Source organism: Lycorma delicatula, chromosome 1, assembly GCF_047948215.1.
Source record: "Lycorma delicatula isolate Av1 chromosome 1, ASM4794821v1, whole genome shotgun sequence".
In the NCBI taxonomy this organism is placed as follows: domain Eukaryota; kingdom Metazoa; phylum Arthropoda; class Insecta; order Hemiptera; family Fulgoridae; genus Lycorma; species Lycorma delicatula.
In genome coordinates this window covers 400,448,322-400,736,679 of record NC_134455.1, presented here as the reverse complement: position 1 = coordinate 400,736,679, position 288,358 = coordinate 400,448,322, and the positions used below count along the sequence as shown (strand labels likewise).

General features: G+C 31.7%; 4 protein-coding genes and 1 long non-coding RNA gene across 11 annotated transcripts in view; 3 read left to right on the top strand and 2 right to left on the bottom strand.

Annotated features, from left to right (window-relative positions):
• The window catches only part of LOC142318014 (uncharacterized), an 18,844-nt gene extending 14,968 nt beyond the window's left edge, over positions 1-3,876 (top strand). The window contains exon 5 of the mRNA XM_075354545.1: positions 3,740-3,876. Coding sequence (XP_075210660.1) covers positions 3,740-3,797 — 58 coding nt within the window. The 3' untranslated portion in view covers positions 3,798-3,876. The remainder of the gene's footprint in view (positions 1-3,739) is intronic.
• Positions 3,877-71,390: 67,514 nt separating this feature from the next.
• Positions 71,391-77,640, top strand: LOC142317418 (uncharacterized). 2 transcript variants are annotated; one of them, XM_075353971.1, is made up of 2 exons: positions 71,391-71,993; positions 77,230-77,640. In XM_075353971.1, exons 1-2 carry the CDS (start codon positions 71,523-71,525, stop codon positions 77,512-77,514), a joined length of 756 nt encoding a protein of 251 aa, XP_075210086.1. In that variant the 5' UTR covers positions 71,391-71,522; the 3' UTR covers positions 77,515-77,640. The 2 variants fall into 2 exon arrangements, with proteins under 2 accessions (XP_075210086.1, XP_075210088.1); XM_075353973.1 differs by having other exon boundaries at positions 71,404-71,990.
• A 15,341-nt stretch (positions 77,641-92,981) lies between these two features.
• LOC142317417 (uncharacterized) lies at positions 92,982-121,390 on the bottom strand. Of its 6 annotated transcripts, XR_012754739.1 has the most exons (6): positions 121,292-121,390; positions 119,901-120,055; positions 115,842-116,056; positions 111,044-111,213; positions 105,676-106,216; positions 92,989-93,679 (listed from the first exon to the last, which is right to left on the bottom strand). It is a non-coding gene; the product is annotated as an uncharacterized LOC142317417 (long non-coding RNA). The 6 variants fall into 6 exon arrangements; XR_012754740.1 differs by lacking the exons at positions 115,842-116,056; positions 119,901-120,055 and adding an exon at positions 104,651-105,511 and having other exon boundaries at positions 92,982-93,679; positions 121,292-121,388; XR_012754742.1 differs by lacking the exons at positions 115,842-116,056; positions 119,901-120,055 and adding an exon at positions 105,321-105,511 and having other exon boundaries at positions 92,990-93,679; positions 121,292-121,388.
• Positions 121,391-142,439: 21,049 nt separating this feature from the next.
• On the bottom strand, positions 142,440-216,643 carry LOC142318013 (uncharacterized). The gene is made up of 8 exons (XM_075354544.1): positions 216,492-216,643; positions 206,478-206,618; positions 173,551-173,673; positions 171,771-171,878; positions 158,711-158,836; positions 150,696-150,824; positions 147,294-147,828; positions 142,440-142,453 (listed from the first exon to the last, which is right to left on the bottom strand). The coding sequence occupies exons 3-8, from the start codon at positions 173,626-173,628 to the stop codon at positions 142,440-142,442; spliced, it is 990 nt and encodes a 329-aa protein (XP_075210659.1). The 5' UTR covers positions 173,629-173,673; positions 206,478-206,618; positions 216,492-216,643.
• A 2,022-nt stretch (positions 216,644-218,665) lies between these two features.
• LOC142317413 (uncharacterized) lies at positions 218,666-286,812 on the top strand. The gene is made up of 7 exons (XM_075353965.1): positions 218,666-218,902; positions 230,942-231,107; positions 254,078-254,232; positions 270,877-271,001; positions 279,221-279,452; positions 281,227-281,446; positions 286,633-286,812. The coding sequence occupies exons 1-6, from the start codon at positions 218,898-218,900 to the stop codon at positions 281,330-281,332; spliced, it is 789 nt and encodes a 262-aa protein (XP_075210080.1). The 5' UTR covers positions 218,666-218,897; the 3' UTR covers positions 281,333-281,446; positions 286,633-286,812.
• The last annotated feature ends 1,546 nt before the right edge of the window (positions 286,813-288,358 follow it).

Below are 288,358 nucleotides of genomic sequence, written 5' to 3'. Positions count from 1 at the left end.
TTTTGTTGAATACATATATGCCAAACTCAGTTTTGTGTGCAATTTAAAGTGGATAATAAAATATGAGACTTGATTTTTTTCTTTTTGATGTAACGACTGTGCAGCCTAATATGATGCCATCTTTAATTTTGCTCTTTCTGCTTCCTCTTTTTGTGTCAGATTTTGTTACAACACTTCAGTAACTTATAGTAAGCTTCAGCAGGCTTTTGAGAATGAAGTTATGTCGAAGTACAAGTTTTATTGTTGGTGTAAGGTGTTTTCTGAAGGCAGAACCGATGTTTAAATCGGTTCCACCATAATCCTTAATTGTTCCATCATAATGGAAGACACCTAATGTCATTGACAGACAATGACATAACCAAGGTCTGTGAACCAGTATGATAGAGTAGATCGGAAAATGAAGATGATTTTCTGAGATCTGAACTTGATGAATCTGGAATTTTTTTTCCTGGTACTAACAGAAGAACCGGGAATGAGAAAAATTGTTCCCAAAAATCTGTGCAGTCACAACGCAGAGAAATAACGGTGCAGGTCTGTTAAATGAATGGGATTGAATACAGAATTGCTGATAATGAGAGTTGTTTTTTCCAGTTTATGATCCAGAAATTTTACAGCTTGCAGGTGGTTTTCACAGAGATCATAGAGACCAAAGAAAGCATGCATATTTAGTCAGATGTGAAATGCTTGTGTGCTTCTTCAGTTTCAAATACATTGTTCATAAAGAATGGGGTACCTTCTGCAGAGATCAATAAGAAAATGAATCCATTGTGTTCATCTAAACATTGATGACAATTACAAACTTCATCACAGTATTGAATTATCTGTATGGAAGTTATTTTATGTCCAAAGATATTTCACAGCTGCCACAGCCTCTGTGTTTTCCTGTCTGTTCAATGTGATTTACTTAAAAACCAAATCGGCTTTTGATAAAATACAATTTTGTTTCTAAAACAGTCTCAAGTGTTGGCTATACAAATATCAACCATAAATTTGTGCATAATTTTTTTTTTAAATTTGAGCTGGTTCAGTTCATTTTCTTACGAGTTCCACCTTGATATAAAGTTTCATAATTCAGTTTTTATTTCTTAGCTTTTATGAAATTTTTCATGATTTTTATATCTGCACAGCTAATAAAGATTACAAAGAAGAAAGGTGCATCGCATGTAAAAGTTATCAAATAGTTGTGTATTATTAATGATTATATACTTTTAAAAGAAATCATAAATTGCATAAAATTTTTATATTCTTATTGCAAATTATTAAGTTGACACTGTCAAGGTGCCGCTATAGAAGTACTTGTGTGGGAGGGACTTCATATCTATTTATAAGTTACTTGAATGTATAAAACAAAACATAGAAAAACAAAAAAGTAGTCAAATTGATATAGTTCTCTATGCTATGTCATTAAAAAAATGATTGTTGTACCGTAATTTTTTTTATGTCCTTTTTGCCTGAAAATTTACACGAAGTCTGGATACAAAGTCATATTTTCTGCTACATATTAGTTGAAGAAGTTCCTGTAGATCATTAAACTCAGTGCAGGTAATCATTGATGTTTATCTTTAGCATTTTTAACAAATGACTGGTCTGTTCAAAATATGCTTGATTTTGGATGTCACTATATTAAAGAAATGCTGAGGTAAATGCTGTACTCTGAAATAATAGTTGTAAAATTAGTATTATGTAAATAAAAAATTTTTTATTATACTGTTCCAAGGTTTCTTACATTATGAGTACAATCTAGGAATGTTTCACTCTTATTAATTTTTATTGTGTATGATCATATGTGAGTATTTTAACTGTATTGCTTTTGGTTTCTACTTAAAGAAGTGCTTATGAAATCAATGATACATACTTCAGTTGCAATGTTTTATATACAGTGTCCGTAAAATAATAGTGTGATTTTAAATGGTTATAGCTTCAGACAAAGCATTGTAGATAGATGACTATATGCTAAATGAAAGAGAAACACTCCAAGATTATGTGTGCGAAAGCTAGTGCATGTGCATTGTGTTTGCAGTACATGAAAGAGCACGTGCACATTAGTCATCATGTTTATATACAGAGGAAGGCCCAGTGTGTGTTGTGGCTTGCTATGTGTGATTCAGTTAGGTGTAAATACAATTGTGTGTTCAATGACCTGCTTCTTCGCACGAAAATAACATTGGGAATGGGACAAATAACTCAAACTGGCAGGCTGCTGAAGCAAACTTGTCTGTGAAGATCATTGAAGGAGTGCGAACAAGTTCTTGGTAAGCCTGAAGAAATCTGTGCAGAAGTGGTTCTAGACAGTTAGGGATTCCTAAAACATCATCCAAGCAACTAAATGAAACTTTTTGGTTTTGTTGTAGACATTCTGAATAGGTTAAAGCAGGATGATGATTTTTTAAACAAGTTAATTTTCAGTGATGAAGTATTGTTTCATGTTTTTGGGTTAGTACATCAGCTTAATGTTCATTCATTGGGTACTGAACTGCTGTTAACACAGCGGTTAACAGCAGGTGGGTCCACCTGCTGTTAATTGAAAATTAGCGTGACAGTGAAAAAGTGAATGTGGTGTGCTATTATATGAGAAGAGTTATTGCCCCCCTTTTTTTTTACTGAAAAAACAATAATGGGAAACATCTTCCTGGATATATTAGAAAGATCCAGTGTCCCATATTATATGCCTATACATATATGCAGCGTTCCAAATTCGCAGCATTCCATTTTCTAGTTAGACGGAGCTCTTCCACATTTTGCCGCAATCGTGCAGGGTTTTCTTAATGTAACATTTCCTTAGTGGTGACAAAAAGGGTGGATCGACTGGCTCCAAGAGTCTCCAGATCTTACTCGCATGGATTTCTATTTTTGGGGTTGTTTAAAAACACGTGTATTCCATTCAAGATCAAAATGTCTATCATTTTAAAAAAATCACTGAAGCTGTTTCTTCTATCATGCTGGATGTTCTCTGTCATGTATGGCAAGAGACTAATATCATCTTAGATGTCTGCAGGGCAACCATGAGTGCACACATTGAAATCTACAGGTAAGAAATGTATGGTGTTTCTTTCATTTAACATATAGTTCATCTCTCTACGCTTTGTTCTAAAGCTGTAACTATTTAAAACCCCATTATTATTTTACAGACACTGCATTATTGTTGTCTTGAACATTGTTTTTGATACCAGATATGCATTTTCACACAATTTTAGGTAAAAATTGAGATGCATGAAAAATGCCAGATCCTTGCTGGAAATTAAACTCATAACCAGATGATCTGGAAGCTAGTGTGTGAACTCTGTGCATCAATTGGCCAACCAGATGCATGTTCACAGTTCTAATATTTTGCTATTTATTACATAACTTATTTTATTTTAAGATTAGGAACTAGCTCTGACTGTTGAGTAACAAATATGAAAGTACTCCAGAAAAAAGTTGGTGTTCTAATATTATACGATAAAGCGGGTATTATTGCGATTCCGTATTTTGTTTTTTAATATTTAAAAATATCTTCTATGTTGAAGAATGTAATCACAGTTTTCCATTCATAATGGAACCGTCAGTTGCTACTTGGGGATATAGTTATCATTTTGTGCTAGCCGTACAGTGTGGGATATGTATTGACTGCGAATATCTTTGCTTCTAAGAGTTACAAAAATGAATAAATGAATATGCTACTTGCATTATTTTTAATATAAGTGCTGTTTTTTTGGCTTTTATAATGCTTAATTTTTATTTAGTCTTTTTTCTTGTTCAGTATTTTCAAGGTCAAGGAGCAGATGCCTCTAGAGGTAAAGAGCGTGGCAGAGGTATAGGTAGTGGTAGAGCAAAAGACAGATATGCAGATACAGGAGCAGTTGGTATCCAACAACTGCTATCAGATGAACCTTCCCGAGAAGAAGCTTCATCTGGATTCCGCGGACGTGGCGGTCCAAGAAGGCAACGTGGTGCATATTCTAGTGGAATACCTCCTGATTATAGTTCACAAGGTAATTTTTGGAAAGTAGTACTCTGCCTACCAGTAGTATACTGTGTATTACCGATTTTAGTATTTGTTTACATTTCAGTAGAAGTAGTGAAATATCATTTTTTTCCCAGTTTCATTCAGCTCACTCATTGTAAAAGAAATAATTTTAATATTAAATCTTTAACAAAATATGTTTTGTTGAGTCATGGCTTTAAGCAGTATCTATGAACCAATATTAAAAAAAACAATAATTATATTTATAGCGCAGTTATAAACTTTATTTTAATAAAAATAAAAAAGTTTTTTTAAACAATTTCTTCTTTCTTTTCAATCGCTTCTTTCATCATTGCACAGGCTTCTTTATGCCTTCAGAGAAAAGTTTTTTTTTGTTAAGCAACAAGTCGCACATGCACAAAATCTTTGTAACAACAAACCAAATTAAATTTTATTATAAAACAGTTTTAACAACTTAATTCATAATGTTTTCAATTGATTTTTGCAACTTTTGTTAGGTACTGGGCTACTGTTGTCTTCCCAGTGTCAGCTCATTACTGCTGGCATTTTATTTTATTTTTTTTGTTTTAATTTGGTAGTCATGAAGTCAAGTTTTGTAATCAAGATTGAAGACAAAGTGGATTTGAATTTTGTCTGTTGATGTATGAGGCCGATCGGTCACGAAATTAAAACCACAGTGAAAATAAAAAATCTTTTATTTGTAACAAGTACTTACATAGTTACACCATTTCTCTACATAGTTGCTACTGATTTAGACATTTGTCATAGCATGGTACCATCTTTCCAATACCCTCGTCATAGACTGGAGCTGCCTGTGTTTTCAGCCATGTTTCTATGCTGATCTGCAGCTCAGTGTCTGTGCCAAAATGTTGTCCTCCTAGCCAGCGTTTCATGTGAGCAAAGAGGTGAAAATCGGATGAAAATTTACAGAAATTGTGAACCGATGAATTTCTGGAATCGTGTCATCCACTCGCTCAACGAGATCATCGGTTGACACTCGCTTCCTTCCCTGACCGCCTGCATCATGAACATCGGTACGTCCTGCTTTAAAGTTCCTGCACCATTATCGGACTTTGCCGTCACTCATTGAAGTTTCACCGTACACATTACTTATTCGTCTATGAAATTTCAGCTGCATTACACTTCTCAGCCTGAAGAAATTGAATTACCGCACGCACTTCACACTTGGCTGGAGATGCTATTGTTGTAGACATGTTTACGTGCTAGCTGTGTGTTCAGAACTAAACGAAGTGATGCGGCGTGATTGAAGGCCATACTAGAGCCGCTGCCCAACACATGCGCAAAGGTTCATCTGATTTTTTTGCGAGTTTTTATTTCACGACCGATCGGATCTTAAAAAAAAAATAATCCTCGTAGTTCATTGTTATTGCCGGTTTTTGTGTTTCTTTTATTTTCTCATAGACTTTGTACGTGTGTATTTAATTCTGTTTATTTTATTTTTAATATTTACTTAACAAGCTTAAAAAATTTTTCCTGATTTATTCTTCATCAGATATGAATTAAGTGAAAGTTTCTCTGGTGGTCACAGAGTGAATTTTTTCCGCATAACTTAATAAAAAAAATTATATTTCTTCAGAAACAATTTTAAGATACCATTTAATTTTTTGGTTGACTTCATTGCTTAGTATTGTACTCTTACCGTTCAGTGATGATCCCTGATATTTAAACTATTTTCGTGTAGAAATTCAAGAACATTAGCTTAAAAACTAAGGTATGAAATGTTACATCTTTTTGCATACCAGACAAGTCTTTGCTGCTGCTTTATTAGTCTCAATATATAATTTCTCTGCATTCTTTTCTTCACGATTGGTTTCTTCTTTATCACCTTTGTGAAAAAATATACTATAGAATCAGCTTCATTGAAAAAAAAACTCACTTCATCGTTAGTTATAAAAATAAAAAATGGTTAAATTTTTTAATTCAATAAATGGAAGAAAGTTATTGAATTATACAAGTTTATCATCGGGAATATATATGATGAATAATCTCCAAGTAGTATATGGTAAATGATAAACTTAACCGGATTAGAATCCAGAACCTTTAATATAAAAGACAAAGGATGCTAAAATCTGTTATAGACTGGCCTTTTGTAATTCATTCCTTATTCCTCAAGAGGAATATTTTCAAATGTCATCAGTTTTTTCTTCTAAAATAGTGAATTTTAAAAATTATGAAAAAATAAGAATTATTTATATAAAATAGGCTATTTTATATAATTAACACAGCTATCTACTCGATGCAGTAATAATTCTACAGTAATTATAAGAAAAGAACTGTTTGTATAGAATAAGAAACTATTTTATATTCATTGTTTAACATGGAGTCATTGATAGGCATTATGTTAGGTAAAGCGCCAGCTTCCGTGATGCAAGTGGTAGCATCTCGGCCTTTCATCCAGAGGTCCTGGGTTTTAATCCTGGTCAGGCATGGCATTTTCACACAATACAAATCATTCATCTCATCCTCCGAAGCAATACTTTATGAAAGTCTCTGAGGTTAAAGTGCTGGGAATAAAATATTTAAAAAAAAGATTTTGTTATGCATTAGCATAATGTATCTTTATATCTTGAAGGTTTACATGATTTATTACATACTAATATTTATAACATACTTATGCTATTAATGTAAGTATAATATAATTTTCATTTGTGTTGTGAATTTATTTTTATTCTAACTTTGTATACAATTTTATTACATACTGTAATATTAACTTTGTTAGATAAATAAGGAAAAATGTGTTATTTTGGGAATATGTGGTTTACTGTGTTTTATTTATTATTTTATTCTTTTGTACAACCAAGTCTTAATTTATTAAAGCTGTAATTTTATGATAGTACGGAATGAGGATAATCATCGAGATGTTTTTCCTGATCTTTTACTACTTTCTACAGCCATATTTTCTTAATCCATTGGCTCCCTTTTTTGTAATCCATCTGTTTTTTTTTATTTATTTTAATTAAAATGCATTGAAAATTTTATTTTATTAACAGTATCAATATAAAACAATAAATTTTCAATGTACTTTTAATTTGCAATTTATTTATTTATTTTTATGATTTTCAGTTTAATTTAAAAATAAGTTTTATTTATCATCATTATTTCAACCTCCATCTGTGTTAATTTTATATTTAAAATTTTCAGTCCCAATAATGAGTAAAATTAACTGATTTTGAACTATGTTACTTCGATGATATTCTCTTGTTTTAAACTTCAACATGAGTGAGTTAGACACACTAGTTACGTGATTAGTGTTATACTTCTGAGTGATTGCATGCTTTTAACATTTCTTTTTTGTTGTACACAAAAAAATAGCAACTCTTCAAAATAAGACTGCAGTTCTCCCAACATATTTTACCTAAAATTATCATCCTTAACTTAGGTTATATGCTCATGTAGTGTGTTATGGAACAGCTGTTTGGAGAGTAAAATAAGTAATGCATATACTGTCATTATGAAACTTGGCTTAATTCAGTTGAGGAAAAATTGAAGTGTTGCGCTTGGGCTACAAGCTATCTCAAGCAATGAACCTTTTCAAACTATAAGTATGGTATCTAACAGCTATCATATGTGTTAAGTGATCCCTGTTATCATGTTTGTGGCTATTCAGAGATTATTCTGTTATTTTCACCCGACAAGGTGGTTTGGCTATGTTATAAAAATGCTATAAAACTTTTTTAAGTGATGGTTGGTCTTTTAGAATTGAAATGCGTTTAGCCATCAAGATACCAAATCAGTTATGTTGTGATATTATAGGATACTTGCTAGGAGATCAATGTCAGACAGATTCAAACCAAGTAAACCTTTTTTAAGCAATCTGTATCTTGTATAAAAAATGGTGCTGACAAGTGCCGGGCTTCTGTCTTGATATAAATACATTAAAACCATTTAAAAGAAATGAAGTACACTATTAAAAGCCTGGAGTTTTATTATGAAAAGTTACCGCATTGTTGGACTACTGCCAGTCCGTATCTCTTATCGAAGCCTGTGTGTCGTACATGGAATGTTTTTAAAGTAAGGTCTGTCTCTATTATATAAGCATAAAAGCGACATAACTGCCTTCAACTTCAACATATGTTTCATAATATTTCGTTAGCTTTTTCATTCCTTCTTCAATAAATTCTGCCGCCAGTGACTAAAATCACGCATAATGTTTTTCAAACAATTATCATTGTCAAACCTTTATGATGCAAGCCGGGTGAAGAATTTTAGATTTTAAGGTGAAGAAAATAATTGCTTTGAGGTATGTAAAGTGGATGATTAAAGATTTTGCAGTGAAATATTTTTTTTTTTCGTGTGGGTCTGTTACCATCTTCAACACCCATCCGGCACATAGTTTTTTATAGCTTAATTTTTCAGTCAAAACTTTATAAATCAAAGATTGTGAAAACATCAAAGGTGAAGCTCCTGTTTTCTTGAATTTTTTTCAACTTTTTCAGTCAAATCAACTACTATATCCTTCATCGTGAATTTTCATTCGCCCTTCTTGAAATAAACTGTGTCATTTTCTTACTTTAGCATCGCTCATAATGTTCAGTCCGTAACTTCACAAATTTGTTGGTGAATTTCAGCCGCAGAATTGTTTTTTATCGTTACAAAATCTGGTTGCTTCTTAAACTTCACACTTGGTGACATCACAACTTGTAGCTCTCATTAAAATTGTGTGAATAGAAACATTTAGCGACCAACAAAATGACTAATAAATTATTGTTACCAATAACAACAATTTGATTGTTAGAAATAACTGAGGTGCACAGGGAGCAAATTCAAAACAGTTTTTACTTTAAAGCAAGCATCATGTATTGATTTTTTAAGTTTTTGGATTAGTTATATTTTATCTTATTTATTATTTATAGTTTGATTGTAGTTAGATATTGACATGTTTTGAAAGATTTTCACTTAAAAAAATCACTTTGTGTGATTTATTATCAGTATTTATACAATAAAATATTGCATGTTTTTCACAGCTGAAAAACATTTTATATTTATAAGTGTTTCATTTATTTATAATTCTTTCATTTCAGAATAGTATCTAATGTTTTTAGTGTAGTAATTCCAGGAGGAAGTCTTCAATATAAGTTAAAAATTATTTTATTATTTTGATTAACTATTACGTGGTTGAACTGAACAAAGATGCCAAAGTGAAAAACTGGAGACTTATAATAATTTTTTTTTGGATATTTGGAATTACTTCAACAGTACACATAATCTTCATTCTTTCGTTCAGAATTTATGTTTTAATTTTAACCAGGCTTGACAAAATTAAAGTTGTACTCGCTAATCCTCTTATATTTATAAAACTTGAAACCCCTGCATTCTAAACTAACTTAAATTCTGATTTGTCCCTTGTAACCATTGGTAAATAATTAGTCTGGATTTCATAGTTACCATTATATTTTGTTACAGGTAGATTTTATTTCTGAAATAAACTAATAATATGTAAAAAAATACTACCTTTTAAATGGGTCAACAAATTAAGCATAAATTACCTTATTCTCATGGATTTTTCTAAATAATCAAGAAGAATCTATGGCTCTTGCTAACTAATAGAATCCTTTATAAAAAAAAGCTGACGGCACAGTTGTAGGACTTTCTCACCATTCATTTTTTTTCTGAGCATGGCTCACACATAACTTAATTTAAAATATTATTTTATTTAAGTATAATATTTTTGTTTATTTAATTCAATGATTCTAACTAAGTGTGCGTGCAAACCATATTTTATTCGCGCAGGTGCAGGTGTGGCAGTACTAGCGGCCACTTTAAATACTTTTTTACACTGAATTTAATCGTTAATTCTACCGCTCATCTGTGATGTTACAGCATAAAATACTACTACACTAGCACTCCTTGTGGTGATAGGGGATAGTAATGACACTAACCCACTTAGCCACTAGTTTATTTAGAGCATTTTTTGGGGTGGAGGTGCGATTTTGCAACATTGTTTTGGAAATATATTTTTTAATTGTTAACAAACGTGCCTAAGAAAAATAAGACCTTAATTAGGTAAAATCTCTGACATACTGAGGATGATCTTGCTCTATAGCTTCACCCCCTTGATCTTTTAAGTTGAAAATTTAATAGCATCAATGCCCCTGTATAGAAGTAGTCTGCTGAAGTTTGATCAAAATCGTTTGAGTAGTTCTGGAGATATAGGGTGATTTAGGGCGTGACACCAAACGCATGTGCGTGCATACACACACACACACACACACACACACACACACATGTATGAACATACATTCTAACACTAACATTAGGAAAATTTCCATCCAGTTTTTTGGATTCCTTTGGTGTCAAAATCTAAAGATCCAGTGAAAACCACATATGCCCAAATTGGACCGATTACCATACTTTCCTTCCTATAGCTCTGCTGTAGCACTAGGCAGAAAGGTAAAAATATACTTTTGGGATTTCCTGCAAAGCATTCTCAAAAAAGGTGTAATTCTAAAAAGATTAACTACTAAATAAAAGGATTTCATACACAGTCTGATAATATGTCTCTGGACTGAGGCTATAGAAATGGAACTAGTGGAAAGCATTGTAATTTGTTGAGAGAAGATTGTGATCAGACAAGATCATTCAGTTTGGATTATTGGTTCATGTTATACATCTATTTTTGTGAAGGTATTTTTGAGCCTATTGCTGGGTTTTTGTTATACTTAACTGGCATTAGTTATTTATTGTTGCAAGGGTGGGGTGAAAAGTTCTAGGTCTCACACAGAGATGGTGTTAGTATGCATAATTTCTCGATGGTGTTGCATGATTCCATTCTTCATTAGTTTACTATGAGTTTCAAGTCACTGGATCGCTAACGTAGTACTTACAGTTCGTCAAGAGTGGAGAATTAGGGCATGTTTTTGGAAAATGGAAAAACAAAATTCATGCAGCGAGTGATAAAAGTGCAAACGAAATAAAGAAGAGCTTGACTAGACATTGGGAGATTCTTCTCCATCAAATACAGCAGTTTAATTAAACGCTCCATCACAGATTTAAAATGGGTCAAACCTGCACTAGCTATGAACCATGCAGTGGATGACCTTCTGAAGTAGTGACTGCAACAGAATCGATAGAAAAATTATGCAATATTTTTTTGGCAGTGAATGAGGTTGCAGAGTCTGTAGACATGTCAACAGAATGCAAGCTCAGCATTTTACACACAACATTTGGGCATGAACAACTTGTATGCTATAGATGGGTGCTGCATATGCCCACACCAGACAAAAAACATCTCAAGTGTGTCAAGCTCTTTTGGTGCAACCCAAAGAAATTTTTAGATCGATTTTTGACTGTTGATGAGACTTGGGTTCATCACTACACTTCTAAGAGAACAGCAGTCAAAACAATAAGTTGATAAAGGTCAACCCGCTTCAATAAAAAGCAAAAACACTTTTTGTGCAAAATAAGTTACGGCAACTGTGTTTTGGAATGCATGTGGTTTAATTTTCATTGATTATTTAAAAAAGGATAAAACAATAAATGATGAATATTATGTGATCCTATTGCAGTATTTCAGCAGTGAAATTAAGGAAAAACAACCTTATTCAGCAAAGAAAGTGCTTTTCCATTAAAACAGTGCTCCAGCTCGCATTTCAATCATTGCAATGACAAAGATCAATGAATTATGTTTTAAATTGTTCTAATATCCTCCATATTCACCTGATCTGGCTGCCAGATACTATTGCTTCTTTTCTAACCTAAAAAATGCTCTGGAGGGAAGAGATTTTTGATCAGTAATGAAGTTATTGTCGCCTTAGACAGTTATTTTAAGCTGGTGTAAGTGCTCTTGTGGAACGCTGAACTAAGTGTATAGAACTTAATGGTGACTATGTTGAAAAATAGATCAAAATGTACCCAGAAAATTGTCTTATCCAGGCTCAGAACTTTTCACCCTACCCGTGTGTGTAGTGGAAAAATAATTATCCAAATTTAAAAAAAATTGATATTGTTAAACTTTGGTCCCCCCACCCACAATATTGCCCCCAAAGTATTTCTTTCGGGCCATTTGCACTATTGCATGCATGTACCAAATGTGCTTAAAATAAAGTAAAATCATGTTTTCAAAATTTTGAAAAAATCCCAAAAAGACTATCCCACTCCTTGGAGATATTGACCCCAAATTTTTACCAACAAATTAACCCATATATACAAGTTTGTGCCGATTTCATTAAAACTGGTTTATCTAGTCATTGTTATTAAGCTTCAAACATGCCAACACATACATATGTATGTACAAACAAAATCCCTATTTAATTTTGTTTATTGGGATCCCTCTTTCTTTTTCCTGTTTTCCAGCCTCCGGTAACTACCGTTTAGATAATACTTCAGAGGATGAATGAGGATGATATGTATGAGTGTGAATGAAGTGTAGTGTTCTACATTCTCAGTTCGACCATACCTGAGATGTGTGGTTAATTGAAACCCAACCACCAAAGAACACCGGTATCCACGATCTAGTATTCAAGTGCGTGTAAAAATATTGGGATCCCTAGATCATAAAAACTACACACCATTTTTTGACTGATTACCATACTTTCTTTCTTGCAACATAGCTCTAGAGCTGTGATGCCAGAAAAGTAAAATAGAACAATGAGCAAACATAAAATTTTTTGTTGTTTTTATAGCTTTAGTCCTGGAATTTTGTATAGTCAGACTATATTTTTTTAATAATTTAATAGCTACAAAAATTTAACAAAAGCATCATATAAAGGACAAAATGTCATTCTCTGATAATAGTTAGTACTTGCCGTTCGGATAGATTACACAAAATAAATATTAATTTGCAAAATGTTTCCTTGATGATAAATAAAGAAGGAAACTTTGAAATTAAGTATTTACCTAAGACTTCATAATTAAGTTATATTATGTTTTAAGTCTACAACTTAAGCATTGTCATTTAACATATTTGATTTATATATCTTTGTTTTTAAATACCACAGATCGAATAACTAAATGATTAAAAAACTAAATGAACTATAAAGATAGCTTTCTAAATTTTTGATAAGTAATAACCTGGCTGACATTCTCGCCCAGAATAATATAGTATCTAATTTGTTTTAAGAAAAACTATATAATGTGATCTCAAAACTTCAGTGCTGCTGTAGAAATTAAGTAGATAGCAAAATGTTTATTTTAAAAAGGGCAGACTCAATGTATGAGAGATCTCTGAAAGAATTTGTTAGAAATTTGTTACACAGCTGCCATAAGCACATTAAAAAAGAAAAATCATTTTAAAAAAAAAATTTGATAGTTATTGCGCCTCAACTTTTTCTGCGATTACTTTTGTTCTAATGAGCACTTAACCTCCTATTATTTCCATAGTGTTTTATGTATTTTCTTAATATTATTTACTTCCATAATATTTTGTAATTTTAATTTCCTCACATCAATTTTTTTTGGAAGAATCTGGAGTAAACCTTTTTTCCATTTGCATTTTTTATCGAGAATTAAGTTTTTACTTGAATTATTAAGTGGTTGTAAAAAGACATCATTTCTACGGTAAGTTTTTATCATATTCTGTATTTTTGTTAGTAGTTTTTCATTAATCGTATTAATTTTTTTTATAGCTTAGAATTATGACATTGTGATTATTTGTTCTGTTTTTAATGTGATATAAACTAATAACAAAATATATACTCCTGATGAATATTTTTATAATCATAGTAAGTGGACTAATTTTTTAAAAGTAAATGTAAAAGGCATTCTTTACTTAATAAAAGGCAGTAGGTTATTGTTTTATATTCGTTTATTGTTTTTGATGTTGCCCACCCTTTGTAAGATGGTCAAATGCGTGCACACACATACACACACACACAACAAAGAAAGAATAAGTAGCTTTAATAAGACGATAAAAATTGAAGCTGTGAAAGAATATTGTAGCTTGACAACGTCAGTTAACCTTGTGAATGCTGTATACAAAATGGCTTCTGGAGAGTTGAAAACCAATACTTATTATTCCACCTTAGAAAAACTTATTGGTTCATATATAAACAATATGAAGGAAACAGCAGACTATATATGATTGATTATATTACATCTGTCAATGATGAGATGAATGAAAACAAATAATATAAAAATATCAGAAGGCTGTAAATGCAAGCAGTGACAGGGAATTTAGAGAACAAGAAATAACGACAATCTTGTAGAAAATGAATCTCAGAAAAGCATCAGGATAAGATGGTCACCAAGTACAATCCTACTGAATTTTTACAAAGTTACTTATATTTATTACAGTGTTCATAATAAATGCCTTAAAGGTGTCGTTTCCCAAAACAATGGAAAAGAGCCAGAGTTGTACCAATCATAAAGCCTGGAAAAGAGGCTGTTACAGAAGTCTCAAAATTCCGTGATGTTAATTGGTTAAGTGCAGGAGGGAAAGTAATAAAAACCTCTTATAGATAAAATAATGCATCCTCTATTATTATAAGAGATAATGAAAATCCTATGGTTTCACTCCTCAAAAAAGCATAACAGTTATTAATGTTAAGAATTCATTAAATCTGGTCTTATGGAAAGGAATAAAGTTGAAAGTTGAAAGTGATAGAAATTGGTCTTAATTCCAAATTACACGGCAATCTCTCAGGAGATGATTCTATAAGAAAAAAAGTTCACATAAACTTAGGTCAGAAAACTGTTCGTTAATGAGTTTCAGCTCACGAAACAATCAGCCCTGCTTTCTGGTTTGTGAAATTAAACTATACTAAAATTCTTGGGGTAAAAATCAATAAGTAAATTTGGTGCTTTCTGGCTTTTGATCTAAGAAATTGCATAAAAGTAGCCCCAGACCTGTATCTCACTTAGGTTTTAAGAAAATGAGTGTAAAACAAAAACAAGTTTGTTGGAATATACCTTTTTATAGGTTAGGAACAAAATAACTTTGTTAATTTACCAACAAACAAATAAAAATTTGTAGTTAATTATGCAGAGAATGTAAATTCAATTAAAATGTCCAATAAATAAATGTATTTAATCTTTCTAGAAGCTACTTTGGTAAACAAATAACTGTATTGAGTATGAATAAATTTATTTAGAAAGAACAGTAAGTAAAGGATGTCCTCAGGGATCCTGCCCTGGGCAGGGTTTTGGAATATTTACTACAATTCACTACTTTATTTAGTGAGAAATTCAAAAGTATTTACAGTTGCAGATGTTTTAATAATTCTGACATCACAATATTTGTGGCAGAAAACTTTGCAAATATAGAAATGTAAAATTGCAACCTGGGCAAAAAACAATAAAGTAAGTTTTAATAAACAAAAGTCTTTAAACAAAAATTTTAGTTTTATTAATATGTAGAAGAAACACGTCATAAGAAATAAGTGTATATCTGAACAATTGAAAACTGGCTCAAGTTATTAATCTTAAATATTTAGGAATAATAATTTATTGCAAATTATCATTTGAAGTGAATATAGAGTATGTAACAGCAATGAGCATGCAGTAATTAACATTTTATCAAAATCAACAAAACTATTTTTGGGTCTCAAAGGTGAAATGCTGAAAACAAGTTACAGTAGAAGTAGCTTATAAAGAGGTAGTTTGTAACAAGAATCCGGTTGTAACAAGCAAAAATTAAAAAAGATTGGTTGGTTTATTTTATTAGTGTAAAGTTTGTTTTAAACGAGCTGATAATGAAGTTAGAAGTCTGTTATGAATATAAAATTTGTTCTCTGAGTAATTAAAAACACAAGTGATTTTAAAATACAAGTACAGACATTAAATGTTAATTGTTAGTACTGTACGTTTATAATATTGAATGTTATAATGATGTTATTAAATTATTAGGGAGGCAATGACCTCTTCAAAGTAAGTGAAAGTGGGTAATAAGAAATAATCAAGATACAGTAGTAAGCCACATACAGTTTTGAACTGGCTATTTTTTGATTCTGGGAATTTCCACTTCTGCACTATTCTGAAGTTCATACAGGTAGTATGACAATGGGAAGTGTGAGTAATTTTGCAGTCTAATATAGAGAGTTTATTCTTAATATGGTTTGTTGCTACTTTGTTCAGTATATTCGTGTGCTTTAACTTTGGTTGAAATCTGTGTATATTCTGTGAGCTTCTTGTGATGGTTTTTGACAAACTTTTATGCACAGAAGTAATTTCTGGTGTTTTCCATGTGCAAAAAATTAAAAATTATTAAGCGATTAGAAAACAGCTGATATAATTTTGATATGTGTTATGCTTGGACTTTCCATTTTCTCTCTCTCAATGATTTGGAAGAGCCGTGATAAATTTTGATAAAGATAGCTTTTGAAAAAATCAGCCTCAGGTTAAGAAGATAAGACTGTGAGAAAATAAGTTGAACAAAGCTCTTATAAGTGGTTTAATGCAAAGAGAATTAAAAAACATTCTCGTTAATAGACCCATTTTGAAAATTCAGGCAGAAAAATTTGCTGACCAGCTAGGATACAAAGAGTTTTTTTTGTAGTGGTAGTTGGTTGAATCGATATGAAATTGTTATTTGCAAAAATTAGCAGTGAAAAGACAGTGTAGATAATTCTGATATTTGCAGTGGAGTGGGTTGTAAATGGCCACTTATAAAATTGGATTATGAATGGGAAAATATATTTAATGCTGATGATGATGGGACTTATTTTATAAATTAACACCGGACTAAACATTTAAATCTAAAGGAGACAAATGTTTATGTGAATTGCATTCAAAAGTAAAGCTTTACTGTTCTGTGTTTAAATGTGACTAGAACAGAAAAAAGAAAACAATTGATCATTGGAAAATCAAGAGATCCCTGTTTTAAGAATGTCAAAAAACCTCCTTCTGGTTAAGTACGTAGTTAAGTCAATACAATTTTTGAAGCTGAAATTCAGAATTGGGATTGCAAACAGAAAAAAGATGTTTTACTACTAATTGAATTTACTGTTGCAAAGCTGCCACCGGCAATTCAAGGCCTATCCTCAGTAAACATCTGTTCGATTGAGATGTTTACTGATATTACAATTACTTGACTGCGTAGAAGGAAAATAAAGATTTTATCAAAATGTTTTAGTTGCCATCAGATTAATCAGCAGAGGATGGGTAATTGTATCTTCAGTTACAATCATAGTTGTTTCAAAAAATCCAGTCTTGCTACAGTTGTAATTTTTTGCAATTCTCCGACCGTCGATTCCAAAAAAAGTATTTTAACTGGACTAATGCGGATGATTATGTCTATGCTGACAATAATGTGTTAATTACTGAAAGTCCAGCAGATAAAGAAAAAAATATTGAAGTGAAACAAGGCAAGTTAGCAAAACTGAAAGTGAAAATAAAGATGACTCTATGACTAAGAATCCAGTTATTTCCACTGTGCAGTTCAATATAATTTAGAATTGCTTACAAAATTTTGTGAAAAAATATGTTGGTAATAAATTTATAAAAAGATTAAATATTTAAAAAAGTTGTTCTGATGATTTTGGGTATAAAAATAAAAAGTAAGCAAGCAACTAAAGACAATTTTTTTAAAGTTATATTAAAAATATATTAGCCTATATAGTATTGTGTATACTGATCATACGTTGTAAGCTGTTAAGGTTACAGTGTTTGAAAATTACCTCTCGCTAACAAGCATCCGGGTTAACGAACACATACTGCCAGGCCCTTGAATCTTGTTAACAGATTTTCACTGTTTAAAGGTATAATTTTACAATTGTTAAATTACACCCTTAAAGCAAGTAATGACTCTTATGGAACACCAGTTTGGGCGGAGGTTCTGTAAATGAGTTACATTAACAAAGTTCAAATACTAATTAACATAAAATTTCAAAGACATTTAGGATTATTTCATTCGAAGCATTATGCATCTTTACAGGTTAAACGCCAATAATAATTAAAATATAAGAGATGTCTAACGTATATAAAAAAAAATTAAAAAGAAAAGGATGCAGGAGCCATATAAAGTTGATTTGGAAACAAGGCTAGACCAGCAGACATAATTTTAAATAAAGAAGTAGATGAGAGTGAAAAGTGCTCAGTAGAAGTATACACAGGCAGTAGTAAAACTGCAAGTGGTGTTGGTAAAAGACAGAGATGTTTTGAGGCGTATTGGACGGGAGGCCAAGGTTCACATTTGACTGTAGCAAGCAAGCAAGCAGGTAATGACTCGTGAACAATATGAATTCTGTACAGATGCATCTTTAAACACTTATGTAATGCTGTGCGAGCACTACCAATGGAGAGATCTGACTGGTTAGATAGGTGTACATAATTCTTGGGACTAATATGCAGCTTGCACATTGATCAACTTTTCTGGTGTTAGCATTTTCAGTCAACCACTTTTGGCTGCTTCTGGCATATTCCCTGTCTCTTGGATCTTGTACAGCTGCTTGATGGAGGACTTGTTTGGTGCATCCGCACTGTACTTTTCTGTGAAGGCATTTTGAATCTGCGTATAACTGGCACATGTTAATATATATTGGGAGACAATGAATATTCTTTGCTGTACCATGTAAACCCATTTTTCTTCAATTTAACCTGCAATGAAAGAAGGGAAAATTCTTCCATAAGTTTGTGTCACTTTTTGAACACTGTAGAATAGTATTGCTAGTGAATGTTAACATAATTTTTATTATAAATTAAAAAAATTAGTAGCATCATTTTTTTTTTATTAAGCTAATTTTGTTATATGCATGTAGATTATTTTGGCAAGTTCTGCATTTTCAAATTGATCCTTTTTGTGTTCATATGCATATTCAAGTATTTAACACTTGATATTTTGAGAATTTAAAACAAATTAACCTGATTATTGAGCAAGTAAAATATATATTTAATACTAAGTATTATTAAAATAAGTGTATATAATGTATACAAATGTCTGTTTTAAATTTGTGTGTAAAAATTATATTTTAAATTATGGGATAGGAAACATTTAAGAATTGCATTGTAGTAAGAATTACAGTATATAAAGCATATTTAAACTAGTATAGTTTCAAAAAAAAAGAAAAAAATGTATTGTAATGAAACGTGTGGATAAATAAAATTTATACATTACAATTTTTTCCAAAATTTGTATTTTTGACAGTTATTTGAAGGTTAAAGGAATCTGTTTACTTACTGTCAAACTAAGGCATGCACTACCACATCTTTGTTCAGAATTCAGAAATGTTATACGCTATAAAACTATAAAAAGAATATAGATTTATAAAAAATTTTTTAAATATAGACAAACTAACAATGAAATCAACGCAAAATACAAAATAAAGAAACGTAAAAAATAAGCAAAACAGGCACACAAACTATCTGTTATCATCATCCATACAAATATAAACAGATTACTGCATTAGCAAACTGATTCTGATATCTATTAAGAAAATTTAACAAATAATTTCACAAACATTTTAAGAAACTGACAGAACGTAGTCCCAAGTTTACAGCAGTGTAAATATCAACCTTTAACAGAAATGAGGATATGACTACTTCACAACTAGTAATATAAAGAACAGTATCACTCAAGACAAGAATTTTATTTAAAATTCTGAGAATGAAATATTACATCTTTGTTCAGAATTAAGAAATTAAAAAAAAGGCCAGCAAGCGGTTAGTAGTAATTTTCCTTTATAGCATCATTGGAGAATCGTTTTCTGATACGTAAATTTTGAATAATTTAACTTTTCATTCACAGTCTATTTTTGTTTTCATCTGAAGGTTAAAAAATGAAGGTCGTAGAATATGATGTTATATCGACCAGTACATCTGTGCAGCAAGATTGTGTTTTGCCGATCGATTTTGTAAAGGATTTAAATGATTACTACCAATAACATTGATGATGCTACTTTAATAGCTTTCTGTTTGTAGTACTGAACTTAAAAACATTAAAGAAACTTATCACTTTGTTAGCTATTGGCTTCTAAGGCCCCTGATTTGACAGCACATGGGTACTGCTGTCATTCCTCTTTGTAATAGATGATTAAAATGTGCATATTTAGTATTCAGGACCTGTAGATTGGCATCGCTATTTAGAGAAAATATGTTTAGAAAGCTGCAGAAGTGTTTGTGCTAAGTATAAAAATTAACTTTCTGATGTTATTGTGAAGGAAGTAAACGTAATTGTTTAATTCTTAACTTGTATATATTTTAGTAACTAAAATTAGTTATAACAATAAATATTTTTAAGATTTCTTTTTTTGTTTCAATAAAAACCTTTCTTAATCTTTTATTTTATTTGTTTAAATATTTTAACTTTTTTTTTTTTGATATTAGTTCAAATTGAACAGCAATCCCGATCACAAGTAGTAAATATAATCTGTAGTTTCACCTTCTTCTTCACAAAGTAGTATCTCTGAACATGCTAAGAGTACACCATCTGATAAGCAAACACCTCCCCCACAGGCTAGTGGATTTAGTATGCCGTCGCAGAGAGTTAGTTCTCAACAGAAGCCACTGGGAAAAGATATTAGTAAGTTGTTTTGGTATCTATATATGTTGTTTTGTTATCAGAAGTTAATGAATATGGAAATCACAGTTTTTGTCTGTCATTGAATTGCTTATTAAAAACAGTTTTGTAATTTTACTTGAGCACTTTATTGCTTCAATTTTCGTACTAAATTTTTGTTTTTTCACTAAGCAATGAAATGAAGCTTAATCATAGTATTAAATAGTAATCATAATATTGAATATGATTTAAAACATTTAATATGTTTTTTAAATGCATGTGCACGTACACAAACAATCAATCACTCACTCACTCTTTCTTCATACACACACACACACACACTCACTCACTCACTCACTCCACTATCTCACTCACTCACATTCGTTTATTTTGTGCGTTTTGTAATTGCTAAAAACAACTTACTAACACCAAAATAACGAGCGTAATATAAATTTGCTAAATTATATATTAGTAACTGTTTGATGTGTAGGCTTCCGGGTCTGGGTTATGGTTAAATCACAAGGTATTTTTCACAAATATGTAAACAGTTTTTGAAAATAATACTGTACATTCAATTTTTATGTATCTGTATGATAACAATCATACTTACCAAGAAAATCCTGAAGATTCTTGTGGTCTATTTAACTTGATGCATACCAATTTTAAAATTTAAAAAAAAATGTAAGCTTGAATTTTTTAATGTTTTACAAAAAAATTTTAGCACAGATTTAGAAAACTCCCCCAATTTAAATTTGAGGAAAACACATTTATAAAATACACTATTTGTGAATAAAATAAAAAAATGGATCTCTTATATGCATTATTTACAGATCTACGCAGTTCAACTGTTCAACACTTATGTTTAGGAAAATACTCTGCATGGAGCCCCTTGTTATATATGTAGTGCATTACAACTATGTCTGAGGTATTCCTTTTTCCTTTAGCAGTACATACACAGCATCTTCATTACTTTCTTGTAGGAAGTTTTTTAAACCTGGAGAGTCTTGTGGTTGATCTGGAATATTTTTCAACTGGAACCATTTCTTTGATATCTCTTTGACAATGTCTACAATGTACGCAAACCTGGATTTAATAATTTTTTGTCCCTCTGCAGATTTATTATGTTTCTTATATAAAATATAAGAATTGAGGACTGTTTTCCCATGATAAAAACAACTTCCAGCAGTGTAGGGTTCTCCTTTCGTTGAGGTAATAACATGTCAGATGTGTCAAATCTACCCATAAATTGATTATATTTGTGGACAATTTTAACTTTGTTTACCGTTTCTTCTTGCTTGTAACTAAATCTAATTCATATTTTAAATTTACTCATTTTCAGGGATTGTATCACTAGATGGTTTATATTCACTTAAACTATTGTCAAATAAATTTCCAATTTCTTGGTTGTTAAGACCAGAATGTGGTAGAGCCATATTACAAATTATGCACAAAATAAATTAAAACTATGATTAGTGAATCTGTATTATGCAAAATTAAAAAATAACCATTTGAGTAAATTCACATAAAATGATGAATTATCAAAATAAATATTAGAATGAAACTATTATTTTCGTGTATATTTGACGACATAACCTGAAATGGTAAATTAGATGTTGAATATTGTTAAAATGTTTGTAGTCTAACCCCATATTCGATTTATCGATCGTATCAAATTAGTTATTCTTTTAGCTTTGTAAAGTATACATATACACTATCTGTTGGTGAAAATAACGACTATGTATTAGTTAGAAAGTAGTAACAGCATGTTAGTATTGTACACATTTTCATAAGCACCGTAGGTAACAATGTATCACGTTACTTTAGGCTTACAAGGGTTAAGGTATTCAAATCTACTGATTCATCATCAGTTATAAAATAATCCTCAGATAATATATTACCATTGTTACAAATATGTAGTTGTCATGACCAACTAATTACAAATAATGACTTAATAAGCTACAGCTTAAGTCAAATGTGTGATAATTGATATGTTGCTAATAATTTTTGTTCAAAATTTACCTGTTATTCATAAGCAGGTTTTCGTAAATAAATAATTTTTTCAACATTTATTAAAGCTCATTGTTATTTACTTATTTCTAATATTTCTACATTTTTTATTATGTGTCAGTATATAATTAGGTGCAGCTACTTTTAAAAATCATCAGTTTTTGTAACTGAAAAAAATTCTAAAAACTTGCTACTTTTAGCAATGTATATTATTTTCAATTATTGTAATTATTGTAAACTCTATAAATATTATTAATGTCATTTCCTTAATGATTAAAATATTTAAAGAAAATGTTTATCAGAGATAAGAAATTATATTACATTATTGCATGTATTAACATTATATTGCATTAAAAATGTGGTTAAGAATGACTAATAATGTTGTCTGTGTATCTTTCCACAGTATTGTTTTAAATACAGTGGTACCTTGAGATACGAATGTTTTGAGATTCAACATGAAATATTCTAAAATTTATACCTCGACATACAACGAAAAATTTGAGATACGAATTTGCGATGTGCGATAATTGCATAGGTAATCCCTGGATGGCACAGCGTTCGCTCTGTTTGGTTGTTGAGACCACAGTCCTCTGCATGGCCGCCACAACGTGTTATTTGCTTTGTTTGTGCCTGTTTATCGTGTCATTTTGGATAGTATATATACTGTACTCTGCTTATTTTGTTATTTTAACCATGGATCCCAAAGTTAAAGACAAAACTGGTGAAAAGAAAAAGCCTAAGAAAATGATCTCGCTGGAAGCGAAACATGAAATTATTGCAAAGCATGAGCATGGCGTTCGTATCATCGACTTGGCAAATGAGTATGGCCCCAATCCTTCTACAATATCCACGATCATCAAGCAGAAGGAAGCGATAAAGAAGCTGCAGTCTTCCAAAGGCGTCACCATTATTTCAAAGCTACAAATTAATATACATGATGAGATGGAACAGCTACTTTGATTATGGATTAAGGAGAAGCAATTGGCAGGTGACTCTGTTTCTGAAGCGATTATTTGTGAGAAGGCTGGCGCCATCTTCCAAGACCTCAAGCGTGATGTAACCGAGACGGATGGAGAATCATCGCAAGGCGGTGAGGGGTTCAAAGCTAGTCGTGGCTGGTTTGACAATTTTAAGAAACGAAGTGGCATTCATTCAGTTACTCGTCATGGAGAAGCATCTAGTGCAGATATTAAGGGGCTGAAAATTTCATTAAGATTTTTGAAAAAGTCATTAGTGAAGAAGGATGCCTACCGCAACAAGTGTTCAATTGTGATGAAACAGGGTTATTTTGGAAAAAAATGCCTAGGCGCACGTTTATCACGGCTGAAGAAAAGTTTACCTGGCCACAAGGCTATGAAAGATAGGCTAACGCTTGCCCTTTGCGCTAACGCTATTGGGGACTTCAAAATAAAACCGTTGCTAGTATACTACTTGGAAAAGCCAAGGTCTTCAAAGCTTATAAAGTTATGAAAGAAAAATTACAAGTTCTGTGGCATGCAAACAGTAAAGCATGGGTGACCCGTCAGTTTTTTATTGAGTGGATGGACATAGTTTTTGGGCCTTCAGTGAAAAAATACTTAATTGATAATGGTCTACCGCTTAAGTGTGTCCTTCTGTTGGATAATGCTCCCGCTCACCCTCCTGGCCTTGAGGATGACCTTTTAGATGAATTTAAATTTATCAAAATTGTCTATCTGCCACCCAATACAACGTCTACCCTTCAGCTCATGGATCAACAAGTTATCTCCAATTTTAAGAAACATATAAATTGAATTATTTTTAAAGTTAATTTATTTTAACAAAATTTGCATGAAGATAAATTTTAACAGATTTCAAAAATGGTCCCATATAAATTTTAATGAAATCCAATGATAATATTAGGAAAAATACCAAAACCCCTGATTTTTTTAGTGTATGTTATGCATTATCTGTCTGCGATGTTAGTAAACCAGTTTTGATAGTTTTTTTTTTTTTTTAATTGAAAGAATATGCTTTCAGAATGGTCCGATATAAATTTTAACCAAATCCGATGATAATCTTAGGAAAAACTAAAAAACTGAACCTCTTGACACCCTTAGCTGCTGACTGCTTGCAGCAGTACTGTGTTTCTCTGTTTCCTGTATGATCAGGATATTAATAACTATCTATATTATCACTGTTTAGTCTCTGTGGAGATATCATGGCATTTCTTTTTCTATTTTACTTCCGTAAACAATCATTCCTTTTTTTCCTTGGCTACTTTCCTCTAAACTACATTCAAATATTAAATCTACATTTAATATTTATATAAAATGGTAAAAAAGTCTATTATTCCTAATTGCAATATTATTATATATATTTATGTTTATATTATCTAATAATAAAGGTACTAGATACTACTAAAAATTGTGAAATAAAATATTTATAAAAAATAAAACTAAAAACCAACTTCAACAAATAATAGTACTATAAAGTTACTAACAATTATATTTTTATTTATTATTAAATAAAGTATTTACAACAAATAAATATTTTTGAAGTCTGTGCCAGCGAACGCCAGATAAACAAAATAAAAACCTATGATCTATATAATACAAATCCTACTTCAAACAATGCAAAATTGGTAGTAGAAGTTTTACTACAATAAAATGAGATGTACAAAAATATACAACGATAAAATGTGACATACAAAAATATAAGAAAACTTTTCATAAATGCATAGGTACATATATTATTACAAAGTATATATGCCTTAGTGAAATGTGAGGTGTGATCATGAGATGCTCTTTCTTTTATGCTCTTGAGATCCCATTTTACATGTGGAATCCTGTTTAGTTGCCTAGTGGTTGGTTGAGATACTCACTTTACATAACTTTATGTTTAATTTGTGTGTTGGCTGGCGCCAGCTTCAAAAATAGTTATTTGTTGTAAATCATTTTAATTTAGTTAATAAATAAAAGATATAATTATTTGTATTTTTTTAATACTATTATTTGTTGAGGTCGGTTTTTATTTTTATTTTTTATAAATTATTTTATAATAATGTAATACTACGATGATTTATTATTACACAGCATTATTGCTATAGTACAACTGTATTATTTAATGCAGCAATAAAGTACAAACATTATTTTGGAAAATGTTTCGATGCGTTTATATAATATTGACATTGTTATGGTTAGATATGCATTGTATTTATTTTGTAATAATTAAAGTGAAAATAGTAAAATGATATGTCATGCTTTATGCAGTTACAAAATATAAAACCTTTTCTAAAAACTAAACCAAAGTTCTATTTAAAAGTAGTTCTCTAGTTACATCACTACAAGACTTTACCAGTTTATAGTCTGCCTAGTAGACTAATTCACTACTCACCAACTAGGCTGAACATTCATAGATAAAATATACAAGCAAGTATGCTAATACTATATAATATGCTCCTATACTATATAATATTATATACTATATAATATGCTCCTATACTATTTAGATTAAATAATGAATTTTAATTGTACAATTTTATACTTTTTTCTAATGCCTTATCACCATCATGAATAGAGAGTTTTCCATATCATTTAGTGTTAATTAAACACATTTTCCACATGTAAAATTGTCACCCACCAATAAATTATATTTAATGCAATTAAATGTTAAGGAAGAAATATCAGATGGCAGAGGATATTTTAACATGCATCTGAAACCTGAACCTGAACTTTTTTTATGATAGATTGGAGTACCATATATATTTTTCTACTTGATGCTTTTTTATTCACAAGAAATATTTGTTTACTTTATTTTATTAATTTAAACATAGGATTGCCTAAAACATTTTGCAACTATCGAATATCGATAACAATCAGTTGTTGAAAATGCATTTTTTCTAGTTAACTTCAGTTTTCTGGATCTTGCACATAATTACTTCAAAACAGGTAATATATAGAAAATAGTATTGATGGCTCCATTATTGCACAATTCTTTGCAAGCAAGTCCAAAATCAGAATGTACATTCACCAATAATGTGGCTTTTTATTCTAGAATAATAAACAAACATTCAGTAATGGGTTTTTTTTTGGGCTGGACTAATAGTCCATGGAACATGGTGAAGTATTAATAACACACTTCATTGTTAAATTGCCTTCTCATTTTTCCATGTACAAAGAAGTAAAAGAAGTAAAATGTATCTAATAAAAATAGATGCTAAATAAATCCATGTGAAATCACAAACAGATCAAAGTACAAGGTTTGATAAAAAAAATATGTGGAATTTTAGTTTTTCTCAAAAAATCTTTTGTTCATCAATATTGATTTTATCACCTTCAAAATACTCCTTTTAAGGTATACATTTTTGCTAGTGCTTTTGCAATTTTTGAGCATCTTTGTAATGGAATTTCTGGTATGGCGTTTAGTTCCTTCATATGATCTATTCAGTGTTGTCAAAACATCATCTCATGGTTCTTTTCAGCTTGGAAAATAGAAAGAAGTTACAGGGGGCCATGTCTGGCAAATACAGAGGCTGAGGCATCATAACAGTGTTATTTTATTCAATTCATGAACAAGCAATGAAGTGTGAGCAGGTGCATTATCATGACACTTGGCAAAGCACCCTGTTGTCTCATCCCCCTCTCCTCTGCCATGAGACTCTGGGGCAGTATCCTGGTGATGACAAACACAGCCTCGCTGGAAACTGTCCAATAGGCATGTGCGATCTGCAAAGCCAGCATCCGCTGCAAGCCATCCAGGAGCTCCCTGGCCTGCCTAGTACTAAGACCCCCTAGCCCAAACCGGTACCCCGTACAGACAGACCAAGCATGCCACTGAAGCAAGAAGTCTCCTTCTTCTGGTGGATTGATGGATGGACCACCCCAATTCTGCATCAGCTTGGCTAGGGCATTAGCTTCTCCTAGCCTTGTTTACTGTTTCTCAGACATGCTCCTGGAACAACCTTTGATGGTCAAGCCACACTCCAAGGTATTTTACCTTACATGAGGTCAGGACTTCGGTTGCACCGACACGTAATGTGATGGGGTCAAGTTTACATTTCCTAGCCATGACCACTGCCTCAGTCTTCTGCTTTGCAAGCTTCAGTCCCCTCATAGCCAGCTGGTCGTTCACCATACAGATCGCCGTAGTGCCCTGCTTTGTGACTTCCAGTTCTGTTTTGCCGACAACCAGTGCCAGATCACCTTCCAGGTACTTGATCCTCAGCACACCATCATAAGCAATATTCCAGAGCAAAGGGCCGAGTACCGACCCCTGTGTGACACCACATACCACCTCATATGTAACTGACAGCCCCTCCATGCTGGCAACCACAAACTTGTTACTCGAGTACTGGCCAACCAACCCCCTGAGGTACGCACTCACGCCACGCACCTCAAGCTCATCCATAAGAACATGCCAGGGCAGGCTATTAAAGGCATTTTTAACGTCTAGGAGGATAACAACCGGTATGCTCCTAGTCTGCCAACTGCATGTGGCAGCCTCATTGACCAGCTACATCACTCAGTCGATAGCATCCACCATGGACCTGCCTATTTGGAACCTGAACTGGTTCACACTTAATCCTACCCAAGCTTCCAACTCAGTTGTCAATCTACCTACAAGGAGGGGCTTGAAAAGTTTGTTGAGCATGCTTAACAAACACAGTGGGTGATATCCAGTAGCATTACCAGATTTGCCCCTTCTCAATCAGAGCCAGCCGGACAACCTTTCATGCTCCTGGCACAAACCTGTTTGTCAAGCAGTAATTAAATACATCAATAAGATTCTCTGGAGCCACCTGAGCCAAAACCTGCACTGCCTCGCCGCTGATTCCATCAAGACCGGGAATCCTCTGTCTGTTGTCACGCTTAGCTGCTACAACAACTTCATCCTGCTTGAACAGAGGAACTACTTCATCCAGAGCAATCTCCCTCCAAGGCACCTGTTCTACCTTGGGGAATAATTTGACTATTGCGTCCACTAGATGCTCCTTAGTCAGAACAGGGAGGAAATGACCAAACTTCTTCATTACTATCTTGTAACTGTTTTATACAGCCTGGAAAATTAAAAAATTCCAACCTCGTATGTGTAATATGAGTTCTAATATTGCACAGGTGATTGTTGGAGGGCTAGGTAATGCTTATTTGCAATGAGGGTTTCTGAAAGTGCTGAGAGAAAGGTTTATTTGTGTGTGAAACAGCAACAGATATGGCAAAGTCATTTTCTATGAGATATCAGCAACACACAAGCGACTGTGGACAATTTCTTTAGCTGCTGACCACATAGTTACATTACTGGAGAACATAAAATTATTACTATATATGGTCTTATCATTTCCTGCCATGTGCATAATTGCAAGAACATAATACCATAAGTATTTTCTGCCTAAAGACCTTTTAACAGATTATTAGAATTATGTGAGTAAACGTAATGTGATAGCTAATTATAAAAGTTGTTTGTTTAATCTTTGAGATCCTCAACTGAAATACATTTTTTCAGTTTGATTACAAAGGTAATTTTATGTATTATAATTAATATTCTTATTTGTTATGAGGTTATTTCAATTTTTTATGGTTTGGTTTATTATAGAATGGTTTTGGTTTAACTAGAAATCTTTGTGAAAATTAAAAATACTGACTGCATAATTGTCTTGCACAAATGAGCAGTCTCGAATTTTTTTTCGTTTTCTGTAAGTTTTTTTACAGTCAGTTGTGTTATTCGATAACAATTTTCATGTATATTGTATCCATGTTATTTTAGGAAGCCGATCGAGTGACTGCAGAAATGAGGAAAGAGAAGAAGTCCAACACAGTAGGCAGAGATAAAGTAAATTACATGTCACTAATTTCTGCGATAGCCAGTAAAGCAAAGGTTTGTTTTTATAGTTTGTCTTTTAAACAGTTGAATATTTCATTTTATGGGAATGATTTACCTACTGAATAGCCAGGTTTGTTATATGAGAGTCGTCCAAAATCTAATCAGCACAATATTAAAAAGGCAGGAATATTGTGAACAAAATACAGGATGTTTCTTATATTCACTTACTTATTTCCCAAAGTCTTCATTTCTGTGTTTACATTCTTCACATTATTTTGGATATTTGAAAAGCTCTTTATAATAGAAATTCATGCTAGTTTCATGAAGAATCTTATAGAGAGCTATTTGGATTACTGTTACATTCTCATGGTATTTTATTTTCATTTAGTCTTTCACAAAACTCAAGAAATGATAACTTGAAGACATTGACTTGTGATTTCAGAAAGGATGGGAATAGCTCCTATCAGTATTCTATTACAGTGAGGTGAGCAGATATTCCATAGATGACTGGCAAGGTGAGAATTGTTAATTGTGAATGACTTCTTCTCCCTGGCTGTTTTCCTTGGTTTCTCCAGAGCCCAAAAACTCCAATTTGCACTAAACTGCCATCACTTTTGCTACCCATAACAATGTTCATGGCTTTTTGTTCATGAATTAAGATGTTCCATAATATGATTTAATTTTAAAAGTAAATTGGTGAAGCTTTCATCGATTAATGTGATATTGGATTTTATTTCTTCCTTCTCCCCATTTTATCTTTCAAGCAGTTGTGATGTGATTTTTTCTTATAGTTTGGTGGTTTACAGTCCTTGACTGTGATGTAGGGAACACAAATTATATGTTACACATCTTTATAATTAAATTAAATCTTTTCATGTGGTGTCAGTTGAGGCTCTTTGTTAGCAGAATTGATTTAAGACTGATGTTGGATGTTAGAATTTTTGTGATGTCAAAAGAAAGTTTTAGTGACTATAAGTTTTAGAATGGAAAGCCAATGTTGTAGCAAAATCTGTTATTCTTCAAGCATTATCTCAAAAAATCATCACTCTTTAGTGTCAATATTATGTTACCCTTTTTGAATGATCTATTAAGTATTGCCTATGAAAAATCAAGCTACATGTTTCAGTGATGGTGAAAGAGAGAAGACTGCTTCTCTCTTCAATTTTGAAGACTGCTTTAGAGGTCTTCACAATAATTTACAAGATATAATGGTGAGAGGTTTGATTGATAAATAGAAATAATCTGTTTTTTTTGAGGTTGATATACCTATATTAAAAGAATTATACAATACAAAATTGTTGTTATTGTTGAAGAAATATGGTTTTAATTGTTCGGCATTTGTTAGTAGTGTAGACCTATCGAACTGTAAATTACACCATTTTGTTAATTATTTATTATATAAGTTAATTCATATTACTCAGAAAGAAAATTATGGGTGTTTTTTTGACATACTCATTGTCCTAAAATTATTAAGGAATCATCAGTTTAATTTAGGTAGAAATTTCTGATGATAATATAATTATAAAAAGAAAACAAACAATTACTTCAAAAAATTATTATTGCCTTAAATTTATAGTATTACCACAAATCTAAAAACTCATTTATTTTTGTCTAAGTGAACAGCAAAGCATTAAAGATGCAGTTGAACTGTGATCTGAAACTTTTTAAAGCCAGTACTTATCATTTTCTAGAAAAAGGCAAATCAGATTTTTATTATACCGATTACCAACACCTTTGACATCTTGAACTTTCAACATGGCCATAATTTTAAGAATGCCTTGCAAAGTAGTTATGAGTTAAATTTATCAATACAGAAAGAAAGTTTATCAATGCTATCTAAATTGTGCACATCCATGACAGTAATCTGTAAAAATTCTTGCTCACAATTTCAGACCAGGCTGATTAATTGAAAGAATTTTGGATTGCTATTTCAAAGGATATACTTTTTCTGAAGATAACAAGACTGAACTAGGATATTTTAGAAAGCTATTTTCCCCAATTGCAGGTGTCTTTTATGACCAACTTAATCCTATAACTGTATTTCAATTCATTAAATTGTTACTGATAGACAATAATTCCCATGTGTTCAGAATGAAGGTACACAGCCTTCAGCAAATGAAGAAACTGAATACCTGATTGCTTTAAAATTTCTGAAAATGTCAATCATTTTCAGAAGAAATTAGATAAAAAAATATAATCTATACTTTACCTTCCATGATAGATGATATTTTACATGTAATTAGTGATGATTCACTATGACAGACATTCACCCGATTTGAAATATTTTTGGGTATTGTATTTAGTATTTATTCATAACTATGTTCTTCCCTACCTATACTAAACTTTACTTAGAGAATATAAATTAATAGTTTGTTTGCAATAGTTGCATTTTACAGAACCAAAATACTAATACTAATACTCATACTGTATTCAATTAGCTTGTAGACTGAAGAATAAACTAAAATTGCGTTTGTATGAGTGATTTCATCATGATTCTGTTGAGTCATGTTCTGTGTATCAGTACAGATTCACAACACGGCCATATCTACGTACTTGCAACACTATAATCATTACTTATATATTAGTTATCATGTAATTAGTCATATAGTAGTCACATATATCCAAATGTTTATAAAATGTTATGTCTTCTCAGTTCTATTAAAACTCATCTTTTCATATGATCACTTTTTTGTTCTTGTGTTCAATTTTTGTGTTTCTGTTATGTGTTTACTTAAGCTAATATTATTTAAAGCAATTTTTTTTAAGTTTACAGGAATGTGAGTAGTGTATTCCTAGATTTGTGATTTGAGTTATCATTATTTTGACATCATGTCTAATACTGATTCAGCTGATAGTGCACGATTATTGACCCTCTGAAAAAAAGACTGCAAAAAAGTCTGCAAGTTGAGCGGAAAAATACATAATTTTAAATGCTTTCAAAAGCGAATTACAGAGTAATCCAATAGTGTTGATTTCAGATGTAATTAGTAAAACTGCTAACATAAGTGGAAGTTGTGCTGGTTCAGTGTACAATGTGATTACGAAGTATTAATTTACTAATGAATTATGGTCTCCTGAGAAAACAAAATCCTGCAGGTCAGTTGAAGAAAAAGTTGACGATTTTGGTAAAAAGCGATTCGTAAAAAAGTACATGAAGTTTATTTTCAAAATGAACGTCGTACAATAGACAAAGTGTTATGAGTTGTAAAAGATGATAATGATGTACCAGATTTCTGAAGAACAACTTTTTATAAATCTTTAAATCATATGAATTTTACATATGAAAAATGGGGTCAGGAAAGTGCTTTAATTGGCAGGGATGATGTCATTATATGGCGAAGATATTACTGCACTGAAATTAAAAAAATGAGGCAAGAAGGCCATAGAACATATTATATGGATGAAACTTGGGTCAACGAAAAGTTTCGTTTTAAAAAATAAAGCTGTGAATGTTTTAACAGAAGCCTTTCTATGTGGCTTATCAACCAGTAATAAGCTCAATTGGATAAAGGTAGGCATCTCATAATTATGCATATCGACAGTGATAGTGGGTTTGTCAATGGTATTTCTGGATTTTTGAATCTAAATGTACAGGAGACTATCATAATGAGATGAAATAGTTTGACGATGTTACCTTTTCTGGAAGACGTAATTCGGTTATTGTCTTAGACATTGTTCCTTATCTTTCTTGTAAAAAGGAAAAAATTCCAGCGTGTCTTGGAAAAACAATGATATCAAAATGTGGCTTAGTTCAAACTGAATGATTCTTGAAGAGGATGAACTTAAGGTCTAATCATCGCAAAGCTTTTCACTTATTAAAAGTAGTTTTAATGTGTGTAAAATTTATGAGTTAGAAAGAATCAGTGGTAAAACCGTGCTTCAATTACCTCCCTATCATTGTGAATTCAGTCCAATTGAGTTAATTTGGGGACAAATCAAAAGTTATGTAGTATCAGAAAATACTACTTTGAAAATATCTGATGTTAAAAATTTATGCTTAAAAGCCATCAATAAATGAGCCAGCGGGAATGGAAAAACTCTATAAAACATGTAACGGATGCTGTTGAACCAAATTATTTGGAATTTGAAAAGATAATAGAAAACAAAATTGAGCCTCTCATTGTATCTCTTATTACTTACAGCACTATGGATTTCTTGCAGTCAAATTACGATAACTGTACTGAATTATTTATTTATTGTCACAGAAATTTTAAAAAAATATTAGTGAACTTTTACTGTTAATGGACAGACAATTGCATAACTCTTAAAAAACTCAAGGAAACTACCTAACAACAAACAATTGTAATAAATAAAATACTCATGGGTTATGTGCCAAAGAAGGTAGGAAATATTTTTTGATCATTTAACATGTCTTAATTTATTTAAATTTAAAATATATGTATAATTTTTGTAAAATATGAGTGCATGGTTACTGAATATTAACGTTGTGTAGTGTTTTTATATGCATAGGAGGTGCTTGTGAATCGGCTGCCTGAACACTCATACGCACAGTTGGTTTACTTCTACTCTATAAGCTAACTGAATTAGATATAATTTTCGTCCCAAAAAATAAAATCATCATTAGATGAGTATCTAATAAGATAGTTTACCTTTTTGTCAGTAAACCGTATTAATTAATTAGCTGCAACATTCTGTAAATATTAAAAGTTACTTGATTAATAACAAATTAAATTAATAGAATAATAAGATTTTGTTTTAATGTGCTGTAGTACAGTAAGGCCATGGTCCTACAATTGTAGGTTAGATGACATTGCAACAATATTTGCCAGATGAAGAGGGATGTGTACCATTTATTTACTGTAAGTAAGTGTGTCGGAGATAATGTAAATGCTGATCATTTTAGGTAACTAATCACTTGATTTGTTGCAAGAGATATAACTAGAATGGTTTCAGCAGGACTGTCTAACAGTGCTGTTGAAGTGAGAAACTGGCTCAAAATGATTCTTAAATAAAATTGATTCCTAAATCGATTGTCTTGGCTGTGTGGATTGATTTGATCTGAATCCCTTTGATTTCTTATTTTGTGGTATAATAAAATTCAAAGTTTAATCCAGATCATCTCAAGCAAAGCATTTTATATTAATTTTTATTTCAGAGTAAAAAATGTCCTTTCAGTGAAGGGTAGCTCTGTTAAAATAAGAAATGTAATTTCTTCTCAAGATTACGTGTTGGTTTTTATGCATGTAAATTAAAAATTGTGTAGATAATAATGGGTGCAGTGTATTTGCATACAATTTCTTTGCCCAAACTTTGTTGTCATTCTGTTCAATCTCAAGCAAGACTTGTTTACTGTTACTTGGTCATTTTGTTTTTTGACAAAAAACTGATTGATATGGAAAGTAGAATGGGGCAACAATTCTGATTTAGATATCTGAAATTGCTTCTTGTTGATATACCCTCATATTATTTTTTACTTTATACTATTTGTTCCAGTCTTATTTTCTATAATGGTAAGGAACCGAGATATGGCTGGCAACTAATGATTGCTGTCCATTGGTTGTAATTTATCAGTTGCTTAGATATTAACAGTCTAAAAAAATCCTTTTAGCTAATTATTGGAGTTTATAACAAGATTCTACATTTTTGTAAACTAATACCATTCAGCTGTTAATGAAAAAATATAAAATAACTACTCAAAAAATAATACCTTTTTCTTGTGTGTCAGTGTCCTGTATCTTACAAATTCTATAATAATAATTAAAGAAATATTATTTTTTATTTATTGTTTGTACTTTGTACTCTAGATAATACAAGAGGTGTCTTATAATAGGACTGAATACATGTGTTGCAACAGTTTTCCTACTTCAGGAAACATTTTTGAAATTACTGAAAAGTATTGTTGTCCAAGGCCTGCAGGAATTTTTTTTGTTTTTTATGTATACTACAAAAACACTCCTTGTGAGTATTTTTTTCATATATGGGAACAAGAAAAAGTTGTTTAGGGTTTATTAGGGAGGGTGAGGGATGACGAACATCTTGTTTTTTGACAAAAACTATTTTATTACAGTGAGTAGTATGGAAGGGTTGTTATGGTGCAGAAATCAAATCACTCTTCCATATTGTTGATGTTCTCACCACAAACTCACACATCATTCTCGATACATTCATGTAGAAATGCAGATTCACCATCTATTCAGGAAGAACAAATTCTTTATGAATGGTCACATTCACATCAAAAAACCAAATGAACATTATTTTATATTTGATTGAACTTGGCCGTGCTTTCTTTGAGTTCCACAGACTTGGCTGTGTTTAGTTCCTGGGTTATAACCATAACATTAACTCTCCACCTGTCACACTTTAAAAAAGAAAGTGAAGATAATTTGAAGCCAGTTCTTCAAATCACAGCACACATTACCAAGTAAAAATTTTGCCGAAATGAATTTCATGCTCAAATCATTTGTTAAAATTCTTTACCAAGAATGTGAAGAAACAAATTGATTCAAAAATCTTTTTAATAGTCCTATAACATCTTTGTAAATTGCATTGCAAACGTTTACAAGATTTTCATTATTCCTAATTGTGAAGGTCAATCAAATATTGGTTGGTCACAAGTGACTTGTCCCTTCATGATTAATAAGATTTTTGATGCAATTTATTTTTAATTGTTTTCTTCAAAATTATGTTTCATTCTATATTGATATCTTTAATAATTATTATCTTCACACAGTTACATTGCTATTAATTATTTATTTTATGTACAAGTGACATATAAACACTATTTTTTATTGATTAATTTTTTGCTTTGTGTAAAGTACTGCTCTAATGTTGCTCTTCCAGACCAAGTAATACCGTAGCATTTCATTTTTATACCTGGAATACCTAGCTTTCCTGACATGCTACACTGGCTTCTTAAACTGATGTCCTGCTGAAAATGATGGAACTCAATTTCTGGGGGTATTGGTCATTCTTGGTATCAAAGTAATTTTTATTTTTCCCTAAATATTTATTTAGAATTTAAAATTTTAAATGGTTTATACCTAATTATGTTTTTATTCCTAAAAATGATATAATTAATGATACAGAAAATCCCATTTCAAAATAAAGTTTTTATGTAACATGAAACACTTGAGGTAACTGTAATTAAATAATTTGTATAATTTGACTTCATTTTTTTATTAATTTTTCCTAATTATTACATTAATAGATTTGATCATGTAAATTACTGTGTCTGTTTAAAATAAGTCCATTCTAAAAATGATAAATACTGTTAAAGTAGTATTATTGTTCAACTCAGCTAAGTAACTGTTTTGGTTTATATATAATAATGGACTAATAGAGAATCAGACACAAATCAGGATAATAGATATAAGTAGAAATAAATTTATTAATAGAATACTATAGTTATTTGTATATTGTCATTATATGCCTGCTTATATGATAGTATTTTACAAATTTGTTTAGTTTTAATTATTAATATTGCTGTCATTCTTCATTATTTTTTCTTAATGTTTATAGGATTATTGTACTAGTTCCTCACTATCACCTAATAGATAATGAGGAACTATAATTCATGTTGATAGTTATCTGATTTTGCTAAATGAAATGTACAAAAATAATTCAGTATTTCTAAATTCTATTTGACAGACGCAAATAGCTTATCTCTCATAGGTGTGATTAAAAATATTGCTACATAGAAAATTACTGAAATACAACACATTCTCATTTTAAATTACTACTTACGTAGCGATGTTAATTGTATATGGGTCATTCAAATATAAACCGGGATTTGTTTACATAGCTTTATTGTTATTAGTTAAAATTACAAAAAAATTACTGATTTTTCTACATAGTTTCCTTCAGCAGAATTACATATTCTTCCTTCACTGGGTAAGTAGTTTACTGATTCCCTCATCAGAAAAACAAGTTGGCTGCCTCAACAACCATTTGCACATGTAATGTTTGACTGTAACATTGTCTTTGAATCTTCCCCTCCTAAAGCTTCTTTCAGCAAACCAAACATGTGAAAATCACACAATGGCAAGTCTGGACTGTGGTGGGTGTTCAAGAGGTGTGTCGAATGAATTTTAGTGAGTCAGCTGTTGTTTGTAGCTGTGTTTTGTAATGGAGAAGCAGGATGTTGCATTTGTTGTGATAACCAGTCCTGACATCAACAACTGGCACAGTATGTTGCATTTACCATCCTTCGTCTGTGCAGGAAATTTTTGTAGTGTATGAAAATGCCATGCCTGACTGGGATTTGAACCCAGGACCTCCGTATGAAAAACTGAGATGCTACCACTCGTGCCACAGAGGCCGGAAAAACACAGTTGCAAGAATTTTTCCAGCTGACAAGTGATTCTTGGTCCTGATTGGTGTCCCCTCTTCACTTTTCCACCACACCATACTTGTTCTCTTGCTTTCCGGGATATAATGGTGGACCTACATTTCACTACAGATCACAGTATGGTTCAAAAATACCTCTCCTTTCTCAAAGCGATTCAGAAGCTGCTGACAGATGTCTTCTCAGATTTCTCTGCTTCAGTGAGAACACATGGATCTCACCTCACTGATTTTGTAGTATCCAAGAGTGTGTGACAACAATATTGAAACACACTCCCACCACTTAGCCCACCTCTGATGTAATTTCAGCAACGGTTACATGGCAGTCCACCTGAATGTTGTCATCATTGACGATGTTCATGACTTTTGTTCTTCACTGCATCATGGCCACTTCAAAATTTTTTGACTTTATCAAACATTTCAGTTTTTGACAGGGTAACTTCTCTGAACTATGCCTGGAGTCATAAAAATTTAAGAGGATTTTTTCATCTTTGCTGGCGAGAAATCTGATTATAATTCACTGCACAATGGATGATGGTGCCTCCTGCTTGGACATTCTGCTACTGATGTGGGAATGTGACCTACAAGTGTAGGTGTGGCTGGCTGGTTGCTTTGCTCCACACACATCCAACCAACTACCCGTAGTGCCCTGCCACATTCACTGCTTTTGCTCAGTTTGTGTGGCAAAATTCTGGTTTATAATTGAATGACCCTTGTAAATTTAAGTTTCAGGGTGTATTGAAAAGTGATAAGAAAATCACTAAGATAACCATCCTGGGGTTTGGCCCAGAGGTTGTATGTTTTATATGGGCATTTACAAATATAATGCGTACAGTGATATAAAGAACATGAATATTCTGATTTGTATTTAAAAGTAATAACAGATGCTAATGCTAGGCTGAAATCATCTAATAATATGATAAATTGAATTGATTTCTTGTGAAGTACTTTTCTAAGAATCAAATGCTCATATAATTGCATCAGTTTGTAAAATGTGGGAGATCATTTAATTATTTAAAAATGTAAATATTGTTATAAAATAAAAATTACAGTGTTTATATTGTACAGAAAAAGAGGAGTGTAAAAAAATTATTATTTGCAGAACACTTGCAACTGGATATAAGGATAGTAGTAAATGTATATTTAACACAAAAATTAGACCTTTAATTGTGCTCAGACTTTAATAATTATGCAAATTAAAATTTCAATTTATTAAATTTTTATTACTGTATATTGTGTAGATATATATATTGTGGTGGTTTGACAATTTCTGATTATTTTATCTTAATTTGTTATCCATATCATTACACCCCAAAATGCAGAAGAAACTTATATATATTCTTAACATGAGATGTGATGTCATGTGGCAAGGGGTGGTCAGTTAATAATTCTACTCGTACTTCTATAGTAATTACTGCTTTAATAATTTTTGAGGAAATTATCAATTTAATGAAAGTTTTCCTTCAAAAAAGGTTAAGTAAAAATTGACCGACTAAATTATCGTGTGTCACTCTTTCTGGTATATTTGTTTTATTTGAAATGGAAGCAGAAAATATTGTTATGGTTGTAAGGGAGAAAAGTAATTTTTTTTTCAGTGAAATACTTTGTGTGAATAATATTTTTTTTAGAAGGAACTTGAACATTTTCCTATTATTTAAATTGTGTGAAACTAAATTTGTAAAATATATGGTTTACTGTAAAATAAAATAGGATTGAGTTTGTGTGCTATATATTATACATAAAAATCTGGAATTTATTAGGTTGGATTAGTTAAACCACACATTTAACTGCTATTTCTGCTTGACTCCACCTATAAAAGCAGTATTGTCACACCTATAAAAGCAGTATTGTCAATGAAGAAAAGAGGAACACAATTCAATATCCTAATCTTCCATCTGCTATTCGATCTATTCCTCATTCAAATAGTTTATGTTCCTATTTCACTCCAAAATCTTAAATTAAAAAATGAAGACAGTGTGGAAGAAGAAGAATCCAACAAGCCTTCCATGTCCCATGACTGTGATGATGAGAAAGATAATAAACAGCACAGACTGAGTCAAGCGGAATTGAGTGATCTCATTTGAGACCTTGATTTGTCGAAGGAGAAGGGAGGACTTCTAGGGTCAAGACTATAGTGTTGAACTACATTGGAGAAGATTCCATTGCTAAAGGGATCTGCTTTCTTTTTTTTAAGAAGAAAAACAATTTTTTTTGTTACGATGTTAATGGCTTGTAAAATGTTTGAATTTGAATCATGATCCAACTGATTGGAGGCTATTCATAGACTCCTTCAAGCTTAGTTCTGAAGCTGCATTACTTCACAACGGCAACCATCTTCCTTCTATTCCTATTGGTCATGCAGTTCACATGAAGGACCCACCGGGTTGGTCTAGTGGTGAACACATCTTCCCAAATTTGGGAGTCAAGAGTTCCAGCGTTCAAATCCTAGTAAAAGCAATTACTTTTATACGGATTGGAATACTAGATCGTGGATACCGGTGTTCTTTACAGTTCGTTTTTCAGTTAACTATACATCTCAGGAATAGTTGAACTGTAGTCTTGTACAGTCTCCGTTCAACCATACATATCATCCTCTGAAGTAATACCTGAATGATAATTACCAGAGGCTAAACAGGAAAAAGATTTCACATGAAGGAAACAATCCTCCTAGACTCAATCAAATATGCTGAACACAAGTGGAAAATCGGTGACAATCTAAAAGTCATCATTGTACTCTTAAGAATGCAACTGGGGTATACTAAATACTGATGCTTTTTATGTATGTGGGCCAGTAGAGATAAGAAATTACATTATATTCAAGCAGATTGGCATGCAAGAAATCTTCACGTAATTCTCTTCAGACCTAACCAACTGCCAGGTATGCTTCCATCAATTAAGAACTCTTAGAATGTAACTGTCATTAAACAAATGTCAAATCGACTTTCTGTGTTGTCAGTATATGTAATTAAAATACTTGCATCTATTGTATATCACAGAAACTAGAGCTAATAAAAATTTATCTTTATCATATTCGTTTTTTTCAGCCCAAAATTAGTAAGATTTGAATCATGAAGGAAACATTCAAAAAAAGATTTTTTTGTTGGGCAGTGTTATTTAATAATACGCTTTGGAATGATCTTTTACTTTCACAACTAAAATTTTTTATTAGTTTAGCCCCAGTATACAGACAGGGGTTTTTTTTTTTAAATAACTTAAAATTGTATTTTTGCTGTCATTAGGCAGCTAAGTACTTCAGTATATTACTGATATTTAATGAATAATGATCATGGACATGTTCATATTTTTCAAGAATAAGGATTTTATACATATAATTGTAAAGTACATTGTCACATGTTATCAATTTTAAAAAGAGTATCAAAAGACTACATATGTTAAAAGTTTACAAAACTATTTATTTACTGTTGAGTTTCTGTGTACAAAATACCATATGAGCAATTTAAAGCTGAACCAAGCCAACTCAAACTGCAATTACTTGAGTTTAATGCCACTACTATTAGTACCAATATTTGTTCTGTATGTTACTCTTCTTGTTGTCAGTTATAAACTGTTTATGCTTCAGTGCAGTTTAGTTACATTCTTTGCAATGTGATTTTCTAAAATACCTTATTTGATCGAGAAAGGGGTTGATATAGTAGAATCCTTTGTGTGTCCTTTTGTGTGCATCAGATATTCGCAGTATCCCAAAGTAAATGCCACAATCCCAACAAAGAGTACCAATATAATACGGTTGAAAAATAATGTAAAATGGGATCAGTTTCAAATGAAAAATAAAATAAACAACTTTCCATTCAAAATTTCAGATATTCAAAGAAGAGTTTCTACCACTCTGAAAAAAAATTTTTTTAGTTATCTCAACAAAGAGGTATAAAATACACATTTTGTCATAATATTCTTGATATCGTGTAATATAACAACAACCGTACAACAAGTTAATAGAACAGACAAACTGAAACATCTCAATTATTATGACTGGCTTTTCAAAAATATTGTCAACGGGTAGATAGACCAGTGTTGTATTATATATATCAGACGAGAAATCGTTTAATTTTTCTGCACATTTTATTTTGCACAACACCAGCTATCAGATGATTGAAAACTGTCACCATATATTTGAGCATTCATTTCACGATAAGAAAATCAGTGTTATTTCTGGTAATCATGTACCGAAATCGATACTTTTTGACCGGTTTTTCGATACAGAAGTGTACAGCACAATTTTTTAAGAATTGTACGGTCGGTTAACAAATTGTGAAACAGTATTATAAAGATGAATGTATCATACATCAAATGATTCACCAGTACGCTTTCATGCAGCTTTTAGAGAAGAACGAACTCCTAGCAGAACACAGTGGCCTCAGTGTTTTCCAGATTTGTCTAGTCGGGAGTTTTTCCTTTACTATTACTTAATGAATTTTTTTATGAAGTCCTCCTATATTGGTAAACTTAAGGTGAACATTCAACAAAAAATTGATGACGCTGACAACAATGTTTTGCATCAGCTGAATCAATGCAACAGCCACTTTTTTCAGACTTTTGGTTTGCTTGGCATTTCTCCTTCCACCACCCCATTTGGTCGCCCCAAAGCATACGACCAAATGTTTGTGCCACAAACGACTACTGAGCCTCAAACAGTTTGGCGACCAGTGTCCTAAGTAACTCCTAGAAATTACCTAACAGCATGAGCGAACAAAGTGCAGTGCCATACACCACCGCCTTACATGTTCCAACCGCTTACTTGTCATATATTTCAACTACTAAAAATATATATGACATCCATAAATTAAAATTTATTTCATCGAGACAGCAATTTTCTGCCACGCCTAGGTTGCTGAATGCCAGCAAGTACCTGCCCGCCATATTAAAGCGCTTGGAACCTTAATTGGCTGGTGGTCAGCCATACATACCTCTAGGTTAGCTTCACACAGCAGTGCGATAGGAGTCTTTTCCCTTAGGTAAACTACTGATGTCAGTTGAACAAAGCAATTGCATCAAAGAACTCCCACAAGGTCCGACAATGCGGCTCTTGCTACATTGACTTGCAGCTTGTGACTGGCCAATTTTCCTCCTGACCTCTAAGTTCCAGGGTGGCCCGGTCTCTAGCCTCCCCAAGAGCAGGGAAGTCAACAAAGCCACTTAAACACAAAAGTACATCGCTGCGCAGGACACTCACTTTGAACATCTTTTGTAAAAATATGATAAAATATGTAAATTTTTGCTAATTCCAATAACTATTTAATTTATTTTTTCATTTCATTTGTAAAATGTTGTATGGTGCAACTGTGTTTATTGTGTAACAGTTCAGTTTTAAGCTGCACAGCTGTACTTTATAAACTGTAATTGTGATTGTACTATGAAATTTAAAATAGCTAATGATAACTAATATTAAATTTATAAAATCAATACTGTACTTTACACAAGGTTATTTATGTTTACTATTTATAAAAGGAAACTAGCTTATACTTTTAACTAGGACGTTATCCCTGATTCAAAATGAACTCAAAAGATAACTTCTTACACTTAACCACAGAAAATAACATTGTCACATTTTTATTGCAAAATGTTCCATACTTTTATCTCATACATTCTGACTACTATCACATAGATCCATTCTAATCAATCGCTGTCAGTAGTATTTATATCTCTGGGACTAGAGGTTTTTCAAGTGACAGCAGCTGATCCATCCCTTTGTTCATTCAAGCATAATGGTTACAAAACAACACTTATTGTCCTAACCGTTATTTTATTTTTTAGAATTCTCTTGATATAAAATTCGTAGTTTATAATAAAAATATTCTCCATTTTTTCTTGTCATTCCTCTCTCTATCACCCTTTCTTTCTTTCTTTCTTTCTTTCTTGTTTTCACACTATTCAATTTTAAAAGTTTCTCTACTTCTCACAATATTATCATGTTATTTTCACTAATTATATTGACATAAAAACATACTACATAACTAACTGTTTTATATCTAACAGTAATCTATTAGCATCTTTATAACTGCAATTTCTTTATAATTTAGAACATGAGGAGATTCCCTCTCAATAAACTATTTATACCAATAATTCACCCACAACAGCTGAACACTCTCTTTTTCTGTTTAGTCTCTGGAACCACCATAAGAGATTACTCCAGAAATTGATCATCCACATGAACTGAGATTGTGGAAGACTACACTTCTACAATCTCAGGTCGACCTGAGACTGTACAACACTACATTTACCAGGTGTGTAAATATTAGAATTTGCCCATAGATGGCCCTAGCTGTCAATGTAGTTATTATAAAACTGCATATGACACAATTTTCGTTCTTTGACACCTGACAAAGATTTTCAACTCCCAATACAAGTTTCACACAACAGTAATTAGCATTGAAGATGTCAAGTTTTGTACCTACAAACTATGATTTGCAGGCAGCATTGATTTTCTGTTACCATTTAAAGAAAACTAGTGCGAATCACATCGAATGCTTATCAAACCTTACGGTGAGCATGCTCTTGGTAAATCACAGAGCTTTGAATGGTTTAAAAAATTCAGAAGTGGCGATTTTGATGTGAGAAACAAAGAACTTGGAAGACCACCAAAAACGTTTGAAGACAGCAAATTGCAAGCATTATTGGATGAGAATGATGCTCAAACTCAACAATAACTCGCGAATCAATTAAATGTAATACAAGAAGCCGTCTCCATACGTTTGAAAGCCATAGGAAAGATCCAAAACATGGGTAAATGGGTTCCACATGAACTGAATGAAAGATGGCAAGAAAATCGAAAAACCACTGGCGAAATGCTGCTTGCCAGATACAAAAGAAAGTCATTTCTCCATCAAATTGTGGCAGGTGATGAAAAGTGGATATATTTTGAGAATCCTAAGCATAAAAGATGATGGGTAACTTTAGGTGAACCATTGACGTTGATTTCAAGGCCAAATCGTTATGAAAAGCAGACAATGCTCTGTGATTGGTAGGATCAGAAGGGATTAGCAGCTCTATTATGAGCTGCTAAAACCTGGTGAAACCATTAATACTGAATGCTACCGACAACAATTGATCGATTTGAATCAAGCATTGCGTGATATAAGACCGGAATATCAAAAAAGACAACACAAAGTGAGTGATTTTGCTTCATGATAACGCACCATCACACACAGCAAAATCGGTCAAGGAAACGATTGAGGCGTTCAGTTAGGAAATGCTTTCGCTTGTGGCTTACTTACCAGACTTGGCTCCATCCGAATACTGTTTATTTGCATCGATGGGATGCACTTGCTTAGCAACACTTTACTTCTTATGAAAATGGCTCAATCACACTGGTTTGCCTCAAAAAAGCAACAGTTTTTTTTTTTTGACGTGGTATTCATAAATTGTTAGAGGGATGGGAAAAATGTGTAGCTAACGGTAGACAATATTTTTAATAAAATATTTTTTTATAATTTTCATACAATAAACATGTATTTTCTGTTCAAAAATTCCAGTTTCATATTTACACACCTGGTACATTCATACATATCATCCGCTGAAGTAACAGTTTACGGTGGTTGTGGAGGTTAAACAGAAAAAGAAAGGAAAAAGGTCAACCATTCCTGAGATGTGTGGTTAATTGAAACCCAATCACTAAAGAACACCGTCATCTACGATCTAGTATTCAAATCCATATGAAAGTAACTGCCTTTAGTAGGATTGAACCTTAGAACTCTTAACTTAGAAATCAGCTGATTTGCGATGATGACTTCATCGCTAGACCAACCCGTGGTATAAAAGCTGAACACTGAAAAAATTAATTAATATTATTATAATATTAATTTTAACCTGTTTTTTTTTTTTTTTGTCTCGTTTTAATAATTTATTATTTTTTTCAGCCAAAAGCAAGTCGACAGGGCTTTATATGCGTTAAGAGGAAACAGTATAAGTGCACTCACTGTTAGTGCTGTTTTAAGCGCTCTAGACAGACAAGTGCAAGTAGCAGAGTGTACTGTAAGAGGATATCTGACTGTAGAACTAGATTTGATTGTTCTAGTTACACCCGTAACTCAGCACGCTTCAGAATTGCAATTAGAAGCATGTTCAAGAGAAGCTGAAAAATTGGCTAGTCTTATACGAAGAAGCAGCCCACGCGTTTTGAGTAAACTTAGTTTAAGTGCGTTGACTGCGGCTACAGTAATACATACAGTTGTCAACTCGGCTGGTATTTTACACATCACACTTCCATATTACATAGTTCCAGCACTGTTTTTGTTACTGAGGTGGTCACGTTTTCCAACTTAGTAAAATCTTCTTTTCTTTTTTTTTTGTTCATTATTTAACTTATTAGTCATTATGTTATGATGTTATTTTATACTTTAATTTTATAAATTAAAAAAAAAAAACTATTGAAGATGTTAAAAATTAATTTCAGCACCTAAAATTAAAAAAAAATAATAAATCACTAACTTACAATATAATGTCTTAGTTTATAAAAAAAATTTAAAACCAAATTCATATTTTTATAAAAAAAAGAAGAAAACATTGAATTCTTTTAAAAAGTTTTAAAATTATGTGTGGAATGCAACTATTTATGTCGTGTTTATTAAAAATTTTCAGTAATTTCTCTATCGATAAAAATTAAGTTAAGGTTATTCAATACGTATTTAAGAACTTGGCATGAATCGTTTCAGAATAAAAAAGCATATATGTGAAAAATTTCAAAATTATGTTTTTTAAAAGAAAACACGAAAACTTATTTGAAAGACCAATAATAACCTCAGGTGTTTCAGTTTTCTTATTATCTGGTCTTAGATTGAGCTGTAAGAGTTTTAATTTTATCTCAATTTGGATTGTGTTATATATTTTAAGTTTATTCATGCGCCAGAAGTAATTATTTAATTGTAAATAATTATTTAATATTCTTTAGTTATTTGTTTTTTACTCTAATAACTTTTGAAAGATGGTTGGTATGAATAAATGTGAGGAATTTGCAGGATGCAGTGAATTCTTTCTCATTGAAAGGAAGGAAAAGAAAAAAACGTCATATATGTTTTGCTTTATAACCCTCCTTAAATTTTCTTTTCTTTCTTTTGCAAAAAATTATAATAAATATTTAAATAGTTTGTAAAATATAAATTTTAAAAATTGATATGAATTGTCATTGATTATAAATTAATTAATTGTGAACTAATAACAAAGTAAATATTATTTTAAATGAAATCTTTTCTATAGTCCATTTTATTTCCATTTTTTTTAAGTAACTGCTTTTTGTTAGCAAATAATTAAAGTAATAAATTTAAATTAGTATAATTTATCCTAAAAATAATTTAAATGTAAAATAAACCTAACATAGTGGTAGAGCAACAAAAAAAAATTGGAAAATTTAAGGAGGAAAGATTAATACATAAAACTCCATTTACAAATTATCTTTTAATGATTACACAACAAAAATTATATCCTACAAATATCCGCCTCTTGCTGAAGTTTCCATAACTTTCTGCAACATTTCAGATAAAATGTTGTCTCCACCAATGGACATCAATACGAGGTGTGACTATTAAATAACAAGACTAATGCTGTAAAATATTTTAATTTAAATTTATATATAATTAGTTATCCCCTTCAATATACACCCTACAACGCTCCATATGAATTTTCCATTGTTCAAAACAGTGCTGCAAGTCATCTTCATCATGCGTGCCGCTTTTTCTTTAACAGCTTCAACGGTCTGAAATCTTGTTCCTTTTAATGCAGATTTGACCTTGGGGAACAGATTAAAGTTACATGGTGCCAGGTCAGATGAATAAAGCAGATATTCTAACACTGGGATATTATACTTGGCTAGAAACAGTGCAGTGTGAGCCTGTGTATTGACCGTTGAAGAACCTACGACTTGTTCTTCCACAATTCGACTCAATTCTTTCTTATTTTTTCACGGAGTTCAGCAACGACCTCAAGGTAGTAATGTTGATTAATAGTTTGACCTTCAGGAATCCAGTGAAGGTACACAATCCCATGAATAATGAAAAAAACAACCATCATTTCTTTGAATTTTTATCATCTTCAACGTCTTCTCTGCAATTTTGGAAATAATTAAACCACTCAAAAACCTGCGCATGTGATAAACATTCATTGCCATACTTTTTTTAATAAAACATAAGTTTCAGTAGCGATTTTTCGAAGTTTCATATGAAATTTCATGACAGTTTTTTGCTTTAATAATACCATTTTTTTTTTTTTATTTGCTTGGCATTTCTCCCGCCACCACCCCATTCGATGCTGTAAAGCATAAGACCGAATGTCTGTGCCACAAACGGCTACTGAGCTCGAAACACTTTAGCAATCGGTTTCCTAAATAGCTCCTAGAGCTTACCTAACAGCACCAGCGGACTAAGCACAGTGCCGTACACCACCGGCTTACATGTCCGAACTGCTCACTTGTCATATATTTACTGAAATGGGTAGGATGCACCCCATCAACTACTAAAAATATATATGACATCCATAAATTAAAATTTACTTTGTCAAGACAGCAATTTGCTGCCACGCCTAGGTCGCTGAATGCCAGGAAGTACCTGTTCACCATGTTAAAGCGCTTGAAGCCCTAATTGGCTGGTGGCAACCATATATCTCAAGGTTAGCTTCCCACAGCAGTGTGTTAGGAGTCTTTCCCTTAAGTAAACTATTGATGTCGGTTGAACATAGCATCCGCATCAAGGATCTCCCACATGGTCCAACAATGTAGCTCTTGCCACATTGACATGCTACTTGTGAGTGGCCAATTTTCCCCTTGGTCTCTAAGTTCCAGGGTGGCCCGGTCTCTGCCCCCACCCCACACCCCAGGAGCAGGGCAGTCAAATATCAGGTGTTCATTTGACTGTACCTCCCCACAGATGCACAGCTCATCAGCTGCCAGGCGGAATCAAAACTTACAATACAGTTATCATTTTTTTGGTAATCAGAAAAAACAGATGTTATCCAAACGAAGGCTACGGCCAGACTAATATGTTTATAGAAATTGGAATGGTAACAATCTGAAGAGAAGGCTTCATGCTACACAGCTGTTGGTTGTACAAATTTGGTGCATGCGCAGTTCTTCTGTAGCAGCATTAGTCTCATTATTTAATAGCCACGCCTCATATTGCCAAGTCTTCACCAGATTCATCAATATTTTAAGGTATCTTGTAGATACTACTTTCAAAAATCTCCACATGCACTTAAATCTAGAGATTTTGCTTGCCATGGTACGAATTTGTTTGCCATTTCTCAAGTGACATGATTCCCTCACAACTGTTATACTACAATAATAGAGATTTAATTAACGTTTACAGTTGTATTATCTTGTTAAAACCAAGGTGACCCAATAAATTATCTGTACTAATTAGTTAGAAATGTTTCGATAATATTGAGAGTTGTTCCGTGATCATTCTCTTATTGTCAAAGAAATACTATCCAACAATCTCTCGAGACTTGATAACACATCAAGCCAGTTTACCTTTTCTGTGTAAAGCGGCTACTTGTAAAGCTAGTTTGAATTTTATATATAATTTTTAAAAAACCAGCTTACTAAATGAATTTTCTAATCCATACTATCAGAAATTTTGTTTATTTACGATTTAATACATTTATAAATTAGAAAGAAAGTTTTGGTCGTTTTCAGTAACATTAACTCACAAAAATTTTCAAAATATCTCTAGTCCTGAGGCTTCAGTTCTTGAACAATCTATATTTATGATTAATTCAAGACCAGAAAATTAACAGCAGATATACTGCTCATGTATATTCTCTTAAAAAGTGTGTGAGTGTGCGTATGTGTTTTGTGTGAGTATGTTGTTGCACATTAAAAATGTGTACATTTTATTTATTATTTGTAGTTATTAAAGTATACTTTAATATATAATTAATTTAATTTATAAGCGCAGTATTTTCAATGTGTTCCTGCACTTTTTTGTACATTTTTAACATCTTTTGTTATTTTTAATTGTTATACTTGTAATTTGTAATATATGTATTTGAAGTGTTATTTTATTTATTTGTTCTAATTTTTTTTTTTTTTAATTAGTTATTTTATATTAATATCAATAATTTTAAGGGACTTCCAGTATAATAATATGGATTTTTTTTTAAAGAATGTATTTAACATATTATGTAGAGAAGAAAAACTATAAATGTGGGAATATGCTCAATTATTTTCAGCAAAAGAATTTATTACCGTGTTTTTTTTATAGTTTTGTTTTTTTGATAATAACTAAACAGAAATAATGTTAGAGAATTTTAGACTTAAGAGTACCTTATGTTTTATTTAGTTTTTATTAATTTATTTTGTTACCAAATTTATTAGTTACAATTTTAGTATAAATTATTGTTAACTTAATGCTTTTATTTAAATAGTGAATCTTTGTTATTATATTTGAGTCGTTTTAATTTTTTTAAATCTAATCTTAAAGATATGTTATAATTTAATTACTACATAATATATCATTATTATTATTATTATTATTATTATTATTATTATTATTTATTAATTCAAGATGTTAGATAGGGTTAATAATAGTAGCAGTATCTAACTTATTCTTTCCTCTCTTTATTAAATTTTCATATAACTTTTTTATTGTTCGTGTACTTAAACATGTACAAACTGCAGTCTCATCAAAATTACAAAGAAAACTTCTCCTTTTCTTTGGCCCATTCTGTATAATTACATTTGCAATTAAATGAAAATGTTACCGTGATATTAATTCAGCATTGTTTTTGTATAATTTACATTTACTCATAAAAAAAAGAAATTCTTTTACATTATAGCTCATTTATATATACAGAAAACAACTGTATTTATTATCAGCAATAATTGTATTTATAATACTAATGTATGTATGTAAATTATATTACCATTGTATTTAAAATCAATGGAACTGTTTTATTGCACTAATTCTATTTGTATTAAAAATTTGTTGAAGATTATGTACACTTGTCTTATGAGGTGTGGCTATTAAATAACGATACTAATGCTGTAAAATATTTTAGTTTAAATTTATACATATTTAGTTATTATCTCCTTCAATATACACCCCTCCTCTATCCCTACAACGCTCCATGCGAATTTTGCATTGTTCGAAACAGTGCTGGAAGTCTTCTTCTGTGAGCTCTTTCATGACATATGCCACTTTTTCTTTCGCAACTTCAAACGGTATGAAATCTTGTTTCTTTTAATGCAGATTTGACCTTGGGGAATACATAAAAGTAACATGGTGCCAGGTCAGACAAATAAGGCGGATGTCTACTAACACTGGAGTGTTATACTTGGCTAGAAATGTTTACAAATAATGCAGTGTGTTGTCCGGATGAAAAATCCATGACTTATTCTTCCACAACTCAGGTCGTTTCTTATTTTTTCACGGAGTTGAGCAACGACCTCAAGGTAGTATAATGTTGATTAATAGTTTCACCTTCAAGAACCCACTGTAGGTACACAGTCCCATGAATATAAAAAAAAATCATCATCGCTTTGAATTTTGATTTGCCCGTGCCTTTCAGTGCATGGATTGACACTTAGTTTCTGGATCATACATGAAAGCCAAGATTCATCACTTGTTATTGCTCTTTCCAAGAAGTTTGGGTCATTTTCAGTGGCATTCAAACTATCAGAAGAAACATTTTCACGAGCTTCTTTTGATTCGATTTTGAGAATTTGAAGGCACCATTTTCACAAAAATGGTGCCAAAAAAAAAAAAAAAATATTCAATTTTAACATGCAAAAAGTGTGCACACACACTTTTTGCATGTTAAAATTGTTGTGTAAAATTTGCATTATGCATTCTTTGTCAATTTCTATACTTTCAGTAATCGCAGAAATAGTTAGTTAACTGACAGTCAGATGAGATCAGATTATCAATTTTTTCAATATTTTTATCAGTTTTTGATATGGAAAGGCGACTTAGACGAACATCATTCAATGTCTTCTCAGCTATCTTGGAAACACTTAAACCACTCAAAAATCCACGCACATGATAAAAATTCATATACCTTTTTTAATAAAAGATAAGTTTCAGTAGCGGTTTTTTCAAGTTTCATATGAAATTTTACAACTCTGCTCTAATAAAACACTTAATACTAACAAACACTAGCAAAAAAACAGATATTATTCAAACAAAGGCCACGGTCAGAGTAATATTTCTACAGAAGTTGGAATGGCAACAATCAAAAGAGAAGGCTTCATGCTACACAGTTGTCGGTCATACGAATTTGGTGCATGCACAGTTCTTCTGTAGCTACATTAGTCTCGTTATTTAATAGCCACACCTCGTAATTATTTTTAACCAAAAGGGTGGGTGTTGGTTATTGCTATTTATTAAGAGCAAAATAATATTTAACTTAAAAAGAGCCTGCATCACTTAGTCTATAAATAATAGCTTATTGGCAAACGCTTAAATAATAATGGACTTCATTTTCAACCCCTTCTATAAATCCACTTCTATACACTTTTCAACATGTTTGAACTTTGTATTCTTGTTAGTTGTACCCTGTTCATTTTCTGGATGCCATTGGTAATGTTTTTCTTTTCAATTCCTGCAGGGTGTGTAGATTGCTCCTGTAAACAATTTCTTTTAAGTAACCCCATTTCTGGATTAGTCAGATCAGGGAGTCTTGGTGGTCGTAATCTTTTAGAAATGATTGTTCCTCTGAAAAAATCCTGCATTCAACATAGATAATATTTTAGAATTCTTCCCACTGCAGTATGGGTTGAACCTCGTGAAATGTTATTAAACCTTTCAGGCACATTTCTTATCTTACGCCGTACCTGTTTTATAAGATTTTTTAACTTACTTCTAAATAACAGTTTTCACTGGTGTTTCCCTTCCAAATTTCTCCCTGAACACATAACATGAGATTTCATCTCTAAATAAGTTTCCACCGCAAATGCATGTTCAACAGTTAAACACAATTTAACGAAAAACAAACGATTACGCAACCTTGTTTAAAATTCAGTGCTCGGTACAGACTGGCACTACTCAAATGTGCAGGCGATAAACAGCCCTCCCTATTCCAGCTTCTATATTATTGTACCCATCTTACAGCAATATATTTATTTAGTATAAACTAATGAGTGTTGAGGCCTCTTTTAAGTTGAACACCTGTATTAATAAAATTATAAAGCAGTAATCATCTAATTATTAAACATTAATAGTATTTAGTTATATTTAAACAAAATGTTAAAATTGATGATTATCATGATAACCTGAATTAAAATTTATTAAAATTAGCCAGCTATCAAGACAGAATGTCAGTTTGTTCACACAATCTTTTTTTTTTATTTCTTTTTTGTATTTGTTAATTCAATTTTTATTCAATAACATTTTTTTAGCACTAAATGAGTTCTGTATAAAATTATGATTCAAAACGAACTAAATTCTAGATTTATAAAAACTCACATCGCATCATGATTTAATATGTTAACAAATTTGTGACCTTTTCAAAAAAAAAATTTACTTATTTTAGGATTAAATTAAAAGAAATTTCTGTAGGCTATTTTATTTACTTTTAATTTATCAACATTGGATGTTTAATCAGCGTGTAAAAAACAAGTTTGTGTGCTTATAAATAAAAGTAACTCTTCATGTATACTCTCATTTTCATACTAATTATTATTATTATTATTAATGAGATAGTTATAATATTATTTTGTCATAAAATTAAAATTACCAATAAATTTAGATAAATTTAATATTAATTGTTAAATTAATTTATTACTATATATTTTTAAAAATGTAATGAACGTGTTTGTAATTCATTAAATTTATAATAAATTAGATAATGAGTTATAGAATACTTATTTAAAAAATTATATGTGATTTCCCAATTGTGTAAAATTTCAATTTTTTTCTTAATATGAAAGTTGTAATTTTGTAATCACATTTTTATATATTACATTATCAAATGATTGTTTCAATAATAATATAATTATGTATTATAAAACATATCATTAATCTAATAGACAAATTTAAAATTATAAAGATAAATATGAATTGATTGGATGTTTATGTATATAAGTTATAATTTCAAAATTATGACTCTAAGTATTATTTAATTTGAGTTTCTATTCTGTAATTATCTTTATTTATTACATAGTTTTTTCTTTCATTTAATATCATTGAATTAAAGAATGATTTTTTTAAAAATATATTACATGTTTTTTTATAGTAATTTTTATTTAGTGAATCAGTTTCATTACTAAATAAATAATTGTATTCTTATTGTAAAATTTCATTATTGTGATTAATTCTTTTTTTTGTGTGTAAAATGTTCATAAAATCAAGTAACCCCATACGTAACTATATTTATTTAACAACAGTTGAATTATACAAAATAGTTAATTAAGTTTTTAGTTTTTTCCTCGCTTATATGCTCAATAAGTATGTTCAAATAAGTGAATGTTGATGCTGGTGTCAATTCATTTCTTTACACTCGAAGCCACCTTCGTTCTTTCAATCCACCCAAAGTGTGGAGGTCATTTTTGAAAACAGTATCTTTCATCCCAACCTCATAGGGAGAAGACACCCGCCTTGTGAGGTTTCCGGTTGCCACACCATCCCTCTGTTTTGAGCCCAGAGGAGCTTTACTGGAAGTCATCTTTAGATCCTCTAACTGATTGCATCTCACAGTCATCAGCCAAGTTTCGGTTGGGATGCCACCTATGTAAATGCTTCAGCAGATCAGTAAAACACAAATCAAATTTTGCTTTCATGTAGGCCTTAGAACAGATATCTTCACATACAATCTAACATGATTCCCTCAAACTAACTGACCGAAACCGCAGAAACGTAAACCCCATGCCTAGTCCAGATTTGACTGCACCGTCTGTGATTGTGAATGCCTCAGAAAATGAACAAGTTGAAAGTTAAATCAGTGCTACATTCATACCAATCAAAATTATGTTTTGCGCATCATAAAAATTCAAACCTACACCCAAATAAATCGGTCACCTAACAAGGGGAATGTAACCTCATTATGGTCTGTGCAGGAGCCAGAGACAAATCCAGCACCCCCACCCGGTCCCATCATGGAGTCTCGTGTGGCATTTCCAAGTCACAACCAGGACCGCCGCTGACGGAACAAAGCCACACCCCCGGCAGTGCGGCCAACCCCATCAGTGGGAGTGCCAAATTGAATCACAAACAACACCAATATAACCATGACACGATGCCAATGCGCCTAACTCCAACCAATCCAATGCCTAGGCCAGAACCCTAGCCACCCAGGATCCTACCACAATCAAATACCTTGATTAAACTCCCTCTGCAAACTTACACACCATAAGGGCGCAAAAAAAACCAGCCACTATAGACCACTCCTCGTGGATCATCCAGTTAATACGGAGATCCAGAAAGGGATGTATCCTCTCAACTTACCTAACAGCTCGTGAACGTTCGATCTGGTATCAGGGATAGACGTAAAGGATGTGATCCACTGTATCATCAGTCCCACAGTCTGGGCATTGACTCGAATCCACCGAAACGAAACCTAGCCAAACTTGCACGAAAGGCACCATGCCCAAAGAGAAACTGTGAGATGTACTGATTAGACACCTAAATCAGACACTAGAAATATACCATGCGTGTAGCTACCTGTGGGGGATTCGTCCCACCTGACCTGCCAAGACACAAGGCTCCAGTCTTCAATCTCCTGTTTTCGTTCTGACATCAATAGATTATTTACCTTGTAAATGTAGCGTTCCTTATGCTTATTAGCCAAGATTTCTGTTGGTGTAACAGTATCTTTCAGATGATTCCCAGAAGTAAAAATCTGCTTGTAAGAGATTCAGAGACAGTCATCTCATTATAACCAGCAGTTTTATAGCAAGGCTGTGTGTTTTGAGTAAAACTTAGCATAGGATCTTAGCATTTAGTATAGGACTAAGTCTTAAGTCCTAAGTGGGACACTAATTTAAATTTGTAAATCTACAAATGTAGAATTAGTATCCGTTTGAGGTTGCATGATTTTATGAACACCTGTATTTTCCATAATTATTAAATTGATTGAATCAAAATTTGCAGGTTTTAATGAGATTCGTGTATATTTTATATTATTTCTTGTTTTAAACTTTAGAAAGTTTAAAACGTGGTGAGCAAATTTATTTGCTCACCACGTTTCAGTTTAAAACATATGGAAAAAACAGATGTTAGATTAAGACATAAAATCTCTTAATGATTCTTTCAGTGACTTTACTAAAGGTCAGATTATTTTTAATTTGTCCATACTTTAATTTTATATACGAGGTAGTATTTTACATTTTATTTTATTTAATATACACTTAAAACAACAACTGAGATCGTACAAAGAAAAGTACCCTTTATTTACTTCTCATTCTGTTTTAGTTTGGCTGATTGATGATTTCACCCTTTCTCCAGGCAGGGGACAATAAAGTAAATAGCCTAACTGAAAGTTTAGATTAGTAGATGTTTTCTCATTTTTAGAATTACTGTACTTTGAAGTTCCCTTATGACAGTATTCACATCTGTCTGTTTGACACGATGAACAGAATTTGGAGATGAACTGCTCAAACTAGTGGTTTAAAATTTATGTAGAACAGTAATTTATTGCTAAATAAAAAGATTGGAACTTTCAAAACTTAGTACAAAGTTCTTTTAATTTGATTTTTTTTATAAAATTGATTTAGCTTTTTCTCGTTATCGTTTTTTTTTTTTTTTTTTTTCAGTTTGTGCGTGACTAAAAAACTATGACATGTACACATAGACATGTAAGATTTCTAATTCTTAATAATGATGTAACATTGATAATTACAATTTTTCAAGTTAATCTGTATTGTTTCCAAATTTTTTTTTTGTTTTTTATTAAAATAATTGTTTTTTTTTTTTGTTTTTTTTTAAATCCAATCAACCCAAATATTTAATTGAATATTTAGTTCTAAATATTTAGATTTTTAAAAACTGAAAAATATATAATGTCGTATTTTAATAACTTAACATAAATGTAATATGAAAACTCAAATCTGATGTGTTTATCATCCCCCCCCCAAATAAAAACTAGTCTCATGTAATATGTAAATAACAGATACAGTACTGTTTCCATAAAATACATAAATATTTAGTAATAAAGAAAAAATATTAGAAAAATTTTTCTAAATGGTTTCATACCTACTTTTTTCTAAAATTATTACAGTTTATTGAAACGCTGTAAGACATTTAATTGTTTTATTGCTAATATATGTATTTTAACTGTGATATTTCTACTGTATTTCTAAGGGTATTAATAATTTTTATTACTTTGTTAAATGTATAGATATAATAGTCAAAATAATGAATGCCAAAGATGTACAATATAAAACAAGGAAATTATATGTCGACAAATATTTGAAAATTTTTGCTGTTATAACTATTACTTTTTAACAATAATTGTATATTATGCAACAGATGTAAATAATATATATGAAAAGAATTATGTCATTGAGAAGAGATTTCAGAAAGATTAAATTTTTAAAAATAAAATTGTTTTGTTTTTTTTTTCTTTCAAACTATGGTAGAATATGTATCCAAGATTTATCTGTGAAACATTTATTTATTGCAAAGTTTTTTTTACTACCTTTCCTAATAGGGATTTAGTGAATTTGCTTTTCAACAGGATTTAAACAAACGTCTTCCAGTTTTTTGAGTATTTTCTATCATTGTTTTATGGCGTTTTCTTTTCATATACTTCACAGTCCTTCACTATCTTCCAGTACCAAATTAGATGTTTGCTAAAGACAATTTCTACATAGGTTATGGCCCAAACATTATATTTTTTCTTCATCACAAAAATTATGAAAAATATTATATTGAAGTCTCTGTATTCATGATGTATTCTGTAGAAAAGAAACATGATAATATCGCATATTCTTCCCAACCATCAAACAAATTATACTCCAGTTTACTTTTCGCAACAGAATACAAACAAAATAAATCACTTTAGTTACTTCATTTTACTATATCCAAAAGAGATAATTTCACTTTTAAAATATGTAGGAAACTTACATCATAACCCAACCAACAATGCAGAAACAAGCAGTGTATCTAACCTATTACAGATGCATCACAATTATTTTGGTACAAAAATTAGGTACTTAATCGTACTTAATCCAAATTTTTTTCTACAGTATTGAGAAACAGGGTTAGGATGCTTAGTAGACAGCAGACTAGCGCTTAAGAGTTGTCAAGGCATACCGGTTGGTCTCACATACTGGCAAACACCAATATTGCCAGTATGCCTCCAATCGATTTGATGGCCAAGGAATGCTCTGAGAGATGCAAAGGCAAGAATTTTTCAGAGACCAGGACAGCACTGATTAGGTGATGGTAAGAGACGTGGGATGCGACCTCCACCAGCAGATGGACATACAGGTTGATGCCATGTACCAAGACCTGGCTCGACCGAGGATATGGGGAGGTCGATTTTTGGGTAGCCAAATGGCTTTCAGGACATGGGTCATCCAATGTCTACCTCCTTTCCAAGAAGAGGAGGGAGGCTATCTTGCTGCTGTCAATATTGCAAGGAACAGATTATGTCGAGCACACCTTTTTAAGGTGCCCCAGATGAGAGGGGGGGGGGGGGATCTGAGAGACCATTTGACAAGATGGTCACTCCTGAAGAAGTAATGACAAACATGACAGGCTCGAGAGAGGGCTAGGACCTATGTATAAGCTGGTCCTCTCTAAAAAGATGGAAGAAGAAGCGAGATGATTAGATGGTGTATGGTTAAAGGGGGACAGTGGAAGGCCAGCTCTCAGGGATCCATAGGATCGTCACTGATGGTGTGCCCTCAGGGAATGCTGGAAGCCACCTCTCAAGGACAACACCGGGTGTACCCAAGGTCGGTGATGATGCAGAACCAAACGGTGGTTCCATACCACTTCATGAATGGGAGAGGGTTTTTAGTGAGTACCCACCTTCAGCAGGAAACCTCACACACCCAGTAGTAAGAGCTGCTGGCATCTGGTTGCAGATTTTCACTCCAACACAAAGATGCATCACAAAATAAACATCTTTCAGCTGTTGTACAAGGTTTGAGATTTCACCCAAAAAAAATAAAAAATAAAATAAATTTGCAAAACTTCTTTCAAAATTGCACCCCCACCCCAAAAAATGCTTTAAACTAGTGGCTAAGTGGGTATACTGCATCAATAGTACCCCTCTGTCACAACAAGGTTTGTTTTTTCTTTTTCCATTTATCCTCTGGAACATAAGGTATTACTTCAGATAAAAGTATAGTCTTGTACAGTCTCAGATTGACCATCTCCAAGATGTTTGGTTAATTGAAACCCAACCACCAAAGAACACTGGTATCCACGATCTAGTATTCAAATCCATAAAAACCCTTTCTTTACTAGGATTTGAACCCTAGAATTCTCAACTTCAAAATTATATTTTTAAAAATTGATATTTTTAAATGGCCGTCAGCCATTTTGGAGTGGGTTGTGCAAAACTGTCAAGCATTTTTATCTTGGCATGCAGAGGTGTTATTGAAACCATTGCCGTTTTCAATTTATAAATTTGTAAAAATCCATTTACCCAGAAAATTATATAGAATATGATGATATCGATAACTTGACATTCAAAGAGTTAAATTGTGTTTATAAGCCATGCATCAGAAAAAGCCGTATGACACGAAAGTCCTAAAACTGTGTTGTCAGCTTTTTTATTTCAATGCCATTGAAGCTTTTGCTTACAGTATGTTTAACAATGGTTTTATAACTTAAAGCTCACATTCTTTTTTAATGAAAATGTGTTTTGTCTTGCAAGTACATGAAAAAATGTAAATAACATTATATCAATGGTTTCCAGATATTAATATTCTATGTCACAATGCTATGCGAAATTTAATCAGTATGTTCTGAAAAACTGGATCTCTCAAAGACACACTCAGTCCATCTACCTGTCAAGAGAAAAGTTCTAATTTCATAGTCCAAATGATATTTACAGAAATTTGGCACAAAAGCAGTTAATCTCAAGTAGTAATAAAAACAGAGCACAAACATTAAAACCCACCGGGTTGGTCTAGTAGTGAATGCATCTTCCCGTATCAGCTGATTTAGAAGTGAAGAATTCCAGCATTCAAGTCGTAGTAAAGGCTGGACTACTTTTATACAGATTTGAATACTAGTTCATGGATACCGGTGTTCTTTGGTGGATGGGTTTCAATTAACCACACATCTCAGGAATGGTCGAACTGAGACTATAAGACTATACTTCATTTACACTCATACATATCATCTTCTGAAGTAATACCTGAATGGTAATTCCCACACACTTATTACTGTCCACTGACAGTAATAGGTGTCCGTAATACATCAGGTAGGTAGACTTTGCAATAAAAACTTTTGGCAGTATTATCGAGGTGGTCTAAAAATATAAACAGAAAAAATATAGGCACTGCAAGAAAAAATATTTTATTCTACATTATGCACAGCTTATAACAGTGTCATCTCATTACAAACTCATTTTGAACAGTTTTATGAAACTCAATTAAAAAAAAATAATAATAAAACAATATTTTAAAAACTATACAAAATAATTTTTAAATATTTATTTATAATATATTTTTTTTTTGTTTTTAAATATGTTTTAAAAATTACAGAAATAAATAAGTTTTTACAAATTAGTATTGCATTATCACATTTCATACATATTCTAGCACGCACACGAACAAGTTTATAAACATCCATCATGAAAGTTCCCAGTTTTTCATTCTATCTGATATAGAAAATCCATCATAACTAATCACTTTCTCTGGATCAATTTGTAATTTTTCAATTTTAAAAATTAATTCTTCATTAAATGATGGTTTATAAAATTCAGATAATTCAGGTTCCTTGTCTTTATTTTGTTCAACATTTTTACTTTTAATTCTTTTATCTTGCTCGTATTGTAAATCATTATCGCTCACTTTTAGATCAGCCATGATTTTAATAGATATTTTCTTCAAACGGTATGTTTATTTTTCGGTAAACCTAAAAAGGATGATAAATTTAAAATAAAGCTGAATAAACATAGATAAGAGTACTACTAAACACAGGTATATGCAAGGTAAGTACAAAATTATTAATTAAATAATCAGTCATGCTTTATTGCATGGAAAGTAACTATTAAAGGATTTATTCAGTCTAATATTACAAGAGGAAAAATCTTAACTTTTAGGATAAAATGAATACTGTACTATTAATTTCCTATAAAAAAATTTCTACTTCCTTTTACAAAGTAAAAGTAAGAGTGTCTGTCTCTCTCAATCTCTCTCTCTCTCTCTCTCTCTCTATCTCTCTCTCTCTCTAAAGTAATGGAAGTATTGTGATGATTTCAACTATTTTGATCATCTGTGAATCAATTTAATTTGGTGTGACATCTGTACATATGTATCTCGCATAACTCAAAAACGTTTAGCTGTAGGATATTGAAATTTTGATTTAAAACTGTTGTACCACCTACTTTTGCACTTTTCCTTATGATTCCTTTCTACTGGACCAAAAGAAGCCCAAAATCAAAAAAATTTGGATTTTTGACTTTTAAATTAGTAATAAGCCTTCAGTGAGAGCTATTTAACGATATATCATAAGTGGTACTTATTTTCATCAGTTCCAGAGTTATAGCCAAATGAAATTTTAATTAATGAAATATTTGGATCTTGCAAGATGAAGGAACATCAGTTCGAATCAGACTACTGATTTATCAATAATTATTTACCTCTGATTGTAAAATTTTTATGATAAATAGCAATTCAATAATATGAAAAAATATGATAAGTTATTAATGAAATAAAAACTTTATGTACTTTTCATTTTAAAAACATGTGTATGTAATTTAATAGGCTTACAAGGAAGTCATATGGTCACCCACATCAATTTTTATCATTACAATAGGTGTTATAAACAAACACTGAGGTAATTTCATTGATCAACATTACCTTTTCTCAAGAAAAGGTAATGTTTCTCGCAAGACATTGTGAGAAATGAAGTTTGCTCATTTCTGCATAAGCAATCAAATTTTTTCAATAGAAAATTAGTTAACTATGCCACTACCCTGTTGACTTCCATCAAAATCTCCAAAAAAAATTCAATATCAGAGGAAAATAATGGATGAATTTTTCTTACAATATACCATACACGTAGTTCAAATCTTTTAAGAAATTTTAAAATTCTTTTGACGGTTGTCAAAAATGAAGATGGTTATCTAAAAACCTTCTTAATTAACATTCTTTTAGATAATCAAAAACCTCTGTATCAATATGCTAATGTAGTAAGGAATACCAGGGTACATTGAAACTTAAAAAAATGTATTTCCGTTATATAGTCCTATTACATATAATTTTAATTAAATCATTAGTTCATTATCTTGATTATGCACTGTTCTAAAAACAAATGTCATTGATCTACAACAATCATATTGAAGTGTTTTATTTCTCTTGATGTATACCTTTCAATAAATAAATCTTAGACGCGCAGTATTCACCATATTTGCAATTTCTATATAAAGGAATACATCTAAACCACTAATTATATTTCATTTTTAAACAAGAAACAATTTTTATAAACATTGATAAAATCTATGTTATAATCATACCTTTTTTTGTAACGTGTAAAATGCATTACATCCAGAGAACGCCTTGCAGTAATTTTTTTGAACTAGTTGAACAAACGGAGTTAAAAAAATTCATATTGTTAAATGGAAAACCATTTCAGATACTGTAGGCCTAGATTTTTTAATATAGGCCTTGACTACTGGTAACCTCTGAGTTCACCATTAGGTACTGCTTCAGAGGGTGAGATGAATGATTTGTAGCATGTGTGAAAATGGGCCTGACCGGGATTTGAACCTGGGATTTCCAGTTGGAAGGCCGAGATGCTACCACTCGTGCTACGGAGGCCGGTATAATTGACTTCTTTTTTTCCTGCTTAGCCTCTCATGATATGTATGACTGTAAATGAAGTGTAATCTTGTACGGTTTCAGTTAAACCATTCCTGAGATGTGTGGTTAATTGAAACCCGACCACCAAAGAACACTGGTATCCACGATCTAGTATTCAAATCCGTATAAAAATAACTGAATTTACTAGGACTTGAATGCTGGACCTCTCGACTTCCAAATCCAACTGATTTGGGAAGATGCATTCACCACTAGACCAACCCAGTGAGTTGGTATAATTGAACTTTCTTCTTTCTTTTTCCTGTTTAACCTCTGGTAATTACCGTTTAATACTTCAGAGGATGATATGTATGAGTGTAAATGAAGTGTAGTCTTGTACAGTCTCAGTTCGACCATTCCTGAGATGTGTATTTAATTGAAACCCGACCAACGGTATCCACTATCTAGTATTCAAATCCATATAAAAATAACTGACTTTACTAGGACTTGAATGCTGGACCTCTCAACTTCCAAATCAACTGATTTGGGAAGAAGCATTCACCACCTGACCAACCCAACCCAGTGAATTAGTACAATTGACTTTTTTTTTCTTTTTTTTTCATCCAATTAAGTATACTCGGCCCAGAGACGTGTCTTTTGACTCTAAGGCGGTCTTCCCGCCCACCGGTTTTACACCCAGCACGGCAGGTCAACCGCCCCCGTACTAGATCTTTTCTTGCCTGCCTCTAATTCCCGCCGACAAGGGCAATGCCGTTCCCCACCCCCGCCAGCAGAAACCGGGTCTCTGTCTTTATGCCATTTGCCTCAAACCGGTGCGACCAGCACAAGGAGCGCGCGCACCCCCAAAACCAGCCGGGTCTAGGTCTTTTAATTTTAGTACAATTGACCTAATTTTGGTTTTCTTAACTTATAAAAGACAAGAGATAAGAGATTCTCTATCAGACATTTTTCCATAGCTATCAGGTTCTATCTCAATACACATAAGAAAGCCACACAAGAAACACCACTAAATGTAGTTTGGGATGGAAATGTGTATAATTACCAGCGCATTATGGCCCAGGCAATAAGCAATTTAATTGTCAATGGGTAAAAGATTGATCCCGAGGTTTATTTACCTTCCTCTCTTCTTTCTATGAGAAAATTACCAATAAAGTAATTGTAAAGTTGAACATAAAAAATGATGAAATTTCACTTTCTGTAATTTTTTTCAAGAGGCAGGGATGGCACACAGTTTGAATTATTTTTTTACATGTAGGTATATGTTAGTAGTTTTACCATAAATAATATTAATGGTGATATACTTACCCCTAAATTTTTATGAATTTTTGAAAAGTAATTTTTTTTAAAAATTCAAATTTTGGCTTCAAATAACTCTGATGAGAATATTGCTAAAAATCTCAAAATTGCACAATTGGAGTGTTTTTATGGATGTTTATTGCAAATAAAAAGTTTCTTGTATATTGTACTGATAAAAAAGTTTATAACTTCTCAAAAATCATGAATGACCTGTTAAAGTGATACCATTTTGACTCACTAAATAAGTGCTGCAAGGGGGTTTCTTTGCACTATACAATTTTTATATTTAGTTCTTATCTATGTTGTTCACAATATTTTTTTTTTTGTCTTCAGTCATTTGACTGGTTTGATGCAGCTATCCAAGATTCCCTATCTAGTGCTAGTCGTTTCATTTCAGTATACCCTCTACTTCCTACATCCCTAACAATTTGTTTTACATATTCAAACGTGGCCTGCCTACACAATTTTTCCCTTCTACCTGTCCTTCCAATATTAAAGCGACTATTCCAGGATGCCTTAGTATGTGGCCTATAAGTCTGTCTCTTCTTTTAACTATATTTTTCCAAACGCTTCTTTCTTCATCTATTTGCCGCAATACCTCTTCATTTGTCACTTTATCCACCCATCTGATTTTTAACATTCCCCTATAGCACCGCATTTCTAAAGCTTCTAATCTTTTCTTCTCAGATACTCCGATCGTCCAAGTTTCACTTCCATATAAAGCGACACTCCAAACGTACACTTTCAAAAATCTTAATCTATAATATAATATTAAGTAAAACTTATTTATTTAATTCACTTCCAAACACAGAATGAAATTTGAGACATTCTGTAAAGATGTGAACATGTCACTAAAACTAATGTCAGACTGCAGTCTGTAACTGCAAAACTAAATGATGCTACAAGTATAAATGAGCATGTTACAACATGAGTTTTCCTGACGACTGGAAATTACTTCAAGTGCCTGTTATAACATGAATGGTTTCAGTACGTATAAAAATATTCAAGTGCCAAGAAGGCAAGAAACCTCCTTGGAAATCTAATTTAGCAAATCAAATGGTATCGCTTTTACAGGTTTTTCATAATTAAGAGGGGTTATAACTTTTTTATTAGTACAATACACAAGAAAAACTTTTATTTACCATAAACATCTATAAAAACACTGTAAGTTGTGAAAATTTGATATTTTTATCACCAGCCCCAACAAGTTATTTGAAGCCAAAATCTGATTTTTTTAAAAAACTAGTTTTCAAAAATTCATAAAAATTTAGAGGTAAATATATCACCATTAATATTATTTATGGTAAAACTACTAACATATATCTATATATAAAAAAATAATTCAAACTGTGTATGCCATCCCTATCTATTGAAAAAAATTACCAAAAATTAAATTTCATTGTTTTTCATGTCCAACTTTATTGGTAATTTTCTCATAGAAAGAAGAGATGCACTTAAATAAACCATTGAATCAATCTTTTACCTTGAGAAAATATGAATAGATTGCTTTTCCTTTCATTCGTCGAGGACAAATAGTTTTCTAATTATGATTCTTTCTGTAAATCCCCTGCAATCACAAAAATAGGTGTGCGCACCGTAACAAAAATGGCTACCACAGGTAAACTGCTTAAATAAATAATTTTATGGTTCTGAAACATATAGGAAACAAGTGGGTAAGTGTCATTTTTTTTTTTTTTGAATTGGTCAAGCAACCACCCTTGGGTCAATTAAAACGGATTGATCCTATAAAGTTATGCTTTGAACTGAAACATGAATAAGTCACTTAATTCCAAGCTCATGGGTTAGTTTTCAGAAACATTAACAGTTTAAATAATCAGCCACGGTAATAACAAAGTTGCAAATGGTGATTTGGTTTTTAAATGCATAAAACATTTACCCAGCTGAAATTCATTGACAACTAATTAAAATGTATGTCAAGGTGTAATGAATGGGCAAATTTTTATTAAAACTCTGAATAAAATATAATTAATTAAAAACTTGAAAGTGGATTTAATATTTGTTGCAGTTTTTAAATTGGTTTGAATGAAATAACGTCTATGTTTGTGTGTGTGAGACTGTCTGTCTGTCTCTCTCTCTCTCACTCTCTCTGTATGTCTCTGTCACTCTCTCTCAGTCTCTTTTCTGCGTTTCTTTCTCTCTTTGTCTGTTTCTCTCTATCTGTCTGTGTCTGTGTGTGTGTCTCAATCTCTCTCTCTCTCTCTGTGTGTGTGTCTCCCTCACTCACTCTTTCTCTGTCTGTGTGTCTATCTCTCACTCCGTCCGTCTGTCTGTCTGTCTGTGTGTAGAGAGAAAGAATGATTGTGCTTATGTGCAGTTAGAAAAAGTGATATAAAGTAACGTGTATTACAGAATGAATACTTTCTACCGAATATTCTGTTAATTTGAATTAATCAGTAATATTTGTATTTAACTCTATCCTCTTGATAAAGCATTATAAATAAGCCAATCTTTAGGATCACTGATTACACAGATCAAAAAAATTAAGGAATTGAAAGTTGTTTGTAAACTGATAACTGATTTTATTTTGTGCAGTGATTTCAAATATAGCACCATTTTTTTCTATCATGTAAGAATTCTGCACAATATTAAAAAAAGAAAACGGAAATATGGCATATTGTATATGTATTCCTCATGGAAAACCTCTAATTATAAAAATGTAATACAAAGAATTTTTGCACATTTTCTTACCTCTTCGAAGACTTGTATTGCCTTTTTCTTTTCCTTTCAATGCTTCTCAGGACACATTTTCTGTTGTAGTAAGCTTGCTGATCATCTACTGTTAGTGCATCATGCACTAACAGTAGTCTTTAACCATGCTCACATTCAACCTTCCCTGATATCTGCGTTCCATTTCCTTTATTATCTTTGTGAAATCTTTCACCCTGTTCTTCACTCACAGCCCCAAGATTTTCCGGAAAGTAATCAATATTAGATTGCATACTTTCAAGCTCATCGAACAACCCAAGTCTTGCTTGTTTTCCACTATACACTTAAATTTGGGTCCTTATTTTTTCCAAAAATTTCTTTACGACTTCTTTAAATGCTTTCCATTGCCTTTTTTTTCAATTTCCTCCACTTATGTTTGAAAGAATTCATCTTTAAAACGTTTATGAATATCTGAACCAGTGAAAATCCCTTCTTTCACTTTGGCATCTTACAGTTGAGAATACTTACGGCATATGTATTTAAAACACTCTCCTTTAGATAGGGGCTTTTCAAATCATTTCATCAATCCCAGTTTGATGTGAAGAAGAGGAAGGAGCAGTTTTTGCCATATCATATTCAAAGTTTTTATTTGTGCTGGCCTTGTGTTTTTATATTTAAAAATGGCTTCAAGAGGTTGTGTTAATTTACTCATATTTTCTGTTAAATTTGTGGTGAAGAAACAGTAAAGAAGTATTACAAACTTTGTGAAAAAGTATACTATACCTGTTAGGTAAAGTTAACAAAAATAAAATGACACACAGCTCGTATTTGCCAAAAGAAATTGAACTTTAATTAGAGAAAAATAACTTAATCTTATCTTAAATCATAACCTTAAAAAATTGAATGAAATTACAGAATAAACATAACTTAATTCTATACAGAATTTATACAAGGAATATCAGCTAAAATTAACGTATCACAATTATAATATTAAAATGAGAAATACATAAACATACATTTTTCAAATAATCATTATGAAAATCGACAATTTATCACACAAATAAACTGCATATAGGTTAATAATATGAAAATCTGCAATTTAACAAAGTCTGAAAACAAGAGAACTTAAACCATTTTTAATGTAACAGTGCAACTGGAAAACTGTTGCATTACTGACATATTCTGTACTAATGAAAATTAGCAATGAACAAATGTCATTAACTTAGAAAAATAAACTACAGTAAATCTTATCATTGGCACTAGCCTTTTCTGAATTATGAACATCATATGGTTAATTATATATATGGTTAAAATATATAATGGTTTTTAAAATATATATATGGTTAAATTATATTAATTATATACAATTTTTTTGTTTAGATTAAATCTAAATATTAATAAAAACAAGTTTTTGTTATATTAACATAATAACAACTTGCTTCTGTATGCGCTCCATTGTCCCAAATGTAAATAAAATATTTACATAATAAATTTACAGCACACTTCATATTTCTACAACAGTGTAAGCAAATACTATGCATTTCTAAATATAGATTACCTATATTATAATGCTCTTCCAATTTGTGATTAAAATTTTAGATTAACTAGTATTTATAGTTACTTACTTAAAAAGAAACCATTTTATATGTGGATAAAAACAAAGTATTAAATAAATTTTCATTAAAATTAGACTCTTAATCAGTCCATTACCATTTTAAAATAGTCCATACATATCAATAACATATAAATAAATCTAAAAACCTAGCAACAACTTTTTAAATAACAGTCAGCTGATCATTTACAACTTTATTATATGTCGTATATGCATATTTATGCATATGTCATAATAATTGCATAATTATAATTTATGTTATGTTGTATTACAATACATGTTTTGTTTTTATAAGTTTTATCACAAAAATGAACAAATAGGCTATGAAACTACAACTTATTTTTTTATAAGTAGGCTTTCATTTATTCTGTAATAAAAAAAAAAACTGTAACAAAGAAAAAATTAACTTTTACAGAATGTACAGCTACTACAGACAAGACTGTTAGTACAAGTCTGTCTGTACAACAGACTTATAACTGTTTATAAACCCACTGCACACAATGAAATCTAATAATATTGAATAAACTCAATTCATATTATAATGGTTTGAAATTTGTGTTTGAAGTCTATATAAATAGAACAATAAATTACTTAGATGTTAGTATTGAAATTAATAAAACTAATCAATTTATGTCAGTATATAGGAAACCCACAATTAAAAAAACTACAATACATAGATAATGAAATCATCCTCGGTTACACAAAATTAATATATATACAAACATGATTAAAACAGCAGTTAATTGCACACAATATAATAAAAAATAATAATAAATTAAACAAAGAATTAGATATTATAAAACAAATTGCTATAGATAATGGTTATAGTGACTCCTTTAATTGATAATAAATACAAAAAACAAATTTCAAAAATTAACAATACTAAATCTTTAATACCAACAAATGATACACAGAAAATTGGCAACGTATATTTAAAATACAAAACAAATAATCATATAATAAAACATTTAAAAAACAGTAAATATACAGATCCATATAATTTATACAATTTGTGTGGAATTTATAAAATAAAATATAATGGCTGTGACCACATTTATATAGGTAAAACTAGTAGATCTTTTGAAACCAGATTTCTTGAACATATTAGACACTATAAAAATGGAAAATTGGATTTATCAAATGTTGCTGACCACCTCATTATCAATAAACATTCTATTTCTGATATTCAAACCAATCCGGAAACACTGGAAATTAAGAAATAAAATATAAATAATAATAAAAGTTTAGGCATTTTGGAGTAATTTTATATATATAAATATAAGAGGAAATTCAACTTTATCAACTTGCAAACATAATATGAAGATGACACACTTGTAAGGGCTGCAGTAGATGGCAGCACTTATTCAGATAAAAATAAAATGATAGTGCATAATTTAATTTAAATACATACAGTACTGTAACATTAGTACATTTTATCTTATTTATTTTTATTTTATCAATTCTAACATATTTTATGTATGTAGTTTTTAATTTCCATAATTCGATTTTAATTTATTTAAAAAGAATTTTTAAATTGTGATTTTTAAAAAACATTTTTATATTTTAATTCTTAATTTTGAATTTTAATTTGATAAAAAGAGAAATTTCATATATTATAGAAAAAAAAATTATATTTTAAATGTGTTTTAGTTTGATATAAAAATTAAAAAACCAAAATTATAACTTAAGATGTGGGTTGTCACGAAAGAACTGTTGTAAAGGTTATGAAAAAACTTTCAGTGCCATCTTATTTACTTTTTAATTTCTGTACTTAGGTGGATCGAGTTGGATTATATATACAATTTCATAATAATAGATGTATTCAAAAATTGGAATTTCTCCCTCCTAATTTTCCAATTATGTATTATGTGATATTCTAAAAGAGTTCAGGTATTAAAACAGATGCAATAAAACAAAAGTAAATATGCAAGAAATTTATGGTTTTTTTTCCAATATGTTCAGCAAAGATTATTAACTCTTGAACTTTGTTTTATAATTACAAACCAACTGCACTTGTACTAATAGAACATTCTGTATAAAGTCATAAAAGCAGCTGAAAACAGAAGTTATTAAAAACAATTTTAAGTAAATTTCTGCAGTTTGATTTAAAAGTTAGAAATAATTAACAAATTCATATTAAAAACTATTTGGGTTAATACCGTAAATAAATTAATGGTTACTAAAAGTTTATCTAATTTGTTTTATAACTCAGTGTTGTTGACTAGATATAAAAAAAATATTAAAAAATTTGTTATAATTTATTTATGTAACTTCTTTTTTTTTTAATAGATGAATTATTACTTTTTAAGAAGCAATAAAAATTAAATCTAAGAAACAACTCAAAATAACCCATGAAGAGTCACGGTGTCTTTATTTATTTCTTCTGAGTATTTGTTACTTGTGTGCTGTTATATCAATCAATGAAAAGAATGCTTTGTACAGTTTTGCTTCGATTGTTCTAGATGTTAATAGTCTGGAAAAAGCAGTGAAATTTTTGCAACAAAGTATGACATTGTAATTTCAGAAGCAAATTTCATATACAACTTATTGAATATAATTTTTATTTTTAACTTTAATTAGACGAGGTTAGTGAGCGAAGCAAGTGTTGGTTATGTTCAGTGAGATTATGTTGATTCCATGTACTGATGAATCAACATATATTTTATCTAAACATAAATTTTGTTTTTTTCAACAAAAATATTTTCTGTGAATTTAGCACTTTACCTCTATTTCTGAAACATTTTTAATTAAGCATACATATAAAAAACAGGCTATTTCACAAGTATTAAGTTAAAAAAATTTTAATTTAACTGCATTCATCAAAATCATTGCAATAGGTTTACAAAATCCATAATTTTTAGTTGGTGTTGAAGATAAGAATGCTGAAATGTTTTATTTTTTCAGCTTTGTTATACAGCTTGTATCTTGGATCTTGAGAAATGCAATAAAAAAAAATGCTTTATGCAATTGTAATTTAATCATATCACACATTTCAATTATATTTTGTAGTGTTTACCATAAAATTCATACCAAAAGCAAGAAGTTAAAATAACTAGGGCATACAGTGATTGATATTAACTGCTTCAAATTAATTAAAAACTTAGTTTATCCAAGAGTTTATATTTATTAAGTGCGTTTTTCATTAAAAAGAGTAGTCACTTGAATATTTACCAAAAAATAGGCTTCGATTTATGAAAAAGATACTTATTTGGCTGACGTTGCCTTCTTGAAAAAAATCACTGAATCATTTTAAAAATTGTACCTTTTCCACATATCTTTTTATCAAGCCGCAGGTCTAACGACGTTTCTTGTTAATTTTTTTAATGGTTTCTCTTATAAATCTACCCTATTTTAAATAAAAATAAAATTAAGTTGTACTAGATAAACTGAATTAAAAATTAAATTAATCATAATTAAATTTTTAAAATACTTTAAGTATACATTCAACATTTTTAAGCAAGAATTAACAATATACGTGTACGCAGATTTCCAACCACCATTAACCAACCGTCAAAGATATTTATTTATGTCAGCTGATTGTTGTTTACATCTCTTTTAAGCGTACTGTGCCTTTTTGAAGATAATTATTAGAAGTGTGTATTTGAGTAGTAGTACAATTTTTAAGATGAAAAAGATTGGTCAGGGAAGTCGTCGATCTGTTTCTTGTGATAATGTGCCTTTTAAAACTAATCGAAGTAGTTCATTAAAATGTAAAACTGGGTCTAAAGCTGAGGAAAAAATAGAACGTCAAAGTATTTCACGAGTTAGATTTAAAGAAAACGTAGGTAATTCTGTTAAAACCTCCAAAAGTGTACAATTTGTTCGTAATACTGAACAACCTGTAAAAAAAACACGTTCTCTTATTCATTTTAAACCGAGTTTACAAGATAAATTACTCTCTCTAGAACAATTATCCGTGGACTCAAAGTTACAATCTGAAAGTGGTGTTGATCTGAAATTTGATGTACCCGAACTATGTACTTCTCTTAGAGTGGCAAATAAGTTGCTAGACGAAGCAGCCTTGGAAAGTAAATCTGATTTTGGGAAAAATAGTCTAAAAGGTGTTAGTTCATCAGATACTATTAAATCGAAGGTGGTAAAGATATTTACACTGAGTCAGCCATAGAGTAAGAAATAGTAATTTAGCATTAGTGTAGTTAAGGTTAAGTGTGTGGTTAATTGTTATCAACATAAAATTTTGGTACAAGGGTTTTATTCTCTTTTTCAAGTGTTTAGAATATATAGAGAAAATTGTCATCTTCTGGAAATTAATAATTTTATGGATCGTAAATTAATGGCTTGTAATTTTCATTAATAGTAATATTTTAGTTTTTCAGCCAATGTAATTTACTTTAATATAAATCTGCCTTATGGTAACTTTGTTATCAGTTGAGCCAATCCAGTCTCATGCAGTTGTTAATTGAATTAATAGCATAATATACATTCATCATTGATAAAGGTAGGCTATTGCATTCTAATCACGTTGCTCAGATTTGAAGTAATTAGATTTAACTTTTTTTTTACAGAATACTTTGTAAATTGTGATTTAGAAAAATAATTATTACATTTTGTACAATTATTACTGTAATAGAATATAAAAGGTATAATTATTCACATGTATGAGTATTTCTGTAAAATTACCAAATAGATTTTTAATAAATCTGACTTTCTTACCCTCGGCAGAATTTTTGTCTTTTAATTTTGCTGCCAGATTTTTAAAAACATGTGCGATTTATTAATTGAAATTATGTTTCTTCAGATTTAGTAACAATAAAAATTAAGTATTGCTCATCTAGTACCCAGCAATTTATGATAATATTTACAATGATTGAATTTTTACATCATGAACTGTTTTGTTGGGGAAAGAGGATTGTAAATAAAATTTATTATGCCAGTAATTTAGAACTGTAGTCAATTCTAGTAGATGACCATTTCTTTAGGACTGATAACAAAAAAAACCCTTCCTAGAAAACAGCCATTCAGATGACAACCAACTGGAAATAACCAAAAATCTTTCTTTCTTGTATCACTAAAATTTTAACAATAATGAGTTCAAATTCAAAACTGATAATTTCAAACATTTAGAAGAGCTACATTGCTTTTAGCTAATTAGGTATTAAGGTTTTTGAAAAGCAGTGTGAATGGTTTAATAATTTTTGAATTGTTTGAACATTGTTTAACTCACAATTTGCTAAAACTTTCTGAGTTTATTTTAAAATTTATCTGTCACTTCTAGAATAATTATGAGAAATTGAATTATCAGAATATTTCTATAATAAAACTTAACAAGAAAGAAGATAGAAATTAAGCAATTAGAATGTAGTTTCTTTTGTGTACAATTAGTAATACATAGTCACATAAACAAATTAGATAAACAAACTGTTAGAAACCATTAATTTACAACCCAAATAGATTTTAATATGAATTTGTTACTTATTTCTACTTTTAAATCAGACTGAAAAAAATTTAGTAATAAAATGGTTTTAATTACTCCAAAATGTTCTCATTTGCTTTTATTAATAAAATTGGTGCAGTTTTTAGTTAAAGATATAGTTCAGGAGTTAATAGTTTTCTTTTCTTAATATATTGGACAAAAACATTTGTTTTATTACATCTTTTTTTCTCCTTTTTTTTAAATACATGAATTGTTTTAGTCTATGAAAATACATAATTGAAAAATTTGGATGTAGAAATTCCAATTTTTAATACATCTATTATTATGAAGTTATTAGTTTACTTGATCTGTAGATACTGTTCATTCTGTAAAAGTTAATTTTTTCTTGGTAATACCTTTATACCACAGAATAGATAAAAGCCTGCTTACAAAAAATAAGAAATTTGTTGTTCCTAGCCTATTTGTTTATTTATATATGTGATAAAACTTATAAAAACAAACTTATTTGTTATATATATATATATATATATATAAATGGTTTATTTATACCATTTTATTTGTAATTAATTTAAAATTTTAATCCCAAAATGAAAGAACATTAATAATACAGGTAATTTATATTTAGAAAAGCAAAACGTTTGTTTTGCACTGTCATAAACATGAAATGTATTGTAAATTAATTATTGTGTAAATATTTTATTTATATTTGGGGCACTACCCCATACAGAAGAGGTTGCTGTTATGTAAACAACTTATTTTTCATTAATCTAAACAAAAAATAGAATATATTATACTGATAGACAAAAAAAAATTTTAATGTTTCTCAACTGTGATACCATTTCTTGAATTGCTTTTTTGCGTACATTACAGAGCTGTAAATAACAATTTTTCTATCATCCTTAGGTTTAAATAAATTATGCTTCAAAAAATTAAGGGAAAATAAAGTTAAAATCTGTAAAATTTATAATTTTGCATGGCCATACCTGTATTAGAATGATTCTTCAACAGTAATTGGCTAGCATGTTAGTATTCCATTTTTCATTTATAGCAACTTTCCATGACCAAAATGTCTTGGTGGAAATGTTCACCGTGTTTGTCATCTACAACTCTGACGTGATTTGGGTAAAAATGCAGATGTGAGTGGAAGAAATTTCTGCCTGATGTACAAAAATCTGAGATTCTCCTTCTTCATTGCTTTTACAAAATTTTTCATTAGTCTTAGCTTGATATGGAGAGGCGGTAAAAATATTTTTTTGGGTTCAATTCATGGGCTCATGAATAATATTTTTCCATTTTTAAAGGTACCAGTCCTCAGGTTTATCTTGTTTATCTTACCAGACAAGTTCATCTTGTCCTAAGAGCAAAATAAGCTTATTTGTGCGATAAATCAAATTATTTTCATCAATAAAGTACTGAGAAAATTCTTTTTGTTGGGTTCAAAAGCCCAAAATATTTGTATTTTTTTAAATTAAATTCCAACCATGCAGTCTTGATCGTAACAGTTCAGCTTGATTTTTTGATAAATTTAAATCCCTAATCAAGTCATTTAATTTACCTTGTGATATATGATGCGGCTTATTGATTTATTTGATAATTCAAAATAATCATTGTCTTCTTCAATATTGCCTGTCTTCTTCATCGCTGCTTTTGAAACATACATTCACAAGAATTGAAATAGTTTCATTGTGAGGTATAGGCCTGATTGCAGATTGCAATGAAGGATATTTTACAGTATGTTTAGATTTTTTAGAAGTTCTTGACACTCTTGTTAAAAGTAAAAAACGGTTACATGATCCTTCGATTTATGCCAAAAAGGTACACCAAACATATTTAAAAATATAAATATTTTATGAATATCAGTTACAGTTCAATAAATTTGGAAAATGTTCACATATTTCCCATTCAAAATAAATTTTGACAGAGGTTGAAAGAAGAGTTGGATGGAATACAGTATCTTTCATAAGTTTAAGGACAAGTTAAAAATAACTGAAAAATCAGTATTTCATGACAAAATCTTTATTTTATACAAGTAAAAATTAAAAATAAAAATAACAGAGATAATGCTACATCATTTTTTAAATGTTTAGTTAGTATTTTGTATGACCTCCATACAATTTTAGGCATGCTGCTACTCTGTCAGGCATTGATTCAATCAATTCCAGACATTTTTCTTTCATCACCTGTTGCCACAGACTTGCGATTTGAAGTCGTAACTCAGCCTTATTTTTAGGTTTTCTTTTAGCAAGTTGCAGTGCCATCCGATTCCATAAATTCTCAATCGGATTTAGGTCAGGACAACGAGCAGGCCAGTCCAAGAGTTCCACATCATTTGCATCAAACCGTGCCTTGGTAACTCGTGATTTATAACAAGGTCTTGCTCGAAGATGAAATTCTCACCTGACAGGTTATGGACACTAGGAAGCATGAATTCTTCCATTGTTTTTATGTACTGTATGATGTTCATTGTCCCATCCATTATTCTAAGGTGTCCAGCGTCCTCTGAAGTTATGCAACCCCACATCAAGATAGCATCTCCACCTTGCACAGCAGGAATGATGCAGGCCGGTAGAAACTTTTCAGTTTTTGTTCACCTGACCCTAATTTTTCTGTTGTACAACTGGAATCTGCTTTCATCAGAAAAGACAACCCTTCGCCAAGCTTCTTTCAATCGGTTCTTTGCTTGCTTGCAAAACTAATGACGTTTTGACTTGTGAACAGCGCTTTGCTAATGCGAAATATGATTCCATTCCAGATTCTTTTAAACGTCTAGAAAGAGTGGCAGTACTAACCTGAATTTTGTGCTACTTCTGTCACTATATCAGGCAAACTAGCAAACCGATTAAGTTTTGATACCTTTATAATCGCTCTGTCTTGACTCATTGATGTTTTTCGTGGTCGACCGGATCGTGGAAGATCAATGAAAGTTTCTTGATCACGATATTTTTTAACGACTTGCTGTACACATGTTTTTGATATTTTTAATCGTTCAGCAATGTCTCTGTATGTTTTATTTGCTTTCCAGAGACCGATTGCTTGCCATTTTACTTCTACACTAACACTTTTCTTACCTGTTGTTAATAAAAAAACTTTTCACCAACCTAAACTCAAAGAAACAAATTCTAATTCATCAACATTTTGGTGGGAAACAGCTGATAATAGTGCCAAGTTGACATTTTTAATTACTGTTGGTACGCCTGACACTCTTAAGTCTGTGTACCTGACACTTTAAAGTGATTTGTACATTTTTGAACATTACTTTCTTAAAAACAAAAATTTCATGAAAATTTTAAAATCACTTTTAAACTCAGCCCTTTTAACTCAAAAATAATTTTTTTATTAGTCTATTGAAAAACTCTAACACACAGCTTTAAAATGACATCACACTCATTAGCGTAGGTTACATATTTTACGAGAAATAGTAATTTCTTTATTAAAAAACGGACTAATTTTAGCTCATATAAAATATTTAAATGACTCCATAAAATTTGAAGCATTTAACTTAGAAGCTTGCGGTTTTCACCAAAAGATGTATTTTTTAAAGCTGTTTCTCAAAGACATGTAAGATTTGTATGTAGTTCATAAGTTTAAAGACAAACTGACAAACAGTTTTTCTAAGGTGTCCTTAAACTTATGAAAGATACTGCTTGAAGGACCCCTATTACATAAAATAAAATAATTGGCATTGGCAGAATGAATTGGTTTTTAATGTTAACTTTATGTTTACTTTCTATTCAACATAGCATGACTGGTTATGTAATTTTGTCATAGTAATTCTGAATTTGTAATTTTATTTTTACCTTGCATAACCCTGAATTTTAATAATAAATTTATCTATATGTATTCTGTTCTATTTTAAATTTTGCATAACCCTGAATTTTAATAGTAAATTTATCTATAAGTATTGTGTTCTATTTTAAATTTATCTTTTTTTTTATAGGTTTTACAAAAAGTAAACATACCGTTTGAAGAACAAATCTACAAAAATCTGGTTGATCTAAAAGTGAGCGACAATGATTTACATTATGGACAAGATAAAAGAATTAAAAGCAAACATTTTGAAAGAATTAAAGACAAGGAACCTGAATTATCTGAATTTTATGAACTATCATTTAATGAAGAATATGTACTTAAAATTGAAAAATTACAAATTGATCCATTGAAAGTGATTAGCTACGATGGATTTTCTATATCGGATAGAATGAAAAACTGGCAGATTTCATGATGGATGTTGATAATAAACTTTCTCGTTTGTATGCTAGAAATATGTTGACGAAAATAATGAAGCAATGCTGATTTGTAAATGTTATTTATTTTTATAATTATTAAAGAATATTTTATAAAATCCAAATACTGCTTTATAATTTTTATTTTTTAAATGAGTTTTAATGAGATGCCTAACATTGTTATATTGTTAGCCGTACAGAGTGTAGAATAAATAGTATATTTTTTTCCTTGTGCCTTTTGTTTTTCTGTATTCATCCGTTTTAGATCACCTTTATAAAATTTTTGTTGCAATATAGAATAATATTAACAAAAGTTTTATTGCACTGATATTTATCTATATCCCAAGAACCACTGATTTAGCCTGAATATATATTGTAAGGAGTGAGCAATGTAAAACCAAACCCGTAATGTAACTGCTGCAGAATTGGTAGGTTATGTTGGAATGAAATTTTATTAATGATATAAGAAAATTAAATTAAATGATATACATTAAATAAGAAAAAAGATAAAACATAATTTTAATGTTGCATTTATTTACCTAATTGTTACAAAAGATGTTGAAAATGACCACCGTAGCCATCAATGCACATTTGTGCTTGACTAATCATATTGAGAGTAGTCTGACGCAAAATGTTGTCAATTGCGTTGATTTCCCGTTGAATGTTCACCTTCAGTTCATCAATTTTTTAGAGATTAGATGCATAAACTCTCTCCTTTAAGTAGACCCAAATGAAAAAAAATCACAAGTAGACAATTATGGGGAACGTGGAGGCTATCATCCTCAGTTGACAGCTGACATTTGTGAAAGCTGCATAAATGCAATTTGGTGAAACATTTGATGTATGACACATTCCTTCATTTTGTTGGAAGAAGTTGTATTAATTTTCATTACCAGTTAATTGTGTGGAGAATTCTTCGAAAATGGCTTCTTCTGGACTGGCGGTAATTCTCCTTTCAATATCAGCAATGCTGTGGAGTCCTAACAGAAGGTTGCCTATTTCATTTTGCATTTGAAACCGAACCTGTTGTACGCCATTTTTTAATTAAATCGTTTATGCTACTCTTCACTGAAATACAGGCATTCAGAAATTTTTCTATGAATACTTAATGTGATTCTTCAAATGATCCAGAATGAATATAGGCAATCCTCTCCTAGATTGAATAAGGCATTTTACATGAACACAACTGCATTGACAAGTAACCACATGATAAATAGAAGCAACATGTACATCCACTAATTGCACAAGTTGTGGAGAGTCTTTCATAAATAGTGTTGGGTAGCAGTTTCATTATGGGTTCAGTTTTATGTTGCTCATCCTGTATATTGGAATGTATAACATATATACTGGAAGCTGTAGAACGTAATAGCAAATATCCTGAGATAAAAGGTATCATTGAAGAGAAATTGAGTACTGCAGTTAATTAGCGCAATTGATTGATAACAAAAAAAGTATTGTTAATTCATTTGATGAAGATAAACCTTGTTGCCAAGTTTAATAGTAACTGTAATACATGAAAAACTCTCCTAAATATGATTTGTTTTATTACTACAAATTTCCTTTGTTTTTTGTCTTCAGTCATTTCCCTGGTTTAATGCAGCTCTTCCAAGATTCCCTATCTAGTGCTAGTCGTTTCATTTCGGTATACCCCCTACATCCTAAATCCCTATCAATTTGTTTTACATATTCCAAATGTGGCCTGCCTACACAATTTTTTCCTTCTACCTGTCCTTCCAATATTAAAGCGACTATTCCAAGATGCCTTAATATGTGGCCTATAAGTTTGTCCCTTCATTTAGCTATATTTTTCCAAATGCTTCTTTCTTCATCCATTTGCAGCAACACCTCTTCATTTTTCACTTTATCCACCCATCTGATTTTTAACATTCTCCTATAGCACCACATTTCAAAAGCTTCTAATCTTTTCTTCTCAGATACTCCGATCGTCCAAGTTTCACTTCCATATAAAGCGACACTCCAAACATATACTTTCAAAAATCTTTTCCTGACATTTAGATTCATTTTTGATGTAAACAAATTATATTTCTGACTGAAGGCTCATTTCACCTGTGCTATTTGGCATTTTATATCACTCCTGCTTCATCCATCTTTAGTAATTCTACTTCCCAAATAACAAAATTCTTCTACCTCCATAATCTTTTCTCCTGCTATTTCCACATTCAGCGGTCCACCTTCATTATTTCTACTACATTTCATTACTTTCATTTTGTTCTTGTTATTTTCATGCGGTAGTTCTTGCGCAGGACTTCATCCATGCCATTCATTGTTTCTTCTAAATTTTACTCCCAGCTGGAATTACTATACCATCAGCAATCGTAACATCTTTATCTTTTCACCTTGTACTGTTACTCCGAATCTAAATTGTTCTTCAACGTCATTAACTGCTAATTCCATGTAAAAATTAAAAAGTAATGGGGATAGGGAACATCCTTGTCAGACTCCCTTTTTTATTACGGCTTCTTTCATATGTTCTTCAATTATTACTGTTGCCGTTTGGTTCCTGTAAATGTTAGCAATTGTTCTTCTATCTCTGTATTTGAACCCTATTTTTTTTAAAATGCTGAACATTTTATTTCAGTCTATGTTATTGAATGCCTTTTCTAGGTCTTTAAACGCCAAGTATGTCGTTTTGTTTTTCTTTAATCTTCCTTCTACTATTAATCTGAGACCTAAAATTGCTTCCCTTGATCCTATACTTTTCCTGAAACCAAATCAGTCTTCTAACACTTCTTCCACTCTTCTCTCAATTCTTCTGTACAGAATTCTATTTAAAATTTTTGATGCATGACTAATTAAACTAATTGTTCTGTATTCTTCACATTTATCTGTCCCTGATTTCTTTGGTATCATGATTATAACACTTTTTTTTGAAGTCTGACGGAACTTTCCCTTTTTCATAAATATTACACACCAGTTTGTATAATCTATCAATCGCTTCCTCACCTGCACGGCGCAGTAATTCTACAGGTATTCTGTCTATTCCAGGAGCCTTTCTGCCATTCAAATCTTTTAATGCTCTCTTAAATTCAGATCTAGTATTGTTTCTCCCATTTCATCCTCTTCAACTTCCTCTATAACACCATTTTCTAATTCATTTCCATTTACAAATTTCCATCATATTTAAAATAGCTAGTAAAAAGTTTCTATGTTACTTTTTCAAATTCTCTTATGTGATTACATCAGTTAAAATTTAGTTCTAAATAATCTTTATGATTTTCATTTAACGTTTTTAGTTGTTAAATTATTGCTATGGTGTTTTGCAGTTAATATATATGAAAGTAAAGTATAAATATTTTTATAAACATTTGTGTTCTGCAATTTTATTAACATATTTGTAGCTAAAAAAAAAAACAACACAAAATATATAAAAATAGGAGAAATATGAAAAATGTGTGCTGTAGTTTTCTGATTAACATGACTAGAAAACAGGCCTATGTTATTTACAACTGTACGCAATATCTTAGATTTTTTTTGTAAACTTTTAATAGGCACTTATACGTGATTATAAGCATTAGATGTCAAAAGTTTTTGAGATTTAATGAAGTTCTAAAAGTCTTAATGATTAACTTATGAAGTTATCGAGTTTAGGCAAATTTTGAAATGAAACTTACAATTACAACTAAAGGAATAGATTGCCAGTATTTGGAGTTTCATAGAACTTTTATTTGAATGTAAGCTTATATACAGCTAATATTACCAATATTTTATAAAGTGGCTTCACACATTTTAAACTGAAAAATGTTTGTAGGTGTAATAGGGTTATTTTTAAATTTAACACTTTCAGCGCCAGATCTATGATGCATGTTTTTACCTCCAACCCAACTGTATGTTTAAGAGTTCTCTCTGCCAGACCACATGTATCAATTTGACACATTCCTAAAGTTTAGGTTCAATTTTCATAACAGTTGCAAACATCTTACTGATAAAATGTTTTTATTTTAACTAATGACAATTAATTGTCATGTTATGAACATAACAATTTTAAATTTTAATTCCTATTTATAAAAATTTATATGCATAACTATAAAATTCATAATTAATCACTGATGACGTAGGAATAATCCAAAAGCACTTGGATAATCAATACTCACAATTTTTGGTTAAGTGGATATCTATATAAATTCCTAAAGTTCTGCATGGATCATGTGTATCAAATTGATACACACAGCTGTTGTTAAAGTTGTGATTGATTTATATCAATGTTATACGCTGCAGATTTGGTTGAAATTGTGCTATTTGTTGTTCTGGGCAGCAGTAAAAGTTATATACCACTAGGTCATAAATTTTATGTAGGTAGCCCTGGCAGTCAGCTGATTTTTAGAGGGAAACATTTCAGCTACTTATCTTAATTTCGAATTTGCTATTAAATCCAAGATTTGCAGCTATGTGTAAATGTGTCAGTTGATCATAAACTGTTTATCAAAAAAAGTATATTTGTATGGAGTGGAGTGCTTTTTTAAATCCCACAAATCAACCAAAAAGTAATTGTAACAGTTCAACCATTGAACGGTTTGTTAGACATTTCATATTATTGTAAGAATGTATTATTTATTTCAAAAATCACTTCATATTATTATATATAATGTCTTAGTAGTTGTAGAGATAAATTCATTAGTGTATCATACATAAAATAATGAATTTATTAGTTTGCTAGTTACAAATGAAACGGCCAGTTATTTTGATTAAATATTTTCCAAACCTTTTCTCATGGACCATTTGTATATAATTGATGTGAATAAAACTTGACTGAAATAAGCTTTAAGTTTGATTATAAAAATGTTGATTTTTTTCATAAAAATCATCTGAGCCAAGCTGAAAATTATATCAAATTACAGGTGGTCTAGTAGGTGCATTTATGTATATGTCAATTTGATGCACACGGTCTGTACAGAAATATCACTTTGTATCAAAATGATGCACATGGCACTGAAAGTGTTAATTTAAATTTTACTGTCATTCTGTGCTCATCTACACATTCTTCCTATACTGAATCACCAAGAAATGGTATATATGAGTAGTCCCATTTAAAATACTTAGATTTAACTTTTGATGACCAACCTTTTCAATTACTTTTTTTTGAGGTCACAGTGGACCACTTTAGTTAACTCTGGTTCGTCTTTTCTTTTTATTTTTTTTCTTGCTTGTTTCTCAATAAGTCTTCATTCTGTCATTCTTCATTCTGTTTTTTTAGTTTTTCTAACCCTCATTGTTGTTTTTTTTCTTTAATTTTAAATCTGGAGTTTTTTTTTTTTTAGTATTTATATATTGTTAGGTTTGTTTTGTAAATCTATTGTGATTTCTAGTTTTTGCATATCATGTTTAATTTCGGTCATCCAAGTCAGTGTTTTGGACATTTTCCAGTATTTCTTGACCAGTTTCGTGATCTCCTTCTTTAAGAAGGAGATTCTTTTCTTTCTAAAGTAGTCTAGAGTTGGTTCTACGTCTTTATGTACCTCTTGTTTTGGTATGAGTCATCTTTTACATATATGCGTGTTCTTAGAATTCTTCTTTCTAGTCTTTACATTTTTGCTGAATAGGAAATGTTGGATCTTAGTTTGAAGAATGTTTCGCTTACAAATGATATTATAGGTCGGATTACAGTTTGTAATGCTTGAGTTTGTTATCTATTGAGATACATCTTTTGTTGTAAGTTGTTTTAGTGGCATGTGCATGGGCACATGCACACAACACACACTTCACAGTTCCATACAAAGATTTTTGTATCTTTTTCATAAACTGGGGGATGGCTACTGACATTATGCTTAAGGATTATATTTATTTATTTAGCGTATGGCACTAAGACACAACACCAATTACAGTCAAAGATTACAAAAAAAATTTCTAACAAATTAATATAAGCTACTGATTCTGGAGTCACCATCAGGATATCTTCAGGAGTCCCTTCATAAGCTGTCCTAAGGCAAACTTCTGTGATGTGTTTAATAGTTTGATTTTCACCAAACTTGCAAAGAAGCATCGATGTTTTACCCCATTTACACAGGAAATGGGCACACCTACCATGTTGAGTTTGTATTGTGTTTAACGTTGACCATGTTTTACATGGCAAGTCAAAACCTGGCGGCTTTTGAGTAGTACATGGAATTTGGTTATTCTGCTTGTGGTCCATTCTTGATACCAGGTGTCAGTCAGGTTGAATTCTTCCTCTGTGACAGCAATTGCTGTTTTGAAAGGTGGCTTTCTTGATCGGAAGGCTACCATGATTGGCATCCTCAATGCCTTCATGTAATGGTAGGTTTCAAGTGTCCATAATCTTATACTCTCTTATAAGGGCAATCATACGGTACAAATTTGGGGGTGGTATGTGGCTCAATACTGGGAACCGTTCCACAGGAGTAGACCTGATAGCCCCAGCAATCATTCTCAAGTATCAATTCTATGAGCATAAGGGCTGTGTTAAGCCACACAACATTCCACAGCCAAGAAGACGAGGTTCAGGGCTGATGTGCGCAAGGAGGAAACTGATGCTCCCCATTTTGTTCCACAGAGCTTATGTATAATGTTGTTTGTCGTTTTCAATTTCTTTGCAGTTCTCATTAGGTGCTCCTTAAATGAAAGCATTCTACGAAATATCTTTGTTCTATCATCCCTTCTCTCCAGACAGTGTTATAAGCGGTTGATAAATCAATGTATGCAGCAGAGGTTTTAAGATTTCTTTGGAACCCCGCTTCAATGTACGTCATGAGCGAGAGAACTTGGTCGGAGCAACTTCGTTTTGGCCTAAAGCCTGGTTGTTCAGTTGGTATAACATCAAATATTCTCTGACAGATTCTGTTCTAGATAAGCCTTCCTTTCTAGTAATTTATATGTCACTGATAGCAATGGTGTAGGCCTATATCTCTTAGGTATGTTTGCTGGTTTCTCCGCTTTTAAAATGGCTACTACCTTCGATTGCTTGAACTCTCTGGGTTCGCTGCTGGTCTGCTCTATGTCAGTGAAGACTCTGGCCAGCCAAGGTTTTGCGTATTTTCTGCAGTTTAACAGGAATTCCGTATTGATGCCATCAAATCCTTGTGCTTTTCCTGGAGCATCAATTTAATGTCTTCAAGTGTAAGGATTATATATTGTACAAGTATAAAGAAAAAAAGGGCTCATTATATTAAACGTTAATGATAATATTAAGTGAAAATAGGGGTTGGTGCAGTTCCACAGTGCCTATATGTAAGCCGCCTCTGATTTTGATAAAATCTTTTGTTTGATTTCTTTATGTTCTTTACTCTTGCTCTCAGCTCTAGTATTTACTTTTGTGAGCAGACTTGATATGTATTGTAGAAATGATTCAATATATCAATATTTTTAGATTTTTATTATGTGTTTATTATAAATAATTTCTTTATTTTGATGAATTAATTCACCACATTAGTTTAAAAAAAAAGTTTGTATTAGGGAATTATGCGATGGAATTTTTTATTGTATGAAAAATGGCATGCCTGGTCAGGATTCAATCCCTCAGATGAAAAGCCAAGCCCCTATTACCGCTCCGCCATGAGATCACCTGTTATTAATGTCGGCTGTAATTATCATCTACCCTACAAAAAATACAATAATTATTATCTCTTCTATTAAATACACATCAACCTAATTCCAATGAGAATTTAATATAAGCACGTATTTTTGTATAAAATTCATTTTCAATATCTTCACTTCAAACTTTCTTCTTATTGTTTCATTAAAGAAGAAAGGTCAAGGCTGGCAAGACAGGTTTAAGGCGAGGGGAACAATTTCAAATAATTTTATATAAAAATTCTGATCAAAATCTGCTAAATGGAGCAGAGAGAAATGATATTATTAGTTACCCAACTTCTGCACAATGCATACTATATACTAGTTATTGTCATATAGCAGGATGAAAAGAGAGGAAAAGGCCGAGTTCCTGCCTCCTAAAAACAAGGATTTTTTGAATGGGTATGGTAACACTATCAGAAAAATCCCTGGTTTTCTTTTCTTTTAAGCAGATTTCATAGGAAACCTACCTATTGTAATGGGTACCATGATTCAACTTCCAGAAAATTTTGACATATCTTCGCATTTCACATCCTCCAGACTCCAAAATCACCATCAGTTCAAAAGTTTATATAACCACTTATATATATAAAATCTATATCACTTTCTTGTGGACACAATAACTGCCGTAATTTTGTGCCAATCACTTTCAAATTGATACATAAAATATAACAACTCCAAATCTCGGTCAAGTTTGTTAATGGGCAAAATCGACCATGGGGGGGCTTTTTCGAAAAAACAAAATATCGCTATAACTTTCTTGTTAAGTAAAATATCGTATTCATTTAAAGTTCCTACTACTCTTTGGATGAAGACCTAAAACTTATTTCACTAAAAGTTTTTGATATCACCAACCATTGGCCCAGGGGATGGAAAAAATGGGGTTTCAAAGATAAAAAAATCATACCTCCCTTAATAGGCACAGTATCAAATCGATTTAAACTGGGTCGTTAGTCCTCTAAACATTACCTAAAATTTTTGTCTGAAACAATTTTTGATACTACCAACCCTTACGGTAAGGGATGACTAGATTGTTGCTGGAATCGTAAGATGGGGCTAAACATGTGAAACTTTTTTTCACCTGCTATCATTGTAATATTGAGTAAATTTAAAGTTTTCTTAAATTTAAGGTGGAAATCTTTTTTATCCTTTACTTAGCACCGGTAAAATCTACCTCCGTCTTCCAGCGTGCCGAAAGGGATTTTTTTGTATGCTTTGATTACTTTTCTTCATTTTTATTTTCAAATTTAAAATCTATAAAACTGTTCAAATATGTAAAACTTCTGTATTCATTATTACCATGTAGTTATGTTGTTTGTCATGTTCAGTTTTCTATGTAGAAATATGTTGAAACCTACTGTTGAATTTGAGACTTAACAACCTGCTACACTCTCTTTTCTATATCTGATGTGATCTCCTTCAGTTCTTTTCACTATACAAGCAATCAAATTTTTCTTCACTCTTCAGGATGAAGATATGAGATCAACTTCATAAATTTGTTTTTTCTTAAATTTTTCTGTCATTATGAGTTAACTTTATAATAACTATCAAAGAAATGATTAGATTAAAATGCACCTGAAAATTTAATACAAATTAAACAATCTTTTAAAAAAGCTTAGTATAACTTTTAGAAGCTAGAATATGATGGGTCTATCCTCAATGACTCTGAGAGAAAAATTAAGGACCTACTAGACTCCTTGCACAATACCTGAATTCGCATATCAATAGGGGCATTTGCCACTACCTCTATACCACTACTTTTACTGGTGGAATTCTATGAACTCTCATTACATTACAGCAGGAAATTCCAGGCTATCAAGTATGCGATCAGCAAGTCCTGTTTCTCCAACTGCTCACAGCAAACGACCAGGCATGCTAGCACTCTACTACTCGAGGGAAAGAAATCCTCTTACTGCAGTCTTTCAACCTGCTTCGCCATCACCGGGAACTAGATCTGCCTGTTCTTAGGATTCTCGGAAAGGAAATAGGATGCGGCGCTTCTTGATTATACGCATCTCTAAAGACTGAATACTTACCATCTGGAAGTTGTAAATGGGACCCACATTACCAGTCTGCTAGAGACCAATTTAGCGAGATGGCCAAGAAGTACAATGGATACACTCGCTTCTATACAGATGGCTGTCTTGGCCAATGGATGTGGCTATTCAGTTATATTCCCCGACACCGAGATATATAAGCTTAGTACCTATTTCTCTGTGTTCTTTTGCAAGGCCTACGCAATTTACCCTGCCTTGAGAGTTATCGATACTCGTACTGTTGACAACTTCCTGGTAATTACAGGCTCTATGAGTGTACTTGAGAGCATGAGCTGCAGACGAACTGAATCCATCGTCCAAATAATTTACGATACCCTCAAGAATAAATAAATAAGATCGGTATGGGTCCCTGGCTCTGTTTAAGGATGTGCACCTAGTTGTGGAAAAATCCATTACCAGGGAAAGCCTGCAGGGTCCCATTCTCGGTCCCCTGCTGTGGAACTTTGTATTCGACGGATTTCTGGGATTGATATTTCCAGAAGGGGTCACAGCACAGGCTTTCGCCAATGACTATCTCCTTTTAGTTCGTGGTAATTCACAACCACAGCTACAGAACCGGGCTCAGGCGGCCTTGTCAACTGCAGAGGGCTGGACGGACATTGAAAATTTAAAGATTTCTGTGCCCAAGACAAAGTTTATGCTTCTCAAGGGTGCAGACAAATTATCATACTGTCGTAACCCCCATATTAAATATAAAGGCTGTGTAATCGACCGAGTTAGAATTCATAAGAACCTAGGTGTTTTGTTTGATGAAAAACTGCTTTTAGCAACTACATTAGGCAAATAGCAGCGGATGCTGTCTCAGTAATGCACAAACTTAGGAGGATTGCTCGGAAAGACTATGGGTTATTGGGCTGTCAAATGTACATGGTGTACTGAGGTATCTTCAAAAGCATGACATCTTATGCGGCACCTGTTTGGGCGCATAGGTTGGATATGAATAGAGCACTTGTTCAGAATTTAAGGAGTGCCCAGCGCAGAGCCTTAATTGTATGCACTGGTATTTTTAAAACAACCTCCTACAAGGCTACCACCGTATTGGGAAAGCTCTCCCAATCGATTTAATGGTGAAACTTCGAGCAGCCATGTGAAAATTGCGAAGAGGCCGGGAGGCCGAGGTATTTGGGATGCAGTTTCGAGCCGGGCCAGTACCAGAGTGGAATGGTGATCACAATGAACCAGATCTAAATTTTGTTCAGTTGCCCATCTCCTGCTTGTGGAAGAGGCTGCAAAGCGTCGTGATGGAAGCATGGCAGCTGGAATGGGACAACACGACTAAGGGAAGATCCTTGTATAAGTTTATACAGGATTTGGGGGGATGGTATGTCTTGAGCTTGTTTTTAATGGCAATGGGTGCCTGGGTGCTCACCAATCATGCTAACTTGAACCAATATCTGCTTCGGTTCCGCCTGGTAGCTTATCAGCTGGCAGGCGGATAAGCGCCTTGTGTGGAGGTACAGTCAAATGAACACCTGATGTTTGACTTCCCTGCTCTTGGGGGAGGGGGGGGCAGGGACCAGACCACCCTGGAATGTAGACATCCAAGGGGAAAACTGACCACTCACAAGTTGCGAAAGCCGCATTGTCAGACCGTGTGAGAGTTCCTAGATGCGGTTACTTTGTTCAATCGGCATCTATAGTTTACTTAAGGGAAAGACTCTTACCGCACAGCTGTGGGAAGCTAACCCTGAGTATGGCTGACCACCAACCAATTATTATGGTTCCAAGTGCTATAAAATGGTGGACAGGTACTTACTGGCATTCAGAGGCCTAGGCACGGCAGTGAATTGCTGCCTAGATGAAATAAATTTTATTATGGATGTCATATATATTTTTAGTAGTTGACGGAGTGTACCTACCCATTTTAGCAAATATATGACAAGTGAGCGGTTGGGACACGTAAGCCGGTGGTGTATGGCATCAACTTAGTCTGCTTATGCTGTTAGGTAGGCTCTAGAAGCTATTTAGGACACTGGTCGCTAAACTATTTCGAGGCTCAGTAGCCATTTGTGGCACAGACATTCGATCTTATGCTTTAGGACGACCGAATGGGGTGGTGGCGGGAGAAATTCCAAGCAAACCAAGTGGGTCCCTGACCATTGCAGCATCCTTGTGAATGAATGGGCTGATGAGGCTGCCACAGGAGCATCAATAAATGGCCTCCCAGTAGTACATATGGGAGCGACTTCATGAAAACAATCCATGATAAATTATGTTCTCAGTTCTCTAAGTAAGTTCTGGCTGTTGTCCCCCATGTCCTTACATAGTATCTGGGAATTATTAGACTGTTTGAGAAACCTTTTTTCCCAAGCAACAGAAGGGACGAAGTAATCCTAACTTGGCTGAGGATTGGACACACTAGGTTTACCCATGCCCATCTATATGGCTCTCCTCAGCAGTACTGTGAAGCATGCAATGTAAAATGGTTCATATACCACTTGCTCATGGATTGCCCAATCTTCAGAACTATTCGACAAAATTAGATCTGTGTTCAGATGTGAAGTCTCTACTAAACTGGAAGGAATGCATAAAAACTGTTGCACTTTCTCTCTGATAGCACGATGAAGAACATAATTTACAATAAACACAAAATTTATGTTGTGTTTATTGTTTTTGGTGTTTATTTTATTATTTACGATCAAGTAGTTACATTTAAGTCGCTAATGAATATAATTGTTGATGCAACTATAAATAATCCCCTTCACTCTTTCCTTTATTTGATGTGATTGATTCCAACTAATTCCACAGTCAGTAATACTTTCATATTCTAGATATACTTTAAAGAATGGTTAATCACTCTATTACTAAGGAGATTTAATGATGAAAGAGTAAGGATTAACCATGCCCATAAAAAGAAACCTGGACTTTAATTGAACAAAGAATTGGAATTTTGAAAGAAAATTCAGAATTTTCCTTTCAAAATTCCAATGAATTCCTGAATCATTCACGAGTCCAACTTGGATTTCCAGGAAATATAAACGCTGTGGCATTTTACAGGATTTAGCTCTGAAAGATGGAAATGCCAAATTTATTGATGATGATAATAATGAATTGGATGATGAAACACATCATCGAAAAAGAAAGGAATTTTATCTACCCATTTTTCAGTAAACAGTTAATTTTTTAAACAAAATTTTATCAGTTCAACATGTACTTATTAATCACTTCAAAAAACCATAATATACTTTTATTTTTATTTTTTTTAATTTTTACTTTATTTTAGTTGAACTTTCATTTTAGGTCCTGAATTTTAAACTTTCTTATGTTCTAAATTGCAATTATTGTTTTTAAAAATCAAATTATAGATGACGACTTATTTTGATGAGTTCGTGTTTACCATTAACCTTTCCAAGAATAGACACCATTCCCTGGATATTACTATGTTACTAATTTTAATATATTTTTACTTTATTGTTACAAGGAGAGCAATGTGCAATTTGTTAAAACCAAAATCTCTAATCTTCTATCCCTTCATTTCTAATGTTTATTGCATAGTCTGCAAATCTGAGATGTCTTAATTCTTTATAAAACATTAAAATGAATAATAAAGCAAATAAATTTTTTCTAACAATCAATAGAAACATAGAAAAAGTGTTTTTAAACAACATGCAAACTACATAACACAATGTAGATTTGTGTTCGTTTCTTTAAATGTACGAATAGAACATAATTAAGAAACGGTCAATCTAACTGAATAAGAGAATCTTATTAATAAAGACTTTATTGGGCTATAAACTTTGGAACCAATGAAAATAAGTACCACTTATGATATACCGTTGAAAAGCTCCCAATGACAGCTTATTACTGCAGTTAAGAAAAAGTCCAAAATGCAAAAGATTTGAATTTTGGACCTTTATGGACACTTTTGGTCAAATCGATTGCAATTAAAAGGAGAGGTGCACAACTAGATATTACAACAGTCCTAAATACAAAATTTCAATATTCTACGGCTAATCGTTTTTGAATTATGCGAGATACATACAAACATACATCATGCCGAAACTAGTCAAAATGGATTCAGAATGGTCAAAATGGATATTTCCATTGAAATCTGAAAACTGAAATTTTTCGCGATTACAATCATTTCTTGTATGAAGTACAAGAAAGTAAAAAATACAAAAAAAATTACAAAAATATATTTGATTACATATAAAAAAAATGAAACAAGTTAGAAAAACCCTCTAAAAAGTAAAAAATAAGAATTAAATCAGATTGAGAATTAAAAAAATATATAACAAATATAAAAATGCACTGAAAAGTAAAAAATAAATTATATAAATATCTAATAAATATCCAATAAATAAATGTAAAAATTATTAAATTTAAAAATTAAAATTAATGAAAATATTTAGTTAAATAAAAGCGTGGCGCAGTTTTTATAATTTATTTAAAACAACACAACATTTATTTTTACAACAATTAATCTTCATTTTCATTTTCAATAACGACGCGAGGAGGCGAAAGGTCTGCTGGAACCTCTCCAGTCGAAACTGACTAGCTACAAGTAACAATCTGGGAAAATGCACCCACTCGCTTTCTTTGTATGTGTTCTTACATAGTTGAAATTTATTTTCGAATTCTGCTTGTAATCTAAGACAAATTGAATGCACTCTTTCCGCTAAAAGTTTCATTTTAATTAATTATGAATTTTTATTTAATGAAATCATAATTACGATTGCAATTATAATAATGATAATAATTAATAATTTTTCAGATCACCGTCAAAATGTAATAAGTTTGTGCAAGATTACTAAATTTAATTTTTATTTTTAATCTTATTAACACTTAAGATCAATCGGTGCAAATTTGAACCATCAAAGAATTAAAATTTGAGTTATTTTATTACAGATAAATAAAGTATATACATATACTAAACAACCTCATTAAACAAATCATATATTTTAAAATACAGCAAATGTCTATTCAAAAAGATTGTTATAAAAACTGTGCCACCCTTTTATTTAACTAAATATTTTCATTACTTTTAATTTTAAAATTTAATAATTATTACATTTATTTATTTTTTATTTATTGGATATTTATTAATATTTATATAATTTATTTTTTACTTTTCAGTGCAGTTTTATATTTGTTAATATATTATATATATTTTTTTAAATTTTCAATTTGATTTAATTCTTATTTTTTACTTTTTACAGGGTTTTTCTAATTTGTTTCCTTTTTTTATTAATGTTAATAATATTAGTTAAATAAAAGCTTTGTTAAAAAATAATTTTTTATATGTAATGAAATATATTTTTGTAATTTTTTTTTGTATTTTTTTAAGACTAAAAAAAAGTAAAAATATTTATTTTTATACATCGAAGTTACATACGTGTACCAAATTTCAATCATTTTCATACGATAGATCAAAAGATATAGCAGTTGCAAGATTTGATTATTCCTAAAGCGAATTAAATAAAAGCTTTTAAAAAATAAAGTAAAAATACATTTAAGTGACTGAAATGAAAGTATTAGTTTCTTAAACCAAAATATAGTAAACATTAAATGAACCATCTTAATGAAAGAACCTAGTTAAAAAAAAATTATATATCAAATAAAAATTATATAAATAACAATGTGCCTCTTAATTTCACAAATTAAGAGGCATTAATTTGCACATTGCGTCAAATTAAGAGGCATATATATAAATTTCACCAATTATATATATATATATGGAAAAATTCATGTTTATTAGTGTATTAAGAAAAAAATTAAAACTTCTAGGTTGTATTTTTAACAGGCTTTAGTAAAAAAAATATGGAATTAAGTAAGTAGATTTTAAGCCTTATTTATGACATTTTTTTTTGACTAAGTTTGCAAAAATGTTTGGTGCAATAAGAAATAAAAAGTATTATAAAATTTGAATACAATTTATTAAAAAAATTACAAAATATATAATTAATTATAAAATATAATTTATAAATCATTCATAAAATATAAATATATAAAAATATATGTAAAATTAAAATTATTTATGAAAATTTTATCGTATATTTTAAAATGCTACAAAAGATTTTCAATTATTATTTAACAGTTATGTACAAAATATAAATATTTATTAATATGATCACAACAATTTAATAAAAATTTTAAAACTATGTTTAAATTATAGAACAATTTATGTAACACTCACAGAAACAAAGATAGAGAGGTAGTTTCTGTTAGTTTTACGTAACAACGTAAACTTATAAATATATATATATATATGTATACAATTTCATAACCAAAAAGTAACATACATCTATGGACTTTACTGGCTAACATATTTTTATAGGAACTCATTAAATAATTAATTGTATTATAATTAAAATTGATATATAAAACTTTAGTTCAAAGTTAATATTTTAAAGTACCAGTTAGAAAATACTAAATAAATTGACTTAATACCCTGTAAAATATATTTATTTTTTATTAGGTTGCCAGCAAAGTACTGTTCAGTTTTATGATGTTTATATATGTGATGTACAGGTATATTAGAAGTGTAGGTACTTTTCAAGAAGATGCCCATAGCTGATCTGTAGTCAGTCACTTTAGTAAGTCAGTTAGTTGTAAGATGGCGCCACTGAAAGGAGAAAATAAATTAAAATTATAATCTAACTTTATATAATAAATAATTATAATCGAACCAAACTGAACCTACTTTGCTTGCTAACCTTGACTAGTGAGTGAAGCAAGCGTAGGTCAAGTTTGGTTAATTATATTTATACTTTTAGATTTATTTATTATATATATATATATACATTTATTATACAATGCACCTTCAATTTACACAGGTGTTACGTTCCGGAAAATTTCTGCGTATAATGAAATCGCGTAAATTGACTCACATTTAATGCAGAAATACTGAGTAGATTCTTGTTAAGTTATACAGTAAATTACTGTACTCAAAAAATACTGTACTTTATTTTACTATTTTATTATTACAGTATCATTGTATTATTTTAATGATATTACAGTACAATGTACGTGTTTAAAAAGAAATATGTGTATTATTTATTTATTTATTTTCTCCTTTCAGTGATGCCATTTAACAACTGACTACCAACAGATCAGCTGCATGCATCTTCTTGAAAAGTACCAAAATGTACCATGTTTTTATATTTGCTACAATTAATATTAAATAATTTTTGTGATAATTTTTACTGTTCTTTTGCCTTACCGTGACCGAAAACTCACAGAAAGTTTTATTTTAATTATTTATTGTAAGATAGACACAACATTTTTTAATAATTAAAATATTTTAAATGATGAAATTTCATTGGGTAATAATGTAGAATGGGTTAATATGATTATAAATTTGATTACCTATGTAAAATTGTAAACAGTCATAGTCTATTAGCAACTGATAAAGTTAGCACTGGCTCATATTTCAGATGAATGTAAAAAGGGTTAAGTTTACCTTACAACTGGGTTCAAATTTACATTGTAAAAATGTTTCATCTGCAATGAACTTATGTTGATTAACATTTCTGATGTTGAAAATCAAACAAAACTGAAAAAAATTACCAAAACTGCTGTCACCAATATTACAGAAGATAATTACAAAAGTAATTTTTCTAATGCATCTATTTTCATTTAAATGATAGACTTCATTGAAACTGTTAAGAACAATAAAAATTAAAGAACTGGATATGTTTTTAAATGATTATGTTCTATCATTCTTTGTCATAATGAAAAGACTACTTTAAGTGTCATATTAATTAAAAAATGGACACTAATATAGGATTTGATAACATTCTTTCCGATTACAAGCTAATGACATCTAAAAAATTGTCTTTGATAATATGTATAGACTAATTATATCAAACCGCTGGTGTTAATCTAAATAAAACATTTAAAAATATAAATAATTATGTATTGATGAAACAATTGTTTTATTTAACCTTTTCAGATCATGTAGCCTTGGAACTGGTTATGTACGGCGTCAGTTTTAAAACGCTGTAACAAAATCATTTTATATGGGATCTAAGTCATTTATTTTTTTTATATTCATAAAGGAATCAGTTTTATTACACAATTTGAACGACGTTTATACAATGTAAAATGTTTTATTTAGACTAGATAGAATATGACCATTTTTTTCTCAGAAATGTGCTTGTGTGTGTGTGTGTGACTTGTGTATTATAATTGCTATGAGGATTACGGATTTATTTATTATTTACAAAAATAGCTTATCTTACTAGCAACATATCGATGTATTGAAACACATAATAAATTATGATATACGGGACACAAAAAAAAAGAAGGAATTTGTGATCATAAATATGTCACTTTTACTTGAGGTCTATAAATATCTTTTCTAACAAATGATATCGGTGAACATGTAACAATATCGATTCGTAATGAATAACAGTATACAGTAAAAATGGTTTTTTGTCAATCTGATTATCTATTTGAGTGGTGGGATTTTTTATAAAACGTACTTTTCTGAATCTCCTTTCACTTATACTAACATACGTTACTAATCTGTGATTTATGACAAGGGTTTTTCATCATATTTTGCCCAATTTTAAACCGATTTGGTTGAAAGTATTATTTTTAAAATCAGCAAACTATGTTTCATAAACACAAAGCAAAAAAAAAAAATTTTGCTAATAAAAAACGCAGTAGAAATGCAAAAAATATTCTGCAATTAAATTATCGTAATTTTTGTACCTTTCAATTTTTTTGTTGTTACAAACATAAAAAATATCCAATCGTAACGGTTTTTTTTTGTCAGAATCTGTTAAATCTCTTTAATATACTGTAATTTTTTGAAATTTTTTTCACAAGAGGGTAACATAAGACTATGAAGGGAGGCAATCAGATACCAACATATTTTCGCAGAGCGCTAATCAACCGCGGATCATTGTGATGGCAAAAGGTTAAGAACAAGCTTCACGGTGTGCCTATGGCACACCTCCGCAGCTAGGACCTCCTGGCGGATTACCCTGGCAGGCGGCATCTCGGAATGGGAGAATTAGGTGCCCAAAATTGATTACCTCTTGTGTAAAATATTTTTTTTTGAATGATGAAAATCGATACAACGAAAGTTAACTCTTAAAAAATTTAACTCTAGAAATTGATACTAATGAATCGGGATTTTCTGCTAGTGATCATTCTGGTGCCTACTTTTTGGTTATAGTTCATTACTTTATGAAGAAAAACAATCGCATAAATAAAAAATATATATAAAAAAATGTTTTTAAAACACCACTATTAAATTAGGCACACTAAAAGGTAAAAAATAGTTTTTGGACAATATTCAGGACATCCTAAAACTATTACCTTCTAGTGCATCTAATCTAATAGCAGTGCTTTAAAATTTATTTTTAAATATTTCTTATTTTCTACTTTTAGAATATTTAATGTAAGAGTGGTTTTTAAAATGTTTTTTTTTATTTTCTACTTTTTAGTCTTCATAAGTTTATACTTTACAGCTGCACTAGAACACAGGTTTGGGTGTATTTAGTGAAAGATCAGATCAGTATGTTTTATGATGGACGAGTGCAATCAAAACATAGGGTTGAACGATTTAATTTCCAGATAACTACGATCTGGTCGATCAAGAGTGTACTTGATGTGTAAAACAGTTAGCGCTTGACCTGCTGATAGACACACCATTTGAATTGTGAAAATCGGACGAGTGGCTGGCAAGATATTACAGTAACACCCCATCACACCCCTTTCCCAGATTCCAAATGGCACCCCACAGGCGCTTGAAAATATTATCATCCGACGGGTACCACTGGGAGCGAATAGGTTAACACATCCAGGGGGTAGAAAATTTTACAGAGCACCAGGACTGATGTTTTCAAGATATTTGTGGTTTTCATCTGAAAATTCGGAACCGGTTAAAAAGTACTAAATTTTAACAAAAATTCTATATATATATAAATATTGGTAAATGGCCTGCACAAAAATGTACGAACTAAAATGTAATCACATTAATAGAAATTTTCAGAAATCACGGTTTAATCTCCAAATCGATTTATTTTATGAGAAAACCTAATTAATTAAAAACATGGAAGCATCCAGACTGGAAAAAAGGTGAATACCAGTTGGATCACGTCTGTATGGATAAATCTGTATATAAAGAGATTCAAAATGTTAAAGAATTAAATGGAACAGATACCGGATCTGATCATTATTTAGTTAAAATCAAAATAAAATTTACGCCAACAAAACGGAAATTAAACAAAATGAATAAACCAAAAAGAGAATATGATTCTAGCGGATTAATTGGAAATTCTAATTATAAAAATTAAACTGAAATTCTTGTAGAATCTGTTTTGGATAAAATTATTCCAAAATTAAAAGATATCGCAAAAAAGGTTTCACCTATAAATCCTAGGAAAAACACCAGTGGTGGAACGAAAATTGCAATAAAGCCGTAACAGATAGGCATAATGCTTGGTTGAAATTTCAAAGCGATAAATCTGATGAATCTTATTGTAATCTTATTAATCAATGAAAAATCGCATACAAAATTATTCATAATGTAAAGAGACAAAATCAAAATAATTTAATTAATCAAATTGAACAGGACTGTAATAAAAATAATTCTAAAAGTTGCTATAAACTGTTTTATAATCGGTTACAAAAATACGATGCTCCGACATTAACGCTTAAGGATAAATCTGGTAAAATTACACATAATAATAAACAAAACGCGTAAATCCTTGCAGAAGCTTTTAATAAGCTTTTGAACTGCGAAGAACCAAAAGATTTACTAAAATAAGTGTTAATACAGAAATTGAAATGCCAGAATCAAACAGAAAACCGCCGACTTATAAAGAAGTAGAAAATGCACTTAAAGAACTTAAAAATAATAAAGCAAGCGGAGAAGAGCAAACAGTTGCAGAAATTTGGAAAAATGCAGGAGAATCACTTAAGAAATCTTTGCATAATTCTCTGGTTAAAATTTGGGAATCCGAAGAACTTCCAGAACATTGGACGACAGCTATTATACATCCTTTGCACAAAAAAGGCGACAAGACAAATCCAGACAATTATCGTGGAATTTCGTTATAGGATTGTATGTATAAAATTTTATCTAGAATTATTTACAATAGAATTAAGGACCGACTAGAAAGCGAGCTAGGCGATAACCAAGGTGGTTTTCGGCCTTGGCGCAGTTGTCCAGATGAAATTATTACTTTGAAATTACTTATAGATATTTATAATAGAAAGCAAAAACAGATGATTATTTCTTTTATCGATTTAAAAAAAGCGTACGATCGCATACATAGGCCTTCGATGTTAAAAATTCTGAGAAATCTGAGATTGGATCCTAAATGGGTAAATATTATCGGTTTAACATCGACAAATACAAAATCTAAAGTGAAGTTTCGTGGTGAATTTTCCGAACTTTTTTTACATAAAATCCAGACTGAGACAGGCGACGGACTTTCGCCTTTATTATTTAATTGTGCACTAGAATTTCTGATGCGCGGATTGTTTAAAATTAATCCAAAAAATATTCACATATGATACAAAAGAGATAACTTATATTTAAATCACCTAGGATTTGCCGACGACTTAGCTTTATTAGCTAATAGTATCGCAGAAGCCAGAATACAAATAACAAGTACAGAAAAACTTGCGAATAAACTTGGACTTAAAATTTCTTATGAAAAGACTAAAATGATGGCTATACATCCTTTAGTTATTAATTCTGCAAATATTAATGGAAAAAAAGTAGAACTTGTAGAAAAATTTAAATATCTTGGAGAGATCATTACTTGTAATTGTAACGAAAAACAAAATCGGACCGAAAGACTTAATAAATTATTTAAAGCGCTACAAGTAACCAAAAATACTTACAACAAAAAATCGCTCTCGATTAACACTAAAATTAGACGTTACAAAACTGCGGTTAAACTGGTAATTACTTACACGAGCGAGACTTTATTTAGATTAAATCAGAAAAATAGGACTGAACCTTTCCTTAAAGTTGAACGCAGGATTCTTAGAACCTGCATAAACAAAAAATATAAACGTGAAAATCAGTAGAGATTATTGCCTAATAAATTTCTGTATGAAAACTTGGAATCCTTAATCGATACTATGAAAAAGAAGCGAATTTCTTTCTGTTCACACTTATTACGATCACGGCAGGATAGGATTACTAAGAGAATTATCGATCGATTTTGGTTTTCAAAAATCCGGCGTTATGGATCAAAGAAATTAAAGAAGACGTGCAAGAATTAAATTTGACTTACAAAGATTTACTTAATAAATCCAAAAAATTAAAATTTGTTATTAAAGATCCGAATACCGACTTTAAAGTAACAACTTTTAAATATACAAAAAGGATTTATTCAGAAGAGGATCGTAAAACGAGATCATTAAGAATGACTAAATATTGAGAGAAAGTAAACGCTAACAACTTAAAGGCCAAAAGATTGGCAAAAAAGACTTCAATTATTCTGACTAAAGTGGTCCTTTGTGGCCTTAAAAGTAAAAAAAAAAAAGAAAAGTATACACCTCACCACCACAAGACATGTACTAACGAATCAGGATTTTCCGCTACTGATTAGTACATTCCAGTACTAAACTAAGGGGGCTATGCACATACAAATGCCATTTCATAGGGTAGGATATGCCATCAGTTAAGCAATAACCTCCATACACAGAAAAAAAAATTAAATTGTGATCTATACCTGTTAAAACAGATTTATTAGCTATCAAGTTAAAATTAAAAATTCTTGAATATATGTATGCAAAAAAAAAACATTTTTGAATGAAATTTATTTAAATAAACAAGAATTATATTAATCAAGTTTTTTACACCCATTACTTATTCAAAATATTGTTGGTAAAATTACAGTATTAACGGCCTCAGTACCAATATATTTTCTACTAAAATATGTTATTACCAATATTGTAATTGTTGAAGATAACTTCCAGTTAGATGTCTTAATTATTAGAACAATTCCTGATGACAGTAACCGAAATCATCGGTTCTGAATTACGTGCCTGCTTTGAAAGTATTTTACAATATACTTTTACTGTGATTGTACCAGCCCAGTAAAACCTACCACCAAGATATTTTTTTATCCCAGAAAACAGCTGCCATGATCTTCAAATCTGACTGGGTTTGCCTGAATAGATATAAAAATATTAACTTTACCTCTCTTGTAACGGTTCAAAAATGCACAACCAGATCACATCCTTTGATTTTTCCCCTTTGACAGGTATCGGGAAAAATTTTCAGCTCTCATCTTGTACACAGTTTAAAATGGAAATTTTGTATAAAAAAAAAAATCACAAAATGTGTGAAAATTACGTTGCAAGAACATTACCTATAAAATGTTGGTTTTCAAAATTTTTGAGAAATACAAAATCAAAATGTTGTAAATTGTCTTGAGCCTATTTAAAAATTTATGTCCTTCAACAAGACCCTGAGGGTAATTTTAATATCAATTTATCATAAAAAAATATATTTATACTATGTTGTCCCATGCTCTCAGTAGCCAGTTACCAAATTTTTTTTCCTTTTTTACGTAAATATAATTTCTTTTGTTTCTTAAAGTGTTAAATACAATGAGACCAAAATCTAATAGAAATTAAAAAATTAGAAAAGAATTAAAATTAAAGAGAAGTTGGAGAAGCAAAACTCAATGATCCGGATAAATGACAACAAGAAAAGGAAAATTAATCGAAAAGATATTTCAAGAGGCGATTTATAAAGAAAGATAACAAAACATAAATAGTGATTTAACTACACAAGAGTGATAACCAAAAGAAAAATTTGAATGACAGCAATAAGAGGTCAAGAAAAAGGAAAAAAATAAAAAGATTTCAAGAACCGATGAATAGCAAGAAATCTGAGAAATTTTATAGGCTATTTAGAAAATAATTAGAAGTTAATGTGATGCTGCCTACAAGTGGAATGTATAGTAGTTCATTTTTGTCTTCAGTCATTTGACTAGTTTGATGCAGCTCTACAAGATTCCCTATCTAGTACTAGTCGTTTCATTTCAGTATACCCTTACATCCTAAATCCCTAACAATTTGTTTTACATATTGCAAACATTGCGTGCCTTCACAATTTTTTCTTCTACCTGTCCCTCCAATATTAAAGCGACTATTCCAGGATGCCTTGATATGTGGCCATAAGTCTGTCTCATCTTTTATTTGTCCAAATGCTTCTTTCTTCATCAATTTGCCGTAACACATCTTCATTTGTCACTTTTATCCACCCGTCTGATTTTTAACATTCTCCTGTAGGACCACATTTCAAAAGCTTCTAATCTTTTCTTCTCAGGTACTCTGATCGTCCAAGTTTCACTTCCAAATAAAGCTACACTCCAAACGTATACTTTCAAAAATCTTTTCCTGATATTTAAATTGATTTTTGATGTAAGCAAATCTGAAGGCTCATTTCGCCACTGCTATTCGGCATTTTATATCGCTCCTACTTCATCCATCTTTAGCAATTCTATAATTCTACTTTCATTTCGGTATACCCCCTACATCCTACACCCTTAACAATTTGTTTTACATATTCCAAACATTGCCTGTCTGCACAACTTTTCCCCTCTACCTGTCCCTCCAATATTAAAGCGACTATTCCAGGATGACGTAATATGTGGCTTATAAGTCTGTCTCTTCTTTTAACTATATTTTTGCAAATGCTTCTTTCTTCATGAATTTGCAGCAACACTTCATTTCACTTTATCCACCGATCTGATTTTTAACATTCTCCCATATCACTGCATTTCAAAACCTTCTAATCCTTCTTAGGTATTTCGATTCACTTCCATATAAAGCTATGCTCCAAACATATACTTTCAAAAATATTTTCCTGGCGTTTAAATTAATTTTTGATGTAAACAAATTATATTTTTGACTGAAAGCTCGTTTCGCCTGTGCTATTTGGCATTTTATATCATTCCTGCTTCGTCCATCTTTAGTAATTCTACTTCCCAAATAACAAAATTCTTCTATCTCCATAATCTTTTCTCTTCCTATTTTTACATTCAGTGGTCCATCTTTGTTATTTCTACTACATTTCATTACTTTCGTTTTATTCTTGTTTATTTTCATGCGGTAATTGTTGCGTAGTACTTCATCCATATCGTTCACTGTTTCTTCTAAATCTTTTTTACTCTCAGCTAGAATTACTACACCATCAGCAAAATGTAGCATCTTTATCTTTTCACCTTGTACTGTTACTCTGGATCTAAATTGGAATGTATAGATGATCATGTAAAAAGGATGAACCATTTTAAAATTTCAAAATTACTGCAACAAAAATTCAAAAGCGTACATCTTGTGATCACAAAATAGGAAATTATATAGCAAAATATTTTTAATTTTCAAAACGTGAGGAGCATGTATGTTGTGAAAAGGTATGTGCAATAATCTGTATAGATGTGTTTTCAATATTTTTTATTTTGCATATTTATATGCTTAGTATAATTTTAGTAAATATAAATGTTACAAGATATAGTTTTATTAGTTTTCAACTTTTTTTCATAAAATTACAGAAACATACGGTATCTTTTATTTAAAAATATAAAGTAGATTGTTTTGCTTGTATATAATTTTTTTTTTCAAAAAAACTTAAGTATAAATGACAGTAAACAAAAAAAATCTTATGAATAATTGGTATGAAAGTTTCAGAAGTAACCATAAACATCCCAACCCCATAGGAGGAAGACACCCACCTTGCGACGTTACTGGTCGCCACACCACCCCCTCCGTTTCAAGTCGTGAGAGGCTTTACCGCAGGTCGTCTTTAGACCCTCTAACTGATTACATCTCACAGTAATCAGCCAGGTCTCGGTCAGAATGCCACCGATGTAAATGCCTTGGCAGACATTTGCATCAATAAGATGCAAATCAAATTTCGCCTTCACGTAGGTCTCAAACGGATATCTTCACATCCAACCTAACATGATTCCCTCAAACCATAGACAACTTGGTATACTATAGATTTCAAAATTTAATTTTTTGGTTCTACATAAAGTTCGCTTTTGTTTTTGGTAAATTAATAATCTAAGGCAGGATAAAAGCACCATAAAATTTTCCTGAATAAATTAAAAAAAGTTTATTAAACAAATGTTTTATGCTAAAACTTCCACTAAGAATGATGACCCCAGTAACAAAATGGAACTTGAAGTAAACAAAATACATGATTTAATGTCTAGTAATTTGAATATTCCTAAACAAAATTTGTTACTATGAAAGGAAATTTAAGGCGTTTTGAAAATATAAGTAAGTGAAAAAAATAAGTAATAAAAACAGGATGCATATTATTCCAGAAAGAATCCAACAGGGGAATTCAAAATACTTTACTAACGTATATATTTTTTCAAAAATAATATTATGTAAATAATGAAAAAAAAAAAATTTATACAGGCTTAATTTGCTTTTGGATGTGAAATGTTGACAGATGCCATTATTATGATGGAAGCTAAGAAGATCTGGGCCTGACAAGAGAGAGCTTTAGAGGTTATAAAAGAAAAGAAACTAAACAGATCGAGGGAAAGATTATCAGTTAATTTAAAAACTACATAGAGATTAAGCTAATTGGGCTGTGTGAAGAGATTGATGGAGCCAAAATAGTGACAGTTATACCAAAGTGAAAGATTGACTAAAATAAGAAGGAGCAGCTGCTCGAGAAAGATGGATGATTGATGTTGTAGATGATATAATAGTGATGGATGTTAGGAGATTGAGAGAATTGATTGAAGTTTCTTGAGGAGGGTTATGGAGGAGGTCAAAGCCCACCAATGTTTATAGTATCGAACAAAGAAGAAATGAAAAATAGCCCTTGCAGGGTACGAGAAGTGATAGACCTGAGCTGGTTGCAGCAAAGGGAGAGACATAACCATTAACTTTTTTTTTTATTCAATGTTGCATGGAGTGCAGATGGGTGTACTTATCCCTCTCCTGGTAGTGGAGACTGCCACGACCAGCGGTGATGAAGCCGAAGAATGAGACGGATGGGAAGAGTAAACTTTTATTAATTATGTATTCTGTATGGGTGTGTTACTAGGCTTAACTGCGTTTTCCTGATGGCGGCTAAGTGGTGGTGTGAGTGAGAGTAAGTGTTTTTTATTACTTGTGTTGTGTCCTGCGGATGGGTGAGAAAAAAAAAAAATTACAGGGGGCGAATCATGGTCGCCGTGCAGGGCCAGGGAGGCAGCCTGGATGCAGAGGATGCTTTGGCTCCTTCATATGCAAGAATGAAGGTCAGTTGGGGTGCTCCGATGATGCATTTGGGACTCTCAGGTTTGAGAGGGGGGACGTGGCGGTTTGCCGGCTTCGCACAAGGCGTAGCCGGCAACCTAGTGTAGGGACGGGAAGAGTAGCCTCTCAGTGGAGGGATGTAGTGGTCGTCCAGAAGGGAGGGCTACTGCATCTTGATGAAACTGAGAGGACCCTGATGGGACGCCAAAGGAAAGGCAAGACAGGGGGGCAGTCGACTGCCACGACACTCGACATTCCTGCGCTTAGCCTAACGGCGGAGGCCGGGGATATGTTTAATCAGAAATTAAGCAATGTACTGTATATATACATAAAAATTAAACAGACTTACCCACAATATGGTAGTGGAGACTGGGTTTGGACAAAGCTGATGTAAGCTTGCTCTGCCAAAATCTTGCACTGTTCTGTGCAACCGGTCACTTAAGCCTTCACAGGTAGTGTTCCTTTGGTGTGTCCATATTGAAGCACTTACTGCTGCAGGCAAGCCCTGAGACTTCGGTATAGACGGTCAGGCAGTACCTGACTCTCTGGTTAAATCTGTGGGGAGCAGCTCACAAAGGAAACCCAGGCAGGATCAGTGATCTGGTGCATGCCCAACTGCATCTTCATCTGCGCCTTGCAACACCATGATTGGAGTCTTTTGTGAATGATGGTCGATGTTCTGCCTGTCTTTGGGTTTAGCCCGCTCTATTGCGAGCGGCTGACAAGTTAAACACTCGGTAAGATGAGGTTGAGGTGTACGTATCGTGTGGACTTTGTGTGATGGACATGAGTGTTGGCTTGATTATTCCCTCTTGTGGGTCATAAATAATTATATTTCATTATTTGTTTGCAATTTACTTACAGACGATTTATATTATCACATATGTTAATTTACGATTCTATATTCCGATGTTTTTATAATAAGTATTTCAATTAGTTTACAGTAATAAATGTATGCCTTTCATGCATCCAGTGATTTAATTCAGACACCTAATACCGTACACCTTTAGAATAATTACCTTGCGTATCCAAATGACTTTTCTTAATTCCACAGTTTCTATGCCAGAGGGTCAACACAAAACACCTCGTCCTGCAGAGCTTTTTGTTTTTACAAGCGAAGTGATGGAAGAGTGTAGAATTCATCGATGAAGAAAAGACAGAATGAAACAAGTTTTGACCGGATTAGTATAGTGATGCCAATTATAAAACCCTAAAAATCATTTTTCTTATAAAACAAATTTATCTATTATACCTGATCCATTTATAAAAATATAGAAAACTGATAAACTTGAGCAACTTTATATATAAACAGAAATATTAAGAATCAGCATTAAATATTAATAATTAATAACATATAAAATATTTAATACTTACTTAAAATATTATTTTTTCTTTTACACAGTAAAACTTCAGTCATAAACTTCATTGTAATTCAGTATTTTTTAAAGCATTAAAAATTATAATATTCAAGTAGCTGATTTACAGGACAGAGTTTAGAATTAATGCGATTTCCTTCCTTCATTTACTTATTTTTTTCTTTCTATCGATGAATTTTTTTTTGTTTGAAACAGAAGAAGATCTACTATCAGAATGTTCAGAAGAAGAAGGTGAATGTTGAGAAGACTCTGTCTCTGGTTGCCTAAGCAGGATACTGGAACTAACTGGAATAACATTTGTATCCATAGATGGAATTTTATGTAATAATTTCATACTTGACCTTGGGAGTTCTTTGATTTGTTTGACTACTTTTCGAATATCCAAGATGTAAGTATCTATACAAGAGGTGAAAGCAGCATCAATGATTCTTTGTGGTATCCATCCTTTAATATCAGTGTTTATTAGCCATCTGAGTTCACAATTAGAACCATGACCAAGCAGTGGTGAAATTACAAAACATCCTGGACCATTTTCGGCTCTGAAATAATATAAAATAGTTTTGTTTTAATTACAATCAAAAAAAAAAATTATTCATCTTAAACATTTTTATAAAAGTTTAAAAAAATAGTACAAATTTTCAAGAAATATGGACTATCAGATCACTGTTTGATGCGCATAAAAATAAATCATGTAAATCGACATTCAGAAAATTAAAAATGTTAACTTATCTAGGTGTTTATGTATATGAAAGTGTGCAATCTTTGTTAAACAAAAATCAATTATTCTTAAAAAAAAAATAACAATATTTACCTCTACCAACCTGTAAACTGAACTCTTTTTATAGAACTGAATACGATAATTTAACTTCCAAGAAGGAGTTTATTTTGCTCCCATTGCATTTTGAATAAATTACTGAACCATTTAAAAAATACTTTGTATCAATTTATTTAAAATACAATTAAACATATATCTTTTACAGAAACAATATTACTGTTAATAGATTAAAGAAAAAAGTAATAATTAAAAATCCGATGTGGACATCACATGACTTCCTTGTACACTGATTAAATTACATATACACATTTTTAAAAGTACACAAAATTTGATCTCACTAATAACTTCTGATTTTTTTACATATTTTTTTTAATTTTTTGTTATTATTATTATTATTATTATTAAATTATTAATTACTGTAAAATCTTTCTACAATCACGGGTTAATAATTATTAATAAATTAATATATTAAGTTAAAAAAATAAATTAAAGAACAATGTTAAAAAAAAGGAGATGAAAACTGATTCAAACCGATATGCTTGTAAGATCACTTGTAAGATCCAAATATTTCATTAATTAAAATTTTATTTAGCTATAACTCTGGAACCAATGAAAATAAGTACCGCTAGTAATATATCGTTGAAAAGCTCTCAATGAAAGCTTATTACTGCAGTTATGAAAAAGTTCAAAATCCAAATTTTTTTGGGATTTTGGGCTCTTTTGGTTCAGTCAATTTCAATCAAAAGGGGAGATGCACAACTAGATGTTACAACAGTTCTATATCCGAAATTTCAACATCCTACAGCTAATCATTTTTGAGTTATACGAGATACGTACATATGTACATGCAGAGGTTATGCCGAAACTAGTGAAAATAGATTCAGGGATGGTCAAAATTAATATTTCCATTGAAATCTGAAATTTTTCACGATCACAATACTTCCTTTACTTCTTACAAAGAAGTAAAAATAAATAACAACTTATCTGCATTCTGTTCAATGTGTTCTTAAGCACGTGCTCAAAATAGTTTTCAATAGCAGCTTCTAAATTTGGGACTATTTTGTAGTAATTTGTTTTATATTTAATGTATTTAACTTAACATTATTTCACGTGTTTGTATTTAAATAATTAATATGGAGTTTAAAGATGAAAGCCATTTGGAAATGCCAAAAACTGAATCATAAAAGCTTTGCGTGATCCAACAGGGTCCAGTTGCAAATAATAATAATATGGACTTTAAACACATCCATTTTGACCTGATTATGTATTTAGAAGGAATGGTAATGAATTTAACTTTCATATATTTTTGTTAGTAGTTCCCTTCTCTAGCTTCACAGATCCAACCAATTACAACCAACTTTTGGGTAATAACAGGTCTTCGATCTGGAAATAATGTAAGCTATCTTAAACTGCATTATCTAAAAGAGGGGAACTACATTGAGGGGCAAAATAAAAAAATTACACTATTTTCAAATTTTAATTATGTTATCCTATAAAATGATAAAAAAGAAACACCTTTTACCTTTTTTGAGTTTTGAAAAAAATTCATTGTACTCGAGACATAAGTGAAAAATGTGCTCAGCAAAAGGAAGCAGGAACGCATTGTGACTAGCACATACATGCTTTATACACATATACAAATAATCGAGTAGTACATACGCATGTACAAATTTCTAATTTAACAGAACGTTTCTAAAATTAAAAAAAAAAAAACTTATACCAGCACCATATCAAGATGACTAGTATATTAAATGGTTAAGTTATGGAAACAAAAACGCATTAAATAAAATAATTACTTAAAAAATAAAAACCCTGACTACTAATTATACACATCTACCTAGAAAAATTTGTTAATTTTTTTTTGTTAAAAAATAGATAAACAAGTTTTCCTTTCTTTTCTTACAGGCATAATTTAGTCAGCAAAATGAAATGTAATATTACTTCATTTTATGTTGTATTTGGGTGCGCCTGTTAGTCTTAACAAAGTGAAGGCTATTAAAGTCACCATCTCATGTAGCCTTCACTTACACCTGACTGCAACATAAAATGTAGAAGTAATATTAAATTTCACATCGCTAACTAATTTACATATCCTGAAAATATGCCTGTAAAAAAAGAAAGAGTAACTGGTTTATCTATTTTTTGTTTCTTTTTCATAATTATTCTAAGTAGTTGTGTAGAATTATTATTTACCATGTGAACACCTTCAAAGCTGAAAATAATATAGAGAATATATGGATCTGTTTTTGAAATAGGAACATGGAGGATAGGAAGAAATCAGGAAATAGAGAGAATACTGCAAGACAAAAAATTGTAAGGGTAATAGTCACAAAGAATTGGTTGGCTGGGTCACTTGGAAAGAATGACAAAACAGATATTGCAACAAGGGAAACGGATAGAGGAACAAGACTAGGACTAGGAGAAGAGGCACGCCAAGAACATGCTGGCTCCACAATTCCAACCCCATAGGGGAGAAGACACCCACCTTGTGATGTTACCGATCACCACACCACCCATTCCGAGCCCAGAGGGGCTTTACCAGAGGTCGTCTTTAGACCTTCTACCTGATCATCCTTAGACCCTCTCAGTCATCAGCCAGGCCTCGGTCAGGATGCCACCGATGTAAATGCCTCAGCTGACATTTGGATCAGTAAAATACAAATCAAATTTTGCCTTCATGTAGGCCTCAAACAGAGATCTACACACCCACCCTATCTGATTTCCTCAAACCAACTAACCGAAACCATGGACCCTGTGCCTTCTCCAAATTTGACAGCACCGTTTGTGACTGTGAATGCCTCAGAAAAACAAACAAGTTGAAAGTTAATCAATGCTATACTCATACCAATCAAAATTATGTTTTACGCAACACAGAATTCACATCTACACCCAAATAAGTTGACCAAATTAAGTCGCCTAACAAAGGGAATGTAATCTCATTCCGGCCGTGCAGGAGTCAGGGACAAATCCTGTACCCTTACCTGGTCCCATCATGAAGCCTTATGCGACATTACCAAGTCATAATCAGGACTGCCACCGGCAGAACAAAGCCACGCCCCTGGTCACACAGCCACCCCAAATCAAATCATAAATGATACCAATATAACCATGGCACGATGCCAATGCGCCTCTTTGCCGGATACCCTAGCCAACCGGGATCCTGCCACAATCAAATAGCTAGACTAAACTCCTTCTGCAGACCTACACACCACAAGGGCATGAAGAAAATCAGTCACTATAGACCACTCCTTGCAGATCATCCAGTTCATATGGAGATCCAGAAAGGAATGTATTCTCTCAAGTTCCCTAACAGCTCATGAACATTTGACCTCATATCGGGGACAGACATAGAGGACGTAGTCCACTGTATCATCAGTCCCACAATCCGGGCATTGATTTGAATCCACCAAACAAAACTTAGCAAAACTCGCCTGAAAGGCACCATGTCCGGAGAGAAACTGTGTGATATACCGATTGGGGGAGATCCATCCAATCACACTTAAATCAGATACTATAGGAAACATACCATGCATGTAGCGACCTATGGGGAATTCGTCCCACCTGACCTGCCAAAATGCAAGGCCATGGTCTTCAATCTCCAACTTTCGTTCTGACGTCAATAGGTTATTTACCTTGGAAATGCAGCATTCTCCTTATGCTCATTAACCACTCCAGCTAAAACACGCTTGACTCCAGCTATAACACAGACTGTCTCCCATGAGACTGTTCTATAATAGCCAGCAAGAGGAGTCGCTGGGCCTGCAGCAAAATGGCCGTGCAATACCTAAAAACCAAGCAGTGAGCCCAGACAGGCGCAGCATACAGCATAATAAGTTTGCTGACACCTTTGTTAAGGATACGCACGGTACGGTAATTCAATCCCCAATCAGGATGATCGACTCTATGGATTCCATTAAAAGCATCAGCAGCCTTTTTTGCAACATACTATATATATTCCTTGAACCAAAAATTCTCATCAAGGATAACACCCAGGTACTTTTGAGCCGTAATGTACTGAATGGAGACCAGCCATCCGAACCCGGATTCGTTGGGAAGTAGCCAATCGGCCCTTAAGCAACATCATTGTGGTTTTCATCTGAGAGCGATGAGGGTGAAAAGATGGAGAGAGGAGGCAAGAAACAGGGAAGATTAGAGACGAATCATGGAGGAGGCCAAAGCCTATGCCGAGCTGTAGTGCCAGAAGAAGTATAAAATTAGTAGTTGGGATTTTTGTTTTTTAATAAAAATTTTATTTACCTTATAATTTGGTTTTATATTTGTAATTTCTCTTATACTGTTATTATTCAGTAACAGTCTGAAATACCACAATTATGATCAGTAGAATCTAGAAACACTATCTTTAAACCTCTCATAATTAAAATAAATTAAATTAACTTGCAAAGATGTCGTAATTATTATTAGACTTTTGTAAGAAAACTGTTACAGTCAGGATTTATTTTATTCCACTATAAATTATACTAATAAAAAAATAATTACGATGTAAAATAAAACAAACTTGAAATTGAGTAGTAAGGAATTAAAAACTATAGATATGGTTAATAAATATAAAATATAAATAGTTTTTACAAACCTAACATATTGTTTATCTTCAGGAACTAAAGGTGTTTCAATTGAAACAGAAGCTATTACAAAGGAAGTACCTACAGCAGCTCTATGTCGTAACACAACAAAATCTCTGGATTTTACAGGTCCTCTTTTGGTAGATACTGTATATGCTATATCAGTATGAGTATCCAAAGTCTATAATGAAAAACAGATAGAAGGAACATATAAAATGATTATTTCAAGAAAAAGTTAACACAAATTTAGTGGTAATAAAATGACAAATCTATAATCTATATTTCATACAACTTGGTGTTTGATGTTACTGTGTTATTGCAGTCAAAAAAAAAAAAAAATTCAAGAAAATATCACAATTAGAATCATGAATAATTCTGTATAAAAAAGATAAAACAACAGTTGAATGTTATTTTCAGTTTTCTTTTCACAGACATGAAAAAAAAAGTTATTCAAAAAAGTAAAATTTAGAAAGTTATAAAAAAATAAGCAATGGCGATAAAAATTAATTTAGAGTTCATCTAAATACGGTTTTTAAAATTGCCATAAAAAAATCACATTCTGGATTTTTTTTGGAAAAGAAGCACATTTGTGGATTTGGTAGGAGATTTGCAATAAATCTGTTATCATTACAATAATTCGTACAAACAAATTCAACTTTAACAACTTGAAATCTAAATAAATTAATATGAAAATATTTTAGAGTTAAAAAGTTGGAAACGCATGAAACTGGAATCTTTAATTCAAGTACGGTATCAACTGAACATCCTGCTGCAAGCAGTAAAATATGAATTTTTTTCCTTGCTAAGAAAGGTTCATCAAATATTTAATAAATATAAATATTTTTATTTAATCAGTAAACTTAAAATTCAAAGAATAACAATAAATATAAATAAACTCGTCGTATATCTTTATCACTTGTTCTTAAATAAGATTTATATAAATTACTGATATAAAATTTGAAAGAAGTCAACCTAAAAATAAAAAAATTAAGTAGGGGGCATGTTTTTTTTGTTTTAAGAAGTACCGTTTTAATACAAAAAACAAGTACATCTTTTTTTTTAAATTTAAATTCACTTAAAAGCCTGGATCTTAATCTACAATTCCCCAATTTCCACCCAAATTAAGGCATTTGTCATATCATGTGGTCAGTTTCTCCTGTTCAGCTTCATAGAAATCTGCTGCCTAAGAAGACAATGGCCAATGGCTGCATTGACATAGTCATCATTAATCGTGCTGACTGCTGAGGTGCCAAGAGAAGGCCGAAGATATCATTAGAGTTGGAGGGCATGAGGATATTATTTAAACCTGCAATCAAGTATTTGGATAGATGCACAGCTGCGGTTTGGTAACCATATCCTTGAGGCATGCAGCAGGGCAAACAGGGTCATACACCTCATAGCAAGCATTCTGCCAAATTGTGGAGGGCCGGGCCAGCAGAGAAGAAGATTATTGACGGGTGTGGCCTATGCCGCAGTCCTATATGGAGCTGAAATCCGGGTGGGCGCTGTTAGTTACTGAAAATATTGTGGTGTCATCGAGTCACTGCACAGGAGGTACTACCTATGGGTGGCGGCTGCATATAGAACACTTTCAAGGGAGGCAGTGGAGGTTATCGTGGATCTCCACTCAATAGACCTGGTGATTATGCAGTGAAGTAGGCTGTGTGAATACAACACATTGTTTTCCACTGAAAAAAAGAATGTGAAGGAGGCCACATTAGAGGAAATTATGAAAACATGGCAGGAGAGGCGGGACCATGGCACAAAGGGCAGGTGAACCCACATATTGATCAGAGACATCAGGAGATGGACTGCCAGAACCCATGGCTTGCTGGAATACCATCTCACCGAGCTACTGACGGGCCATGGGGGCTTCAAGGCATATCTATTTCGATTTGGCCTACACCATACAGACTCCTGCTGTGCTTGCGGAGAGAAGAAAATGACATACCACGTATTTTTCAGATGCTCTCGATTTGTTGTGGAGCATGGGAAAACACTAGCTGTACTTGGTACAGTGGATATGATTCTACCGAAGGAGTTACAAGAGATCGGACTAGCAAAGGTAGATTACAGGGTGGCAGTCGCTAGATTTTTATAAAAGATGTAATGGACAAGTTGTTACAAGGAGGCTTGAAGAGCAAATACACACTGGAGGGTTCTGGGGTGAATGCGGGTAAATGTCTAGGAGGCCCCACAACCGGGGGGGGGGGGGGGGTGTCGCCTGGATGCAATGCACCCATGGAAACTCCAATGCCTGGAGCCTGAAGGTAAAGCTCCCCCTTTCTGAAGTATTGCTAAACAAGTTGTGCTAGAAAGGGGGAAGGGTGGAGGTTTAGTCAGTTGGGTGCAGGCATACATACGCTTAATAACATTTTGCAGAACCTGTTAGCAAGCCCGTGACCACTCTATATGTAAATGGCATTCCTCCACCTTTAAAAAAAAAGTATCACAATATGTTTCGGCAAATTTGAGAATTTTATCAACCCTGTCAGTTATTTGACGCCAAAATTTGAATTTAAAAAAAAAATTTATTTTCAAAAATTCATAAAAATTTAGGGGTAAGTACAGGGTGTCCCATATAAAATGCGACCCATCAATCACTCATCCATGAAATTTCAAAAGTCAAGCATACTCCCCTACTCGTTACTGAAATGGACACGTCCAATATCTGAACATCGCGGCTATGCAGTAGAACACTACCGATAGTAACAACAATGCAATCATAACATTCAGTGTATTGCTAGAGATGTTTTCACTAGATGAACGTGTTTTCATTGTTGAGTCGTACTTCAGTACGAAATCAGTGGTTGCAGTGCAAGATTTGTTTCGCCATAAATACCTGGATAAACCAGCTCCTAACAAAACATCAGTATTAAGGTTAGTTGCAAAATTTAGAGAGACCGGTTCTGTTAATAACAAGGAACACAAAAGATCTGCATCAGTGTTGAATACAGATACAGTCACTGAAATCAAAGACGAATTACTCCTCGCCAAATAAATCGATCAGACGTTTGTCTGCTGAAATTAATTTGTCTAAATCAACTGTTCATTGAGCAACCAAACAATTACAATTACGACCTTATCGCATTCAAACGGTTCATCAACTTCTTGAGCCCGACAAAGAAAAACGGCTACAATATTGTCAACGGTTTCGTCGATTTCTGTGTGAGGAAATTAATGTTACGGATTCGTTATTTTTCACAGATGAAGGCGGTTTCATTTGGACGGCTATGTAAACAGCCAAAACAGTAGAATTTGGAGTGCTGAAAATCCCCACGTTTATCACGAAAAACAATTACACCCACAGAAGACAGACACTGCCGGCTACAACATTACGGTGCGACATCGCACTACGTAGATTCAACTTCTGATTTCGCTGAGGAATTCTTTGGTAATCGTGTTATCGATCGAGGCTTGTGGCCACCAAGATCTCCAGATTTGATCGGCAGATTTCTTTCTATGGGGTTACCTCAAAGAAAAAGCCTACAGCAATAAACCACGAACACTTGAACAATTGAAAGTCAATATTGAACAAGCTGTATTAAATATCCAGCCACAAACTTTGAAAAAAGTTGCAAGAAACGCCGTAAAAATAATTGAAGCTTGAATTCAAGAAGATCACGGCCACTTCCAACATTTACCCTAAATGTAAGGTAATGGATAGTAATAATAAAAATTACATTTAGGGGTAAATTTGTAAATTTACAATTTACAAGAGGTCTGAGTAAAAAAGATAAGGTAGAAAATGTAGAAGAAGAATGGGAGAATGTTAAAAAAGAAATTCTTAAATCAGCAGAAGCGAACTTAGGCAGAATAAAGAGAACTGGTAGAAAACCTTGGGTTTCAGACGATATATTGCAGCTAATGGATGAACGTAGGAAATATAAGAATGATAGTGATGAAGAAAGTAAAAGGAACTATCGGCAATTAAGAAATGCTATAAACAGGAATTGCAAACTGGCGAAAGAAGAGTGGATTAAAGAAAAGTGTTCAGAAGTGGAAAAAGAAATGAACACTGGTAAAATAGACAGAGCATACAGGAAAGTTAAGGAAAATTTTGGGGTACACAAATTAAAATCTAATAATGTGTTAAACAAAGATGGTACACCAATATATAATACAAAAGGTAAAGTTGATAGATGGCTGGAATATATTGAAGAGTTATACGGAGGAAATGAATTAGAAAATGGTGTTATAGAGGAAGAAGAGGAAGTTCAGGAGGAAGAAATGGGGGAAACAATACTGAGGTCTGAATTTAAGAGAGCATTAAAAGATTTAAATGGCAGAAAGGCTCCTGGAATCGACGGAATACCTGTAGAATTACTACGCAGTGCAGGTGAGGAAGCGATTGATAGATTATACAAACTGGTGTGTAATATTTATGAAAAAGGGGAATTTCCGTCAGACTTCAAAAAAAGTGTTATAGTAATGATACCAAAGAAAGCAGGGGCAGATAAATGTGAAGAATACAGAACAATTAATTAGTTTAACTAGTCACGCATCAAAAATCTTAACTAGAATTCTATACAGAAGAATTGAGAGGAGAGTGGAGGAAGTGTTAGGAGAAGACCAATTTGGTTTCAGGAAAAGTATAGGGACAAGGGAAGCAATTTTAGGCCTCAGATTAATAGTAGAAGGAAGATTAAAGAAAAACAAACCAATCTAGCTCTAAGAGCTCTAATAATAGGAATTATTATTAGTATTAGGTGACTTTACTGTGCCAGGTTTTGTATGGAAAACTTAAGAAATATTTCTTTTGCTAAATATTGTCATACAAATCTAAATATTAAAAATGCTGTTACTCACCTTACAAATGGGTGTCGAAAACAACAACACCTTACAAGATGATGTTGTTTTTTACAAATTGTAAGCTTCTGCAATCAAATAATTTGTTAAACTGTTCGAGTAATTCTCATGATTTAGTTTTTCTAATCTTACTGACAGTAGTGTTAATATTGCTTACGGTGAAATTTTTTATCATGATAAATATAATTTATCACGATCATCAGAGATATTGTTACCTAAAATTTTGAAATCTAATTTTATTTCTCATAAATACTTAACAGATTATAAAAATATTCATCTTATAATAGTCAGAATTTACTAAATAAGAATATATGATTACATTTTCTCATAAAAATTGATTGTAAACAATATTAATTTTTTTTTTCGCAATATAAGCATGAAGCTAGTGCATGGAACATGGAAATGTCACTTTACAGTGTATGAAAAATGTCACACCTAAGCAGGATTTGATATTGATCATGAATATAAATTTATTAAGAAGAAGAGAGAGTTCCATAAGCTACAAAAACAATATAAATCTACTTTAATTAAAAATGAAATTCATACAGTGTGTGATAAGGAGGGAAAAATAATGTTGACAACTAAATTCATATTAGACTGTGTAGAATTAATATGGAATGGAAAGAAAGCAATGGTTGTAAATGTTGTCAAAGGGTTATTAAATATATATGTATACTTTTTATTCCCTTAATGTGTATGTTGCAATTTGTTCAAGTAGTTAACAATAAAACTACCTTACCATGGGCCAATTAGATGAAAATGATATGTGAACAATGTGTAATCTTGTACACTCAAATCTCTGCTACAGAGGAATTATTTTTTATCAGTGTTTATTTTACTGGAGGTTTTTAACTGAATTTTTGCAATTCATTCAGGAAACACACACGCGCGCGCACACACACACACACACACATTAATCTCAATTATAAAAGTAAATTTCTACACATAGAAACTTTTTTTTGTTTTTCCACCATATTTATTTTTTGTTACATTGTACAAATTTACATATATTCCAAATATCTTTCTGGGTCAATCCATTTAATGTGACCCAAGGGTTGACACTAATTCAAAAAAAATTCAAACTCACCCACTTGTTTTCCACATGTCTCAGGACCTTAAAAAAAAAGTCCTTTTTTTTTATTTAAGCAGTTTACCTGTGGCGGCCATTTTTGTTATGGTACACACACCTATTTTTGTGATTGTAAGGGTTTATGAAAACAATCATAACTAAAAAACTGTTTGTCCGGAAAGAATGAACCAAAAAGCAATATATTCATATTTTTTCAAGGTGAAAGAATGGACTAGCGGTTATTTACCTATCTCTCTTCTTTTTACGAGAAAATTACCGATAAATTTGATCTTGAAAAACAGTGAAATTTTACTTTCGGTAATTTATTTTGATGAGGCGAGGATGCTAAACACAGTTTGAATTATTTTTTTACATGTAGGTATTGTTAGTAGTTTTACCACAAATAATATCAATAGTGATATAATACTTAACCCTACATTTTTTAAAACTAATCTTTTTACATGATTTAAGTTTTGGCTACAAATAATTTTGACGGGCTGGTAATAAAAATTTCAAATTTGCACCGCTTGCAGTGTTTTTATAGATGTTTATGGAAAATAAAATAGTTTCTTGTGTACTGTACTAATAAAAAACTTATAACCTCTCAAAAGTCATGAAAAACTTGCTACAAGCAATACAATTTTGACTTAATAAAAGGGATTTCTTGTCTTCTTGGCGATTTAATATTTTTATACTTAATACTACAGTTGAAATAGACTTGTTTGAACCATTCAATTGCAGTGCTAATCTTATAACAGGCGCTTGAATTCATTTCGTCATCAGGAAAATTCATGTTGCAACATACTCATTTATGCTTGTTGCATCATTTAGATTCGCAGTTACAGACTGGTGTCTGACATTAGTCAGTGACCTGTTCACGTCTTTACCAAGTGTCGCAAATTTCATTCTGTTTTTGAAAGTGTTTATTAAATAAATAAGTTTTCATTATTATATTAGCAAATTTTTAAATTATTTAAATTTTTACATTATTTTTCAAGTAAAACAATGGAAGAACAATGTCCCAAAGGAATTTATGTGAATGAAGAGTGTCAAAACATTGTACTGGTACAGTGCCAAAAGAACTCATTAAAATTTGTGAATTTACTGATGAAAACAAATAACTTATTTTTTTACATGTTAATTCAGATGTCACTAGTGTTTGTAAATATCATGAAAATGTTTTTGTCAACATTCAGTCACCTGCATTGACAGTTCTGTTGCAACCCTTTGAGAACTCATAAAAAAACAGTTAAGAAAACCTTGACAAATAACATTAGAGCAAGCTCTAAAAGAACACATTTTTCCAAATTTAAATTTAGTACCTGGAAAGTCTCTTTGTGTTAACTGTTTCAAAAGTATTTATTTTCACCAGAACAAAGAACTATATGAATGTAATGACCAAGATTAATATATTGCCCCACATCACAAAATTGAACAATTGGATGCTGGTTGTAGCATTTTGGGTGTATCACTTCCATAAAAATTACGGTATTAGAAGCTACCATAAATATGTTCTTGTGTCAGAAGGCATTGTAAGATGTTACTTTACTTCAGACTCCAAGGACTAAGATCATCTGGTGTCAAGTATTCCACCACTTTCACTGAGGGAAAAAGACTATTGTTTGTGTGTATGACTATCAATGGTGGATAGAAGTGGTAGATATTAGCCTTGAAAATGATGATCTGCAGGTTCATTTTTACAAGAGAATTATTAGAAGAGATATCACAGCTGTTGCTTAACCACACTAAACAATAAACTTTCATTGCTACAAAAACAGGCTATTTCATTGAAGAATAATTAAAATTTTGCTACAATTTATTTTTTTATTAACTAAACTCTTCAATCGTTCTTTAATATCTTGATGCATTTTCTACTGATTTTCGTTGTGCCATTGGTGTAGTTAATATCAAATTACTTATTAAAAAACTTGCTGCGTGTGGATTTTATAATAAATTGTTGTCTTGGATACATCCATTTCGTAAAAACAGAATTCCTTATGTTAAAATTGATTATTTTATCTCTAAGCCTATTTATGTTAGATATGGATTAAGACAAGGCATGCATTTGGTTCTCAAATTTTCCTTGTATTTATAAATTACTGTTTATTCATATGCTATTCGCATTTTTTAATTTTTTGCAGATGATATATGAAATTGTTTAAGCCGATTACAAATCTAGTTGATATTCAATTACTTCCGATCAACTTGAACTGTGAGCAAAAATAGTATTTCTGCTAACTTTAAAAATATTAATTTCATATTCAATTTGGAAGGTTTCAAAATGTTGATATAATTGTGCAGCTGAATAATATAAAATAATACTGCAATACAAAAGGTATCTTCTATTAAAGACTTAGCTGTATGTTTTGATAGCCTTCAATGAATAAACTGGTAATACTGTAAGTCACTAAAAATGATAAATTTTATTAAGAGATACTCTACAAATTTTAATTAAAATTTTAGGTCATGCATTTATGAAGTACTAAATTAAAATTAATAAACTCTGTTGTATGGTGACCTTTTGCTGACTTGCAATTAAAATTACCTGAAATACCACATAGAAATTTTTTTTACGTGCTGCATATAAAATCAGTGATTCTATGCCAATTCTATGATTCTATTACCAATCATAACTTTATTCATATCTTTAATTTGTTAAAAATACCAAGAATTGAGAGATTTCTGATCAGGGCAGATTTAATATTTGCTACTAAAATTTTTAGTAATTATTTTGACTATCCTAATTTATTGCAGTTTTTTAACTTTCATATTAACTACATTGATTGGTATAATTTTCAAAATTACTATGCCACCTATACTATGTAAAGTACACTTAATACCTTAACCTTTTCAAGAGCTATTCTAACTTATGAATGAAAATTTTGTTATGTAATTATGTTGGTTTTTTAATATGATTTTGTATTCATGGGTTTCATGCCTGTCTATATCAATTAAATAAATAGATACAATTTAAAATTTAACATACTTACCAAATAGCAATTGTACAGTCTTTGTTTTAGGGTAAAAATAGAAAATTAGGCCACAACAGCATAGAAAATTGCAAAATTCCATCAAGTACTTTAAAAGATCATTAAACTACCAAGAAGCCAAGGTAACAATTCAATTCAAAATCTAGAAACTTGAACTGAAAAATCCAAACAAAATAATTAAATCAAAATATGCAAAATCAGCCAGAAATTAAATAACAAGGTAGCAAGGGTTAATTTTACTGCAGCAAATTACAGAAACAATCATGAAAACAACAGATGAAACAGAATGAAATAACGACAAAGGTATTTCCTTCTTACCTTTGACAAACAAAATCCTTTCAAAATATTACTGAATTAAATCAAACACTTAACAACATTACTAAATAGACTCTTCCAAACACCTCTCATAGACAGCTTTCTTATAATTCCTTAATGACTGTTCTTTATGTTTTATAGTGGCTTGAATGAGGTTATATTTGATATTGATTTATTTGTGATGGCACTATTAAATAATTACTCTGAAGATGAATTTTTAATTAAATTAAAAAATATATTTTTTCTGCATCCTGATCACCTTGCTATTTCTTATTAATATATTTACCTAACATTATTTCATGTGTTTTATTTAAATAATAAGTTAAAAAAAATAAGACATGAAAACTAGAACTAAAGATCTCCCAGTTATAAGATTTGAACACTCACTATACCACTTGGTTCCTGTGACTAAAAATATACAAATAACTTACTTATTTAATAAAAATGTTTAATTAAGTTTACTACAAAACATCACGAGTTGGAAGCTGCCATTTTGGATTTAATGGAGGAATCCCCAACCAAAAACTATACAAAAAGGTAATAATAAATTCCATTACAAGCTGAACCACCAGCCCACACTCTTGTTATCTAAAAACTTTTTCTAATTTGTATGCCCAATTTTAGAATACACATTTTTTTTCAACATGCCCACAATAATAAAGGTTACCAAAAATAGGGAAAAATACTAACATTATTCAGATTAAGCAGAATTCAAAAAACAATGCAAGTTTGTTTAAATATATAGATGTCAATAAGCACAGGTTCACTGAAGTTCTTTTTATAATATGTCAGTGAAATAGATTGATAATATTGGTTTGTAAATCTTTGTTTACACACATCTTTGTTCTACATTTCAAATTATGTGTGTGTGTATATATATATATATATATATATATATATATATATATATATATAACGCCAACCTTTGTAGACGCGTTAACCACTTGACCAGACCGGTGGGTTAAAATTAGAACAATTTACATGAGTGGTTAAAGTTCACACCAATAATTGATCAATACAAAAAATTCAAACTTAAATTCTATTGATTTATATTTGAATAGCATAACATTACTTACTTAGTCAGATAAACAAAGTAAACACCAAGTACACAATAATAAAATTACAACGTCTACTACACCTCTTCCTAACAACGCTTTCCCACAAATTGATCAGTGATGCCAACACATTGTATACAATTGCAATTGTATACTTTAATACATACGACCTCTGGATATAATCTTGGAAAAAATATATATATACATACGTATAATATTGCACAACATACTTAAAAATAATTTTTCATTCACGGAAAAGTTAAGTGGTTTAATGTAAAAATAAAAAATGTACTGAAATGTTCATAAAATTCTTAGAAGCGATTGTAATTTATTAAAATAAATAAAAAATATTAAGCCAGCATTTAATAATAATAACAATGTTCTCATATACTTGTTAGGAGATGTTTATTGGTCCCAGATATCTTGAAACATGAACATCTTTGTACGCGCATCGCCGACAAAATACAGAATGCATCACCCTAAATCCGAAGTCAAATGTCTAAATATCTCTTAAAGAAAATGATAGAGGCCTCCTCGACCTAAAATCACTTTGTAACAGAGACATTGCTTCAATGAAGTGATATTTTCTCTCCAGATCTGAAACATCATCATTGGACAAAGCAGTAGTTGCATCTGACAAGGGTTACTCCCCTCTAAATCTGAATGTTGACAATTTCTACATAGTATCATTACAACTAGACATAGGATACAAGCATGGAAATCTAAGGCGCTCCACGGTAGATTTGTCCATGGACAAATCGCATAAACTCGTTGGCTGAGGAACGGACTTCTATTTAGAGAAACTGAAGGTTTTTACATGCCATCCAGGATAAGGTCGTTGCGATGAACAATTACAAGCAGTTCATAGAAAATCAGTGATGAGTGCGGGATGTGTCACCAATTATCGGAGACAATTGATCATTTTATAACTGAGTGCGCCAGTCTGGCTGACAAGGAAATCTGCATCACCACGATCTTACATTAAACACTGTTCATCAGGCGTTGGCGTTGAAATTAGGACTCGCAGATGACAGGGAGCAGTGTCCTTGTTATGAATATAAGGCGAGGCCTGTGCTGGAAAATGAGCACTATAGACTGTGTTAGATCTCTCTAACAAAATTATTGCTTCGAATAGGCCAGACGTGGTTCTCCACAACATTAAAGAAAAGACTGCTCTTCTCATTGATAACTGATCACAATATTATTAAGGCTGAGTAGATAAAATAACTAAGTACAACCCTCTGGCAATAGAGTATAAGGAAATTTACAGACTGAACTCAGTAAAGTCATTCCCGTTGTGATAACAGCAACTTGATTGATTAATAAAAATTCGAAGAAGTGGATAGAAAAGGTTGGCCTGGATCCTATATTCAACATTCCAAAAGATCGGTAATTCTGGAGAAGTGTAGGATTGTAGAGACTATGTTAAATGTACCACATCACTAAATGATGTACGCCTCAATGGCCTCTCGTACTGCAGTTCCGGATGTGAAATATCCCTGAGATGAAAAGATAATAATAATGTTTTCGTTATATATAAAAGTAATACAAAAATGTAGTAATTGAACATAAAAGTTCAAATAACATTGTCGTTAATAAATTAAACAAGTAATAATTTTAATTATTTCATAGCTTTTTTTACATGACGGTCGGAGATGATATTAATTTAAAAACACATACTTCCGTAACAACAAACCGAACAAAATTTATTATCTTTTTTTTATAAAAAATATGTACTTCAGATATATTGTAAGAGTTTAGTTGTTTTTTTTTTTGGTGTAGGCTCTTATCATCTAAACTCCCTCCTCCAAAAAATAACTCTTGAAGACCGGACCTGTCAGAAAGTGGTCGGCAAGGAAGACAGTGGAGCCCACAGGTACCGATAGAACTCGTACATCCGCATAAGGCCTCTCCTTACTCTTTTTCTTTTTATCCTCCGTAACCAATGTAAGGTATTACTTCATTGTATATATATGAATGTAAATGAAATGTAGTCTTATACAGTCTCAGGTAGACCGTTTCTGAAATGTGTGGTTAATTGAAACCCAACTACCAAAGAACACTGGTATCCATGAATTATTGTTCAAATTCACATAAAAGTAATTGCCATTCCTAGGATTTGAACTTGGATTCATCCACTGGAGACACACTAAGATCACGTGCTCAACATCATCAAGGGTGCCACAATATAAACACAAATCTTACTTGCTGCGCTCCCTTGTGAGCAGATACAACCTGAAGCAGCGATGACCCAACAGGAACTGAGTAAGGAAATAGTTTACCTTGCAGCTGTTTCACACTGGTGTCAGATGACATTATTAAGCGGTTTATTTTTTAAATTCGTATTAACATATCTTAGAATATGTTCAAAATAAATATCAACTGATAAAAACTTTTTTAATGCAAGTAGATATCTATAATTTGTTTGTTCATGATAATGTATAAATGAGGTGAATGAATGTTTGTAAATGTCTTGAAGGAGAGAAGCTCAACAGCAAATCTCAACAAATATTTACTTCATTCTTCTCTTAAAGGATATATTCTTAAAAATCTTGAATTTTAAAAAAGGTCAGTAGAATGTAAGTGGCAAAAATGGTTTAAAAGGTTAATTGTCGGAACATTTGGATGATTGTTGGGTTTTGATTAAAAAATTGAGATTTCTTCTGTTACTCTAAGTATGAGGAGAGTTATGTACATTGTTATTTGTAATGGACCAAGCTAAATCTCTGAGCTGTGAAAATTTTAAACGTAAATAATTACATTGGATTTTTATTAATATTCCCAGTAATCGGCTATCATTTAAGTCCTGATTGGATTAGGGATGGCTTTGTAAATAATAATCTTTGAACTAGAGACTTTGAAGAACCCTTTAACATAGATTTTGTTTATCTTTTCTGGTGTCAAGTTCCTTAGTCATTCATTACACCATCATTCTGTACCTTTATCCTTGAATCTGTCTTCTCCAAAGTATTTCATGGGTTTTAACTTGATGCCCACTATTCATGTAGTTATTATTATAATTACAAGGTCATCCAGAAAGAAACCAAACATTTGATATTCCATATCATCATATTTGCCTATTCATTATTTCATTTGTGGTGGTGTGTCATTACAAACAAATAAAATATTATTTCTAAAGAATCCTACTTGGTTTTTAGAAATAAAATTTTGTTTGTCATGTTTCCAGTCTGCAAATATGTCTCTAATGAGATTGTAAATTTTTTCTTGTATAAAAAAAAGATTAAAAGTTTTGAAGAGCAACTTGTTTGTGTAATATTGCTTTAAATTTGGAAAATACTTATAGAACCTGATGAATTTAGATCTAAATTTACAAATGTCATTACTAATTATGCTGGGTTTTAAAATCCAGCTATCATGAGTGCTTCCAGACCATACAGCTTCGGTGCTGGATACTTTGTTGTCCACATTACAATGTTGTCTGGCAAATCCTTTTAGTTTATATAATGAAATATAATTATTTTTTTCTACAATCAACAGCACCAATTACATATGGAATTTTGAATCTAATACTCCACTTTCCTTTGGCTTTAGCAATTTCAGTTGCATTTCAGAAAAAAATTATTCATCAATTTTCCTTAAAAACTGCTTTTTCGAGAACATAATTGAATGCTTTTGTATCAGTTCTTCTGTATGAAATCCTTGCTAACACCATTCTGAAATCCTGGATGTGATTAATGTCTGAGAAAAACTTCAGTTTTTTGTTGCATGCTTAAAGTAACTCTTCTAGTTTCATTTGTTTCAGGTAAAAAAAATATTGTCAAAAACTCAACAGATTCTTTCGCAAACACAAATTTTCTTGTACTGATCATCACTGATTGTTCTTACATCACACACTGTTTTTACAGTACAAATGCTCATAAATGCAGCCATTTTATTAAACTGTAAATGTTTTTAGTATGGTTATTACTAACAATCAACAAGCTAGTAATAACTGATAAATTTAAGTAAATGAAACGTATTATTCCCCCAAATTTCAGTATTTACTTAGTAGTATCGGTAAATAGTATTTCAATAAATACTGATAAAATTAACTGAAGTAGTAATTGCTTTTTTATTCACAAATACTAAATAATTTACTAAAAATATAGCTAGTAATTACTGGTTTTCATTCCCCTTCCTCAGTGTGATAATTAACATTTTCTGCTATTATTTTTATCTTCCGTAAAAAGAATGACTGTTCTAGGATAACCTCACTCCAACTACTTCCACTACTCGCTCTCCTTGTATTCAGCCTCTTAATAGACATTTTTTTTACAAATTTATTAAAAAATTAGAATGTAAAAAATTTATATTTATTGGTACCTTTTTTTATTGCAGGCCATATTGTTTCAGAGGTGGCTGTAACCCAAACCACAGTTAAAAAGTTAATCTTGTCCTAATCAACCCTAAAATTAATGAGGAAACGTTAGCAGTTTACTTTGTAATTTATTTATATAAACAAAAATTATTTTGTTTAGCAAACCACTTATTTTGCATTTCACCCTAGCAACACAAATTTTCAACCATTCTTTCATGGATTACCACCCCCATGTCCTTGAGGAATGTGGATTAATTTTTAAACTGTCTTTTACATACACATCCTTATGATTTCATTCTTTATTTACCCTTAGCTGAATTGTAAATAATCGTTTTAATGTTTATATCAATAATTTTATTTTTACATTCCTTTATATTAATTATTTCACGTTCAGGTATGATAACAGAAACTTTTATTTTCACAATGCTTTAGATTTCTTGTTTCATATAATATTTTAATAAACAAATATCCTGTCAACCCTTTATATACATTAAATTTAAAAAGAAATTTTCTAAATAATTAATATTTTTATTGTCTTCTTATCAATTCTTTCAATATTTATGATTTTATCAACCCATTCTTGGTTTGCTGTAATTAATTGATAGGCACATATGTAATAATAATTATTATGTCAACCTTCTGAGCAGATTAAATTTATAATGTCTTAAAAGAAAAACATATCTTATCATTTCGTTAATGCTTGCTGAAATATAGCAACTATATGTACGCAAAAAATAAATGTTACTAACAATTACTATACTAATTGCTAACTACTAACATTTACATGCTAGCTACACTAATATTTATAGAGATTAACACTAACTATAACAATATATATGTGTTTACTTAAAAAAATGGGTAACAGGTTTTTTATGTACATTATTCATGTTATTAATAAATATTTAAGCATAAATTAGGTTTTAGCATAACTGCTGATGAGTTTATTGGATAAAAACAAAGTATTCCAAGAGTTAATTAATGTCTGACTGTTTGAGGTTACAATAATATAATTATTAAATATACTAAAAAAATTTCTTGATAAGTTTAATGATTTTATTTTTTCATCTTTGGATTAATTTTTAATAAAATATTTATAATAGAATACTGGACCAGATGGCATCACCATTTAGTCCATCTAGAAACACCGAGTGATGCAGTGCAGGTCCTGGTCAATGTGGTCCCGCAAAAGCTACAAGATGCTGCCAACTACTGCTTACACATGACTTTGTGCCAGATGCTTGGAAGGTTGCTCGGTTGGTGCTATTGGAAAAGGGTAGGAATCAGGAAGTTAATGTCACTGGATACCGTCCTTTGTGCCTACGGAGTACACTTGATAAGCTATTCGAGCGCCTTCTTGTGGGTAGATTGACGACCGAGTTGCATGGGTAGGGTAGGTAGTATTGTTTTTGCAAAGGTAGGTTCACAGTGCATTCTCTCAACCGAGTAATGAAGCTGGTCGATGAGGCTGCTGCTGGTTCCTGGCGTATCAGGATGATTCCGCTTGTTGAAAACGCTTGCTATACCCTGCCCTGGCGAGTGACTCATGATGAAGTGGAGAGACGTGGTGCAAGTGCGTACTCCGGCGAATCGTAAATCTGTACCTGTCCCGTAGGTATGTAGTCGCCAACTCTGAAGTAATGCAAATTACCCATGAGTTGGAGGGTGATGTGTCGCAGGGCTCAGTTCTCGGTCTTCTGCTATGGAACGTCGCATACGATGTTGTGTTGAGAATCGTGTATCCGGAAGGGGTCACGGCCCTAGTAGCACAACAAGAAGTGGCTGAACAGGGCAATGCAGCAATTTGCATGGCAAAGGAGTGGCTCGAATCAAATGGCCTGAAATTAGCAGAACGGAAGACGGTAGCAGTGGTCTTGGCTGGCAGAAGGCTTGACCCCATCGTTTCCTGAGTCGGTGAAACTGATGTTGCGACCACCAGCAAGGCTAAGTACCTTGGTGTTTGGTTGGACAGGCGGAGGACTTTTCTTGAGCACACTCGCGAGGTGGTTAGCAATGAGGATGAGTTAGTGCCCTAGCGAAGCTAATGAGAATTCTTGGCAGACCATCTACCAGCAAGAGGAGACTCCTCGCCTGTTTGGCGTAGTCAGTGTGTTTGTATGAGGCTCCGGTATGGATTACAGCCCTTAGCGCCAGGCGGTTCAGGGAGCTCCTGGATGGGCTGCAGAGAATGCTTGCCTTGCAGATTGCTTGTTGGTACAGGAGTGTATCCCATGAGGCGGTGTTTTTCATTGCCAAAGTGCCACTCTTGAGTCCCATCGCAGAGGAGCGGGGTACGGCGGCCGGTGACGCGTGTAGATGGCTTAACAACCAGTGGCAGGAGAGATGGAGAGAGTCGAGAACGGGTGAATGACCATATCCCTCATCCCAGAAATAATTGTCTGGATGAGGAGGACATTCGGAAACCTATCTTATGAGCTGACACAGTTTTTGAGTAACCACGGCTGCTTTGGAGCATATCCAAAGCATTTTGGTTTGGGAATTGGGAATTGGGGATTGGGAATTGGGCTTCTGCTCTATGTCAGTATTGTGGGGTCGTTAACTCCCCATAACATGTGGTGCTATGGTGTGGGCGGTGGCATGATGTAAGGCGCCCAGTAGTGGATGAGTTTTGGGAGTTAAGGGTCGGGAATGTAGTCCCTAAGATGCTTGCCTCGGAAGCAGCGTGGCGGAGTATAACTGCCATGGTTGAAGCTTTGTGCGTGTAAGAGAGACAAAGAATGGCGAGTAGGAGTACCTCGCAAGGGTTGTGTTGATGTGTCTTCATTCAATCAAATAAATTATTAATGTTATTTTTAATATATAGCCAATCTACTTTATTTAAAATTAGATTTCGTCTGCTTTATTCCTTTCTCCCTATATTCAGTTGTATTGTAATTTATATCTGTTTTCTTTTAAAATATTGCGCTTTGTCATTCTGAGAGAATTTAATGGGATCAATTTAATAACTTCAAATGCAAATAAAAGTTCATTATTCTCTATTTATTCATATTAAATCATCATTCGAGTACTAGATTACGAAAGAGGGTTTGAGTGGCAATGCATGAAGCATTATGTAGAAACTTCTGGAATGACTGAGATGATTAAACGTGAAAACAATATAAATTTTTGATTAAGAGCTAACCAAGTAGGTATTCGATTCTTATTTGTACCATATTTCTCTATCCTTTAAAACTCAGATTCATAAAATTAAAATTATCAGGAAGTTCAAAAAAATTAAATCAATTTTTACATTTAAAATAATGCCAAAGATTCATCTTCTTGTTTTGGGATTGCTAAGCTCAAAAAAGGAATACCGTCAGTATGCATATTTTATATATTTAATTCAACAGAATTATTAATTTGTAATATATTAATTTTACATTCTGGGATGTAAACTTCTGATTCTACAAAGAACACAACTTACAAAAAAACAAGTTTCATTAAAGTAACTAAAAAACATATAATAAAATGTTAAATGTAATTTGTATGAGTTTGTTTTATCCCTTAATAAATTACAAGCTCAGTTACAGTTTTGATAATTGTTCAGTCTAGTGTTCACCTATACAAAGACAGTTCAATTAATTTATGTCAATAACACAATATAGAAGTAAATCAATTATATTTGTAAAAGGATTTCAATCAGATCTACTCTCTTCCCTATCTTCTTGTTCAATACGAAACCTACTCCTTGCCTGCCCTTTATTTGAAGCTGTGTTAATTATTCTAAAATCACCTGACCAAAAGTCGTTTTCCTCTTCTTACCAAACCTTGCTAATTCCTGCTACATCTACATTAAATCTATTCATTTACCTCTTTAAATTTTCTAACCTACCAACCTTTTTTAGACTTCTAACATTCCGCTCCGACTCATAAAATGTTCTTTTTTAATATTTTACTAAGGTAGGCGCCTCCATCTTTACTATATATGAACATGCAGAGAGTTACATTTTCTTGCAAAAAAAAGCAGCTGTGGTTTTCCATTGCTTTCAGCTGCGCAGTACTGAAGATTAACTGTTGTTGCTATGGCTGTAAGTCCTCCCGACCTATGCCGTTAACAACTACTGAAAGAGCTGCTGCCTTCTTTCATTAATCATTCTTTAGTCTGGCTCTCAACAGATACCTCTCCGATACAGCTGCACCTTCAGTCCAGCTACTCTGAATCACTGAGCACTCAAGCCCCCTCAACAACAGCAAGGTCTCATCATTCATAGCGAGTAATTTTAAAATGTATGTATGTTAAAAATCTATGTTATGTTTATATGTGTACAGGTGCATTGCAGCAACATATATTTATTTTGTTACATGTTTTTTAACAGCTATTATAAAAATCAGAATATTATTTACATTTATAGAAATGTACAGCATAGTACTGTATTTCAAAAAAAAGTGTTTCTATTATTTATACACCAAAGTTATTTTACTAGTTTTTTTTTTTTTTTTACATATGAAAAATGTAAAAATTAGAAATGAAATAAAATTAATTATTAAACCAAATTAAATGTACTTAATTAATTTTATTTTAACTTAATGGCTAACAGAAGTGTTAGTTCTCTGTTTACTATATTTATTTCAATGTTGTGCAGTGTACTTTGTCAGTCATTTGTGACATTTATTTATTTTTTTAAGCGGTTTGCAGTACAGCTCAAGCTCTTTACCACATCCTGACCCCATAGGGGAAGACCCCCTCCACATTGTGATAATCCCAGTCACCACATATCCTCCTCTGTTCCTAGTCCTGATGGGTTTTACCATTTTACCAGAGGTCATCTTTTAGACCCTCTAAACCTGGTAACACTTCACAGTCATCAGTCTGGCCTCTGTCAGGAAGCTAACAATGCAAATGCCTCTGCAGACACTTCCATCATTGTATTTACACAACTTACCATTGCCTTCTTCCAACCATGATCCACCTACCATAACTTACAACTCTCAATCAAATAAACCGATTAGCAGAAGTGTGATCCCCATGCCTTCCTCTAACTCTGAAGGTTTCACACAAAAATTCTTCCCTTATCTAACTTCAATTAGAATGTGCACTCAGATCATTACTTGGTTGATTGAGTCTTTAGACACCAAAAGTACTAATCTCACACCAATTACATTTTGTTATAAAACAAAATTTTGATTGCAACAATAATTCTGTCTTGTAATTCAATTTACTCAAAGACCTCTTGTTTACTCAATAATCAAGAAACAGATTCACAAATTTAATAAGCTTCTAATGAAAACTTACCCTATTTTTCTCTGCTCTGGTCTGCTTTCAGAAGCAGGGTAAATGCCTACACCCTCCCATATTGCAGCTTCATCACACATTTATCCAAAGATCCATTCTCATCCTAACAGCAAATATCTAAGCTTACTGGGACGTCATGCCAAAACACCTACCTTGGTAGGTAGTAAGCACCCAGGCAGGCCCCTAGCTACACAGGTTGCTATTCTATAATAGCATCAGACACCCTCAGCCATCCTCTGCAGGGCTAAGAATCTAAGGAAGCCAGCAACTATGTTCCACTGCCTTTTGGTCTTCCAATTTAGTTGCAGATCAAAAAAAAAAATTGATTCTCGCAAGCTTTTTACTGCTTTAGTATGTTCAGCTTTGTACCTGGAGCAAACTATAAAACACATCATCAATGGCCCTACACTCCAGAAACAAGTTGAAGTAATAACCAAATCTGTTAACCAATTTTTTGAAGCACCATGACCAGAAGGAGATTGTGTAATATGCTGATTGGGGGAAATCCACCTAACAACCTGAATACTTTTAAAAAAATCCTAAGCCGAAAAAAAAAATGTTTTCAAAAAACCTTACATCTGGGTTGAATGAATTTTTTTTTTTTGTCTTCAGTCATTTGACTGGTTTGATGCAGCTCTCCAAGATTCCCTATCTAGTGCTAGTCGTTTCATTTCAGTATACCCTCTACATCCTACATCCCTAACAATTTGTTTTACATATTCCAAACGTGGCCTGCCTACACAATTTTTTCCTTCTACCTGTCCTTCCAAAATTAAAGCGACTATTCCAGGATGCCTTAGTATGTGGCCTATAAGTCTGTCTCTTCTTTTAACTATATTTTTCCAAATGCTTCTTTCTTCATCTATTTGCCGCAATACCTCCTCATTTGTCACTTTATCCACCCATCTGATTTTTAACATTCTCCTATAGCACCACATTTCAAAAGCTTCTAATCTTTTCTTCTCAGATACTCCGATTGTCCAAGTTTCACTTCCATATAAAGCGACACTCCAAACATACACTTTCAAAAATCTTTTCCTGACATTTAAATTAATTTTTGATGTAAACAACTTATATTTCTTACTGAAGGCTCGTTTAGCTTGTGCTATTCGGCATTTTATATCGCTCCTGCTTCGTCCATCTTTAGTAATTCTACTTCCCAAATAACAAAATTCTTCTACCTCCATAATCTTTTCTCCTCCTATTTTCACATTCAGTGGTCCATCTTTGTTATTTCTACTACATTTCATTACTTTTGTTTTGTTCTTCTTTATTTTCATGCGATAGTTCTTGCGTAGGACTTCATCTATGCCGTTCATTGTTTCTTCTAAATCCTTTTTATTCTCGGCTAGAATTACTATATCATCAGCAAATCGTAGCATCTTTATCTTTTCACCTTGTACTGTTACTCCGAATCTAAATTGTTCTTTAACATCATTAACTGCTAGTTCCATGTAAAGATTAAAAAGTAACGGAGATAGAGAACATCCTTGTCGGACTCCCTTTCTTATTATGGCTTCTTTCTTATGTTCTTCAATTGCTACTGTTGCTGTTTGGTTCCTGTACATGTTAGCAATTGTTCTTCTATCTCTGTATTTGAACCCTAATTTTTTTAAAATGCTGAACATTTTATTCCAGTCTACGTTATCGAATGCCTTTTCTAGGTCTATAAACGCCAAGTATGTTGGTTTGTTTTTCTTTAATCTTCCTTCTACTATTAATCTGAGGCCTAAAATTGCTTCCCTTGTCCCTATACTTTTCCTGAAACCAAATTGGTCTTCTCCTAACACTTCCTCCACTCTCCTCTCAATTCTTCTGTATAGAATTCTAGTTAAGATTTTTGATGCATGACTAGTTAAACTAATTGTTCTGTATTCTTCACATTTATCTGCCCCTGATTTCTTTGGTATCATTACTATAACACTTTTTTTGAAGTCTGACGGAAATTCCCCTTTTTCATAAATATTACACACCAGTTTGTATAATCTATCAATCGCTTCCTCACCTGCACTGCGCAGTAATTCTACAGGTATTCCGTCTATTCCAGGAGCCTTTCTGCCATTTAAATCTTTTAATGCTCTCTTAAATTCAGATCTCAGTATTGTTTCTCCCATTTCATCCTCCTCAACAAAACCATTTTCTAATTCATTTCCTCCGTATAACTCTTCAATATATTCCACCCATCTATCGACTTTACCTTTCGTATTATATATAGGTGTACCATCTTTGTTTAACACATTATTAGATTTTAATTTATGTACCCCAAAATTTTCCTTAACTTTCCTGTATGCTCCGTCTATTTTACCAATGTTCATTTCTCTTTCCACTTCTGAACACTTTTCTTTAATCCACTCTTCTTTCGCCAGTTTGCACTTCCTGTTTATAGCATTTCTTAATTGCCGATAGTTCCTTTTACTTTCTTCATCACTAGCATTCTTATATTTTCTACGTTCATCCATCAGCTGCAATATATCGTCTGAAACCCAAGGTTTTCTACCAGTTCTCTTTATTCCGCCTAAGTTCGCTTCTGCTGATTTAAGAATTTCCTTTTTAACATTCTCCCATTCTTCTTCTACATTTTCTATCTTATCTTTTTTACTCAGACCTCTAGCGATGTCCTCCTCAAAAATCTTCTTTACCTCCTCTTCCTCAAGCTTCTCTAAATTCCACCGATTCATCTGACACCTTTTCTTCAGGTTTTTAAAACCCAATCTACATTTCATTATCACCAAATTATGGTCGCTATCAATGTCTGCTCCAGGGTAAGTTTTGCAGTCCACGAGTTGATTTCTAAATCTTTGCTTAACCATGATATAATCTATCTGATACCTTGCAGTATCGCCTGGCTTTTTCCAAGTGTATATTCTTCTATTATGATTTTTAAATTGGGTGTTGGCAATTACTAAATTATACTTCGTGCAAAACTCTATAAGTCGGTCCCCTCTTTCATTCCTTTTGCCCAGCCCGTATTCACCCACTATATTTCCTTCCTTGCCTTTTCCAATGCTTGCATTCCAATCTCCAACTATTATTAAATTTTCATCTCCTTTTACGTGTTTAATTGCTTCATCAATCTCTTCGTATACACATTCTACCTCATCATCATCATGGGCGCTTGTAGGCATATAGACGTTAACAATCGTTGTCGGTTTAGGTTTTGAATTTATCCTTATTACAATGACTCTATCGCTATGCGTCTTGAAATACTCCACTCTCCTCCCTATTTTCTTGTTCATCACGAAACCTACTCCTGCCTGCCCATTATTTGACGCTGAGTTAATTACTCTAAAGTCACCCGACCAAAAGTCGCCTTCCTCTTCCCACCGAACCTCACTAATTCCTACTATATCCACGTTTACCCTATCCATTTCCCTTTTTAAATTCTCTAGCCTACCAACCTTTTTTAAGCTTCTAACATTCCACGCTCCGACTCGTAGAATGTTATTTTTTACTTTTCTGGTGACCCCTTCCTTAGTAGTCCCCACCCGGAGATCCGAACGGGGGACTATTTTACCTCCGGAATATTTTACCAAGGAAGGCGCCTCCATTATTGCTTTTGAAAATGCAGAGCCACATTTTCTTGGAAAAAAAAACAGCTGTAGTTTTCCATTGCTTTCAGCTGCGCAGTACTCAGAGGACTGAGTGATGTTGATACTGCCGTTTAAGTCGTCCTGACTCATGCCCCTAACAACTACTGAAAGAGCTGCTGCCCTCTTTCAGGAATCATTCCTTAGTCTGGCTCTCAACAGATACCTCTCCGATATGGTTGCACCTTCGGTCCAGCTACTCTGTATCCCTGAGCACTCAAGCCCCCTCACCAACGGCAAGGTCTCATGATCCATAGAGGAGGGTTGAATGAATACTGCACATGTAAACACCTCACATGTTTAACATATACAGTGGTGTTTCACATGCATGAATAATGTAAAATATCAGACAATTTATAATGTTTAAATAAACATCTGAACCAGGGACTAAATAAATATTTGAATAAAAAAAAATCCATTCCGCACGCTGGAAGGCAAAATCCATTCCGCACGCTGGTAGATTTCATCAGTGTTAAAAAAAGATTTCCACCTTAAAGTTAAGAAAAACTTACCATGCCCCATCTTTTTACAACTTCAGGAGCATTTTGGTCATCCCTTGTCGTAAGGGTAGGTCATATCAAAAATTCTTAAAGAACAGAAGTTTTAGGTAATGTTTAGAGCACTAATTTAAACTGATTGCCTACTGTGCCTAGGTACAGTCGATTGCCGACTGTGCCTAGGGAGGGTATAACTTTTTATCTTCAAAACTACATTTTTACACACCCTGGGCCAATGGTTGGCGATATCAAAAAACTTTACTTATATAAGTTTTAGGCCCTTATCGATAGAGTAGTAACAACTTTAAATGAATTCTATATTTTTCTTAATAATTAAGTTATAGTGATATTTTGAAAATGCACCCCCCTTTTCTGATTTTGTACGTTAATGAACTTAACTGAGATTTTGTGACAAGTTATTTTTAAGGAACAATTTGAAAGTGAAATATATATATATATATATATATATATAAATTTTTGAGCTGATGGTGGTTTTGGTGTCTGGGGGGATGTGAAACGAAAAAATATGTAGAAATTTTCCAGAAATCGAATCATTGTACCCTTTACAATCGCTAACTTTATTATGAAATCTAACTAAATCATGTAAAAAAATTAAGAAATCAGTTATGAAATTATTCATATGCTATATTTTCCATTGGGCTAATGACCATAGCAGTTAATGCCAGTAAAACTAAAAAAAAGTCAATTATATTTAACAATGATTATAATAACTAAACAACGATCAATTTATTTCAAATTTAATTTTATTAGCATTTCATGTAGAAGTATATTACTTTTAAGTTTTGCTACATCATAACGCTTACATAAAAAGATTTAAGCTAATAAATTTTTTAATATAATAGAAACAACAACAGCTCAACTTATCAAGAGAGATTAGATAGAAGAAAAATACTTTATTGACTATATTAAGAAAAGTAAGAGATTAAATAAGGTAAACAGAGAAGGAAAAAGGTTCACATCTAAGTGTATTTAGTGAGCTTCACTATATCACTAGTACAAGAGAAAAAATAACTATATAATAAAACCGTTAAACACAAGGAGAAAAAATTTTACAGTAAAAAACAAAAACAATCCATTACGTTTTAAAAAAACAAAAAAGACAACACCAAAGAGTTCTATTATATAGAATCTAATACGATTTAAACAAGCACTTAAAACTATATACACAAGGAGAGATTTTATTTTAGCGTAAAAAAAATAAAAACTACATGGTACAGAAAGCTCGTTAAGTGTAAAAAAAGAAGAGGAAAAAGTTACTACAAATTAAAAAAGTTTAAGGTAATTTAAGTAAAAGAAAACAGACAGGAATAATAGGACCATAATAATTATGGTGGGGTGGGGGGTTGGATATCACCCTGATTATTTTCTTTGGAAATTTGTATAACTGAACTTTTATGTAAAATATAATTTAAGACAATATAAGTGATATATATTTTTTAATTACTATGTATAACATTTTTTTTTTTTATAATTGTAAATAAATACACTTTTTGGATAAATTTCCAAAATTGATGTTTTTTTAATTTTTAATATTACATTAAGTAAAATTATATAATTTGGAAGTAAAAGTGTAGTTTGTAATAACCTAGTATTAAAAGGGTTTTTATAAATCGATTAATGTTGTTTTATGAAAATGGGAAAAATGACAAAATTACATAAGTTAAATTAAAAATGATTTGAGTTATTTAGAAATAACGAAAATATATCTATGTTTTTATTAGGTTTCAGTTAGAAATCATGGTATTACACAAGTCTGTCTTTCATCCAGAAGGTTTTGAGTTCAAATCCAGGTTAGGTTAGCATTTTTCACATGCTATAACATCCATATTTGACTAAAACTAAGTAATTAGTTGCTGAAATAAATAATATATACTATTTAAATTAAATTATTTACAAATAAACCTGTAATATTTTAATTGGCGTTTTTTTTTTTTTTTTTTTTTTTTTGTATTTAATTATACTTCAGTATTAATTTTAACTTTTTATTACAACAAAACAGAAGAGGAATAAGAAAACTTATAAAATTAAATGGAAAGTTTTAGATTAAATCTAATCCTGAAAACCAATTACAGTAAAGTCTGTTTTAATAAAAGTTGGTCAAATTTAGAACAATAAATCCATCCACCTGGTCATCCGCAAACAAAAGTGAATATTCTCATCACCACCAATCTGGACTACCATCATACCACACATTTTTTATCAATTTGTAAGAACAAAGTTTATATAACTGATAAAATTTTGTTTTGTCTTAAAGAGAATTAGAAGTAATAGGCATTTTTGTCCCACACTTTTACTAATAACAACAAAATCTCAATACTTGACTCTTATCTTTACACAGCTTTTGGCATGTTGTACCTAACTTAATACAATTTATATGTTGGTCTTCTATAGAGTTCCGTAGCAATTTTTGAGGTACATTGACAAAAGCTTTCTTCAAGTCAGTAAATTGTATCGATACATTAAAAGTATGAATAAAAATAGAACAATGAAAAAATTTGCGGACTATTTTGAAAAACAGAAAATGAAAACTAAGTTAAAGAGAGACATGAAAGAGAAAAATATCAAAATTGAAGATGTAGAAAATGAATGATTGTAGACAGATATGATATGTGCAAGCACTTTGAAAGAATAAATGTATTATTTAATTAATATTTCAATTATTGACCACACTGATAGTTTTCAAGAAAACTGTTAATATCTCATTATTCTACTGTAAAATGAACCGATTAGCAACTGAGTGTATTTCTGTGTACTACTCACGTGTACAGATTTGGAATCATAATATGAGAAAGATCTATAACAGCAACCACTTTTGCTGAAAAAAAATGTAATTAACAAATCAACAGTTTTGTAAAAAAAACCACAAAACTCTAACTCTCATATTTTATGTTGATGTATTAAATTGTACAGATTTTAAAATCCAAATACTTTATTGGTATTTTATTACAATACAAGAGCTGAAAGTTTTCTCCTTGCCAACTGCTGGGTCAAGTATATTAGTCATTGTATTGTACTAGTTCGTTGTGTTTGTATTTTATATACAAATACGTCATTTTATTAATAATTTGATGATGTCATCTGTTAGATGGTACAACAAATAAGGCTCACCCTGTCCCGCCTCAGCCAGGTAACAATTCAGTTGACAATATTAATTACTTTTTAGTAAACTGTTAATCCCAATATATTTCAATGTACTACTAAACTCTACCTGTCTATATATATAATACGAGAGTGATGTACAACAACTTTGGCTGAAAAAAGGTGTACAACATCAATTTTTACAAAAAAAAAAAGTCTATCCCCACTTTTTTTGATATCTTTGATTGTACATTTTATTAACCGCTAATACTTTACTATTTTATGAATTTGTGTCATTACTGAACATTAATAATTTCCCAGTAATTGTAATTTCATTATTATTCTATTAAAATACAAAACTTTTTATTAGGCACTGAGAAAAGAAAGACTGTTTCTTTTGTTTCATCTTTTTAAAAAGTAATAATAGAATACTGAAAAAAAAATAGAATTCTGCAGAAAGAAAAACAAAATAAATTAATTAGACTGAAGCGATTCAAAAGGTTCTCCAAGACGTAGGTATTGTTGAAACCTTTTTAAAACAAGATCTGTTTAGAAAGTTAATTTTCAATCACGAGTTGGAAAATAGAAAAAGAAGATGGTCTGGAAAGAAATAGACTGGAGAAGAGAGAGAGAGAAAATGAGTTAAAAAAAACAAAAAATTCTGGAAAAAATTATCATTACCATTGTCTATATATGCCTAAGATTATAACAATGACATACCATTAAATGTACAAAAATGAGATTTTTATAAATGAAACAACCTCAAAATCATCTACTTTTTGATATGAGGCCACCACATTTAAACCCCCATGGCTGGGACACTAAAAAATTTAAACGGAAAAGTTAAGACTATGCAGATTCACAATGTAGGTCAGGGAAAGACGGGGTAGCTTTAATTTAGTTTTAATTATCTAACTGGTACAGGATAAATGCATCTGGTCATAATATAATACAACCAACTGTTCTTACGAAAAGGAATCGTGTACATTTTAAATAAAAGAGCAATCTGCTTTTTGTAGAACTTTATTTGATTAAAAAAATAAATAACTTTGAATGTACATATGAAAATTAATCAAAAACATAATTTTTAAATAATAAGAGTATATAAATATAGTTTAATCCACTTAAATATTTAAGTGGAAGATTAAGTTTTCATTTCACATACATATTGTAAAATCAGACTATATAATTCTGAAATCTTTTAATTTATGAACAAAATATTATTTCTTAACATCACATAATAATCGCAATTTATATATTACAAACATTTCTAAAACTGAAATATAATAAACTAATTTTTTTATTACAATAAAATACTCTATTTCATAAAGAAATTTATTTTATAAAAAATTGAATACATATAAAATTTAACAAAAAATATTATTTTGCGATAGTAAAATTTTAGTCAATAATTTTGAAAAACTGTTGAATCTGCTAAAAAATCCAGTAAAAAGCTCAACTATTTGTAACCAGTAACTAAACTAGAAAACTCAAGTCCCCTGAATAAACAAGAAATAAAGAATAAACAGATCTCTAAAAATTAATAAAGCATCCGGGTGAGGACCCAATAACTGTGTAATTTTTTAAATTATGATTATTAGCTAATTAATCAATGATCTATTACAGAAAATATTTGGAAGACAAAAAAAAAACCTGCCAGAATGGCCACTCTGCCCCAATTCATCCTTGACACAAAAGAGGAGACAAAATTTACAGTGGAATGTCTCTCCTTTCAGTAACCTTTAAAATGTTATAAAACTTGTAGAGAATACAAAGAAGAGAAGAGCACATCAATAAACAAATTGGGAAATATATCAGGGTGGTTTAGAAAGGGAAGATTCTGTGTGGAAAAAATAAATAGTAAAGAGGAGATTTTTTTGCCTTTACAAAAGATCGGGCAAGATTCAAATAGAAATGGTAAATGTAATTGCTGAAATATATTTCTTAAAATATATAACAAAATATTTCTTAAATAGATGTTTTTAGGTGTTAAAAAAAAATGTAATTTTTTTTATATTTTCTGATATTATATATTTTGAAAAATATTTTGGTAAATTTACAAGCATAAATTCAAAATAATTGCAAAGTTATACAAATTTAACTCTTAATTGTTGTCGTCTGGTCATTTTTGACCTGAGAGGTATATTTTTGTTGGCTATGTTGACATGACAGTTGCTACTTCCCAGATTTTCATTGTCCACTGTATTCAAGGGTGTTTCAAGGTCATCTATAGTGCCATGTACAATGAAACTTATTGGTTTACCTTTTACGAGTGTTCACAATCAATCCGATGATAGTAGCAATGTTACTTTTTTTTTTGGTAATAAAATCGTCATTGTATTTTTTACATTTTTAACAAATTATGAGTTTACTGAGTATAAGTACTCTTGTGAATGTAGTAAAAGCTTGAATGAAAATGAAATTAAAGATATCTTAATGAACTGATGATCTGTAGGACAGTGAATCTATATTTAGTGAATATGATAGCGATAGTGAATGTGACATAGAAAGTCCTGACAATGTATGTGAAATTAAAAACAAAAACGCTATGAGTGTATCAGATGAATTGTTGAAGAGGAAATGAGACAAAAGTCTGTTTATGAAAAAAATTGTTATAAATTGGGTACTGAACTTATTAGTTCAAGAACTTAGGTTATTAGGACTCATCTTTCTCAAATAAAAGAAACTGCTAAAAACTTGAATCTCTATTAATTCAATTTATTATTGGGAATTACTGTTTTAATTAGAACATAAAATTACTAAATTATCACTAAAACTACTGCTTCGCAACTTCCTTTGTTAATCACAATAATTATGAATTAAAAGGTTTAATGGACTACTGTATTTATTTGGTATATTTAATTCTAGTAAAGAAGATGTGAGGAATCTACAGAAAGTGATGGAACTGGAAGTGTTATAATCAGGGAAACCATGTCCCTTCAGCGGTTTTTATTTCTGTTAGTTTTAACGACACTAAAGTACACTCCAGTACACGAGATGGAAAATGTTCCTCTCAATTGCCAGTCCAATTATTATCCCTCCAAGTATCTAATTGTAGACAAGATGCTTGACAGTTTTCAGGATCTATGCACCTTTCGAATGTTCATGAAAAATAATCCCTAAAATATGGACATATATTTAAGAAAATCACTTGCCTTAACTCATATGAGACGAATTGAAGAATCCAGACTTCCAACATCGCTGACTTTAATATTAGAAACGTATTAAAAATTAAAAGAAGAATAATCGAACCTGAATTGCTATAGAAAAAACACAGGCAATGTCATATGTGCCCATCAATCAATGACAACAAACATCTCAACGTCTGTAGTGAGTGTGAGACCATGTATGCAAGTACAAATAACATCATAAGAAATAGTTGAAATTAGTTATGAATATTAAGATGTCGCTTTAAACTAGAAAGGTAATTAAAATCCTTTTCGCAGAATTTACAAAAATAATTTTTCTCTTTTGTATGAATATTAAGATGTAATTTTAAACTGTCTTTGCGATTAAATGACTTTTGACAAAAGTTACAAATATAATTTTTGTCTTTTGTATGAATATTAAGATGTAAGTTTAAATTGCTTTTGCAATAAAATGACTTTTGACAAAAGTTACAAATATAATTCTTCTGTTTTGTATGAAAATTAAGATGTATTTTTAAACTGGTTTTGTGATTAAATGACTTTTGACAAAAGGTACAAACATAATTCTTCTCTTTTGTATGAATATAAAGATGTAATTTTAAACTGGTTTCGTGATTAAATGACTTTTGACAAAAGTTACAAATATAATTCTTCTCCTTTGTATGAATATTAAGATGTATTTTTAAATTGCTTTTGCGATTAAATGACTTTTGACAAAAGTTACAAATATAATTCTTCTCCTTTGTATGAATATTAAGATGTATTTTTAAATTGCTTTTGCAATTAAATGGCTTTTGACAAAAGTTACAAATATAATTCTTCTCCTTTGTATGAATATTAACATGTCTTGTTAAACTGTCTTTGTGATTAAATGACTTTTGACAAAAGTTACAAATATAATTCTTCTCTTTTGTATGAATATTAAGATGTATTTTTAAATTCCTTTTGCGATTAAATGACATTTGACAAAAGTTACAAATAAATTTTTGTCTTTTGTATGAATATTAAGATGTTGCTTTAAATTAAAATTACAGTTGAAAACATTATGGCAGATTTTGCAAACATAATAAATTTTCTCTTTCGTATGAACGTTTAAATGTGATTTTAATTCAGAACTTTGATTAAAAGTCTTCTGACAAATGGTACAAACATAATTCTTCTCTTCGTTATGCTTAATCCGTTGTGTTTTTAAATTATTTTCTGGAATAACAGACTTCTGACAAAAGTTAGAATTATTTACACTACTCTTACAAGTAAGACAATTCTTGATACTTCCTTTGATGGTTAATTTATGAATAATAACCTGTAAAATTAAAACAAAATTAAAAAGTAATTATGAATTAATGTAAAATTATTTCCATTACAATAACATTGTTCTATTTTGTAAAAAGCCGCAAAATATGGATAAAAAACTGAATATTTTAAACATATATTCAAAATAAACATCGTTTGGAATATTATTTATTGATTCACAAGTAAAGTTTAATGTAATAACAAATATATATGTAATTATATATATATATAATATATATTAATATATATTTCCACACAGGGCAAGAAACTTAAAAACCAAACTAAGAGAGCTTAACTACAGGTATTTGAAGGTTACCTTTTACACTGCTCCTATTAGCACTAAAATACTCTATTTCATAAAAAAACTGAGTAAAAAAACTGAGTATATATAAATCTTAATAAAAAATATTATTTTGCGATAATAAAATTTTAGTCAATAATTTTGAAAAACTGTTGAAACTGCTAAAAAATCCAGAAAAAAGCTCAACTATTTGTAACCAGTAACTAAACTAGAAAACTCAAGTACCCTGAATAAACAAGAATAATCGGATCTCTAAAAAATAATAAAGCATCCAGGTGAGGACCCAATAACTGTAATTTTTAAAAGTATGATTATTAGCTAATTAATCAATGATATATTACAGAAAATATTTGGAAGACAGAAAAAATCCTGCACGAATGGCCAGTCTGCCCCAATTCATCCTTAACACAAAAGAGGAGACAAAATTTACAGTGGAGTCAATAATTACAGAGGAATGTCTCTCCTTTCAGTAACCTTTAAAATCTTATATAACTTGTAGAGAATACAAAAAAGAGAAGAGCACATCAATAAACAAATTGGGAAATATATCAGGGTGGGTTAGAAAGGGAAGATTCTGTGTGGAAAAAATAAATAGTAAAGAGGAGATTTTTTTGCCTTTACAAAAGATCGGGCAAGATTCAAATAGAAATGCTAAACGTAATTGCTGAAATATATTTCTTAAATTATATATCAAAAAATTTCTTAAAGAATGTATCGGAATATACCAGTAGCAACAAAGTACGATCTAATCTTAAAGATTCTTAATTTTTTTAGGTGTTAAAAAAAAAGTAATTTTTTTTACATTTTCTGATATTATATATTTTGAAAAATATTTTGGTAAATTTACAAGCATAAATTCAAAATAATTGCAAAGTTATACAAATTTAACTCTTAATTGTTGTCGTCTGGTCATTTTTGACCTGAGAGGTATATTTTTGTTGGCTATGTTGACATGACAGTTGCTACTTCCCAGATTTTCATTGTCCACTGTATTCAAGGGTGTTTCAAGGTCATCTATAGTGCCATGTACAATGAAACTTATTGGTTTACCTTTTACGAGTGTTCACAATCAATCCGATGATAGTAGCAATGTTACTTTTTTTTTTTGGTAATAAAATCGTCATTGTATTTTTTAAATTTTTAACAAATTATGAGTTTACTGAGTATAAATACCTCTTGTGAATGTAGTAAAAGCTTGAATGAAAATGAAATTGAAGATATCTTAATGAACTGATGATCTGTATGACCGTGAATCTATACTTAGTGAATATGATAGCGATAGTGAATGTGACATATAAAGTCCTGACAATGTATGTGAAATTAAAAACAAAGACGCGATGAGTGTATCCGATGAATTGTTGAAGAGGAAATTAGACGAAAGTGTGTTTATGAAAAAAATTGTTATAAATTGAGTACTGAACTAATGTTATTAGGAATCATCTTTCTCAAATGAAAGAAACTGCTAAAAACTTGAATCTCTATTAATTCAATTTATTATTGGGAATTACTGTTTTAATTAGAACATAAAATTACTAAATTATCACTAAAACTACTGCTCCGCAACTTCCTTTGTTAATCACACTGATAATATTGAATTAAAAGCTTTAATGGACTACTGTATTTATTTGGTATATTTAATTCTAGTAAAGAAGATGCGAGGAATCTGCCGAATGTGATGGAACTGGAAGTGCTATATTCAGGGAAACCATGTCCCTGCAGCGGTTTGTATTTCTGTTAGTTTTAACGACACTAAAGTACACTCCAGTATACAAGATGGTAACAATACTGCTCATATTTTCAAATTATTTAAAATGTTCCTCTCAATTGCCAGTCCAATTATTATCCCTCCAAGTATCTAATTGTAGACAAGAATTGCTACAGAAAAAACACAGGCGATGTCATATGTGCCCATCAATCAATGACAACAAACATCTCAATGTCTGTAGTGAGTGTGAGACCATGTATGCAAGTACAAATAACATCATAAGAAATAGTTGCAAAAATGGAGATCTTGAATAAATGTTTGCAATTTTTTTCTTCAATTAAAATTTTTCAATACATATTTGTCTCCAGTTAGTTTTGAAATATCACAATTTATTGTTACAAATACTTTCATTCAAGAATCGGACATTTTCAAATTTCATGATACATAGAAGATTTTTCGATTATTTAAATTTTTAATTACTTTGTTTATTTTATAATACGAGTAAAAAACTTTCATTAGTAGTCGGTAATTAGAAAAAAAAATCATTAAAAATGTTAATCTTTTTATCAAAAATCACATTTGCAATTTTCATACATATATCATATATTTAGATCAAATTAGTTTTATTAATTTATATATATTCTAAACATTATGTTGAATATTTTATTTCTTAAATGCAATGATAGATATTTGAAATAATGTATATTAAGTAATTTGATGTTTTACATGCTACAATCAGGTAATCTCATTAAATTTTATATAAAACAACAAAAAAGCCATGTTTGTATGTTTTTGCATTGCAAATACGGTCAATAATTTTGTCAACAAAAAAAAAATATTTATTATTGTGAGAATTTCAATTTTTGGGTCAGCTATGAACCGACGATAGCATTAATGTAATAATAGCAGTAAAGAGTTAAGTGGTACAGAAGTAGATCAAATTTCAAAGTGTGGTAAGAGACCTGGCATCTCAAGTCTCTGCCCTCTATTGTTTAAGTTTGCAGCTCCTATACTTTCCAAAACCTTTTTCTATTGTGAATAGAATATATTTGAGAATATAATAGCAATAATAACAACAGTTTGAGACATGTATTTCAAAATGTTAGTTTCTGTTCATATTCAAGTTTGAGAACTTTTAACAATGTTAGTGTGTAACAAAAAGAGGAAAATAACTCACAACCAGGAGATAAGATAAGAAAACATTTTTAAGAAATTGACACATGAAAGAAGCAGTCATTTTTTTACATGTTGATAACAAATTAAAAAAAAAGGTTTTTGAGGTCAATACAAACAACAGGCGCAGGAATCCTCCTATTTGTTTTAAATATGCGAGTAAACTTTAATACAAAATCAGAATGAGGTATTAGATTCATTCAAGATCAACGTTATTTGTGAAAATGAATTTGAGAAAAACACATGAAACGTGTGATTTGTTTAAGAAATCTCACTTGTGAACTTCACAAATATTTTAAAAATTAAATGACTTTTGACAAAATTTACAAATATAATTTTTGTGTTTTGTATGAATATTAAGATGTTGCTTTAAATTAGAATTATAGTTAAAAACCTTATGGCAGAAATTGCAAACATAATTTTTCTCCTTGGTATGAACATTTAAATGTGATTTTAAACCAGAATTTTGATTAAAAGTCTTTTGACAAAGGTACAAACATAATTTTTCTCTTTTGTATGAATATTAAGACGTATTTTTAAATTGTTTTTGAGATGAAATGACTTTTGACAAAAGTTACAAATATAATTTTTCTCATTAGTTATGAATATTAATATGTCGCTTTAAAATAGAAGGCTGATTAAAAACTTTATGGCAGAAATTGCAAACATAATTTTTCTCCTTGGTATGAATATTAAGATGTATTTCTAAATTGCTTTTGCGATTAAATGACTTTTGACAAAAGTTACAAATATAATTCTTCTCTTTTGTATGAATATTAAGATGTATTTTTAAATAGCTTTTGCGATTAAATGACTTTTGACAAAAGTTACAAATATAATTCTTCTCCTTTGTATGAATATTAAGATGATTTTTTAAACTGTCTTTGTGATTAAATGACTTTTGACAAAAGTTACAAATATAATTCTTCTCTTTTGTATGAATATTAAGATGTATTTTTAAAGTGCTTTTGCAATTAAATGACTTTTGACAAAAGTTACAAATATAATTCTTCTCCTTTGTATGAATATTAAGATGTATTTTTAAATTGCTTTTGCAATTAAATGACTTTTGACAAAAGTTACAAATATAATTCTTCTCCTTTGTATGAATATTAAGATGATTTTTTAAACTGTCTTTGTGATTAAATGACTTTTGACAAAAGTTACAAATATAATTCTTCTCCTTTGTATGAATATTAAGATGTATTTTTAAATTGCTTTTGCGATTAAATGACTTTTGACAAAAGTTACAAATATAATTCTTCTCCTTTGTATGAATATTAAGATGTTTTGTTAAACTGTCATTGTGATTAAATGACTTTTGACAAAAGTTACAAATATAATTCTTCTCCTTTGTATGAATATTAAGATGTATTTTTAAATTGCTTTTGCGATTAAATGACTTTTGACAAAAGTTACAAATATAATTCTTCTCTTTTGTATGAATATTAAGATGTATTTTTAAATTGCTTTTGCAATTAAATGACTTTTGACAAAAGTTACAAATATAATTCTTCTCTTTTGTATGAATATTAAGATGTAATTTTAAACTGCTTTTGTGATTAAATGACTTTTGACAAAAGTTACAAACATAATTCTTCTCCTTTGTATGAATATTAAGATGTATTTTTAAACTGCTTTTGCGATTAAATGACTTTTGACAAAAGTTACAAATATAATTCTTCTCCTTTGTATGAATATTAAGATGTATTTTTAAACTGTCTTTGTGATTAAATGACTTTTGACAAAAGTTACAAATATAATTCTTGTCTTTTGTATGAATATTAAGATGTAATTTTAAACTGCTTTTGTGATTAAATGACTTTTGACAAAAGTTACAAACATAATTTTTCTCTTCTTTGTGCGTAATAAGTTGTGTTTTTAACTTATTTTCAAGAATAAGAGACTTTTGACAAGAGTTAGAATTATTTTCTTTCTCTTTAGCATGACAGTTAACATGCCTCTTTAAATAACATTTACATCTGAATCTTTCATTGCAAAATTCACAAACCAATTTCTTTCCTTTATGCTGAGGTAACTCATTTTCATTACTTATATCCTTCACTAAATTTTCTGTTCTTAAATCGCAATTCGCACACTTGCATTCACTGGTTTTTTGTTTTATAATTCCACCATATACTGAATTATTTACACATCTCTTACAATTGTTAGTACTTGCAGTGATGGTTAATTTATCAATAATAACCTGTAAAATTAAAACAACAATTAAAAAGTAATTATCAATTAATGTAAAATTATTTCCATTATAATAACATTATTCTATTTTGTAAAAAGCCGCAAAATATGGATAAAAAACTGAATATTTTAAACATATATTCAAAATAAACATAGTTTGGAATATTATTTAATGATTCACAAGTAAAGTTTAACGTAATAAAACAACTTTACTTATCCTATTGCATATCTATACACATAGCTGAAACTTTAGAGATTGTCTGGGCTAAAGGTATCCAAAATAAATGGCCTATATTTAGGAAATCAGTACTAACTTCTTAGTACTCAATGATAGCATAAATCTCGAAGAATTGTTCAGTGTACTTTCAATATTCAGTAGAATATGCGTATGATGTGCAGACAAGCTGACTCCAATGCGATTGTAGTCCATCAAGATATGGATCCCACAAAAACCATTCAGTGCATGCTTTTGTTAATGGAGTTTCAATCATGTACACATGTTTAACAGCTTGTACAAACTGAATGGAATATCAATTCTTTTATGTCAAAGTTTAACGTCCTCCAAGGTATGACTTAAGAGACAGAAATCATCAAAGGTTTCAGTTGTGATGAGGCAATGGATCAAGTAAGCGACGCATTCACTGTCCGTCCCATTAACTTTATTAGGCGACCTGGTTATGGACTGCAAATATCTCTTTCTACTGTTCACAACATTACTATAAGCACTCAGTTTGCAAGAATACAAGTTACAACTCTTATTTATAGTTAGATATCTTATTTAGTGGTGAGACAACTTTTCATTTGTGCAGGATAGTTAAAGACACTCTGTCAAATTTAATGTACTTAAAACCCCATGCAGTAATCAAAAATGAAAGGGACACACCCAAAGTCAATGTCTAGTTATGATGAAACAAAAATGGTATAATCAGACTGATTTTTTTCATGCAGCTCATTGTGACAGGGCACATTTATCTCAACCTGTTTGAGAATTTTCCTGTTCCTCAGATTCCTGCCGGATTCAGTTTCCAACAAGATGGTGCTCCTACACATTTATATTGAGATGTTACCATATTCCTGACAAAAATTCTAACTTTTTTCCTTGAAATTTCATTAAAAGTTGTAACAAAGGAAAGTTTGAGATTTGGACGATTTAAAACAAAAAATTGAAGGCGTAGGTCTAATAATAAAATAATAATCCTGCATATCAGTTGTATATAATATAATTAAATAAAATTACATATCAAACATAATAGAAAATTAAAGCTACAATCATATATAAAATACGTATGAAGTCAGTTAAATAAAATAACTACTTCTACTATAAATAGCAACTTAAATTTAAAAAAAAAATAAATAGAATAAATTTACGCTATGTAACCTGGAAAGCCAATTTACATTACTGAGTGGATTTAAATCACGCTATTTATAAAAATTATGATTATTTATTTTTTTTATCTAAAAATGTGCTGCCATCTGTTGCTGCTTTTATAAGTGTCATCTTCATATTCTGTCTGAAAGTTGATGAAGTAGGAATCTATTGTATTTATATGTTTAAAATCTCTGGAAAATGTCCAAACTTTACCTAGTATTATTTAAATTAAATTTCTTGATATTTTCACTACATTGAAATTTCAATATTAAAATTAACTATTTACAATATTTTAATTTTTTATTGTTTGATATGTAATTTTATATAAATATATTATATACAGCTGATGATGCAGGATCCTGTAAAGGTGCTTTTGGAATAAAAAATAAGGTAAGTGTCATTTCATTTACTTTATAATTCTGTACTTGGGTTGTTCAAGTTGAATTTTTTATTAAAAAATACAACATATATATATGTTATCATATATCATCAAACTGGAAAACATGATTTATAATGTATAATTTTATAATAAACAAAATAAAAATATATAATTTTTTTAATTCTTCTAAATTCGCGTCCTCTTCTAACAATATATTAAAAACATTTTAAAAACTAGTAAATAAATCTGATGAAGTGGTGCGCATGCAAGAAACACTAATATATATATATATGTATTTCCACACAGGGCAAGAAACTTAAAAACGAACTGAGAGGGCTTGAACTACATGTATTTTAGTGTTACCTTTTACAATGCTCTTATTAGCTCTATTATTGGAGGTGTATATTACTACTCTAATCTATTATTGTCTGTTGTAAACTATTCATGCTTCAGTGCAATAATTTTGGAGAACAGTGGTTTCCTTGTCACCACGATTTGTCTACTGCAATTCTGACTAGACGATTTGTCTAGTTGCAAGTCCTACACTATCAATAACTGAAGGCCAATGTTCACAATAAAAAACTGAAGTCATTGACAACAGTTTGCATCAGGTGACTCTCAATATGATTACTTTAACATTGCTGCATCAGCTGTGCAGGGTGATCACTTCGGATATCTTTTGTCAAAATGTGGTAGATATGTTAAGTCTTCCTAATGTAAACACAAAATTAGATATTATATTATATTATTTTCTTTTCATTTACAGATTTTATGTCACAACCATGTTTAGTCTGAACCAAGTCCACTTTAAACTGCCTACCTGATAAATATTGAAACATGAACACTGAATACAATTAACAACAAATCACCCAAAGCTTACTAAAATGTCAACTCCATCAACAGGTTAAAATTCACATATTTCAGTCATCAATGAATTTCAAAAACACACTTTGCTCTCACACATTGACCATTTATCATTCACAATCATCTCAATAAATCGATATTAATTAAACAGAACTAAATACAGTTACAAACATTTTTTTTTAAACGAACACAATGATATATATATATATACAGTAATGAAATTAACAAATCATGTTTGTTACAATAGCCAATTGCTAATACTTACACGACATGGATAAAATACCATCCCATCTTTTGTCTTCACTGTGTGAAAATCTTTTATTCGAAGTTCATTGCTTTTCATATTAGGATTAACCTGTGGTGAAACATCATCATTCAATAAGATCTCAGCTTCCTTTAAAAAAAAAGATAAAGAAATCATATTACAAACTAATTAATTTCCAATAAATGTTTTTTTTTTTTTTTGTTTCTGACTGAACTTAGTAATAATACCACTTATATACAAATCACATATCATAAAAATAAATATTTTTGGCAGTAAATACCATTAAAATCTGTCTTGCTAAAAATTTTAGAAAAATCCAAGTATTATGTCAAAATTTAGCCAAAAAAGAAGAAAATTATTTTAATTTTATTTTTATATGAATTTACTATTAATATAATATTACAATTGTTATTAATATATATATATATTATACACTTTATTTTCTCAAAGTGTATTTGCAAAAAATAACAAAATAGCAAACACATTAATCACAAATTTAATTCTGAGAAAATTAATTTTATAAGTCAATTTAAAACAAATATGGCGGTTGTTCAAGAAGGTTTTGAAGAATTTTTTTTAAACTTTCAACTTAATTCTCTTGCAATTTGATTCATTTACCCAGATTTTCCAACTTTTTTTATATTATCAATATGATGTGATTTGTCCAACTCAGCGAAATAAGCAGTTCTCTCACCTTTGCATCATTAGAAATAAATCTTTGTCCAATGAGCCATTTTTTCAGATTTGGGAGAAGGTAATAATTAATTGAAACCAAGTCAGGTGAATACAGCACATGCTTCTAGATGACTTTGTCAAAGTGTAAATTATCATTGAGTTTTGCAACTACTATCAGAGATATGTGTACCCGCACATTATTGTGGTAAAAAGAACAGTATCTTTTTGGCCAATGTGGCAGTACATATCAATCAGTCTAGTAAAACATCAGAACTGTAATGATCCTCGTACTTGAAAGTTCATGTATTACTAAAGAATAAACCAAAACATGGTAAAAAAATGCAATGAAGTCAAATTAAAAAATCATCATTAAGTGCTTACATAAAGTTTCACTCATATAACTACTCCACTAAATACACTCTGAAAGGGCGAGTAAAACTAACTTACTGCTTCATGTTTGATTTTATGATCTTCTAATTTAATTAGGTTGGTCCCTTCAGTCACAAGAGGATCTGTCACTTTTTCAAAATTATTACACCCATTACTGATCGGCTTATATATATATAAAATATTGTCAAGTGAATTATTAATGCGAGACCTGACATTAGACACATCACTAATAAAAATGGCACTAGTCATTCTCAAGAATGAAAGAGAAGAAGAGGTTTTGCAATATTTTCTTCATGCAACAAATATACACAAGTGTTACATAACCATGATATTACCACTGAAATAAAGGTGATAGTCAGCCACATACAAGTAGCTCAATTATTTATACCACAGAAATTTATGTACAATGGACATCAAAACTATCAGAGAACATTACCATGACTGTGCCCAGACGTACTTTAGTTGCTTTACATGAAACAAAATCAAACTTTAAAAAAAAACTAGGGAAGAAAGTTTAAAGCAACCAACTAATGGTCTTTTAAACAGAAAATTATAAATTATATATGACTCCATTCACTAAAAACATTAAAAAGCTGGAGCTACAATTTTAATACATTTTTTTTTTAACTTTACAGTCCAGTACACTCTTCTTCAATTCTGAGAAGCCCCTTATTGAACAAAATGTTGAAATTCATCAGAGTCACTCCCAAAAATTGTAGGCTCTCTGTAGGAGATGATTCTCTCATACTCTGAGAATGACATTTCCTGTCGTATATTCCCGATACAGAATAAAAATTGCACCTAAAAGATGTATTGTTTGTTATGCAAACAACATAAGAAAGGAATCACAATATAACTGTTGGGAATGTGATGTTGGTATTTGTCCTGCCCCTTGTTTTAGAAATTTCCACACTAAGAAGGAAAACATTTTCATATTTCAAAAACATTAAAATTCATTTAAAAAAAAATGTATGACTAGTATTAAACTGAAATATAGTAATAACTCTGTGAACTGGCAAACATGAATCTAAGTTATTATTCTGTGATCTTGAACTCTGAATGGCTAAATTCATAAATATTTATGAACTATTTCCATAGAAAATAATTTAATCGTTTTCACAGTAAGATTAGAAATATATACATAGAAGATTCACAACATGTAAACTTATTTCACCATGGCTCAATGAGATAATGATATGTATCAGACTACACTTTGTTTAGTTTAGTAGAGACTCAGAAGATCGATTCCTGAGACATATGGTTAATTAAACCCCAACCACCAGAGTACACAGGTATTCACTGTATAAAAGCAACTGACTTTTACTAGGATTTGAACCTGAGAACTTTCGACTTTGAAAATCAGCTGTTAAAACAACTTTTTTGTGATGAGTTAAACACTAGATCAGCCTGGTGGGCTAAATATATATATTATTATTATCTTTTATGACCGCATAGGATCATTTTAGTCAGTCTGTTATGCATGTCTCTTTGATGGGACTGTTTGGGCCTTGTGGTCCTCCCATTACTTTTTCATACATTTCAATCTTTGTGCCCTTTCTAGTGTTGAAAATGTTTGTGTTGTGAGGTTTTATCTTATGAGTGTTTTTGTTCGTGATTTTCTCATTTAATTTTATCGTACCTGTGGCGTCTACTGATGTAATGCCAATTTCCTTCAGATCCTATCTTATTTCTCCGAATCATCTGCATCCTGCCTTTGTATTTTCCGAGTCGAGATTGTACTGCATTAGCAGTTTCCGAAGTCTTGAATAGTAGTATTAATAATCATCCTCATGATTATGTTGAAAGAATCCTAATCTCCTCTTATGCATATCAGTAATGGGTTCTAACTCTTTGTACATGATTTTGTTTGGCACACTCCACCACTGCCCATCTTTCTGATACCTTTTATCCACAATGCAAGTTCTTCCAATTTTTTCTTTCCATCTTCTGGAACATGTCTGTCTTTGATTGTTCGTTCAGGTGGAAGAGTGTTTGCTGAATAAGTGGTTTATGGTTTTATAACTGTGTTTTAGTGTCTTATTTTTGTATTTATTGATAGGCATTTTTATTATAAGTGTACCAGGTTAATTTTTGTGCTTCAGCTAGATTTTTCTTCTTATTCAGATAAAGGATTTTTTGTTTAGATTGTTTGTTACTATTTCTCCAAGGTATTTAAATTGGGTTACTAAATTTTGGGTCCAATTTTATTTGTAATGTTTTGAAGTACTAATATCCGTGATTTAGTTTCATCAATGCCATTTGCTACAAGTGTCAAGTCGTCAGCAAAACTAGGACAGTTTGTTTAAATTTTTCCACCCATTTTAACTTTTGGGAGACACCTTTTTGAGCTTGAGCTATTCCCTCATTACCATTTCTAGAGCACAGTTGAACAATAGTGGTGAGAACTCATTGCCTTGGCGCAATCCTGTTTTGATCTCAAAAAGTTATGAGAGCTCACCTCTGAATTTTACCTTTGACACTGTTTCTAAGGGTCAGTTTTATCATGTTTATAATTTGATAAGTAGTTCAAGGTGTCTTAGAATTTTTAGTAGCGATGCAGTCATAAGCTTTCTTGAAATAGCCAGTTCCTTCTATTGACTTCAGTGTTTCTTAATGATGTAGTCTCTTTATTCTCCTTAGGGGTCAGGTGGTTTCTTTTCTTTGTTTTACTAGATTTGGGATGGATATTTCTAATTTTTGGGATAATAGCAATAATAGATATTTTTTCCACTATTTTGACACATTTGCCGTTCCAACATTGATGTTTTTGTACGGGATTTTATTGGGGCTAATTCTTCTGCGATTTGGTTATTGTTGTTGACTGGATCTTTGATTTATCTGTGATTGTTATTTTTTTGGTTGCTTTTTGGTAATTTTCATTCTTGATCAGTCGGGCAGGATCCTCTTTTCTTCTAGTTTTACGACTTGATTTTGTTGTTTTCTTTGTGAAGCAAATTTTATTTTGACTACATAGTGATTGGATGCAGTGTCTACGCCTCGGATGACTTTTACACTGTAGATCTCCATGTGGTGCTGTTTATCCATAAAGACGGTCGAGTTACCATTCTCCTATAGTGTAATCAAGGTGTTTTTAGAATTTGATTTTTTGAGATTTCATCTTGAAATATGTGGATTTCAATATTAGGTTGTCGTTTCTGCAGAGATCAATGAATCTCTGTCCATTTTTGTTTGTTTTTTTTGGGCGGGCCATTTTCCAATGTTGTCGTGGTCTTCTTTCTCTGTCTAGTTGGGCATTGAGTTTCCAATTAATTGTTTAACATGGATTTCAGTTATGTTATTTATAGTAAGGTCGAGTAGATTCCAACACGTTACTGTTTCTTTATAGTCTTTTGGAGAATTATTTTTATTATTAGTGGATGCATAACTGTTAATTAATGTAGATTTTATTAGATGCATTTGGTGTGAGTGTTCAGATTCTGACTGTTCTTAGATTCTGAGTGTTTGAGTCTGACTAAAAAGCCAGTTCAAAACTGTGGGACTTTTTCATCACTCTCTTTCCAGGTATACCTCTGCAGAGTCTATATCCGTGAGATTCCATGGCATCCTGGTCAGTGTTTCTTATTTCCTGCAGACCCATGATGAGAATTTTGTATTGGTCCATTCGGCCAGTTATTATTTTTAGTTTACCAGTCTGCTGCAGCAAGTTTACTGTGTGTGGAAATGTAGATGGTTTGATTTTGGACTTTGTATTTTTCTTATTTGTGTGTGTAATGTTAGGGCATTCCAATGCTTCCAGTTGCATGTTATCTTCTAAGTGGCAGCCCACCATATCCAAATGCTGCCTTTTCTAAACTCTGGTGTTGCTTGGTTCAGCAGGTGGTGTATTTCTTAAAAAAGACCATTCAGTGACGCCTCTCAAGGGGACACCTGTCAAACTAGGTTCCGAGTTACATCTCTAAATGCGATCTAGTGAGGTGTGATTTGATGATAAATGAAGCTATGAAGTTTTTTTAGATTCAGTTCACCAGACAAATTTCTCCTATTTGTTCGGGATACCTCCAAGCATAACCCATGAAGGCTCAATCTGACTTTTGTTAAAAGATGTTATTTTGGATAAAGGTTACAAAGTCTGATCCTAAATGTTACACCCGTATATATATATATATATATATATATATATATACAATAGCCTTCGCAATTCACAGAATTAGAGAAACACTCACCTTTAATCTTTTACTTCATCAAAATGCTATTGGGCCTAAGCCCATCCTCAGAGATATCTTTTATAAATTCTTAAACTGTTTATAATTACACAATAACTATTAGCTTTTTACATTTTGTAATCTTTTTGCAATTGTTGGATTTTATCTTATAAATACCGGAAGAATACGATAAAACAAAAACTCCTGTTATTTCAATTGAGAAATAAAATGAATATATAAATGAAATTGTTTTAAAAAAATTAATGACCCAACAATAAAGGTTTAAAAATTAAAAAAAGATTCCATAGTTAAATACAAGGAAATATTTAATAATAATAATAAATTAAAATATCATATCAGATTATCCACACATACCTTATACCCCAAAACTTACAGGTTTCCCAAAATTACACAAGGAAGGTATAACAACAAGACCATTAATTAATTTCAAAACAGCCCCAAGTTATATTATTACTAAAATTATTGATATAGCAATTAGATCAAAGATAAATTTAGAATACAAATAAAATATAAAAAACAGGTATGAATTAATAATTTAAATAAGTTAAAAATTATTAAAACTATAATTACTAGCTTAGATATAACTAATATGTACCCAAGATAAACCCATTGATTACACAATCTCAAAAGAAAATCAATTAATAAAAGCAGGTGAAGACAAAAAATTTATAAATATTTAACAATTAGAAACATGTGTAAGCAGAATTATTTTGAATTTATTGGAACCTGTTACATATAAGAAAATATTTTACCCATGGGATTTCCCTTATCTGCTTTAATGTCAAAAATATATTGCAGGAATTTGATAATAGAACAGTATACGGCATAAATCACGTATATTAAATTTTATTGTGGGTCAGATTCGTGGATGATAATTTAGTTATATATGAACCAGTTATAGATAATGATGAGGTAATTTTATATAAATTCAGTTCAGATCATAAAACTTTATATTTTACATATGAAATGGAACATAACAGAAAAATAAATTATTTATATAATGAATTATATAAAAAACCTACCTGAAATGAAATTTTTATAAATAGGAATTCTTATCATATTCGGTCCCAGAAGGTTAATATTTTTAAGTACATGATAAACAGAGCAATAAAATACATAAATGGGAATTTCGTAATTTTAGTATAAAGAATATAGCTATAAAAAAATGGATATCATACGTCATTGATTTATATTAAATATATAATCCAGAAATTTTTAGTAATATAAATATTACTAAATTATTACCCATAAAAATAGTGAAATGTTTATCTAAAATACTCTTATACAAATAAAATTATAGAAAACTAAATTGATGCGTATACAAATAAAAAATACAAACCTGATAATCATATAATAAAACAATAAAAAGTAAAAAATAAATGTGGGTCTTCTGGTATTTATAAAATTAAATGGAACAATTATGAAAAGATATATAAAACAAATAGATCATCTAAAGATAGATTTAATGAACATTTTAAATCATTTAAAAATAGAATAATAGGTTTCTCAAATGTTCCTGGCAATTTTATAATAATTTTGATTATTATTTAGTTTAAAACTGATATATAGTTTAGAAGGTAATTTGGAAATAGTTGAAAAAATTAATACTGAAGATGTATATATATATATAAACGTGAATTCAGCTAATAGTTATTATATAAATTGTGAACAGTTAAAGAATTTATAAAAGTTATCACTGAGAATGAGCTTAGGCCAGAAATCATTTTGAAGTAAGAAATTAGAGGCAAGAGTGTTTCTCTAATTCCGTGCTTTGCAGAGGCTGAAAGAATATTATATCGTACATATAGACATTTATGTACAGAGAGAAAAAAATGGAATTAAAAAGTTTAACCTGCTAAATAATTAATATATACGAGTTCACAAATGAACTGCATGAAATCCAAAATTTACATGCATGGCCATAATAATGAAAAACAATACAGTAGGATGCCGATTTTCAAGATATCTGACAAACTACACTGCTTAAATCCAAATTAAGAAATTTAAAAAAAATGCATTTTTTTGAAAAAAATCTTCACTTCAACCGGAAATTTTTTATTTATGTTTATTTTACTGGGGTTTTCAATCGACCTTTTTGCAATTCATTTAGCAAAAATATATATGATACTTATACAGGATGAGTGAAGATAGACTTGCTAAGAAAATTTCCAACATCGTCAACGTAAGTAAATTAAAGTCGATTTGAATGAAAGAAACACAAGATGATCTGCAACGACTCAACATAATACAGCGGGACACCATTTTTCTAAATGTCTAACAAGCTGGACGGCTTAAATCCAGACAAAGAAACTAAAAAAAAAAACTAGTATATTATTTGAAAAATTTTAACCATTTATACCAATCTGTGCTTAAATAGGTATTTTTCTTATCAATCTTTATTATACTGGGTTTTTAAACTACAGTTTTGGAATTCATTTAACAAAACCATATATATATATATATACTGGCCTTTGTAAAAGTAATTTTCTACATTCTACACACTGTATTTGTTGTACCATATTACTAAATCTATCTTTTCTTACATTGTACATATGCTCTAAATTTCTTCTTAATTTTAGTGAAATATATGTTTACTTTTATTTTTAAATTTTATTTACTTAGTATGTTACTCATTAAATACAGAATGATATGTGCACTGTATACCACAAATCTTTTTTAAATTACCCTTTTCAATTATCCAGATTTGGCCTTGCAAGGTCCGTCTGGATAATTGGTGTGGCACTATATACAAAATCTAACACTTACCATTTCATTTTCAACTTTTAAATTTTCTGATTTAACTAGGTTGGTGTCTTCAGTTGATAGGGATCGTTTTTCATTATCACTACTCATAATGTCAAGCTCCTCTTTCAGTTCTACTAAATTTATTTGCTGTAATAAAAAAAAACAATAAATTAATGCTAAAAGTTCATGATTTATTGTAAAATTTATAAAATAAAAAAAAATTATTTATATAATTCGCTTACCACACACATAAATAGTGCAGCCACAATTTATTATAGCCACATAATAATAATTATTATTATTATTAGTTGCCTTTAATGTGCCAAGTTTTATTCCAGAAAACCCAGAAAATGTTTCTTTTGCTAAATTTTATCAAAAATGCTGCTATTCACAAATTGTAAGGTGGTATCGTTTTTTACAAATTGTAATCTTTTACAATCAATTTGTTAATCTGTTGCTGTAATTCTTATGATTTAGTTTTTTCTAACCTTACTGACGGTATCAATATTGCTTTTGTTGAAATTTTTTATCATGAACATGAGAGTAAACATTAAATAAAATTTTGAATTCTAATCTTATTTTTCATAAATACTTACCTGATAATAAAAATATTAATTCTGTAATATTCAGCATTTATCATACGAGTCTGATTGCAAATAATATTTATTTTATATATCATCACATAAGCATGAAGCTTGTGTGGAGCATGGAAATGGAATTTTATAACATATGAAAAATGTTATGCCTGACCAGGATTTGATATGGATCATGATATAGGAATTTTTGCTGATGAATCGTAACTATGTATTAATAATATTGTTGACTAAAAAATACCAAAAATACTTATGCAAAAATGTAATTATCAAAGCAGTCCTCTAGTGAACTTATTATCGCAATTATTAATAAGAAAACACCATACGCTTCAAACACAATATAAATCTATTTTAAAATTAAATAAGAATGGAATTCATTCAATGTGTGATAAGGAGGGTAAAATGATGTTGAAGTGGGAAGATAAATGAGATGTCTTGGGTTTGACGAATAAACATATAGAGCGTAAAAGTAGTTGGGAAAGGAAAGAAGACAATAGTTCCAAATGTTGTCAACGATTATATTTTTATAGACTGAGTTGATAAGGTGGATAAAATGCTGAGAGCATGTCCATTCAAAAGAAAAAGACAAAACGGGCGATATAAAAGCAGTTCTGCCAACTTTTCAATATCACTGTATTCAATGCTCATAGTTTACATAAGAAAAGTGGTGAGACGTACAATCCTCTTCAATTCAGACAGAAAATTGTTGAAATTCATCATAGTCATTTCCAAAAAAGGTAGGCCCGCTGAGAAGATCCTCTAATTCTCTCTCTGTGTTTAACTTATAATTTCAATTTTTTCAAATAAATCTTCACTTCAATAGGGATTTTTTTTTATCGATCTTAATTTTACTGGTTTTTTTTAATTTAACTTTTTTCAATTCATTTAGCAAAAACATATATGTATTAAAACTTATTAAAGTAAATTTTTACCCAATTATCCAGATCTGGCCTTGCAAAGGTTCATCTGGACAATTGGTGTTTTCACTGTATGCAGAATCTAATATCCTTACTTACCACTTCATTTTTAACTTCTAAATTTTCTGTCTTATTCAAGTTGGTGTCTTCAATTGCTAAATGATCTTTTTCGATATCAAGTAGTTCCTCTTTCAGCTGTAGTAAATCTACTTGCTGTAATAAAAAACAAAAAAATGAAACATATTAACAATATTGTTGAACCAAAAATATTTATAAAAAATGTAATTTTTGAAGCAGTTCTCTACTGAGAATTTACACAATTATTAATGAGAAAAACTTCCATAAGCTTCAAAAACAACATAGATCTACCTTATTATTACGATATATTTAAGAACAAAATATTTGTAATACTCTTAGTCAAGATTTATTTTTTAATTATACTGTTAAAGTTGACGAATCTTTATCTAATGATTCCAAAGGTTTTTAAAATAAGCTAACAAAAACAATGATAAATCTATTTTAGGTGGCCACGAAGGCGGAGCGAATGTTCTCAACACTGATGAGGCTATTGGCCAATGTTGCAGGTCCCAGGGCATCTAAACGCAGGATATTAGCGTCTACGGTGGTGTTGGATATATAGCCGATACACATACAATATTGTACACATACAATATTGTATGTGATAGCCGATACTACTGCTATCACATACAATATTGTATGTGATGGCGGTAAGGTGGGAGGCCTTCAGACTGAACAGCAAGTATAGGAAGTTGGCAATCAGGGTAGCCCAATTATATAGGACAGTTTCCTTGGATGCTTCACTAGTGGTGGTGTGAATGCCACCATTTGACCTCATAGCCAAGAAAAAAAGGGATAGGATCACAGAAGGCAAGGACCCGTATGTTTATTGAATAGCAGGAGATGGAAAAAGTCAAGTAGAGTTGTGGACGACACCGAGTGCAGACGTGTTTCCTAGCTCCGCGATATTTTACTTTTTGATTGGGTTTTTTTTATTTTTTACTGGATACGGACATCGGAAATTATAGTGGTATGGTTAATGGACACAAGTGCAAAGTTTTTTGAGTTTCAGTTTTTTTTTTTTTTGAAAATACAAAATTTTGAGGAAAGTGCAGAGAACTTTTAGTGCTACAGCCCTTTTGGACAACGGTTAAGAACCGAAGGGGTGTGGGATTGTAAGTAAATACAACTACACAGACAGAGTGAGTTAAAAAGTACTTTGAATAAGTTTTTTTTTTTTAATAAGTATATACATTTAACTTATATAGAGACAAATTTTGCAAATCAAGCGACAAGCTCTGGCTTGTTCGTGACGTCATTGAAATACAAGTAAACAAGGACTTGTAAAATTTTCAGAAGTTTTACTGTGTACTAGTAGAAATTTTTCTAAGTGTTTGCGATACTTTACACGGGCAAACTCCTATCCTCCATATCTCCTATAGTTTTTACCATAGAACCAAAATTCCCAAATATCTATCCGAAACCAAAGATTTCTGACCTTCTGACCGCCCCTCATATTTTGACCCCCCCCAAAATTTTTGACCCCGGATTTGGACACATACATTTTACTTCCCCCCCCAAATTTGTTTGGGGGCACCCGCTCGTGTGGGGTATCATAGGACTCGAAATCAACCCCTGATTTCGAATCCGAAGCTCGCTTCCAATAGAAGATAAGGCCTCTCCAGAGGCTGGGCCCTCGAGGGGAACTGCCGGAAGGAGGGATAGTGTTTCTGAAGTCTCAGAAGACATGGACATTACAGAATTAAATCAAGGAAAAGCAAAGTGGAAGACAGTAGAGGGGAGAACTGCCAAGCGGCCGAGAGCAGGCTCATCAGAAGAAGAGGAGGCCCCCCTTAATTTGAAGGAGGTTACGTACAGGCTGGGTAATGCACTATTACAGCTTAGGCAACTAACTGGCAAGGCCAGTGTAACGGCAATCAAGGCTCATGAGAGGGAGCTGACAGAAATTTATAAAGATTTACAACGAATAAATGATGAGACTCCAGACACAGTTGACCAAAGTACGCAAACCGAAAGTCATGGCAGGAACGAGATGTCAGATATTCTAGATGTAGAGATGACAAATGAACAACCGATAGACAGATTACCCACACGATGGTCAACCTGGGTAATGAACAGGCTGACCCAGGAGAAAGATCTAAGACCAGGAGATGACAGCTGTTTTTTCATCGATTTGAATGGATTAAAGCCATCCAGCCGGTATGCTGGGACGGCACCTGGGGCAATGATCTTACAAGACTCCACCATCCTCGAAGATGGAAAGATCACAAATACTGGAATTAGGTACATGGTAATCTATGACTCTAGAGAAGGAGATAAGATAATGGCCTCTCATATTATAAAGGCCTTACGAAGAGCTGTAGGTAAGCTGGAGTCAGCTGTCTTTGTGGTTCCCAGTGGTCCAGCGGGCATCATAGTGAGAAAAATAGTAATATACATGATGAGGAAGGGTAAGACTTTGCTGAGGATGTTACTCCCCAGCCTGAGCGAACAAGGGAGGGCAAGGTCGAGGTCGGTATCAACAAGAAGGGGAACCCCCCCGGGCCGTTGAAAGTAAAACGGTCGTAGTAAGGGCCCCCGGTAAATCTTATGCCGATCTGTTGAAAACCATGAAAGAAAAGGTTAAGGTTGAGGAGGCCGGTGAAATACTGTCAATTAAACAGGGAAGGGATCAACAACTAGAGGTCTGAATTAGTGGGGCGCAGAAGGCGGGGGAGTTTTCCTCCCTGCTGAAGAACAGAGCAGAGAATCTCCAGGTGGATATAAGAACACGAGGAGACCGCAGAACAGTCGTTCATGTAAAAGACATGCTAGGCGACACTACTGAGCGAGAGGTCAGGGAAGCGGTAGAGAAGGTACTAGGACAAGGAGAAAACTTTCAGGTCACATCACTAAGGGAGGCATTTGGAAACACAAAAAATGCCACGGTGGTCACAAGTCAAAGGAATGCAACGAAATTAATTGCAGCAAGGCTGAGAGTAGGGTGGGTGAGTTGCAGGGCCTACATCCGGACGGATATAGAGAAATGTTATCGATGTTGGGATGTCGGTCACAGCAGAAGAGTGCAGAGGCCAGGACCGTTCAAACCTCTGCTTCAACTGTGGTAAACCCGGCCATGTAATTAAAGATTGCAAGGAGGCGACCATATGCCTGGACTGTGGAGCCACTTCACATAGGACCGGGAACCCGTGCTGTAACAAAGGTCATGACTAAAGTAATACTAGTTAATAATAACAGGATCCTACTCTCTAGTTATTTGAGCATAGAAATAGCAGCTAGATACGAAGCAGACTTCCTGGTGGCCACCGAACCTAATGTGTATTCGGCGGCCAGAGAACAGTGGCTGACCGATGGGAATGGTGATGTGGCAATTAGAAAGATCGTTGGAAATGTGGATTATGATCTGTATGGTAGAGGTGACGGACTCATTGCTGTTGAAGTAAGTGATAAGATTATAATAGGTGTACATATCAGCCCTAAGTTCACTTTTCCCACGGAATTATAGGCCAATCTCCCTGTTACCGGTATTGTCTAAGTTGTTCGAGCGAATTTTCCTCGAAAAACTGAGGCAATACATGGAGGGAGAAGTGCGGCCCGAGCAATTTGGGTTCAGGGAATAAACTGGTAAAAATAATAGATGACCTTGTCGGAGGCCTGAACAGGAAAGCGGTGACTGCAGCCGTCTTTCTGGATGTGGCCAAGGCCTTTGACAAAGTTTGGCATAGCGGGCTGCTTTACAAGCTAGCGCGATCGGCGATCCCTTACCGCTATATCAGACTGATGCGGTCATATCTGCTAGACCGACATTTTGTCGTGCGCGTAGGGGAAACGATTTCCTCTACCAGAGAAATAGCCGCTGGGGTTCCCCAAGGAGCAGTGCTCTCCCCGTTCCTGTACACTTTGTAGGTGAACGATATGCCGCTATCGGAAGGGGTCAAAACGGCCCTTTACGCAGACGACACGGCATATTTCTACAGATCCGCAAATGTGGATTACGCGGTCCGGAGGCTCCAAAGGCAGCTGGACTTAGTGGAACCGTGGCTCGACATGTGGAGAATCAGGGTCAACGGTGAAAAATCGGTGGCCGTGATGTTCACATGCAAGACACGAAAACCGACCAGAGCTGGAAATCTCAGGGGAGAAAATCCCTTTTGAGAAAACAGTTAAGTACCTGGGGGTGGTGTTGGACAGGCGGCTTACCTTTGGCGAACATGTAAATTATGCGACCCGGAGGGCTAAGGCCGCCAGAGCCTCGCTATACCCAGTGCTGAACAGTGCCAGCCCGTACCCACTGGCAACTAAGCTTCTCATTTTTCGGCTGTACGTACTGCCGATTCTAACATATGCTTACCCGGCATGGGGGGCAGTGTTGAGCTCCTCGCTTCAAAAGAAGATCGAGGCCGTCCAAAACATCGCGTTGCGGACGATCTTTGGAGCTCCGTGGTTCGTCAGGAACGCCACTCTCCGATCTGATGCGAGATTTCAATCCGTGTCCGAGGTGGGGGTGGCGCAGGCGCGCAGACTGTTCGGGAGAGCGGCTGTGTCCGAACACAGTCATCTTCGGACATCTGCCGAGAGGACCCAACCCCGACAGTTGTAAGGAAGCGGCCTCACGCCGTACTGGACGAACCACCGTGATGGTGCGGTGCGGGAGCAGAGAATCGACAAACCAGGCTTAGGGGCCTCCATATCGCATGAGCCATAAACGGAATAGCGCGTCAGAGGCGTTTCCGGGGTCGCGAGTGCTTAATTTCCGCGAGTTATATAGTCTGAAGACGTCAAATACGGTAGTCGCGCATAAAAACAAAAACGCCGTCAAAATTTTTAATTTTTTTTCTTTTTTTTTTCTCGTGCGTGTGTGTGTGTGTTCTGCTTCTTTTGTTGCAGATACCAGCAGCCACCGCAGGACAAATGGTTTCTTCACTGCGGCCACGCGGTCCCCCCAGCCCCTTCTCGGACACACGTGTGTCTGAAGGTTGATAGTTGCGTGGAGTGAATAATTTCTGTTTACTTCTTCTAAGAAAATCGCGCCCCAAAACCGCGATCGCGAATAGGTATCACCATTCTGTAAGTTTCCTATTACCTTCCTTTCCCTTCAAGAAAGAAGAAAGAAGAAAGAGGGAACGAGCCCAGCAGTCACCTGCCCAGCAGCCACTGACAGCACAGAAGAACGAAGAAACCTGCACTTTCCCCCGTTCAGCCCTTCGGGGCTTCGGGAATCCAAGGTTAATGGTATGTAACTTCGGTTGCTACCAATTCACGGAAAGTGCAGGCCAAAGAAGAATGAAGAGGTCTTCGGAAGAAGAAGAGGATGAAGAGGAGGGAAGATCCTCTACTCGTCCCAACATCACGGACTGGAGTCCGGAACAGAGCCCAGCAGAGATGCGTCCTGAAAGGCAGCCATAACAGAAGTGGATGAAGAACTTCTACACAACCTTTCCTTTAATACTTACAAGTAAATGAAATTAAACCAGCAATTGCGACTCCTCCGGAGTAGGGGTCGCATTGCTCCCTCCTGATAGTTAGTGCCCCGTTGTGGCGTATTCCTGCTAGCCTATGAAGCGTTAGCACCGAAAGGACTTCAGTGGACGGTCTGAAGGGGAATTGCGTCGGGAGGACAGGTTTCATAAGCCTAGCCTTCCACGGTCGGCCCATAAAATGGGTTCGATAACGCTAGTTTAACAACGGATTGGAATGCAATTAAATCCGTCCTTAAAATACTAAATAATAATAAACAAAACTTGAAAAAATTAGACCCGCTATTAAAAATTAACCCTTTTAAGAAAAAACAAGCCCGATTAGAATGATCCAGCAGCAAGGGACTCTGTCCAGGTTCTGCGATAAAGTAGGGAGTAATAAACTCCTGCCAACTTTGCATTCCATTCCATTCCATATCAGCCCTAACTGCAGCAGGGAATCTCTTAAGAACAGACTCCTTGACCTCGAACAAGTCATTATACGAGCTCGGAAGAGAATTGTAGTCCTTGGAGACTTTAACTGCAGGACTGTTCTAGCTGGAGCGGTCTCCTCGAGCGCTAGAGGAAAACTCCTGGAGGAATTGCTGGCAGCGACAGGAATGACATGTATTAATGACGGAACAGCCACCTACCAAGCAAGAAGGCATCAATCGGTCCTGGATTTAGTTATAATTGATGGAAGGATGCGCACTGATGCAGCTGATTTCATGGTTCTTAATGACGAAACAGCCAGCGATCACAGAGCCATCTTTGTTAACTTCAGAGAGCAACGGCCAGAAATAAGACAGATAAATAACAATATCAGACTGTCTGATCAACAGATATATAGAGTGGCTAATAATGCGGCAAATAGAATTAGAAATAGTACTCGGATAACACCTGAAATATTCCAAAATATAGTTAAAGAAGAGATGACGAACATACCGAGGAGAAATAATATTAAACATAATATGGTCTACTGGTGGTCCAGGGAGATAGAGGAACAGCGTAGAATTATGCAAAGACACAAGAGGACGGCCCAGAGGTTGCGAGCTAGAGTTGGTTCGGAAATAGGATGTAACATTGCGACAGAGCAATATAGGCAAGCGAGAAAGACGGTTAACTTCCTCATAAAGCAGGCCAAAAGAAGGAAATGGTTAGAACTATGCGAGGAGTTGAATGCTGATCCGTGGGGAAAGGCTTTCAAAATAGTAACCAAGCGGCTTGGGAGACAAGCTCTGACACTGAATGAAGAAACGGCTGCGTTGCAGATCAGAAAGTTATTCCCCAGAACGGAGGAGCAATATAATAGAGCGGTGATAGAATGCCAGGGAGGAAGATTTACACAAAAAGAGGTCATGGAAGCTATAAATAAATTAAAAAATAAGAAAAGCCCCGGCCCAGATGGCATCCCAGCGGCCATCATTAAGATAATAGCTAGAATCGTACCTTGGGAAATAGTCGATGTAGCCAGCTACGGCCTACAAAATAGAAGCTTCCCTGAATGCTGGAAGGAAGCAAGAACAGTCTTCCTCCCAAAGGCAGGACAAATTCAAGAGAACACAGCATATAGACCGATTACGCTCATAAATAATATGGGAAAAGTAGTTGAAAGGTTGTAAGAAAATAGACTTAGAGAGGAAAAACAATGACTACATCCGGAACAATAAGGATTTAGAAAGGGATGGTCCACGGTGACCGCAGTCGAGAAGGTAAAAAACTGGGCATTAAATTGCAGAAGCGGTACATGGAGGACTAGAAAAATCCCCATGATCATAATGCTTGATGTTAGAAACGCATTTGGTACGGTCCCCTGGACAGCCATCATTGAGGCGCATCAAGCCATGCAAATAAGTAAATACTTAGTAAATCAGATAGATCAATATCTGCAAAATAGGTTCATAGAGGTCAAAACCCTAGAAAGGAAAGCCATATTTCAGGTATTCGGAGGGGTTCCGCAGGGATTTGTCCTTGGCCCAACCTTATGGAATGTTTTCTATGAAAAAATCTTCAGGCTGAACTACCTTGAAGGGGTATCGATAGTAGGATACGCGGATGATATCGCAATATTAGTAGAAGACAGAGATATTAATGAACTGGAGAACAAGGCAAACCAAGCACTTAGAACAATAGATGAATGGATGGAGGATAACAAATTAGAAATAGCTCCTAATAAATCCTGTTGCCTGGTCCTCTCGGGTAGAAGACCATTAAGAAGTGTGAATCTAAATATCAGAGGACAGAGAATCGATGAAGTAAAAGAAACAAAATACTTGGGGGTACTTCTGGACAAAAGTTTACGGTTCAGCAAGCATATCGATATGATTTGTGGGAGAGTTACTCCTGCTGTAAAGGGATTAAGAGGATTATTTCAAAACCATGGCTCACCTAAAATGGTTATTCGAAGATTGATAACCGCGGCTATCACTTCGGCAGTACTGTATGCGGCTCCCATATGGGGGGCGGCAATGAACATACAGCGAAATAAAAAGAAGTTGAGAAGTGTCCATAGACTGGCATTGCTGCTAGTTACTGTACGGTATTGTATTACGCGCTGTGCGTACTGACCGGGGTCCTACACATAGACCTTCAGATAAAAGCCAGAACCCTCAGACACAGCGGTATGTCGAAAGAAGAGATGGAAGGGATTATAGAACAAGAATGGCAAGAAGAGCGGGCAGGGTCCAGAGTGGGAGAATGGACCAGACGCCTAATCCCTAATATTAAAACCTAGAATAACAATAGACTCGGAGATGTCAATTTTTACATGACACAATTACTGTCGGGGCACGGCTCTTTCGGTCAGTATCTGTATAGGATGGGAAAAGAGCCACCCCGCAGTGCATCTATTGTCCAGACAATGACGATGCCGAACATACGTTGTTCATATGTCCAAGATGGGCCGTTAACAGAGGTCAAATAGTAATTAATGGTCTTACACCAGAAAAATCTCATAAACCGGTTGGGGTACAACAATGAGAACCGGGAATGGTTCCGCAGGTTCGCCGGGGAGGTCTGCGGGCCAAAGAGGAAGAAGACAGAAGAACGGGAGTATAAACAGTAGGGTAGGGCGGACAGTCACTCCATGGAGGGCCTGTACGCCTTGGTGTGCGGGTACCTGAGAAGGGGGTGAACTCCAGGGGAGTTTGAGTTTGGGTTAAAATAAAAGACCAAGTCCCGGTCGGCGGGGTCGTTCCTGCGGGAGCCTAGGCTCTTTGTGGGGTCAGCGCTGTCGATTAGAGGCCAAAGGCGTAAAAACCGAGTCCCGGTTCCCTGCTGAGGCGCTGGGGGCCGGACCTTGGCTCTAAAGCGAGGGATTAGAGGCAGGCAATGTAAAACAAAAGATCCGAGACCGGGGAGGCCAACCTGCCGTGCCGGACGTATAGCCGGCGGGTGGGGGACGCCTCCTTTGAGAGTAAAAGGACACTCTCCCCGACTGAGTATACTTAACTGGATATCCGATCGGGGAGAGTAGGAAAAAAAAAAAAAGGAGGTGGAAGAATCCAAAAGGACATTAGAGCTATATTTTGATCCCAGAAGTAGCTGCTGTATTGGTCAATAGACCAAGGGTCATTTGGGTTCTACGTCTGCATGATTGGAAGGAGGTGTACAGATCAATGTCAGTATTGTGAAGAAACTAACACATTGGAGCACATCTTTTTCATGTGTCCCAGGTGGAAGGAAGAACTGGCATGTGATGGTTTAGACTCGCTTGGGGGTCATGCAGTTGATGCTCTTGTTCGGTGAGAGTTGGACCATGTGTTCACAGTGGTTTCTGGTGGAGCGCTCCACCAGAAACTACTAAAGGAAGAACATGAGGTGAGCAGCAAAGATGTCAGTTGAGGGTAGTGCTGGGCACCAGTCTTTGGGGGCAGGTGACAGGTGTGCCTCGACACTGCCATCAGCAATGGCTCCCATGAAATGCATTCCTGCCATCTAAGGCTAGCATAGCTGTGTGGAGAAGAATCTACGTGTATAGTAAATATTGAGTTGTAAATATCATGTGAATGTGGTGTGTAAATATTTTCATGAATGTGAGGTGTACCTGTGATGCACGTAGTGCTGAATTTGAGCCTTTACAGCAGTTCCAGTACCACATTGCCTGAGGGAATGGGCTTTTAGTGAGTCCACTGCAGTAGGCGGTGAACATCACACCCAGTATGTACAGGCTACTGAGCGTTTGGTTTAGGCATGTTTTCCCACTTCCGATGTAAAACAAAAAAAAAACACTATTTTCTATTTTATTATGTACTTATGATTTTGCATTCATGGGTCTCATGCCTGTCTATTAAATTAAATATAAATAAATAATATTAAAAATTTACCACATGCAAAAATTTAAAAACTTACCAAATACAATTGCCCAGCCTTTGCTTGAGAATAAAAATGGAAAATTAGGCCTTAACAACAAAGACAATTGCAAAAATATACGAAGTACTTCAAAAAATTATTAAACTGCCATGAACCAGCAGTAAGATTTCATTTCCAAAATCCAACATGAACTAATTATGCAGACACCACCCGTCTGCACAGATTACAGTGACAGGCCTTAACTGTCCATTTCACGACTCTAACAACATGACATCTATTACATTGATTGTGTCTAGCGGGTCAGTTACTGCTGCACACTTCTCATACTAAGCGGCCGATATGATGTTATACCATCAGGTAGTTTACCTAGTTTGATTGGTTTCAGCTATTTTCCATACCTCGAGAAAATATTCAATGTTGAGAATGGATGTACAGTAATAATAATTATAATAGCTGAACAAGAACTTTACGATGAGTGAAGTTAGCATTGTAGATAATTTATGAATTAGATAGTATGCAAACAATGAAGATATTGGATTTTAAAGTTTAATGATAAGAAAATTAGAATTTATTTTGCAAAAGCAGCAAAATTTATTTGTTCTGAATGAATACATAAAAATGTTAAAAACATCTATTCATATGTTAAAATCAGCTCCTGGGTTGTGTATGAGATTTTTCACTGATTTTCTTATTTCTGCATGCCAGCAATCTTTTAATTTTTTTCAAATTAAAAATCTTTTTGGGTGAAATTAAAATTAATTTAATATATATTCTTAGAATTAAGCTTCACTTTAACAAAGCAGTACTTGCTGATAATACTTCCTATCTCTATCTATACTATTATATAAAGAGGCAGAGGGTTTTCGTTTGTTTGGGATAAACAAAAAAACTCCTTAATCACTTTCAACCAAATTTTTACCCACATTTCTCAGCATAACTGAGAAGGTTTTTAGATATGTTTTCAATCTCAAAAAAAAAAAAATGAGTATATATCTGTAGTAGTGGAGATTTTCCGGTTGAAGCACAATCTTTAATGAACTGTGAGTCGTCACTGTGTGAGGTGAGGTTGAACTGAATGCATCATATCAGTCGACTGAAAATATTTTTGAGTAATATTAAATTTTGAACAATTTCTTTCTGTTTAACAATAATGACCTTCCCTTGGGGTATGCATGTGAGGCTAGAGTGGTGAGGTATACGAACACCTCATGGGAGGCTAGCCCAATCATTACTATGAACTTGTAACAAACAGGGTGCCCCTGGGGCACTTTTTTGGAGGTGCAATGTGGTGCTCTTATATCAGAAAACAATCATCCGATTTTGAAAATTCAAACTGGGAATATATATATATAGTTTGTCTGTTTGCTCATGCATCATGTGAGACGAATCTGACTGACTGATTACTTTCAAATTTCAGAATACATATGTGTTACCCCAGAGAAGGTTTTAAGCCATTAACCGAGGCCCTAGCTCCCTTGAACATTGAGATATTAAAAATATTCATTATTTCTTCACTCCCAAGACGAGCGAAGTTGTGAATTAAAGAAATTCATTAAGGAAAAGATAGATTTATTCTTCTACTTCATTACTGAATATTTCTGCCGCCATTGCAAAGAAATAAGTTATGATTTTTTCATTGTCAAAGGCGTGTGTACTTTAGTTACTATAGTTCCTATTACCTATATTTCATAATTTAGTTTCTTTTTCAGGGTTCTGTCCAACCTCATCATGTATGTTACAATATCCAATAATTATAAATACTTACATGACCTGGATAAAATTCCTCCTCTTCTTCTGCCTTTATAGTGTGTACATCATTAATTTTAAGATTAATCCGAGGTGGAATGTCATCATTTAATGAGATCTCAGATTTCTATAAAAATAAGATGAAAAAAACCTTACAAAAATGTTGAAATTGATTAATATTCAATAAAATATCTTTTTTTATTCTGACAAACTTAAATATACCATTGTAAATTAAAAAAATATTAAAAAAAAAGGTCTTTCAACCCATCAAAGACAGAAAAGAAGACACAAATTATTTAACCCCTTCATAGTTTTTGATGAAATAACTCATCAAATAACTACCCTGATAAAAATTTCCTTGACGAAATAATTCGTCATCCACTTTTTTGCTGAAAAGTGCCACTGATGAATTATGAATTGACCCATTTAATTGTGTTTGTTGATGGGTTACTGTAACATATGCGAGTCTAGTTCCATTTTTACTCTAATTTATTGCTGAAGCGGTAGTATCATATTGTTTCTCTATTCTATATGTCCTAACAAAGTGTATTCATTATTCGGGTTATTTTTTGCAAATAAATTAGTTGACATTCTTTATGTCAAGCAGACTGATCTTTATGTCAAAGATTTCTTTAAAAAAAAATAACTACTAAACAAGTTTTTGAGGTTTCCCCTGTGAAAACAGACTGATAATTATGAGATGCTTTTGTTTGTAGCTGTATATATGCTATCAGGAATTACCTGAAAGCCACAAACTGAAAGTTATTACACAAACAACCTCCTTTTTACAACTCTTGGATTTGGAAATGTTTTGGAAATGCCCAAAGAATAAAACTTTTATTGTATTTCCTCAATTTTACTCATAATGATAATAATACTAATAAATCTCCAAAAAATAAAATCGATTATTGACTATCTTGATAAAAAATTCAGAGATGTATATACACCAGAAAAAATTTTAGCAGATGATGAAAGTTTACTGGAAAGGTAGGCTAAACTTCATTCACTTTATTAGAATAAAAAGAGCACACTTTGATATAAAAACATTTCAGAGCCAGAAACTGGATATATATAAATAAAAATTGATAGCATACGTAGATGCAAGCAAACAAAATCTAAAAACTCCTAATCATGGCTACACCACTAATATTGTCATTACTCTTTTTGAAACTAGTAACCAACCAGTGAACAATAAAGCTACCCCACGAACGTCCACTTAAATAAGAATGATATGTATGACATGTAAACAATGTGTAGTCTTGTACACTCAGGCGTAACATTCCTGTGTTATATGGTTTATTGAACCCCAACTATCAAAGTCTATAGGTGTCCATGGTTTATATTTTAACTGTCTATAAAAGCAACTAAATTTTACTAGGATTTGAACTTTACAACCTTTTGACTTCAAAAATCAGCTGTTACAGCAGTGTTAATTAACTGCCTATTTGCAACTCAACAAATATTAGTAACAAAATATATATATACATATATATATATATATATATGTATATATATACCAACCTTTGTAAAACTGATTATAAAAGCAAATGTCTATAAAGTGTATCTTTTGTACCATATTACTATCTCTTTTTTCTTACACTGTACATTGTATTTTCATTTTCTTCTTAATTTAACTGAAACACATTTACTTTTTATTTTTTTTTTTACTTATTGTATTACCCATTAAATATAGAATCACACAACCTTTTTTAAATTACCCCTTTCAATTATCCAGATTTGGCCTTGAAATGTCCATCTGGATAATTGGTGTGCCACTGTATATAAAATCTAACACTTACCACTTCATTTTCAACTTTTAAATTTTCTGGTTTAACTAAGTTAAACTCCTCAATTGTTAATCTGTTTTGATTATTCATAATTTCAAGCAGTTCCTCCTCTTTCAGTTGTACTGAATCTATTTTCTGTAATAAAAAACAATAAATAAATGCTACAAAGTAAATATGTTTATGATTTATTGTACAATTTATAAAAGTAAAATAAATTGTATATGTAATTTGCTTATCATACACAAACAGCGCAGCAACAGTTAAATTATTATTAGTATTAGGTGACTTTACTGTGCCAGGTTTTGTATGGAAAACCTAAGAAATATTTCTTTTGCTAAATGTTGCCATACAAATCTAAATATTAAAAATGCTGTTACTCACCCTATAAATGGGTGTTGAAAACAACACTACTTTACAAGATGATGTTTTTTACAAATTGTAAGCTTCTGCAATCAAATAATTTGTTAAACTGTTCGAGTAATTCTAATGATTTAGTTTTTCTAATCTTACTGACAGTAGTGTTAATATTGCTTACGGTGAAATTTTTTATCATGATAAATATAATTTATCACGATCGTCAGAGATAATGTTACCTAAGATTTTGAAATCTAATTTTATTTCTCATAAATACTTAACAGATTATAAAAATATTCATCTTATAATAGTCAGAATTTACTAAATAAGAATATATGATTACATTTTCTCATAAAAATTGATTGTAAACAATATTAATTTTTTTTATCGCAATATAAGCATGAAGCTAGTGCATGGAACATGCTTTATAGTGTAACAACTTGGAACAACTTTATAGTGTATGAAAAATGTCACACCTAAGCAGGATTTGATATTGATCATGAATATAAATTTATTAATAAGAAGAGAGTTCCATAAGCTACAAAAACAATATAAATCTACTTTAAAATTAAATAAAAATGAATTTCATACAGCGATAGAGGAAAAAAATAATGCTGAAGTGGCAAGATAAACGACTTATTTTCTGTTTGACAATGACTGTGTAGAAGTAGTATGGAAAGGAAAGAAGGCGATGTGGTTCCAAATGTTGTCAAAGGGTTATTAAATATATATATATATATAAATGCTGTAATTGTATATGTTGAAGCCAAAATGAGAAGTTAATAATTCGCACTGTACTAAAATAACAACTGATTTACCTTCTATCTGTAATAAATTTTTGAACTCCAAAATTGTTTAAATTTGTTCAAAATTTGTTGTATTAAATAATTTAGAACTGAAAATATAAATGTAAATTTTTAAATTAAATATGATAATTAAAGTAAACAATACCTCAGTTGATCAGGCCGTTTAATTTCTAGTAGTATTGCAAATTATTTCTTATTATAATTATCGGAAGGCTGTTATTATTAGGGTTTGGGCCATAATTCCAACATTAACTGTTTAAGTTCGTTATCGAATGTAATTCTGAAGGGTATACGAAACAAAAAAGTTACTACAGGGGTTTTAACTCGTTTTATTTCTATCGCGATTTTTCCGTCCTTCCAACTTTCATTGCTCATAAAAAAAAAAAAAGCGTTGATGATAACTGATTTTCGCCATTATTTCCGCAAAACATTACATTAAAATCACGTATCGTTTCCTATTTAAAAAAAGAAATTGATTCAATATGACGGATCCAAGACAGCTGACAAAATATTTCAAACTCATTATTACTACGAAGATCCATCTTTATTTCTACTTTCTAATATTCCACCACGGTTTCAAAATAAAAACTAGTTTCCAAACTTATATTTACTCCGTATGGAAATGTCATCAGGCTAAGGAAAATAAAAACCGTTGAAGATAGAAAAGGAACGTAAACTAAACACTATATATGCTTGCAAAACTTATGTTACAAACTTCTTTCATTATGTCTGTTGCAAATAACATTTTTCTACGCTTCACTTTGTGTAATACTGAACGTATTTTAATGTATTAACCTAATTCTCTCGTAGATCTGTATTCCCGTTTGACAGAACGACCTTTAAATAACGGGATTACTTTCATACCGGATTTAGAATTGCACGAAAAAAGTAACCGTAGTTAAATTGTCTGTATGGAATGGCCTCTGATTTTCATTAAATCTGATACATAATCTAGCTTTATTTAAGACGTAAGTTACGAGTTATAAAACAAATTTGTCGTCAGAAACCCCTTTCACCCTAATTAAATCCCTCATAATTCACATAGTACCCGCACACAATATTTCGTTATTTCGCACTACACGCGTGTAATACACAGGTAAACGTGAAAGATAAAAATTTAAGAATGTCGACCGATATTTCTCTAGTGAATGTAGACACATACCAAATACCTCGGGTTAAACATTTAAATATTTACTAACATTATGATACATTCGGAATTTCACCGGTATATTTCGACAAACACAAATAAGCGGTGGCGGGGATTGAAACGATAACTAAAAATTAAAATAGAAAATTACCCGATAGCGATCTCTAAGGTTAACAGATTTCGAAATATCCTGGTAAAAAAAAAGGCTGTACTAAAAAAAGTAATAACCTACACTCGCTTAGCTCGCTAACCTGGTTTAATTAACGTTAAATATAATTGTTGCAATTAAAAACGGTTGGTTTGTATGTAGTTGGGGAGATCCAACTCGGTGTGGAACTACCGCAAAATAGAATTAGATTTAAGGGACAAAATTTGGTTTTCGCCTGAAAAAAGCAATAAAATAGTTCCGAGAACCGTATCTGCAGTATTTATTCGGAAATCTGGTATGAAATTCAATAAATTGGGGTAAAACCCTGTATTTTTGGTAAGACCTACGATAACTTTGATAAATGAATAATAAACCGGTAAAACTTTTAAAGCATTGTATTCTGAAGAAGAAAAGAAACATTGTTGTTAGATGAATCGAACAAAGAAAAACCTTTTCACTTCTCTTTCACCAGTCGTAAATCGGAAACAAAGAATTTCAGGCATATTTTTATATTACATTTCTCCGTTATTTGCACGTGTAGAAAAGTTTATAATAGATCCGGCAGAACAATATGTACACTCTTTGAAAATAACAAGCGATTTTTACGGGGCTATTATCCTTTATATAACGGTACGGAATTTAATAGCAATATAACTAAAAAGCAGGTATACAAAATTAAAATATATTTTACAAACACAAATCCCACCGCCTACGTGAAAGATTTCGTTAATAAAATATACAGTTATTGCTTAGCATTTATTCTGTTACAAATTAACACAGTTTAAAATATTTTACGGTCATAACCCAAATCCATCATTAGAAGCAGATATACAGCTTGTACGAACGTGTAAAGGAAACTAATGAAAAAAAAACGAAATTTAAAATTCAACTAAAAACTAAATATAAATAAAGATTTACTGGATGTCCCACCTGACGTTTATATAATATAAAGACTGTCCAAAAACGAAGTAAAGCAAAAAATAAATACTATAAAGGAAAAGTTAATTCACTGAAAAACAGCAGAAATAGAGAAGCACGACAGCAAGTAAAATACATTTAACGACCCCGAAAGGTTAAACCAAATACAACAGAAAAATCCTCCAATACAGAAAATAATCTGCATTTAAATTCTCTTGCAGAACCGTCGTATTCCTAAAAGAAATCCATCTCGAGCAGCTGAAATAAGAGATATAACTATTAATTCGGAAACGTCTCGACAGAATTAGATTTAACCAAATTAGAGGGCTCTTACCGTACATTTTTTCATTATAACAGATTTGGTATTAAATCGTTTATAAAATCTGAATAATATTTACGAATACGTATTAAATTGTTTTCATTATATCCGATTGTATAATGTAAGTGAAAATTGTCGTAAGTATAGACGGAAGTAATTGTTTTAAAATTATTAATCGTATGAAAACGTTAAGTACGAGATAAAAGAGGTATTGTTAACGGTCTCGCTTCGACTGTTGAATTCTTTACTAGCAATTTAGATGCATACGGTTGAGAAAAATACGAAAAATTGTTATAACATTTTATTGAGAATTCTGAAGTGCCTGACCGCAATCGAACCCGGGACCTTCGGATAAAAGGGCGAGATGCTACCACTCGCGCCACGGAGGCCGGTAACCGTCGCTTAATATTCACGCTTTTTTTTTTTACTAGAGGGTTTTTTATTTACGAATTTTGATAATAATATAACATAATTCCAAGTCTAACCTGAAATCGAACCCAGAATTATTTACCGTACAAAAAGAACGGAATTCTGGCGAACTTCAGACGCAACGTCACCCTCACTGTTTTAAAAATATGTACGAGTAAGAGATTCCTCCATTCTTTAATTACGCAACAAACTTCGAAACTTAACAAAATATTTTTTTATCGCGGGTTCATTATTTTGATTTCATCGACCGATAAAATGTACGATATGAGTATTTTTTTCACAGAAAATTTACTCCGTTGGAAATTGTTAGGTCAATTGATACCCTTAACTAACAGCCGACACGTATAATACGTATTACAATTAAAAGAGGACATAATTTTTTACTACTACCGTACTGGTTGACAAAAAAGATGTACATTTCATTTTACATTCTCAGATTAAATGTATCGCGTAACCGACTTATACCCGAAACGTGTTGGTTCCAAATGCCGTTAATTTTTTACGTACGAAAATATTTATCTACTTAACCGTCATATTATTAAAAAATAATTTAAGTTTGGGCATGAGCCTTTAGGCGTTAAACGAAAAAATAAATATCGAACTTGGATATTGTAAAAAAAGAAATGCGTTAGACAGTTTAACCAAGTCGGTTTTCCGTTTCTTATACATTCCCGTAAGAAATTTTATTATGTCGCATTCTTTTACAGATTGAATATTTTTCAAAAATGTTACCTCGCAGCTTACGTAAACGCATCGATTAAAGAAAAAGTAATCGAACAGGTAAAATAAAATAAAAATACTAAACGACAATCGAAGTCGCCTGAATTTCCATCCGGTTGGCTTTATTCACGTATAAAAAACGGAAACGTTAAATATTCAAACTATTTATATTTAACAAGACCTGCTTGCAACAGATCGAGTAAGAAGACGCCATGCACCGGGCTCCGTAAAAAAAAAATACTATCGATGGCGACGGATCATAATTTTGAAAGTTTGATTCGCTTTTTGTAAAACGCCTAAAAAAATTTTAGACTTTCAAATTACTTTCCTATAATCTGAATTGTTTATAATGGAACAGCCTGGGGGTGTAAATGCAGGAAAACGTTTTTGCGAGAGCTAATTGAACGGCAGTCGATCGACCGGTTGTTCTAATAAGCATTTATCCAACACCTTATGTCGTTTTCAATTTTGAAATTATCGCTAACATCTAAGAATATTATTACGACCAAAATAACGAATGAAATCATTTTATATATATATAAAAATAAAAAATACGGTGCCAAGCTTTCTGTTAAAAAATTTAATTTCATTACTTTACTTGTTGAAAAGATATTTAATTCGCAATAACCAAAATCACGATTAAATATTTCTATCAAAATTTATAACTTTGAAATCAATATCTACGTTACGTTCCGTCGATTATCCGGTTCTTAATAGTAATTTTAAGGGAATTATGTATATATAGGAATATATTTATTTTAACGTTTTAAGAAATAGTTAATTTTTAGCACGCGATAGAATGGAGGCGCATTTTAATTACTAGCGTATTTTATTCGACTGGTGGTTTTCAGCTTTCTATTAAAAAAAAAAAATACATTTATTTTAACAATAAATTTGAAGTAACTTTCAGTTATAATAAATTCTTACGCGATACAGTGCGATAAATAGCTAAAAAAAATGAACACAAGCTGGGAATCGAACCGAAATCCCGGTATCTAACCCTCTGATGAAATTACTTACGTTTTTAATTTATAACTCCTGCGCGATCGTTTACTTACGCGTTATTTAGATGACTTACGGGCTGTTGAAGAAGACAAACTTACGCCTGAAATAGACTTATACACGGTATGAAAGATAGGAATACTAGAACGAAGTAAATAAGGAGAATAGTTAAATGTAACATTTACTTTGCAAATAAAAATTATTGAAAAATCAATTTCTCTTAAATAGAGTAATGAAGAAGATTACAATTAATTTCGACTTAATATTAAGGACAATCCTCATACTCAAATTAGCCGAAGCGAAAATAGAAGCTGTTAACGAAAAAATTGATAATATCCAGTCAAGAGAGTTAAAAGAAAAGGAGCCGCTAATTACCTTTCAAGTGAAACACTTTCTTATTTATATAGTTTAAAAAAAACAACAATACTTTCAACGTATAAATAAATAAATTTTGTAAATGTCCAGAGAAAAAATTCATAATAACAATTTCAATGTTAAGCTTTAAATTAAGCTATCCGAACAAAAAAAAAGTAAAACCTAAGAACGTTCAAGTACACCTATCAAAAAAAAAGCCTAACCACCTCAAAAACCCAATTAAGCCACCTGAAACAAAATACTCTACAAGTAATCGATATCTAAAATAACAAAATTAAAAAAAAACCAGAAGAATAAAAACCCAAAAACCATATATAAATCAAACCAAAGTAAAAATATAAAGAACTCACTACATCCAAAAACAAACAAAAAATAAATAAATATAAAAAATTAACCTAAAATCAAAAGGCAAAACAAAAAAAATAAAAAAAAGAGAAATATTCAGATATAAACTATAAGAAAAATTAATATAAGGGAAAAAAGAATTAGAAGAAAACAAATAATAAATTAAACGTAAATTATAAATAAAAGTAACCCCCGCCCACCACAAAAAAAAATAACTAAATTTTTTTTAAAAATCTGAAATAAAATCCCTTGAATAAAACCCAGAAAAAAGGAAATCCACATAAACAAACTAAAGAAACAAAAAATGCTTAACTAAGCCTCCTATAAATCGGATATCTTCTCTACCTAAAAAACAATGAATAAAAATAATACCGGAACACAAAAAAAGTAACGATTTAAACACAGCGTGAATTAATAAATGAATAAAACAAAGAGATGAACACCCAAGAGAAAGAATAAAAAATATAAATCCCAATCGTCTAAGAGTAGAAAAAGCAAATAATCTTCCTCAAATCATTTTCTAAACGAGCGGCACAACAAGTATCGCAAAAATAAATAAAATAATTAAATCGAATAATTAAATAAACACCAGAAGTCACCAAAGTAGAAACAGGGGTAGGAGCTGCCGTCGCCGAAGGCAACCAAACACAAAAGGGGAACCGAGCGCTTTTAGTAAAAGAAGCAAATAAAACCAAATAAACCAAATTAATAAAATCACCGTCAAAAAATATAATGAAAATAACCAAAATTAATAAATAAACCGATACACAAAATTAAAAATACATCGCCTGCACGATTTATTAATAAAGTAATAAGACCAGAACATAAAGAAACTCTATTTTGATAATAAATAACTAAACAATAAAAAATTAACCCGAGACAATCTCAGCCTAATAATAAACAAATAAAATCAGGTATTAAAATAAAAAAACCGTACTTAGAATAAATAAATCAAACCAAATAATAAAACCGAACTAAATTTAAATCACCAAGACTATAAAATAAAACACAACTTCTAATTAAAAATACAAGACATAAAAAAACAAGAAATTCAATCAAAAAAAAACGAAATCATATTCAAACAAATAAATACCAAAGAAAAAAAAAGATTGTAACAGAAAAACATAGCCTATCCTCAAAAAGATCTTTGACATCGCAAATCAAAATTTTAAATTAAAATAAATAAGCAAAATTAAAGGAAACAATGAAGAAGCAAAACATAAAATTCACAAACATAACAAGAACTAATTAAAATTAAATCACCGGAATAAAGACCGTGCTGAGTTAAAGAAAAAATTATTACTTTATAACAAGCAGGAAAAATAAAAATCAAAAATAAAATCTTAATCTTAAAATAGAAATAATTAAACTATTCTCAGAAAATAAATTCAATCTAGGAGGACAAGAAGACGCAAAACAAAAATCAAAAAAAAACTAAGTAAAGGTAAATAATTAAGCAATCCCTTAACGAGAAAGAATCTTCGTCTTCCCGATCGATCGTAAATAACCCCGATCAAAAAAAGACCCGAAGAAACAAAAGCACGAGCGACCGTAAAAGACGATGAACCGAGTAATCCCAAACCAGTTATAGTAAATAACCAGACTTATGTGACAAACAGACGACTAAGCAACAAGAACCTTTAAATCTCTTTGAATTATACAAAATATTCTAACGACCAAATAAACAAATACTAACAAAAAAATAACCGTAATTAAATAAAAAATAATAAATATAACCTAATCGACGAATAAACCCAAACCCCCCAACTTTAATATTACACCGGCTAAAATTATAGAACCTGAAGTAGGGGCCTCTACATGAGCCCGTAAATACCTCGACTAAACCTAAAGCCAAAACAAAGAATTCAAAATAGATAAAAATAATCTTAAAAGCTAACAATTTAAACCATCAAAATTAGAACTTAAAGCTACCCCTAACCTTAAATCAATTTAATTTAAAAAAACAAGGGTTCAAAATATAAGAAAATAAACTTAAAAGCTAACAATTTAAAGCATCAAAACCAGACCGTAAAGCTACCCCACCCCTTATGCTAATTCAATACAAAAAAAAAATCAAGAATCCAAAAGATTAACTCTTATAATAATAAATTTGTTTTTAAGAAACCAAATATAAATATTTAAATAAGCGCGTGTAATTATCTTATTAAACTGAAACTTCAAATTAAAGTTAAACCATGAAGGTTTTTTTTTGTATAAAAAAATATTGGTAAGAATTGACTCAACGCCTAGAGTCAAACCAAAACAGTCATGTTAGTAGGTTGTTTGATCCAGCAAAACGTGATTTTTTTGTGCCTCGTAATAAATTTTAAAACAGAAAAATTCAATTAAAAAAATTAACGGTAAATATTTTTTAAATGTTACGAAGAAAATTTAAACACATTTTGAATAATTATTTATTTTTTAAAATTAATGAGTGTAAATTCGGGCTATTAACATTTTTAATTTAATAAATTATTTGAATACATACATAGAAAGAGAAAACATCTGCAGATTATTGTTTCAAAAATTGTAAAAAAAAATTAAAAAAGTAATTAATCACCTTAATCAGTAATATCTCGACAAAAAGAAGTAAACTGGATGAAGTTCCCTCGAGTCAGTAACAGTCTTACAAATTGAATCTACGAACACACGTACACTACACTTTCCCGTACACTAATACAGGACAACTGCGGGACACACATATTTCTCTGTCATCCCCCACTATGGCAACGAATGTCACGACATCTTTACCGTTACTTTTAAACAACAAAATTATTCCATTAAAATTTTTTTCGCTTATACGTTGTCCATCCATCAAACGTTCTCTAATACCAAATAAGTTATTTTCAATCTTGCGGAACTTATAATTACATTAAATATTAACGAAAATAAATTTCCATTTTAACGATGCACGAAAGAGTTATAACAAAATTTACGCTTATTTAATTAACCTATTACGTAATCAAGCTCAACATACAATACATGTAAATGCAGACCCGCACGCGCGCGCACATAAAATCTTGTTATTAAGTATTATTATATTTGTTTAAATATCAAATAAGGGATTAAAAAGAAATAAAATTATTTTTTTTTTTTTAGATGCAATATGACCTCCACGCTATTAGAGACGCAGCTGTTTACCTGCTACAATAAAACTGTGCCGCTAAAACTGAAATTACACGCTTATAAAACCCAGATACTGCAGGAAATGAAACCCGATATTGTGTAAAACGTTACGATTTCGCTGTTGAAATGTCGGACAGAATAAGTGAAAACGAATCGTTTTTAGACGATATAATTTTTACAGACGAAGCTACATTCCACGTGAACGGATGCGTTAACAGACACGATACACGAATACGGGGCTCTGAAAACCCACACGCAATTATCGAGAAAAAAAGCGATTCGCCTAAAGTTAATGTTTGGTGTGGTGCGATGAAAAATCGTGTAACAGGGCCTTTCTTCTTTGCTGAAAAAACAATTAATGGAGTTGCGTATCTTGACGTGTTAACCGATTATTGCTTTCTTGATCTGGAAACTCGAAAATATTCATCGATTTCATTTCCAAAAAGATGGTGCTCCCCGCACTTCAATACGTCGGTCACCGACGCTTTGAACGAAAAATTGGGAGATCGATGGATAGGCCGGCGAGGACCCGAACTTTGGCCTCCAAGGAGTCCAGACCTGACACCTTGCGATTTTTTTCTTGTGGATATCAAAAGCGTTGTTTATTTACAAAAAAATCGCGACTTAAACCGCTTAAAAAACAGGATTAATGAAGCGATGCCAATCGTTAACGAAGAAATAAAAAACATAAAACTGTAAATAATTCTGTTTTAATTTCAACCGTATTAAAAACCGCACCGTTCTTTTATGATAACCCTGTATTTGTAATATTATTACTGGAATAAATTTGAATTTGAAATCGAGTATACGAATTATATATGTTATTCTCCAACGTTTGATGTGGCGATTAATCAGATTCACCACATTCAGATATTCTGATGGTGAAAGTTGAATAAAAATATTTTTATAAAAAAATTGAATAGCAAACCATCTGACCGATCATTTGTTTGTTATTGTTCATCCATTCAGATAACAAAATCTGTATGTCTTGATTGACCCTTTTGATTTATAAAATGCTGAAAATTTGATTAATTTTTTTAATAAATGCGGTCAATTTGATTGATCTCCTCCGATGTTAGAGAATAATATACTTAATCTGAAAAGTTAACGTTAATCGGACGAGATTAGCAAATCAAGTAGGTTATGTCTGGCTAAAATTGAACTTCCATTTTTGCCAGGATTTCTCGTAATCTATGAGTGATATTTTTTTAATTTCTCGTTATCGTTTCGATCCCTCCCAGAGCTTATCTGTGTTGTCACATGCATCGGGAAAGGTCCAAATATGCAAATATTTCGGTCTTTCACCGACGTATTTGGTACGTGTCGATCTTCATCGAAGAAAATCCATATTTGTCAGATATTGATCTTCCACCGTAAGGGTACATTAATCGCTAACTAAAATTTTGTTTCGTATAAATTTAGTTGAGAATAAGTTTATTTGTTTAAAGTAGAGTCGAGCAGAAATCCTGAAGTGTGAATCAATCAAATAAATTACGGTACATTTCAATCGACTTACTAATAAACTAAATTCAAATTTCATTTAAACCGAACTTTTTTCTCCGCAAATAATGAATATTGTACATTTACCAAAACCCGCATCTTAATCTAAACCTAAATTAATTTAACCTTAAGTGAATCTAATTTCATTATAAACTTAATTTCATCGAAACTAATCGATTTAGCCCCAAAATAAAGTATGTTACACTTACACAACATCGAAATTTTGGTGAGGGTGCCGGGTAACTTGCAAGAGACAAACGTCGATGAAAGGCGTTTTCGATAAATAATTTTAATAGTAACGAAAAACTTTGGTTATACATAAAGTATATTCCAAATTTCATCAAAATCAGAGGCGAGTCCATAACTTGTATAATTACAAAGTTGTTATTAAATGTAGACGTGAAATATACAGTAACCAGAGATAGATTTAAATTTTGCATCTATTTCATAAATAGTGAAATTTTCCTATAACGAAATCTGTAAGCGCACCTTTTAAATTAGAATATTTAATTAATAATACGTCTCACAAAATTTAACAGTACAAACGCAAAGGGGAGCTGCTACATTACCTTCAACTTTCCCGCCTAGGTAGCGCTATAGCTCTAGAAGGGAAAGTAATATAATCGGTCCGGTTTCGGCATATGCGGTTTTTACCGGATCTTCATGTTTTGACCCCTAAGGAACCCAAAAAACTTTTTCCGGATGTTAATGCTCATATAAACATGCGTTCAGTGTCGGCATATAAATCACTTTATACCTCCAGACCTACCGGACCGATTTTTTACCAAATTTGGTCCGATTACTTTTACATCTGAGACATTAAATTTTCAACTTAAAAGGTCAAGGGGATGAGGCTGTATAGCAAGGTCACCCTCAGTATCTCCAGATTTCACCTAATTAAGGTCATATTTTTCTTTGACACCTTTGTTAACGATTAAGAAAACAATATTTGCAGAAAATCTTTTTTTTTTTAAATCGCATCCCCACCACAAAAAAGTTCTAAACTACTGCTATGTTGAGACGTCGCAGGTGAGTGGTAGAATTAAATAACTGAATAATATTTAAAGTTTAAAAAGTAATTCGGTCTGGCGGGGTATCTAAATCGAACGCCAGATCGACTCGGGACCTGGTACGTTAAGTCTTGTGGATACACCAGTCTGCCGATCGTACAGGAGAAATTTGTTCAATGTAAGTTATGAAATTACCATTGGTTTATAATATCTAATTTTAATATTATATTTAAATAAGATGATAAATATATTAAATTAAGTTTGCTTGTTTGTTTGTGTGTGTGTGTGTACGTACGCGCATGAGAAACTACTCAGATGTAAGACTTTCCCGGAACGCGGCTTTAGCCGCGTGACAGGAAAGTCCTACAAAAGCTGATCATGCTGACATGTGTACACACACATGAATACATGTATGCTATTAAAACATTTTTTTTTTTTAATAATGCTGAAACGTTTTCACATTATTAATGCAATTGCTCAAATCAATGAAAATAAAAACTCAAATCCTAATAGGTGACTAGATATCGACTAGAAAATCTGACTAATATGAACTAGATCGGTATTAATTTCATTTTTGCTGCAGTGAAAAAAAAATTTCATCGATAAAGATCGAGTGCTTTATTTGACGAGAATTTTGAAGTTCTTTTTTCATAAAAATAAGAAGAATCTTATTATTAATAGACGACTAGTACTAGACTATCTACTAGAGATTATTATATCGTCTAAAATTTCACAGAATTTAACGAATAAACTGAAAACAACAAAAAAACAGATGATATCAAAACTCCCAAAACAATAAAATTGTTAAGGTTTCGGCGAAACTTTGCCGTCGGTTGAAAACATCGAAAATCAAAATTCAACAAATTAAATATTTATAGTTCTTCAAAAAGAAATTGTCCGAATCAAAAAAGTACAAAAATGTACGAAAGGCGACATAATTTTCCTTATGTATTTTTCCTACTTCATTTTCTCAAACCCAAAAATATACACCGTTAAATTTTTTCTTCTTCGCGCTCTACTAATAAATTATAGAACTTTTTTAATATAAAACAAATACACGATATCATCGAAAAATAATTGGAGATAAACAATTTTTTATATACTTAAAAACACAAATCACGTAATAAATAATTCCTCAAATTTTCTCGAACATTTTGATTGAAAATTGAAAAACCTTGCCGGCCCGATTTCATACCTTTAATAACGAATTCGATCGAAAGTTCAATATTTTACGCTTAACATTATTATTTACCGTTCTATGTAAATGCATTAATCGAATTGAATTTACGTTTTTGTTTGCGCCTCTTTCCCTCGCTAATCGTTTGAATTCGTACAAGATAATGAAAAGAATGGGGTTCGTACTTATTTACCGGTTTGCAACCGGCATCCATAATCTGCATTTAAAAAATATAATACGACAATAATAGTTTAGTTATAATATTAGGAGAGCGGATATTTATTTAAAGGACTAAAAAACAAATACAGTACGATTTTTAACATTTACTTTCTGTTATTAATCTGTCGTACAAGTATTAAAAAACTTTTTTGATAATTTATCTGTGCAAATGTTCTTGACGAGGAAAGAACTAATATACTTAATTAATTTTAATATAAAACATATTTTTACAGCGATTGTAAATCGTCCGGTAATTAATGCTCGCATTGACAAATAGCTAAATCAATATATAAAATGAAAAAATATATATATTTTAGAGGGAAAAAATAAAGAAATGATTACGTAGTTTTTTTTTAATAATTCAAATAGGAGTGAAAATATCTTTGAAGGAAAATTTTAGATGGAAATGGTATAAATAATATTTATTACAAAGACCGACAAAATGACAGCTGTCCAATAAATTATTTAAAAAAAAAAAGAGGGATTGAAATTCCGTATCTTTTGTACATGTGTAATACGTTTTAATATATATGTATGTATTATGTATGTGTGTATGTATGTATATGTATATATATATATATATATACATACATATATATATATACATACATATATATCTGTGTAGAGAGAAAGGAAGAGTGATTGAGCGAGTAGAAACGATTTATTATGAGTTACTAACAAATCTGTTCACTTCTTTAACCCTCTTGGTTTTTTTGTATATGTGATCTAATTGTGCGCCATTATGTCTCAATACATACACACGTACGCGACTGTAGAAACTAAAGGAAAGATCTATTTTAATACTACATTATCTATACGAATATTGTGTTATAAATGTTCTAGATTAAATATTTACACATTTTTTGTATTTCCAAGCGTACGACGTCGAAGGGACACGATGGTTTTTAAAATATTAAAAGCGGGTAATTTTTATTAATTTACTATTATTATTTGTAATTAATAATTTTTATTACATTTGATGGAGGAAATAGAAACGGATAAAAACGCGTACTGCCGGGTTCATTGTGTACTCAATCGTTTGTCATTTTATTCAAAATAAAATGCTTAATAAATTTTTTAATAGGTAAAGATGTTTAATTTTTTTTATTTTGTAAAATAAAAATTTAGATTTTCCAAATTCAATTAATGTAAGTTTACCCGTTTCTGAGAAATAATTTTTTTTTGTTGAAAATCACAAAGTAGCGTCCAGAAGGAAAACAAAATAATTAACCTCGGTTCTACATATATTGACATCTTTTCGTTTGTTCCCGATAACCGCAAAAACTACTGAACCAGCCATTACGAAATTTTAATTGTAGTTTTCTTATGAAACCTGGAAGGTTACCAACCGCAGTTTAAATAATCAATCTCACTACTATGTAAATCATAAAACAAATAGCTTATAAATAAAAATCGATAACTTCCTTTAACAAAATTTAATGCGTTGTTTATATTAATATCGACTTCTTCAGACAGTAATTATGTGATTTACTAAATCACCTCATAAAAGTTTACAAGTTTTTCAGCCGGAAGAAACTGAGAATATCACGAAATATTGACTAACCAGGTCGGAGAAATATCCCTATTTATATATTTCAACCCCCCGTTTTGGGGAGGAGAAACGAAAAAGTACTAGAAATTTATACGTTTAACAGCGAAGAAGAAATTTTTGGAACAAATGTTTCCTTCACTTGTTAAATATAATGTTTTACACCGATCGTATTTACTCGTAAATAATGTTTTGAAATATTTTTTTAAGAGCGGAATAGAAACAACGGAAATATAAATGTACATAGGCAAAATTTAAGAACAACCGATAACTTCTTGTTGTAATCGACAACGGAATCTTTTAGAGAAGGTTTTGCTGTTACCTAGCCCCAAATTATTTAATTAATTGCCAAATTTCATTAAAAAAAAATAAATCAAAAGATTCTTAAGTAAATTAAAGGTGTTACTTGTAAAGGAGATATTTAAAGGTGCACGAACGGGGAGAAAATGTTTTTGAAGTAATTCAGTAAATAATATTTATTGGTGATTAAGTGGTTTTTTCTACAGCGTTTGTAAAGTTTCTGATGAATAAAACGGATACAGCGGTTATTATTGATGTATATCAATAGATTTTTATTTACTTACGATGAATTTTTTGTCGGCCTAATTTAATTTTTATTAATCGACACAAAGATTAGACGCGTAATAACTTCTTGCCGGTATCCCTTTTGAATAACTTAAAATTATATTACGCTGGAATGAATCTTTGTTAAATTTATGAATAATAATTAAATTTTTCTCCCTTTGTAAAGCTGTAAGGACAAAAGAAATCGCGGAAGAAATTAATAAACGTTGAATAGTTTTATACAAACTACTTTGTATTTTTTGTTGTATCATCCGAATACATATTTAAATCAAATATATACTGAAAAAGGATATATAATTTTATAACCGAGAAGAGACCTTTACAGTCACCACGGTTTTTATTGCATTTGATTATTTTCAATTGCGATTACAGTAAATTACAGAATATTTTAGATTTTTAAATAGTTTTATAATCTATACAGTATTTCTTGTGACAATGAACACATTTAAAACATACGAGGCAAAAGAAGCATCATTCAGAATCACTTTTTCTGATAGTAATGATGTTCACTACATCCGCGATCGTAGTGAGAACGGAGAGAATATGCGATTAGTAGAGCTGAATATCACCTGCGTTTTAGTTCAACGCAGATATACGGCACTGTATTCAGCTTAACGAAGGAATCGTTCATTCCTGACGTTTCCTAGATAAACCCGGTATGTTTTGTTTGTTGTTCTTGAGAATGGATTTAAATTTATCGGTTGTGGCTTGTGAACGGTATGAGGCTGTTTTAATACTTTCCATTATGACAAATATAAAGGCGGCTTTCGATGTTACAATCGGGTAGGAAAAACCGACAGAATGAGGAGGAAGAAAAATTAAGTACGTTAAATTTGTATCGCAAGATAAATTCACTTTCTTTGAAAACCGCAATGTAACAAAAAAAACTATTTCTCGTTTGATGGCTTATCGATGCTTAACTCCTAGACGTAATCCGCTACTTAATGACTTCTCCCACCACGCAGTGATTTGAGGGAATTATGTTAGGTTGTAATTTGTGAACGGTCGCAAACGATCGGAAGAATTAGTAAAGCGGTGGAGATTTACGAAGCGAAAGTAGGGAAAAGGAAGTACAATTGAGGTCGTATTATTAAAGGAAGCCGGGTGTTCGGTGGAATAAAGCGTGACGCGAAAAAAAGTTTTTTAGTTCCTGTCCAGATTCGAGGCCGCGAGACTTTGTCGCCTACAATAAAGAAATGCATTTTCCCAGGTACAACCGACATAAGGGACTGCTGACAGACGTACAACTGTCTTCAGTTTGAAGGTTTTAATCGTGTGACTGTTAATCGGTTATAATTTCGTTGATACAGACGCGCGCACGCGACACATTGAACGGTTCTGGCGTGAAGTTAAGGGGAAAATACCTAGATTTGGAAACACGAAACACCACCTGATTGGACAGTTGGCGGAGTTTATGTTTAAGCGGTAGTATTCGGTCTAAAAAGAACGCGTACATCATATGCTTCGCGCTATAGGTTATGTTTACAGCGGCGAATCATCGGATATAGAATCTGTTACCGATCTTGACGACTTTTAACATAAGTAACCTATACGTTATACATAATACCTATAATATATATTCTTGCGCGCCCAGTTAAGGATTAAAAGAAATTCGATTATATATATAATAAGCAGAAATGTCAAGCCAGATATAGGTATTGCAAATGGAACAACTATTCAAGGCAGATGAGATGAATCTACGACGAGTGAATGCTGCTGGATGCTAAAAAGAGAAGACTACACCGAACACAAAAAATAAGAAAAAAGAAATTAAGATAAGCGTAAACATCTGGAAATAAAGGTATTAATTGTAATTATTATTTTTTTTATTCGATTATTTAAGAAAATTCTCAATATTTTAAAGGGTCATAACTAAACATCGGTTTTTCTGAATGAAAAACCGTTTCATTTTAAGATTCAGCATAACAATACCTTCTCATTCACATACTTTTATCTCGGTTCCAAATTATTGTTTTTTTTTTTTGTCGACCTGTATTATTATTATGCTTTTACGGCCAACATGGGACCACTTAAGTCAATTTTAGTTGAATCTTTTCTGAGAAAAGCGTGTTATTTTACTCTTTCGAGCTGCCCAGTATTTCTTCATCCGTAAACACCCTCTTCGTTGTATTTTGTCGTTTGTCTGTCTTTTGTTTAAATCTAATGCTTTTATCTTTTAGCTTTGTAATTTTTCCAGTTTTATTCTGTAGGTCGGTCAGGGAAATTCCCAATTCTTTCATATCTTCTCTAATTTCTTTGATCCATCCTACTTCTAGCTTTTAGAACCAGAGCTTTTCAATGATATTTCTTGACAGTCTTGTTTCCGGTGTCCTTATGAGATGACCGAAGAAAGACATTCTTTTTTTCCGCATAGTATCAGTAACAGGCTCTATTTCTCGATACACCACCTCATTTGGCACAATCCACCATCGCCTTCTTTTTGGTGTTTTTTATCGATACACGTTCTGACAATTCTCCTCTCCATTTTCAGAATTTTTTCAATTCCGTTTTTCTGAGTGATTTTGAAAAGGGTCTCGCTTCCGTAGGTGACTTCTGGCTGTACTACAGTTTTATAATGTTTAAGTTTTGTTTTAGCAGAAAGGCATTTTTTGTTATATGTTGACCAAGTTAATTTTTGGGATTTAATCATTTTATTTGTCTTGTTTTGCCATGTCACTTTTTCATTTAAATTATAAGTTATTATTTCCCCTAGATATTTAAATTGTTTTACTATTTTAATTTTCTGATCGTTTACCGTAATGCGCTCTATTACCAGAGGATCTATGGCCATCAGTTCAGTTTTTTCGAAAGAGATATGAAGCCCTATCTTTTGTGCTAGGTTTTGAAGGCTCATGATTTGTGTTTTGGCTTCTTGAATATTATTTGCTAAAAGAGCGAGGTCATCTGCAAATCCTAGGCGATTTAGTGCGATGGAGTTTTTCTTAGTACCCATTTTTATATTTTTGGGATTTATTTCATACCATTTTCTCATGACAAATTCGAGGGCGCAGTTAAAAAGGAGTGGTGAGAGGCCGTCTCCTTGCCTCAATCCAGTTTTTATGTAGAAGGGTTGAGAGAGTTCACCTCTGAATTTCACTCTGGACTGGGTATCGGTTAAAGTTAATTTTATCATGTTTACGAGTTTAGGGTGAAGGCCCAGGTTTCTCAGAATATTCAGCATGGATGGTCGGTGTATACAATCATAGGCCCTTTTAAAGTCGACGAAGGTGATTATTAGTTGTTTTTTCCGTCTTTTATATAAGTCCATCATAAGTATTAGGGATATTATTTGCTCCGGGCAACCTCTCCATGGCCTAAATCCCCCTTGGTATTCCCCAAGACCTGTATTATTAATAGATAATATTATTTCTATAGTATATCAGATTATAACTATAATCTGTCTTAACCATAATTATTATTATACGATTATAAACAGTATAAAACATTTATAGTACGAAAGACAACAATCAGAACTGTTTTCTCTGAATGTAATGATTTTTAATATTCGGGTAACATTTGCGAGGAATAGAGTGATAGCGATGAACCGTACTGGTCAGTAGGGTTCATTAACAGCTGTAATTCAGTGTATCGAATCGATAAGCGATGTTATAAGTATCTTCTTCCGAGTACAGGAGATAATAGGAAACCGCTTCGTTTCTCAACTTTCTTAGTAAATCCGATGACACGAATGATTTCTATCTTCGATAACGGTAATGGCGTTCCCATTAATATTCAAAGAATATTAATGGGAACTGAAAAATGCTGGCGGTCTTTCTCGGATCCAAGCAGCTACAGCCTCCTTCAACTCTTGGTCGGTGGTGAAATGATTACCTCTGAGATCCCTCTTGAGATGAGGGAAGAAGTGAAAATCTCACCGAGACAAATCCGGCGAGTATGGCGGATGCGGAACGGGCTCAAACTTCAGCTTGCGGAGAGCCATCAGAGCCGTCGTGCACAGATTTTACGGTAACCCAGTCGCTCGATAATATGACCTACTCGTTCTTTAGATACGCTTAACTGAATAGCGATGCGTTGCAGGGTGATTCGCCGGTCGCTTTGAAGCAAATCGTTCACCCGCTTTCGATGTTTCTCGTCGGTCACAGAAATCGATCGTCCGCTGCAAGTTACGTCCTCAAATTTCGATTTTGCCAGCTTTCCATTCGCGAAATTTCAACGCCCACCTATTCCCATTACTCCTGTCGACAGTTTCGCTACCGTAAATCTCTTTTAAACGATGAAAAATATTCGTCGGATTCACACGTTCTGTTGTTAAAAATTCCATCGATACGCGCTGTTTTAAACAGAGGTTATTGATGTTCGCCGTACTCGATCCGTTTTAACTGCTACTGAAAACAAACGGTTAAAGGATTTCAACGCATTATCGCAAGTTTGTAAGGGAGATTTTAGCTATCGCGTGCCGCCTGGCAATACTTGATAATACCTTTTGTCTCCGTGTAACACACCGGTGTGAAAAATTTATCGACCGAGCTTCGTAAATAAGAAACAGGATAAAAATTTAATTTTTCATTTATCGTAGTATATTCGTAGAATTTAATTATTTTTCCTTTGTTCTCTGTCATACCAAAAAGACGCGTCCTGGTAAAATTAAAATCTGATAAACACATTCTTTCCTTTTATTAAAAATTAAGTTTTTAAAATTTGATCGCTCCAATATCGTCCCCAAGGTTTTTTTTGTTTTCTACTTGCAATATATCTACGCTTAGGAAGACATTAAAAAAACGTTAAAATACGCGATAAATAAAAATATAGTTTTTTTGTTATCGGGAAGGGAAGAATATAGGAACAAATTTCTTTAAGATAAGCACGTACGCATATACTGATTTAGGCGGGATTACGTTTGCAAATTTTGAGAAAATTTCCCTCAAAGAAACAATCATTTTCATCCTCTGGAGATGCCCAAATCTTTACCGACAAATTGCCTTTTGTGTATATACACACACGTTTCTATTCTAAATATCATCAAAATCGGTATACCCGGTTCAAAATTATTAAGCTTAAAACACGCCGACACACGTAGGCGAATATAGATACGTGTGAAAAATACACACGTACATATATACGTACGTATAAACATTACCCCTTGCTTCTTTTATTTTTTGGGGACCCTAGGATATGACGCATCGAGAAATAAAAAAAACCATACCCCATTTTTTTGACATCATCATCGCGTGAATTAAATTTTCACTTACCGACGATTTAAAAAGTGTAAATCCTAGTACTTTTGGAGCTGCTACTCCACCTTCAGAGATTTTCTAAAAGATGTTAAAATTTAAACTCAAATCGATAATCGATTTTAATTAAACCCTTATGTTCATAGCAGTCGCAAACATCTTACAAACATGACGTTACTGTCTTAATGACGTACGAATTAATTTTATTCTTGTCGACCGACTATTATGAACATAACGGTTTAATTTAAAAACGATTATCGATTAGAATCTAAATTAACATCTTTTAGAAAATCCCTGAAGATGGAGTAACAGCTCCGAAAGTACTAGGATTTACATTTTTTAAATTGTCGGTAAGTGGAAATTTAATTTAAACAATGCTATTAATACAGACGGTACCAAACGCTATTGAAATCTGTAAAATAATTTATATACAGAGTGATTCAGGAGGATAGGGCGATACTTTGACAGCTCATTCTAAAGGCTAAAAATAAGAAAAAAGTTCATATAAATATAGGTCCGAAAACGCTTCGTTAGCGGGTTGTACAGGATGAAAGATTTCACCCGAGTTTCAGTTCCTGCGGGTAAATTAAGGCTTTCTGAAATTCTGGGAAGGTCAATTAAGGGGGCAAATTCAATTGCTTCTTACGGTTTTTTAGCTGGGAAATCGAAAAAAAATAGGTCCCAGAACTGTATCTCTCTTAGTTTCTAATATATCCCGTGTAAAACGCCAAAAATAGGGTCAAAAAACATATTTTTCTACGTTTGACGTACAATAACGTTGTTAAATTGGCGATAAATCGTACGTTTTTTAAACGTAAATTGTAGAGAATTTAATTATAAGAAGATCGATGTAAATAATGTCGACAGAAAACAAATAAAATTTTAAACATATCGACTCTACGAACAACAAAACCGACGAAAACTTAAAAGAAAATTTTACAAAAAAAGAAAAAATGAAATTCAACTTTACCAACGATTCGTCCGCTTTCTCTTTTCTAGTACTTTCAGCCATTCGACCATCCTCAGGAAAAGTTTTTCTTCAATTTGAGATCATGTAGAATGTAAATTTATAAAATGTTAAAATCACAACCGGACATCATAGTATAAAGTTAGTCATGTTAAGACGTCATCTGCATAAAAACTGCGACTTTCTTGCGCAACAGACATAACTGACTTTATACTATGACCATCCGTTGTGATTTTAACATTTTATAAATTAACATTCTACATGATCTCAAATTGAAATTCCTGATTTTTTTATTTATTTTTTTTAATTTATTAACGAATCAATATATTATAATTTTACTTTTTATTTTATATTTTATATATATATATATAAAAAAAATTCCTAAAATATTTGAAATCGATGTTATATTCTCCATTTGACAATACAGTTTTGTTCTATTAATGAACTTATGATATTTTTCGTTTTAATTACTAGTGTTAAAAACTAAAAAAATCATACTTAATAACTTTTTTGTTTATTTTATTTTTTTTTATGTTGTTATAATGTTAGTAAAATAATGACTGATTTTATACATCCGACCTCACATATTTTATTTATCCGTAAAATTTACATAAATTATTGCTTGTTTCAAGTACTTGAATTATTAGAGAGATTTTCTTGCAAAAAATTCGGAAAATAATTTTGATTCTAATTAAATATAATCTGAAATAAATGTTTATTAAAACGTCGATTATTCAGACCTCCATATCTCAAACATTTTGCGACTTAAAAGCGATGACAAATCTAAGAGAAAAATAGTTTTTTAAAAACCAAAAAAAATATCGTTTGTTGAACCAAGACTCAAATTTAAGCAAGTGTGTATTTATAACGAAGGTATTCGTTATGTAATATCACAGCCGATTGTAAACAGTGACAATGCGCTAACATTTCACTTTATTACTTTTACCAGAACTTTCCATTGACGCTACTACTCTTTCCGTCGTGCGAGTTTCCTCAGCTTCATTCTAGAAATATTATTATTCCGTTTTATATTTGCGCTAGGTAAAGATTCACATTTTTCATCATCTTTTACTCATCTACTAGTTATTAAATCGTAACAAATAAAGCTAATTAACCAACCCGTTAATTTAAATAGTAATCGATTCCTCGACTGTTCCATTTTTTCTGAATTTACATCCTTCGAAAAAATAAAGATTATAGGAAAGTAATTTGGAAGTCGTAAAATTTTTATGCATTTTACTAAAAATGTATTAAAGTTTCAAAATTAATGATCGTCTCCACAATTTTATGGGGCCTTGTGCATATAATTTTTTTGGCATCTTATAAAATTATGTTTTATACGCTTTTTATTATTATTATTATTTTGAAATTAAATAACAATTGTACTTAAATTGTTATTTTTAGTTTTTAGGTAATTTTCAGTTTCAGTAAATATTATTCTCTCTTATAAATAATATAATATATTAAATTGCACACCAATTACAACAAATTTCCTTATATAACAATCCTTGGGCCTGTGACTGTCAGTCAAAGGACTTCTTAAGCTTCATTCAAAATCATTTTGTAAAAGTAAGAATCGTTTCAGATTATTTCTTTGTCTCCAATTTTAACAATTATTACAGATCATGAAGTCCTATAATACCATAAGTTACCTGCAGCAGGTTGTGTCGGTATTTATCTTACTAGTTAGTGATTTCAGACCGATTAGTTTTTACTAGAGACCGGATTATATGCGACATAAAAAGCTTGAAGTATGCGTGCAAATATGCATGAAAAATGCTTAAAATATGCATAAAAGTGTCAAAATATACAACTTTAAATAATAATAAAAATAGTAATTTTTAACTTTATTTCAAAATCAGCATACAATTAGTAAGTAGTTGAATAACATATCGATAAATTCAATAATTAACAATTAGTTAACATTTTGTTACTTTTGTAAACACAAACAATCAGAGGTATTGTTTCGCTGCTGCTAAGTGCGCTTTAAGAGGCATGTCGCTAATAGGTTTGGCCAGCTACAACATAAGATTTAATTTATTAACAAGGTACCTTAATGAAAAATATTGTAGTAAATATACTGAAAATATGCATCATCACTAGATTTTAAGGAAAAGTTGCTTTATAGGTACAGATTTTCAAAATTTATAGCCGGCTTAGACACGAATCCCAAACCTATGGCGCATATGGAGAGTTAAAATAGAAACATACACTGCTTAGGAATATCTCTTTTCAAAAGAAATTTAACAAGGCAGCAAAATATACGGGTACTAAGTATCGATAAAGATGATCTCATAAAAGATTCAGATCCTAATTCATCCCCACCGGCAAACAGTTTCATCGACCAAACACCATCATTTAAACAAAATGGTCAGCCAAAATCAGCAGAAATCATAAGTCGGTGCGCATAGTATTTAGCGTTTAGGTACCATAATTCTCAAATAAATTAAAAATAAGTAACGTACATCATTTAGAGAATGCTGCTCATATAAAATTTAAGATCTAAGATAGGAATTAGATTAAACAACTTTTTAAGTTTTATTTAAGTATATTTATAGATGTACTTAAGGAATTTTAGATTTAATCATTCGTACAAATATAAACAAAAATAAAAGAAAGAAAAATTTTACTTTATGTTAGTTAGATCTATCTATTACATATGTATAATAATTTATTAATTAGTTTTGTAAATCATAATTTTTAATGATACCTTTATGATAAGCTACGTATTTAGTATAGGCATAAAGTATACTTTTTTTAAATTTTATATTGTCAGTCTGCAAGTGGATAAATTAAAACTGACTGTAAGTTAGAAATATAAGATATATTCTTGTAATTTACAACTAAAATTTATTTTAAGACTGATTAGTTTAAAATAATAATTGTTTATGTAAGTAATACAATACGATGTGCTCATTTTAGAACTTAAATGAAACATAATTGTAAAATTTCTAATAAAATTGCTATCGATATTTCACTTTTTATTCTTTAATCGACTATTGCAAGCCATATAGAAAAGGTGACGTAAAGCGGAAAAATTAACCTTGCAAAACTAATGCCGACTCCAAATATCTGGGATCATTTGCTTAGCAGAAACAAAATATTACAACCTTTATGTATCTGATTTATCAAACTACGAGTCCTGGGGCAGCACCCAGAAAAAATATTATTTTATCCCAGAAATCTCATTTCTTAATACTTTGATATTTCATCTATTTAAGTAAAGACAACAACACATCTTTGGAAAAAAATTAACTACAATACTTTAGTAGTTGAAAAACTAAGCTTTTTTCCCGGTTTAATCCTGTCACTATTAACTAATTTCCATTCGACTGAATTCAAACATGTAATGTTTGAATATGTTTGTATAACAGGAAATTTAATTAAACATAATAATTAAATACTTTACTTACCGATCAAGTTAAACATTTGTACGTTTAAATATGTGAAATGTTTAAATACTTAATTAACACTGATACTATTATTATTAGTAATAGTATTTTAATTAGTTGATATTAATTATCGGTAATAACCGTTACTTCTAGAAACAAATATGTGACGGCCATTTTATTATTAAGAGCCCCTATTTATTAAATAATGCAATTATTGCTCACCATCATGTCTAAAAATCACACATCATTGTACTTTAACACTTAAGAGTGCTGTTCCCGTCATTTGACGGAATGACATAACTACCGAGAAATGCGGATCACGTCATTTAACGGAGTTCATATTTACTTATTATTAAGTGTAATATCCCATCAAAAGACTCGATTCATTCGACCCAAAAAGGTGTAACATGTACTGTTTTTTAAATAATATATATTACAAACCGGTTATATATAACAGGTTTTGTTAGCTGTTCCCTACTATTTTTTATAATACACATACACCGGCAGAATTTAATAGTTAAGCGTGTTCTGGCCAGTCCTTTCTATTTCAAAGTGCGTTGTTGTAAATGTAAATGAATAATACTGTACTAGTTCGGTCAGAGAATGGAGTTAATCATTTTAAATAATAAGTCGTGGAGTAATCGTGAGATATTAAAAACGAAAAATAGTTGTATTGTTTTTATGCAAAATGCTAACATTTTACCTAAAGAAAAATCGGTACAAATAAATGGTGTTGGATGTAAGTGACGACCATGACAGATGGAGGTGTAGTAAAGGTGTGTGTCGAGTAAATGTGCAGTTGCATACTAATTCATGGCAGACTAATATTTGTTGTAACTTAACTTATAAAACAGTTGCTGTCAATTAACAGAACTAACTGAAAATATGTCCTAGCTGTAATCATAAACTAATGCGTATATTTATTGCCTTTTTTTGGGGGAGAAGGGTTGTGAACAACAGGAAAGATCGTTACTGACTGAACAACAAAACCAAATGAACATATAATTAAAATTTATTTAATTCTGCTTAAATTAGAACAAATAGAAAACATAAATTTAACAAACCGAATAACTTCAAAATATTCAGACACAGCATATGATTGGAAATACTCGGCTACTTTGTTATAATATTAGTAAAATTACAGTAGTATATTCAATGAAATAGAAATTTTTCCCAAGATATAACATGGTCTTTTTTGCTCACACTAAACAGATCCTAAAGCATTTACAATCAGAAAATCTGTTTTATTTAAAATGCAGATAAAATAATCATGAAATGCTAATTCGATAAACAGAAATTTTCTAGTGAGAAATTATGAATTTTTATACGCAAAGTCTGTAATTTGTGTATTTGTGATACAGTTACAGCCATCGGAGTATCTGAGAAGAAAAGATTAGAAGCTTTTGAAATGCGATGCTATAGGAGAATGTTAAAAATCAGACGGGTGGATAAAGTGACAAATGAAGAGGTATTGCGGCAATTAGATGAAGAAAGAAGCATTTGAAAAAATGTAGTTAAAAGAAGAGACAGACTTATAGGCCACATACTAAGGCATCCTGGAATAGTCGCTTTAATATTGGAAGGACAGGTAGAAGGAAAAAATTGTGTAGGCAGGCCACGTTTGGAATATGTAAAACAAATTCTTAGGGATGTAGGATGTAGAGGGTATACTGAAATGAAACGACTAGCACTAGATAGGGAATCTTGGAGAGCTGCATCAAACCAGTCAAATGACTGAAGACAAAAAAAAAAGTTACAGCCAAATGTATTACCTGATTTTTTTTTTACTAAGATTACTTCTTGCTCCTATAGCTAGAACAACACATATCTAATGATTTTTCATAATGCAGTCAATACAGCTGTTTTGAAGAACATAGACTATAGCTCTCAATCATTTGATTCACGGCTTTGCAACTATTCTTTGTACATACTACTTTCTAAGTATAAATAAGTATTTAATATTTAAAAATTGTTTATTTTCTTGTATATTTACTGTAAATACTTTAGTTGAAAAAATCTGATAAAAAAATACTTGTAGTCTATACTGTACTCAGTTAACTTATAGAATGAAGAATAAACAAACAGTGTGTTTGTGTGAATTCATCATATGTCTCATGTAACAGTGCCAATTCACAACGCAGCCATATCTATATACAACACTACTCATTGTATAATTAGTTACATAGTAGTCATGTAGTGAAACATTTATATAATGTTACGTCTTCTAAGTTCTAAAACCCTTGATCTTTTCATATAATCACTCTTTTGTTCTCATGTTCAATTTTTGTGTTTCAGTTATTTATTTACTCTAATGTTATTTAAAGTTAATATAATGCAATTTTTTTAAGTTCTTTGGAATGTATAGAGTATTACTAGATTTGTGTCTGATGACTGCAGTTATAACATTATTCTGACACTGTGTTTGATACCGATTCAGCTGATAATAGTACACAATTTTTATAACCCTTCCGAATAAAAGGCTGTGAAAAAAGGCTTAAGTTAAGTGCAGAAAAACAGATCATTTTAAATGCTTATGAAAGCAAATTACACAATAATCCACGGCGTTGATTTCGGATGTCGTTAATGAAATTGCTAATAAGTGGAAGTTGTGCTGCTTCAGTGTACAAAGTGATTCGCAAGTATTAAACTACTAATGAATTACGGTCTATTAAGAAAAAAAACCCGGTTGAAGAAAAAGTTGACGATATCAATAAAAACACGATTCGTAAAAAAATACAAAAATTTTATTTTCAAAACAAACTGTCTACAATAGACAAAGTACTACAAGTTGTAAATGACGATAACAATCTACCGTATTTCCAAAGAAACACTTTTTATACATTTTTAAAGAGTCTGAATTTTAAATATGAAAAATGGGGCTGGGAAAGTGCTTTAACTCACAGATATATCATTATGTGACAAAGACATTACACCTCACTGAAATAAAGAGAATGAGGCAAGAAGGCTGTACAATATATATCATGGATGAAACCTGGGTCAACAAATACTATAAGAAAAATTTTGTTTGGAGTCTGAAAATAAAAGTTTTATATGTGGCTCATAGTTACACATATCGGCAGGAATAATTTGTCAAGTATATTGGCAGTTTTATCAGTAATGGTGGTCTCTGGATTTCTGAATCTCAGGAGGCTATCATAACGAGATGAACGGCATCTTTTTTTTAAAATTGTTTATCCATGTATTACCTCTTCTGGAAGATAATTCGATTATTGTCTTAGACAATGCCCCTATTATTCATGTAAAAAGAAAAAATTCCAGCCGTGTTTAGGAAAAAGAATGATATCAAAATTTAGCTTAGTTCAAAAGTAATTTTGAAGAGGATAAACTTAAGGTTCAATCATTGCAAAGGGTTTTGCATATTAAAAGTAATTTTAACATGTATAAAATTAATGAGCTGGCAAGATCCAGTGGTAAAACCGTGCTTCGATTACCTCTTTATCATTGTGAACTCAATCCAATTGAGTGAATTTGAAATCACAAGTTACATACCGCCAGAAAATACTACTTTTAAAATATCTGATGTTAAAAATTCATACTTAAAAGCCATCTCTAAAACGGGTCAGCAGGAATGAAAAAACTGTATAAAGCATGTAATGGATACTGTTGAACCATTATTGGAAACCGGATAACATAATCGAAAATAACATTAAGCTTCTTATTGTATCTCTAAATACTGACCGCTAGGATTTCTCACAATCAGATGATGAAAACTGAATTAAATGTATTATTTATTTATTATCATAAGAGACTTTATCTGAATTATTAGTGAAGTTTTACTGTTACTGGACAATTGACAATTTCATAACTCTTAAAAAACTCAAGGAAACTGCGTAACAGCAAACAATTTTAATGAATAAGATATTCATGGATTATCAGATGTGCTGAACAAGGTAAGAAATACTTATTGATCATTTAACTTAGCTTAATTTATTTAAATTTAAAATATATGTATAATTTTTGTAAAATATAATAGCACAACATCACTGCATATTAACGTCGCATAGTTTCTTTTATACGGATTTACAGGAGATGCTTGTGAATTGACCACTCTTATGCACAGTTTGTTTACATCAACTCAACAAGCTAACTGAATTAGGTGTAGAAAATGTTCTGTTGCTATAAAATTTGTTACTAATAATGGAACTACTGTTTTTGGTATGAAAAATTTAAATGAAATGTATTATATTTCTTAATCCAGTCATCATGTTCATTCATAATTTACTTGTTATTTTTCTTAATAGTATTAATTACACTACTGTTACTGTTTTTATTATGTGTACTTAGTCAAGGAGAGAAGATTTAAATTTTTTTAATATTTACATGTTTTCTGTAGTCGTAATTTTTTGCTTATTATGCAAATGCAATCGGTTTCATTAAATTTCTGTTAATTATATGCTTGTAAATGTAATTAAAACATTTTTTTTAATTTCTGCTCTCCACATTTTATTTTATTAATTCCTGCTTAGTTATAAATATTACAATTAGATTAATTTATTGTTATTAATTACACTTTTTAAAATTTACCTAATGTTTTGTTTTGATTTATTTGTTTCTCATTTTCTTTTAACTTGAAACACAAAATAGGGGTAAATTATGCAAATCAAATATTATTAATTTAATGAAATATTTACACTCATGAAAATACTTATAAAGTTATTTAAAATTCCAAAGTTTTAAGTCGACTGAATTAAGGGGTGAAGGGATATTCAATATTATTTGTAAACATTTTTGCCCGACACCTCAAAAACCCATACAACAAAAAAGTGGAAATCTGGCACAAATACTTGGCTGTAAGTATCTAAGCTCTGCCTAAAATAAGATCTCAAAGAACAAAAAACAACCAAAGCGCTCATATTTATTCTCTCACCATGCAGCAATAGATAAACAGCATGACCTCGGAGGTGTTGCTCAAACTTAAGGGATTGATTCAGGACATCAAATTAAATGAAAGTTCATATGGACAATCCTATATCTTGCTTCTTTTTCCGCCTGTCCACCATTTTGTGTTTTTCAATAGAATTTATATTTTAAGATATTTTAATGAAATTTGGTATATATGTACTTAGCAACATTTTCTACAAAATAAATAAGTTTGGAAATTTTACCTTTCATAATTAAACAATGCCGGCGATGAATTAAAATTTTTTAATCATTAAAAGCTCCATAAATATTAGTTTCTCAAATTACGTTTTATTAGATATATTAATACTTTTATTGCAAACAAAATGACATATATCTTATTTGTTCAAATTGGTTGAAAAATGAGTAAAATTGATGTGAATCACAAAAATTATGTAAGAAAAGACGAACAAAGTTTTCTGACTCCCTAATCAAGATTGTCCCTACTGACAAGCAGGTAAGATGATAATCGATTTCACTTTTTTTTCTGATATCATTACACAGAGTTTGTAATAAAACATGAAATTTACTTTAAATATTTCCTAATAAGAGAATCATAAAATTTAATGTTATGGAGTTTTTTTCTAATAATTTATCTGTTCTCAAATTGTGACTGTTATTAAAAATATTATATTAACTAGTTGTCAACCAAGTGGTCAATCAAGACCCAAATTTTTTTACTAAAAATTTTATTTTCCTTTTTTTAGCAATATTTTGGTGGTAACATAATTTGATCAGAGATCAAAAGTTTTTACCAAGAATTTTGATTTTTTCTCAATTATAATTTTAACAGTGCATAGTCTTTAAGATAAAAATGTAATTTGATCAAGGAATCAAATTGGACTCAATTTTTTTAATTTTTATTACTGAACATTTTGATCTTTTTTTGCAAATTTTATTCTAAATATTACATAATTAAGTCATTAGTATTAAAAAAAACTGTACGGTGTATTTGAAAAAAAATGTGTCAACAAGAAAGCAAGGAAAGTAGCCAGCTTAGGAAAGCTTTTGCCAGCTTTTTTTTTATTAATGAGAAATACACAAAAAAAAGAGCTCAAATACAGCCCCAAACATTTTGAATTCTACTAAAAATAAACAGTAATTAGTAATAATCCAACTACCAGTTCTAATATTTTACAACTAATAGATTAGAATGTATAAAGACGTTAGTGTACCATCTTATGAAATACAACTTTGACATTTTCTCAGATAGCATGTATTAAGATAAATATTATTTTATTTATTTATTAAAATCTATTCAATTTATTATTAAAAATGTTTTAAATCACTTTCACCATAAATCATCATGGATTCAAACACCACAAATTATTAATTATTTTTAATAATTGCGCAATTAGAAAACCATACTTCTAGAAAATATTTTCAAAAAGTTTTGAACAAGTTTTATATGTAAGCATTTTTTACACATATTATTTAAAATCACAAAGCCTATAAGATAAGCAATACTTTTCTTTCTCAATATCTTCTTTTTAATATGTTTCTGTTTTTACTTTTAGAAAAGAAGATATTTGTCAAGCATTTTCTTTTTTTAAATTTTAGAAAAATGTAATGTAAATTAGGAATATTTTGATAAAGGTGGGGGGCATTATTTGCCTTTACATACCTTTGTAAATGTATTTTTATGTACACACTTTTTTAAATATTGCAACAGCCAATCTGGAATTACAATTTCACAAATATACAGCCAGATATTACAAATGGTAAAACACACTTCATTATAACGTGCTGGTTCCATAATAACGGACAAATTTAAGAGTATAGAAGGCAAACTGGGAATTTGCCAATTGAAGTGTCTAAAATGAAATACCAATGACCAAAACTACGCTTAATAAATCAATTCTTATAGATTACAGAAGTTAAATAACACTGAGCATTGTATCAATGTTTCCTGCTGATATTTATGGTACCTAAAACAAAGCTTTTAAACACATAACCTATTTCAGCAATCAATTAAAACAAAAGTACTCGCTTATCAATATAAATACGGCTATGCAAGCCCCTACCCTAATGCAGCCCATAAATACCTGTGGATTTCAAATATCTTGATTGTCTTTCCAATGATCAGTTAATCGGCCTGTTACTTTGCCCTTTAATCCGTCCATAAACAGCATTCCTGATTTCAACAAGACCTGGCTAAAAGGGTTACTATCGATTTGATTTAAAATTGCTAAATGTCATCAGAAAAATTTGACAGCGATGCATTCTCCATTTAGGGAAGTCGGGGAAAAGCCAGGTAAGTAACAGCAAGTACGATGTAGGTATAACATATTTCAATTCACTGTCAGCATGACAAACCACGATAACACTAACATTATTAAATGCATCGCTTTCTAAAGACCAAAATTTTTCCTCGGGTAGGACATTCTAAAGCTAATTAGCAGCACATCTTTGTGGAGAAGATATATTTTTTAAAAATAGTAACGAAAGTACATAACTGAATAATATATGAACAAACACAACATACATCAAATACAAAATATTCTGATACATACTCAAGAGATTTCCTAATCTTTATACATCAGGTATCATTAACAGTAGTAATCCTGCTAATGAAAAATCTGTTAATTATCTCTGAAAGGTATTACAAAAGAAAAAATTCCAATATTTTTAAAGGGGTAATTAAAGAATTTTAAAAATATTATTATAAATAAATAATTAGTTGTCATTACTAATAATAAACGGGCAGCAGTAGTAGTAGTAACAATGATTAATTATTACCTGGACAGATGACTGACGTTTGTGCAATGGTTTATCAGAAACATCAGCTTCTTCACTATCTGGTCTAGATGATAACAATTTTGTAAAATCTTTACCAGATTCTTGAAGCTCTTTATAAGTACCTTCGGCTAACACATTTTCCTGAAAAAAAATTATATATTTGAAAAAAACAACAAACAGTACATCTGATAACTTACAATTTTATAAGACAGACTTTTGCTTAAACAGGTTAATAAATAATATAGCAGTTACAATATAATGAAATGAGATGACAAAATATTTCACACGGTTTACTTGCTTAATTTCTATTATGTTAGTTACATAATCATAGCAACAAGGCAGGTGCTGTGATTAATCTACTTGGCAGGCAATCTCACATGAGTCACAAGTTATTCCCAAAAAGTGACAAAGTCTTTCACCATTTTCAAAAATAACAATACTTTCATGGTAGTCTTATTAAAGAAACACGCGATAAAATTGTTTAGTGTAACTTTTTATCACTCAATCAAATATAAAGGCCCATTAAATTTATGTGTACTCAACTTTACAAGTGACTCACTTAATTTGCTACAGAAACTGACTGTATAGTGAATATCATAATATTCAGAAAAAACCACTTTGACCGGATGCTTCTGGACCACAGACACATTTCACATATCACAATCATAAGAAAGACTGGAATGTACAGTGTAAAGCAACAAATTAAGATAGTCCTTTCTGTTATAAAACAATATACTGTTTTAGATTTGAAGGGGAAATTAATTTATTAAAAACAGATTTGTTTATAAATATACTATATACTTTTCACTTAATAAATAACTATTTTTCCTGTCCTTTATGTACTTTCACTATATAACTGATTCCAATAATGTATTCACTCCTTCATATTATACTATGACTAGGCAGACTACATGATCTACTAGCTAATTATAATCATGCCATTAAACAATTCTCAGTACGTAGTTTTATTCTAAGACTGCACTTTATTTCCTTTCAAAAGCATTATCCCTGAAAATATTTTATACCATTATCCATTTAGTATCTTCAGCATAGTATAGTATCAGTCTTATATTACATTTTACTGTTCTTTATTTGGATGTTTATATAACTGTACACTGCAATCACTTTTTCATATCTCTGTATTGAACAAAATAGTGTAATCATTATGAATAAAAAATATAAATGTTTTGTGATTATATAAAGAAGTCAGAGGCATTAGAAAGAGTAGAGTTAGAAAGGGGAGTGCTGAAAAAATCTGATAAGGAATTAGTAAAACAGCAGTAAAAGACTGGGAAAAAGAGACTAAGAGTATCAGTCAATATTATTCAGGTGTGTTCCAAGGATTCTTTACATTCTAATCTCATCCTATACTAACAAAACTTTTTTTAGATGATATCCTTTGGCTATAATTTAATCAAAAAAGAAATTTACGCATTAGTTTGACTATACAATCATTATTTATCCCAATAGGACAATGAATACATTAGTATTGTAGGCTTATACCTTGCATAAACAAATAATGTTACTCTTAAAATCCTAACTGTTATCTGTAGTAATAGTTATCTGATTTGTTCAGATTAATAGTTGTTTATTGAATTTTTTTTCAATGCAGTAAAAAAAAACTTTATAACCTTTAAAATTTTACATACAAATTAAACAACAAACTTAAAAAAGTTACATTTTAAATTGTACTAGTAATAAATACAAGCTATAAAATTTGGGTACAATTTTAAATGATTTTGAAATCAGTAAGGTATCAATGACAATATATTTTTAATCTAAAAGTAGAGAAAGTGTATAAACCACTGTTTCTTGATAGAAGAGGTAAATTAATTTGTTTCTTTATATCTGTTCCAGTTTTCCTAATGGTTAAAACATAATATATAAAACACTCAAGGTGCAAGACTACCTATTAGTTACTTTTTCTAAGAATAATCAGTTCATTAAACGGAATCAGTTTGGCTCAGTGAAGAAGACAATGAGATATCATTCCATTTCTCACTTTCCTTAGTATCCTTTACAAGATACTGTTACCTTCAGAATGGTTATAACAGTTTGAGAATGATTATGCCAATTTTATTATAAACTTTTATTTCATGTCCAGATGCTTACATCCTTTTAGAGTATGGCACCTGACTTATACAATCATGTTACAGTAATATGCAGTACCAAAAACTGAACATCAGCAAACCTAATGTTTACTTTACACAAGGTTGCACACCACCATACTGGGGTTTACGTGTTAGAGACTACCTAATGAACAATTTCCTGAATGTTGAATTGACCAAAATGGTCAAATTCCCTGGCAACCTCAACCCCCTGATGTTATGCCACTTGATTTCTTTCTTTGGGTGTTTGTCAAAGACAGGTTGTTCACAACAAATATTGTCAACCTCAATGAACTACAAAGAAGAAGTGAAGGAGTAATTAATAAAATAATTTCAGATATTCTTCATGTGTGGCAAAAAATTGAATATCATCTGGACATTTTACGTACCGTAAAATGTGCTCATGAGGAACTTACTCAAGTGTTATAAACAAACTATTTGAAATGCCTTGTTCAACAATAAAACATGCATGTAAGTACATTACTTTGTTTTTTTTTATTTATTAACACCTAAAATGAGCTGAATACTTTATGGATCACATTGCATATAAAACAATTTTGTTATAAAAAAATTTTGTACAAATAAATTCGGTTGGTGGGTAAATGGGTTAACATACAGTTTAAGTAATTTTTTTTTTTTTGATTCAACAAAATCTAAAAGAAATTTATTAAACAAATACTAATTGAAATTAATGTATTTACCTGATTATAGGTCCAAGTTTTTTCCAATATTTTCTCCTGCAAAATGGGGGGCTGACTCCCCCATTTTCTCCTGTATATAGGGCTGACTTAGATTTGAATTCAACTGGGTTTGTAAAATTGTTTCATAGTTTATTTTCATTTCTATATTCATGATGGAGAACTTATTACAGTTAATATTTAAAATATATTACTTATTACCATTAATAAAAGCACCTAATTAATGAAAAAGGTTGGATAGATGAGTCTTTGGTCAACGAGTGGCTTAAAATAGTCTAGTCCAAGAAGATAGCAATTTGTTATTATAAGATGCATTCAGGGTTCATGTAACTGAAAATAAATAAATAATAACAAAATCTGTGTTTTTTTTTTCTTTAAATTTTAAAGCACGGATTTAGTTACAATACCTGTTGATATGACTTCACAGTTATAGGTTTTGGATGTAGTTGTGAACAAGCCTAGTAAAGATAATCTTAAAAAAAATTATAATTGTTGGATGTGAAACAACTGTCATCAGCTTACTCCTACTTTAAGAATAAAGAAATCTCTTCCATGAGCTTATTATGCGAGTGGATTATTAAGTCATGGAAATCGATAACATCAGATAGCATTAGAGCAAGGATTTAAAAAATGTTGCATTAGCAATACACTAGATGGAAATGAAGATGATATTCTGTGGAAAGAAGAATCAAACTATGAAAAAAACATTTTATTTTCAGTAGTGATGATTGCATCAATTCAAGAGTAACTTGATACCGTTTACTGCATCCTTTGTCTTCCGCGTTCTTATTTTCATCCGTTCCTTCTAATATATCAACTCTATTTAACTTTATTATTTCCATGATTAAAATTTATTCGTTTGGCTTTCTACAGAATCTGCTTTTGTATAATTTGCAAACTCATTCCTACTTAATTTGGCTTTAACTTTACATCATTCTCATTTAATTTGACTGTACTTCATTTATTTTTTCAACCTTTTTCTTTAATTGTGTAATTTCAATGAGTGTAATTATAAATAGATTGTTCATCATAAATCACTTTTGACTGAAATCCATATCTGCTCCTTCACATATTTTATATTTTTAAATGACCGTTATAAAATTGATTCCTTTCTTTATTTCATGTATTTGAATCTGCTTCCTTTTTGTTTTATAAATCAATTTTTTCAGTTTTTTAATAATACTTTTAACTTCAGGATGACTTCTCATAACAATTATAACACATAATTATTATAATTTAATTTTTTTTTTGAGGCTGACAAATGAATCTTGTAGTCCATTAGAATAGAATTAAATACATTTAAATAATGAAGAAAACTGGCATGTAATTTTATAACCAAAAAATAACATTACATACAGAGTGGCGCAAGAGTCACTTGACACAGCAAAAGTATTTTTAAAAAAATTTACAATAGCAAAATGTGGTATACAATAAATTTAGTCCACGAAGTTGATATTATGAAATGTTGATAATTCAGTCATGTGAAATTAGCAAATTGACAAACACAACTAACTGTCTAGATCTGTATCTCGGTGTACTGAAGTGAGATATAGTGTTTGATTTAGTTTTCTGTGTTAAGTAGTTGTAACAATGTTAACAAAAGAAGAAAGGATCATCGATTTAAAAACTTTTTATAAAAGCGGTGATACTGTAATTATTAATGGGTTGATTAGACATTGAGATATATTTGAAACAGCATGGCTGCAAAAAGATGTGGGTGCCCCATAACAGTCGTACCAGAGGAAAATGAATTGCGCATATGTTTAGCAGTGACGTAAAGTCCATGAAAATCAACAAGAAGATTAGCCTATAAGCTGGAGATATCACGAAAGTCCATACAATGAATGTTACACAAACATAAATTTAAAGGTTACATTCCACTTTTACTTCCGGAGTTATCACGAAAGTCCATACAATGAATTTTACACAGACATAAATTTAAAGGTTACATTCCACGTTTACTTCATGGACTACTTAAAGATGATGCAGATCGATGTCTTCAGTTTTGTGAATCAATGCTTAACAAACAGAAAGAAAATCCGGAGTTATTCATTAAAATTGTATGGTCTGACGAGGCCAATTTAGGCATAATTGCACTTACTGACACATTGAAAACCAATATCTTTTGTTAGAGCAACAACTCAATCAGTTGTGAGCGTTTAGGGGGGGGGGGGGCAATATCTTTTGGTGTACTTGGACCATACTTTTAAATATTATGTAGTACCAAGGACTCATGATGTATGCTGAAAATATTTAAGAAATTTACTTCCAACATGATGGCGCTCCACCGCATTATGCCATTGCAGTCCACGATTATTTGAATGAAATGATTGGCAGAAGAGAGAGATGTGCGGATATTAACATGTCTTCGTGTTCTCCAGATATTGTACCAACTTTTTTTTTTAGTATGGGATGTTGTCCAGGAGTCTTTTTGATTTTAGAAGCCTTATACTATTGATAGACTGAAATATTACATTTACAACACATTCAATGATTTGGGCAGTGATAGAGAACTTTGCCGCAGAGTGTGAACAGTGTTCCCAAAAGACTGCAAAAATGTATTAATGAAGATGGAAGACATTTTGAAAATAAAATAATAATTAAATTGTAAGTATCGTCTGTAATAAATAAAACAAAATAGATTCAGTACTTTTATAAACAAGTGTCAAGTTACTTTTGCGTCGCCCTGTATAATTATGTAATTGAATTGTAAGATCTTATTCCATAACGTGACAGGAGTCTTGTTGTCCACTTTGTAAAAACAGTGCTGCCTATTTTGCTTTACTATTTAATAATAATAATAATATGAAGAAGGAACATACATTATTTCCTTCTTAGTTAAAAAAAATAGTAATGAAATTGAAACATAATGACTCATAAAGAGTAGAACATAAAATAAAATAAATGTAGTTACAGGTTTTGTACCGATAAAAATCCTGATCTTTAAACTCTTAAGGTCCTCATTTAGAAGATACCTTGATCTTGTACACACTTTTTTTTTAAGTTATTGTTGATCTGCTGTAAATTAAGGATGACCCGGGCACTCTCATTGTTTGAATGTTGCTGTTTTCTCAGAAAGTTACGACAATAATTATTGTCAACAACAATATTTTATTCAATTAATATGTGATTTTTTTTAAATCAAATGTTTTATGGTACTTGATGCTTTTCATTTTTAAAGTTTGTTAGTTGACTTCACAGTAGTAATCGATCAATATAATGACAACCATTATCAAATATAACTATCTAATGCAATCGACCCGACCTCCTCAGCACAGTCATAAAAAAACTTCCATAATTGAGAATTTGAATAATAACTGGTCGTACATTAACTATTGGATGAAAGAATTATGTAGCTGATGGTCGATTATGAAATCAGTTTGAAGGTATATTCTTCTACAACCTCAAAATGTTCAACTTTGTTCAAAGTTTATCTGTAATCATGATTTCAGTAAGACATAAAACATATAGATAATAGCACAGCCTATTATTGGAATAAAAATTCATTTAACTTAATGTATGGAACCTTTTTACAATGGTAAATTCTGCTCATGAAAACAATGGAAAAAGTTCATATAAACATATGATTGTGACTACTGACTAATTAAAGATTTTGCCCGGATTTCAGCAACCCTGGTAAAATGAGGCCTTATATTTGATTTATATTAGATTTATGTTTGACATACAGTAACTTTGTTAAATGGGGAATAAACACGTAAAACCATTAAACAAAATTTGTTCAAAATTTAATTCTGAATAAAATGTGTCAGATAAGTAGAATAAAACAAAGTATAGAAAATTTAGAATTTTATTTAGAAACAGTATAGTAGATGGTACCTACCAGTTTATAATAAATATTCAAAAATAAGCCCGCCAGTTTCAAAACATTTCTTGGCTTGCTTCTGTAGCTCTTTAGAGTTCATCAGGGCTATTCTTAAGTTTCTCAGCAGCATCCATAATGCGAACAATTAATTCCTCCTGAGAATGTATTTTTGTTTTATATACGATATTTTTCATTCATCCCCAGACACAAAAATTTAAAGGTGTTACATCAAGTATTCTTGGTGGCCAGAAAGGTGGACCTCCATGACCAATCCATTTCTCAGGGAAATGATAGATACATTTTCCATTAGATTTATTTATTTTATCAATTTTTTTTAACTAAAGTATTTAGATGCTTATTTATATATCTTTGCAGATTTCATCAAATGTAGGATCATCAATTCAGAGGGAGTACAGCACTTATAATTTAAGATCTAATCAAATGATCATCAGGTTTGGAAATTAGGGAGCCAAATCGTCAAATAAGATCTGTTTAGTTGTTTCATATGACAGTCATAAACTACATCAAATTGTAATTATTTTTGTTTCCTTCATTGGTTTGTAAATATCAAAGGTCTTAATGATTAACTAAAAAGCTTTTTGCAAGGTATATAATGTAAAAACCATTGACAAATTAGCTAACTTAAGAAGATGCATTAATTTAAGAACAAAGTGTAAATTCATGTGAGTCGTGTTAAAATAATATTATTTATATTTAAATTTTGATTCTTTTGAATACTGTTGTTGATGTATTAAAAATTACTTCTTTAAATTACTAAAAGCTCATTTACCATTGTAAAAAGGTTCCATACATATATGTATGTAAATAATATAAATGTAACATAACATGTATAATATAACATAAATGTATGTACATATATATGTAAATATCAAAGGTCTTAATGATTAACTAAAAAGCTTTTTGCAAGGTATATAATGTAAAAACCATTGACAAATTAGCTAACTTAAGAAGATGCATTAATTTAAGAACAAAGTGTAAATTCATGTGAGTCGTGTTAAAATAATATTATTTATATTTAAATTTTGATTCTTTTGAATACTGTTGTTGATGTATTAAAAATTACTTCTTTAAATTACTAAAAGCTCATTTACCATTGTAAAAAGGTTCCATACATTAAGTTAAATGAATTTTTCTTATGAAGTTTTTCGTATTCATCAATTCTATTCAATTTATTAACATAATACTACTCAATATATTCAATGTGTTATTACAATTACGACAAATAAAATTACCAAAATTCAATCAAAAACAAATGTATTCAATCAATAAATAATGCATAAACTTAATATATATTCGTCTATAATCATTCAAACTTCAAATAATCAACATATTTATTGATTAATTTTTCCCGAAGACATCCCCGAGAGAGTATATCGGCAGGATTCGAAGGTGATTCAATATGATGCCACTTCGCATTAAAAGTCAACTATTGAATTTCTGAAACTCGATTGGCTACAAACACTTTCCAATTGGTGGATTGACCATGAATCCAATGGAGTGCAATCAGTTGGAAAATCAAAAATGCCATTAAATCATAGAGTTGATTAAAATGTAAAAACAGGTAAAAATACAGTACAGGGAATTATGCAGGGGGGGGTGTTTGAACATTTCACCTTTTTCTTTCTGTAAACTATCATTATATATAATGTCCTAGGTAAAAACAAAACACAGTTTCATGTTCCTTAATTCTTTAAATATTCTTATTTATTACTAATTTACTTTAAACTGTATTCATTCACAAAAAAATTTGATGGCTGTAAAATACTGAAAAACTAGCATAATGGGAGAATAAGAATATAAAAGAATAATAAGTGAAGAAAGAATATGCTACACGCTAGGAGATTTACTGTATTTCGGGTTAGTTTCCAAACCCAAGTATGACTACAGTATGTGATTTAAATGTCAAACTGCTTTATCAGAAGAACATATTAGACAGGATGTTTACAGAAATATATGATACCAAGTTACGAAAAACAAAATAAACATTTTAAGTAAAAATAAGCTTTTGTGCTGACGCATACTTGAAGCATCAAGTATGCACAGACCTAATGTTACTGTCAAACATCACACTTTTAAGTAATAACCTCAAGTTCTGGCATATTTAGTGACAACAAAATGGATAAAATACAAAAGTAGGTTATATATAAAATTTGTAATGTAGGATGAATGGAAATCTCAAGGACTGAGATTTCATAAGGTAAATACCATGCCTTATAACCTCTGGAAGCTGTCTCTGATCTTTCAACTCATCTAATTTATCATTAAAAAAATCACAGAAATGTAAATATGTTAAAAAATTTTTAGGCCTGCAGTTACGTCAATAAGTAAGTGTTATCTATGTTAGTACATACTTCAAATATGAGCTATATCATTTAAAATTTTGTACAGACAATCAAATAAATTTCAGAATTATTTTGGTCATAGCAGGTTTATGAAAAAAGAAATTAGTTATCTCCTCAATCTCTAGTAACTGAAAATTTAACAAGAACTGAGAAATGTAATTTTCTATAAAATCAGAATCATATTAATTAAAAAACTAGAAAACTTAAATTTTCATTTGCATTTTGATAATTGTTCACTTTCAAGTAAGGGAGTGAATCACATATACTCTGTAACTGTATAAACTACAGCCTAATGTCAAACATTAGGCTGTAGTTTATATGAAAGAAACCAGATTAAGGGGTAAAGTTTACAAAAAATGGTTAAAATGTGGAAGTTTGAAAGTTGGATCATATTTCTAAAATTTCCTAACCAAACAACCAACAAGTTGAGAAAATTATTTTGATATTTTCAAAATATATAATAAATATTATTTAGTTTCTTAGTTTCTAATAACTAAGAAACTCAGCAGTTATTTGTAAAATAGAAAAGGGAGTAGCATTATTAAATATTTAAGTTATAGTATTTTGTACTACACCAGAATTGGAAAGGATTTACATTCTTCATTTTATAAGATTCAAGTTGACTATACAAATAAATAAGACTGGTTTTATTTGAAATCTTATGGAAAGGAAACAAAAATCCCTATATGCTATCACAGTAACTTAGTTAAGATAGAATGGTAAATTAAGACAACAGATACTTTATTAGAAGTTGATTGAGCCTAGAACAAATTCAGCCTGGTGATATATAGCATATTTACGTTACTGTAAACTTATAGTACCAACGTCCAGTTTTACGAACGTCAGAATTTTATTCAAAAAATGCTAAGGTCCGGTATTTACGAATTGAGAATTCTGTTTGAAAAATGCCAACGTCCGTATGACCGGACATCTTGAAAATCGTTCATAAAATAATATTGTTATAATTGCCTTGAACACTATCTTATTTATATATATATATATATATCAATCAAACAACTTACCAAACTCGTTAAAAGAAACAGGTAAAAAAAAACTAATAGAATTATTCGACGTGGGATCTCGTACACATAATTTTAGATTTAAATCAATCAATAACAATAACAGTTTAAAAAAACAAACTCCTAGACCACAAACATCGTAACATCAACGCCATTGCCCAATACCTTACACTTGCCAACTGCTAAAACCCACTATACCTTTAATTACATATTCAAAAACGATTATGTTGATTAATCACTCACTTTTGTTTAAATTTATAAATACAATATTTTTCAAGTATATTCATCTTTTTACTGTTTATTTTTATAATCAGTAATATACTACGCTTACATTACAATAAAATTATTAGTTGCATCTATGTCGCAGACAGTTTACATAAATCTCAATCGTAAAAAAGAATGTGACAAATTAACGAGCTCTTTCATCAGAAAACTATGTGTTACAGTTTCCAGCCTGTGTGGAATGTACAATAAATTAAGCCTACATCAGACAGTCTTATTTACTTCAAAATAACTAACCACTTCGGTGTAATTAATCTACAAATATGAACTTTGCCGGTTCATATTTCGTAGTAAATAAATACAAGTTACGATCATTACACGTTAACATTTAAATTTTATATTAGATTGTCGACAAAGATATGTTAATGAGTGTTGCTGCAAATAGATTGCATGAATTTTTGAAGTAATTGCAAATGGCCTAAACAATTAATTGGAATTTTTTTGGAAATTAGGTTCAGGGAAAGACCTGAATCGAATCAAATTTGTTCAGATTAATGTGTTTTCTTCTACTGATAAGTGTAAACATATATTGTCATTTTATTTTTTAACAATGAACCGACTGAGCTTAATTATTGTTTACTACTTCACCTTTAAAATGTTACCTAAAAACATTGCTAATTTTATATCTGTTCTAGCTAGACAGTATGTTTAACATATATTTAAAAATGTGTAAACTAAAGTATGAAATTATTGGGATTTAATATGATTAATGTAAATTTAACGAGTGGAAGTGTACATTTTCCATAGTTTATTTATCTGGCAATTACTTTGTATGCTATTACCATAAGTTTAGGGTGTGGTTTTATAAATAGTCATACATATTGTATTTTAATAGAAATTTGTAGACCTGTTCTGATGATTATCTTATTTAATATTTCTATTTCTGAATTGACTCTAGATCTCTGATAGTAATACAGATCATTTGTGAAAGTTTATTTATTTCTAAATTTTGTTTTTTGGTATCTTAAGCAGATTTGTTGAAGTTTTTATTTCCCATCTTTTTACAGTTGAATAGAATAGGGAATTTTATTTTGTGTATTTATCCTTTGTTTATTTTTAATTACTTACTTAATACTTGAATGATAGCATCTGCTTGACAATTGAGTTACCTCCATCTAATGACGCCTTTTCATTTATCATAAATGATCCTTTAGTACTTGAACATTTTTTTTAACAAGTAATATTGTAGTAGTTATATCTATTCATAATTTACTGATGAGTTACTCTACAACCTTAATATTTATATTAGATTAATGAATTATTTGTTACAAAAATGTTTACCAAAAACATGTTACTTTGCTAATTGTACTAAAACGTATAAATTTTCATGTTTTAGCGTAAATATTTCAAATTATTTTATAAACTTTTAATTTCATCCTTTGACAGAATGCAATCTAACAAACTATTGTTGAGCAAATTCTCAACTTTTTTATCTCAGTTTTATTTATGTTCTTTTGCGATTATGATTTTTTTCTGTCAATTTTGGATACAATAAACGAGAATTTGAGCAAATACAAATAATGTATGTTCAGAAATGACTATATTTTAAGTAGGTGCATATGAGATGTTTTTCTTTTGATTGTCGTATGAAGTACAGTTAATATAAAAATAAACATAATTCGGTAGTTATCCCGAGATTTGATTTTGACCTGAATAAGTTATATTGTGTCAACCATGGTTTAATTTAAATTTACAATATCAGCAGTATTTCACACTGCTAAATGTTTAATAGCACGGTTACAATTGACGTTTATAAAAAAATAATGAATAGTAGTACTTTTGTTTAATCACGGATATTAAACACAATCTGCTTATCAGATACTGTTGCGAATTTTGGAAGCTACATTTAAATGACAATATCGTATGCTGGCACTCTACAGAAGTAATTTAGTTTTCGGTCAAAGAAGGTCTAGCGCTAGTGTTGTCTGAAATGCTCAAAATAAAGGGTCGAGAGATGGCAGGCATACATGTGTTGTTATATTATTGTTAATCAGTAATTATTATGGTTTTATTTTAGTTTTAGTGTTAATTTAATAAAATTAAGTATAGTATTATCTACCGGTCTTATTTATTTATTTTTTAAAAACATTCGTTAAACGACTGCATCGATAAGATCAATGGACCCAAATGAGGTACGAAATTTCATCTTGTCATCTTTAATACTTAACTGCAAGGACTATCTGACGATTATTTTTAGCCGACGGCGGTTTATTATCCGCAATTGTATAAATAGAAATTATGTGATCTAATACTACAGAGTTAGTTTGTTTTGTTTCGTCTTGCATTTCAGATTTCTCCTATCGGTTAAGAAAGGTTAGGGTCACTTGAAGAGTAGGCCGATTTGAGCTAAACTTGAATTTTATATTTAATACGTAAATAAATAAGTGTAGCACGTAATGAGATGTCAATCAGTGTGTGTTTTATTTTGAATTATTGTTTAATTGTTTGTTAAGTCGCTTCAAATTTCATCACTAGATTTTATCCAACTAGGTCAGTAAACTGTCTTAACCTAGCATTATTTAAATGGTCCGTACTATTTCTTGGTTTTAAGCCATTGTTACTAAATTAAATTAATATTCCTTCTATAACCCAATTTATAATTATTGTTAATTATATGATTTGCAATTATAATCTTTCATCCTTAAATCTTTGAAATATATTTGTATGCAGTAACAGAATATTTTATTTTACTGCGCGATTTTAAGCGAATTCAATCTTAAATTATCTTATATCTTATTTGTTATATGTTATGTGACATAATTTATATTAATAATTTTGGTCCAAATTTGTTGTAATTTAGGTTAGGAATAAGATTACCACATTGTTAATCGTTGATGAAAATCTGTTCTTTGTTTTAGGGGAAAAATGTTTTTAAAAAAACATTTAATTAGATCCTTTATTTGTAATTAATTTCAACCAGAATCATACAATTTCTCATGTTTGTCATATGTTTTCACAATTCCTCAAGGACCAATAAAAATGTTTAAAAGAAAAATATTAAACATAATTTTGATTATTTATTGGTTAAACTGTTGTTTACATATAAATTTTAAATTGAAGTTGTAATGCGTAAATTGTTTTTTTCATAAAAAAATAGTGAACAATTACGGATAGTAATTTAATTTAATACAGACAGGTCTTATTATAGAAAAATGTTTAGATTTGTTTTAATTAGTTAAAAAATGTTATAGAGAAATTAATAAGCAGTATAAAATATTTAAAAGTTAAGATTATATATAATTCTTGGTCATAGACAACCTTCAGTGACTTGTAGGCTGCCTTGTATTACAACTAATTATGAGATTGGTTAAATACAATAGCGTTTCCTAATCCTACAAGAGAAAATGCTTTTCATGAAGCTAGGAAATATTCTCTTCAGTGGATGCAATTTACATGTGAACTGCATACTAATAAAAAAAAAAAAAAATTGATTTGATAATACATAGAATAATCTCATGTTATTAATCTTGCTTCCAGATTGTCGATTATAAATATGACTGTTCTTATTACATTTTAATACTATACATAGCTTACATTATTATCTGATTTATTTATTTAACATTTTTCTATTGAAAATCAAAGATAATAATCAAAAATTTTGTTTTCTAATCAAATATAATAAAGCTTAGCCATTTTGTGCATTTGTAGTACAATAAACTGACAACCTTTGTTCATTACAATAAACACTGTTTTTAGCCAAACACTGTCATAATCAGCAGTTATAAAAGACCTACATTGTCTCTGAATAATTGCCTATGACAAAAAATTATACTTATCATTTATGCAAGAATTATACAGTACTGATCAGTAATTTCTCCTAAATTTTTTGTATTGTCAGTCAGTTTCTCTTAAACTGACAAATTTTTGTCAGCCAGTTTTTTTAATCAAATTAGAACATTTCAACAGTTTTTTTTTTGTAATATATCTGTATTAAATTAAATTAGTAAACTAAAAATTGTTCATTATTTTTTTAAATGAAAACAATTTACTAATTAAAATTTGAATTTAAAATGTAAACAGCAGTTTACATCTTTTGATGCCCTTGTGTTTGACTACACATTAAATGGATCTACACTAAGGCATAAATCAAAAATCAGTGACTTCGGGACCACTCTATAGTACAATCTCAACCCTGAGGATCTATTAATAACAGGACTGCTCAAGCTCTGGGTCTTCTTATTAGAATGTCCAGGAGAGATCTGAGTGTTGAAGCGATGAGAGTGGTTTATGTTGCTCATGTTAGACCAGTTCTGTTGTTTGGGAGTGATGTTTGGTCGTCTTGTCAGCTTGGACCCATCCGGCCTCTCCAGAGCATTCATGGCAGATTTTTGCATGTTGTTGGGTTTGGCTTTGAATACCGGTCCATACCACTAGGTGCCATGGGGGAGATCCTGGGGTTGGAGCCATTGCTGATGAGGCAGTAGTTGCACGATATGATTCTCCGTAGAGCTTATCAGCAAGGTGGACTGTCCTAAACTGCTTAATATCAGAATTCCATGTCGGACTAGTTCATCACATCTGTTCAGCATTGTGTGTGTTATAGTTATGAGCTGCAAACTACTATTCCACGACTTCACAGACTGTGTAACTCGGTCTGTCTGCTCCATGATTTCTTTTGTGGTAGTGGCTATCAGCTGAAAAGAACATTTAAATTTTTGCAGTGTATTACTATGCCCTGTTTTCTTTGTGGATTTGTTTATTTACAACTAATTTATTGTTACTGATTGCATCTTATGTATGTTTTGCTTTTGCTTATCTTATTATTTATTTTTGCATTCAAGTCAATCGATTATCATGTCTTTCTTTTTTTGTTTTGAATTGTTGAAATCTATTGCTAACTTCGTTAAGATTATATTGCTGTTATAACCTTGTAGTCATTATATCTTGTTATAGCTTGTAGTTGTTGCTTATTGTTGGCTTTTATTATTGTTATTTTGTTACCGGTACTTTTTATATTGTTAGATTGAGCTGATGATCATCCTGTTGTTATTTATTGTGTTTGGTCTTCAAAATAAGTAATTGTTACTGGTTTTTTTTTCTATTATTGTGAATTGGCATATGCCGTTGATAAATAAATAAACAGTTTAACTGTCAATAATGCTCAGAGGTAGGTATAAATAATATCCAATTTTTCTTTTAAACTGGTTTATTGGTGCTCGAGGTATTGTAGAAACATATGACAAAACTGCAAAATTATACAATGCTGTGTGAAATTAATTCAATTTTGTATTAATTAGAAATATAAAATGTAATTGTAGTATTTTTTAAAAGAACATTTGGTACTTACATATTAATGCCACTGCAGCTACAGCTTTATTTAAAAACAAAGTAGTCAATCGGATTTCGGTGGAAAATGAACAGTCTCTTTATTAATTCTGAAATAGATAAAATAAAAGAGTAAAATACATGGCAGATATAACGTTTATTTAAGTCTCGCTCACCTTTTATTTACAATAAACCAGTGGCGCCTTACTGTTCTCCAGTATTATTTTTATAAAGTTATATATTTTTAAAAATCAGCTAAAAATCTAATGGACCCGTGCTACTCCACAGCATTGCTATTAAAAAATAATGTTATATATTTATAAAACTCTGTGTAAAACCAGTTCTGTTTATAACACTTCTCACCGCCAACCCATTTGATCTTTGAGTCATTCTGAGCAGAATAAAAAAAAATAAACTATCTGTTCAGTAGAACGCTCACATGGATTGGAAATATTTTTTCAGCACAATTTTTTTAATATGCAAGATATTTATTTTTTATCCTTCAATCTTTTACATAATTTTTTTTTTGAAAAGACATTTGTTTGCCTACTGTCATTTATTTTCATTACATTTGTTTCTTTGACATTTATTTTCATACCATGATATTAATTTAATTTTTTTTTTTGTTATTAAAAAAGAATGTCAGAATTTTTCAGCTGTCACTTTTTATTCTTGAACATTTTCTAAATTTGTTGTTATTAAACTTATATATATTTATTATTATCTTTTAAACTACATAGGATCACTTTAGTCTGTCCATTATCCAAGTCTCTACGATAGGAGTGTTTGGGCCTTGCAGTCCTCCCAGTACTTTTTCATACATTCTGATCTTTGTGCCCTTTCTAGTTTAGAAAATGTTCGTATTGTGTTTTTTTGTGAGTGTGAAGCGAGTGTTTTTATATTGATTTTCTTGTTTAATTTTATCATCTGTGGTGTCTTCTGATAAAGGCCAATTTCCTTCAGATCCTCTCTTATTTCTCTGAAACCTGTGCATCTTGTCTTGGTGTTTTTCAAGTCAAGATTCTACTGTACTAGCTGTTTCAGAAGGTTGAATCTTGCATCGTCATGACATGTGCAAAAAATCTTAGTTCTCCTCCGATGCGTGATATCAGTGACGGGTTCTAACTCTTTGTAAATGAATTTGTTGGGCACAATCCACCACTGCCTGTCTTTCTGGTACTTTTTATCGATGCAGGTCCTTCCAGTTCTTCTTTTGATTTTCTGAAGTCTGTGTTTGATTGTTTGTTCAGGTGGTAGAGTGTTTCTGCTGCATAAGTGGCTTCTGGTTTTATAACTGTGTTGTAGTGTCTTATTTTTGTGTTTATTAATGGACATTTTTTTATTGCAAGCGTACCAGGTTAATTTTTGAGCTTTAGTTAATTTGTTTCTTTGTATTTGAATCAAGGTTTTTTCATTTAGGTTGTTTGTTATTATTTGTTCGAGGTATTTAAATGGGTTACTATTTTGAATTTATTACCATTTATGTTTACTTTTTTTAATCGTGTTGGTTTTGTGGGCTTAATTTCTGTCTTTTCAAGTGATATTTTTAGGACAATTTTAATTGCATGTTATTAACTTCGAACTTCGTTGATGTCGTTTGTTTTTTTTTTGTCTTCAGTCATTTGACTGGTTTGATGCAGCTCTCCAAGATTCCCTATCTAGTGCTAGTCGTTTCATTTTGGTATACCCCCTACATCCTACATCCCTAACAATTTGTTTTACATATTCCAAACGTGGCCTGCCTACACAATTTTTCCCTTCTACCTGTCCTTCCGATATTAAGGCGACTATTCCAGGATGCCTTAGTATGTGGTCTATAAGTCTGTCTCTTCTTTTAACTGTATTTTTCCAAATGCTTCTTTCTTCTTCTATTTGCTGCAATACCTCTTCATTTGTCACTTTATCCACCCGTCTGATTTTTAACGTTCTCCTATAGCACCGCATTTCAAAATCTTCTAATCTTTTCTTCTCAGATACTCCAATCGTCCAAGTTTCACTTCCATATAAAGCGACACTCCAAACATACACTTTCAAAAATCTTTTCCTGATGTTTAGATTAATTTTTGATGCAAACAAATTATATTTCTTACTGAAGGCTCGTTTAGCTTGTGCTATTCGGCATTTTATATCGCTCCTGCTTCGTCCATCTTTAGTAATTCTACTTCCCAAATAACAAAATTCTTCTACCTCCATAATCTTTTCTCCTCCTATTTTCACATTCAGCGGTCCATCTTTGTTATTTCTACTACATTTCATTACTTTTGTTTTGTTCTTGTTTATTTTCATGCGATAGTTCTTGCGTAGGACTTCATCTATGCCGTTCATTGTTTCTTCTAAATCCTTTTTACTCTCTGCTAGAATTACTATATCATCAGCAAATCGTAGCGTCTTTATCTTTTCACCTTGTACTGTTACTCCGAATCTAAATTGTTCTTTAACATCATTAACTGCTAGGTCCATGTAAAGATTAAAAAGTAATGGAGATAGGGAACATCCTTGTCGGACTCCCTTTCTTATTACGGCTTCTTTCTTATGTTCTTCAATTGTTACTGTTGCTGTTTGGTTCCTGTACATGTTAGCAATTGTTCTTCTATCTCTGTATTTGAACCCTAATTTTTTAAAAATGCTGAACATTTTATTCCAGTCTACGTTATCGAATGCCTTTTCTAGGTCTATAAACGCCAAGTATGTTGGTTTGTTTTTCTTTAATCTTCCTTCTACTATTAATCTGAGGTCTAAAATTGCTTCCCTTGTCCTATACTTTTCCTGAAACCAAATCGGTCTTCTCCTAATACTTCCTCCACTCTCCTCTCAATTCTTCTGTATAGAATTCTACTTAAGATTTTTGATGGGTGACTAATTAAACTAATTGTTCTGTATTCTTTACATTTATCTGCCCTGCTTTCTTTGGTATCATGACTACAACACTTTTTTTGAAGTCTGATGGAAATTCCCCTTTTTCATAAATATTACACACCAGTTTGTATAATCTATCAATCGCTTCCTCAGAATTACTGCGCAGTAATTCTACAGGTATTCCATCTATTCCAGGAGCCTTTCTGCCATTTAAATCTTTTAATGCTCTCTTAAATTCAGATCTCAGTATTGTTTCTCCCATTTCATCCTCCTCAATTTCCTCTTCTTCCTCTATAACACCATTTTCTAATTCATTTCCTCCGTATAACTCTTCAATATATTCCACCCATCTATCGACTTTACCTTTCGTATTATATATTGGTGTACCATCTTTGTTTAACACATTATTAGATTTTAATTTATGTACCCCAAAATTTTCCTTAACTTTCCTGTATGCTCCGTCTATTTTACCAATGTTCATTTCTCTTTCCACTTCTGAACACTTTTCTTTAATCCACTCTTCTTTCGCCAGTTTGCACTTCCTGTTTTTCTTAATTGCCGATAGTTCCTTTTACTTTCTTCATCACTAGCATTCTTATATTTTCTACGTTCATCCATCAGCTGCAATATATCGTCTGAAACACAAGGTTTTCTACCGGTTCTCTTTATTCCGCCTAAGTTTGCTTCTGCTGATTTAAGAATTTCCTTTTTAACATTCTCCCATTCTTCTTCTACATTTTCTACCTTAACGTTTTTACTCAGACCTCTTGCGATGTCCTCCTCAAAAATCTTCTTTACCTCCTCTTCCTCAAGCTTCTCTAAATTCCACCGATTCATCTGACACCTTTTCTTCAGGTTTTAAAACCCCAATCTACATTTCATTATCACCAAATTACGGTCGCTATCAATGTCTGCTCCAGGGTAAGTTTTGAAGTCAACGAGTTTATTTCTAAATTCGTTTGTTAGCAGTGCCAAATTGTTGGCAAAACCAACACTGTTTGTTTTGATTTTTCAGCCTATTTTTACTTTTGGGGGCATTTTTTAAGCCATTCCCTCGTTACCATTTCTAGTAGTTGTGAGACCTCATCCGCCTTGGTGCATGTATACATGTCTATAATTTATTTTTTTAAATTATCTATGTCTTAATTTTTCATTACTGTATTGACACCGGTAAAATAATAGTGCAAGACAAAAATACTTTATATAGATTTGAATACTAGATCGTGGATACCGGTGTTCTTTGGCGGTCGGGTTTCAATTAACAACACATCTCAGTAACGGTCGACCTGAGACTGTGCAAGACCGCACTTCATTTACATTCATCCTCTGAAGTAACCACCTTATGGTGGTTTCAGAGGCTAAACAAAAAAAGAAGACAAAATACAAAACTTGACAACATATTTTTTCATATGTTTTGTAAATGAACAGATTTCATCGTGTTTTTATAAATCAAAACACGAATGAAGTTTTATTAGTAACAACTTTAATTTTGTGATTTATTTATTAAATGTATGTAAGGAAATGAAAGATTTCCTTTCATAAGAGATCTCGTAAAACCTGAGGTATTAATAGTATGAACAGTTTTTACCAAAATAAGTGATCGGATTCTCTTATGAAGGTAATTATGAAGGATACTTAAAAAAGTACGGGTAAAGGCATATAAGAGGATTTTGCTGTTTCTTGCCTCCTACTAAATAAAGCAGAGTTTAAAGATGTTAAAGGATGCCTCCTATGATGCATATGTAATAAAGAAAAAAGTCTTCCAGTAACATTTAAATACAGATCAAATTTTATTATATAAGGAAGATTAAACAAATTTTCTGTTTTAGACAATATATCAAATTTAAATTTAAATCTCAAATTTGGAAAAATATACATTATCAGTAATTCCAATTGAAAATTCAAATCCATCGATTGATTTTTACATTTAATTTAAATCTTTCAAAAAATTGTAATTTACAATTAAAAATGACCGTAAATTTTATTACGGTGGCAAAATATTGGTTTCATTATTTATCGACTGTTTGAAGTAGCGGCAGTTGTAATTCTTATTTTTATTATTAATGATTCGAGTAATTAACATTTACGTCATAGATTTTAATGTTTTATTATTACTTTATTTTTTTATTAAGAAGTCCATATTCAGATTCTCTGAAAAAGCAGATATCTTAACGAAACTGTGTTAAATTTTTATAAAAAAAAAAGGAAGCGGTAAGCACTGAATAATAAAATTTAGTGAAATGATCATATTCTGTTACTAGCATGCGATATGCTAAACTATGTGATCGTGCAGCTGTTTGCTGTTTTACGGTCAGAAAAAACATTCAAACCACACTCTCAACATGATTTTTATGTATTATTGAAAGTAATAAATAATCTTGTAATAAGATTTTGTAAAAATATTTTTGTTATGCATCTGTAATTTATTTAAATTAAATTTGTAAACTACATTAGTCACAAATATAATATTTGCCTAACATAATGCTTTCATTATTCCTTATAACATGTTTATTCTATTTTTAAAACACAACACACACACACACACACACACACACACATATATATATATATATATATATATATATATATATATATATATATATATATATATATATATATATATAGACACGAGGTGCTACCCAAAAGTTCGGGGAATTTTACCATAAAAATAAAATAGCTTACCATAACTTCCACTATCTCCTTCAAAGTAATCCCCTTGGGCATTGATACAGTGATCCCAGCGTTTTCCCCATGATTCCATGCATCCCTGGAAGTCTGCAGCTGTAACTGTTCGAAGCACGTTCTGCGTTTCTTCCTGAATCTCCTCAATTGTGTTAAAACGACGGCCTTTCGATTGAAATTTTATTTTCGGAAAGAGAAAAAAGTCACACGGGGCAAGATCAGGCGAATAGGGTGGGTGGGGAATCACTACCGTCTTTTTGGAAGCCAAGAAATTCCAAACGGCTAGCGATGGTGCGCGGGCGCGTTGTCATGGTGCAGAACCCAGCAGTTGTTACCCCACAGATCTGAACGTTTGCGCCTAATGCTTTCACGTAACCGCTTTAAAACTTCACAATAGAACATCCCATTGACAGTTTGACCAAGAGGAACAAATTTCTTATGGATAATGCCTTTGATGTCAAAAAAAACAATCATCGTGGACTTCACGTTGCTGTGAACTTGGCGTACTTTTTTTAGCCGCGGTGAACTTGGCGACGACTGCTCCTTAGCTTCAGGGTCATACCCGTACACCCATGTCTCATCACCGGTTATGATGTTCGAGATGAAGTTAGCGTCATCTCTTGCTGAATTTTTCAATTCGCTACAGACAGTTACGCGATTTTGTTTCTGGTCGCTGTTCGACAGTCTCGGTACTAATTTTGCAGCGATGCGTCTCATGTTCAAATTGTCCGACAAGATGCGTTGCACGGACCCGTATGACGTTTGTAAGATTGCACAAACATCATGGATTGTTTTTCTATGACCTGCAACAATAGCCTCTCGCACTTTCGCGATGTTTTCCGGTGTTGCGCTTGTTGATGGTCTTCCTGAATGATCATCGTCATCGACTGTCGTTCGCCATCTTTGAATTGTTTGTACTGCAAAAAAGTTTTAATTTTATTCATCGCATTATTACCAAACGCTTCCACAAGCATGCGATGGGTTTCTGCACCGGTTTTTTTATGCGTGAAGCAAAATTTGATGCGGGTTCTTTGCCGTTTAAAATCTGCCATTTAGAACTTCGCCGAAGCAGTAAAACCCAATGTTATTTTACCGCACGAAAGTCAACAATGCAGCCTCTCACCATCGCAGCTGTTGGTTACTGATTCACAAAGAGAGCCACATCTAGGTGGCAGCAGGTCGGACCAGTAATGGTTCGTGCGCGAAACTCAAATTGCCCGAACTTTTGGGTAACATATATATATATTACAATATAAAACATAGTTACAGCCTGAAACAGTTAGAAATTTTAATTAAAGAGGCCTATCTATGTATTTCTTGGTAGTGTGTTGTGTGTGTGTGTAGGTCAAAGTAAATTGATTTTTTTTTCAGTGGTGTATTGAATTACATATTGAAATTTGTATTTGAAATATTTTTTTACTATCAATTTGTTTATTTCTATGATTAAAAAGTTATTTATTTTTAAACTTGATTGTTTTGTGTAGTTTACTAAGATTTTGAGTAAGATCATTTTGGAAATGTGTTTGTTTTTGTAATATTTTGAATTTTTTTTTTATTATTAATGAAGTGTTTTCTTTGTGTATGTATATATATATATATTTATTTATATATACCTTTTCAGTATTTGTCTATCTTTTTCTTTTCTTTGCGGTATTTTTAATTATTTTTAGTTCTAAAAGCATAAATTCTGTATTCACTTTATCATAAATTTTATTTTCGCTTAAGTAATAAAGCAATTGTATATATTTCCTTTTTTTGTAATTGTGATATAACAATCTTACTATTATCTTAGTGGTTTAAATAATTAATTTTAATGAATTATACAGAAACGTTCCCAAAGCAGTGGAAAGAATTTCAGGACATTTTTCTACCGGTAAAAAATAAAAAAAGGATTGTATAAATGTGGATTCAGAAACTCTTCATTTTCATATTATAGCTTGTGAACATTTCTGTCCTGATTTTGCTTAAAGAGTAAACTGAAACCTTATTGAAGTTCTGAGAACTTAAATTAAGGATAAATTTCACGGCTTCAAACAGTACCCGCAACTTTGTTTCTAGTAAATTTTATAAAAGCTCTTGTAAAACACAGTTTTTTAGTTTTAATATTTAATTACCATTAACCTAAAATTTTGTTAAAATAATTTAAGAGAGTTTTAATTCTGAGAAAATCAGTTAATGTTAAATTAACGTGAAGAGTTTAAGAAGTTTGACTTTTATTAAAAAAACAAGACAGATTGTAATGTAATAGAAAATTACTGTACTACTCATTTCAATAATTGAAAATATGTTGAAACAAAAAATAATTATTAAAAATATATAAATAAATAAAATGTTTTGTAACTTACTATTACAATAATTGTTCAAAATATTCTCTTTCACTATTTACACAATATTCTACTCTGTTTAAAATTCCTGTGTGGATCTTCTTAATATATCAGGATTGCTTTTTATAATTTGAACTGTGTTGAAAATTATTCTTTTATGATTAAATTTTGTTATACATACTAATGATTTCATACGACCCCCGCAAATAAGTAATCTATTAGTGTTAGGACAGTGACTTAGGAGACCGATTAATTGGTTCACCTTGCCCGATCGGTTGTTGGTAAATCTTATATTCAAATAACTCCCAACTTCTTGACAAAAATGATGGGAAGCCTTTTCATGTTGATCATTTTATGTTAAAATGCTTTTGAGTTATCATTGCTCAGAATAAACTTATAACAAAAGAAAAAACTAAGTACTAAATTAAAACTAAGTATTAAAAATTTAAACTTACTATAAATAACACAGATAGAATATCGCAAAAAAAACTTACGATTAATATTTCAGTTGGAATTTAACAATAAGCTAAATTTATTAATATAAATATATAATATAAATTTATAATCAGACAGGAAGACCTAATGTCAAAACTATTTTAATTAAGGTGTCAGTATGCTTGTTTTTTTTGTAGTTTCTACCACATATTTCACCCAGGCATTATCAGTCTCATTTTCAAAGCAAAAAACTAGTTTTTTACCATTATTAAGACTAACATTTATCTTTCTTTAAAGCTTATTGATTGCAAATATTTATAAAAGTGACATTAATCAAATGAAAATTACACAATGTTTGTTAATAAGTCTGTTCTATTATTACCTTAAAAGATAGTTGAAAATTTACAGTAGTTATATATTTAAGAAGTATTGGTGCTTGATTTACCCATTTGTAAGTACCAATCAAGTAAAATTCATAAGTTCAGTTTTTTTTTTTTTTAAATGAGTAGATTAAATACTTGGTAAAATAATTATTAAAATTTTAAACTTTGCATGTAACTCAATGAGAATCAATATTCTCAAATAGATATATTTATTTATATTTTGCAGATTGTATAGTATTGAAAATGGTGAGCTAATTTATTCAACACAAATTCCTGATAATTGCTGTGCGATACCATTCAAAGCTTTGACAGTTTCTCTGGATTTGTTTTTCTTGAAAGATTGTTTGCAGTTACCTCTTTTTTCTGCACCAAAACATATTTTCATTGATAAGGTAGGTAAAGTAGAAAAATCTCCATAGTTATATGTTTACTTTATTCTTAATTAACTAGCAATCTAGGACTTACCTGAGTGATCTGGCCGACTTGCAGTATCAATTCACTAGATGTGATTTTTGCTAAAAATAATTTCTGATGCCCATCGATTCAGAAGCTTCCTGTCTATATTTGCTAATTAGTATATTTGAAAAAATTGTAGTTGTTTTGTAAAGTGGTGAGGGTTTTACTGATATAAAGTTTGTTATACCACTTTTCATATGTTATATCATTATAACTTAATTTTATTCTCTTCATTTTTACTTTTCCAGCCTTTGTAGTATTATAGAGGGAAAGAATCGGTATGTATGAATTATCACACTGGATTTTGTATTTCATGTTTATAGGTTCTCCGAGTCCAAAAGTATAAAATATTGATTACAAAATTCTGTATGTGTAGATAGATGTGTGGGGGTATCAGGAATGGTTTAACTCATGGTCTTAAAATTCTTTGTGTTAGCTTATGCATTAGTGAGACGGGTATGCAAACGTTTTGAAAAAAAATGAATACTTTGGATAAAAGTTGTAATTAGAAAGATAGATGCTTGAAACAGTACTTGACAGTATTTAAATTCATCAGCTATTAGGAGAAATATAGACAATGAGACTGTGAAAAAAGTATCAACTTTAAAAGTGTTATAAAAGAAAAATGATTTAGTGTGCAAGGGGGAAAAAGGGAGTTTAAGACCTTAAGAAATAAGAGGATTTTATTGAGTGAAGCCAAAAATAGAAAACTGTTGCTTGAGAGAGAAGATATTGCTATGAAAAGAATTTTGTACTTCAAAATATAAAAAAAGTGTTGAGAGGAAGAAAAATCTTAATTTATATAATATAAACTTACATCTTGACTTTACATTCTATCAAACAGTTTTGGGAGGGCAGAAACAATGATGGAGTCCTCTACAAATTTGTTGAATTGAAAGAATTATCATAATTCATGCAGGTGAAAAAAAAAACTTTGTAGCTCAAAAACAGATAGCTACCATGAAAATATGAATTGACCCAACTTTCAAAAAGGGGTAACAAAAACTTATTAAAACTTAAAATCAAATCTTATGGTTAGTTCTGAAAACATGCCATCCAATTGCATCAAAGTGGAAAAAATTTCAACTACAGCATACCATTATTTAGATATACAAGAATAGCTAAAACATAAAAATATTTCCTTCAAAAATCAATGTTTTAGGAGAGAGTTACTTTGGTTGATGTAACCATTTAATTGGTGTTTGCTCATTCTCTTGTTGGCATTTTGCAAGAACATGGTCATTCTGTTGTTAGATTACCTCCTTATCATCTAGTCTTAACCAGTTGAGCTCATTTGGCAAATTAAATACTGGCAGGCTGATTTGAGACCTAATGTATCAGGTGCAAGTGTCATTGAAGAAGAAAATGACTTCTGGAGTAAAGGATATGTTATATTATTGCAATTGACCAACTGATTATTCACCTGATTGCTGATATTAATGATGAAACAGTGAGTTATATTGAAGGTGAGGTTCCATTGGTCAAACTCTCAGGGATTGAAGAAATGGGGTTATAAGATTGTTCAGAGTACATGAACCTATATAATATGCAGTTACATCTGTAAAAAGTGCAATAACTCTAATATTTATTTTTTTTTATTAGTTAAATTTAAATTTTAATAAAATATCTAAATAAATTTTATACAAATATTTTATTAAATTTTAATCATCTTTTAAGAAATTTAATTTTCTTATTAATTAAATTAGCCATTTTTTATTCATTAATTTAACCATAACATCATCAACACATTAATTAAATTTTATGATGTAAGCATCCTTTAAAATACTTGTGCTGGAGTTTTATTTTGCATTACATAACTTTACAGATTTTATGGTGTACAAACTAATTTAAACAAAAGGAGTTATAAGCGTGATGGGTAACCACTCGCACTTATGAGGTATGCAGAATCATCAAGTTATTGTCTGGAACCAGTATCTAAATGCCATAAAGGTTTGTCAGTTAATATTCTGGGAATGTTGGAGGAGTTAATAAGAATCGATCTGCAGAACAACATAAAACCTTTGTTTGCAAGATATAAACTGTACCTGCCAGTTCTATCATATTAGGCACGTTGAACATCATATGTAGGACTCTGATGATACATTGCCGATATTTTGACAATATTTCTGTTAAATTTTCCACACATGCTCCTTCGTTCAGAATTTTAATTAACTTACAGATAAAATTAAACTGTGTGAATCACAGTGGGAAAATTTTAACTCCACTGAAAGTTATATTTACTTTAACTAAAAATAATTATTTATTGAAAAGCTTTTCGTTAACATTTCTACCAAGGACTTTATGTAAGTTGATGGAAAAAATGGTGTATTGCAAATAATTTATCTTGAAAAAATTCTTTCACAATATTATGCTTTTCTTATTTATAATTCTTAACATATTATGCTTTTTGTTGCTATCTTTTTAGAGAAGGTATTTGACATATGTGACAAAGTATTCAGACAAAAATATCCTGAGTTTTATTCAAGGACTCATCAGAAACAAAACTTTCCATATATTACTTGGCGACAACAGTTTCCAGGTCATTTACCTTAGAAAATGTTATAGTCGTTTGCTATGGCCAAAACAAAATTGTAAAATTTGTGAACAGATCCTCATATGTTTATTGTATGTCAATGATTTTACAATTTATGTGTTATCTTGTCACAGTACCAACCACAGTTATTTCAAAATTCAACAGATCCATTGAAAAGTTGGGTGGAAAAATACTCTGTTAAAATCTTCAGTTAGTTTAACAACATTTGTATGTTTTTCTCACTATGAAAGAATAATACCACCGATACATTTCTGAATTAACAAGAAATCATTGTATTGTACCAAGTTGAAGTTTTGGGTCTGTATTTTGGTGGAAAGCTGACAAGAATTAAATGTTTAAGAGAAATTTCAAACTTTGATGTTTTAAAATTTTAGATACATGTTAATAATACCAGCTCAGATGCACATTGAATATGTATGCTTAAATTGTACCAAGCTTTGGTAAGATCTTTGCTAGGCCGTGGCTTTTTTGTTACTTTTTTCCAACAGCTCTATGAATGATGACTAATATCCATGACTTTTTCTGACTTGCTACAACTGTATCTTAATCTGATCCTATTTTAAATATTTAGCAGAGTGGTGAGTCTTTATTTGGTAATGGCAGAACTAACAAGTAGTCGCATGAGGAGGTGTTAAAAAACAACTTCACTATCTCTTCTATCTGGGTATAATAGGGCCTCCCAAATTAAACAGATAAAAGACTGTTAGCTAAACTAAAAAAATATTGCATTTGTGTACGTTCATACAGTGTCCTTCCCCTGTAAAAACTTCTACTGTTATATCCTCAACAACAATCCATTTTTTTAAAAGGAAATGCATATTAATGAATAAATCAAGAATTTGTAAATCTTTGTCTAGTGAATAACAATATTTTTCTTACAGAAATGGATCTAGACAATTGGTTCTTTTGTTCTTTGTCATGGAGTTTCCATGTTAGGACTGCCCCATCATTACAACATATCTATAGCTGAACATATTACCATACTGACAGCCTTACATCATATCATAGATAAATACTGGCATATTCTTAACTGTCGTGTTTCTGTAAGTGCAGTTAAGCCCAGCAAGATATATATTCCATACATCCTACAGTTTCAGAATACATGAATCTGTTTCTGGCCTCATTAGACACAATAGATCAGTTTCTGCTGTATTCTTAGCTGCATTCTTATGTTAACAATACAGTACTATACAGAAGAACTATGTAATGTGTTAAATAACCAATATGTTAAAAGATTATGATATAAAGCAATAAATGTTGCCTTGTTTCCTGATCTTCTATGAATGAATCAGAATGAAGTGGCTTCTGACTTTCTATTGGATTGATGTAGCTCTTGTATAACACTGGCTTAGCTGAACTGCAAAATTATTTACAATCTACTATATTTTCCCATTAGTATTTAATTTTCTGTATATTATTTCATTCTTCGCCGTTTTCTTTCTGAACCTTCTTTGTCTTAGCATTTGTCTTCAAACCATTTCTCCAAAAACAATTTGTAACAAGTAGAACTGGTAATATTATAAATAGAACTTTCTACATTAGTAAGAATGCAGTTAAAATATTTTATCATTTGACTGAATGGGAGATTTCACAATTAAAATTAACATAATAATATCTGAATATAACTGCTTACCAGGTGTGTAAATATGAAACTGGAATTTTTGTATAAAAAATGCACATTTCTTAAGTGAAAATGATAAAAAATATTTTATTCGAAATATTGTCCATCGCTAGCTATACATTTTTCTCATCTTTCAGACAATTTATTAGTGCCACGCTAAAAATACTGTGGCTCTTTTAAGACAAACCAGTCATTGAGCCATTTTCATAAGAAGTGAAGTGCTGCTCAGCAAGTGCGTGTCCCATCGATGCAAATAACTAGTAGTCAGATGGAGCCAAGTCTGGTGAGTAAGCCGCTTGCAAAAGTATTTTCCAACTGAACGCCTCAATCGTTTCCGTGATCAGTTTTGCTGTGTATTACGGTGCATTATCATGAAGCAAAATCACTTTGTTTTGCCTTTTATGATATTCTGGTCGTTTTTCACGCAATACTTGATCTAAATCTAAATTGTTTATGTGTCAGTAGCGTTCAGTATTAACGGTTTTGTCAGGTTTTAGCATCTCATAATAGATCACACCCTTCTGATCCCACCAAACACAGAGCTTTATTTTCTTTCCATAGCAATTTGGTCTTGAAATTAATGTTGATGGTTCGCCTGGAGTTACCATTATCTTTTACGCTTAGGATTCTTGAAATATATCCACTTTTCATCACCTGTCACAATTTGATGGAGAAATGGCTTTCTTTGTACCTGGCGAGCAGCATTTTCCAAGTGTTTTTTCGGTATTCTTGCTGTCTTTCATTCAGTTCATGTGGAACCCATTTTCTGGATCTTTCCCATAGCTTTTAAACGTATGGAGATAGCTTCTTGTGTTACATTTAATTGATCCATGAGTTGTTACGTTTGAGTGTCATCCTCAACCAACAATGCTTGCAATTCGTTGTCTTCAAACTTTTTCAGTGGTCTTCCACGTTCTTAGTTTCTCACATCAAAATTGCCACTTTTGAATTTTTTAAACCAGTCAAAGCACTGTGATTTACCAAGAGCATGCTCACCGTAAGCTTTGACAAGCATTCAATGCGATTCTGCAGCAGTTTTCTTTAAATGGTAACAGAAAATCAATGCTGTCTGCAAATTGTAGTTTACAGGTACAAAACTCGACATGTTCAACACTAATTAAAACTATGCTGTTGTATGAAAGTTGTAATGTTGTGAGTTGAAAATCTTTGTCAGCTGTTGAAGAAAGAAAATGATGCCAATGATGCGGTTTGACAGTGACTAAATTGACAGCGAGGGCCATTATGAACAAATTCTGGTTTCATATTTACACACCTGTTATACCAAAAACAGATTACTATATAAACTAAAGGATCAAATAAATTCACATAATAGTGAGCAGTATATGTGAAAGTTTTTAGATTAGTTTATTTGGTTGCATATATGTTACTACGAGGCATATTCATAAATTAAGGGCCATCGACTTATATTTAAATATTAGCGGATCTAAACACAATTTCACATGTGCAGGGCCATCTGTTAGCTGTTTACAAAGCCACTGAAATTGTTATTTTCCTTCTGGTGAATGCACTGCCGGTGTTGCAATGTCTGCAACAATCTTTTCTCCCGTCAGTTGTGAAGTGCGCGCTGTGATTAGATTTTTGTGTGCTAAAGGATCTTCAGCTACTGAAATTCATCGGAAGTTGTGCCTATTGTATGGACATACACTAATGAATGTAGGAAAGGTTAGACAATGGTGTTAAAACTTTACAAATGGCCACACAAATGTGCATGACGAAGAGCAGAGTTGCAGGCTCAGTATTCAGATTAACAAAATCATTGAACAAATGAACTGAAAACTGCGATGTGATTAATGATTAACAGTTAATGCTCTGGCTGATGAATTTCTGCGTGTTAAACGCACGATTGTCAAAGTTTACATATAAATTGTGTACAAGGTGGGTACTAAAAAAGCTCACTGACACAGATTGTGTCGGAGGTACGAATCTTCTTGGATTTCGCATCCTGTCGCGTTAAGGAGTACCTTGACATGCAGAGGTGCTTTAAGTGTTGTAGGTTTGGCCACAGGGCCAAGTTCTGTAGTATGCGTTGATCTGTGCGCATTGTGGAGAGGAGGGTCACAAACATGAGGACTGTCCGCAGAAAAAAGAGGCTCCGACTTGCGTTAACTGTAAAAGTTTGCGCAAATGTCATTGGCACTTGGTGAATAGCAAGGAGTATGGTTGTTACTTGACAGCAGTTGAGATGTATTTTAACTCTTGATGCTTAGTTTCGGTCAACTTAATGCCCAGGGAGCCTATGCAGTCCAAATTGAGTTAGGTGAGGTTGTTGAGAAACGGAGCCTCGATATTCTCCTTCTACAGCACCTGTATATGGTTAAGGGTGATCTGCCAGGTTTTTCAGGCTGGAATAAGTTTTACATTGGTGATAGTAAATCCGCCGTGCTGTGCAGGAAGTCCATAGATAGTGTCTTTATATGGCAGGTCTCTGACACGCATCACATCATTGTTAAGCTTGCCGTGAATGGTATGGACCTGGTCCATACCATTACCTGGTCCATACCTGGACCTGGTCGTTGTTAGTTTGTACTTTCAGTTCAGAGATCCCACTGAACAGCATTTGGAAAGATGGGATAGAATTGTTAGGCTGGTAGCGGATTGTCCTATTCTTGTAGGAGTTGATGCGATGCCAGATTGCTTCTTTGACACAGCATCAGTTTTATGTTTTCAATGTAGCTGGCGAGTTGACTACCTTTGCCGGTGCAGTTTGTTTGCAGAGGGCCTTCCATGGTACTAACATTGATATTACCATTGGTAAGGATATCCCTGGTAGGATTCTGAATTGGTTGGTAGTCGATGATTGCGAAAGCAATCACCGACTAATAATTTTTGATTGGGTAGGTGGGCTGTGCAATGTCTTTAGAACGGACATTCCTGTTCAGCATGGTGCTTCCTGCACAGGTGGGTGGATTGACCCAAGTTTTCTAATATTCTTGCGGCCAGGCTGCGAGTTTTTACTTGGTAGTCTGGACGAGGTCCCAGTAGACAACCTGGCAGAGAATTTCTCTTCTGCGGTAGTAGAAGCTGCTGAACACTGTATCACAAGAAGTACGGGTCGAGAGAGAGTAGTTGAATGGTGGACTCAGGAATTGACTGCGATGAAGCGGACTGTAGGCCGACTCAGGAAGGCTGCACAGCGTGTGGATGATCCTGATCGGCGTGCAGTCTTAATAGTGGATTATTGTCAGAAGAGGACCGAGTATTTTCACAGGATTAGGTCTTCTAAAAGTGATTCCTGGCGCTCTTTTGTATAAGAGCAAGGGAATAAGGATCCATGGAGTGTTGTCTATCGAGTTCTTGATCACAAGCAGAAATAAGACATTCTTCTATCAGCTCTCTCGACCCAGGATGGTGTTTTTATAGATAAAGATCATGTCCCCACTCATCTGATGGACGATTTTTCTTCCAGATGATATCGAGGTTGGTGAGACTTCATATCATCGACATGGCTGAAGGGAAGTTGTAGGTTTTCGCTCTGAGATTATGTCTTCAGAAATTACTGAGGCACAATTTTGTCAAGTAATTTGCAGCCTAGCTACGAATAAAGCCCCCAGATATGATGGTATCACGGTGGAGCTCCTTGTTCGCACATTGACTGTCATGTTGGTCCATTGGGTAGGATTTTCAATAGGTTGCATTTGCTGGGCACAAACGTGGTGTGTTGACACTAGATGGCTTCCCAGATCGCCTGATCTCTCAGCTTGCGATTACTTTTTGTGGGGTCACCTTAAAAGCAAAGTGTTCCACAGTAGACCTGCTACAATGGAAGAACTGCAGGCAAAGATCCGAGAAGCAATTGTGGAAATTCCAGTTTAGATGTTACGTCAAACCATGAACAATTTAACAAAGAGACTTCGTGAGTGTTTACGTAGAAGAGGAGGTCACCTGCAAGATGCATCTTTAAAAAATAAACTAAAATGTATGTATCCTAAAATGGCAACATTTGTACAATTACATGAAATAAAATTCATTTGTTGAAAAAAAATATTCATTAACATTATTTAATTTTTAGACTTTCCCGTTTCTTTGAATCACCTGTAGAATGATTTAAACACTAATACAGTGTTGCACACACTGAAATATAGAAATACTGGAATGGGCACTAGCTTTAGAAATCCGTGCCAACAAAGATAGCTGATTTAGAGGTATACCTCTCTTTGTCTACAGTCCGTTCAAAAAGTTTGTGACGATCTCTCTCATCACAAATCACAAGTTATCTTTCATAATTCAAGTTATTGTAGAAAGTTTTTATAAAAACATTTATATGATACAATGATTAACTCAACATTTATTTAATATTCATAAGCATTGAAATTTTTCTATTAATTAAATAGAATTATGAGATTTTATCACTTAATATTAATTACAATTAAGTTTTATGGAATCACTTTCTGAAGGGACGGTACGTTAGGTACAATGCGCATGCGCTGCACTGTGCGGCAATGAAACCTATACCTCTAAATCTATCTGTATCACGTTTTCCGCTCACGTTGGACATAGGCAGTGCCCATTCCAGTATTTCTATATTTCAGTGGTTGCACATTGTTTATCAGCTGTCATTATTTTATTGTCACCTCAGAAATAATAATTTTTCAAATAATTTATTATATTTCTTTCATAAGATATTTATTATTTAAGATTACTTAAATAATAAAGTAATCGTTATTTTTTTATTTTACAATTGTGTAATTTCCTGTTTTTAAAATTTTTTAGCAGTAAATTCTTTTTTTACAAATTTTTCACATCACCAAAAAAGAATTTGGTTTTGTTTACATTAAATAAGTACTTTTCTGACAAAGGTAGTAATGTGTAATAATTCTAAGTAAACTTAAATTTTTCTAACTTTTCTTTGTTTTATCAAACTTATCTTATACCATTTTGTTCGTAATTAAATCTCCATACAAGTTTTCTTTAAAAATTCTATTACCCATTTAACAGTTATTGTATGGCAAACATAAAAAAACAGGGATTTTACCACAGTTTATTGGTTTTCACTCCTAATTTCTCAAAAACTACTGCAGCTATGGTTCTGGGACCTATTTTATTGGGTTTTTCAGGTCAAAAATCGTAAGATATCACTAATTCTACCCCCTAATTAACATCTTAAAAGCTTCAGTATGATCCATTTCACCAGGGTAGCTGAAATCCAAATGAAATCTTTCACTAGCTGTAACTCACAAATGAAGCATTTTAGAACATATGTATATGAAATCATTTTATAAAGTTTTTGAAATGTTTTATGAAGTTTTTCTATCTTTTTCACGATAGGTTATGGAATTCTCAGGAGAACTTCATGATACATCTGTATATGTATGTATTTAGACCTATGTGTTAAATTTATGGTTCAAAAATCTCCAAAACTAAATGATAAATATCCTTGAAATTTAGTTGTGCATGAGAAAATTTAGCGAAGACTGGTTGAGTTGTTCGTCAGTTATACTCAATTTAGCGTTAATTAAGGGTATGTTGATTGTGTAAGTGTATTTTTCATATGCGTTAATGATTGAGTTGTTGTTGAGTTGTTTCATATGATTGAGTTGAAACTTATGCTTGTGTGTAGGGTCTTCTCATTAATCAAAAGTATGTAGTGCATTGAACTATGAAAATCAATGCGTGTCAGATTGTGAAATAGTTAGGGTATCAGAAATGAGAAGACTCTTCTTGCACAGAACTGCACAAGAGTTTTTTTGTAGTAAAAAAATAAAAAAAAAAGTATATCAATATAACTGATACTTCTATCATTCTAGTAAAACTGTAAAAACTGTAGGTGAAATGTGATTTTTATCTTTTGTAAACAAGTTAAAAATGTTCTGCTGTTATATTACGTTAAAGGGGTGTTTCAAGAGTTTGATCGGAAGAGTAAGCGGTCTGTTCACCACCAAAACTAAATGCACAGTATAGCAAAGTATTTTTCACAATTACTTGGTGTAGGGTATGCTGATTTAAAAATGATAAACCAACAAAAAACATATTTATATATTCCAAGCTAGTTAATGGTAATAATTATGACCACATGTACTGCTAAGAGCAATATTGGATATCAGATAATATCTGTAATATACAATATGTTAAAGGGATGAGTAAAACATTATATACAGTTCTATGTTCATCAAATATATAACATACACAAATACGTAATAGAAATTAATATGTTCTAGAGTAATTTATTGTTCATTAGCAATAGTACTGGTCTGCAGGTATTACACCCACATTTTTCAGTTAAACATTGGATCTGCTGGAATGGAACTTAATTTCACATAGGCATTAGCTGTAATCATCAAAAAGTCGCTGCTGCCACTTAACCAAGAGAAACTTGCGTAACTGTTGCTTATTGCAGTGTAAGAATTTGTTGTTGTCACTCTTACCATGTGAGAGTGACAAAGTTTAAAAGGCATTACAAACCCTGAACTACGTTTGAGGCAAAACCAGCTCTTTCTTCTTTCCTAACATTCAACTCTAAAAAATACAGTAAATATAATTTTAGTCACTTGAGCAGGCAGCAAAGCAAGGCTGCTAAGCATTGGGAAGAAATTGTATCATCCAGCAGCACTAGCAATTAAGCAAGAAGGAATCAGCCACAAAAAATAGCTTCCAGGTGTTTAGGATTAAAAACATTAATGAATAACAACTTAAAAATAATAAAAACAAATTTGCTTTTCATCACCTTAGAAATCAATCAAATTCTGAATTATCACTCTGGTGTAGCTAAATCTTAGTGTAGGCATGAAATTGTGAATACTCACTAGAGCTTCTGGGTAGACATTAAATATTTAATGTGCATGAAGCAAGATCACTCTACTAATTAGCAGCTATATGTATTTTAATTACCAAAGCTACCATTTTACACTTTCTATGCTTGTTTCAAGTGTATTTCTTGTCAAATCTAATGGCTCTTATTAGCTGGTGAAATCCTCTTTTGAGCATCACAGCTCTAAAATACTCTGGTGCTGTACCATCATTTTTCCACATTTTTGCAGTGTTCAAGTGATTGGCTTTCTTCACGCCTAACGTGTACAGATTCAAAAAATGTTAAGGTTTCCTTGAAACTTGTATTTTGGCAATTTAAGATTCCACGAGAATAGTTAACTCTCATTTCTATGAGTTGCTCATTTGTAAACTGGACAATCTTACTTACAGTTTGGTCAGGAAAAAATATTTTCCAACAATCAAATATCTGTGTATAATCTTTGGCTGGAGGTTTTACTAGTGGGAGTTTTGTAACAATATTTTGTTTTGGTATTTTTTAAGCAGAAACTGATTTATGCACTTGTCATTAGCAATTTCCATTCTTTCCAATGTACTGTGGTCCAGATTGCATGAGTTTTTTTATACGAACAGCAGACCCTATTAGTGAAGATAAACAAATGTCCCCTATGTCATTATTTTCTTGTTCATTCTCACTGTTTGATTGCTCTGTATCTGAGTTATGACTTAAATGTTCAGACAAAGAATCACTTATCAGTTTCATTTTCAAGCAGTGCAGCATTTTCTGATTCCATAATCCAACACAAAATCTCTTCTTCATCAGTTTTTCTTGCTATAATAAATTTTACGTACTCGCTAATACAAGCAATTATACAAAACACAAATAATCAACACTAAATAAATTATAATAAATAAACAATTGAAAAAAAAAAAACACTTCAAAAAGTATGAACACAACAGTTAACCAATTAGAACAACTTAACAGTAGGAGCGATGTGAATGGTCAACTGTGTACTAACTTCACTGAGATGGTGCGCCTCCGTATGGCCTAACATTGATGTCCGCTGATGAATCATCATGCAAATATGAATGGAATTAGTCAGAAATAGTCATTTAGGCATAGCTGGGGTGTGAGGCTTGTCAGATGCAAAATAAAAAAGTTTTCTTCAGAGTAACTTTTTTCATTAGGCTAAATTTAACGGGTTGACGAATCATGGGTTAATGATGGGAAATTTAATAATTTAATCTTGTCTCCAATATGAAGAAAGAAGTATGCTAAAGAGTTATTGAAATGAATTGGAAAACAAGAAAATTCTCAAAAAAGTTTTATAATCATCAAATTCTCACAATTATAATCAGCAGATACTAGGAAATAATGTATACAAACATTAATAAAGAAATAAATAAAAAGATAATGAAGTAATAATAAGCATTAATTAACAGATAAGCAATACTTATTGAATATTTTAAAACATATTCTACTATTGTGTTCATTTAATATATAAAAATACATTTTTTCTTCCTTTATTTGTAGTTTACTTTTTTAAATAAAACAAATGTAATACATTATAAATTCATAAAATAAGATATTATAATTTTTAATTTTATTTTATAAACACAGTCAGAAGTACTCACTTTTTAGTGTTTTGTAAAGTCTTCATTTATCTTTTTAGTAATAATTAATTTATATATGTAAACAAACTCGAAATCACTATTTCTTCAATATTTACTGATGATGATTGTTTAACAATTGAAGTGGCTGTCTACTTTTAGATTTTAAGTAAAATTTCTTTTCAACATTTTTTGACCTTTTTCTTGTTTCTCAGTCCTTTCCCCAATGATTAATTCTTTTATCCTTACAACCATAAGTAAAATGTAACTGTTTATTAAATTATATAAGTATAAAAAAGTATATTAGTATAAAAAGTTTGTAAGTATGAAAATAGAGTAATTTTACCTAGTGCAAATTTATAAAGATTTGCAAAAATTAACCCAGAACTAAGCCTTATATTTTACAGACTAAAATCTAGTTAAAACTCAAATTAGTATCACTACAATAAAATAAACTGTATGGTAGCTATAATTTTATTTTAATGATGTACGCTAACTGTATTAATACTTTATATATAATTTATAAATATTTTTTTATATCTGGTTGATTACGCATTGGAGTGACACAGATGCATTCACAACAGGTACACTCGCAACATTAACAAGATATCCATCTGTCTAGAAGCCCTGATTCAAGAAAGTTACACGATATATCCACAAATTCTGGAATATAGCATACAAAGCAGTCAATAATTAAAGTTTATTTTCAAACTCCAACTTTATATGATAAGGCAGTCAAAAGTTTAGAAACATTTATGACTCCAATTTTTAAATGTGATTGTGTATTTTTGAGTCATTTTTTTCCAAACATCTTTCACTGATGTCAGTTCCAAAATTATGAGCTAAAAGACAGCTGAAGTAAAATTTTCAGAGTCCCTTTCACTTGGAGATTTTCAACTAAGTACAATGACCATTCAGAATGCTGGTAGACTGGGTATGTGTACATAGATATCAGTGTTTGTTCACATGATGGTTAGTAGAAAGAAAAGTAGACGAATTACTCTGAGAAGACATAGGTTGAGATCTTTTCATATTTTCTTAAAATGTCCTTATATAGAACAGGAAATTAAGCTTCAAGAGTCTTAGTGGCTGACGAATGTCTCATGATTGAGCAAACTGTAGGAACCTTGGTACAAATTTTGCAGATCCAATAAATTAACATAAATATTTGAAAAGAAGATAAAAATTATAAATACACAATGTAATAGCAATTGAAATATATATGGTATCTGATGGATATGAGTTGCTCATATAAAAAAATCATTTATAAAAAATTATTTGCTTTCAGTTTTTTTTACTCTCTATTATTCTGAAGGAGTTGAGGAGAGTTCTCAACACTGAATACCAGTGAATTGGAGGGAGGTCCTCAGATAGGGAAATTTAAATATTCTGAACATGCTGAATTTTGTTGTTTTATTCTTGTTTCAAAGTTCTACTGAATTGAATGAACATAATCTCCCATAACATAATAAAACTTATTTTACCCTCCTTATTATAATGTGTTTGTGAAGATGTGTTTCTTTAGGTGGCTAATGACATTTTCCAATAGTATTGGCCATCCATATGTAATGGTTAAGTATTTCTTGATATTTTTGTTAATGTGGGTTTTTTTTATTAGTCTTTTCTTTTAATATTTTAGTTTACTAGAAGCTCGGCCCGGCTTTGCTGGACCTCCCAGCCAGGCCTCGCTTCGCTTGGTGCTTTGGTTTTCCAGGTTTCCAAAGTTCTTTTTTTGACGGTAGAGCAATACACTTAGTGCTTTCATCAACTATCGTTTTTCCATCTCTAATCATCATGTCTAATAACCATCATGTCTAATAGCTGTTGTGCAAAACATTCAGCTAATGGGTCGTTCCGTAACTTAACTTGCATATTTGTTAATGTTAACTTTGTAACATGTTGCCACAAATACAATGATTTTAAACATGCATTGAGTTCATCAGCGGCTGTTGATTGCTGTATGACTGTATGATATTGAGTGCTGTATGACCTGGCAACGTTTGACGGAAATCACCAGACAAAAGTATAAGAGCACCACCGAAATTTTTGTTATTGCCTCTGATGTCTTTGAGTGTTCAATCAAGTGCCTCCAAAGCCTTTTTGTGAGACATGGTGCATTCTTCCCATATGATAATTTTGCAAGAACAATATGGGCACTCTTTGTCCATTTTTCCAATTGCGACACTTGAATGAGCGGCATAATCATAGTTGGCATCGTAATGATAGGCGCATTCTTTCAATTCAATGCCTGATGCCCACCTAGATTGAGCAGTTCGTGATCGTGTCAATCGTAGTCGCTCCTCTCATTGTTTTATCATTGTTTCTGTTAATCGGGGTTTAGCTGCGCGAGTTCAGATCGCATTTCTAATCGCCTTCTAATCGCATTTCCCGTTCTTCAGCTGTTTCAGTCGAGCGGGATTGATCTGATCTGTGCGTATTCGGTCACTTTCCAATCTTGACTGTCTTTTATCTTCAGTCTCTGCTGCACGAACAGTTTTCATCATACGTGCTATTTTTTGTATTTCTTCCGATTGAAGAATGTCTTTTAGGCATGGTATGATGTTTTGAAAAAAAGATTACAGAATTTAAAAGATTGCAGTTAAATACTTTACACGCTTTAAATTAGTAACACACACATGATAAACAAAAGCAGCTATTCATGTTTTTAAACAGCTGTAAAAAATTGTAAATGAATGAATCGTAAAAATTACATATGTATGTGCGGTAAATCAATTGAAACTTAGAAATAACTGTACGTTAAAACTTCAACCCTTTTCAAAATAAATCAATTCAATGTTGAAAAAAATGTTAGCAAAAAATTAAATTTTTCTTGAAAATCAAAGTCATTTTGAAAATTAAATAAGCAGCTTTAAGGAAGAAATAAAGTGTTTTAAATTTCAAGTACTTTGCTATTATCATAATCGTTAAAATTTCAAGTACTTTGCTATTATCATAATCGTTAAGTGTCATCAAAATTGGAACTCGAATTGAAAAAACAAACTAAAATCACATGAAATTTAACTTTTAAAGCATGCGAACAAATGAATCCATTGTTTTCAAAATGGAAAAAAGTAACTTTAATGCCGATAACTCGCAACCGTTATGTTGGAGGTCCAAAAAAATTAGCCTATGTTCACTGCAGGGCTTCAAAGTTTAGATGTGCAAAATTTTAGACAAATCTGTTTGGTAGATCTCGAGTTAAGTTGGAACAGATAGACAAAGAAACATTGATTTTTATATATATATATATAGATTAAATATATGACCCACTGAAACAATATGATTCTTCAAAAGAGAAATGGTTTTTATAAAATAAAAAAATAACAGTTTTTTGTTTTATTTTAGATGTTGCAGTGCATTAATAGCAGATACATTAAAATGCTGTTAGAAGGATGGGAGGACATGATGAATCCTTCTTCATTATTACAGCTTGCAGTGTGTGAAGGCCAATTGGATACTGTTCACTTGGCACTCAATCTTCATTCTCATTGTAAGGATTTTGTTTCTTTTATTATGTAATAGTTATTTATAATAATTACATTATCACGGTCACTTCCTCTAGGAAAAATTGACCAGTACAACATGTATTAAGCTTGTAAAATTATATTATGAGAAAAATTTTATAATATTGTAAACAGTATGATTCCTGATGCTATAGTTTATATGGACAGCTCTAAAAACATTAATTCTGTTGATTGTGCTTTTGTGGTTGACAGTAGAACATACATGTTTGAACTTCCCAGCGTCATCAGTGTTTTCATTGTGGAGCTGTATGCTATTAATAAGGCCTTAAATGTAATTAGCCAAATATTTTGACACATACTGTCTGTTCATAGTATGATTGTGTATACTTTATGGAATCTGTTCAGATTCCATGAATGCCTTAGAAGCAATTCGAGACATATACACCAGACACCCTGTTGTCTGTGAGATTCAGTGTGTTATTTCTCAAATTACTCAATGTAACACAACTGTGAGCTTCTGCTAGATGTCCAGCCATATTGGAATTTCAGATCAACAAGTGTGTTGATAGTGCGACAAAAGAGGCTTGTTCCCAGCCTCCTTTCAATAATGTTGTTTCTGATGATCTTGTCTATTATCGTAAGATAATTAGCCTATGATTAGCCTATGTTCACTGCAGGGCTTCAAAGTTTAGATGTGCAAAATTTTAGACAAATCTGTTTGGTAGATCTCGAGTTAAGTTGGAACAGATAGACAAAGAAACATTGATTTTTATAGATTAAATATATGACCTTGATGAATGGCAAAGTGAATGGAATAATATCATCAAAAATAAACTTTGTCCTGCTAAGAACACTGAATCACCGTCGAGCTCCTCATGCAGAAATAACCATCGGGAGGAGGCTTTTATTTGCTATTTGCAAGTAGGGCATACTAGGCTCTCTCATGGATCACAACACAAACCTGTTTGTGCTTGTGGTGACTGCTAACTAACTGTATATCACATCCTGATGAGTTGTGTATGTTATGAGTAGGGCTAACCTATGAAATATCTTAGGAAATAAGACAATGTTAGCAAATGTTTTACGATTTCTTAGGGTCTTCTGTTTATATTCAAATATTTGATTTTTACTACAGTATGTTTCACCTATTGGCATTTGGAGTTTGGCAGAAGTTTATTTTATTGTTTTAATTTAGATTATTATTAATGTAATATTTCAATGTGGTTTTATTTTGCTTTTAACATACATCATAGGCTTTTTCCATTTAAGCTGTGTTTTTAAGTTTACTCTTAATATTTATTTGTTTACTATACAAATATCGTGCTCGGGTGTTGATAACGATATTCAGAAAAAAAGAAAAGAACGATAGAGAATAGAAAAATAGTCGGTTAAACTTTACTTAAAATGATGAGTATACAAATTATGTGTGTACAGTGAGAAAGAACAATCCATTAAATAGATGTTTAAAATATGTAGTTTAAATATTAGTTACTCCAAATTATGGAGCTTTATTGAGGTCACTTGGACAATCAGCTTGCTTTTTGGAGGGTAAAATTCTTTGGAATAGATACCGTGAACTTTATTGAGAAAATTTATAATGTATACTGATGAAAAAATTTGTGCAAAATTGGTCTCAAAAAACCTCACGTTGAACAGAAAAACAACAGAGTGGAAGTGTGCCGCGATCTTCTAGGGCAAATTGAAACCGATCCTGATTTTCTAAAAAAATGTTATTACTGATGATAAATCTTGGATATTTGAGTATGACCTAGAAACAAAACGCCAGAGCAAGGGTGGCACACTTCAAACTCACCACGTCCCAAAAAAGCAAAAAAGAGCAAATCAGAAATCAAAACCGGCTAATTTGTTTCTTCGATAATTATGGCATTGTCCATAAGGAGTTTTTGCCTACAGGACAGACTGTAAATCAATATGTTTACCGAGAAATTCTTGAAAGACTGCAGAAAAGAGTCCTAGTGAGACCAGTCATCGAAGAGTTCTGGATACTGCATCATGACAATGCATCTTGTCACATTGCACTCTAAATTAATGAGTTTTTGGCAAAGAAAAACATTCCTGTAGTTCCTCAACCACCTCCCGATTTTAAAACACCTCAAAGGACACCATTTTTGAACAGTAGAAAACATAAAAATAATGTAACTGACCGTTGAAAGATATTCCGGTTTTTGAGTTCTGACACTGCTATGAAGAGTGGGAAAACCATTTGAAGTGTTGCTTCACTTCCTAAGGCTGGCTTCCTAAGGGAACTATTTTGAAGGTGATAGAGTCCATGTATAATTTGATTGTAAATAAAAAGATTTCTGAACCGGTCTCATTACTTTATTTACAGACCTTGTCTGTAAATAAAGATGTAATAAACATGTCTTTCCATGTTTCTCACAAAATTTCATGTTAATAAATTGCTTGAATAAATATCTTATTGTAAAAATGGCAAAATAATACAAATAATGAATTACTTAAACGCTTACAGCATATGAACTGTCTGTCATATAGAGAAGATGTTAATGGGATATATGTGCTAGGTTTCACTTTACACAGTGTCAATGTATGTCAATAAAATTCCCCAATTAAGAAATTTGGAGCAGTTTTCGTATAAGGTTCGTGACGCTACTTCTTTTATAAGAAATTTTGTTATAAAGATGCCAAATTAGTTCTAAAAACCTCTTCCCTTTCTACTTCATCACCCTAAGAAATGTAACAATTTGAAACCCAATATTTCAGTTTCATTTATCATCCGCTGAACTTTGTTAGTTCTATTTTGGTTGACCTATTATTTTTGAAATCCAAATACATTTTCAGAAAGTGTCAGTAGATTTTATAATTTTACAGTTAATTAAATTAGACTGAAGTAGTTTAAATAATTTTCTAAATATTTTTAAATTGTAAGGATTAATGCATTTGCAAATTATGAACACAATTTTCCATTTTATACACATTATTTTCTGTTTTATCCATTTTCTTTTATGCTGAAATAACTTAGTAAATTTTAATCTTGTTGAGAAAAACTATTCTGAAAATGATTTTTTTTTTGTTCACAGTCAAAATAATTAACAATGGAAATTATGCATTTAAAAAAAAAGTAATTTATATAGATTCTAACAACCATCTGTATTTGATCATTTTAAGTCTTCTGACTGTTCTACTGCTGTACATATAGAACTAAAAAACCCTCTCAAGATTAACAGCTTATAGATGGCTCACTCTCATGAGTAAAAACCTTTAACATATTAGTATAAAATTTTGCAATAATCTTTGTCATTATTGCATTAATTATATCTAACAAAAATTGTATCAGATCTGATAGGTTATTTACATTAAATTAAATTTATTGACAATAATAATTATTAATAAGAAACATTTGAGGTCTACATTTCAATCAAGGTTGCTATCATATATAAAAAAAATATATGTGATTACATCATTGTTTTTTCAATAATGATATTAATCTTCACTAATTCTTCAGTTTATATTAATATTGTGCTAGTTTTGTTGGCTTGAATTCCTAGTTTGTATTGAATCTTACACCTCAGGTACAGTTACTTATTATTTGCTCTTTTAATTTAACTATTAAAATCATCAGTGTTAAACAATATTGGTGGGGAAAGGTAAAATAGAATATTCCATGAGAAGTGGTCTGTAATTGGTTATTATTGCCATCCTTAAGAACCTTTTTGTGTCATAATATAATTTTTATATGTTATAAAAATTGACACTGATTTTCACTTCATTTTCTATTTATAAATATTATATTTGGTAATGTTAAACATCAAGTGCTTTAAAAAAAAAAGTACCGTTGATGACTGAGTTTATGGGTTATGGTTTCTGTTATTTTTTTCAGTAAGTTGTTTTAAATTTAATTTTAACAACCTATTTGTGTGATTTCTTTTGAGTTTATCAATATATTTTTCTTTTATCCTCTTCATTGGTGATATGGAAATAATTAATTGTAGAAAACTAATTGAAATATTCTCTATAAAGAAAAAAATTGTTGGCCAGAGTAGATACAGTTACCAGAAGCAATGACCGAGAGATGACAACACATTGGAGATATTAACATTTCTTAGATGCACTTGTTTAACTTGCAATAGTTTCTAATGTACCTTTACAATCAAGTGATGTAATACAATTTTTTCACGTTTACATATCCTCACAATAATTGTAATTATAAAACTTCAATCATTTACCACAAATAAGTATAATTGCTCTTTTCTTCAAGAATGTACAAATTACTTACTTTAGATCTGTCCTCTCCTTTTTTCAGTAGCTTAGTTATGTATGATGTATTTTCAGAACAATCCCACTAAAAATTTCCTTAAAAACTAGTTCACCTGATCACATGAAAATTTTTTTAGTGTTTGTTGTTTATGTGCATAATAGCTCAGTCATAGTAGATTCAGCTAGGAACTTTGGTTATAATTTTTTTTAAATTTGGTCAGTTTTGTACAATTCTGCTGGTATATAAAATTTACTTAAAGTTTTATTCTGATTTTTCCTTTTTTATTTTTATCTAATAAAATCAGTTAATTTTTACTTTTATCAAATATTTTATTTGATATTCTACCAGTTCAAAATGATACAACTTTACTTAATTTTTTTATGCATTATAATTGCTGTTGCCTTTTAAACTATCAGAATATAAAAAATTTAACATAAGGGGTTTATATCTTAAAAATCTGATGTGGGCACCACATGACTTCCTTGTATGCCTATTAAATTACATATACACATTTTTTTAAATGAAAAGTGCATAAAATTTTATTTCATTAATAACTTCTGATATTTTTTTCTTTTTTTTGTTATTATTGAAATATTATTTATCGTAACATTTTTTTACAATTAGAGTTTAATATGATTGTTAATGAATCAGTATATTTAAATAAAAAAATTTAAAAAAAAGGAGATGAAGTCTGATTCAAACCAATGTGCCTTCCCCTTATAAGATCTAAATATTCATTCATTAAAATTTCATTTGGCTTTAACTCTGGAACCAATAAAAATAAGTACCACTTATGATACATTGTTGAAAAGCTCTCAATGAGAGCTATTACTGCAGTTAAGAAAAAGGCTTTTTTTTGGACACTTTTGATTGCCGATTGCAATCAAAAAGGGAGGTGCACAACTAGATGTTACAACAGTCCTAAATCCCAAATTTCTCCATCCTGCGGCTAATAATTTTTTAATTATGCAAGATATGTACATACACATACATACTTACATACATACATATATACATACTGTCGCTGAATGGCTTCGACAGCATGTGGCACTTAATTACCTTATGGTAGCCCTGAGAACGGCTGTTGTCAAATGATTTTGACAGCTCGTAATTCATAACCTTGTGGTGGCCCTGAAAAGGGCCGTTTTTTGTGTTAGCTCTGAGAAGAGCTGTTGGGTCCAGAAGCTGGTTTACGGCAAAGTCAAGGAGTTGTGGCTTGTCCATTAAAGTCAGACCAGGCTTCCCCTCAGCAGCAGTTGGGTCCCCACTACAGCATGGCAGTGGTGGCCCCCAGAGCGCTGTAGTGTCATTTTGGCGTTGGTCATCCTTTGCTGGTGCAGCTGAGGTGGTTCTTCCTGAGCAATCCCATGCTGGACTGGCTTCTGCTGCTGAGTCCACCAGCCAGGACGATTGAAGCTCAGCGAGCTGGAGCTGGAAGGTTTGTGTCCACCGGCTCCCTTAGCAGGCTGGCCAGGCCTGCTGCTCCAGCGGGGATGTTGGCATCTGCTGGGAGGTCAAACGTTGAGGCAGCCAGGGAACTTCTTCTGTCTTCTTCCATCTTCTTCTTCTTCTTGGTCTTCTCCAGATGGTGGTCAACAATGAATTGAAAATTCACTCTCGTGCACGCTCTTTTATTGGAGCCTGAGAGTGGTTGGGCTGCAGTTGGTATGGTGGGAGAACTGTGCAGTGGGATTGATGCTTGTACCAGTGCATATGTATAGTGTGCGTCAGCTCACATCTGAGTTGCTACCATGTTCGTCTGCCAATATTAAATTAAGCATATATGTGGTAACAATATGTACGTACAGACGTCATGCTGAAACTAGTCAAAATGGATTCAGTGATGGTCTAAATGGATATTTTCATTGAAATCTGAAGACCAAAATCTGTATGTTTTAAGTTTAATTACTTTAATAATTTGCTTAATTTTCTTTATTCCTCTTGAATTAATAGAAATATTCTCTCTAATTTTACAGAAATCAACAGTTATTTTGGTATAATGACAACTTAATTACGTTTAAAATTATTTGAAAATTCTATAAATAGTTTTATTTACATTAATGGTTAATGGTTAATTGTAATAATGATTTTATATAATATAATATTATAACAATGTTGTTATGTTGGTTCTGAGTGTTACTAATTTTACTTATTATTTTACTACTTGAAATACAATTTGTTTCTCTGTTTGCTAGATAAAACTGAATTTAGTTTACTTGACTACTTAGAAGGTTATTTACATTTTATATTAATGATCTAATTTTACACTTTTGATACACTAATAGAAAAAATAAATTTTATGTATTCAGTTCCAGTTCTGAAAAGAGTAATTTTTATAATATATTTGAATTGTGCTGATGTAGTTCAAATGGTAATATTTTATTTTTGTTCATGAATATCAAATTTATTTCCCTATTTTGAGGAAAAACTTGGAAATATAATGGAAACTTACTGAATGAGACTTGCAAACATTTTCAGAAAATTTAGAACATTTTTACATGCATTTTAAACAAGTTTATATTTACATAATTAATAAATTTTTAACATTTAAAGTTAAATATTTTTTTACTTTTTACATTTAAATATCTTTTTTTTTTAATTCATGTAATTAATTGTAAAGTTACTGTAATAATTACATTTTTATTACTATGAATGTTAAAAGTAATTTTATGTATATATTAAATCTTTTGTCATAGGGACTTAATGCAGAGGAAGAATTGAAACTGATTTGTCTTAACTCATTGGACAAGAATTTGGTTGATTTTATAATAGAATCGCTATTAAATATATGGAATAAAAATGAATTACAAGCATGGAAATTTTTAACCCTCATTTCTACAGTTTTAAAGAGGTATGAAGGTTCAGCTGCTGTATAATGCTGATATTTGTAAAATAATATAATGAATCTAACAGATAAAATAATATCTAATTTATTAGAAAAATTTAATTCAAAATAATAACAGATTTAATGTTATTAACAACGTCCACATTGTACTGTGCCTGTGGGTGTCTGTACACGACGTCTGCTGCAGCGTATAAATGTTGACACTCCCTCATTCTTTCCATCATGTCCGTGCTCATATCCTCCATGGAGAATAAACCTTGTAAATTTTACATTTGACCTTATAACATACGATAAACGATCAACACCACCTACTGTTTTCCGGCAGATGTTTCAGTTTATTCTCACCAAGTCGAACCCAGATGCGGTGATATACACTGATGGGTTGAAACAGGACAGTACCATTGGTTGTGCTTTTGTTATCAATGAAAAGACTTATATGTTTGGCCTACCCGGTATTACGATTGTGTTCACCGCAGAACTACTCGCTATAAATAGGGCTCGAAATATCGTTAGCTCTAAATATAAGAGCATTCTTATTTGCGGTGACTCGTACAGTGCTCTCCAGGCGTTAGAAAACTTTTATTCCAAACATCCTGTTGTCATTGACATTTATGATACAATCGCTGAGTTAGATAAACGCAACACAGAGATAAGTTTTTGCTGGATCCCTAGCCATGTAGGGATTCTAGGTAACGAAAGAGCATATTCTGCTGCCAAAGAAGCGTGTATTCAACCTCCTTTCACCACCCGAGTTACTACCTTTGATTTTATCAATCGTATAAAACAATCGAGAGCAAGGTGGCAAAGTTACTGGGTGACTACCGTCGATAATAAACTCTGACGGATTAAAAATTCAGTGTTGCCATGGGGCTCCTCTTGCAGAAAATCTCGTCGTGAGGAAGTGGTCCTTTGCCAGTTATGGTTAGGACATACGAGGATCACACACGAATACCTAATGTCAGGGGAAGTCCCACCCCTATGCACACGATGCAACTGCTGCATGACTGTGCACCACATTCTTGTGGACTGCATATGTTATGCGCCGTTGCATCATCAGTTTAATCTACCTAGAAACGTCCCTGATATTTTGTGCAATAATAATGGAATTTTGGACCGGATGTTTCTCTTTTTGCATAGTACCAGGTTACTGCAAAAAGTTTAATATTATCTTATATATTTTTCTGTTAGAAGAGTTTTTTAATAATTTTAACCTTTACTTTCAATTTTGGTTCTATGTATTTAATTTTACTATCCGGGGAGGGGACCTTTTGCACAACCCATCGGAATTAAATAAGTTTTATGTAGTTTCTTTATTCGATTATTTCAACTTTTATATTTTATCGACTTCGTCTCTGGTGTTAGTTTTGAGTTTTATTTTGCCTTCTTGGCTTGTTTTAATAAATTTTTATTATATGATTAATATTACATTTACACTTTATAAACTTTATTATTTTGGGGTTATTATACCCTTTTATTAATAAAATTCCGGGCGATGATAACGCCCAGGCATTTTTCGCCCACAAACAAAAAAAAAACATTTAGTTTGTTAATTCAGTCATAAATATTTAATTATGGCAGAATAAAATTTAGATGTTAATGTATGTCTTCCATTATTGGCAATATTTTTATCACCAATGTCTGGGATGTTAATCAACATCTTACTTTAAACTATAGCTCCTTTTATAGGTTTTTTGTTATATTCTTACTGATTTAAAGAAAAGTATATGTATATGTGTGTGTTTACACACACACATGCGTGCGCGTGCGCGAGGCATTTAATAATTAATGAGACAGATTAATGTAGAGAAAAAATGATTTATTCAATGACAGTGAGATCTTTTGAACGTCAAGTTGGCAACCTTGGGAACACATTTAATTGTGTTTCCAAGGTTGCCAACAATTAATTATAATAATGTCAACGTAATAATACCAACAGTTAATATAATTATGATCAAACAGCTGTGTTTGATCATAATTAATGTAAATATAACCTCTTTAGTAGATTTCAGAATGTCATCTTTGCACGATGTGGAATAGCAATGTTCAATAATAAGATTTTTGCTATCAGAAGTTGTGAAACTGGTGGAAATTTACCCAAGATGTTGAAACAGTATGGTGAAAAGTGTTTAAACCGCAGTAATGTGTATAAGTGGGTGGAACAGTTTAATTCAGACAGAACAAGTTTGACTGATCTCCATTGTTCTGGAAGATCAGCTTAAGTTTCGACTACTGCGCTGCAGAATTGCTTTAATGATCTTATTCGTAAAGACAGGAGAGTAAAAATTTCCCAAATTGCTAGTTTGTGTAATATCAGTGTTGGTACCACCCATTCAATCATTCATGACGTGGTGAATTATAGCAAAACATGTTCGAGATGGGTTCCAAGACAGTTGACTCAAGCTCATAAAGACCACTCAGATTCACATTTATTTTGAGCTCAAAGAACAGTTTGAAGCAGAAGGTAATCGTATAATAACATGTGATGAAATGTGGATGCACCATTTCAAACTCGAATCCAATTGGCAAACTCTTGATTGGAAACATACGGATTTTCTCACCAAAAAAAAATTCAAAACTCATGCATCAGCCGCTAAAGTGATGTTGATAGTCTTCTGGGACTCACAATACCCAATTTTTAGTGACTATTTAGAACAACAATATGCTGTGAACAGTGAGTTTATTCTAACATGCTCCAATAGAAAGTGAGACCTGCAGTAAGGTGAAAATGTCAGGGCGCTTTCTCAAAAGGTGTGATTCTCTTGCTTGATAACGTGTGCCTCCACATTGTTCAGAGAACAGGAGAAAAACACTTGAGAAGTTGAGTTGGGAGGTGTTGCCACACCTCCTTACAGCCCAGACCTTGCCCCTTCCAATTTTTGTTTGTTTGATCCACTCAAAGATTCTTTATGCAGCAAGAAGTGTGACGAAAACGAATCAGTCAAAAAAGCGGTATACAAATGGTTCAAACAACAAGTTAAAGACTTCTATGCTGCGGTAATCAGAAAGCTTACAGAATGGTTTGACAAGTGTCTAAATGTTGCTGCTGGAGACTATGTTGAAAAGTAGTGTAAGTTTTATTGCCATTGAAAAAATAGTTTTTTCTCTATACCACTTTGTCTTGTTAATTATTGAATGTCCCTCATATGTATATATGTAGGCTGACTTCTAAATATTATTTAGGAAAAAATTAAACAAATCTTTTGAGATACAACAGTAATTTATTGTATTTGTTTTATTCGTAATTTGTTATAAATTGCATAATTGTTATTAATTTTTTTAAATATTCTCTTTTATGATACTTGCACATCATTGAATTTGTACATATTTATACTTAAAATAGTTAACAAAATTTCTCATCAAACGTGTATTATAAATTATATTTTCAAAAAAATTAAAATAAGTTCCTAAACTTTATTAATACCACAGAATATAGCATTATTATTTATTATCAAAATAAGAAAAAAAATCAAATAAATAGAATTGGTGCAACTGAAAAAAAAATATGAAGCAAAAATAAATTTCACTGATAAACATAATTTTTGTTAATAAACAATACTAGAAAAAGAATTAAATCATATCATAGTCACATATTATGATATCATATCTAGTACTGAAGAGTGAGCTTTCATGGACAAGATTAATCATGTCTGTGCATGTAAAAACAAGTAGCTGAAAACAACCTGAATTGTTTGTATTAGACTTAGGAATGCATTGATTTTGTTCAGTCTTATTGCTGTCTTAAGTTTATTAACAGTGCAGAGTCATAATGCCTCGAAATTATGTAAATGATGTGGATGCCTTTTGTTTTGTATATGGTGTTTACCGTTAAATCAAATAGAAAAATCATTACACCTTTAATTAAAAAAGCATGTCATTTGTACTTTCACTTAAAATTGGTGATCAAGATAAGATGTCGGCTCCTCATATAGTATGCACTAATTGTTCTGTTTATTTAAGAGGATGGCTGAAAGGCACACGGAAGGCTTTGCCATTTGGTATACCTATGATTTGGCATGAACCATCCTGTAACTGATTGTTACTTTTGTGTAATAAGTGTGTCTGGAATTTCTAAAAATTCTAAACATACTGTAAAATATCTTTCATTGCAACCTGCAATCAGGCCTGTACCATACAGTGAAATTATTCCAGTCCCTGACCCACCTGTGAATGTATGTTTCAAAAGCAGCAAAGAAGAATCAGGCAGTACTGAAGAAGACAACAATGATTTTGATTTTGAATTATCTTCCAATAAGCCACATTTTATATCACAAGGTGAATTACATGATTTGGTTAGGGATTTAAATTTATCAAAAAATCAAGCTGAACTGTTAGGATCAAAAATTGCAAGGTTGGAATTTACTTAAAAAAAATACAAAAATGTCAGGCTTTGAACGCCAATAAAAAGAATTTTTCTCAGTATTTTATTGATGAAAATTATTTGGTTTATTGCACAAATATTGATGAGCTTATGTTGCACTTAGTACAAATTCATAAACCTGAGGACTGGCGCCTTTTCAAAGATTTGTCCTAAGTATAGTTTAAAAGTGGTTCTACTACATAAAAGTTACAAATATCCTTTGATACCAATCGTCTATGGTATTAATTTGAAAGGGTCATATGATGTGATGAAAGACATTCTTGAAAAAAGAAATTATAAAAAACATAATTGGAACATATGTGCTGATTTGAAAGTTATTGCTATTTTGTTAGGCATGCAGTTAAGCTATACTTAGTTCATGTGTTTTCTTTATGAATGGGACAGCCAAGTTAGGGAAAACATGTTACCAAAGAGTGGAAGAAACGAGACAGCTTAAGTCCAAATGCGAAAAATATTCATGAGTTCTTAGTTGAAACCAAAAAATTATTTTTACCCGTTCACCATATCAAGCTAGTACTAATGAAAAATTTTGTAAATGTAATGAAGAAGGATAGTCCTGGATTTTTGTATATCAGGCAGAAATTTCTGAATGTAAATGAAGAAGGAAAAATTAAAGAAGGAATATTTGTTGGTCCTCAAATAAAAAAGATTGTCAAAGGTGATGTATTTAACTCAATATGTACAATGTACAGCTTGGGCTTCATTTAAAGACATTTGCAAAAGTTTCCTTGGTAAACAAAATCTGACAATTACCATGACATTGTTAATCAACTTCTTACTTCATACAGAGGTATGGGATGTAATATATCTTTGAAAATACATTTCCTCCACTCGCATGTGGATTTTTTCCTGGACAACCTCGGAGATGTTAGTGACAAACACAGTGAATGTTTCCACCAAGACATTTCGGTGATGGAACACCGTTATAAAGGGAAATGGAATACTAACAAGCTAGCCGATTACTGTTGGACATTAATTCAGGATGTGTGTGAGGCTATTTATAAAAGAGAAGCTTCAGCGAAATCATTCTAACATGGACATGGACATGCAGAATTATAAATTTTACAGATTTTAGTTATATTTCTCATAATTTTTTTTTGAAAAGTAATTTATTTAAAACTAAGGGCGATAGAAAAATTGTATTTATAGATCTGTAATGTACACAAAAAAGCAATTCAAGAAATGCTATCACACTTGACAAACATTAAATTTTTTTTTTGCCTATCAGTGATATTTATGATTTCAGATTTATTATACAATATTTAAATCAACATTATTGGGACTTCTGCCATGATAGTGTGAATAAAATGTTTGGTGGAATGAGAGATGTTTTTTTAAAAGAGGAAAAAGAATTTACAGATTTGTTATGTAAAAAGAGTTTCAAGGTTGTGAAAGTATGGAAATAATCGAGATTGAGGAGTTTTCATATTCACTCTTCTCACCAACTCATTTAGATTTTTCTAAAGTAATTTGAAATTGATTGGTCTATGACTTGTTAAATAAATTATTATTATACTCCTAAGTTAATTAATGAAGTTAGTTTGTTAATTAATTTATTTAATACATAATAATATTTGTGATATAAGTCTGTTTAAATATCTTTAATCAGTCACCTCCCTTATTAATCTGAAAAATAAGCTATCCACATTTGTATTTACTAGTATCTTGCCAAGATGTATTGTTTCTGAATACACAAGTACTGTTGAACTAATTTTATAAAAGATCCTTTATTGCAAACATTACACAATAAATAGAATTTCAAGGTTGATGTATAATAATTTTTTTATTATTTAACAAATGGGTAGTAGTACTGACTGAACTAGTGCTGAAATGAAATAAGCTTTCTACTACTCGACAGTACAGTACAATGATTAATTGTAGCAGTTTTTATTACTCCTACATGACTCAGCTAAACTAAATCTAGGATCTGGCAGTCTTTGATCTTTTGTTTCATTCTTCTAATCTTCCTCATTAAAATACATACTGAGATACTAATAATATATGTATGTTAAGTCACATAACTGTAATTGGTATTCCTAAAAAATGACAACCATCTTCAAAGTGCAAATGATTTCAACCGTACATTGAAGATTCACTGTTCACCATAGAGGCTTGCTGTAAAGTGAACATTATTACTCACAGAGAAAGTAGTTATGACTGGAGTTTGTTGTGGATAACAACATAGCCATAAGAAAAACTGGGATAAGGGACATACAGTGTAAAGCATCAGCTTAATGTACCTCTTTCTGTTGTGAAACAACTGGTTACATTCATGCTTTAATTCTCAGCAGCATCAATAATGTTAAAAAATTTTAATTTACTATTAAGATCTATAAATGCAGAAACTGCTGTGTTAAGAGAAGTTGAAATGTTAATTTCTTACTACTAATTGTATTGAAGGATTGATCAGTTTCCCCTTCTGAAAGGGGACAGCATATGTTGTATATTTTTTCCCATAGAAAAGAGTTCATAAATCTTTTGTTTTAATGCTGTCTTTAATGAATCTTTCCTATAGCTGTGATGTTTATGATATCTTTAATGATGCATAGAGGCTCCCACCATGGACTATTCTGGTAGTCCTCCACCCCTGCTGCATCTAATCCAAAGGCTTCTGTCAGCAGTCCTCTAAAGCCCTCATACCTTTCTCGATGCAATGATGTCCTTCCCCAAAATCTCAGCAGATCTGTAATTGCAAATCAACAGCCGATTCTCTGGCCTCTTCGGGTATTTTTACACACGGTATTGTGTTGATATTTCACTTTAGACTCTATTAAGACATTGAATGTCTTTCTTCTCTTGAGGAGTCTCTGTTGAGAAGTGAACGTGAAAGGTTTTGTTGAATAGTGCTCCTGTGTTAGTGTGTGTTACTAGTGCTTGTGTGTTGGTGTTCTGCTTCGTTTCTGGCTCATCTGTGTCCATTACCATGTGATGTCAGCAACATCCCGTTAGGACGCCTACCCAGGCCTTCAGCCACATACCAAAGCTATTGTCAACGACCGGATAAGTTTTAAACCTTTGTTTAAAAACTTCCTAATTTTATTTATTTTTATAAGTTAATATATTAGTGAATACTATTGAATTTTTACAAGTAATTTTATTCCTAATTCTTAAATTAATTTAATTAAATTAATTTATAAATATTAATATTACATTTATAAAATATAATAAATCTGTTATTATATTTTGTTAATTTGATATTACTTAATTTAATTTAACTTAATATAATAAGTTAATTTTAATTTAGTTAATTAAGCCATTAAATTGGACTCGATGTAAATTAAATATAATATAATAAATAATTTTATTATATTATATTAAATTACTTCTAGTTTTAACCTTTTTACTTTTTATTTTAAATTTTCTAAGACAGACTTTTCGTCGAAGTCAAAAATAGTTAAATAACTTGATATTAATTTAAATTTTAGCAGTACTCTTCGGACGATTCTTTCTTAATGGAAAGCTATCTAATCTGAGCCCGTCCTCCTCCCCCTCGTTCACCCTCCTCAGAGTTTTCTGATGGAGGAGAGGATAACATTGTGGGAGCAAGATATCGTCTAAAGCGTAGGTCGGTAACCAAGGGTGATCAATCCTCCGAGGAGCCGAACACTATGAGGGGCAGTTCTGAAACGGCAGCTGCCACCATGGAGGTTAGTGATGGAAATTCCTCGCAAACTCCGGTCACTAGGCGGGAGAAAATCCTACCTATCATGTTGGATTGCCCTAAGGAGTGGCCAATGTTGGCGAGAGCAATCTCCGCCATTACAAGAAGGCGCCTGGTAGCCAAAAGTACTTCGCTCTCTGTAAGGCTACAGCTAAGCAGCGAAGGTGACTTAAGGGAAGTGCAGAGTTTTCTGCATTCCAAGGGAGTCACCTTTCACCTTTCACTCCTTTCAGCTCCTGAAAGATAGGGAGATCAAAGTGGTTATCCGGGGCATCCCTTATGGAGCCACCCCAGAAGAGGTAAAAGAGGAGCTAACCTCGCTCGGTTACGAGGCAGTTTCAGTTAAAAAAGCTGACGACGAGGGCCGGAAAGGAGACCCCCACGTGCCTCGTCACCTTAAAATGAACTCCAGCCAACAGGGGAATGTATGACCTGGAAAACTTATTCTACTGTAGAATTACGGTGACCGCATTTGTGTCTCGAGAGGGTCCGCTCCAATGCCACAGATGCCAAAAGTTCGGCCACTCGTCGTACTATTGTCGCAGGGCACAGCTCTGCGTGAAATGTGGTGGAGACCACGACACGGCGACGTATCTGTATTCGCGCGAAGAGCCTGCCTCGTGTGCAAGCTGTAAGGGGCCGCACCCGGCCAATTACAGGGGCTGTCCTTATTATAAGAAGCAGCTGAAAAAGCAAAAGGGCACCCAGAAAACGTCTGTCGTTATTGACGGACGTAGCTGGGCACGAGTTGCCGGAGGGGGAAACCGATCCTCCAGCCGCAGGTAGTTTTATCGGCGGGAACAGTGACGATGGAAAAAGGGGAATCACCTACCCCCACACCACCAAAGCCTAAACCGGCAGTAGTTACAAGAAAGGGGGAGGCCAAAAACTGAACAAGCCTGCGACGAAGCCTGCTCCGCAGGAAAAAAACGGCAGTCGAACAATCGGCAAAATCAAAGAGGGCGGGTGCCAAACCCACGACGTCTGGTAGACCAACCAAGGTCCCAGAAGCTCCACTCTTCACCAAAAAGGCGTTATCGACTTCCGGCCCCTCCAACGGCAAAATAAATATAACCGCACTCCCGAAGGAGAGTTCCGGTACGGATTTCTTGTCCATCACAGTGTCTCATGAACCTGCTATCTAGGTACGGTTAGGCAAACTCTCAGACTGCTACAGTGGAACGCCAATTCAGTAGTAGGTAAGACGGCAGAACTTTGCCGTCTGGCCGAGGATCTACTAATAGACGTGATACTGTTGTCTGAGTCGTCTCTGAACGCAAACAAACAACTGACCGTTCGGAATTACTTTACATTGCAAATGGCAGATTGCTATACGAAAGGGCACGAGCACGCCGGTTAGTCGTCATAGGCCCCGAAGTGCCCACCTTTGTTCATCGAACGGGCAGATCGAGACTTGATGTACTCGACATCGCAATTATGAAGGCGGTAACAACTCCGTTCATGATTGAAACAATAGAAGACCGCAGCTTGGACCATTCTCCTGTCTAGAGCTGGGCCAAGCAGGGGACGGCCGAGATCCTCCGACTATACCCCGAAGGTCAGTGAATTGGAAAACGTTCTATGAAACTTTCCAATGGGATTACAGGCCAGTGCATCCTGAACTCCTGACCGCACCGGAGGAAATCGACGAAACGGTCGAACGCGTCATATCGTCAATGACCGAGACTGTCAAACAGCTCTACGGAAAAGACCACGAGATCTATCCGTAATAATCTCCCACTTCACTTCTCTAACGCCAAAGCAGAAACCGGCGACTGAGTAGGAGATAGCGAATCACCCTGTTCTGCGATGATAAAAGGGCTTTTTATATTCAAACGGACAGAGTGAAACAGCTGCTGGCACAACATCGAGAGGATTCGTAGATTGAATACCTCGCCTCAGTCTCAGTCGACTACTCCTCGGCGTTCAGGCTAAACAAAAAACTACGAGAAGGAAAGAAACCCCGCCACCCGTTTGTGGGGCAACGAGGCCTTCTGGCATATTCGGAGGCGGACAGGGCGGAGGTTTTCGCCGACACCCTAGAGAACCAATTTACTCCAAACCCCCCTCCCACCACGACCACACAACCGAGATAGAGTCCTTCCTCGTAGATTATTTAGCACAGTTGGAGGACACCCCACTAGAAATAGACCAAGTCACTTAGGTGGAGGTTTCCGCTGCAATTAAAGCCACACGCCCCGACAAGGCTCCTGGTGTTGACGGGATCGGTGCCCGCGCATTCCGGAATGTTCCACCCGCTCTTATAGCGACCATAACCACAATATTCACGTCAGTTTTGTACGTTTGATATTTTCCAAATTGCTGGAAAACTGCAAAGGTGGTATGCCTACCCAAACCTGGGAAAAGTCTGCTTTTTCCCCAGAATTACAGGCCGATTTCCTTATTACCAATGTTGTCAAAGCTATTCGAAAGGATTTTCCTGGAGAGACTTAGGCGACATTTGGGAAAAGGAGTACGGCCTGAGCAATTTGTGTTCAGGGAGGGCCACTCAACGACCCTCCAACTGGTTAAAATAATCGACAGTCTTGTCGGAGGCTTAAATAGAAAAGCGGTAACTGCAACTGTTTTTCTAGATGTTGCTAAAGCCTTTGACAAAGTTTGGCATAGCGGCTTGCTGTATAAACTCGCACATACGACGATTCCCTGTCTCTATGTCAGATTGATACGGTCTTATTTACTAGACCGACAATTTGTTGTACGCGTAGGGGGGACAATCTCCTCCACCAGAGGTGTAGCCGCTGGAGTCCCCCAAGGAGCAGTGCTCTCGCCATTCTTGTACGTCAACGATATGCCTCTGTCGGAAGGAATCAATACAGCTCTATACGCAGACGACACGGCGTATTATTATGAATCCGGAAGTGTAGATTACGCGATCGAGAGACTCCAACGGCAATTGGATGTATTAGAGCCGTGGCTCGATATGTGGAGAATCAAGGTCAACTGTGAAAAATCACATACAAGACACGTGCTCCAGCCAGGCAGCTGGAAATCTCAGGAGAAAAAATCCCTTTTGGGAAAACAGTCAAGTATCTGGGAGTAGTCCTGGATAAACGGCTTACCTTAGCAGAACATGTTAAATATGTGACCCAAAGGGCAAAGGCCGTCAGGGCCTCACTATACCCAGTGCTGAACAGTGCTAGCCCATATCCACTGGTGACCAAATCGCTCATTTTTCGGCTATACGTCCTGCCGATTCTAACATGCTTACCCGCCATGGGTAGCTTTGTTGAACTCCACGCTTCAAAAGAAATAAGAAGCCGTCCAAAACATAGCGTTGCGGACGATATTTGGAGCACCTTGGTTCGTCAGAAACGTCACTCTTCGCTACGATGCGGGACTACACACCGTATCCGAGGTGGGGGTTGGCGCAGGCACGTAGACTGTTCGGGAGAGCGGCAGTGTCCGAACACGGCCATCTCCGGGACATTTGCTGAGAGGACCGTACTCCACAGGGCCTCATGCTTATTAAACAAACCACCGTGAAGAGGCGGTACGAGATTAAAAAATGACAAACCAGGCTTAGGAGCCTCTATATCGCGTAACCTATAAATGGAACCGCGCGAATATTCCGGCCGCGAAAGTGACCGTTTTTACAATTAAATTTTGTTAAAAACTATAAAAACCTAAACAACACCCCACGCCGTCCCACGAAGAGACTACAATCTCATTTAGTCAGCATATGTGACTCCCTCCGGAGAACATAAGCATTTCCCTCAAAATAACTAGGGCTGCAGTAGGCGCATTTTTGCTAGCCCATAGGTGCTGGTACCGAAAGGACTTCAGTGGATGGAATGAAGGGGAATCACGCCAGGATTACTAGGCTCAAAAGCTTAGCCTCCCACGGTCAGAACCACTAAATAAATTTCATGCTGGTCCATACGGATAGGAATGCAAATTACCAAATCCATCCATAAATAACACTTAAAATTTATAACCGCCACTAAATAACTGATGAAACTCGCCCGATAATAGAAAGATACAGCAGCAAGGGACATTATCCAGGCTCTGCGATCTGTAGGGAAAAATATTGAATCTCCTACCATTCTTGCATTCCGTTCCTTAACTTTTTCCTCAGTCTCTTCTTCGCACATTTCAATTTCTACTTTTCTTCTTTCTTCCCATATTTCCTAACTTGCTGTGTGTTCAGCTACAGTTTTTTTTTTCTTTTAATGTATCTGATTGGATCTCAAATACTGGGTCTTTTTTTCCTCTTATAATCTTGTTGCGGCTTCTCAATCTAATATACTGCCAATCATGTATGTGTGTCTTACATACTGTAGCTATCTTGTCCTTAACTTTAAACGTAACATTTATTCAATTAATTTCCTAAACCTAATATTTCCTAATCTATGGACATGACTCAGAAATCATTCTTTATAAATGGACATCTTCAGAGTCATGCCCTCACATCCACGGACAATTTTCTTTCTTCTTTAGATCCTGATGTTTTATTTTTTAACCAGGATCTCTTTAATAAATATTCTAAACTTACTATATGCTACCCTATCACTACATATATCCTCTAACCTAAATCTTACATCTATTTCATGAAATTGCCGCATACCTCTCTTCTTCATATGTTACAAGGGTCCACAACCCTTGTGGACTCTTGTAACATATGAAGAAGAGAGGTATGCGGCATAATTTTCTTCAATGTATGTCCACATACAAGGAGCACATGTTCGACAGTCTCTTCTACTCCACAGACAACACAGTGTGGACATGGCAGCAGTCCAAACCTATTCAGTTTATTATTAAAATTCCTGTGTCCTGATAATGCCTGCGTTGTGTACTGATCCACGTGAGCCACTTCCTTCTGCATCTTTCTGGATATTTGGGAGAATTGTGTATGTATCTCTTCCTTTCACTGAGTTTTTCCTTCTATCTTGCCACTCAATGAAATCCTCTTCTATTATCTTTCCCTCACTTTGCTGCAGCAATTTTTAATTTTTACACGTATTTGATTTCCTTAACTGTGTGATCTTCTTTTGTTCTCTAGCTGTTGATATTAAGTGGGTTTACACCAGAAATATCACATCACTCGAGATAGTGCAATGTTCTCTAATTATCTCTAGGATTAATATTATCGTGTAATGTCCTCTAATTACTATCTCTAGGAGTAATCTTTACGCACTCAGTGGGATCTTCCTAAAACCTGAGCTTGCCCTGAGTGCCCATATTGACACTCCACACAACATTATTTGGGAAATCCAGTCCCCATTTGTAATTAACAACACTTCTTACTTTATTAAATGCATTGAACGCTTTTTTTCTGGCATGTGACAGATGTTCCTTGTATTGCCTTCTTTCATCAGTCACAACATCCAAATGTCTGGGTTTTGGTATGCTAAATATTTCTCCCTTCAACTTTCAACAATGGTTTTTTCTGCAGGATACCTTTGAGCATCATCATTGTCATTTTTTCAGCAGTAAAAACCATTTTGCGCTTCTCACTCCGTTTCCTCAATATTTCCACTGCTTTTCTGGTTCACTCTTCCAATTGTATCCTGGAATCAATGTGTCTGATATATGAGCACCACTCATATGTCTAGTCAGAGTTACTTTTTTATGCAGTCGGTCTGTCTAAATATCACCTATATTTGGCGGGCTTGGCATGCAGATATGCAGTAGTATATTTTACTCATTGAAAATGATGAGGGAAACCACTTCACTTCTAATTTTTTCTTGCTTGCTATTCCTAATTACTGCTACGCTGAACTCAGCTGTCTAATGACTCGTGTTAGGTTGTCCATAATCATTTGGATATAGCACCTAACTTACCTATTTATATATATACATACATTCATGGATCAGTATATATATTGTTTTAAAATAAATTAAGAATATCATGCCCTATGTTATGTAAGTCCAATGCGATATTACATTATCATAATAAATTTCTAGATCTTATAAAAATCAGATAACATGGACTAGATTTAAAGAATTTTTCCACCAAGATTTGTAAAATCTTTTTTACAAATCTTGGTCAAGTCAAAAGTCTGGAAACTACCAAACTTTGCCAGTTGAATCTCAAAAGTTACAGCTGCTTGTAATGCATTTACACATGTTATTGTTCTACCATTCATTTTTTTGTTTGTTTATAACTCTACAACTCTCAGTGGGATCTTTTTGTATCTATTATCAGTAAGTAAGATTTCTGTCAGTACTTCCCAATCTTATCATTCAGTCATGTTAGCAAATTCTGGAAATTGATGCTGTTAATATTCTTTAATAAAATTTGAATGTTTTTGTCATTATATAAGTAATTAATACTTGCTTTATTTCCTTTTTTAAACATTCTGATTTTTCATATGTAGATATCTATTTTTCATTTTTATTTTGAATTATGGATTTTTACTTCTTTTGGGCAATTTTCTTTAATGTGTATGAAGTTCTTTAAAACCCTTTATTATTATTTTTGTTTGACATCAGCTGTAGCTAAAAAATTATTATTTTTTTTTATATACATATAAAATATGTAATATATATATATTTTTTTTTTTTTTTTTTTGAGAAATATAAATATTTTTACTTTTTATATAGTTCAGAATTTTATCTGTTGATTGTGTTTGGGTGGTAATTTTTCAATTTTGTCAGTTTGTTGAGGATTTTTCAACATATGTAAAGTTTTTTTTTGTATGAAATTTTTTGTGTAGAGGTTACACCACAAAGAGATAGAGAGTAGAGATGTAATATTCAGTGGGTATATGAAAAAATAAATTAGAAAGTGTTGTCTAGCAATTTATCAGGGAGAGTCAGTAATATTTGCCCTACTTTTTAGGAAACAGAATATCTTTTATAAAAGGAAATGAGAAAAATAGTGTTTGTAAGAATGTTTAATTAAATTTGTTTATAAGGTCATAGCTTTTATAGCTTTCTTACTTTTAAGTATATTCTGAAATCTTATTAAAACAATATTAAATCACTCTTTATATTAATTAACTTCATTTAAGTATTTGAACCATGCTAGAAATTTATTATCTGATATTTTCTTGGAAACATCAATTCATGTTGTCAAAACGTTATAGAAGTACTGCATTATAACACTTTCATTATAGGTAAACTATCTGTTAGTGATGATCAGCAAAAAAATCATCTAATTTTGACAAATGCATAAAGATGAATGAACTTAAATTAACCTTTTTACCCAAGTTAGTAAATGTTAAATTTTTTCTTACTGAGATTTGATATATCATGTAGGAATAAGTAAATAATCATTGCTATTTACTTACAGATTACATATACTGGCGGCCGATTCATCTAATGTTTAATTATTTTAAATATAAAATGCCAGCACTTCATTATACCTTACATTTAATAAATTGTATTTATTAAATATTAAAATGCGTATTTAGTATCAACTAATATATATCAACGTTGTAACAGTTTTCATGGAAATGAGGAAAAATAACATCATTAGTGGAAAAATGTTACATTAGATGTTTATTGGCTTCATAAATTGTAGAATGTAATTTTACCTTTTTTTATACTTTTTAACATTTTAGATGGGAAAATATTGTGAAAGCAGTCCTTTATTTTAGCCAAACTGGAAAAATTTTAATATTTACAAACTTTTAATTTATACGTGTAGAATCTTTTGTTATTTACTGTATGTCTGATTTTACTGATGTACTATTTTTTCACAGCCCATCAATAATTTTCTCCAACTTTTAGTCATTATTTTCATTTAAGAATGAGTTTAAGTATTATGTGTGAGGTTAGATTGCTCAAGTTCTCAAGGTATCCCTGATTAGACTGAAAATGCCACTTAAATGTCCATGAATTCTTAATGCTAAATAAACAAACTTCATGATTAAAAAAGACCAATGAATTAATTTTGGAAATGAAAGTAAATAATCACTATCTTTGAATAAAGTGCTAATTTACTTGTGCTTAGTTTAATAAAATATGTTTGATAGTTAATGTTGTTGTAAACAGAATGTTGCAAAGATGGTAATGCTAAAGGTGGGTTCTATTTTAAAAGTTAGTCTATGAATGAAAAATTCTGATTTTTATATATGAAAAAAAATTAATTATAAACCTCATCATTTTTTTATAAATATATACTGATATAATAAAAATAGAAAAAACAATCTCAATAAATGCTATTATTTTTAATTTAATAAGAACTAAAATGCCATGATATTAAACTGTCAAAACAATAAACAGTTGAAAAATTACTCTGCGCTATTCAAAATTAGTATTGATGTACATTAATTTTTTAAGTGCATTAAAAATACTCATACTTTTATTGTTTTGTGCTGCAAGTTTAACCTTTAGTATGCGGCATTGTTAGTTAAGCATAGTATACAGTGCTATTTAACTATTCTGTACAATTTCTAAGGTTTAACTGTGCTATTAACTGTAAACAACTTTTAAGCATTTCCTCTAATAAAATAGAGCCTAAAATTTTATAAAAGTCTGTAACCATGTTGATTGTTCTTCGATTAAATGGGTGATTGACAAAACTGTGTAATGAGATTTACATACTCAAGTTGCATATTGTTAGAATTTACGGAGTTTATAAGGTAACCTTTTACTTTTATAGAGTACATTCTATTGCCTAAATTTAAATTTTGTCACTTGTTAGATATAACCAGTCGAGACTTATGGAGGACTTTACTAAAAATATTCAGCTATCATTAACTACTGTAATACTCATAAGTGATGAGAAGAGACAGAAAATTATTACGGAGCTCTATTTCAGAACATGGGGTAAGCTTTAATTTTATATCTAATTATTTTTATTTGGAAACTATTATTTACAATTTTAAGCTGGATTCCTGAATGTTAGGTTAATGAAAGATATCCTTTATATTAAATTTTAAGAAAACATGCAAAGAAGGGTTATATATTTTATAACCTTTCTAGAGGGTTAAGTATGAATTAGAAAAATATTTTACTTAATAGAAATAAAATAGCATTAGTAAATTTAAAACCATTGTTTTGTACTACTTAACTGATGTTGGTTAACGAAAATTGATAGTTTATTTATACATGGCAATTGCAGCATAAAATTGTCTGTATTATTTTATGGTTAAAAATTTTATGTGAACACAAATTTATGATTTAAGTTTTAATTTTATTTCTATTCTAGCAGTATGACCTAAGGCATGCTTTCACATGGATTTTAACAAGAATGATAAGCTGAATGGGATTATATGTAAAATTGCCTTACTTTTGCCAAGAATTGAATCTGAAACTAACTGTTCTAGAAGCCAGCATGCCAACCAGTACAACTTCTGGCTGGCCATTTTTTATATCATTTAAATATAAAAACCATAAAAATTAATTTTACTGATTTTTAAAGAACTGGTGGCTTATGAATGAGAAAAAAGTTTTAGTTAATGCAAATGAAATAACTTTAGTAATTTTGAAACCGCTGTATTGTACTACTTAACTGGTCTTGTTTAATGAAAATTTACAACTGTAGTTAAATTATTATTATTATTATCAGCTTAGAGTTCTGCAGGGTCTCTCTTCTATTACTTCACCTGTAGATCAAATACGCATTATATTTTTTTGGACATTGGAATTACCTATTGATAATGATGGTGGAAGAGGTGTTGATTTTTTAGGTCCTTTAATTCACAGCACTAAGATTTTCCCTTAAAATTTAGCAGATCATGCAAACCCGTATTTGACTCAAGCTCTTGATTAAGATTGATTAACCTCATGTTTGCTATTAAAATTGTTATTCCTCATGATCTCATATATATGAGATTATGATCTCATATTAGTATATGTGAATATAAGATCTCATTATCTTATTTTAGATTTGTTCCCAAATATATTTAATCTTTTGATTACGAATGATTTCCCTTGGTAAAAATTCTTCTCCTTCAGACTGGTAGAGCAAAAATTTATATTGATAAAGAACGTAATTAGTAGCTATGGATTTTTTTTTTGTTTGACCTGTTTATTTTTACATAATTAATAAGATTTTGGAGCCCTAGTCATTAGATTTGTCTACAGGTGATGAGAAGGGGACAAGTGTAAAATGAGGATATGCATTCTTTTTGCACTGGAATATTCATAGTTCTTTGGAGATAAATGTAATAACATGTCTAGAATGAGGCTATCTCTCAAAAGGAAAAAGAAAGAGAATTTATTGCTTATGTCAACTTTGTTAATAGTTGAATAAAAATTAAAAAAATATGTAGAAAATAATACGAGGGTCATTAAAATATAAACCGGAATTTGTTTACATATCTTTATTGATTACATCTTTTCATAATTATTTGATTATATCTTTATTAGATAAAATTACAAATAAATTACCTTATTTTTCTTCCTAGTTTCCTTCAACAGAAAATCATTTTCTCCACAGGTAGCTTTCTAATCCCCTCATAAAAAAAAAAACAAGATGGCCCAACAACCAGTTGCACATATAATTGACTGCAGAATTGTCTTTGAATCTTTCCTCTTCTAAAACTTCTTTCAGCAAACCAAACATGTGGAAATCATATGATGACAAGTGTGAACTGTATGATGGCTGTTCAAAAGGCGTCCAATGAATTTTAGCAAGTTTATCCTGAGTCTGAGCTGCTGTATGTGGCTGTGCATTGTTGTGGCATAGGACATTGTGAAGTGGTTGCTGGCATCATTTCTTGTGATAAGTAGCTCTGACGTCATCCAACGCTGCATTTACCATCCTTCATTCCTGCAGGGAATCAATGAACAGCACCTTTTGAGTCCCAAAACACAGTTCCCAGAATCTCCAGCTGACGAGCATTTTTTGGCCTTGATCTATGGCCTCTCCCCATTTTTCCACCACTCCATATTTGCTCTCTTGCTTTCTGGGGTGTAGTGATGGATCTACGTTTCATTGCAGGACACAATACGTTCCAAAAATTCCTCTTCTTCTTTCTCAAAGTGATTCAGAAGCCGCTGACAGATGTCTTTCTGATCATTTCTTCCACAAGGTCATGAACAGTCTGAATGTTGTTGAATAGTGATGCTAGTCTACAGATAGACATTCATGACTTTCCTTTTCCACTGCATCATGGCCCCTTGAAAATATTTTGGCCCGATCAAACACTTGAGTTTTTGACAGGAAAGCATCTCTGAACTGTGCCTGGAGTTAAGTCAAAATTTTGGAGGATTTAACACCTTCAATGGTGAGAAATTTAATTATAATTCATTGTGCAATAGACAATGGTACCTCCTGCTCAGACATTCTGTTACAGATGTGGGGACATGACCTACAGGTGCAGGTGGCCAGTTGCTCTCCTCCATACATAACAAACTAATTACCTGCATTACATTCACTGCTTTTCCTTAGTCCAGGTGGCAAAATTCCAGTTTATATTTGAATGACCCTTGTAAATGTTTAATAAAATTAAAGCTCTATACTCTTGAAAAGGAAATTTATTGTATTACTATCTACTCAATAGGAAGAGAGAAAGAGGAACCTCTTAATATTCTCTTAGGTTTTAAATGAAGTTAATTTTAATAGAAAAAAATAGAGATCATTTTTATAAAGATACATTATATTACCTAAATACAAGGTCTATCTGGAAAGTAATGTCACAAAGTCTACAAGTATGAAAAAAAAAACTTTTTACATAATAATAAGAATAATACCTGTACATTAGAATTCTTCAAAATATTGTCCTCCTGTATCCATACATCTTTGCCAGCGGGATATCCAATCTATAAAGGCATCCTGGAAGGCCTGTTCAGGAAGTGCATTTAAAGGCATTTCACAAACTGCTTTCAGATTGTCAATTGTTCTGTAACGATGTCCTTTCAAGGGGAATTACAAACAAGTAAACAAAAAGAAGTCTGGCAGAGCCAAGTCAGAACTATACAAGGCAGGGTGGCTGCGGCAGCGTTACTACATTAAATTTGGGCAGGCAGTTGGTGACGGTGAAGGCAGTGTGAGCTGGTGTGTTGTCATGGTGAAGTTTCCAATTGCCATTGATATCTGGTCTGACGCGCTGGATTCTTGTTCTCAGTCTCTTAAGGACTTCCATGTAAAATTTAGAGTTAACGGTTTTTCCTGGGAGGTACAAACTCATGGTGGACAATCCCCCTGATGTCAAAAAACACTATGAGCATGGTCTTGATCTTTGATTTGCTCATTCGAGCCTTCTTGAGTGATGCCAAGGTGTGCTACTTGGCACTTTGCCTCTTCGTTTCGGGTTCATACTGGAATATCTACATTTCATCACCTGTGATGACATTTTCCAAAAAGTGAGGATCGTTTTCACACATTTCCAAAACATCTTGAGAAATTTCCAGTCGGCAAGATTTTTGGTCGTCAATCAAAATTCTTGGGGACAAGCTTTGCACACACTTTTCTCATGTGCAAATTCTTAGTCACAATCTCATGGACGATACTTTTGAAATATTTAACATGTTGGCCATTCAAAAGTTCTTTCATACGTGCCACATTTTCATCATTTGAGGAGGTTGACAGGTGTGCAACACGGGCTTCATGATCTTCTCACGGCCTTCCAAAAACACCTTGTGCCATCTGTAGGCTTGCCTTTGTGAGAAACCCTCATCCCCGAGGTCCTGTTGAACCATTGGAAAAGTTTCCACTACAGACTTGCTGACTTTCACACCAAACTTGATCGCTTATCTTTGTTCCAGTGAGTGCTGCATCATGACTTGTACAAGAGACAAAACAGAGGTTTACGAAACTGCCCATCTTTCACCTCCAAGAGCTTGGAGACAACTGAGCAAATACTTGCTCGGTAGTTGACTTGCACCACTATCAGTCCCGGCAGATGAGAGTGCACTGCAATGTACAGTTGCTTCTCAATAAAAGCATGACATTACTTTCTGGACAGACCTTGTATGTTATATAAAATGTTTGTATTCATGTCATTGCAAGCAATTTTTAAATTTTCAGTTTAAAACTGTGAAGTAATTACCATAAAGAGTAAATTGAATAATTATCTTTTAACTACATTAAATAATTGATGTCTTCTTGAAACATAATTATTGATAGTCGTTCAGTTATTCAAAAATATTTTAAAATAGAATAATATCCATCAATTTCATAAAAAACATGTACACATTTTTATTATACATTCTCAGCCACTAAATGAGAAATGTAGCTAGCATTTTCTAAACAGTAAAATTAAGTTGTTTGTTAATAAAGTTTGTTGACAGCTGATATTTAGAATATTAAACATGTTTGGTTCTAGTATTAACTTGGTATATTAAACAATATGTGATATAAATTGTTTAATTCTTATTAATGGAAGCCACATCATAGATGATGTGAAACAGTGTAGTTAAAATATGTACACAAATATAGATTTGATTGCATAATTATTTCTTGTTTATTCTCACCGATAAAAAATATAATGGAATAAAACATAAAATTATACAACTTACAGCAGCGTTTCACAACCTTTCAGTATTTGAGACCCAATATTCAGTAATCATTTTCATCGCACTCCCCCCTCATTCAATAATAATGTATTTTGAGTATTTTGACGCTAAAGCTACATTAAGACCTTAATTACAAACGTTACAATTAAAATTAATCTATGTTACCAAGAACAAGTAAATTTATTGATATTTGGCAACACTGATCTGCTGCATTGACAAAACCAGAATCGATGTCTCTTTATTGCTCTCTGTCTTACATCCACTATATTGGACATTCTCATGACTTCATGAGAAGTTCCTATTTGTCTCAACCATTCTGGATAGTCTGTGCGACCATCTGCACAACATATATAAATGCTGCACCTCATTCAATTGCAGCCAGTCTCAGTCTAATTGATCCTTCTATTCCTATCAGTTCTATTGTGAATGTGTATGTTGTAATTTGCGTGTTAATTGCAATTCACAGTATTAAATGTTTATGTCAGTAGATTTATACAGAATCATGGATAAATTTTTAAGCGGGTGTAAGTGAGCATAAAATAATAGAGAAGCATCAACAAGTGTACAGACGAGCGTGGTTCTGAAAATAAAATCAAGAAAATATTTTCAAGAATACTTAAATTTTGGGTTTATCAGTAGTGAAGTAAATGAAGAAGAAAGGCCCCTGTGTGTCATTTGGTCAAAAAGTTTGTCAGCAGACAGCATGAAACTTAATAAATTTAAACAACATTTGGAAACACTTCACAATGAGTATGTTAACAAACCTTGAGAATTCTTCAAATTAAAATCATATGAAAAACAAACATAATTTTTAAAAAAAGCTTTGTGAATGAAAAAGCTTTATATGTCTCTTACAAAGTTTCATATAAAATAGTCAGATGTAGAAAAGCCTCATACCGATGGTGAAGAGCTTATTTTGGCAGCTGCAATTGAGATTGTAGAAACTATATTTGGAGATAATTTTGCCAAACAACTGTAGTCCATATCTCTAACAAATGATATGGTTGACCATTGGGTTGTTGATATAGCTGAAGATTTACAGCATCAGCTTTTTGGGAAGTTGCATGACAAATTGCTTTCAATTCAGCTTGATGAGGTAACAGATAGCAATAAAGATGCTCATTTCATTGCCTATGTTCGATTTTGTGATGGTGTGTTAACAGTAGAAGAACTGCTTTTCTGTAAATCAATAGAACTCAAAGCAACTGCATTCGCATTATTTGCTATCTTAAATGATTTTATAAATGAGACAAACATAGAGTGGAAAAATTGCATTGGAATATGCACCGGTGGTGCTCATTCAGTGTCTGGAAGATACCAAAGTATACAAGCACTTGTGAAACAAAAATCTCTACTATGTGTCTGGACAGATTACATGATCCACAGAGAAGCTCTGGCTTCCAAAGAAATGAGTCCTGTTCTGAATATTGTGCTAATGACGCTTGTAACTGTAGTATATTATATAAAAATGAGACATCTCAAAAATCTTTTCTGTACTTTGTAAAGATATGGATGCAGTATATACAGCATTACTATTTTATTGTGAGGCAAGATGGTTCACGTAGAAAATTTCTGCAATGTATTTCTGAATTAAGAGATGAAATTGCCATTTTTCTAGAAGAGGAAAACCGATCGGAAGCCGAGAAGTTTTGAGATTGTTTATTTGTGATGGAATTGAGCTACTTGGTTGATATATTTGAGAAATTAAAACCTTGAATCTTCAGCTCCAAGGAGCAAATACACATGTGTTGGATACAAGTGATAAAGGTAATGCCTTTTGTACAAAACTGGAATTGTAGAGCAGAGATTTAAAGCAAAAAAACCTAGAAATGTTTGCAAATGTAGATGAATGTGTTAAGTCTTACAAGGCTAAGAACGAAATGTGGAAGTTGTTTTTGTAACCATTGAAAATCATTTAGCCATGCTGGCAAAGAATTTAAAAAAGTATTTTCTTGCTGACGACAACTTGGTAGCAAGTTACGAGTGGGTTAGGGATGCGTTTCAGAATACTTCCAAAGGACTCTCAACTGCTGAAGAAGAACTCTTCATGGACTCTTCAAGTCCATGAAGAGTTTTGATTTCGCCACAAGTGGCAAAATCAAAAGAGAGTTTAGTAATAGATCACTCTTTGAATTTTGTGCAGGGGTGGATAATGAGTTTCCTGCACTGAAAACAGGAGCTTTTTGTATATTATTACCATTTTCAACATCCTACCTTTGCAAACCAGATTTTCTGGGGTGGCTGCTCTGAAGACAAAATATAGATTTCAGCTAAATATAGAAAAAGAACTCAGACTGTCTGTTTCTAATATTATACCTTTGAAAAACTTTGCTGTGGAAGACAGGCCCAAGGAAGTCGCTAGTAATTATTAAACTAGTTTTTTTTAGTATTTATAAGTTAATTATAAAATTCATTGTGCACTACCGGTACAATCCTATTTATAAGTGTATTATATCAATGTAAATGTATTTTATTATTTATTATTCAGAATATATTTTGTTTTGCTTTCCTGTTAGTAAATTAATAAACTTTTTTATATTTTCTTTTTGATATGCTTGCACTCTCCACTTGGTGTTATCATGTCCTCCTAGAGGTGTGCGCCCTACAGGTTGAGAAACATTGTCTTGCAGAATGAAGTATTCTGAATGAATAATTTATATATATATTTTTAATTAATATTTAATTGTAACTTTGTACTAAATCATGTAATCATGTACTAAATCATGGTAATGTCAACGCTAACTAGCAAAGGCTAGTTAGTGTTGACATTACCAGTCATCACAGTTTGTGAAAGTAGGCTTAAACTACTTAATTGCAAGATACAACCTAAATTAAGACTGTATAGTAATAATAAGTGAAGTATTCACTAATGTATGTAAAAGATGTTACTTTTATACAGATTTGAGTGTTAAATCATGGATACCGATTGGGTTTCAATTACCCGCACATCTCAGGAATGGTTGACCTGAGACTGTACAGGATTACATTTCATTTATGTTCATGCATATCATCCTCATTCATCCATTGAAGTGATACATTATGGTGGTTCCAGAGGCTAAACAGAAGAAGAAGTATTCACTAACTTAGAAATACATTTACAAATTATAGCTACATAAATTATCACCGTTCAGGTGTAATCATTTTCCATTTTCATCACAAGCAACAATCAATGATCAGCTTCTGCTTAAAATAGCTACAGATGAAGTTTAATTTTGAAATTATAAAATATATTTGTTTATGGCTCTAATATTATATGTTAGTTTTCTTTTGACATGAAGTTCTCAACGTAAATAGTAAATAGTTTTTGTTCACACTAATGAAATTAATATTGGTCTGAATTTGAAAATTGTTTTCAGAATTTTTTGATGTACTAAGTTACAATATTCTGACAAAAATTGTCTTTGACACTGATATATGAATCACATTATATGAATCAAGTTAATATATGAATCACACTGAAAGTCTCAGACAAATTCTATTTCTGTTATACTGCTCATTTTAAACAGTGATTTTGTTTATTTACTATAGGGATAAAATCAACTTTACAACAATTTATATTTTGTTTATTATTTTTTTTTTTTTAGATACTAGTTTGCTGATAAAACTGAAACGAGAGGATTGTTGGACTTATTTGATAGAAACCAATTGTGTAGAGGGATTGCTTGTTTGGTTGGGCATGAAACAGCCACCTCACCAGTTTCCGTGGCCTACTGATTTATTCAACCAGTGGACTATTACACAGGAAATGACAGATTCAGTTCATAATTTAAATTGCACTGAAAGTACAAAGGAGATCCTTTTTAATTCCCTTGCCTTGTAAGAAGTATTTCAGATTAATTTAATTATCTTATTGTGTCTTTTTGTGTTTTTAACAAAAATTGAGTAAAATTCAGCTTATTGATGATGTCTGGAGATAGCTGTCTGGATAAAGCAAAAAGAGAGAATGAGAAAATAATAATTGTTGATATTTTTTTATTGTGCCTTACTCGGGTTAGTAGATATTTAATTGTTTCTTGCTGCTGAGCCTTGAAAGAAACTATAAAATAATTACAAAAATAAATGATCTGATAAATTCATGCCCTAAATAGAAATACAAAAAAAATCTTTTAAATATAAAAAATTATTATTTAAAACGTGTAATTTATTTAATGCACCCAGTTATATTGTTTATCTAGATGAAGGTGCTGGTTGATTGTGTTACTTGATTGAAAGATTAGTTTAGCATGTTCATCTTTATAGTTTTATATTTTTCAAATTATGTATTAGTAATTAATACATTAATACATTAGCGGTATACACTTAAGATTACCAAAATTATTGCAATTAAATATACTTATTTAACATTTAAAATCAGTGTATAGGCTAAATATTATTTTTTATTCATTTGAATTGATGGTAAATAAATTTTAAGTCGATATTATTTAATAAAAATAACAGTGCACATTTTATAATTAGAAACATATTAAATTAGTAGAATATAAGTGTCAATATTAATTGAAATTAATCATATTTTATGTAATACAATTAATGCATAGTGCTTCTGAAAACAGCTATAAGTTTTATATAATAAATAATTAGATGAGGAATATGGAGTAGTATTATAAGATATCTAAAACATTTTTGTGTGACCTTTTGTTTTGAAAATGTGTCTATCTATTTATAAATTCTGTCTGGAAACGAAAGGTCTGTGTCTAGTAACAGCTATTCTACTTCTTTTTGAACTCAGGGTTTAGACTCAGATTCTTTCTGATAAAAGGCAGAGATGCTACCAGCCCACCACAGAAATCGTTATTGGCATTGTCATTAAATTAATATAAGAAAATTTAGTTCATCAAACTGCTGGTTATGTACTTGGCCTTATCAGAAGGCCAAGTATGCTAACCATACAAATTATATACCAAAACTTCACATGTTACTGTAAATATCATTTACATGATTACCAAAAAAACTGATAAAATATTTAATAAAATAAATAATTTGTTGTAACTATAATGGTTGAATGATATTAAATAAAATAATGTAATTAATTTTTTGGAATTTAATATCATTTATTTTTTTTTTAAAAGCAAGTAACTTTATTGACTGCTCTGCTATTAGCCATTAAAAACATCAATAGGATCCAGCAAAACCAACCAGCATATTTAAGTTTTGTGAGCTAAAGGAATTGGTTCCTTTGGCGAAAAACATAGAGGGGATGTACCTTTGACAGTTGTTATTTTACATGTCTTAAAATTCTTCAATCCCTAGTGAGCTACTTCCATAGATATTTTAATTTTTGTGAAACGATGAGATTCTAAGGGTTACAAGCAATTAATTGTAAGACTAATTCATTTTTAATAAATTTTGAGTTGGTTTTGTTCATTTTCTTGCCACTACCATCCTTGATAACCTGCTATATTGTCACAGTATTTTAAAATTGAGTATTCTTTTATTTCATTCTTTATTTTGTGAAATCTTTATAAAGGTACTTACTAATTTTAGGTTCATTATGTCAGTGTTACTATATGGTTAGTCTTATTTAAGAGAATATCTCTATGTTTTATGCATAAAGACAATTTTATTTTGTTATTGTCTTAAGTTTTTTTTTCAGGCAGGGTCTGTTTTGTACAGAGAGCAAGAAAAACCCACAAAAAATATTTAAAAGACTGGCTGCAACAAAGACAATAGTGCCAACTGAAGATATAGTTAAGTGGTGAACTTTGTAATAATTTTCTTAAATTTGCTAGTGATTCAAACTTGGTAGAATATGTAGTTGCTGTTCACAAACAATTACCTTCTTTCTTGTGTTTAAATACTTGGAGAGGTCAGAGGTAAGAAAAACAATATTATTTTTGTTTGAACTATAATTTTAATGAACTTAAAAAGATGTTTATATTTAAATAATGTAGTTTTAATTTTAAACATTCATTTATTTTGGTGGGTTCTCCTGTCCTGACAATTTTGATAAAAAATGGCTAGTCGTTTTTAAATTTTTTCTTTAAAATATTACCATAAGTTTCAATATTAATATTGTTCCAGGAGATGAAGTATTCATTGATATTTTTTCTATTACAGTTGAATTCAAATACATAAATGCTTTATTACCCGTAGCACTACTGTTTTGCAATGATATTGAACAGTGATGTATTCAGCAATGATGAAGGTTATGTTTATTTTTTGGTAGTAAATATTTAAACAGTTAAAACATAAAAAAAAAACAAAAAAAAAACACAAAACTAAGGTTATTGCTTTACTTTTAGTTTGTTGTATACAAATTAAAAAAAAAAAAAACTTTATTAAGTTTGTTTTCTTGATAAATAGATTCAAAGTTTATTTTGTGTAAAATTTTTTTTTTTAATTTTTACAAATATGAGATATAAATTATTTACTCTTTAAATTATACTTATCCATCCAAAAGACATATTTAAATGTGTGCAACTTTTTTTACTAATTAAGACATAATCTGCTGAATGTGCACATTCTTTGTGAAAAAATATTTTAAGCAAACCCATTCTGCATTGGAAAATACATATTAATATACCAGCAGTAAAATCCAACAAGAAAATATATTCAGTTTCGTGTGGGTGGTGTTCATTTATTTCCATTACTTATAGAAACAGTAGTTGTGCCTCAGAAAAAATTGATAAAGACCAAATAGACACAAAATACAACCTTTAATAGCTTTTATTGTGTGTATGGGGGGGGGGGGGGATTGCTTGAAAATTGTTACATGGGGAAATAGCCTCTTATTAATATTTCATGTTGAAAGATAAAACTTACACAAATCATGGATTATGATACATCTAAAGCAAACTTTATTAAAACTGATTTTGGTATTAAGTAATATTATGAGATAAGAAATAAAATTACTTAATATAAATTGTATGAAATGAAATATTAATGAGCTTGTTTTGCATCTTAATTATATTTGTTTTAACGCAAAACACAAGACATAAAAAGACCATGTTAATGAGATGTGTACATAATTTATATAACAGTTATAATTTTCTATTCTATAGTACAATCATTTTTGATTCAAAGTTACTCATTTTTTCAAATATTATTTTTATGCTAATTGTGAAGCTCATCAGATTTTCATAATTAATACGTAGACACCAGATTATATGCATTTGCATATTAAGCCCATTCTCACCAGTTATTGTATATTTTCCTTAAAATCTAGTGATGATGCATATTTTCACTATATTTACAATATTTTTTTGGTAGGATACCTAGTTAATAAATAAAATCTTATGTTGTAGCTAGCCAAACTTATTAGCTGCATGGCTCTTAGAGCACACTTAGCAGCTGCACGTCTATGATTGTGGTAGGATAATATTATTATGAGGCCAAATAAAACACAGACTCATGCAAGACGAAGATGGACGAAACTATTCTGTGTCCCGCACACCTACTGCAGCACTCCTCCCACTAGGCAATTAAATTACACAAGTTATTGTTGATACTCTCATTGCATTAGTTTAGTTTTTTTATTTATTTAAGCAAGGTTTAATGTATACCATACCTCCCAAAAAAAAAGTGCCTCTTCATAGATAGCTGACTATCCTGAAACATTTACATATGACGGAAATGTTTTATATTGTCGAGTTTGCGAGAAAAATATTTCGTGCAGGAAAAAGTTTCAAATAGTTCAGCATGTCAAGACAAGTCTTCTTAGATTGCAAAAGAAAGGCCCACAAGAACAACTTATAAAAGCGGCAAGTAGCAGTGATTTCACTTCCAAAGGTAAACAGAAAAACTACTGTAGCATAGATTTATGTGAAACATTGCTTACAAGTAATATTCCTCTTCACAAACTTACAAATCTTACCTTCAAACATTTTCTGTGAAAATATTGATTGAATCAAAATATACCAGAAGAATCAACATTGCGTAACGATTGCATACCAACAGTTTACCTACATATTCTGAAAGAAATACGCAATGAACTCATGGATAGCATTATTTGGATTTCAGCTGATGAAACTATATCCTATATATAAAACTAGACCCTTCTTCTTTGTGTCTGGTGGCCTACAAAGACCTTGAAAAGACAAATCATTCTATGATCGTTAGATTTGTGAATGAGTGTATTAAAAAAATATTTCCTGAATCTTTTGCAGATGAAAGAGTGTTTATATTTCTCTTAGACGCTGCTTCCTATATGATTATGGCAGCCAAGGCCCTCCAAGTATTTTATCCCAATTTGATTCTTGTGACGTGCTTTGCTCACAGAGTACATCAATTCGCTCAAGAAGTACAATGCATGTTTGGGAATGTAAATAAACTGATTTCATCAACACAGAAAGTGTTCCTTAAGGCACCTGCTTGCAATAAGGCCTATAAAGAAAAACTTCCAAATCAGCCTTTACCTCCTGAACCAGTGGTAACTTGATGGAGAACGTGGATTGAAGCTGTACTGTTTTACAATGAATATTTCATGGCCATCAAAGGTATAGTAAATGACTTTGATAGTGCACAGGCTATGGCAGTTTGTCAGTCCAAGGAAGGATTTAACGATTTTGGTATTAAAAAAAAAAACACAGCTGTGATTAGCATTCATTTTTCCCACATACCAGCCAGTATTAAAAAGCTCGAAACTCAGGTCTGGCGTTGACCGAATCTATTCAGTTAATGAATAAAATCCGCCAAATGAACTCTCATTGCCAGAGGTATTCCCGTGTAAACTTAAAGAGAAATTTGAAAACATTTTGAACAGTAACCCAGGCTTTGATAGTTTTATTAATGGGACGGGTGAACTTTTGCCATAAACAATAAGTGCTAACATAGCACCCAAATTCAAATTCTGCCCAGTTACCTCAGTGGATGTGGAACGATCTTTTTCTACTTATAAAAATATTTTGAGTGATTGAAGACACAATCTTACTACCAAACATTTGAACAGGACCTGATTATTTACATTTACAAAAGCAACAAAATGTTAAATAATTGTTAATTATCGATCTATTATTCAACTACTTACTAATTGTATGCTGATTTTGAAATAAAAAAACAAAAAATTACTATTTTTTTATTTAAATTTGCATATGACACTTTTCATGCATATTTTAAGCATTCTTCAAGTTTAAAACTATCGAGTTTTATGTTGCAAATAATCTGGTCTGGGGTTCGAGAATCCTGTGCATCATTACCATAACCCATCCATGCAAGCGCGAACAAACTACGGCTCCACAGGAGGTTGTCCATCCCCCCTCGTTCTCTGGTCTAATTCTTCACCTAGCAGCTGGAATATTTAGGACTTTCTCAGGCTCTTCTGTCTTTGCATCTGACTTCTTACTCCTAATAAATACGGGTGACCATACGAGAGATGGAATCCCATGTTTCCTCACTGTAAAGGATCTTCTCTATTATATTCTCTGGTATGAGAGTCTGTAATTATGCCTCAAGGGTTTCCAACATAAACAGTGGGACACAACATGTTCCACGTCATCCAAGTCTCCGCAATGTGGACACCTGTTATCCACTCTCTTGAACTTGTGGAGATATTGGCGGAAACAGCCGTGGCTCATCAAGAACTGTGTGAGCTCATAACTGAGCTCACCAAATCCCCTCAGGACCCATGGCCTAAACTCATTGATCAAGCATCTAGTCCACGCACCAGTGGATGCTTCACTCCAATGGACTTGACATCGCTCTAACAAAAGGTCGTACGCCTCACTTTTCTTCTTACCTGAATAACTTTCACATCTCATTTTAGCAAGCAACTTGACTGGTGGCGTTTCTGCTATAACAAAGACTGCCTCAGCCAAGTCAGTCCTGCATGTGGAGGATGCTCTCAGGGTCATATACCTCTGTAAACCCTCCAATGTGCATACATTTCTCTTGAAACTCCGGCTTTTTTCCACACAGGGATCCCATAAAGAATTATAGATGTAATTACATGTACGTATATTTTACACCTGGAAGATTTAGGGCCACCCACATTTGTGAGTAACCTAGTCAGAGAAAATACTATTCTGAGTAACTACTCAGAAAATGAACACCTATAATCGATCCAGAAACCCAAGTATTTTACTTTATTGTCGGGAACTATGGAGTGCCCCTTCACTTCGAAGCACATAGGCCTTACTCTAGCCTCCTTACTTCCCTTTAGCCGTCTTATTGTCCCTGAAGATTGCAAAAAATTCTGATGTTAATGATATTTTAAAACAAACATATAGAAAACCTTTAATGTGTAATAAAGGAGGAAAGTCAGAAACATTTACAATATGAAAAATATTATTCATGATAAATTTTGAATTTTTACATTGAATCGATGTCTGTAAAATAGTAATGTTCAGTGCAGTTAACTTTCTCTACATGTTTAGGATTTATTTTGTTTTAAAAGTAGTCCTGTTTGTTTGAATAGAGGTTGATAAATATTAATATTGAGTATAAATCACATGCACAAGAACACCTTTGTTAAATATTTTCTGTTAACAGCTTAAATTAACAAAAATAGAATATTACATGTATTTTTCAAGATTTGGAGATATAGATCCTTACATTTATAGATTAGCAGAAGTTAATTATACTACAAAACATGTTTGCCATTGTTTGTCATACATGTGTCTAATTGTCCTTATGAAATAAAACCAAAAGATTGATTTATTCCTCTAATTAATGTCTTTCAGTTTCTTCTTAAGTAAAAACTTTGTGGGTATTTTATTTTTTGTTTGTGAATTTTTTTGTTATAATACAAATGGCAAGACTGTTTTAACAGATATAAATTTAATTAATCAATATTTAAGTCACAGAATTATTGTGAAGGTAGAATTATTAATTTTGATTTGTAGTTGCTGTTCTTTGTCTATTAAGTTATCTATACTCAAAAGATTTAAACTAATATTTCTTATTATGAAATTATATATTTTATACATGCATTTAGTAAAACATTCATTATTATAAAATGGAAGTTTTGAATATTATTATTTGCCTTTTATTATTATAATGCATTAATGCTAGCTCTCTTTAGGTTTTCCTTTAATTATTTATTTTTATAATTTGTATTTTTTAGGCATCAGGTAAAGTGGCTAGACCTCGGGCAGCCATTCAGTGATGTTGAGACAACTTGGTGTGTGAAAGATATCCTAAATATTATTGAAAGGACTGTTGATTTTTTAGCTACTGGAAGCTATGATGTTTTTGTTAGAGATCATCCTTTGATTCTGATAGCATCAACTTTAATTCAGAATATGGTTAGTAAATTTTAATTTTTGGATTTTTTGTAATGCATTTCTGTAAGAATAAGAGCTGTGAAATATGATTACATGAATAAAGAGAAGTGGAAAACCAAAATTATATGTACTACTTTATTGGTATAACACTTGAACCATCTTAATATAGTCAGTCTGAATGGGTATAGAATTTTTATAAATACATCTTTTTATTTAAATTCGTCTTGCAACTTCTTTATGTATGGACATGTTTGGGTAAAAATTTTTATCAGGTGTGAAATATTAGTTCATTATTGTAGATTGTGATGATGAAGGCAGAATATAGAAATACACAAATTTATACAAAAGAAGAAGCTTTATAAAAAAAATCAGATGTTGTTTATGAAAATAAAATTAAAACTGAGAAGAAAATTTTTAGTTATTGGGAAAAAAGTAGGAATTTAGAATTTTTTTAGAACATTAGGAAATTTTCTGTAAGCAACACTTCAAACCAAACATATTAGATGACATCAAGTGTTTTGTAGCTGAACTTAGCAAAATAGAACAAAGATCTTTTGGTGAAAAACAGAAAAATGAAAAACAGAAAAATTCTACACATTGTTGATAACTGCTGTACTTATTGAAAGTTAAATTTAATAAAGAATAATCCAGTCTAATTACTGAAGACTGTAATAGTATTCTGCAATATATGGATCAAGATGTTGTTAGTAACATAAAAGGTCACCAACAAAATAACTTAAAAAGACTTTTTTCTTTCTGAATATTGTGGTTTCTGTTACAATTTCTTTGTTTATTAGATCCAGTAGGATTTCTGAATGACATTTAAAAGACTAATGCAACAGGTTATAGCAAAGTGTTTAAGGAACACACCAATTTAACATTTACAGATACTAATTTACCTGACAGTTCAAGATAACTAATTACATGACAGAGAAGACAACTTGCCAAAGTAGATTCAAACAATTAAGTATGAACTAATTTGGAAATCTGCTTGACTATGTCCTGTGTATCAGTGGTGTGGAGTGATTTTTAAATTATTGGTAAAGTAAAAAATGCAGAGGCAGAAGATAATACAAAAGGAGGGATTGAGTGAGAGATAGATACCATATCATTTCTTCACTCTTATAATTACCTTAATCCTTCCACTGCTTGACAGAAAGAATTTGTTAAATTGGCAAGAAAGTTAAATCTGAAAAAATATGAGTACTAAAAATAATTTCTTTTTTTAGTGTTTTCATTTGTAAATAAATGGAATTATAATTAGCAAAATTTGTCATGAAGAATATTTTCATTGCTGTAAGTGTTTCTGACTTGTCCTTCTTCATTAGACATTAAACATTTTTTGTAGGTATTTCTTAAATGTCATCACAATCAAAATTTATTTGGTCCCTTCAGACCAAATAACTGTACTTTAATTTGCAGAGACATACAATGCTGCACCACAGTAAGTGTCATAATATGCTTTAATTTATTAAAAATTAATTCACAATTTAAAGAATTATAAGATGATAAAGATATATTACAAGAAGTGGAAATAATGCAGTAAAGAATATGGTTATAAAAAAA

Excerpts from the sequence above, each read along its gene's own strand:
- LOC142317418 (XM_075353971.1), top strand. The coding sequence starts at position 71,523 with ATGAAAAAGATTGGTCAGGGAAGTCGTCGATCTGTTTCTTGTGATAAT. Across the intron at positions 71,994-77,229 it reads ATACTATTAAATCGAAGGTG|GTTTTACAAAAAGTAAACAT; the intron begins GTAAAGATATTT and ends TTTTTTTTATAG.
- LOC142318013 (XM_075354544.1), bottom strand. The coding sequence starts at position 173,628 with ATGAATAATCAAAACAGATTAACAATTGAGGAGTTTAACTTAGTTAAA. Across the intron at positions 158,837-171,770 it reads AGGAATTTTATCCAGGTCAT|CAAATAAATTTAGTAGAACT; the intron begins GTAAGTATTTAT and ends TTTTTATTACAG. Across the intron at positions 150,825-158,710 it reads TAAAAGTTGAAAATGAAATG|GAAGCTGAGATCTTATTGAA; the intron begins GTAAGTGTTAGA and ends TTTTTTTTAAAG.
- LOC142317413 (XM_075353965.1), top strand. Across the intron at positions 231,108-254,077 it reads AACATATTTTCATTGATAAG|GGACTTAATGCAGAGGAAGA; the intron begins GTAGGTAAAGTA and ends CTTTTGTCATAG. Across the intron at positions 254,233-270,876 it reads ATTTCTACAGTTTTAAAGAG|ATATAACCAGTCGAGACTTA; the intron begins GTATGAAGGTTC and ends GTCACTTGTTAG.